Here is a 288,358-nt window from a genome sequence, read left to right as displayed (position 1 = left end):
CCACGGGGTGGAGAAGGATTTAGGAGACTTGGGTATCCCTATTCAAGCAGTTTGGCTTGAATTGTACTCACCCAATTGCCTAGTAAAATCGTCTGCACACAGTGAGCACTCTATAAATACCATTGATTGATTGAGTGATTTCTGCTCTTTCTCATTGTCTGATATTTCTTCACTGTACCCTCCTAGCTAGCCAATGACCCTTTTCAATTTACCATGCAGCAGCTGCTTGAGTTTTCTACAGCCATCCATTTGCTTCACCTATCTTGTTCTGGGAGCACATATCCAAACCTCTAACTACTCCATCTTATTAATCTATCCCTTCCCCCCGTATTAAAACAGTGTGCCTGCCCTTCTCTCCATGATCACTGGTATCAACAGCCCAACTCTAATTATTTCTTCCTCTCCACTTTCAAACCCACCCTTATATCTCCTATCCTAAAAAACTCTCCCTCGACCCACCTCACCCTCCAGCTTTTGTCCCTCCATCCCTGACTATTCCTGTCTAAACTCCTTGAATGAATTACTTATCTCCAATCAATCAATCAATCAATCGTATTTATTGAGCGCTTACTATGTGCAGAGCACTGTACTAAGTGCTTGGGAAGTACAAATTGGCAACACATAGAGACAGTCCCTACCCAACAGTGGGCTCACAGTCTAAAAGGGGGAGACAGAGAACAGAACCAAACATACCAACAAAATTAAATAAATAGGATAGAAATGTACAAGTAAAATAAATAAATAAATATCCACTGCCTCCACTTCCTGCCCTGTCACTCCCTCCTTAATTTTCTGTACTATGGCTTCACCTCCATCCACTGCTCTAAAACTGCTCTTTCCAAGGTCAAAAATGACCTAGGTACAGAAAAGCATACAGAGGCCCAGAGAGGTTAGGAGAATTTCCCAAGGCCACACAGCAAAGTATGACAATTTGGCATCTATCAGCCTAGGCATCCCTCTCAGTCACCTCCTCACTCACCACAGAAAAGACTGATGCTTTGGGCTCCCAGCACCAACTAGGGCCTGCGAGTCAGAGGACCTGGGTTCTAATCCTAGCTTTGCCACTTTTCTGCTGCGTGACCTTAGGCAAGTCACTTCTTTATGCCTCAGTTACCTCATCTGTAAAATGGGGATTCAATCCCTGTTCGCCCTCCTACTTAGACTGTAAGCCCCATGTAGGACATGGGCCTTGTCCAACACGATTAACTTTTGTCCACCCCAGTGCTTAGAACAGTGCTTGAAACAGAGCAAGCACTTAACAAATATTACCATCATCATTATTAATATTAGTATTGGAGAAGCAGCATGGCTCAGTGGAAAGATCCCGGGCTCGGAAGTTAGAGATCACGGGTTCTAATCCCAGCTCCACCACTTGTCTGCTGTGTGACTTTGGACAAGTCACTTAACTTCTCTGGGCCTCGGTTATCCATCTGTAAAATGGGGATTAAGACTGTAAGCCCCACCTGGGACAACCTGCTTTGAGAAACAGCGTAGCTCAGAGGAAAGAGCCTGGGTTTAGGAGTCAGAGGTCAGGGGTTTTAATCCCGGCTCTGCTGCTTGTTAGCTGTGTGACTTTGGGCAAGTCGCTTAACTTCTCTGTGCCTCAGTTACTTCATCTGTAAAATGGAGATTAAGATTGTGAGCCTCACATGACCAACCTGATCACCTTGTATCCTCCCCAGCGCTTAGAACAGTGCTTTGCACATAGTAAGTGCTTAACAAATATCAAAAATTTATTAGTATTATTAGTATCATTACTAGTCCCACCCAGCAAATCCTGGAGCTAGCATGGCAGCCAGGCAGTGGCTTGCAGTGGCCTTCAGCTCCGCCTCATCACCTCACCGGCGCACTGCATGGCTTCAGGAAAAGAGCAAAGTGTTGTTTTTTATGGTATTTGTTAAGTGCTTACTGTGTGCAGGTATTATACTAAGCACTGGGGCAGATACAAGATAATCAAGTTGGACACAGTCCCTGTCCCACATAGGGTGCACTGGCTTTATCCCCATTTCATAGATGGGGAACTGAAGCCCAAAGAACTAAAGTGACTCGCCTGAGTACATAGTAGACGGTAGCAGAACCGGGATTGGAACTCAGGTCCTCTGACTCTCAGGCCTGGGCTCTTTCCACTAGGCCACTCTGTTTCTGGAAAGGAAAGTGCTCAACTAGAGTGGCCATCCCCCATCCTCCCACACAGACAGCAGCTGTCAACCCGACTAACCACCAGCGCACACGCAATCTCACAGACACACACCCTACCAATCAGTCCATCAATCAGTGGAACTTAAAAACTCCTCACCATTGGTTTTAAAGCCCTCAATCCCCTTGCACCCTCCTACCTCGCCTTGCTACTCACCTACTACAAACAAGTCTGCACGCTTCGCTCCTCTAATGCTAGCTTTCTCACTGTACCTCCATCTCGTCTATCTCTCCACCGTCCTCTCATCATCATCATCATCATCATCAATCATATTTATTGAGCGCTTACTGTGTGCAGAGCACTGCGCTTGGGAAGTACAAGTTGGCAACACATAGAGACAGTCCCTACCCAACAGTGGGCTCACAGTCTAAAAGAGGGAGACAGAGAACAAAACCAAACGTATTAACAAAATAAAATAAATAGAATAGATATGTACAAGCAAAATAAATAAATAAATAAATAGAGTAATAAATATGTACAAACATATATACATATACACAGGTGCTGTGGGGAAGGGAAGGAGGTAAGATGGGGGGGATGGAGAGGGGGACGAGGGGGAGAGGAAGGAAGGGGCTCAGTCTGGGAAGGCCTCCTGGAGGAGGTGAGCTCTCAGTAGGGCACTGAAGAGAGGAAGAGAGCTAGCTTGGCGGATGGGCAGAGGGATATCATCCATATCATCCATATCATCCATTCATTCAGTCGTATTTATTGAGCACTTACTGTGTGCAGAGCACTCTACTAAACACTTGGAAAGTACAATTCAGCAATAGGGACAAACCCCACCCACATCCTGCCACTGCCCTGGAATACCCTCCCTCCTTGTATCTGTCAGACAATTACTCTTCCCCGCTTCAAAGTTTTATTGGTGGCACATCCCCTCCCAAAGGCTTTCCCTGATTAAGCTCTCCTTTCCTCTTCTTTCACTCCCTTCTGTGTCACCCTGACTTACTTCCTTTTCTAGACTGTGAGCCCATTGTTGGGTAGGGACTGTCTCTATCTGTTGCCAAATTGTACTTTCCAAGTGCTTAGTACAGTGCTCTGCACACAGTAAGCGCTCAATAAATACGATTGAATGAATGAATGAATATTCATCCCCCCTCCCAGTCCCTATGTACATATCTGTAATTTATTTATTTATTTATATTAATGTTTGTCTCCCCCTCCTGACTGTAAGCTCATTGTGGACAGGGAAAGTGCCTGCTTATTGTTATAGTGTATTTTCCCCAGTGCTTAGTACAGCATGCTACACACAGTATGCGCTCAATGAATATAATGGAAATGAATTGAATTGAATTGAGCATTCACTTGGAGCAGAGCATGGTATTACTCCAATTCAAGGGAACAATTTTGGGGCTGAGGGTAATAAAATAATAATACTGATGGCATTTATTAAGTGCTTACTATGTGCCAAGCATTGTTCTAAGGGTACCAGGCTGTGACCAGAAGCAGTGACCCCTACTCCACTGGTCCTAGCTGGGAATATTCACACTGATAAAACACACATGGTGCACATGGGGTGAGGAGATGGGATTGGTCAAATGACAACAACAATACTCGAGGTAACTCTTTAGCTACTTACTACGTGTCAAGCACTGTGGTAGGTACACTACAATCAGATCAGACACAGCCCCTGAGCCCCAGTGGACTCACCGTCTAAGGGGAAGGGAGAAAAGGTGTTGAATCTCCATTTACAGGAAACTGAGGCCCAGAGAAGTCAAGTGACTTGACCAATGTCACACAGTAGGCAAGTGGCAGGGACAGGATTAGAACCCAGGTCTCCCAACACTCAGTGCTCTTTCAGTGCTGCTTCTGCACTCAGACCAGAGTCAGTGATGGGGTAGGGCTGGGACCCAGGTCCCCTGTCTCTCAGACCAGTCACTGTCCCTGGTCAATCTACCAGAAGCAACATGGCATAGTGGATAGAGCACGGGCCTGGGAGATAGAAGGTCATGGGTTCTAATTCCGCCTCCGCCACTTGTCTGCTCTATGACTTTGGGCAAGTCACTTCGCTTCTCTGGGCCTCAGTTCCCTCATCTGTGAAATGGGGATCAAGAATGTGAGGCCCACATGGAACAGGGACTGTGTCCAACCCAATTAGGTTGTAGCCACTCCAGCACTTAGTACAGTTCCTGGCACATAGTAAATGCTTAATAAATGCCATAATTATTATTATTACCAATCTATCAATCAATCAACCATATTTACTGAATGCTTATGTATTCACTTCAAGTCACTTCACTTCTCTGTGCCTCAGTTACCTCATCTGTAAAATGGGGACGAAGACTGTGAGCCCCCCGTGGGACAACCTGATCACCTTGTAACCTCCCCAGCGCTTAGAACAGTGCTCCTTCCTCTCCCCCTCTCCATCCCCCCATCTTACCTCCTTCTCTTCCCCACAGCACCTGTATATATGTATATATGTTTGTACATATTTATAACTCTATTTATTTATTTTACTTGTACATATCTATTCTATATATTTTATTTTGTTAATATGTTTGGTTTTGTTCTCTGTCTCCCCCTTCTAGACTGTGAGCCCACTGTTGGGTAGGGACTGTCTCTATATGTTGCCAACTTGTACTTCCCAAGTGCTTAGTACAGTGCTTTGCACACAGTAAGCACTCAATAAATACAATTGATTAATTGATTGATTGTACATAGTAAGTGCTTAATAAATGCCATCATTATTATTATTATTATTATGTGTGCACATCCCTGTTCCAAGTGCTTGGGAGAGTCCAGGACAATGGGATTAGTAGACATGTCCCTGCCACACCCTGACTGACCCCTTTCTCCCTGCTGTTAACAAGGCAATGAAGAAAAGCAATAGTACCATTTGAAAGGAAGGAAAAAGGAATGAAATGCTGCATTTTGATGGGTTTTTAAAATATGTTAGTCTGAACTGTTTTTAAGGATTCATTTTGTGCTACAAAAGTAAAGAGAAACAGTAAATAAGTAAAAAAAAAAAAAGTAAAGGGAAGAAAAACATCCCTGGTCCCCCCCCAGCTCCCACTCCTTCCCCAGGCTTCCCCTTTGCAGGATCTGCTCCCCACCATCCCTAGGAGAAGGTTCCAAACCCCATGGATTCCAGGGCTCCTGCTCCTTTTTCCCCTGGGGAGCAATGGGGCCGGTGAGGGGGCAGGGGGATAGGTGTCCCAGTGGTTACTTCCTGCCTTTGTGCTGCTCAGGCCCTCCTGAGGTTTCCCAGCTCAGCTGTACAAAGGGCAGGGATGGGCAGAACGGGCAACGCCGGGAAGGGGCAGAAAGGCCTGGCGAGACTGGGCTGGGCTAGGCAGGGAGAACAGGGCTGGGAAGGGCGAGCAAGGATGGGCAGAGCCAGGAAGAGCAGGCAAAGCAGGGCAAGGAAAGCAAGGCCGGACAGAGCAGGCAAGGCCGGGCAGGGCCAGGAAGGAAAGACAAGGCCAGGCAGGGAAAGCAAGGACGGGCAGGAAAAGTAAGGCCGGGAAGGGTGGGCAAGGCTGAGCAGGGCCAGAAAGGGCTGGGCAGGCAAGGCTGGGCAGGGAAAGCAAGGCCAGGCAATGATGATGATGATGATGGTATTTGTCTAAGCGCTGCAGTAGATACCAGGTAATCAGGTTGTCCCATTCAGGGCTCACATTCTTAATCCCCATTTTACAGTTGAGGTAACTGAGGCCCAGAGAAGTGAAGTGACTTGCCCAAAGTCACCCAGCTGACAAGTGGCGGAGTCGGGATTAAAACCCACAACCTCTGACTCCCAAGCCGTTGCTCTTTCCACTAAACCGTACTGCTTAGGAAAGCAAGGCCGGGCGGGGCTGGGCAGAAAGGGCAAGGACAGGCAGGGCCCAGCAGGCCAGGAAGGGCAGGCAAGGATGGGCAGAGAAAGTGAAGACTGGTAGGGCTGGCCAGGGAAAGCAAGGCCAGGCAATCAATCAATCAATCAATCGTATTTATTGAGGGCTTACTGTGTGCAGAGCACTGGACCAAGCGCTTGGGAAGCACAAGTCGGCAACACATAGAGACAGTCCCTACCCAACAGCGGGCTCACAGTCTAGAAGGGGGAGACAGGGAACAAAACCAAACATACTAACAAAATAAAATAAATAGAATAGATATGTACAAGTAAGATAAATAAATAAATAAATAAATAAATAAATAAATAAATAAATAAAGTAATAAATATGTACAAACATATATACATATATACAGGCAGGGATGGGCAAGGCCTGACAGTACATTCGTGGGGTGGTTCTGCCCCCTACTGGCCGAGGGAGGAAAGTCATGGGCCCCCGGGAACACCTGGAATAATAATTATTATTATTATTATGAATAGTAAGCGCTTAACAAATGCCATAATAATAATAATAATATATTAAATAATATATATAAATATATCATATATTTTTTATTATTTGATATATTAAATATTTTAATATATACATACATATATACATAATTTGTATATATTATATATTTATTGTTATTATTTAATATATTATTATTATTATTATTATTATTATTATGGCATTTGTTAAGTGCTTACTATTCATTCATTCAATCGTATTTATTGAGCGCTTACTGTGTCCAGCGCACTGTACTAAGCACTTGGGATGTCCAAGTTGGCAACATATAGAGACGGCCCCTACCCAACAGTGGGCTCACAGTCTAGAAGGGGGAGACGGAGAACAAAACAAAACACATTAACAAAATAAACTAAGTAGAATAAATATGTACAAATAAAATAAATAAATAAATGGAGTAATAAATACGTACAAACATCTGTACATATATACAGGTGCTGTGGGGAGGGGAAGGAGGTAAGGCGGGGGGATGGGGAGGGGGAGGAGGGGGAGAGGAAGGGGGGGCTCAGTCTGGGAAGGCCTATGTGCAAAGCACTGTTCTAAGCGCTGGGGCGATACAAGGTGATCAAGTTGTCCCACGTTGGGCCCACAGTCTTAATCTCCATTTTACAGATGAGACAACTGAGGCCCAGAGAAGTGAAGTGACTTGCCCAAAGTCACACAGCTGACGAGTGGCCGCGCCGGGATAAGAACCCGTGACCTCTGACTCTCAAGCCCATGCCAAATTGTACTTTCCAAGCGCTTAGTACAGTGCTCTGCACACAGTAAGTGCTCAATAAATACAATTGAACGAATGAACTGAGCCACCCTGCTGCTGAGGAGAGGCCTGGGGAGGCGAGCAAGGCAGGGAAGAGTGGCGCCGTCAGCCATTCAATCAATCAGTGCTATTTATTGACCGCATACTATGTCAGAGCCCTGTTCTTAGAGCTTGAGAGAGTACAGTACATGAGAAATGAGCAGACGCTTTCCCTGCTGATAGTCTGTAACTGTTCAGTCAATCAATCAGTCAAGCAGAGGTGTATATATAGAACTCATACTGTGTGCAGAGCACTGTACTAAGCACCCGGGAGAGTACAATACAGCCGAGTTCATAGACACATTCCCAGCTCACAATCACCTTACAGTCCCCCAGCAGGGTGATGACCTGTGGGTAGGATCCATTCTAGGGTGGCAGGGTGGCCTAGTGGAGAGCACATGGGTCGGGGATGCGGGAGACCTGGGTTCTGGTCCCAACTCTGCCACTGGCCTGCTGGGTGGCCTTGGGCAAGGCACTGAACCTCTCTGGGCTTCAGTTTCGTCATCAATCAATCGATCAATCAAATGCATTTATAGAGCACTTGATATCAATGGTATTTATTGAGTGATCATTAGAAAATGGGAATCAGACAGCAGGTCCCCCTCCGTCCTTTGGTCAGTCTCGTTTCTAATCCGGCACTTGGTACATTCATTCATTCATTCATTCAATCGTATTTATTGAGCGCTGACTGTGTGCAGAGCACTGTACTAAGCGCTTAGGAAGTACAAGTTGGAAGAGATGGATAAATGCCATAATGACAATAGCAACAATGTGCTCTCAGACCCCTCCATTGCTGCTGAGAAGAGCATCTGCGGTAACCGTAGTGAGGCCTAGTGGAGAAAGCACAGGGATTCTAATCCTGGCTCTGCCACTTGCCTGCTGTGAGACCTTAGGCAAGTCACTTAACTTCTCTGAGGCTCAGTTACCTTATTTGTAAAATGGGAATTGAGACTGTGAGCCCCATGTGGGACAAAGACTGTTTCTAACCTGATTAGCTTGAATCTACTCCAATACTAAGTATAGTGCCCTGCACATATTAAGCACTTAATAAATACCATTAAAAAAAATAAGAAAAAAATACTTTCCCTCTCACTATCAAGGGTCCCTGCTCCAAACATGCTCCATGCTCACTGGGCTGGAAAAAAAAGCTGCTCCCATGCACCCTCAGTGGAAGGAGCAGGGGCTTTGGAGTCAGAGGTCATGGGTCCAAATCCCAGCTCCGCCAATTGTCAGCTGTGTGACTTTGGGCAAGTCACTTCACTTCTCTGGGCCTCAGTTCCCTCATCTGTAAAATGGGGATGAAGACTGTGAGCCCCCCATGGGACAACCTGATCACCTTGTAACCTCCCCAGCACTTAAAGCAGTGCTTTGCACATAGTAAGTGCTTAATAAATGCCACCATTATTATTATTATTAACCCCAGGAAGACTAATAGTTGCTGGTGTGCCTCACGTCCTGAATCTTGGGGGGCCTAAAATTCCCCTCCTCTAGCCACAGCACCCTGCTGATTTTTTTTTTTTTAATTTAGGGTACTTGTTTTTAGGGTAGGGTATTTATTTAAGGTTGTAGTGTACTCTCCCAAGCACTCAGTACAGTGCTCTGCCTCCACTAATCACTCAATATTCATTCATTCATTCAGTTAAGCGTTTAGTACAGTGCTCTGCACACAGTAAGCGCTCAATAAATAACATTGTATTATTTAATACAATAATTGAATACAATGTAATAATAATCAATGAATTGTAACCTCCCCAGCGCTTAGAACAGTGTTTTGTGCATAGTAAGCACTTAACAAATACCATTATTAATAAATACGATTGAATGAATTGCATTTATTGAGCGCTTACTGTGTGCAGAGCACTGTACTAAGCACTTGGGAAAGTACAATGCAACCATGATCAGTGACATTCCCTGCCCACGATTAATTGATTTGTCTTGTCTTATGCCATCGGGTTGTCTCTGACCCATAGCGACGCCGTGGACACATCTCTCCCAGAACGCCCCACCTCCATCTGCAATCGTTCTAGCCATGTATCTATAGGATTGATTGATTATTGTGTTTTAAAGTTTCATCATTCCTGATGTGTCTGCCCCAAGTCCCTCCTCCCCTGTTAGATTTTGAGCTCCCCACCGGATAAGAACCATGCCTAATTCCTACCTGGGGAGTCTGTCCAAGAGCTTAGCTCTGCACACAGTAAGCGCTTAATAAATACCATTACGACTACTAGAAAGTTAGGAGGTGTTCTGAGAAGTTATCTATTCCAGCCCCAGCCTCCACACACAGACACTCCACCCAGGGCAGACAGGGGCCTGCTTTCTCCGGTACAAAAATTCAATCAATCAATCACATTTATTGAGCACTTACTGGGTGCCGAGCACTATACTAAGCACATGGGAGAGTCGATAGACACAGTCCACACCCACAGTGAGCTTACAATCTAGAGGGGGAGACGGACATTAATATAAATGAGCAAATTAAGTATATGTACATAATGTGCTGGGAGTGGTGAGTGGTGAATAAAAACAGCAAGTCAAGATGACGCAGAAGGGAGTGGGAAAAGAGGAAATGATAAAGAGGTTTTAGCCAGGGCAGACCTCTTGGACATGTGCCTTCAATAAGGTTTTGAACGGGTGGGGAGAGTAACTGTCTGTCGGATTTAAGGAGGGAGGGCATCCCAGGTCAGAGGCAGGACATGGGTGAGAGGTTGGCAGCGAGATAGACGAGATTGAGGTGCACTGAGTAGGTTGGCATTAGAAGAGTAAAGTATGTGGGCTGGGTTGTAGTAAGAAAGCAACAAAGTGAGGTAGGAGGGGACAAGGTGATTGAATGACTCCACAGTGGGGAAGGAAGTAACCCAAATGTGTTGGAACCGGGAAGGCTCTGGCAAGAAAATCATAACAAGCCCATGTATTGTATTGTTATAATTATTATTTATTGTTGTATTATACTCTCCCAAGCCCCGAGTACAGCGCTCAGCACACAGTAAGTGCTCAGTAAATACGTTTGATAGATTGATTAACTGATGCGTTCCAGCTTGGTCCTTGTACCTGAGGGAGGGCAGAGGAGGCTCCATGATTCTGGAACTACCCCTACTCCAATAGCTCCCGCCACCAAGCTTCCCAGAGGCAGCTGGAGGAGGGGATGGAGGGAAGAGGGGAAAGTAGGAAAAGAATGAGCTGGATACCATCACCCCGGAAGCCAGGATCAAGAACCGGAGTGGAGCCGGGAGTGAGGAAATCGGTACCTGGATGGATGGGGAGGAAGCAACTAAGGACCCGGATGCTGGACTGGGCCACTCTGGCTGGACTGGGCCATGCTGGCTGGACTGGCTTGAACAGTAAGCTTGGTGAGGGCAGGGACTCCACTTTACCCTCCCAAGCGCTTTTAGTATAGGTATGTGACGAGGGTGTGATTTGCACAAGAGGCATTTGATTAGATTGTGGATGCGCCTGGGTGCCCGTTTTTGTTTATCCTCGACTCATCTCTCTCATTGAACCTCGACTCATCTCTCTCATTGAACCCCACGTTTAATCTGTCACCAAATCCTAACGGTTCTACTTTCTGAACGTCTCTAAAATCCGTCCTTTTCTCTCCATCTGAACTGCTCCTATGCCGGTCCAGGCACTGGTCCTATCCCACCTTGACTACTGCATCGGCCTTCTCGCTTGTCTCTCCCGTCTCCAGTCCATATTTCATTCTTCTGCCGGGATCATTTTTCTATAAAATGTTCAGTCCACATCTCTCCAGTCCTCTAGAACCTCCACTGGTTGCCCACCCACTTGTGCATCAAACAGAAACTCCTTACCATTGGGCTTTAAAGCACTTTATCAACTCTCTCCCTCTTAATTTACCTGGCTGATTTCCTACTCTAATCCAGCCCTCATGCTTGACTCCTGTAACACCAACCTACTAACTCTACCTGGCTCTTGTCTATTTCACTGCCATCCCCTCACCCACATACATGAGAAGCAGCTTGGTCTAGTGAATAGAGCATGGACCCGAGAGTTAGAAAGACCCGGGTTCTAATCCCTGCTCCTCCTCTTCTCGGCTGTGTGACCTTGATTTCTCTGTGCCTCGATTCTCTCATCTGTAAAATGGGAGGCTCTGAGCTCCATGTGGGACAGGGACTGTGTCCGACCTGATTAGCTTATACCTACCCCAGCGCTTAGAACAGTGCCTGGCACATAGTAAGCGCTTAGCAAGTACCATAAAAAACCCTCCTGTCCTGGAACTCCCTCTCCCTTCATATCTGACACAACATTTCTCTCCTTAGCTTCAAAACCTTATTAAAATCACATCTCCTCCATGAGGTCTTCCCTACCTTAGCCCAGATTTCTCCTACCAGCTCTCCCTTCTGTGTCACCCTCGCGGTTGGCTCTGTACCCTGTAACCACTTGATATTCACCCCACCTCAGCCGCACAGCACCTATGAACATACCCCACATCACTTAATAATAATAATAATGACATTTATTAAGCACTTACTATGTGCAAAGCACTGTTCTAAGCACTGGGGAGTTACTTCCCAAGCGCTTAGTACAGTGCTCTGCACACAGTAAGTGCTCAATAAATATGATTGAATGAACAAGGTGATCAGGTTGTCCCACGTATATATCTTTAAATTATATATCACAAATTACTTTTTTATTCATATTGATGTCTGTCTCCCCCTCTAGACTGTAAACTCATTATGAGCAGGGGACGTGTCTGCTAATTCTGTTGTAATGTACTCTCCCAAGCTCTTAGAACAGTGCTTTGCACATAGTAAGCACTTAGTAAATATGATTGATTGATCCGTTATTTATTTATTTATCTTAATGTCTGCCTCCCCCTCTAGATTCTAAGGTTCTTGTGGGCAATAATAGTAACAACAACAACAATAATAATAATGGCATTTATTAAGGGCTCACTTTGTGCCAATCACTATTCTAAGCACTGGGGTAGTTACGAGGTCATCAGGTTGTCCCACATAGGGCTCACAGTCTTAATCCCCATTTTACAGATGAGGTCACTGAGGCACAGAGAAGTCAAGTGACTTGCCCAAAGTCACACAGCTGACCAGTGGCGGAGCCGGGATTAGAACCCACGACCTCTGATTCCCAAGCCCGTGCTCTTTCCACTATGCCATGGTGCTTCTGTAAAGAAGCATGTCTACCAAGACAAGGAAGGTATATGCCAAATCTGTTATATTGTACTCCCCCAACCATTTATTATGATGCCCTGCACACTGTAGGTGTTCAGTGTTTTATCCCCTGCTAGACTGTAAGCTCCTTGAGGGCAGGGATCATGTCTACTACTAATAATGATGGCATTTGTTAAGCGCTTATTATGTGCAAAGCACTGTTCTAACTAATAATAATAATAATGATGATGATGGCATTTGTTAAGCACTTACTATGTGCAGAGCTCTGTTCTAAGTGCTGGGGGGAGATACAAGGTGATCAAGTTGTCCCACGTGGGGCTCACAGTCCTAATCCCCATGTCACAGATGAGGGAACTGAGGCTCAGAGAAGTTAAGTGACTTGCCCAAGGTCACACAGCAGACATGTGGTGGAGCCGGGTTTCGAACCCATGACCTCTGGCTCCAAAGCCTGGGCTCTTTCCACCGAGCCACGCTGCTTCTATTACTACTACTACTTCTATTACTACTGTTACTACTACTACTATTAATGATAATAGTATCCAGTAAGCACTCAAGAAATACTACTGATGTGTCAGTGTCCACTCCCTTTCGATCACCAAGGGGTATCTGTACCCAGTTCATTGTCCGGCCCTAGCCTCCTACCCCTGACCCCTGACCAGATCCCGGTCTCTGGAGCAAAGAAGTCAGGCAGTATCCCGCTCCTCCCTTCTCCTCCCTCTCCTGGCACTTTGGTCCCAGTTTCAGGCCCAGCTCAGGGAGAGGCCGCAGACAGCATTGACACTGAGCAGAGCCCTCTGCTTGGACCGTGGTGTCAGGGGCTGGGGGCAGGGGGAGGGGATGACAGGAGGGGCACGCAGGTCCCATCACCTCTCTCTTCCCTCCCTCCCAGTGACACCACCATCACCAATGCGGGGCTTAGGGTGGGAGATGGAGGAGGGGGTAGGCGCAGGAGAGGTAGGAGGAGCACGCAGGCCCTGTCACCACTGTCCTCCTCTTCCTCCCATTATTATCATCACTGTTGTGGGGCTCAGGACAGAAGCCAGGGGACAGAGGGCTCCATGGAAGAAGATTCGTTCAACCGATCAGTGACAATTAGTGAGCACTTACTATGTGAAGAGCACCGTCCTTTTGACTTCTAGGCCCAGGCTCTATCCACTAGGCCAAATGTGGGAAAGTACAATACAATAGAGTTGGTAGACATGCTCCCTGCCCTTAAGGGGTTTACAGTCTGGCCTGGGGGCCACTCAAGAAAATTACAGGTAAGGACAACAGAATGTAAGGGTTCATACATAAATATTTTGGGGTTAGGGTGGGTAGCAAAGTGCTTTAAGAGATATTCATTCATTCATTCAGTCGTATTTATTGAGCGCTTACTGTGTGCAGAGCACTGTATGAATCACTTGGGAAGTACAAGTCGACAACAGAGACAGTCCCTACCCAACAACGGACTCACGTTCTAGAAGGGGGAGACAGACAACAAAACAAAACATGCGGACAGGTGTCAAGTCACCCGAATAAATAAAAATAAAGCTAGATACACATCATTAACAAAATAAATAAAATAGTAAGTATGTACAAGTAAAATAGAGTAATAAATCTGTACAAACATATATACAGGTGCTGTGGGGAGGGGAAGGAGGTAGGGCAGGGGGGATGGGGAGGAGGAGAGGAAAAGGGGGGCTCAGTCTGGGAAGGCCTCCTGGAGGAGGTGAGCTCTCAGTAGGGCTTTGAAGGGAGGAAGAGAGATATGCCAAAGGGAAGGTGAATAGGTTGGAGAAATGAGAGGTTAGTTAGGAAAGGCTTTCTGAGGAAGTGTGATTTTATTACAGCTTTGAAGATGAGGAAAACGTTGGTCTGTCACAACTTCTCTGTGGCTCAGTTACCTCATCTGTAAAATGGGGATGAAGATTGGGAGCCCTACATGGGACAACCTGATTTCCTTCTACATACCCCAGTGCTGAGAACAGTGCTTGGCACATAGTAAGCGCTTAACAAATACAAACAGTATTATTATTAAATGAAGGGGGAGAAGTTTCAGGGCAAGGGAAGGCCATGGACAAGGGGTAAATGGCAAGAGAGGTGTAATGAATAGGCTGGTGTTAGGGGAGCAAAGTGAGCGTATGGGAAACTGCTGGACAGTGACCTCTGGGAAGGCCTTTTGGAGGAGATATGCCTTCCTGGAATGCCCCCCCTCTGCCCATCCTCCAAGCTAGCTCTCTTCCTCCCTTCAAGGCCCTACTGAGAGCTCACCTCCTCTAGGAGGCCTTCTCAGACTGAGCCCCTTCCTTCCTCTCCCCCTCGTCCCCCTCTCCATCCCCCACATCTTACCTCCTTCCCTTCCCCACAGCACCTGTATATATGTATATATGTTTGTACATATTTATTACTCTATTTATTTATTTTACTTGTACATATCTATTCTATTTATTTTATTTTGTTAGTATGTTTGGTTTTGTTCTCTGTCTCCCCCTTTTAGACTGTGAGCCCACTGTTGGGTAGGGACTGTCTCTATATGTTGCTAACTTGTCCTTCCAAAGTGCTTAGTACAGTGCTCTGCACACAGTAAGCGCTCAAATAAATACGATTGATTGATTGATTGATTGATTGATTGTGAGTCCCCAGCGATGGTGAGAGAGGTCACCCCAGGGTCGGGGGACCAGATGGGAGGGGAGGACCAGCCTGCCCTTCCCCAGCTCAGACAACACCCATCACCGGCCGGCAGGGAAATCTCACGGGGGTTTCAATGTTACTCTGCATTTGGGTCAGAAACCAGGAAAACGGGGTGTAAACCCCAGCTTTGCCATTGGTCTGTTGAATAAACTCAGGCAAGTCACCCTCTCTGGGCCTCAGTTTCCTCATCTCTAGAATGGATGCAAAGATCCCTGCTCTCCCTCCCTAATGGACAGTGAGCCTTGTGTGAGCTAGGGACTGGTTCTGAACTGATTTGCTCAAATATACCCCAGATTAGCACAGTGCCTGGCACATAGTGAGAATTTAATAAATAGCATTTTTTAAAAAAACTTACAAAGCAGTACACAGTCCTTCTAACTGGCTATCTTTCTAGCTGGGCCTGAGATGGGTGGTTTGGGTATCGCTGTCCCCATTTTACAGGTAAGGAAACTGGAAGGGTTTTGGTAAAGTAGTTGGAAAGACATAATAATAATGATAATGATGATAATAATGATGGCATTTATTAAGCGCTTACTATGTGCAAAGCACTGTTCTAAGCACTGGGATGGTTACAAAGTGATCAGGTTGTCCCACAGGGGGCTCATAATCTTAATCCCCATTTTACAGATGAGGTAATTGAGGCCCAGAGAAGTTAAGTGACTTGCCCAAAGTCACACAGCTGACAATTGGCGGAGCCGGGATTTGAACCCATGACCTCTGACTCCAAAGCCCGTGCTCTTTCCATTGAGCCATACTGCTTCTCTGATGATGATGATGATGATGTACATTGTGGTATATGTGGTATATGTAGTATATGTAAAGGGGTATATGTATATGTGGTATATGTAAAGTACTTACTGTGTGCCACTATGTGCTTACTATGTGGGGTACATACAAGATAATGAGGTTGGACACAGTCCCTGTCCCACATCAAGGCTCACGGTCTAATTAGAAGGGAGTAGGATTGAATCCCCATTTTACAGATGAGGAAACTGAGGCACAGAGAAGTTAAGTGACTTGTCTGACATCATACAGCAGACACTGTGTAGCACTGTGCTAAGCTCTGGGTAGATTCATGATAACCAGTTTGGACACGGTCCCTGTCCCACATGGGGCTCACAGTCTACAGGGCTGGAAGAACAGATATTAAACCTCATTTTACTGATAAGGCACAGAGAAGTTAAACGATTTACCCCAAGTCACCCAGCCAGCAAGTGGCAAAGCCGAGATAGGATAGAGAAGCAGCGTGGCTTAATGGAAACAGCACAGGTTTGGGAGTCAGAGGATGTGGGTTCGAATCCCACCTCCGCCACTTGTCTGCTGTGTGACCTTGAGCAAGTCACTTAACTTCTCTGTGTCTCAGTTTCCTCATCTGTAAAATGGGAATTAAGACTTTGAGCCCCACGTGGGATAACCTTGTATCTACCCTAGAGCTTAGAACAGTGCTCAGCACATAGTAAGCACTTAACAAACACAATCATTAAAGAAGCAGCGTGGGTCAGTGGAAAGAGCATGGGCTTTGGAGTCAGAGGTCATGGGTTTGAATCCTGGCTCCACCACGTCTGCTGTGTGACCTTGGACAAGTCACTTAACTTCTCTGAGCCTCAGTTACCTCATATATAAAATGGGGATTAAGACTGTGAGCCCCTCGTGGGACAACCTGATCACTTTGTATCCCCCCCAGCGCTTAGAACAGTGCTTTGCACATAGTAAGCGCTTAAAAAATGCCAACATTATTATTAATATTATTATTATTGTTATTATTATTATTATAGGATCCAGGCCTCCCAGGGCCATGCTCTTTCCACTAGGTTACGCTACTTATTAGAGGCATAGCGATTTTAGAAGGGCTTTGAAGGTGGGGGAAGACTGAGGACCAGAGGATTTGGGGTGGCTGTGGAAGACTGTGAGCCCACTGTTGGGTAGGGACCGTCTCTATATGTTGCCAACTTGTACTTCCCAAGCGCTTAGTCCAGTGTTCTGCACACAGTAAGCGCTCAATAAATACGATTGATTGATTGATTGATTGATTGAAGAGAGTTGTAGCCTGGGGGAGGCCAGAATGACCCCGGGGTCAGAGGCGGGTATCTACCCCTAATCAGCCGGGTGCTACTCTCTGCTAGTGCAAATTCTTCCAGAGCCTCAAACTCCTTCCCGATCCTCAGCCCTGAAATTCCCAGCTCCCCATTCCTCCCACCCCAGAAGCCACAGAGCCAAAAAAAGCCTGTCGGCCGTCATTAATGGAACCTTTGCTCACATAGCCCAGCACACTGCGGTTGCTTGTAAAAATGATTAAGCTGCTAATTAGGCTGTTTATAACTTGTTTCCCTGGTCGCTAATGATAATTAACATGCAAATTTGCTCAGGGAGGGGACGCTCAGAGGTCCTCAGTTCATTACCAAGTTAATTACTGTTTGCATACTTAAGCATTACAGTTACAAATGGTGGCATTTAATGTAATAGGCAAGATGATAATTATACCAACGACATTTTGAAAAGTCATTTCACTCAGTGTTATTTTTCTGGGTGATTTATGTTTCCATGCCTGGTTGATAAACTTAGTTAGCTCCGACCAATAGAAGTTGTGTACTCAAAGTAACAAACAGGCTAGCCACAAAATTAATCTCTTTTTGGATCCCCGTGTGGATTCCGAACTCCAGAGAAAGGAAAGAGAAAGAGCGAGGAGAAAAGTTCAGGGTCTTTGATATTGAAAAAAGGCAGAGGGAAGGACAGACCATCAAAGGGACATGTTTGGTCTAGCAGGTGGAGGGGCATGAAGTCTGCCAACACGGTGTGGATAAATGGATAGAGCACAGACCTGGGATTCAGAAGGACCTGGGTTCTAATCTGTTGTGTGACCTTGGAAAAGTCACTTAACTTCTCTGTGCCTCAATTATCTCATCTGTAAAACAGGGATTAGAACTATGATCCCCATGGGGGACATGGAGTGCCCCAGTGTCTGGCTCGGAGAAGCAGCGTGGCTCAATGGAAAGAGCACGGGTTTGGGAGTCAGCAGTCATGGGATCTAATCCCGACTCCACCACTTGCCAGCTGTGTGACTTTGGGCAAGTCACGTCACTTCTCTGTGCCTCAGTTCCCTCATCTGTAAAATGGGGATTAAGACTGTGAGCCTCACAGAGGACAACCTGATCACTTCGTATACCCCCCAGTGCATAGAACAGTGCTTTGCACATAGTAAGCACTTAACAAATACCATCATCATTATTATTATTATCTTTTATCTATCTATAATCAACCAATAATCAATCATTCAATCTTAATAATAATAATAATGGCATTTATTAAGCATTTACTATGTGCAAAGCACTGTTGTAAGCATTGGGGGGATACAAAGTGATCGGGTTGTCCCACGGGGGGCTCATAGACTTTAATCCCCATTTTACAGATGAGGTAACTGAGGCACAGAGAAGTTAAATGACTTGCCAAAGTCATACAGCTGACAGTTGGCAGAGCCGGGACTTTAACCCATGACCCCTAACTCCAAAGCCCGTGCTCCTTCCACTGAGCCATGCTGCTTCTCTATTTATATTTAGTATTTATATAAATATAAATATATTTAGTGATCGCTTACTGTGTCCAAAGCACCGTACTAAGCACTCAAGAGGGTACAATAAAACAATAAACAGACACATTCCCTGCTCGCAACGAGCTTACAGCCTGGAAGGGAGACAGACATAATGTAAATAAATAAATTATGAGTATGTACATAAGTGCTCTGGAGCTAGAGAGGGGTGAATAAAGGGAGCAAATCCAAGTGTAAGGGTGACACGGAAGGGAGTGGGAGAAGAGGAAATGAGGACTTAGTCAGCGAAGGCCTCTTGGAGGAGACGTACCTTCTAAAAGGCTTTGAAGATGGGGAGAGTAACTGTCTATCAGATATAAAGAGGGGAGGTATTCCAGGTGAGATGCAGGATGTGGGGAGAGGTTAGTGATGAGAGAGATGAAATCGAGGTACAGGAGTAGGTTGGCAATAGAGGAGCGAAGTTTTCTGGGTTGGGTTGTAGTAAGATTTATTTTTATCTATTCCGAACCTGTCCACATGTTTTATCTGGTTGTCTGTCTCCCCCTTCTAGACTGTGAGCCCATTGTTGGGTAGGGACCGTCTCTATTTGTTGCCAACTTGGACTTCCCAAGCGCTTAGTACAGTGCTCTGCACACAGTAAGTGCTCAATAAATCTGAATGAATGAAAGACTAGGATAGCAACGAGTTGAGGAGGGAGGGGGCAAGGCGATGGAGTGCTTTAAAGCCGATGTTTCCATTTGATGCGGGGGTAGACGAGCAACCACTGGAGGTTCTTGAGGAGTGGGGAAGCATGGGCTGAATGTTTTTGTGGAAAAATGATCCTTGCTGCAGACTGAAGTATGGACTGGACTGGAGAGAGACAGGCAGCAGGGAGGTCAGCAAGGAGGCTGATACAGTAATCGAGGCAGGATAGGATAAATGCTTGGATTAATGTGGTAGCAGTTTAGATGGAGAGGAAAGGATGGGTTTTAATGATGTTGTGAAGGTTGAACCAATAGGAATTAGTGACAGATTGAATATGTGGGTTGATTGAGAAAAATGAGTTGAGGATAACCCCAAGGTTAAGGGCTTGTGAAACAGGAAGGATAGGGTGCTGCCTACAGTGATGGGAAAAATCAGGGGGAAGACAGGGTTTGAGTGGGCAAATAAGGAATTCTGTTTTGGAGCTGTTAAGTTTGAGGTGTTGGTGGGACAACCAAGTAGAGATGTCCTGAAGGCTGGAGGAAAAGAGAGAGAGAGAGACAGAGAGAGACAGAGAGACAGAGAGAGAGAGAGAGAGGCTGGAGATGTAGATTCGGGAATCATCTGCATAGAAGTGATAGTTAAAGCCATGGCACATAGTAGGGACTTAACAAATACCATTAAAAAAACTGAATCAAATGAAGTACTTAAAACACAGAAAGTGTGGTGCTCCAATACCTGTTAAAGGTGTCTGTTGGGAGGGCATGGTTTTCAATGTCTCTGGCCTTGGTGTCTGTGGAAACAATGGGAGTGTGATTATCTGAATCTACCCCTGATGATGAGCACATTGACTCTGGGTAAACACTTAGTAGATATAATCAGTTTTTTAAAATAGTGGGGTCTTGAGAAATGATGGGGGCTGGGCTGTAAGGAGATCCTCAGGAGAACCCCTGAGTTCCTAAGTACAGCCCTGCCTCCAGCCTCCTGGATGACCCTGAGTAAATCCCACAGCAGCGTGGCCTAGTGGGTAGAGCTCAAGAGGATAGAGCACAGGCTTGGGAGCCAGAAGGATCTGGGTTCTAATCCTGACTCCTCCACTTGTGTGCTGTGTGACCTTGGACAACTCATTTCACTTCCCTGGGCCTCAGTTCGGTCATATGTAAAATTGGAATTAAGACTGTGAGCCTCATGTGGAACACGGATTGTTTCCAAGCCTATTAGCTTATATCTACCCTGGCGCTTAGTAGAATGTCTGGCACATAGTAAGCACTTGACAAAGGCCATAAAAAAAAAACAAAAAACCTTCTCTGGACCTTGGTTTCCCCCTCTGTATCCCTCTAAAGCACGGAGATATTGAAGGAATAAAATTAGGTCCATTCACATCATCATCATCATCAATGGTATTTATTGAGTGCTTTATTTCATTCATTCATATTTACTGTGTGCAAAGCACTGTACAAAATGCTTGGAAGAGTACAATATAACAACAGACACATTCTCTGTCCACAGTGAGATCACAGCCTAGAGGGGGAGACAGATATTAATGTAAATAAACAAATTACAGATATATACATATGTGTGGTGGGGCTGCAAAGGAGGATGAATGAAGGCAGCAAGTCGAGGGAGCAAGAAGAAGGGAGTGGGAGAAGTGGAGAGGAGGGCTTAGTCAGGAAAGGCATCTTGGAGATGTGCCTTAAATTGGGCTTTGAAGTGAGGGAGAGCAATTATCTGTCTGATATGAGGAGTGAGGGCATTCCAGGCCAGACATAAGTTGTGGGCCAGAGGTCGGCGGAGAGATAGATGAGATTTAGTTATAGTGAGAAGGTTAGCGTTAGAGGAACTAAGTGTGCGGGCTGGGCTGCAGTAAGAGAGTAGCAAGGTGAGGTAGGAGGGGGCAAGGTGATTAGTGCTTTAAAGCCAATGGTGAGGAGTTTTTTGTGCGATGCAGAGGTGGATGGGCAACTCCTGGAGTTTCCTGAGGAGTGGGGAAACATGGTCTGAACGTTTTTGAAGGAAAATGATTCAGGCAGCAGAGTGGAGTATGGACTGGATTGGGGAGAGACAGGAGGCAGGGAGGTCAGCAAGGAGGCTGATACAATAATCAAGGAGGGAGAGGATAAATGCTTACATTAATATGGTAGCAGTTTAGATGGAGAGGAAAGGGCGGATTTTAGCAAGGTTTAACTGTGTGCAGAGCACTGTACTGTTTGGGGGAGTTAAATATAACGGAGTGGGTAGATATGTTCCCTGCCCACAGTGAGTTTACAGTCTAGAAACGTGGTGGTCATTTCACCTAAACTGACTTGCTGATCATCAATTAACTAATCAATCAAGGGTATTTATTGAGTGTAGAACTCTGTACTGAGCACTTGGAAGACTACAATAGAGTAGAGCTGGTTAACACAAGTCCTCCCCACAAGGAGCTTACAGACCCAAGTGGAAGACAGACAGTAAAGTCAGTTGCAGATATGTACAGAAGTGCAGTGTGGCTGAGTGTGGGATGAATATCAAGGTCTTCAGAGGATACAAATCTAAGTGCATAGGAGATGCAGAAGGGAGGGCAATTAGGGGAAATGAGAGTTTACTCAGGAAAGGTATCTTAGAGGAGAAGTGATTTGAGGAGGGTTTTGAAGGTGGAGAGAGATATCCTCTGTTGGATACGCTCTGATATCCTTCATATCCTCTGTTGGATATGAAAGGGGAGGGAATTCCAAGCAAATAGAGAATGTGAGCCGGTTGTTAACAGTGAGATAGTTGAGATCAAGATTCAATGAGAAGCTTGGCATTAGAGGGGCAAAGTGTACACAGGCTGGACTGTAATAGGAAATCAGCGAGGTAAGGTAGGAGGGAGATAGCTGATTGAGTGCTTTAATGTCCATGGTACAAAGTTAACGTTTGATGCAGAAGTGGGTGGGCATCTATTGGAGTTTTTTGAGGTGTGGGGAACATATGGACTGAATGTATTTTTCAAACACTGATTTGGATAGCAGAGTGAAGTATGGACTGGAGAGGGCTGAGACAGGATGCAAGGAGGTCAGTAAGCAAGCTCAGGCAGTGATCAAGATGGGCTATGATAAATGCATGGATCAATTTGGTAGCATTTTAGAGGAAAAGGCAGATTCTAGAGATGCTGAGAGGGAAGAACCAAAAGGATTTTGTGACAGACAATGTGTGGATTTCCCATCTACACATAAATTAAAAATACCTCTGTTTATAAGTGCTGAGGAGAAGAATCAAATACAGAAATGCAAAGGGTGGCATGACTTGGGTGTTGTGAATTAATCAGGGAAGGCTTCCTGGAGGCATCAAACTCTGAAACTGGGGCGAGCTGCAGTCCGAGAGCCCGGGCTTTGGAGTCAGAGGTCATGGGTTCAAATCCTGGCTCCGCAAATTGTCAGCTGTGTGACTTTGGGCAGGGCACTTAACTTCTCTGGGCCTCAGTTTCCTCATCTGTAAAGTGGGGATGAAGACTGTGAGCCCCCCGTGGGACAACCTGATCACCTTGTAACCTCCCCAGAGCTTAGAACAGTGCTTTGCACATAGTAAGTGCTTAATAAATGTCATCATTATTATTATTATTATTTGAAAGTGGAGAGCAGGGTGAAGGAGCAGTGTGTGCCAAGGGACAGAGGCAGAAGAGTTGAGAGCCAGGCACAGTAACAGTGAGGAGCTTGGGAGTAGCAAAGAGTGTGAGTGGGTAAAGACAGCAGGTATATAAGATGAAGAGGTTTGGAAGTTGGTCTCACAGCCAATGGCCAGTGCTTAGAACAGTGCTCTACACATAGTAAGCACTTAATAAATGCCATTAAAAAAAATGGCCAGGAGTTCCTGTTTGATGTTGGGGGAGATAAGCAGCTTCTTTTTTTCTCTGAGGGGTGAGGGGGTCTGGTTCCAAGAAGCCCTTGGAAAAGCAGTGTGGCCTAATGGAGAGAACACTGGCATGGAAGTCAGAGGAGCTGGGTTCTAATCCTGCTTCTGCTACTTGCTCACTATGTGACTCTGACCACATCTCTTGAATTCTTTGTGCTTCCATTTCCTCCTCTGTAAAATGGGGATTAAACAAATATCTGCAGTCACTCTCCCCTAGACTTTGAGCCCCACGTGGGTCAGAATCTGTATCTGACCTGACTGAATCGTACCCATCCTAGCACTTAGTTCAGAATTTGCCATATAATAAGGACTTAACAAATATGACAATTATTATTAGTCCATTGGCCTTTCATGAGGAATATCTGGGGGAGATATGATGTCGTCATGGCAACGGGTGGGCCTATAATTCCACAGCAAGGGCAAGGTTGGCCCGGAGAGAGGGGAATGTTTGGGGGGTCATTGGCATCTGAAAATGATTTTTAGACCCTAAATCCAAGGAACAGGAGGTGAGCTTCTTTTAGGTCAGCGAGTCTCCCCTTACTCAGTTCACAACTACGTGTAAGTTTGTTACGAGCAGGGGACGTATCTGCCAACTCTGTTGTAGAGCTCTCTCCCAAGCGCTTAGTACAGTGCTCTGCACATAGTAATTACTCAATTTATACCGTTGATTGATTGCTCGATGGACGTGTGTTGCATTGTTAGACTGAAGTGGGTGAGAAGTTGTATGGGAGAGACAGCAGATCAAAACCCAGGGCCTCCTCTAGGGGCCCTCTGGGGGAAGCTTGACTTTTCCTCTGCCCAGAATTACACATTACATGATCAATCACATTACATGATCAATTAATCAGTCCATCAGTGGCATTTATTGAACTCATACTGGGAGCAGACATGGTACTAAGTCTTTTAGACTGTGAGCCCACTGTTGGGTAGGGACTGTCTCTATATGTTGCCAATTTGTACTTCCCAAGCGCTTAGTACAGTGCTCTGCACACAGTAAGCGCTCAATAAATACGATTGATTGATTGATTCTAAGCCCTTGGGAGAGTACAGTGCAGTAGGGTGAGTAGGTGTGATCCCTGCCTTCAACTAGCTCACAATCTAATGGGGGAGACAGATGTTAAAAATGCATTACAGAGAGAAGTGTTAGGCAAGGAAGGTTGGGGTAGGAGTGGGGGTGGAAGTCATTCATTCATTCAATCGTATTTACTGAGCACCTACTGTGTGCAGAGCACTGTACTAGGCACTTGGGAAGTACAAATCAGCAACATATAGAGATGGTCACTACCCAACAACGGGCTCACAGTCTAGAAGGGGGAGACACACAACAAAACAAAACAGGTAGACAGTGTACTCCAGGGCAGAAATTTATCTCTCAATAATCGGTATTCATGGAGTAGTTATTAATTTTCTTAATGATGTGCATCTAGCTTTCATTCTATTTGTTCTGACGACTTTGTCCACGTGTTTTGTTTTGTTGTCTGTCTCCCCCTTTTAGACTGTGAGCCCATTGTTGGGTAGGGACCGTCTCTATATGTTGCCAGCTTGTCCTAATGAATGAATCATGGTTAGGCACTGTGACAAGTGCTTGGAGAGTACCACCCACATTTCCTACTCAAGGAGCTTATAATCTAATGGAGGAGGCAGGCATAAATTACTGATAGATAGTGAAAGCAGGAGGTAGAGCAAGGATAAAACAATAAGTGGTCCAAACACATCAATCAATCAATGATATTTATTGAGTGCTTACACTGTACAGAGCTCTGTACTAAGCTCTTGGGAGAGTGCCATAAAACAGAGTTGGGAGACACATTCCCTGCCCACAATGAGCTTACAGTCGAGAAGATCACAGTGAAACTGCCTGGACAAGAAATTGAATGAACTGATATCAATGTATCAATAAAATCTATAACTGAAGGAATGGACACATCTGCAGTTGTGCTGAGGCTAGGACTATAAGATAGATATATAGCGTGGCTCAGTGGAAAGAGCACGGGTTTTGGAGTTAGGGGTCGTGGGTTCAAATCCTGGCTCCGCCAACTGTCAGCTGTGTGATTTTGGGCAAGTCACTTAGCTTCTCTGTGCCTCAGTTACCTCATCTGTAAAATGGGGATAAAGACTGTAAGCCCTCTGTGGGACAACCTGATCACCTTGTAACCTCCCCAGTGCTTAGAACAGTGCTTTGCACACAGTAAGCGCTTAACAAATGCCATCATTATTATTATTATTATATACAGCATTAAGAACAGCACTCTGCATAAAGTATTTCAGAAATACCATTGGTTGACTGATCAGTGCCGTAGACCCCAGGAGTTGTAGGTTTCCCCTAGGCTCAGGATTGTCTTCCTCAAACTCTACAGCAAAGAGCCATTTTGGGTATTGAACCCCTAGAAGTTTGGCTCCTCATCCCAGCCCTTCAGACCCCCCCCCCCCCCGCCCCCATTCTCAAACAGACACAAAGAGCTTGGACTCTCCTTTATCATCACCAAACAATAACAATAATAACAATTGTGGTATTTGTAAGCACTTAGTATGTGCCAGATAGTTTACTAAGCACTGGGGTGGATATAAGCAAATAGGGTTGGACGCAGTCCCTGTCTCATGTGGGGCTCACAGTCTCAATCCCCATTTTATAGATGAGGTAACTGAGGCACAGAGAAGTGAAGTCACTTGCCCAAGGTTACACAGAGGACAAGTGGCAGAATAATAATGCCAACTCTCCTTCAACGCCAACTCTCTCCTTGACCCCCTCCAATCTGGCTTCCGTCCCCTACATTCCACAGAAACTGCCTTCTCAAAGGTCACCAATGACCTCCTGCTTGTCAGATCCAATGGCTCCTACTCTATCCTACTCCTCCTCGACCTCAGCTGCCTTCGAAACTGTGGACCACCCCCTTCTCCTCAACACGCTTTCCAATCTTGGCTTCACAGACTCCACCCTCTCCTGGTTCTCCTCTTATCTCTCTGGCCATTCATTCCCAGTCTCTTTTGCAGGCTCCTCCTCCCCCTCCCATCCCCTTACTGTGGGGGTTCCTCAAGGGTCAGTTCTTGGTCCCCTTCTGTTCTCGATCTACACTCCCTCCCTTGGTGAATTAATTTGCTCCCATGGCTTCAACTATCATCTATATGCTGATGACACCCAAATCTACATCTCTGCCCCTGCTCTCTCTCCCTCCCTCCAGGCCAGCATCTCCTCCTGCCTTCAGGACATCTCCATCTGGATGTCTGCCTGTCACCTAAAACTCAACATGTCCAAGACTGAACTCCTTGTCTTCCCTCCCAAACCCTGCCCTCTCCGTGACTTTCCCATCACTGTTGACAGCACTACCATCCTTCCCGTCTCACAAGCCCGCAACCTTGGTGTCATCCTCGACTCCGCTCTCTCGTTCACCCCTCACATCCAAGCCATCACCAAAACCTCCCGGTCTCACCTCCACAACATTGCCAAGATCCGCCCTTTCCTTTCCATCCAAACCGCTACCCTGTTCATTCAATCTCTCATCCTATCCTGTCTGGATTACTGCATCAGCCTCCTCTCCGATCTCCCATCCTCCTGTCTCTCCCTACTTCAATCCATACTTCACACCACTGCCTAAATCGTCTTTGTGCAGAAAAGCTCTGGGCATGTTACTCCCCTCCTCAAAAATCTCCAGTGGCTACCAATCAACCTACATATCAGGCAAAAACTCCTCACCCTGGGCTTCAAGGCTGTCCATCACGTCGCCCCCTCCTACCTCACCTCCTTCTCTCCTTCTCCAGCCCAGCGCACACCCTCTGCTCCTCTGCTGCTAATCTCCTCACCGTGCCTTGTTCTCACCTGTCCCACTGTCGACCCCCGGCCCACGTCATCCCCCTGGCCTGGAATGCCCTTCCTCCGCACATCCGCCAAGCTAGCTCTCTCCCTCCCTTCAAAGCCCTACTGAGAGCTCACCTCCTCTAGGAGGCCTTCCCAGACTGAGCCCCCTCCTTCCTCTTCCCCTCCTCCCCCTTCCCATCCCCCCCACCTTACCTTCTTCCCCTCCCCACAGCACCTATATATATGTATATGTTTGTACATATATATTTATTCTATTTATTTTATTTTGTTAATATGTTTTGTTTTGTTGTCTGTCTCCCCCTTCTAGACTGTGAGCCCGCTGTTGGGTAGGGACTGTCTCCATATGTTGCCAACTTGTACTTCCCAAGCGCTTAGTACAGTGCTCTGCTCACAGTAAGCACTCAATAAATATGATTGATTGAATGAATAATAATAATGATGACATTTATTAAGCGCTTACTATGTGCAAAGCACTGTTCTAAGCGCTGGGGGAAGCAAGGTAATCAGGTTGTCCCACGTGGGGCTCACAGTCTTCATTTTACAGATGAGGCACAGAGAAGTTAAGTGACTTGCCCAAAGTCACACAGTTGACAAGTGGCGGAGCTGGGATTTGAACCGATGACCTCTGACTCCAAAGTCCATGCTCTTTCCACTGAGCCACGCTGTTTCTCTGGTATTAGGGATAGAATAGGGATTAGAACCCACGACCTCTGACTCCCAAGCCAAGCCCGTGTTCTAGATTTTATGGGGACCCTGGCCTGGATTCTCCCCATCCTGCTGTTCCTCAAAGACAAAGCAGAATCATCTGTTTTCCTCATAACAATGACCCATCATCCTGCAATTAGGAAGCCCAAAGCACTTAACTGTAATTGAGGTGAAACTCCCCTCCCGACGCCTCCCTTTCTCCTCTCCATCCATTCTTCCCCCCCTCCCAGGCCTGAGGGCTGGACAGGTACCCAGACAACACCTGTCACCTCCTGATACCTCTCCCCGCCTCCCCTCTTAGAAAAGAGTTTGCCTCCCACCCCCCTCAGTGGTGATTGTGCTGGTGAGAGGTGAAGAGGGAGGAGGAAAGTAAAAAGAATAGCCAGGAGCTTGATGCTCAAATCAACTCTTTGTGTAGCGGCTGAAGATGGAGAGGTGGGGGGGCCTGGAGAGGGCAACAGGTGGTGGAGCAGACCAGATCACGATTGGAAGCCCAGGTGCCCTCGGGAAGCACTGAAATGGAGAGCTGAGAAGTGGGGAGGGGGCTATCGTAGAAGGCTACCACTGTTGTAGAGGAGCAGAGGACTAATTCTCTTCACTGGACCAAGGAAAAGAGAAGAGGGAGGAAGCGAGAGGCGTGCAGGGAGAGAAACAGAGACACACGGTGAGAGGCACAGAGCGAGATACATCCAGAGAGTCAGAGAAACGGATACAGTGGTAAAGATAGATGAAGACCCAGAGGCAGGGAAACAGGAATAGAACTAGACAGAGATAGGCAGGGATGGAGAGATAATGACGGCGAGTGAGTCTTCTAGACTGTAAACCTGTTGTGGGCAGGGATTGTCTCTGTTGCTGAGTTGTACTTCCCAGGCGCTTAGTACAGTGCTCTGCACACAGTAAGTGCTCAATAAATTCGATTGAATGAATGAATGAGGTAAACAGAGATAGACAGACAGAATCAGAGATTGAGCGAGAAAGAGAAGTAGAGAGGGACACCCAAGAAGAGAGAAAAAGGCCAGAGGGATCAGAGACCCAGAGGACAGACCGGACTTCCTCATTCTGGAGTGGGTATCCCCAGCGCCCCACACCCCCACGGAGACCTCCTTTCTATCAGGACAAGCCTGGAAGGGAATGTGATCCCAAGTCTGAAATTTCACCCTGGGGCGTCACGCCACTGCGGAAGGCTCAGCGACCCGACCCGGCAGTGACAGTGCCAGCAGCGACCAGAGGTGAGGAGTCTTTGGGGCAGACACCAACACTGAGGGGCTTGAGATTTCCGCTGGGGGTCCATAGGCCACCGAGGCCACTCACGGTTTGGGGAGGGGGTCCCTAGGCCCACTGAGGCAGCTTAGAGTGGCTGACATCCCCTAGGCTGGGGGCCGATGCCCCTAGGATCGTTGGAGCCACTCATAGTGTCAGACTGTCCCTAGCTGGGGGGTGAGGGGACACAAATATGCCTGCCCTTCTCCCCAGGCCAGCCTAGAAACAGCATTTTGGGCAGCAAAGGGGAGGTAAGCCAGTGGGCAAGGGGCATGTCTACCAACTCTTTTGTATCATACCCTCCCAAGTGCTTAATACAGTGCTCTGCACACAGTAAGCGCTCAGTAAATACCATTGAATGATTGGCCAACTCCCCAACCCAGCCCACTGCATGCGGAGAGCTGGCCTGAGTCCTGCACTGTAAAGACGGCCCTCAGGGCTCACTGACCACAATGCTTCTCAGGCCTGCTATCTCAACATTTACCGGCCTCACATATTTATCTGTTCGTCTGGGCAATATGGATCTGTTTATATACTTGCACCTACTAGGTGCATAGCCCTTCACCGATGCCTGCTAGGTGCAGAGCACTGTAAAGTGTTTCATTCTTAGGGACACGCTGAAAGAAAAGAAAATGACTCCCTGCTCCTTGGGGTTCTGAAATGTAATGTAATGGTAATGTAAATGTAATGGTAGAGGAGCAGCGTGGCTCAGTGGAAAGACCACGGGCTTTGGCGTCAGAGGTCATGGGTTCAAATATCGGCTCTGCCGCTTGTCAGCTGTGTGACTTTGGGCAAGTCACTTAACTCTCTGGGCCTCAGTTACCTCAGCTGTAAAATGGGGATTAAGACTGTGAGCCCTCCATGGGACAACCTGATCACCTGATTCCCTTCAAGGCCCTACTGAGAGCTCACCTCCTCCAGGAGGCCTCCCCAGACTGAGCCCCTTCCTTCCTATTCCCCTCATCCCCCTCTCCATCCCCCCATCTTACCTCCTTCCCTTCCCCACAGCACCTGTATATATGTATATATGTTTGTACATATTTATTACTCTATTTATTTTACTTGTACATATCTATTGTATTTATTTTATTTCATTAGTATGTTTGGTTTTGTTCTCTGTCTCCCCCTTTTAGACTGTGAGTCCTCCGTTGGGTAGGGACTGTCTCTATATGTTGCCAACTTGTACTTCCCAAGCGCTTAGGACAGTGCTCTGCACACAGTAAGCACTCAATAAATACGATTGATGATGATGATGATCACCTAGTAACCTCCCCAGCGCTTAGAATAGTGCTTTGCACATAGTAAGCACTTAATAAATGCCGTTATTATTATTAATGGAGACATTAGTAGACAAACTGGTAACTACTCCATGGTTGAGTGAGAGAATAGATATGAAGAAGAGACGTAAGTGAATAAATAGATGAATACAGGTATGCCGAAATGGCTGGGAAGATGGGGAGGGACTGGTAATCTGGGAAAGCCTCCTGGAGTTGGTGGCATTTAAGAAGGGCTTTGAGGGACAAGGCACATGATTTTGGCTAATGGGTGGAGAGAGAGTTTCAGAGAAGGAGAATCGTGCAAACAATGCAACAGAAATGGGAGGGTTGAAAACGAGCAACGCTCCTAAATTGGCTTCAGAGTGAAACACGCAGGCCGGGATGGTGAGCGAGAAGAAAGCAAATGAGAAGGAAAAGCAGGAAGCCATCTGGGGAAGACTGCCGAAGCTGGTGGTCAGTCAGGTGCTTCTGTTTGAAACGAGAAGCAACGCGAAAACACTAGGGATATTTGAGGAGGGGAATGACCTGCTTTCAAAAGCTACGTAGCCCTGGGTTTACTATTTGGGAGATTACAGAGGGTTGGTTGGGAGGGATACTGTATTCATAAGGACAGGACACGGTACAGACCAGGATGAGAAGTAGGTGGGGACATACAATAGAGATAATAGACAATTTGTCTGGCCTCTAGGGGCTTCCAACATATGGGGGAGGCAGAAAGATTTAAATTATTTACAAAAGGAGGAGGAACAAGGACATAACAGGTGGTAGTAATAGCAGGAGTGTGTCAGCTGAATAAATGCCTTGAAATAACTAAAGAGAAGCAGCGTGGATAGAGCACTGGCCTCGGAGTCAGAAGGACCTAGATTCTAATCCCAGATCCACCGCTTGCATGCTATGACCCTGGGCAAGTCACTTCACTTCTCTGTTCCTCAGTTAACTCTTCTGTAAAATGGAGATTAAGACTGTGAGCCCCATGTGGGACAGGGACTGTATCTCACCCAATTTACTTGTAACCACCCCAGTGCTTAGTAATAATAATAGTAATGGCATTTATTAAGCACTTACTATGTGTAAAGCACTGTTCTAAGCACTGGGGAAGTTACAAAGTGATCAAGTTGTCCCATGGAGGGCTCACAGTCTTAATCCCCATTTTACAAATGAGGCAACTGAGGCACAGAGAAATTAAGTGATTTGCCCAAAGTCACACTGCTGACAATTGTTGGAGCCAGGATTTGAACCTCTTGCTCCAAAGCCCATGCTCTTTCCACTGAGCCACGCTAGTGTTTGGCACATAGTTTCCACTTAACAAATATTCTTATTATGAAAATAGATACAAAGAGTACAAAGAGATGGAGTCCAAAAAAAAAAATAAACCAATCAAGGACAGAAGGGGGATGGGGATGAAAACTTGAGGGGAGAGATTAACCATAAATGTCCTTTCTCCTTCCTCCATTAAAGCCCCCTACGCTCCTTTCTCTTGCTGGACCAAATACAAAAAGTGAAAATCATTCCACCAGTTAAGTTGGGTGAGGTCTGCAATAGTAAATCACCCAAGCAATTCAAGCCCCCCATTGTTGGGTGGGGACTGTATCTATATGTTGCCGAATTGTACTTCCCAATCACTTAGTACAGTAAGTGCTCAATAAATACGATTGAATGAATGAATTATGTCCACATTTATCTTTGCTTTTTCCTGTGAAGATGGGAGGAGGAGAGGCTTAGTTCTGAAAATGTGGATTTTTTTTTAAAGACCTAAATTTAAATGACCTAAATGTAAACCTTTTGTCAGTATGACCTCTAGGACACATTGCCATTTGGAGGAGGTGGGAAAGAATATTAGGTCTGGGAACCAAGAGATAGGGGTTCTAACCTCAGATTGTGTCACAATCTTGCTTTGTGACCTTGGGCCTCAGTTTCCTCATCTGCCCAATAAGAAGTAATAGTCTCTGCAATTGTGTCCCAGGATAAAACAGGATGGATACACCCAATTCCACCCTAACACTTGTTTTCACTGCATGTCCTGGCAAGACCTCTGCTAGGGAATCCTGGGACATTGGTCCAACACTGTGAGTCCATTTAAATACAGCCCACCATGGTGATGGAAGTAACAGTTGAATGTGCTCCCGTGGCGTTGGACATAGTGATTGTGACACCTACATATACATATGAACAAAACCCCTTGGGACAGGACAACTGACTGTAATAGCAGAGCATTTTGGAAAAGTAAAAATTTGAGTTGCCTTATTATTGCTATCATTTTTTATTATCATCACCTGCTTCTATTCCTCACCTTCCTGGGTACAGTTGGGTATTTCAAGCCCTCTTGCCTTCTCCCACGCCCATAACTGTGATATTTAAGTGCTTACTTTGTGCCAGGCACTCTACTAAACACTGGGGTGGTTACAAGCAAATCGGGTTAGACACAGTCCCTATCCCACATGGGGCTCACAGGCTCGATCCCCGTTTTACAGATGAGGTAACTGAGACACAGAGAAGTGAAGTGATTTGCCCAAGGTCACACAGCTGACACGTGGCGGAGCCAGAATTAGAACCCATGACCTTCTAACTCCCAGGCCCGTGCTCTATCCACTATACCGTGCTGCTTCAATAGCAATAAGCAGCATGGAGAAGTGGAAAGAACATGGGCTTGGGAATCAGAGGACCTGGGTTCTAATCCTGACTCTGCCACTTGCTGCTGGGTGACCTCGGAAACTCACTTAACTTCTTTTTCTTCAGTTATCTGATCTGTAAAATGGGGGTTATTTATTCACTGTTGCATTTATTGAGCGCTTACTGTGCAGAGCACTGTACTAAGCGCTTGGAAAGTACAATTCGGCAAAAGATAGAGACAATCCCTACCTAACAATGGGCTCACAGTCTAGAAGGGAGGAGTTGCTGTGAGCCCTATGTGAGACAGGTTCTGTGTCCAACCTGATTATCTTGTATCTACCTCAGTACTTAGAACAATGCCTAGCACAGTGGAAGTGCTTAACAAATAACAAATACAATGTGCCAAGAATTAAGCAGCGAGTCTTAATGGAAAGAGCCCGGGTTTAGGAGTCAGAGGTCATGGGTTCTAATCCTGGCTCCGCCACTTGTCAGCTGTGTGACTTTGGGCAAGTCACTTAACTTCTCTGTGCCTCAGTTACCTCATCTGTAAAATGGGGATCAAGATGGTGAACCCCAAGTGGGACAACCTCATAACCTCGTGTCTATCCCAGCACTTAGAACTTTGCTTGGCACATAGTAAGCACTTAACAAGTACCATCATTATTATTATCATTATTATTCTAAAGGCTAGGGCCGATAGAAGATAAACAGGTCATACACAGTCCCATGACACATAAGGCTCCCACTCTGAGTGGGAAGAGGAACAGATATTTAGTCCCCATTTTGCAGATGAGGAAACTGAGTCAGTCATTCAACCATATTTATTGAGTGTTTACTATGTGCAGAGCACTGTACTAAGCACTTCAGAGAGTTAGAGAAGCAGCGTGGCTCAGTAGAAAGAGCCCGGGCTTTGGAGTCAGAGGTCATGGGTTCAAATCCCGATTCCACCACTTGTCAGCTGTGTGACTTTGTGCATGTCACTTCTCTTGTTTTATTTTACTTGTACACATCTATTCTATTTATTTTGTTAATATGTTTTGTTTTGTTCTCTGTCCCTCTCTTCTAGTCTGTGAGCCCACTGTTGGGTAAAGACCATCTCTATGTGTTGCCAACTTGTACTTCCCAAGGGCTTAGTACATTGCTCTGCACACAGTAAGCGCTCAATAAATATGACTGATTGATTCTCTGTGCTTCAGCGACCTCATCTGTAAAATGGGGATGAAGACTGTGAGCCCCCCGTGGGACAACCTGATCACCTTGTAACCTCCCCAGCGCTTAGAACAGTGCTTTGCACATAGTAAGTGCTTAATAAATGCCATCATCATTATTATTGTTATTACAATATAACAACAAAGAGACACATTCCCTGCATGGAGAACAGAAGTGCCTTCCCCAAGGTCCCACAGCAGACATGTGGTAGAGGCAGGATTAGAACACAGGTCCCCTGACTTCCAGTCCCAGACTCTTTCCACTATGCCATGCAAGCAGAGAATTGAACTCCCAGCGATTATGGTGGAAGATGGACAGAGAAAGCATTTCTGGGCTGTGGCCCATGGAAACCACCCCCCTACTCCTCTGGTGCCCATGGGTGATCTGGGCGAAGGGGCCCATCGGAACCACTAACTATAGGTCCTCTGGCACCAAGCCAAGGTGCTCCCCGTCTCTCCATCTCCCCGAACCACCATCCCGCTCTGAGGTGACAGCCGCTCTCCATTATGTGGCACGGGCTAATTAGGCTAATTAAGAGGAAAGTAATCAAAGCAGGAGAACGGGAGATTTCTTAATAAACTGTCTGGAAGGACATTCATCACCCAGGACGTTCTCTATTTGTGAACGTCAAGGGGCCAGCGGGGATCTCGGATCTGCCTCCGGCGGCCTCTCAGAAACCACATTCAGTTGGCCCCGCGGGCAGCGGCCGATAATGATGATGATGACGGTGATGGTAACCATGGTGTCTATTAAGGGCTCACTCTGTGCCAAGTGCTCAGCCGGATTAAAGAGAACCAGGTTAGATGTAGTCCGCATCTCACTCAGGACCCAGAAACTCCTCACCGTTGGCTTTATTCATAATAATAATAATAATAATAATGGTATTTGTTAAATGCTTACTATGTGCCAGGCACTCTACTAAGAGCTGGGGTGGATACAAGATAAGTGGGTTGGACACAGTCCCTGTCCCGCATAGGACTCACAGTCTTAATCCCCATTTTACAGATGAGGTAACTAAGGCACAGAGAAGTGATGTGTTTTGCCCAAGGCCACACAGCAGACAACTTTAAAGCACTTAATCCCCTTGCCCCCACCTACCTCACCTCACTGCGCTCTTACTACAACCCAACCTGCAAATTTCACTCCTCTAATGCTAACCTTCTCGTTGTACCTTGATCTCATCCATCTTACTGCCAACCTCTTGCCCACAACCTGCCTCTGCCTCTAGCCTGGAGCATCCTCCCTCCTCATATCTGACACATAGCTACTCTCCCTCCCTTCAAAGCCTTACTGAGGGCATATCTCCTCCAAGAGGCCTTCCCTGACTGAGCCCTCCTTTCTGCTTCTCCCACTCTCTTCTGCATCACCCTGACTTGCTCCCTTTATTCAAGGGTGGGGGCAACACTACTGGAGGTGGGGTAAATTAGGGGCAGTGTCAGGGTGGGGCAGTGACCTTGAGTTAATTTGGGGCTTGGGGTGCTGGGGGTGAAATCCGATGGAGTGGGGGTGGCAGACTGGAGGACGAGTGAGATGGGGGTAGGGTATATCAGGGGTGGGGTGGCATTACTGGAGGAGGGGTCATATCGGGGTGTGGGATGCGGCGGGGGGTCAGATGGGAGCAGGGGATAATAATAATAATGATAATAATAGTTGTATTAAGCACTTACTATGAGCCAGCTGCTGTACTAAGGGCTGGGGTGGATACAAGCAAGTGGGGTTGGACACAATCCCTGTCCCACATGGGGCTCACTGTCTCAATCCCCATTTTACAGATGAGGGAACTGAAACCCAGAGAAGTGACCTGCCTAAGGTCACACAGCAGACACATGGAGGAGCTGGGATTAGAACCCATGTGAGATCCTGTTTATTTATTTTACTTGCACATATCTATTCTATTTATTTTATTTTGTTAGTATGTTTGGTTTTGTTCTCTGTCTCCCCCTTTTATCATCACCATCAATCGTATTTATTGAGCGCTTACTGTGTGCAGAGCACTGAACTAAGCGCTTGGGAAGTACAAATTGGCAACATATAGAGACAGTCCCTACCCAACAGTGGGTTCGCAGTCTAAAAGGGGGAGACAGAGAACAAAACCGAACATACTAACAAAATAAAATAAATAGAATAGATAGGTACAAGTAAGATAAATAAACAGAGTCATAAATATGTACAAACATATATACAGGTGCTGTGGGGAAGGGAAGGAGGTAAGATGGGGGGATGGAGAGGGGGACGAGGGGGAGAGGAAGGAAAGGGCTCAGTCTGGGAAGGCCTCCTGGAGGAGGTGAGCTCTCAGCAGGGCCTTGAAGGGAGGAAGAGAGCTAGCTAGCTCTTTTAGACTGTGAGCCCACTGTTGGGTAGGGACCGTCTCTAGATGTTGCCAACTTGTCCTTCCCAAGCGCTTAGTGCAGTGCTCTGCACACAGTAAGCGCTCAATAAATACGACTGATGATGATGATGATGATGATGATTTATTACTCTATTTATTTTACTTGTACATATCTATTCTATTTATTTTATTTTGTTAGTATGTTTGGGTTTGTTCTGTCTCCCCGTTTTAGACTGTGAGCCCACTGTTGGGCAGGGACTGTCTCTAGATGTTGCCGACTTGTCCTTCCCAAGCGCTTAGTACAGTGCTCTGCACACAGTAAGCGCTCAATAAATACGATTGATGATGACCTTCTGACTACCAGAGACCTGTGCTCTATCCACTATGGCATGCTGGGAGTGGGATCAGATGAGTGCAGAGGTATCTAGGGGTGGGGGCAGATGAGATGGGGGCTGCATGGGTGGGAGGGTGGGCAGACAAGATCTGGGTATTTGGGGTTGGGGGCAGAAGAGATGGGTGCAGCCCAGGATCAGATGCTCCCACATCCAACCTGCTTCTTAAACACTCATTCATTCATTCAATCGTATTTATTGAGTGCTTACTGTGTGCAGAGCACCGTACTAAGCACTTGGGAAGTCCAAGTTGGTAACATATAGAGACGGTCCCTACCTGACAGCGGGCTCACAGTCTAGAAACACTCTGAACCCGTCCTGGACCTCCGCAGCTTGTCCTGGGTCCCCTGGTCCCCTGGCCCAGCCCGGCTGGCTCCAAGGGACACAGACAGAATCAGGGTCCTGGTAAGTCAACGCGCGACCGGTCACTCCAAGGGTTGGGGCTACAGAAAAGCAGTGTGGCTTAGTGGAAAGAGCCTGGGCTCGGGAGTCAGAGGACATGGGTTCTAATCCTGGCTCTGCTTCTTGTCTGCTGTGTCACCCTGGGCAAACCACTTCACTTCTCTGTGCCTCAGTGACCTCATCTGTTAAAATGGGGGTTGACTGTGAGCCCCACATGGGACAACCTGATTAGCTTGCATCTACCCCAGTGCTTAGAACACTGCTTCGCACATAGCAAGCGCTTAACAAATACCATAATAATAATAATTATTATTATTATTACTATTATCTTGGGGCCGGGACCGGTCAGTCCAGAGGTTGGAGCTGAGATCTTGGGGCCGAAGAGGCTGGGGCCGGGACCGCTCAGTACAGGGGCTGAGGCTGGGGCCCGGCTGGGCAGGGGCGGGGTCGAGCACAGGCGAGGAAGCCCAGAGCTTGTTTGTAGTCACCAGGGAAACTGACCACATGCGGACTGAGCCAGGCCCCTGCCCCATTCCCTCCTCCTCCTCCATCCCCTTTCCCGGTCCTCCTCTTCTTCTCCTCCTCCCAGGTGTCCCCCAATCCTCCTGTTTGGAGCCCCCCAGCTCCCCGGGCACTGGCCTGGGCCCAGCGGACTCTGCTGAGGTAGGTTTTCTCCTGGGGCAGGAGGGAGAGGGGAGAGAAGGGAGCATTGGGGGATAGGAGAGGAGGGGAGGGGAAGGGTCTCATCGCAACCCTGGGACTATGAGTTCTCTGATCCTCGCCTCCACTGCTGACCCAACCCTACTCCCCTCTCCCAGACCCCTACCCATTCCTCGGGGCTCTGGCGACTTGTCTGCTGTGTGACCTTGGGCAAGTCACTTAACTTCTCTGTGCCTCAGTTACCTCATCTGTAAAATGGGGATTAATAAGAATAACAATAATAATGATAACTGTGGTATTTATTAAGGCTTACTGTGTGGTAGACACTGTACTAAGCGCTGGGGTGGATACAAAGAAATCGGGTTGAACAGAGTCCCTGCCCCATATGGGTCTCTCAATCTCAATCCCCATTTTATAGCTGAGAGAACTGAGGCCCAGAGAAGTGAAGTGACTTGCCCTAGGTCACACAGCAGACAAATGTGACCCAGCTCTGCCAATTGTCAGCTGTGTGACTGAGCAAGTCACTTAACTTCTCGGTGCCTCAGTTCCCTCATCTGTAAAATGGGGATTAAGACTGTGAGCCCCATGTGGGACAACCTGATCACCTTGTATCCCCCCAGCGCTTAGAACAGTGCTTTGCACATAGTAAGCGCTTAACAAATACCATAAAAAAAGTGGCAGAGCCAGAATTAGAACTCACAACCGTCTGACTCCCAGGACCGTGCTCTCTCCACTACGCCTTGCTGTGAGCCCCACGTGGGGCAACTTGATTACCTTGTATCTACCCCAGCACTTAGAACAATGTTTGGCACATAGTAAGGGCTTAATGAATACCATAATTATTATTATTGAGGCTCGGGACCAGCGACTTGTATCTGGGGTGAGCCCTCTCCCTTTCTTGCACTCCCAGTCTCCTCCATCCTTGCCCCCAGTGAAGGGGTCCCTCCCTCGGGCGCCGTAGAAGTTTGGACCATGGAGACCCCCGAGGATGGGCTGTGCCCCTGGATGCTGGCCCTCGCCCCCCCACCCCTAAAACCCCTTGAATCACCAGCAAGGAGATGGAGGTGCAGAATGCATAAGCACGCAAAATGTTTTGACCAGCCTTCTGATGCCATTGGTTGGGGCGGTGACCCCTCAGTGATGGTGAACTGTCTGGGACCCCCAGTCCCTCCCCTCAAAGACCTGAGGGGATCTCGGGAAAGAGCCAGAGCAGGCAGAGGCCCAGGCGGGAGCGAAGAGTCCAGTCTGGGATGAGAACCCCAGAGTACCGATGAAACTTATGCACCACCCCCAGAAGGAAGGGCTGTCAACACCTGCTCGCCACCAGGACCAGAGCTACCCGAGAGGGCTGAGGGGCTTCCGGAGAGGGGTGGGGTAAAGCAGGGAAGGCTTCCTAGAGGAGGTAAATTTTCTGGAGAGGAAAGGGGACAGGAACTTGAGGCGATGAGTGCATGAGTTGCTCCATTCCAACGGGCCAGTCTCTGTCCCACAGGTGCCCGCCCACTGACGATGCGACCGGGGCATGCCCCACCAGGAGCTCCCCGCCCGGCTCTGCCAGGAGGGAGCCTGGCATGCAGCCCGGAGCCAGCTCCCCCTGGCCACCGCCTTCTACCTGGCTGCATTCAGCTGCCGTCCGGCCCTGGCACTGAAGCGGGTGCGGGCTCTGGGCGAGGAGAGGGAACACCAGGTGGTGGCCACCCTGGAGGCCTGGGGCGGTGGGGAGACCCCCATCCCCTCCATTCACTGTGACCGCATGGCCGTCGTGTCCCTCACTCCAGAACTCGCTGCCACCTTCCTCGCCACCCTCCGTCCTCACACGCCAGCCCCCTCCCCACAGGCTTTCCCCATCCCAGGAGGAGGGGGCTTTGTCCTCTCACAGGGGGGTGAGCCCCTCCTGCTGCCCAGTGGCACCTTTGGGGCCCCCCTCCCTGCTCATAGACCTGGACAGAAGAACATGGAGGGCAGACCCCAAGATGACCAGGTGGCTGCCCGGGCACTGGGTGACCCCTGGGCCTGCAGCAAGTGGGCTTCCTTCCTGCTCAGTGAGGGCCGGTGGGAGGAGTGTGTAACCATCTGCACTCAAGCCCTGGGGGATGGTTCTAAGGTTTTGGAGAACCTGGGGAATGGTCCAACCTCTATGGGACCCCCCTGGGATGGTCTGGTCACTCTAGGGGACCTGGGAGATGGTCCAGCCTTTCTAAATCCCCTGAGGGATGGTGTGGCCACCTTGGGGCCCCCAGGGGATTACATGGCCACTCCGAGGCTCCCAGGGGAGGTTGTCTCCAGCCTGTTGGTCCACCGGGCGGCTGCCCACTTCCTCTCTGGCCTACACTCCAGAAAAGCACTCGAGGACCTGCAAGAAGCCTTCATGGCTAGTCCCCGCTGGGGCAGGAGGCACCTTGAGGAGGCGTTCTCACCCCGGGACGTGGCACGGATCGAGGCCCAGGCCCAGGAGGCGGTGGAATCGGGCTTCTCCGCCTTCCGGGAGGAGATCCGGAGCCGGGAAGAGCCACGGCGGGACAGTGGGCCAGGCCCCCTCCCTGGCGTGGCCCGCACCCTGCGCTTCCTCCTGCACGTGGCCCCAGGGCCGGAGCGAGCGCGGGAGCTGAACGTCCGGCTGGCCGACTGCCTGCTGCTGGCCGGCGACTGGCGAGACGCCCTGGCCCTCTGCGGCGACCTGCTTCTCGTCCAGCGGGCCACCTACCGCAGCACCCTCCTGGCCCTGAGGGGCTTCTGCACCCTCCGAGCCGGGGACCCCGGCCGGGCCCTGGAGGACTTCCAGGCGGTGGTCGGGCACGAGGCTCCGCACCCCGTCAGCTGCGTGCGAGCCCTGTGCGGGCGAGGGCTGCTGCGTGTGCTGGCTGGTAGCCCCTACCTGGGGGCCCGGGATTACATCACTGCCTGCTGGCTGAAGCGGGACGAAGCCGTGCTCACCGTCAAGGCCTACGTGCCCTGGAACCAGAGGGGCTTGCTGCTCACGGTCCTGCAGGAGGAGGGCCACAAAATGCTGCAGAAGAAGCCCACCTCCCTGCCGGCCAGAGCTGGGGCCCATGGGAAGAAGGCGGCAGAGCGGGATGATCACCCCAAGAGAGATGGGTAAGGCCCCTGCCCTGCTAATGCCCTCTTTCCCCAAACCCATCATCATCATCATTATACTTGTGGCTTTTAAGTATTTTTTTGGGTTTGGTTTGTTTTTTTATTCATTCATTCGTTCATTCAATCGTATTTATTGAGCACTTACTGTGTGCAGGGCACTGTACTAAGCTCTTGGGAAGTACAAGTCGGCAACATACAGAGACGGTCCCTGCCCAAGGGGCTCACGGTCTAGAAGGATTAGAACCCAGGCCACCAGCCTTTCGAAGCTGTTACCTTTCCTCTAGGCCACAGCAGGCCTCATGGCATACCTGGTATGATATTTGGTATTTGTTAAGAGTTTACTATGTGCTAAGCGCTTGGATAGATTCAGGCTAATTAGGTTGGACACAGTCTCTGTTCCACATAGGTCTTAATCCCCATTTTACAGATGAGGGAACTGAGGCACAGAGAAATGAAGAAACTTGTCCCAGGTCACGCAGCAGACAAGTGATGAAGCTGGGATTAGAGCCCAGGTCCTTTGGACTCCCAAGCCTGTGCTCTATTCACTCAGCCACAAACATTTACTAATAATAATAATGATAATGGTTTTTGTTAATCACTCACTATATGCCTAGCACTGTTCTAAGTCCTGGATTAGTAAACAAGGTTATCAGATCGTCTTACGTGGGGCTCACAGTCTTAATTCCAGTTTTACAGACAAGGGAACTGAGGCACAGAGAAGTGAAGTGACTTGCCCAAAGTCACACAGCTGACAAGTGGCAGAGCTGCGATTAGAACCCATGACCTCTGACTCCAAAGCCCGGGCTCTTGGCCACTAAGCCACGCTGCTTCTCAATTTACTACTATACTGAGCTGTGGGGTAGTGTCAGACACAGCTCGATATGGGGCTCTCAGTCTAAGTAAGAGGATAAGCAGGGATTGATTTCCTATTTTACAGATGAGGAAGCTGAGGTATGAAGAAGTTAAATGATTTGCCCAAGGCCACACAGCAGGCAAGTGGCCAAGCCTGGCTTAGAACTCAGGACCTCTGATTTCCAGGTTTATGCCCTTTCCAGTGGGCCAGGCTGCTCCTCGAATCCAGCTTTAGTCCCTGGGCAGAATTGGAGTGGAATCATGTTTGCAGTTCCTTACAAATTCATCATGGGAGGGAGTGAGGCCGAGTGGAAAGAGCAGGGGCCTGGGAATCAGGACACCTGGGTTCTGGTCCCAGTTCCATCACTGGCCTCTGGCTGTCAGTCAATCAATCAGTGGTATTTATTGGATGCTTAGTGTGTTTAGAGCACTGTATTTTGTGCTTGGGAGAAGCACATAGTAGAGAAACAGCGTGGCTCGGTGGAAAGAGCACCGGCTTTGGAGTCAGAAGTCATGAGTTCAAATCCCAACTCCACCAATTGTCAGCTGTGTGACTTTGGGCAAGTCACTTCACTTCTCTGGGCCTCAGTTCCCTCATCTGTAAAATGGGGATTAAGACTGTGAGCCCCACGTGGGACAAACTGATCACCTTGTAACCTCTCCAGTGCTTAGAACAGTGGTTGGCATATAGTAAGCACTTAATAAATGCTATTATTATTATTATTATTATTAGGACAGTCAGCATTTAGTACAGTGCCTCCAGAGCTTAGTGCAGTGCCTGACATACAGTAAGTGCTTAACAAATACCATAATTATAATTATTATTACAACAGAGTTGGTAGTTACATTCCCTACCCTCAACAAGCTTTCGGTCTAGAGAGGGGCAACTCACTAGACTGTGAGCCTGCCTTTTAGACTGTGAGCGCGTTGTTGGGTAGGGACCATCTCTATGTGTTGCGGACTTGTACTTCCCAAGTGCTTAGTACAGTGCTCTGCAAACAGTAAGCCCTCAATAAATACAATTGAATGAATGAATTTAACTTCCCTTGGCCTCTGTTTCCTTAGCTCTAAAATTGGGATGATACTACCAACCTCATTGAGTATAGTGAGGATCAAATGGGAGAGTCTTGTCTCCTAAAATGAAGTAGTTTGTGTTTTAGAGAACTTCCTTTTATGGAAAAGTGTAGTACAGTCCCTTGCAGTAGTGCAGAATGCTGACATGGAGTCCAGTCCCCTGCGGCAGGGCAGAAGGATACCAACATTTCTGAAATCACCCTAACAGAGAGATATCTAGCATGTAATCCACTCGAGCGAGAGTTGGAGTCCCCAGCCCCTCCCGCCCTCTTTTCTTCTGGCCTCTGCTGAGTTTACACATCGATATCCATAGCAGCAGCACAACAGGGCCCGCTTCTAGGGAGCTCTCTGTAATGCGGTCGGAAGGCATTCCACCGTTGGCGGTGCCATCCCGCCTGGCTGCCCGTTCCCCCACCTAGCCAATTCCCAAACTTTTCTAAAAAAAGCCCCAGCCTCGGGGTAAGCCTCAGGAAGGGTGTTGGTGTGTCTCTGGAGTTGTCTGTAGGACAGGCCTGAGACCTTGTCCATTTTGGGTTCTCAGTTGTCAACCACAAAATGACACACTTACCTTCACTGCAAGGCACTCACAGCATTTATGGATCCTCTAGATTGTAAACTCACTGTGGGAAGAGAATGTATCTGTTATATTGTCACATTATACTCTCTCAAGTGCTTAGAACTGTGCTCTGCACACAGTAAGTGCTCAATAAATACGATTGATTGGTTGGATGCTAGACGTGAGGAAGACAAGTCACCCAGAGTTGTTCCAAATGGTTTAGTCTAGCTTATCCTCATTCTTACCGCTGATGGGTTTTTTTGTGTTTCTCTTAAATGGTGTTTAGGCACTTACTGTGTGCCAGGCACTATAATAATGATGGCATTTGTTAAGCGCTTACTATGTTCAAAGCACTGTTCTACCCCAGTGCTTAGTACCAGAGCTTAGATACAAGCTAATCAGGTTGGACACGATCTATGTTCCATGTGGGGGCTCACATTCTTAATCTCCACTTTTCAGACCAGGTAACTGAGGCTCAGAGAAGTTACGTGACTTGCCTGAGGTTGCACAGGAGACCTGATTTAGAACCGGAGCTAGATTTAGAACCCAGGTCCTACAGGCCCCCAGGCCCGTGCTCTATCCACTAGGCCACACTGCTTCTCTCAAGTGTCCTGCAGACCCCATTTCCTTAAACAAAATGTTTCATCATGTATTTGGTGCACGTGGTGTTTCTTGGCTTGCATTTAGGTGTTTGGGTTTTTGCTGTTTCCTACATAAAACTTCCAGTCCCTGCAAGGAAGGGGACCATTAATTAGGGCATTTATTAAATGCTTCTTGTGTGTCAAGCCTTGGAGTATATAGAAAATTATCAGAAAGGACACTGGTTCTGTCACAGAACAGGCTCCCAATCTAAGAGGGAGGGAGAGCAGGGATCTTATCTCTGTAGACTGTGAGCCCACTGTTGGGTAGGGACTGTCTCTATATGTTGCCAACTTGTACTTCCCAAGCACTTAGTACAGTGCTCTGCACACAGTAAGTGCTCAATAAATACGATTGATTGATTTTACTTGCAAGGAAACACAGCAGGCCAGGACTCCTGATTACCAGCCCTAAGCTCTTTACACTAGGCCATACTGGGTCTTCTCTTTCTTAATAATTCTGGTACTTGTTAAGTGCTTGCTCTGTGCCAAGCACTTTTCTAAGCGCTGGGATAGATACAAGTTAAGCAGGGGGGACAAAGTCCCTGTCCCACATGGGGATCAAACTCTTAATCCCCATTTTACAGATGAGGTAACTGAGGACCAGAGAATAATAATAATAATAATGGTACTTGTTAAGCCCTTCTAAGTGCCAAGCACTGTTCTAAGCACTGGGGGAGATAGAAGTTAATCAGGTTGGACACAGTCCCTGTCCCACATGGGGCTCACAGCCTCAATCCCCAGTCTGCAAATGAGGTCACTGAGGCACAGAGAAGTGAAGTGACTTGCCAAAGGTCACACAGAAGACATGTGGTGGAGCTGGGATTAGAACCCAGGTCCTTCTGATTCCCAGGCCTGTCTTCTATCTACTAAGCCATGCTATCCCTCCTCCCAGCAGCCAGTTTTCTCTCTGTGTATGTGTGCGCACGTGCATTCGTGCTTGCTCTACCCCTAAGGGTAGAGACCATCCTCTCCTCCCATCCCCCAGAGGACCCTCCTTACTTCTCTGACCAGTAACTGCTCAAATCTCTCCTCCCTCCCCAAGAGACGTATCGGGGGTTCACCAGCTGGCGACCCTCCTGATGGAGCTGGACGAGAAAGACGAGGGGTCCCGCCTCCTGTGCGCTGACGCCCTGTATCTGCTGGGCCGCCTGGAAGAGTCTCACAAGGTGCTGTTGGGGTCCCTCTCCCGGAATGCCCGGGCCCCCCCAGTCCTGGCCCGCCTGGCCCTGCTGCAGATGAGGAGGGGCTTCCTCTATGACAGCCACCAGGTGAGGAGGAAGAGGAGGATGAGGAAGAAGAGGAGAAGGATTTATGAATCAATCGATCACTCCTATTATTCAATCAATCAATCGTATTTATTGAGCGCTTACTGTGTGCAGAGCACTGTACTAAACGCTTGGGAAGTACAAGTCGGCAACACACAGAGACGGTCCCTACCCAACAGTGGGCTCACAGTCTAGAAGGGGGAGACAGAGAACCAAACAAAACATATCAACAAAATAAAATAAATAGAATAGATATGTACAGGTAAAATAAATAGAGTAATAAATACGTACAAACATATATACATCTATACAGGTGCTGTGGGGAAGGGAAGGAGGTAAGGGGAGGGATGGAGAGGGGAAGGAGGGGGAGAGGAAGGAGGGGGCTCAGTCTGGGAAGGCCTCCTGGAGTATTAAGTGTTTACTATGTTCAGAGCACTGTACTAAGAGCTTGAGAGAGCACAATAAGATCATTAAGGGCAGGGAAAGTGTCATATATTATATTCTCCCAAGTGCTTAATACAGTGCTGTGCACATAGTTGTTGTTATTGTTGTCTTTTATACAGTCGAGTCCGACCCATAGCGACACTATGGACATATTTCTAGACTGCGAGCCCACTGTTGGGTAGGGACCATCTCTATATGTTCCCAACTTGTACTTCCCAAGTGCTTAGTACGGTGCTCTGCACACAGTAAGCGCTCAATAAATACGATTGAATGAACGAATGAATCTTCCCAGAGTAACCCACTTTCATCTGCAATCATTCTGGTGGTGTATCCACAGAGTTTTTTTGATAAAAATACGGAAGTGGTTTATCATTGCCTCCTTTGGCGCAGTAAACCTGAGTCTCCGCCCTCGACTCTCTCCCATGCTGCCGCTGCTCAGCACAGAGGAGTTTTGACTTGTAGCAGATTGCCTTCCACTTGCTAGCCACTGCTCAAGCTAGGAATGGAACCAGTAGCCCTCTGCTTGACTCTCCGTCCTGTAGTTGTGGCTGGTAAAGTACTGGAAACTCTCCAGGTGCAACCCTGATAGGGTCTGCCCATAGTAAGTACCCAATAAATAAATCGATTGACTGAATACAACATAGTTGGTAGTCACATTCCCTGACTAAAACAAGCTTAGAGACTGGAGAGGGAGACAGATGTTATAATAAATTACAGATACAGATTAAGAATTTGTATGCAGAGCACCGTACTAAGTGCTGGGAAAGAATGCACAGGTGGAAATTGGACGTGGCTCCTGGCCCTCAGGGGGAATCACAATCTGAAAAAAATGAAAAGGTGGGGGAGGGCCCTGGCGACCCGCATATGAGGAGAGACCATGGCCCTTGGGACTAACAGAAACCAGGCTGCAGAGGAAACCGCTAAAATATCACTCTCCCCAGATCTTAGATCTGGCACAGTTCCTAACCCACACCAAAGGGGCTCACCACTGAAGTGGGAGGGAGAGCAGTATCTTCTTCCCATTTTCCAGATAGGAGAAACAGCGTGGCTTAGTGGAAAGAGTGTGGGCTTGGGAGTCAGAGGCCGTGGGTTCTAATCCCGGCTCTGACACTTATCAATTGTGTGACTTTGGGCAAGACACTTAACTTCTCTGTGCCTCAATTACCTCATCTGTAAAATGAGGATTAAGACTGTGAGCCCCCCGTGGGACAACCTGATTACCTTGTATCCCCCCAGCGCTTAGAACAGCACTTTGCACAGCATGACTCAGTGGGAAGCAGCATGGCTCAGTGGAAAGAGCCCAGGCTTGGGAGTCAGAGATCATGGGTTTTAATCCTGGCTCTACCACAAGTCTGCTGTGTGACCTTCGGCAAGTCACTTCACTTCTCTGAGCCTCAGTTCCCTCATCTGTAAAATGGGGATTAAGGCTGTGAGCCCCATGTGGGATAGCATGATCATCTTGTATTCCCCCCGGCAGTTAGAACAGTGCTTTGCACATAGTAAGCACTTAGTAAATGCCATTATTATTATTATTATTATTATTATTATTATTGTATCTACTCCAGAGCTTAGAACAGTGCTTGGCACATAGTAAGTGCTTAACAAATATCATCATCATCATCAGTTGAGGAAACCAAGGCCCAGAGAGGTGATAAGTGTTACCCCAGGCCGCACAGCAAGCCAGTGACAGAGCTAGGACCAGGACCCAGGTCTTCTGACGCCCAGTCTGGGATTCTTGCCACTAGATCGTGGATCCTCTGTCTGTCATTCATCTTCGTTCAGTTTGAGGGGTTTTGAGGAGGAATTGCTCTGTGGAGGAATTGTTGATGGGCACTTGCTAACCCAGGTTGTGAAAGTGCAGCAATGCCAAAGTTCTCCAACCAGATAGAATTTCTGCTGCTTATTTAAGACTGTCAATGAACTCTTTAATTAACCAATCCACTGAGAACCCAGAGGACACCTAGCCCTCTATGTGATGCTCAGAGTGGGTGATGTATGTGTTTGGGGTGAGGTTTTAATCTGGATTTGTCCGCCCTGCTCTGGCAGGCTTGGAAATGCTGGGAAAGGGCTCTGGGGTCTGGGGAGCAGCTCTGAAATAGGCTGGTTGGGAAAGAGTCTGGGCTGTGGTTTGGGGAGGGAGGGAGGAGAAAGGGAAGAAGACAGGGAGAGGAGGGAGGCAGGGGGGAAGGGGAGAAAAGGAGGAAGAGAGGGAGGAGCGAGAGAGGGAAGCACTTAATATAATACTGTACTCAGCACTTAGTACCAGTGTCTGGCACATAGTAAGTGCTCAACAAATACCATAAACAAACAAACAGTGTGGCCTAGTATTTAGAGCGTTGGCCTAGGAGTCAAAAGGACCTAGGTTCTTAATACGGCTCTGTCACATGCCTGATGTGTGGCCTTGGGTAAGTTGTTTCACTTCTCTGTACCTCAGTTAATTAATCTTTAGAATGGGGATAAAGACCGTGAGCCCCATGTGGGACATGGACTGTGTTCAATCTGGTTAGCGTATACCTACCCCAGGGCTTAGTGCACTGCCTGGCACATAGTGAGCACTTAACAGATACCATAAAAAAAAGAAAGGGAAGGAGGGAAGAAGAGAGAGAGAGAGGGAGGACTCCCAGCTGCCCCACTCATGGAGTGTCCCGTTTTCAGGACTACTGTTTGCTCCCAAAGACCTGGGACCTGGGTCAGTGGGGGGAGCCGGGCTCTGGAGGGGACATGTCCGCCAATAACAGAGCCGGGGTTCACAGAAGCAATCCTCATCGTGGACTAATTGCCTGCCATTTGATTATTTTAGAACAAAAGTTGACCGGTTCCTTTCCCAGGGAGTCAAAATGTCACAAGCTCCTGTGGTCCCGGGCACGTGGGCTGAGCAAAAGGGGAATCCATCACTGGGATGTATAGGAAGAGGGTGCTGCTTGTTTGCTGTGTGGCTGCCTCCTGAGTCAGTCAATCAGTCAATTGTATTTGAGTGCTTACCGTTTGTAAAGCACTGTACTAAGCGCTTGGAAGAGTACAGTACAACAATATAACAGGCACATTCCCTGCCCACAACGAGCTTACAGTCTACAGGGGAAGGCATTAGTATAAAGCAATAAATTACGGAAATATACAGAAGTGCTCTGGGGCTGGGAAGGGGGAAGAAAAAAGGGAGCAAGTCGGTGTGACTCAGTAGGGAGTGAGAGAAGAGGAAAGTGGGGCTTAATAAGGGAAGATCTCTGGGAGGAGATGTGCCTTCAATACGGCTCTGAAATGGGGAGAGTAACTGTCAGATTTGAGGAGGGGGGGGTCGTTCCAGGCTGGAGACAGGATGTGGGCGGCATGTTAGCGGTGAGATAGATGAGATCAAGGTACAGTGAGAAGGTTAGCATTAAGAGTGAAGTGTGTGGGCTGGGTTGTAGTAGAAGAGTAGTGAGGTGAGGTAGGAGGGGGCAAGGGGATTGAGTGCTTTAAAGCCAAAGGTGAGGTGTTTCAGTTTGATGCGGAGGGGGATGGGCAACCACTGGAGGTACTTGAGGAGAGGGGAAATGTTCCCCTGAATGGCCTGAATGTTCCCTCCCTGGGGCTTTGGAGGATGGCTGCTTGTCCATTTTCACACCAGGATCACCGTCATGTTTCCAGCCCTCCCAGGCTCTGCATCATAGAGCTACGACACCAGGCACTTGTGTCTGGCATGTTTGTTTAAAAAAAAACATAATAGTGGTATTTGTTAAGTGCTTTCTCTGTGCCAAGTGTAGTACTAAGATAGGTAGAAGATAATCACGTCAGATGTAGACCCTCTCCCTCATCCGGTTCGCGGTTGAAGTAGGAAGGAGAACATCTCCATTTTACAGATGAGGAAACTGAGGCCCGGGGAAGTGAAGTAACTTGCTTAAGGTCACACAACAGGCAAGTGGTGGAGGTGGGATTAGAACCCAGGTCCTCTGACTCCCGGGCCTGTGTTCTTTCCCCTGGGCAGTGCTCCACCTCGGGTCCTATTACCAGGTCCCAACAGTTCTGGAGCAAGTGGGGAGATCGGGGACAACCCACCCCCACCCCCCGACTCCTGTCCCTGGAGAAATTCCCAGTAAACGTAAAGGTTCTGTGAACTTCCACAGAGACCCTTTCCTGTGCATCTTTATGATACTGTTCTACCTTATCTACATAATGCACATGACATAACGTACGGTTACTGTTTTTAGGTAGGCAGAGGCCCACCCAGTGATCGTGGCGCCTTCAGTCCATCCGTATGTGTAGAGTAAAGAAATGTAATGTAAAGGAAAGAGAGATAAAAGGAAGTTATATAACCAGACCCCTAGACATAATAATACTGGTATTTATTAAGCACTTATTATATGTTAAGCAATGTACAAAGCACTGGAGTAGATAGAAGATAATCCAATAAGGCACTGTCCCTATACCTCTCAGGGCCCACAGTACGAGGGGAAAGAGCTGCTTTGGGGGAAGAGGAAACCTTTAGGTGTGAGTGGCCCATTAGTTGGTTTGGGGTTACTGAGCTGGATAATTTATTATTATTATTATTATTATTATTATTATTATTATTATTATTAATTTTTCACCTATTTTGAGCTACTATGTTCTGGACTGAGAGCCCATTGTTGGGTAGGGATTGTCTCTGCTGCTGAATTGTACTTTTCAAGCGCTTAGTATGGTGCTCTGCCCAGAGTAAGCACTCAATAAATACAATTGAATGAGTGAATGAAGAATGGAGGTAGCTACAAGATTGAGTTCAGACAGACTCAGTCCCAACCAGAATTCACAATCCACCTTATCTCCATTTTCAGATGAGGAAACAGGCCCAAAGAGGTTAAGTGACTTGGCCACGGTCACACAGCAGGACAGTGGCAGAGCTGGGATCCCACCCAGATCTCCTGGCACCAAGTCACATGCTCTTTCCTCTAGGCTAGGCTGCCTCTTAACCTGTGCTTCCTGCCCCCTCCAGTCGGGAGAACTGAGACCAAGCAATGAGTGAGCGTTGAGTCTGAGCACTGGGATAACTGGCTATGAAAATGTTCCTGGTGGGTGTTGGACTTTTTGCCAGGTCTTCATTTTATCTGGTTTTCCAAATAAGCAGTGAGGTCAAGTGGAAAGAGCACAGACCTGGGTTCTAATCTCGGCTCTGCCACTTGTCTGCTGTGTGACCTTGGGCAAGTCACTTAACTTCTCTGTTCCTGTTACCCCAGCTGTAAAATGGGGATTAAGACTGCAAGCTCCATGTGGGACAGGAGGGACCGTGTCCAACCATTCATTCATTCAATCGTATTTATTGAGCGCTTACTGTGTGCAGAGCACTGTACTAAGCTTGGGAAGTACAAGTTGGCAACCCGATTTGCTTGTATCCATCCCGGCACTTAGTACAGTGTTTATGCACACAGTAAATGCTTAACAAATGCCACAATAATGACACGATGAAGGAAGGGAGGATATGTTATGTGCCTGCTTTGAGTAAGTAGAGTCCAGGCCTATAGGTATTCCATTTCATCACTTGGAATTCTACTACTTCTGGGGACTCTAGTCACTGGAGTTACTCTTGTTCTCTTAAATGAGAGGGTTATAAGGCAATCAAGCAAAACAGCTCAGAAGGGTCGGTCTCAGGGAGTGAAGGGGCAAATTCAAGGCCCAGAGCCCTGTGCTTCCTTTCAGATTTTATGTCTGAAATCTCACGGCTAACAGCAGCTTCTTTCAAACAAAGGCGGGCCTGTACTTTTTTTCTTTCTTTCTTTCTCCCTCTGTATGTGTGCATATATGTACCGTTTGAAGGTGATGTGCCTGGCAATGTCTCTATTTTCACATGAGGGAGTGACTGAAAAGATGGATTCCTAAGGGGCAGGAATCATGTCTTTTGCTCTTATACTCCTCCAGGTACCCTCTCCAGCGCTCTGCTCACCCCAGTACAGTGCTCAGGAAACAGTAGGTGCTCAGCACATTAAACATTACTGAATTAACTGATGCAAAATACACATTCCATTCCACACTGGGAATGGAAAAATCCCACTTTGCCCCGCTGTGGGTTTGCCACCTGAAAGGCCTCCTGCTGTTAACAATTCTGCCTCCAGTCACCCAATGTACCATAAGCCTCTCTGCTCCAGGAGAGCAAACCTCTTCCGACCGCTGCCCTCCAGGCTGGTCCACCTGCTGCTGCGGTCTTCCCCCTCCAAGCTGCTCCATCTGCTGCTCTGGTCTCCCCGTTGTCAGCTGATCTGCCCAAGGATGGAGCCTGGGCTGCCCTGATCTGGAAACAATCTGCGTGCCCCCTTTCAGCTCACCACCCAGCAGCCGCTTCCGTGCCCGTCTGTCCTTCTTTCCCTGCTGTGTCCCGCCCAACGGACACTTGTGTGAGGGGCGAGACCTCAGACCAACGCTGGCGGATGAAAGGCCTCAGCCCGTGGGGCCCCAAGTTGAGGAGGAAATAGAGCCTCCCCACTTCCTTCTCGGGGAGTATTTGATCCTAATTGGTTAATGAGACGCAGAGCATCTTTGATGTTTAAAATCAAACACGTGTTTCTGGAAAAACGGTTCTAGGCTTAAACCTTCACGGGGCTGAGCTCTGACTTGCACTGTCCTCCTGGTCTGTCACCTGAAGCACTTCCTCCTGCTCAACATTTTCCAGCAGCCACTGAACTTCATTAGCTCCTCCTCATAATAATAATAATAATAATAATGGCATTTGTTAAGTGCTTACGATGTGCCAGGCACCGTACTAAGCGCTGGGGTGGGTACAAGCAAATGGGGTTGGACACGGTCCCTGTCCTGTGTGGGGCTCACAGTCTCAATCCGCTTTTTACAGATGAGGTAATTGAGGTCCAGAGAAGTGAAGTGACTTGCCTAAGGTCACACAGCAGACAAGTGGTGGAGCTGGGATTAGAACCTCCTATTAGGCTTGTGCTCTTTCCACTATGCCATGCTGCTTCTCAAGAGGCATTTGATTGTCAGCACTCCCAACCTGGGTGAGCCCCCGATCTCTTCAGTGACCCAGGAAGGACCACCCATCACCCCTGACTCTCCCCTCTCCATCTTTGACTCTCCCTCCAGTGACCCATCAGAGACCACCCAACACCCCGACTCTGCCCATTCCAGCCCTGATTCAATCAATCAATAGTATTTATTGAGTGCTTACTGTGTGAAGAGCACTGTACTAAACACTTGCCCACCAAGACCTTACTGTCTAGAAGGGGAGGCATACATCACTATAAATTTTGGCTATGTTCCAAAGTGCTGTGGGGCTGAATATCAAGTGCTTAAAGGACACAGATCCATGCAAACTGGCAGGGACCATCCAATACTTTCTGACTCTCCCCTCTTCATTCCTGACTCAATCAATCAATGGTATTTTTTGAGTGCCTACTGTGCACAGAGCACTGAGGTAAGCACTGGGGAGAGTACAATACAACAGAGTTGGTAGGTATGTTCCCTGCCCCGCAAGAGCACACAGTCTAGAGGGGGAGGCATACATTAAAATTACTTTTAGATTTATACATAGATGCTGAGGAGCTGAGGATGGGGGAAATATCAAGTGCTTAATAAGGCATTTTGTTAAGTGCTTACTAAGTGCCAAGCACTGTTCTAAGTGCTGGGGTAGATACAAGGTGATCAGGTTGTCCCACATGGGACTCATAGTCTTAATCCCCATTTTACAGATGAGGGAACTAAGGCACAGAGAAGTTATGTGATTTGCCCAACGTCACCCAGCAGAGACGTGACGGAGCTAGGATTAGAACACATGTCCTCCAACTCCCAATCCTGTGTTCCCAATCCCAATCCTGCTTCTCCTTAAAGGATTCAGATCCATCTGCCAGCAAAGACCACCAAATGTCCCTGGCTCTCCCCTCTCCACCTTAAATCTACCCTCCAGTGACCCAGCATGGACTATTGAACACCCCTCACTCTCCTCTCTCCATCCCAAATTCTCCCAGCTTGGACCATCCAACACCATGACATTTTGCTTTCCTTAGGAACTAGAAATATTTGGATAGCCTCCTGTGTTTCCTGCTAACTGTGGTATGTTTGAACTAGTTTGGTGTGGTCTGGCTGTCCTTTGGGGCTGGTGGCTGACTCTGTGTCTCCTCCAGTAAACTAGAGGCATGGTTGAGTCCATTCCTCAATGGGAGAGCCAGGAACCAGACCAGAAGGCAAGCCAGATTTGATTGGAAGTTATTAGTATTAACCATTATTGTTATTTAATAATAGTAATACTTAATAATAATAATTGTGATATTTGTTAAGCACTTACCGTGTGCCAGCCAATGTACTAAGTGCTGGGATGGATACAAGAAAATCAGGTTGGACACAGCCCCGTCCCTCTTGGGGCTCACAGTCTTAATCCCCATTTTACAGATGAGGTAATTGAGGCACAGAGAAGTGAAGTGACTGGTCCACAGTCACTCAACAGACAAGTGGCAGAGCCTGGATTAGAACCCATGACCTTCTAAGTTGCAAGCTCATGTTAGGGAAGTGGGCTCATTTGTTCTTCGGGACAGATTCTCTGAATCTCTCAATCAATCAAACAATCATATTTATTGAGTTGCTTACTGTGTGCAGAGCACTGTACTAAGTGCTTGGGAGAGTACAATATAACAATATAATAGACACATTCCCTGCCCACAATGAGCTTACTCTCTCCTTCCTTCCACTCCTTGGTTGGAAACCTCAGTAGGGGAGAAAACAGAAAGAGTGGGAGGCAGAGAGGGAAAGAGAAAAACAGTGAGATTGAGAAAGTCCTAGAGACGGAGAGAGAGAAACTAAGCTAAATCACCTGGCTCTCGCTCTCCTTCCTAACAATTGAGCCCGGGCCTCCAGGGCCATTAAGCCACTTTTCCCTGACCCCATGGAGTCTGTGTCCCAGCTGCTGGGCCAAGGGGAAGGGCAAGGATGTCAGATCCCCGAGGAAGGACGTGAGCCACGGGCTGGAGGTGGTAGACTTGAGAATGAGGCCCAGTGAGAAGATGAAGTTGGGAGGAACGAAGAGCGTGAGCTGGGGTGTAGTGGGAGAAGGGAATGGGTGAGTAGTTAGGAGAGAGTTGATGTAGTTCCTTAAAGCTAGTAGTCAGGAACAGGTATGTGTCTGAGGGTTGTGGAGATGTGCTGAACCGATGTTTTAGAAAACTCATCCAAGGAGAGGTTTGAAATGTGGAATGGAGAGGGTAGAGACCAGAGGCAGGGAGATCAGCAAGGAGGCCAGTACTGGAATTAAACGGGGCTCAAGGGGCCGGCCTGCGGTGGAGGTGGTTTCTCTGGTTTGACAATCTCTCCTGTTCTCACTGGGGAAGCTGATCCGGAAGGTCATCCAGCTCGGGGACACTTCGTGCCTCCAGCCCATCCTGGAGGTGTTCCCGGAGGAAGATCGGATGCGGCTGCAAGCCCACTGCCACGCCAGGGCCCTGGTCATCCTTGACCACAAGGAGGGGGACACGTACATCAAGGAGGCCGTGGCGTACCTCTCGCTTGCCATCATCGCTTCTGGTAAGGGGACCGGGCAGGGCACTTTTGTCTGCCGCAGCAGGTAACCGGGAGAGGGGCAGGTGGTTGCTGTGGGCCATGGGAGTAGGGGGCTGGTGGGGTAAGGGAGGAGGCAGCAGGGGGTCACTGGAGAAACTTAAACATCAGCTGCGCAGATGTCCATCTTTCTGCATCCCATACCAGGCATTCTTCTTAGTTGTAGTCATGGTATTCATTAAATGTTTCCTAAATCCAGAGCAATGTGCTAAATGCAGGGGCAACTGCACAGGTGAATTTTGACTTGTAGCAGATTGCCTTCCACTCCCTAGCCACTGCCCAAGCTAGCAATAAAGAGCACAGGCTTGGAAGTTAGAGGTCATGGGTTCTAATTCCAGCTCAGCCACTTATCAGCTGTTTGACTTTGGGCAATCAATCAATCGTATTTATTGAGCTCTTACTGTGTGCAGAGCACTGTACTAAGCGCTTGGGAAGTACAAGTTGGCAACATGTAGAGACAGTCCCTACACAACAGTGGGCTCACAGTCTACAAGGGGGAGAAAGAGAACAAAACCAAACATATTAACAAAATAAAATAAATAGAATAGATATGTACAAGTAAAATAAGTAAATAAATAGAGTTATAAATATGTATAAACATATATACATATATATAGGTGCCGTGGGGAAGGGAAGGAGGTAAGAAAGGGGGATGGAGAAGGGGAGGAGAGGGAGAGGAAGGAGGGGGCTCAGTATGGGAAGGCCTCCTGGAGGAGGTGAGCTCTCAGTAGGGCCTTGAAGGGAGGAAGAGAGCTAGCTTGGCGGATGTTGGGAGGGAGGGCATTCCAGGCCAGGGGGATGACGTGGGCCGGGAGTCGACGGTGGGACAGGCGAGAACGAGGCACGGTGAGGAGATTAGCGGCAGAGGAGCGGAGGGTGCAGGCTGGGCTGGAGAAGGAGAGAAGGGAGGTGAGGTAGGAGGGGGCGAGGTGATGGACAGCCTTGAAGCCCAGGGTGAGGAGTTTCTGCCTGATGTGCAGATTGATTGGTAGCCACTGGAGATTTTTGAGGAGGGGAGTAACATGCCCAGAGTGTTTCTGGACAAAGACAATCCAGGCAGCGGCGTGAAGTATGGATTGAAGTGGGGAGAGACACGAGGATGGGAGACTGGAGAGGAGGCTGATACAGTAGTCCAGATGGGATAGGATGAGAGCTTGAACGAGCAGGGTAGCGGTTTGGATGGAGAGGAAAGGGCGGATCTTGGCAATGTTGCGGAGCTGAGACCGGCAGGTTTTGGTGATGGCTTGGATGTGAGGGGTGAACAATAGAGCGGAGTTGAGGATGACACCAAGGTTGCGGGCCTGTGAGACGGGAAGGATGGTAGTGCCATCAACAGAGATGGGAAAGTCAGGGAGAGGGCAGGGTTTGGGAGGGAATACAAGGAGTTCAGTCTTGGACATGTTGCGTTTTAGGTGGCTGGCAGACATCCAGATGGAGATGTCCTGAAGGCAGGAGGAGATGCGAGCCTGGAGGGAGGGAGAGAGAGCAGGGGCAGAGATGTAGATTTGGGTGTCATCAGCGTAGAGATGATAGTTGAAGCCATGGGAGCGAATAAGGTTACCAAGGGAGTGAGTATAGATCGAGAACAGAAGGGGACCGAGAACCGAACCTTGAGGAACCCCCACCTGCAAAAGAGACTGAGAAAGAATGACCGGAGAGATAAGAGGAGAACCAGGAGAGGACGGAGTCTGTGAAGTCAAGGTTGGATAGCATGTTCATTCATTCATTCATTCATTCATTCAATTGTGTTGAGGAGAAGGGGGTGGTCCACAGTGTTGAAGGCAGCTGAGAGGTCGAGGAAGATTAAGATAGAGTAGGAGCCGTTAGATTTGGCAAGCAGAAGGTCATTGGTGACCTTTGAGAGGGCAGTTTCCATGGAATGTAGGGGACGGAAGCCAGACTGGAGGGGGTCGAGGAGAGAGTTCGTGTTGAGGAATTCGAGGCAGTGCGTGTAGACGACTCGTTCAAGAAGTTTGGAAAGGAATGGTATGAGGGAAATGGGGTGATAACTAGAAGGTGAGGTGGGGTCAAGAGAGGGTTTTTTTAGGATGGGAGAGACATGGGCATGTTTGAAGGCAGAGGGGAAGGAACCAGTGGAGAGTGAGCGGTTGAAGATGGAAGTTGAGGGGAGAAGGGATGGAGTGAGAGATTTCATGAGATGAGAGGGATTGGGGTCAGAAGCACAGGTGGCCGGAGTAGCACTTGAGAGGAGGGAGGAGAGCTCCTCTGAGGATACTGCTGGGAAGAGAGTAGCAGAGAGTGTTGAGAGCCGGGGGGTTGGGGGGGGGGGGGGGAAATGACTTTGGGGAGGTCGGACCAGATGGATTTAATTTTATTAATGAAGTAGGAGGCCAGATTGTTGTGGGTGAGGGAAGGAGGAGGGGGAGGAACCGGGGGCCTGAGAAGGGAGTTGAATGTATGGAAGAGTTGATGGGGATGATGGGCATGGGTGTCAATAAGGGAGGAGAAATAGTTTTGTCTGGCAGAGGAGAGGGCTGAGTTAAGGCAGGAAAGAATAAACTGGAAGTGAACGAGGTTGGCATGGTGTTTAGACTTTCACCAGCAGCGTTCAGCAGCTCGAGCATAAGATCGAAGGAGGCGGACAGTGGCAGTGATCCAGGGTTAGTGGTACAAGAGCGGTGAAGGGAAAGGGGAGCGAGTGAGTCTAGCTGAGTAGAAAGGGTAGAGTTGAGAGCAGTAATCTGATCATCAAGATTGGGTAGAGAGGAGAGGGAGGCGAGGTGGGGTGTGAGGTGCTCAGAAAGATGGATGGGGTCAAGAGAGCGGAGATCTCTGTGAGGGAGTAATATGGACTTACAGGGGAAAGGAGTGTGAGTGAGGAGGCAGGTGAGAAGATTATGATCAGAGAGAGGGATTTCAGAGTTGGTGAGGGTAGACACAGTGCAGCGGTAGGAGATGATGAGGTCGAGGGTATGACCAAGTTGGTGAGTGGGCGAGGTGGGGTGGAGCAAGAGGTTGGCAGCGTCAAGGAGAGATAGAAGGCGGGCGGCAGAGGAGTCACCAGGGATATCCATGTGGATGTTGAAGTCTCCGAGAATCAGAGTGGGCATGGAAAAGGAGAGAAAGAACGTGAGGAAGGGGTCAAAATCGTTAAAGAAGTTGGAGGTGGGGCCCGGGGGGTTGGTAGATGACTGCTACAAGAATCTGGAGGGGGTGGTAGAGGCGAATAATTTGGGCTTCAAAGGCCTCCATCTTATGTGTTCTTCCTTTCTCCCATCCTTTCTCCACCCTTATCTCTCTCTTTCCTCCCTTCTCTCCCTCCTATTCTCCCCTTCTCTCCCTCCCTCCCTCTCTCTTTCCTTCCCTCCCTCTTTCCCTCCCTCTGTCCTACATTAGTCGTGTTTAAGAAAGAAGACACCAGAGGGCGCCACATTCCCGTCCTCTGCTTCTGGAATAACTTGAAATCTCTTTCGCAGAGGACTGGGAAGGAGCCTTCAGAGAATCATCATTACTGCTTTCTGGAGGGAAATCCCAGCAGGAGCGGTAGTCTCAGCTGAAGTCACTGGGCCACTTAATTTGAGCAGTCAGGAGGACCTGAGTTCTAATTCTGACTCTGCCACTTATCTGCTGGGTGACCTTGGGCAAGTAATAATAATAATGGTATTTGTGAAGCGCTTACTATGTGCAAAGCGCTGGGGGGATACAAAGCCACTTCACTTCTCTGGGCCTCAGTTCCCTCATCTGTAAAATGGGGATTAAGACTGTGAGCCCCATATGGGACAGGGACTGTGTCCAACCCAATTCGCTTGTATCCATCCCAGCGCTTAGAACAGTGCCTGATGCATAGCAAGCACTTAACAGATACCACAATTATTAGAAGCAGCATTGCTCAGTGGAAAAAGCATGGGCTTGGGAGTCAGAGCCCATGGATTCGAATCCCAGCTCCGCCATTTGTCAGCTGTGTGACCTCGAGCAAGCCACTTAACTTCTCTGTGCCTCATTTCCCCCATCTGTAAAATGGGGATTAAGACTGTGAGCCCCACGTGGGACAACCTGATCACCTTGCATCCCCCAGCACTTAGAACAGTGCTTTGTGCATAGTAAGCACTTAACAAATACCATCATCATCATCATTAATACTGGCTCTCCCAGGAGAGCCGTAAATTCATCCCTTAGGCCTCTGCTGTGTATGTCCTACATGGGGTTCACAATCTATTTTATCCCCATGTTACAGATGAAGAAACTGAGACCCAGAGAGGTTAAGGGACTCGCCCCTAGTCACACTAGCAGGGCAGTGGCAGAGCGGAGACTAGAACCCTGGGCACCTAATACAAGGCCAGGGGTCCCTCTGCTGAGCCTTTTCTGTCTCCCATTCACTGCTCTCTCCCCTGGACCCCACCGTGGAAGTGAGCACAAGCCTGCCTTCCAACACAACAGAGATTCTTCATCTCCAAGGAATCATTCATTTGACAAGTGGCAGAGGGGCAAATATCCAACTACTAAGCCACCTCCACCCCCCGACTAGCTTGGTACAATCCATTGCATGTGTTGGATATTCCACTCCCCTCCAGGCCTTTCAAAGAAGGCAGTGGTAAACCACTACCTTATTTTTACCAAGAAAACTCTCTGGTTACACTACCAAAGCAATAGCAGATGGAGGTGGGGTGTTCTGGGAGAGATGCATTGATGGAGTCGCTGTGGGTCTAAGACGACTCGACAGCATAAGACAAGGTCTTTCCCTGGAGGGGTTTGCGGTCTACTGGTCCCCAGGATTTCCCTGGCAATGCCGTGGATTCCCTTCTGACTCCGGACTAAGTGGAAGATGTTCCACCATGAGGCACATCTCCGACCCCAGAGAGGAGGGATGGCAGGTGGCTGCCCGGGCAGAGAATGAGCTGAGGGAAAAGGGTAACTTCAGATCGGAGACAACCCAGTCCACCTTCCCCTGACTAACTGCAGGCTCTCAGGGGAATCAGAGCAGAAATGGGGCATCCTTCAGGAAGGCTGGGCTCCAAGGGCATGGAATTAGGTTGCTTCAATCCCTGTTGGCAAGAAAATGAATAATAATAATAATTGTGATTTTTTTAAGCACTGACTATGTGCCAAGCACTTTAATAATAATAATAATGATGGCATTTGTTAAGCGCTTAGTATGTGCAAATCACTGTTCTAAGCACTGGGGGGATACAAGGTGATCAGGTTGTCCCGCATTGGGCTCACAGTCTTAATCCTTATTTTACATATGAGGTCACTGAGGCTCAGAGAAGTTAAGTGACTTGCCCAAGGTCACACAGCAGACGTGTGGCAGAGTTGGGATTCAAACCCATGACCTCTGACTCCAAAGCCAGTGCTCTTTCCACTGAGCCACGCTGCTTCTGTACTAAGCACTGGGGCAGATACAAGGTGATCAGATCGGACACAATCCTTGTCCACACAGGCCTCACGGTCTAAAAAAGAGGGCAAATAGGAATATCCATTTTACAGGTAAGGAAACTGGAGCAGTGGAAAGTGACTTGCCTAAATCCACACAGCAAACAAGTGGCAGTGATTCCTAGGCCCATGCTCTTTTAACTAGGCCACACTGTCAAATATACTCAGAGGGACACCTCCATCATCATCAACTCCTTCTTCCTCTTTCTTCTCCTCCCCGCATTAATCCGTAGCATTTGCTAAGCACCTACTGTGTGTGGAGGCCGAGAAAAGACTGCAGCCGAGCACTGGACTGGCTGCTACTTTGCGCAGGGAACACTATATTGGACACCTCAGGTGGACAGACCACTGCAGTCAGCACTGGGGAGAGTGCAATGGTGATATTAGTGACAGCATTTCTTGACCACCCACTGAGGCCAATGCCCTGTACTTGGGAAAATGCAACATAAAGCAGTGTCATGTTCCCTGCCCACAAGGAGCTCACACTCTAGAGGAGGAGAGAGACATAAAATAGGCATATTTCCAATCGGTGTAATCAAAAGGAATAATTGAGTGCATACTGAATACATCACCAGAGAGGAAAGAGGAGAACCAGGACTTTTCCAATAGTAACTGTCTTGTCTTATGCTGTCGAGTAATCTCTGACCCATATCAATGCTGGTAGTGGTATCTATAGAGTTTTCTTCATCAAAATACGGAAGTGGTTTACTATTGCCTCTTTCCACCCGCTGTCCTCGACTCTCTCCCATGCTGCTGCTGCCCAGCACAGGTGAATTTTGACTTGTAGCAGATTAACTTCCACTCCCTAGCCACTGCCCAAGCTAGGAATGCAATGGATATACCTCCGCTTGACTCTCTCTCCCATAATCGAGACTGGTGGAGTACTGGAAACTCTCCAGGTGCAACCCTGAGAGAGGAATAGTAGTAGTAGTAATAATAAGAATCTTAAAAAATGGTGTTTGTTAAGCATTTATTATGTGCCAAGCAACGTACTAACTACTGGGGTAGATACGGGTTTATCAGATTGGACAGTCGCTGTCCCACATGGGGCTTTACAGTCTAAGTAGGAGGGAGAACAGGTATTGAACCTCTATTTTACAGATGAGGGAACTGAGTCTCAGAGAAGTTAAAGAACTCACCCAAGGTCACACAGCAGGCAAGTAGCAGAGCCGGGATTATAACCCAGGCTCCAACTTCCAGGCTCATGCTCTTTCCAGTAAATCAAGCTGCTCCTCTTAGGCCTAAGAGTATGTCCAAGAGGAAGGGATGGTCCCCAGTGTCAAAGACATCTGAGAGGTCAAGGAGGATTTAGAGAGAGTAAAGCCATAGACTTGGCTACAGGGGGATCACTGATGACCTTAGGAAATGTATCACCTTGGTGGAATGAATGGGCTCAAAATCTGATTGTCATGGATTGAAAAGGGAGTTGGTGGGAAAAAAAGGAAGGCAGTGGGCGTAAATGGCCTGTTTCAGGAGTTTGGACGGGAATGGGATCAGGGTGGTGGGATGAGCGTTGAAGGAGACTGAGAGATGGGATGATAGCTGGAGGGGACTGGGGAATTGAGAGAAGGCTTTTTCTAGAATGGGGGAGACAAGCATCTTAAAAGGCAGAAGGGAACGATCCATCAGAGACTGAAAGGCTGAAAATAGCAGTGAGGGGGAGGAGTAGAAGAGCGTGGGAGCAAGGGTTTTGAAGAAGTGAGAGGGATTAGAATTGGAGGTGCAGGTGGAGGGGGTGTGGATTTAGAAAGCAGACAGGAGAGACCTCCTCATGAGAAACAGAAGGGAAGCCAAATGAGGAATCGGCAGCAGTATGGTGAGGGAGCGATCGGGTAAAGGGAGGTTGGCTCCAGTGGTTTCAATTTAGCCACAAAGTGGTTAGTAAGGTCATCTGCAGTCAGGGAGCCCGCAGACTGGGATTGGGTGCTTCAGGAGTTCATTCATTCATTCAGCCGTATTTACTGAGTGCTTACTGCGTGCAGAGCACTGTACTAAGCACTTGGAAAGTTCAATGCAGCAATAAAGAGAGACAATTCCTGCTCACAACAGGTTTACAGTCTACAGGGGGGACACAGACATCAAAACCAGTAAACAGGCATCAATATCAATAAGTAAAATTGTAGATATATATATACATATGTACATAAGTGCTGTGGGGTGGGGAGAGGGGGAGGAGAGCAAAGGGAGCAAGTTAAGGTGATGCGGAAGGGAGAGGGAGCTGAGGAAAAGGGGGCTTAGTCTGGGAAGGCCTCTTGAAGGAGTGCGCCTTCAGTAGGATTCTGAAGTGGGGGAGAGCGATTGTTTGGCAGATTTGAGGAGAGAGGGTGTTCCAGGCCGAAGATAGGACGTGCGCCAGGGGTTGGGGGCAAGAAAGGAGAGATCGAGGCACAGTGAGAAGGTTAGCACCAGAGGAGCGAAATGTGCGGGCTGAGTTGGAGAAGGAGAGAAGGGAGGGGAGGACTTAATACATGCCATTATTATTATTATTATTATTGTATTTTACTCTCCCAAATGCTTAGTAAAGTGCTCGGCACACAGTAAGCGCTCAATAAATACCATTGAATGAATGAATGTGTGGGAGAAAAGGAAATGAGTGTCAGTGGGGGAAGGCCTCTTGGAGGAGATGTGCCTTCAATAAGGCTTTGAAGGTGGAGAGGGTGCTGTCTGTTGGAAAAGATGAGAAAGGGGGTTCCAGGACCAGAGGCAGGAGGTGGGTGAGAGGTTAGTGGCAAGATAGACAAGATTGAGGTACAGTGAATAGGTTGGCATCAGAGGAGCCAAGTGTGTGGGCTGGATTGTCGTAGGAGAGTAGCGAGGGGAAAGCTGGGAGAGGACAAGGTGATTGAGTGTATTAAAGCCAACGGTAAGGAGTTTCTGTTTGATGCGGAGGTGGATGGGCAACCACTGGAGGTTCTTGAGGAGGGGGGTTACAGAGGTAATAGACACGACCCCTCATGTCGCTTACAGTCTTAAAGTTTTAATGAAGTTTAATAGGCCCATCCTACTTCCTCTTCCCTCTCTCCCCCTACCACTTCCTCTACCTCCCCGAGTGGCATCGGAGGTCAATATGTTTGTCTCTTCTCTCCTTCTCCAGGGGGTCAGGCCATAGAGTCCCTCCTGACACGTGCCCGATGCTATGGGCGGCTAGGCCAGAAGAGAACAGCTGTGTACGACTTCAACGCCGTCCTCAGCAGAGACTCCGGAAACGTGGCAGCGCTGTGTGGGAGGGCGTTTATGCTCCTGGTCCTTAACCAACAGAAGGTATCCTTGTGTGCCCCTCCGCAGCCGAAGGATGTGATCCTTATAGGAGCAGCATGGCCTAGGGGAAAGAGCCTGGGTCTGGAACTCAGGGGACCTAGGTTCTAATCCTGGTTCCACTAATTGCCGACTGTGTGACCTTGCTTCTGTCCCTGTCTGGAACTTCCTCCCCCTTCACATCAATCAATCAGTGGTATTAATTGAGCACTTACAGTCAGCTGGGTGCAGATTATTGTACTAAGCACTTGGGAGAGGGCAATAGAGTTGGAAGATATTATCCCTCCCCTCAAGGAGCTTACAGTCTACTGGGTGCAGAGTATTGTACTAAGCACTTGGGAAAGGGCAATAGAGTTGGAAGATATTATCCTTCCCCTCAAGGTGCTTACAGTCTACTGGGTGCAGAGCACTGTACTAAGCACTTGGGAGAGGACAACAGTGTTGGTAGACATGATCCTTGCCCACAGGGAGCAATCTAACTGGGGAGACAAACATTCCTGTAAATGACAGGTAGGGGAAACAGTATTCATTCATTCATTCAATCATATTTATTGAGCGCTTACTGTGTGCATAGCACTGCACTAAGCGCTTAGCACTGTATAGTGCTATACAGTATAAGGGTGTGCACATAAGTGCTGAGAAGATAGAGGCAGACATCAAAGCAGCATGGCGTAGAGGATACAGCATGTGCCTAGGCGTCAGAAGGGTGTGGATTCTAATCCCAGCTCTGCCACCTGTCTGCTGTGAGGCCTTGGACAAGTCATTTGACTTCTCTGTGCCTCAGTTACCTCATCTGTACAGTGGGGATTAAGACTGTAAGCCCCACGGGGGACAGGGACTGAGTCCAACCTGATTTGCTTGTATCCACCCCAGTGCTTAGAACAGTGCCTGGCACATAGTAAGCACTTAACAAATATCATCATCATTATTATTATTATTATTAATAAAGTGCTTAACAAATACCGGAATTTCCAGCACTTACTACAGTGCCTGGAACATAGTAAGCACTTAACAAATACCATCATCATTATTATTATTAATAAAGTGCTTTGGGGTATGGACACCAGTATATAGGTGATGCAGAAGGGAAGAAGAATAGGGAGGGGAGCCAGGAAAGGTTAGTTAGAGAAAGCTTCCTGGAGGAGGTATTATTTTAATAGGGCTTTGGAGCTGTGGGGAGTGGTGTTCTGGCAGATATGAAGGGGGAGGGAGTTCCAAGCAGGAGTGAGGTGGTGAACAAGGAGTAGATGGCGAGAGAGAGGAGTTCGAGGTACAGTGCTCAGTTATTTATTATTATTATTATTAATCATATTTATTGAGCGCTTACTATGTGCAGAGCACTGTACTAAGCATTTGGGAAGTACAAATTGGCAACATATAGAGACAGTCCCTACCCAACATTGGGCTCACAGTCTAAAAGGGGGAGACAGAGAACAAAACCAAACATACTAACAAAATAAAATAAATAGAATAGATATGTACAAGTAAAATAAATAGAGTAATAAATATGTACAAACGTATATACATATATACAGGTGCTGTGGGGAAGGGAAGGAGGTAAGATGGGGGGGATGGAGAGGGGGACAAGGGGGAGAGGAAGGAAGGGGCTCAGTCTGGGAAGGGCTGGCTCAGTCTGGGAAGTGAGGTTGGTGGTAGAGGAGCCAAGTGGGCAGGCTGGGTTAGAATGGGCAATGAGTGAGGTAAAATAGGGCATGAAACGATTGACTGCTTCAAATCTGCTGGTAAGGCATTTCTGTTTGATGCTGAGATGACTGGACTACCACTGTAGGGCTTTTTTATGGTAATTGTTAAGTGCTTACTATTTGCCAGGCATTGTACTAAACGCTGGGGTACGTCCAAGCTAATCAGATAGGTCAGTTCCTCTCCCACATGGGGCTCACAGTCTTAATCCCCAGAGTCGGAGGCTCTGGGTCCTAATCCCGGCTCTGACGCTTGCTGGCTGTGAGGCCTTAGGCAAGTCACTTAACTTTTCAATACCTCAGTATTGTCATCTGTAGGATGGGGATTCAATACCCAATCTCCTGTCTACCTAGAGTGTGAGCCCCATATGGAACAGGGACAGTGTCTGACCTGATTAACTTGTATCTACCCCAGCACTTAGAACAGTGCTTGACACTTAGTAAATGCTTAACAAATACAGAGATTAATATTATTGTTATTATTATTAATAAGAAGAAGAATCAAAAGAATAATAATTATTATGGTACTTGTTAAGCACTTACTATGTGCCAAGCACTGTTCTAAGCTCTGAGATAGATACAAGTTGATCAGGTTGGACACAGTCCAAGGGACTCACAATCTCAATCCCCATTTTACAGATGTGGTAACTGAGGCCCAGTGAAGTGACTTGCCCAAGGTCATATAGCACACATGTGGCAGATGGGATTAGAACCTTAGCGTGGCTCAGTGGAGTCCGAGGTCATGGGTTTGAATCCCGGCTCCGCCACATGTCTGCTGTGTGGCATCGGGCAAGTCACTTAACTTCTCTGAGCCTCAGTGACCTCATCTGTAAAATGGGGATTAAGACTGTGAGCCCCACATGGGACAACCTGATCGCCTTGTATCTCCTCAGCGCTTAGAACAGTGCTTTGCACATAGTAAGCGCTTAACAAATGCCATTATTATTATTATTATGACCCTGGGGCCCATGGTCTATCCACTAAATGCTGCTGCTTCTCATAATGAGCACTCTCCATCTGCTTGCCATGCAGGAAGCCTTGAGGGACCTAACATTGGCCCTCAAGCTGGACGCCTCCTCAGTGGTCCCTGAGATCCTCACCCTGAAGCCCGAGGCCCAGGCCCTGATCTGCCACGGTCTGCACGCCCACTGCCGGGCGGCCCTGAAGGACTTCGCCCCCCACCCAGGACCCACCCTGGGAGAGCCCCCCAAGGACCTCCTGGCCCTCGGACGAGCCCTGACTACGATAGGCATCAAGCGGAAAAGCGGACACTTCCTCTACGCGGACGTGCTGATTGCAGTGGGTAAGCGACCCGCCCCTGACGTCCGGGGCTGCCGTGGGCATTCCAGGCCTCTGTCGTAGCCTCCAGAATTTTGATTCTGCCAGGGTCGTTCCACAGTGGTGGTGGGCATTGCAGGGCTGCAGTAGTCTTTGGCATTCTGCAGCTGTTCCAAGTCTTTCGTGGGGATGTTATAGTTGTGGTAGCCTCTTGCATCTCGTGGCTGCCGTGGGCATCCCCGGGCTTGGGAGCCCTGCCACTCTGACCTCTGACTCCGCCTGTCCCCACAGGGAGACACGAAGAGGCCATCGCTCACCTCCGGGAGGCCCTGGGCCCCTCCGAGATGTGTGGGGCCGCCGCCCGGGCCCGGCTGGGGTGGCTCCAGCTGAAGAAGAGGGATGCCCGGGCCGCTGCCCACCACCTGGAAGCACTGGCTGGCCAAGACCCCCAGCAGCTGGCCTTCCTGCTGGACCTGATGGACGACGAGCAGCGGCAGTCGCTTGTCCAGGTAGCATCCCACTGGCGGGGCCGAACTCATGGCCCCTCAGGGCTGGTGCTTTCAGGGAAGTGTCAACGTGGGAGGGAGGACAAGCCAGTACGGCTGGCCAAGCAGCCCACCCTTTATTCATCCTCCCAGTGCCACCTCATTTATGTACATATTCATTCAATCAATCATATCCAGCACTTAGAACAGTGCTCGGCTTATAGTAAGTGCTTAACAAATACCATCATTATTATTATTTATTGAGCACTTACTGTGTGCAGAGCACTGTACTTAGCTCCTGGGAGAGTACAATATAACAATAAAGACGTATTCCCTGCTCACAGCGAGTTTACTGTCTAGAAGGGAGACAGACGTAAATAAATTACCAATATGAAGTTAAATGCTGTGGGGCTGGGAGAGGGCATGAATAATTACAGTTACATTTTTAATTTATTTATAATTAAATTGCAAATCTGTAGTTTATTTATTTATATTTATGTCTGTCTCCCCCTCTAGACTGTAAGCTCACTGTGGGGAGGGAATTTGTCCATTATAGTGTTATACTGTACTCTCCCATGTGCTTAGTGCAGTGCTCTGCACACAACAAATGCTCAATAAATGTAATTGACTGACTGAAGCCAGCAGAAATGCTGCTGTTACTTCCCTGAATACTTGTGTTCTAAATGCAACATACAGTCCTGGCTTCCAATTATCAATCAGAAGTGATTTTTAAGCACTTACTATGTGCAGAGTACTCTATTAAGCACTTGCGAGAGTACAACATAACAATAAACAGACATATTTCCTGCTCACAGCGAGTTTACTGTCTAGAAGGGAGACAGACATAAATAAATTACCAACATTAAGTCAAGTGCTGTGGGGCTGGGGGTGGTGGTGAATAATTACAGTTATATTTTTAATAATTCATTTATAATTAAATTGCAGATCTGTAATTTATTTATTCATATTAATGTCCATCTTCCCCTCTAGACTGTAAGCTCGTTGTGGGGAGGGAATTTATCCATTATAGTGTTATACTGTACTTTCCCATGTGCTTAGTGTAGTGCTCTGCACACAATAAATGCTCAAAAAATGTAATTTGACTGACTCCAGCAGACATGCTGCTGTTACTTCCCTGAATACTTGTGTTCTAAAGGCAACATACAGTCCTGGCTTCCAATTATCAATCGATGAGAGGTGATTTTTAAGTGCTTACTATGTGCAGAGCACTCTATTAAGCACTTGCGAGAGTACAATATAACGATAGACATATTCCCTGCTCACAGTGAGTTTACTCTCTAGAAGGGAGACAGACATAAACAAATTACCAACATTAACTGCTGTGGAACTGGGAGGGGGGATGAATAATTACAGTTACATTTTAAATCATTTATTTATAATTAAATTGCAGATCTGTAATTTATTTATTCATATTAATGTCTATCTCCCCCTCTAGACTGTAAGCTCATTGTGGGGAGGGAATTTATCCATTACAGTGTTATACTGTACTTTCCCATGAGCTTAGTGTAGTGCTCTGCACACAATAAATGCTCAAAAAATGTAATTTGACTGACTCCAGCAGAAATGCTGCTGTTACTTCCCTGAATACTTGTGTTCTAAAGGCAACATACAGTCCTGGCTTCCAATTATCAACTGATGAGAGGTGATTTTTAAGTGTTTACTATGTGCAGAGCACTCTATTAAACACTTGCGAGAGTACAATATAACAATAAACAGACATATTTCCTGCTCACAGCGAGTTTACTGTCTAGAAGGGAGACAGACATAAATAAATTACCAACATTAAGTGCTGTGGGGGTGAATAATTACAGTTACATTTTAAATAATTTATTTATAATTAAATTGCAGATCTGTAATTTATTTATTTATATTAATGTCTGTCTCCCCCTCTAGACTGTAAGCTCGTTGTGGGGAGGGAATTTATCCATTATAGTGTTATACTGTACTCTCCCATGTGCTTAGTGTAATGCTCTGCACACAATAAATGCTCAAAAAATGTAATTTGACTGACTCCAGAAGAAATGCTGCTGTTACTTCCCTGAATACTTGTGTTCTAAAGGCAACATACAGTCTTGGCTTCCAACTATCAATCAATGAGAGGTGATTTTTAAGTGCTTATTATGTGCAGAGCACTCTATTAAGCACTTGCGAGAGTACAATATAACAATAAACAGACATATTCCCTGCTCACAGTGAGTTTACTGTCTAGAAGGGAGACAAGCATAAATAAATTACCAACATTAAGTGCTGTGGAGCTGGGAGGGAGAATGAATAATTACAGTTACATTTTTAATAATTCATTTATAATTAAATTGCAGATCTGTAATTTATTTATATTAATGTCTGTTTCCCCCTCTAGACTATAATTTCGTTGTGGGGAGGGAATTTATCCATTATAGTGTTAGACTGTACTCTCCCATGTGCTTGTGTAGTGCTCTGCACACAATAAATGCTCAAAAAATGTAATTTGACTGACTCCAGCAGAAATGCTGCTGTTACTTCCCTGAATACTTGTGTTCTAAAGGCAACATACAGTCCTGGCTTCCAATTATCAATCGATGAGAGGTGATTCTTAAGTGCTTACTATGTGCAGAGCACTCTATTAAGCACTTGGGAGAGTACAATACAACAGAATTAGCAGAGATATTCCCTGCCCTTAACAAGCTTACTATCATCTTAGGTTCCAGTCCCAGCCCTGCCATTGAATGGCTAGGTGATCTTGAACAAGTCACTTCCCCTCTCTGGACTTCCAGGAGCTGGCGTGATTCTATTCCCCACTCTGCCTCTGGCCTTCTGTGACACCTTGGGCAAGGCAGTAAATCTCTCTGGGCCTCAGTTTCCTCACCCTTAAAATGGGAAAAAGAAACCTAGCCTCCCTCCCTGTTAGATTGTGAGCCCTGTGTGGGACAGGGATTGTATTCAGTATGATAATCTTAAATTTATTATAACTTTGTGCAGCACTTAGCAAATAGTAAGTGCTTAAATACTATATAATAACGCTATTAATAATACTATTAAATAATGTTATTAATAATGCTATTAAATAGCACTATTAATCATACTATTTAATACTATAAATACAATTACTACTTTTGTTACCTCTCTGTGCTTGTGACACAGTGTTTAATGCTGTAGTGAATAATTGCCCCATTTTTATGCTTAGATTTTGCAATCACAAAAAAGGGAAGAGGCTATTATGAGGGGAATTAAATCTAGCCATAAGAGGAGCAGGAGAAAAAGGTGAAGAAATAAAAGAGAGAGGAAAGGAATGGAGAAGGAAGAGGAAATTAAGAGTTACTTGAGATTACATCTTTTCCTTCGGGAGCACTCTCCCAGTTACCTCATACAGTATTCACTTGGTGAATTTAAGTAACCCCCTCGTGCCTCACTTCACATCCTATCCTGTTCAGTCTCCAAAAACCTGTGGCATTAGCATATTCCAACCCTTTTCATGCTCCAACTGTTCTCTTTCTACCCCAGAGTTTGCCTGCCTCTCTGAGCCTGTATAAACCGCTATCAAGCCATCAATTAATGGTATTTATTCATTCAGTCGTATTCATTGAGCACTTACCGTGGTTCAGAGCACTGTACTTAACACTTGGGAGAGTACAATATAAAAGACACTTTTCCTGCCCGCAACAAGCTTACAATCTAGAGGACTCCTGGGGAAGGGGGATCGTGTTTGCTTATCAGTCAATCGATCGATTGATCATTGGTACTTATTGAGCACTTACTGTGCGCAGGGAGCACTGTTGGGGAAAGTACAGTACAATAGAGTTGGTATACATCATTCCTGCCCAAAAGGAGCTTCCAGTCTTCAGGGAGAGACAGACATTAAATAAATTACAGATGAGGGAAATAGTAGAGTATAAGGATATTTCATTAACTTGTATCTACCCCAGTGCTCAGAATAGTGCTTGGCACATAACAAGTATTTAACAAGTACTATTATCACCATATTTAGACTGTGAGCCCGTTGGGTAGGGACCGTCTCTATATGTTGCCAACCTGTACTTCCCAAGTGCTTAGTACAGTGCTCTGCACACAGTGAGTGCTCAATAAATATGATTGATTGAATGAATGAATGAATGAATATTTACACAGATGCTAAGGGGCTGGGGTGAATGGCAAAGTGCACAGGGAGCAGAGAGTGGGGAGAGGATGGGGAAATGAAGGTTCAGTCAGGGAAGGCCTCTTGGAGGAGATGTGATTTTAGGAGGGCTTGGAGGTGGGGAGAGTGGTGGACTGTCAGATATGAAGTGGGAGGGAGTTCCAAGTCTGAGAGAAAATGTAAGTTAGCGGTCAGTGGGTTGGTAGATAGATGAAATCGAGGCACTGAGAGTAGGTTGGTGTTAGAAGAGTGAAGTGTGCGGGCTGGGTTGTAGTAGGAGGAGAGAAGTGAGGTAAGGTATAGGGGGGAACTGGATGAATGATTTAAGGTTGATGATAAGGACTTTCTGTTTGTCGTGGAGGCGAATGGGCAACCACTGGGCGACCAGCATTTTGGGAAAAGGGGTGCGAAGAGACTGGAGGCAGGGAGACAAGATTCCAACTCTCCAACAGGAAAGAGAAAGAAGAGGATGGGGACTGTTGCTTGGATGTCTGTCTGTAAGGGGGAGATCAGACAGAGACAGAAGAAAATGGTTCAACTCTTGTTGGTGAGGTCATGGGGTCACAGGCCCTAGAGAATAGCAGCAACCAACTAGCCTCGGCCCCTTTCCAAAGTAATCCAGTTTGCGGGGTCAAGGGAGTGTGGACTCTAATCCCGGCTCCACCACATCCACTGCGTGACCTTGGGCAGGTAACTTCAGTTTCCTGTGCCACAGTTCCCTCGTCCGTAAAATGGAGTTTAAGACCTTGAGCCCCACGTGGGACATGGACGATGTCCAACCTGATTAACTTGTATCTACCCCTGGGGAGGGCCCTCGTGGCCCGGACTCTTCTGCTGCAGAATTTTGCCTCTTTACCCCTAGGGCCATCAAGGCCAGAGTGGGTATTTGTTGCTCCGGGTCCGGAGCGGGCGCAGGGGGAGGGAGGGAGCTGTTTGACACTTTGCGACCTACATATTCCCTCTCGGCTGTGTCTGGGGAAAGGCAGCAGGGAAAGCCATAATGAGAAATCCATTAGAGCAGCGACTGCTAATGGAGCTCCCTTTATTGACCTTCTCCAACTCCTGTTCATGTTCCGGTGGCGGGGGACGAGCTGGGGGCTATTTTATCCCTGAGCCAATGTGCATCCAGGGCCTCCAGCATCCCCCTCCTGGTCCATCATTCCCTGGAATGGTAAGTGTCTCCCTATTGGGCCCCACCAGCTTCAGATCCAGCCCAGGAGGACCATGTCCTTGGACCCCCTTCCCTGCCCTCTTGGGGTTGTTGTTTGCAAAGTGGCACTGTGGGAGGGAAGGATGGGAGCCGGTTTTAGGCTGCTGTAGCTATAAAGCAAATGAGCTGGTGGGAATGGGACATTATGCACATTTAATTGAGAGTTAAGAATCAATTCAGGCAACAGAAATGCATCTGTCACTCTGTGTGACTGCCAAGCGCTGGTAAACACGGGCGAGGAGGGGCTGGCCAGGTTTGTCCGCATGCAGTGAGGGCTGAGGGAGGTAGCGGGGGATGGAGGGTGGGAGAGGGGCATTCTCCACCACCAAGGAAATCGCTCAAGAAAATGACTCTGGCCTGGACTAAAGGGTTCTAGACTGTGAGCCCACTGTTGGGTAGGGACTGTCTCTATATGTTGCCAACTTGTACTTCCCAAGTGCTTAGTACAGTGCTCTGCACACAGTAAGCGCTCAAGAAATTTGATTGATTGATTGATTAGAGGGGTCTGGACTCTGGGTGAATTCCGAACCCCAGAGAGCAACATGGGTAACAGGCTGAGACTGTCTGGCCAGCCCGGCACTCCCAGGGCATGGGCCGTGCTCTGCTGTTCCTGGGGAAAGCAGAGCGAGGCTGTGGTTTAGGGGTGGGCTGGCTCTTAGGGTCTCTGAATCCCTCTCTGAATCCCCATTGAGCCCCCAGGGTCATGTTTGAGGTCATTCATTCTATCATATTTATTGAGAGCTTACTGAGTACAGAACACTGTCTAAGGGCTTGGGAAAGTATATTACAACAACAAACAGACACATTCCTTGCTTGTAACTAGCTTACAGTCTCTCATTAATGCCAAGCTCTGGGTCAGAGCAGACACATCCTTGTCCCACATGAAGCTCACAGTCAGTACAGTGCTCTGCACACAGTAAGCGCTCAATAAATATGATTGAATGAATGAATGAACATGGGAGGAGAGCAAGGACCCTATCATAAAATGAATGAGGAAACTGAGGCCCAGAAAGATTAGGTGCCTTACCCAAGATCCCCCAGCAGGACAGTAGTGGCACAGTGCTAGAATTTGGGTCTCATGATTCTCCATTCCATGTTCTTTCCCCAGGCTCTGCCATCCCAATTAATAATAATGATAATAACAATAATAATAATAGTGCTTGTTAAGTGTTTACTATGTGCCAAGCACTGTAAGAGTTGGGGTAAATGCAAGATTGGACACAACCCCTGTCCCACATGGGGCTCACACTCTTAATCCCCATTTAACAGACGAGATAACCGAGGTCCAGAGAAGTGAAGTGACTTGCCCAAGGTCACCCAGCAGACATGTGGCAGAGCCGGGATTGGAACCCAGGTTCTTCTGACTCATTCATTCATTCACTCATCATATTTATTGAGTGCTTACTATGTGCAGAGCACTGTAGTAAGCACTTGGGAAGTACAGGTCGGCAACATCTAGAGGCGGGTCCCTACCCAATGACAGGCTCACAGTCTAGAAGGGGGAGACAGATGACAAAACAAAACGTGTAGACAGGTGTCAAGTCATCAGAACAAATAGAAATAAAGCTAGATACACATCATTAAGTGCTTTGCACATAGTAAGTGCTTAATAAATACCATTATTATTATTGTTATTATTAAAATGAAGAGCCAGGTGGAGGATGTCAGTCAGACAATCGTGTTGATTAAGCACTTACTGTGTGCAAAGCACTATACTTAACGCTTGGGAGAGGACAATATAACAATAAACAGACCCATTCCCTGTCCACAGTGAGCTTACAATCTAGAAGCGAAGCAGCGTGGCTCAGTGGAAAGAGCCCGGGCTTTGGAGTCAGAGGTCAGAGGACTCCCAGGCCTGTGCTCTATCCACTAGGCCAAGACTGGGGTGCCTGGCCCAAACTCATCTCGGCTGTTTCTACGGGTGCCTGGGACTCCTAGAATTGGACTGGGCTCTGCTGGAATTCTTGGATCCTGTCTCCCTGCAGGCAGCCCCCACCCCATATCGCTCGGCAGGTGGGAGAAACAGAGGGCTTACCAAGCAGAAACCAGGAAAGGGTAGGGGGCTCCCCAGAGGCTGAGCAGACGGAGAATCAGTCAGTTAATCAATAAATCAATCCTCCCATCCATTCATTCATTGTCGTATTTATTGAGCGCTTACTGTGTGCAGAGCACTGTACTAAGCACTTGGGAAGTACAAGTCAGCAACATCCTTCAGTGGGATATGGCATAGTGAATAGAGCATGGGCCTGGGCCTCATTCTCGCCTGTCCCACCATCAACCCCTGGCCTGGAATGCCCTCCCTCCACACATCCGCCAAGCTAGCTCTCTTCCTCCCTTCAAAGCCCTACTGAGAACTCACCTCCTCCAGGAGGCCTTCCCAGACTGAGCCCCCCTTTTCCTCTCTCCCCTGCTCTACCTCCTTCCCTCCCCACAGCACCTGTATATATGTCTGTACAGATTTATTATTCTATTTTACTTGTACATATTTACTATTCTATTTATTTTGTTAATGATGTGCATTTAACTTTGTTCTGAGGACTTGACACCTGTCTACATGTTTTGTTTCGTTGTCTGCCTCCCCCTTCTAGACTCTGAGCCCGTTGTTGGGTAGGGACCGTCTCTATACGTTGCCAGCTTGTACTTCCCAAGCACTTAGTACAGTGCTTTACACACAGTAAGTGCTCAATGAATACAATTGCATGAATGAATAGGAGCCTAAAGGTCTTGGACAAGTGTGGCTCAGTGGAAAGAGCACGAGCTGGGGAGCCAAAGGTTGTGGGTCCTAATCCCAGCTCTGCCACTTAGCTATGTGACCTTGGGTAAGTCACTTAACTTCTCTGTGCCTCAGTTCCCTCATCTGCAAATGGGGATTGAGACTGTGAGCCCCACGTGGGACAACCTAATCACTTGTAACCTCCCCAGCGCTTAGAACAGTGCTTTGCACATAGTATGCGCTTAATAAATGCCATTAAAAAAAGTCACTTCACTTTTCGGTGCCTCAGTTACTTCACCTGTAAAATGGGGATTAAGACTGTGAGCCCCATGTGGGACAAGGACTGCATCCAACCTGATTTGCTTGAATCCACCCCAGCAACTGGCACATAGTAAGTGCTTAACAAATACCACAATTATTATTATATGTTGAATGCTTCTGTTTGTGGGGCACAGTTCTAAGCATTTGGAGCCTACAAGGAGCTTACACTCTCACAGGGGAAACAGAGGGATGTAATGAAGCAGCACAGTTTAGTGGGAAAAGCATGGTCCTGGGAGTCAGAGGACTCTAATCCCGTCTCAGCCACATGTCTGCTGTGTGACCTTGGGCATGTCACTTAACTTCCCTATGCCTCAGTTACCTCATCTGTAAAATGGGGATTAAGACTGTGAGCCCAATATGTGATATGGACTGTATCCGACCTGATTAACTTGTATCCACCTTAGCATTTAATACGGTGCTTGGCACATAGGAAGTGCTTAACAAAAACCATTAAAAAATTATTTACAGTGGGTGGGAGGAGGAGGAAGGAGAAAGACGCAATAAGCATGTTAAGGAAAGAAAAGCAGCGTGGCTCAGTGGAAAGAGTATGGGCTTTGGAGTCAGAAGCCATGGGTTCAAATCCCCGCTCCGCCAATTGTCATCTGTGTGACTTTCGGCAAGTCATTTCACTTCTCTGGGCCTCAGTTACTTCATCTGTAAAATGGGGGTTAAGATTGTGAGCCCCACGTGGGACAACATGATTGCCTTGTATCTCCCCAGTGCTTAGAACAGTGCTTTGCACATAGTAAGTGCTTAACAAATACCATTATTATTATTATATGGAAATGAAGAGGTAGCAATGGTATCTTTTATCTCCAGTGCACTGTCGTCCCAAATGCTCAGTACAGTGCTCTACTCATAGCAGGCACTCAGTAAATACCACTGTTTGATGAATAGGAAAGTATGTAGATCTCTGTATGAATGTGCTAAATTAAAACACAGGGGTTGTGTTCTGGTCAAACCCCTCTTCCAGGAAAACACTCATTGTAGTACATTGCAGAAACGATGTTGCCTAGCAGATAGATCATGGTCCTGGGAGTTGGAGGACCTAGGTTCCAATCCCAGCTTCATCATGTGTCTGCTGTGTGACCTTGGGCAAGGCACCATTTCTCTGTGCCCCAGTTTCCTCATCTGTAAAATGGAGATTTGATAACTGTTCTCCCTCCAATTAGCACCTGCACAGCACAGCACCTGTATACAGCACCTGTATATATGTATATATTTGTACATATTTATTATTCTATTTATTTATTTATTTTACTTGTACCTATCTATTCTATTTTATTTTGTTAGTATGTTTGGTTTTGTTCTCTGTCTCTCCCTTTTAGACTGTGAGCCCGTTGTTGGGCAGGGACCGTCTCTATATGTTGTCAACTGTATTTCCCAAGCGCTTAGTACAGTGCTCTGCACACAGTAAGTGCTCAATAAATACGATTGATTGATTGATTGATTGATTGAATTAGACTGTGAGCCCCATGTGGGAGAGGGGCTGGGCCTGACCTAATTATCTTATACCTACCCCAGGGCTTAATACAGTGCTTGGCAAATGACAAGTGCTCAACGAATACCAGAATTTTTTTTAATGGTATTTGTTAAGCGCTTCCTATGTGCCAATCAATCAATCATATTTATTGAGCGCTTACTGTGTGCAGAGCACTGTACTAAACGCTTGGGAAGTACAAGTTGGCAACATATAGAGACAGTGCCTACCCAACAGTGGGCTCACAGTCTAATGCCAGGCACTAGACTAAGCACTGGGGTAAATACAAGCTAATCAGGTTGGATGCAGTCCTTGTCCCGCACGAGGCTCACAGTTTTGATCCCCATTTTACAAACGAGTTAACTGTACACAGAGAAGTTAAGTGACTTCCCCAAGGTCACACAGCAGACAAGTGGGAGAGCTAGGATTAGATCCCAGGTCCTTCTAACTCCCAGGCCACGCTGCCTCTCCATTATTATTACTCAGTATCTAACGCCCCATTTTGGAATATCCAAAATGGCTCATGTAGTTGTAGTCCCTAACTCCTTAACAATGTTCCTCCAAGAATGAGGAGTGGAAATTCAACTTAATGGAGAACTGAGTTGATTTTAAGAGAAATAACTTGAGTATGTCTCCCTTCGCCCACTCCCTATTCGCTTCTTCCCTCCCTTCCGTTTCCCTCCCCTCTTCTTCCCTCTTTTTCCCTCCAACCTCTCTCCTTTCCCCCTCCTCCTCCTCCCATCTCCTCCCATCTTTTAGACTGTGAGCCCACTATTGGGTAGGGACTGTCTCTATATGTTGCCAACTTGTACTTCCCAAGTGCTTAGTACAGTGCTCTGCACACAGTAAGCGCTCAATAAATACGATTGATGATGATGATGATGATCTGCTCTCCTCTCTCCTCCTCCCCACGCCTTAGGCCGCTGCTGCTGAAGGGAACATCCTGGACAGCGAGAACCGCCCGGAGGAGGCTCTGGGCTACTGGTCCTTGGCGGTGTCTGGGAGCCGAGGCCAAGCGAAGTTCCTCCGCCAACGAGCTGCCTGCCTGGCGCACATGAAGGAGTTCGGCCAAGCCCTGGCGGACCTGGACGAGGCGATAAAGAAACACGGCCCTGGTGAGCTCCATGGGCTAGCGGAGGACTACTGCACCCGGGGTCTCCTGCAACTGACCCTCTCGGACGAGGAAGCGGCCACGGAGGCATACATCAAGGCCCTACAGTTGCAGCGCTCGGTGGCCCTGGGCCTCGTGGCTCACCAACCCGGCCCGAAACGGGTGGCACAGGTTTTCTACCAGGTGGCTCTGCGCCATGTGGACGGGCACCGCTATGAGGATGCCTGGAAGGTGGTCGAGTTTGGCCTCCTCGTGGACCAGAACCACGGCAGCCTCAAGAAGCTGAGAGCGAGAATCAAGAGGGAAGTGGCAGGTTGTAGTGTCCATTGACGACAATGCCTGGGAGAATAAGTGGTCGATAAATACTGAGAATAATAGCAATGAATGTGTGGGGTTTATTCACTATCCAGAACCATTTCACCACAGTGACCTTATTCCAACTCCACAATGCCGAGGAAGGGTAGAGGGGGTGGGTTTCAGTGGGATTTTGAGGGGTGGGCTTTGAGAGGTGAGACTTTGAGGGGTGGGGGGTTAAAAAGCAGAATTTTGGGGGGTGGGGCTTTTTTAAAAAAATGGCTTACTATGTGCCGGGCACTGTACTAAGCACTGGGATACGTACAGATAGGTTTGGACAAAGTCCATGTCCCACCTGGGGCTCACAGTTTTCATCCCCATTTTACCGATGAGGTAACTGAGACACGGAGAAGTGAAGTGACTTGCTCAAGGTCACATAGCAGACAAGTGAGAAGCAGCGTGGCTCAGTGGGAAAGAGCCCGGGCTTTGGAGTCAGAGGTCATGGGTTCAAGTCCCGGCTCCGCCACTTGTCAGCTGTGTGACTTTGGGCAAGTCACTTCACTTCTCTGGGCCTCAGTTCCCTCATCTGTAAAATGGGGATGAAGACTGTGAGCCCCACGTGGGACAACCTGATCTCCTTGTATTCCCCCCAGCACTTAGAACAGTGCTTTGCACATAATAAGCGCTTAATAAATGCCATCATTATGATTATTATTATTATTATTAAGTGGCAGAGCTGGGATTAGAACCCATGTCCTTCTAACTCCCAGGCCTGTGCTCTAGCCACTAGGCCATCCTGCTTCAAGGGGAGGGGCTTTGAGAGGCATGGCTCTAAAAGATGGGACTTTGAGGAGTTGTGGCTAAGCCCTGGCCCCCACCACCACCCTTCCCCTGAGGGACAAAAAGAGTCCTTTACCCAATCAACCAATGGTCTTTATTAAGCACATACTGTGGTAGAACGCTATACTAAGTGCTTGGGACAGCACGATGTAATAAAGTTGATAGATGTGAGTCCCTAAACACAAGAAGTTTACAGTCTATAGTGGGAAACAGACAGTAAATTACAGATAGGGGAAATCTACTCCCCCTGGAGCTCCGTGGATGGCCAACAATCATCCACCAGTCCGCACACTTCGCTCCTCTAATGCTAATCTTCTCATTGTATCTTGATCTCGTCTATCTCACCACTGACCCCTCACCTAGGTCCTGCCTCTGGCCTGGAACCCCGTCCCTCCTCATATCCGATGGACAATTACTCTCTCCCCCTTTCAAAGCCTTACTGAAGGCACATCTCCTCCAAGAAGCCTTCCCTGACTAAGCCCTCCTTTCCTTTTATCCCACTCCCTTCTGCATCATGCTGACCTGCTCCCTTTATTCATTCGCACTCCCAGTCCAACAGCACTATTTACATATCTCTAATTTATGTATTTATATAAATGTCTTTCTCGCTCTCTAGACTTGTAAGCTCGTTGTGGGCAGGGAATGTGTCTATTTATTGTTATATTGTACTCTCCCAAGCACTTGGTACAGTGCCCTGCACACAATAAGTGCTCAATAAATATGATTGAATCAATGGAGCTGGGTTAGAGCCAGGGACCACCCAGGCACTGCAGTCGCTGTCTTATCCGCTCCTTTCTGAGTGGCCCCCATTCAGGCTCTCCGGGACAGACAGGACCCCCACCTCACCCAAGAAGCTGTGGGAAAGATACTCTTGGCATCACCTGCCCAGAACGAGAGAAGGGATTGGAATCAGAGCAGGTGAGTGTAGTGTGAGCAGGGGACAGGAGGCGGGACCCAAGGAAGAAGGTCAAAGATGGGGTGGAAGGGTGGATACCAGAGGATAGATTCAGAAAGGTCAAAGGTCATCCATTTATGAGGAAAAGGAAGGTCAGGGACAGGAGAGTTGGGATGAGGCTGAGAAAAAAACAGGGAGCCATGAAGTCCTCCTGGAAAAAGACCCTGCTGGAGTCAATTATCAATCAGCCGATCAATCTATGGTATGTATTGATTAATGTCTGTCTCCCCCTCTCCAAGCGCTCCTGGTTTGGGCAGGGAACATTTCTGCCAATTCTGTTGTATTGTGCTCTTCCTAACAATCAATCAATCAATCAATCATACTTATTGAGCACTTACAGTGTGCAGAGCACTGTATTAAGCGCTTGGGAAGTACAAGTTGGCAACATATAGAGACGGTCCCTACCCAACAGTGGGCTCACAGTATAGAAGGGGGAGACAGAGAACAAAACAAAACATATTAACAAAATAAAATAAATAGAATAAATATGTACAAATAAAATAGAGTAATAAATACGTACAAACATATATACATATATGCAGGTGCTGTGAGGAAGGGAAGGAGGTAAGGCAGGGGGGATGGAGAAGGGGAGGAGGAGGAGAGGAAGGAGGGGGCTCAGTCTGGGAAGGCCTCCTGGAGGAGGTGAGCTCTCAGTAGGGCCTTGAAGGGAGGAAGAGAGCTAGCTTGGCAGATGTGGGGAGGGAGGGCATTCCAGGCCAGGGGGAAGGGCATTCCAGGCCAGGGGGAACACTTAGTATAAAGCTCTGTGCATAGCATGCTTTCAATAAAGATGACTGATTGATTGGTTGATTTATTAAACACTATGTACAAAACACTGTACTAGGTGCTTGAAAGAGTTATGACACTTATTCAGCACTAAGGCAGGGTTGATAAAAAATAATTAGATTAGACCCAATCCCTGTCCCACATGGGGCTTGCCATCTAAGAGATAGGGAGAGGAGGGATCTTTTCCCTATTTTATAGATGGGGAACCTCAGGCCCAGTGAAGTAAACTGACCTGCCCAAGGTCACAAAGCAAGCCAGTGACACAGCTAGGACTAAAACCACGCTCTCCTGACTCCATGTCCAGTGTTCTTTCCGCTCTCAATCAATCAATCAAGAGAAGCAGTGTGGCCTAGTGAGAAAGGAGTGTTGCCTAGTGGATAGAGCACGGACCTGGGATTCAGGACCTGGGTTCTAATCCCAACTCCACTACTTGTCTGCAGCGTGATCTTGGGCAAGCCACTTGCCCATGAGAGTCAGTGTCCAGTTCCTCCAAGCCTCTGTGGAAGACCATGTCCTGGGCAAGAAGGGCTAGAAAGAATGACCCAGGGCCATGTCACTCATGGTCTTGTGTTCTTAGGACCCGCTGTCCAGGCACTTGTGCAAATGGTGCTCTTGGAAAGTGGTGAAATATAAATGTCCAAACTACCCCCTCTCAAAACTGCTCTGTGTCAATCAATCTGGCCATGAAATTGCCCTCACTTCTTCCTCTCACTGGCCATCAAATCTTGGGCTCATCACATTCACAACCAGATCCTTATATGTGAACTCGTTTTCCACTTACGAGGTTCCCCCGCTCCTTTCCTCTGGTCCTCCCTCTGATCCTGTGCCTTCTCTATCCAGAATTGTCGGGGGAATTATATATTTGAATTGGAGATTCTACAGATGGAGTTGAGTGCTGTGCTGGAATCTGGGTACGGCTGTGGAAATGCTACACTTGGCTTCCACAGGAAAGAGTCGAAAGGAAGGGATATTAACAACCCTGTAGCGGAGAGGCCTGTTTCAAGCTGGGAAGCGGTGTGGCTTAGTGGAATCATTCATTCAGCTCTTCTCTCCTACCCATCCTCACTCCTCTCCACTACACCCCAGTTCACTCACTTTGCTCCTCTAACATAGACCTACTCACTATGCCCTGATCTTACCTCTCTCTGACTGGTATGACATAGTGGATAGAGCATGGGACTGGGAGCCAGAAGGTCCCAGTGCCACCACTTGTCTGCTCTGTGGCCTTGGGAAATTCACTTCACTTCTCTGTGCCTCAGTTACCTCATCTATAAAATGGGGATTGAGACTGTGAGCCCTACGTGGGACAGGGACTGTGTCCAACCTGATTTGCTTGAACCCATCCCAGGGCTTAGTACAGTGCCTGGCACGTAATAAGTGCTTAACAAATACCACAGTTATTATTATAATTATTATTACCATCCAACTCGCCTCACTCTTCCTGCTCTGTCCCTGTCTCTCCCTTTAAGGACCCAGGATGGACCATCCAACACCTCTCAACCTCCCTCTCCATCCCTGACTCTCCCTCCAGTGACCGAGAATGGACCATCCAACACCCTTCTCTCTTTCTCCACTTCATCCCTGACTCTCCCTCCAATGACCCAGGTTGGACCACTCAACACCCCTGACTCTCCTCTCTTTTTCCTTGACTATCCCTCCAGTGGCCCAGAATTGATCTCCTGGCCTCAGATCTGCCCAAATCCCTCCGCTATTGCTTTCTGCTGCCCAGCTTCCTGCAGAAACAAATTCCATCTCGTATCACCCACTGGATTGTGAGAGGATTCCACTCTCCAGGCCCCAAGGGTGTGGGATTTGGGGTGCAGCAACTCCTTGTTCACCCTCCCTATGCCCTCCAGGATTGTGCAGTTGTCTCAAAAAACAACTAATCATCCCCTCCCCACCCCACCACGCTATGTGGAGCCCTCATATGTTCCTGGAACTTGGTGGGATTAATTCACAAACGTTTCAAGAAACCTTGTCATTCTAAAAGCCAAACTTTCCTCACTGCAGCACCTAGCATCATTCTCCTGGTGAACGGATTTTTTTCAAAAAAATGTTTTCATTTTGCAGTCAGGGTTTTATTTTCTCTCCCCTTGCATTTCTGCAGCACCTCCAGCGATGGAAATCTACTAAGACTTCATGAAAAGCAAATCTAAGTGTGCAGTTGAATTGCTTTTATTTCTTTGGTCCTGTAACATGTGTCCCTGTCTCTTCTGTCCTCTCTGGCTTGGTATTTAAGTGTTTTTTCTCATTCTCCTCCAAAGCTTTCAGCAGTTACTCTTTCTTCACCTCATAATGCAGAAGCACCAGACCACTTAATAATAATAATAATGGTATTTGTTAAGTGCTTACTATGTGCAAAGCACTGTTCTAAGCACTGGGGAGGTTACAAGGTGATCAAGTGGTCCCATGGGGGGCTCACAGTTTTTAATCCCCATTTTTCTGATGAGGTAACTGAGGCGCAGAGAAGTGAAGTGACTTACCCAAAATCACACAGCTGACAGTTGGCGAAGCCAGAATTTGAACCTATGACCTCTGACTACAAAGCCCGGGCTCTTTCCACTGAGCCATGCTGCTTCTCCTTCTTCTTCACTTGTTTGAAGACTTCTCCCCCAGCTCTCTCCCTTCTCCTCTCCCATTATCCTCCAGCTTGTAGTCTTAATCCCTCCCAAAATGACCCTCTCATTAATCCTTGTTTCTGCTTTCTCACCTCCCATCCTTTTCTCATGCCTTTCCCTCATCCTAGGACCCCCCACCCCACCCCACCATCCCTTTTCAAATCCACTAGGCCAAAGATTTCCCCATCTGCAAGCCCTTATAATAATAATAATGGCATTTATTAAGGGCTTGCTATGTGCAAAGCACTGTTCTAAATGCTGGGAAGGTTACAAGATAATCAGGTTGCCCCACGGTGGGCTCACAGTCTTAATCCCCATTTTACAGATGAGGTCACTGAAGCCCAGAGAAGTGAAGTGACTTGCCCAAGGTCACATAGCTGACACTTGGCAGAGTCAGAATTTGAACCCAAGACCTCTGACTCCAAAGCCCGGGCTCTTGTCACTGAGCCACGCTACTTATGAAATCCTACCTCCTCCATTAATTCCCCTTAATAATTTTATTCTTCCCCAGATCATCTCCTCTAAACTCCCACCTCAGCATTAATGTGCTCAAAGTCACCCAAGGCATTTTTCTGCACATCGATTTATGTAACATACAATTTAAGCACTTATTTATTCATTTTTCCATCCATCTATTCCCTTTTCCTCCTAACTGAATATTGTTTGTTGTCCATCTCCCCCATTAGATTTTGAGCCATTAGGGATCATGTCTCTCCCGAGCATTCAGTCCAGTGTTTGGTATGCTGTAGGTGCTGAGGAGATAAGATGGCTGGATATTTAAGAAAACAGGCAAAATCCCCATCCTACAGGGGGAGAGAAAAGAGCAGTACTGGGGAAAACATGAATTCAGGCTCCTGGAAGTTGAGCCAGGAGGAAGCAGGGAGGCTTACAGATGAAATGGAGAGAAAGTCCAACCTTGCTGAAAATCACCTCTGTGCTGTGGGAAGAACTGAAGCCTGCAGTCAATCACTCAATCAATTGTACTTTTTAATTGCATTTGTTAAGTGCTTACTATGCCAGGCACTGTAGTAAGCTCTGAGGTAGATACAAGCTAATCACAGTCCATGTCCCACATGGGATTCAGTCTTGATCCTCATTTTGCAGATGAGGTAACTGAAGCACAGAGAAGTGAGGTGATTTGCCCAAGGTCTAATGGCAGAGAAGTGGCAGAGCCGGGATTAGAACCCAAGTCCTTCTGAATCCCAGATCCATGTTTTATCCACTAAACCACACTGCCTCTTATTTATTGAGCACTTACCTTGTGCAGAGCACTAAACTAAACACTTGGGAAAGTACAGCATAACAAAATTGGTAGACACATTCCCTGTCCACAATGGGCTTAAGTCTAGAGGGGGAGAGATGTTCATATAAATGAACAAATTACAGATATGTATATAAGTGCTCTGAGACTGAGGGAGGGGTGAATAAAGCGTGCAAACCCTCCACTGGCCAATGGGACAACTGGTGCTCATTCATTCATTCATTCATTCATTCATTCAATCATATTTATTGAGTGCTTACTGTGTGCAGAGAACTGTATTAAGTGCTTGGGAGAGTACAATAAATACCACAATAAACAGACATATCCCCTGCCCACAATGAGCTTACAGTCTAGAGAGCTAACCTAGGACACGTGTATCCCAGGATTTTCCAGACAGCCATTTCCCTGTTTCTTTCCCACTAGGATTCTGGAAAATCCCCCCTACCTCCCTGAAAGCTCCCACTCCATCCAGGCCAATGGTAATGAGAGCCAAGGATCAGGGTCCATTGGGCTCTTTTCTGTGAAGAAGAGACCCTTCCTTCACCTGGTGGATTTCTCAGTTGAAGTTTGATGAACGAGTTGGCCAACCAAGTGCCTGGGTTCAACAATCCTTCCCCAGCCGGTGCTGGACAGCAGATATGGCAGCTGAGGGGAGGGGGAATTAAGAGGAGCCAGACCCCCAGATGTGGCAACTGGGTGGGCCAAGAGGGGCTGGACCCCCAACTTCACTTGGACTCCAGATGAGTCAAGAGCTCACTCCACTATACAACGACCACCTGGTATTTACCTCCCCCTCTAGACTGTAAGCTTGTTGTGGGCAAGGGATGTATCCAACAATTCTTTTATATCGTACTCTCCCAAGCATTTAGTACAGTGCTCTGCACAGAGTAAGTGTTCAGTAATAATAATAGTAATGTTATTTGTTAAGCACTTACTATATGCCAAGCACTGTTCTAAGCACTGGGGGAGATACAAGGTAATCAGGTTGTCAATCAATCAATCAATCACTCGTATTTATTGAGTGCTTACTGTGTGCAGAGCACTGTACTAAGCGCTTGGGAAGTACAAGATGGCAACATATAGGGACAGTCCCTACCCAACAGTGGGCTCACAGCCTAAAAAGTGGGCTCACAGTCCCACGTGAGGCTCACAGTCTTAATCCCCATTTTACAGATGAGGGAAGTGAGGCATAGAGAAGTGAAGTGACATGCCCAAAGTCACACAGCTGACAAGTGGCAGAGCTGGGATTAGAACCCATGACCTTTGACTCCCAAGCCTGTGCTCTTTCCACTGAGCCATGCTGCTTCTCAATAAATACAACTGATTGATTGAACACCTACTGAGAACTCAGGACTGGACTAAGCACTTGGGAGAATTCAACAGCAGTAAGACTGTGTCCAACCCGATTATCTTGTATCTACTTTAGTGTTTAGTAGTAATAATAATAATAAAACGATGAGGGTATTTGTTAAGCACTTACTATGTGTTGAGCACTGTTCTAAGTGCTGGGGTAGACACAAGCTAATCAGGTTGGACACGGTCCTGGTCCCAAATGGGGCTCATAGTCTTAATCCCCATTTTACAGATGAGGTAACTGAGGCTCAGAGAAATGACTTGTGTGACTTGCCAAGGTCAAACAGCAGACAAATGGCGGAGCCAGGATTAGAACCCAGCTCCTTCTGACTCCCAGCCCCGTGCTCTATCTACTAGGCCGTGCTGCTTCCCTAGTAAAGTTCCCTGCCTATAGAAAGCGCTTAATACTATAAAAAAAAGACACATTCCTGCCCTCAAGGAGCTATTCCCAGTGAAAGCAGGAAAGGGAACTGGTGTAGAGCAAGGAACTCTTTCGACAGCAAGATCCCCCACTGTAGAGAGATGGGCTCCCTCATCCTTGGAGATAGATGGGCGGGTGGGGGGGAATGCTGGAAAGTGCTCTGAATGGCATCACAATGGCCCCACCCACGTCCCAGACTTAGAATTGCCATGGCTCCCAGAACCCAGATCTGGCTTGGGTCCTTCAGTCGCCCACCCATCTGCCCTGCCCCTCTGGGGAGGCAGGCCCAATGTGCTTATGTGCACGTGACTGTCTTGTCCTCTGCCCCCTCCCTTGCCCCAGGAGGAGCAACTGGGCAGGAAGATAGGGCAGAGTCCATTGCCCTGGGGACACCTGGCAATCTGAAGTCTCCCCACACAGGAAATACAGCCAGCCAGCCTGTTCCTGCTACAGTCCGCGGATGGGCTGTGTGTGACGATGAAGATTGCCCAGAGGCCCAGGGAGACAGGTAGGCATCACCTGGCCAGAAGGGTGGGTGGGTGGGCACGATGTCTTGCCTTCCTTCCTCTAGGCCTTCTATTTCTCAGTGGTGGGCTCCTTGACCGGAGTCAGGAGGCTGGCCTCTGGTTCATAATTCCATGTTAGCTAAAGAAGGCGCTCTCCAGTCACTGGAGTAACACTCTGAAGATACCCTCCCCTCAAGGGCCTTGTCTCCTGTCACAGGCTTCAGCTACGGGCTTCCCCAACCCCACTGCCCAGTGAGTCTCATTCCTTCTCGTCAAAACCCAGCACCTTTTCGGGCCTTCATATCAGCCAGCCATGGAGGCAGGGTGCAGCACTGGGCTTCATCTGCCCAAGGTGGGGCGGGGGTTGTGGTGGTCAAGGGGGCAGCTTGCTCTACCCACCCCTGGCATTTTGCGCCCCGGAAGGTAAATTGAAATCTTGAGTCCACGAATCTAGTGAGGGAGAGAATCTAGAGAAGCAGCATGGCCTAGTGGAGAGAGCACAGGTCAAGGAATCAAAGGACCAGAGTTTTAATCCTGGCTCCATCTCTTTGTCTGCTATGTGATTTGGGCAAGTCACTTCACTTCTCTGTACCTCAGATACCTCATCTGTAAAATGTGGGGCACAGATTGGGTCCAACTTGGTTATCTTTTCACTACCCCATTGCTTAGTCCAGTTGCCTGGCACATAATAACCATTTAACAAATGCCACTTAGACAGAGAGACAGAGAGAGAGAGAGAGAGAGAGAGAGAGAGAGAGAGAGAGAGAGAGAGAGGTCGACCAGCCAACAAATCTGTTTAGTTAATAAGAATAATAAGAATAATTTTGGTATTTGTGAAACACTTACTATGTGCAAAGCACTGTTCTAAGTGCTGGGGAGGATACAAGGTGATCGGGTTGTCCCATGTGGGACTCACAATCTCGATCCCCATTTTACAGATGAGGGAACTGAGGCCCAGAGAAGTTAAGTGACTTGCCCAAAGTCACACAGCTGACAAGCGGCGGAGCCTGGATTTGAACGCATGACCTCTGATTCCCAAGCCCAAAAGCTTCCTTTTGGGGAATGGGGCCAAGACTTTTGGACAGAAATCCAGACCCTTCTGCACCCATAGTCCCCACTCCCCAACCAGGATTAAGCACTTTGTGCCAAGCTACAAGACAGTCAAATCAGAAACAGTCCTTGTTCAACCCGGAGATCATAAACGAATAGATAAGGAGAGATGGCATCTTAGTCCCATTTTCAGGAGAGGAAACTGAGGCTCAGAGAGGTTAAGAACTCATACAATAAGACAGAAGCAAGCTACAACTAGGTTAGAGCCTAGATCTATTCATTCAATCGTATTTATTGAGCACTTACTGAGTGCACAGCACAGTACTAAGCGCTTGTGAGAGTACAATACAAAAATAAATGACCATTCCCTGCCCATAACAAGATGACAGTCTAGAGGACTCCCTGCTCTGAGCTGTTTCCCATCGACCATGCTGTCTCCCTTCATCTTAAAACAATTTTAAAAACCCACATTTGGAGAGGAAGACTTATGTTGAGGGTGTACGTGCCACCTCCGCTAGGACAGTGGGGGCCAGTGCCCCTGAAATGCCATCTGTGGTGATGAAGCCACTGTTTTCCCGAAGTTGTCTGGCCTGAGGAGGGGTGGGGAGAAGGACTTTCGGAACTCTGGACAGCTCTCCCAGCATTAGAAATTCTAGTTCAGTGGGATTTCCTAAGATTTCCAAAGTCGAAGATATGTTCCCTGCCCTCAAGGAGCTCACAGAGAGGGTTAGTGGTATTTCACGTCCCCGGGAAACATCCATATCAACAGGCTTCGAGCGCTATCCGAAGTCTTGGAAACAGCCACTGTATACAGTCACTGTTTACAATGAACTGTGTACCCAGGTCGATATGCAGTCGACTGTATACCTCCTCACTGAATCAGCCAGAAGCTATGGGCTAACAATAAATCCCAAGAAAACTAAGGTGAGGTGTTAGCCTGCCCTGGGGAAGCAATTTACATAGCCAAAAATAATAATAATGGTATTTGTTAAGCACTTACTACATGCAAAGCACTGTTCTAAGTGCTGGGGAGGTTACAAGATGTTCAGGCTGTCCTGGGGGGGTCACAGTCTTCCTCCTCATTTTACAGATGAGGGAACTGAGGCACAGAGAAGTTAAGTGACTTGACCAAAGTCACACAGCTGACTGTGAGTCCGCTGTTGGGTAGGGACCGTCTCTATATGTTGCCAACTTGTACTTCCCAAGCGCTTAGTACAGTGCTCTTCACACAGTAAGCTCTCAATAAATACGATTGAATGAATGAATGAATGACAATTGGCAGAGCTGTGATTTGAACCCATGACCTCTGGTTCCAAAGCCTGTGCTCTTTCCACTGAGCCATGCTGCTTCTCTTAATACTGTCAGTACAAAGCAGGCAGAGCTCTGCTACCTAGGCAGCACACTGACCAAGGATGCAAGGACAGATAAGGACACAGAAAACAGAATCAAGAAGGCCAACACATCTTCTGAGAGATTATCAAAAAGAGTGAGGTGGCAGGTGATAGCCAACTTCAAGCCAAACTAAAGATCAGTCAATCAATCAATCGTATTTATTGAGCGCTTACTGTGTGCAGAGCACTGTACTAAGCGCTTGGGAAGTACAAGTTGGCAACACATAGAGACAGTCCCTACCCAACAGCGGGCTCACAGTCTAGAAGATCTAAAGATCTACAGAGCTGGAGTGTTGGTCATCCTCTATCAACCGTACTTTCTCCCTTTATGCTGCAAGCTCACTGTAGTCAGGGAATCTGTCTGTTTATTGTTCCCTTCAAGGCCCTACTGAGAGCTCACCTCCTCCAGGAGGCCTTCCCAGACTGATCCCCTTCCTTCCTCTCCCCCTCATCCCCCTCTCCATCCCCCCATCTTACCTCCTTCCCTTCCCCACAGCACCTGTATATATGTATATATGTTTGTACATATTTATTACTCTATTTATTTATTTATTTTACTTATACATATCTATTCTATTTATTTTATTTTGTTAGTATGTTTAGTTTTGTTCTCTGTCTCCCTCTTTTAGGCTGTGAGCCCACTGTTGGGTAGGGACTGTCTCTATATGCTGCCAACTTCTACTCCCAAGCGCTTAGTACAGTGCTTTGCACACAGTAAGCGCTCAATAAATACGATTGATTGATTCATTGATTATATAGCACTCTCCCAAGCTCTTACTTCCCCTCTCAGGGTCGCACCTGGAGGGTTTCCAGTACTCTACCCTTCTCAACTATTGGAGGGAGAGTCCAGCGGCGGCGTATTCATTCCCGTGACCCCTGACTCTGAAGCCCGGGCTCTTTCCACTGAGCCACGCTGCTTCTCTAAGTGGTCTTATTATTATTAACTAAATCAATCAATCAATCGTATTTATTGAGCGCTTACTGTGTGCAGAGCACTGCACTAAGCGCTTGGGAAGTACAAATTGGCGACATATAGAGACAGTCCCTACCCAACAGTGGGCTCACAGTCTAAAAAGGGTACAAGGTAATCAGGTTGTCAATCAATCAATCAACCATATTTATTGAGCGCTTACTGTGTGCAGAGCACTGTACTAAGCGCTTGGGAAGTACAAATTGGCGACATATAGAGACAGTCCCTACCCAACAGTGGGCTACAGATTTGTTGGCTGCTCTAAGTGGTCTTGGGTGTGTAACAGCCCCCTTCCCCCTGCAAGCTTTGAGGCTGCTGGGAGTGGGTGTGTTTTTGGTTCCCGCTCCCCCTCCTTCCCAGGCCCCCACCCTCGTTACCATGCGATTGTCTGCCTGACAGGGCGACACCCCAAGTAACAAGGTTAAAAAAGCCAGGAAACCGTGGCACAGGGCAATCCAACAGCCTCTCGGCTGGCAGACTAAACTTAGCTGCATTGCATCCTCTCCACTGCCCCCCTTGCCCTCTGGGCAAGACTGTGAGCCCACTGTTGGGTAGGGACTGTCTCTATATGTTGCCAACTTGGACTTCCCAAGCGCTTAGTACAGTGCTCTGCACACAGTAAGCGCTCAATAAATACAATTGATTGATTGATTGATTGATTGATTGATTGATCAGTCTGGCCTTCCCAGACTGAGCCCCTTCCTTCCTCTCCCCCTCGTCCCCCTCTCCATCTCCCCATCTTACCTCCTTCCCTTCCCCACAGCACCTGTATATATGTATATATGTTTGTACATATTTATTACTCTATTTATTTACTTATTTATTTTACTTGTACATATCTATTCTATTTATTTTATTTTGTTAGTATGTTTGGGTTTTTCTGGTTGTTGTTTTTTTTTTCTCTGTCTCCCCCTTTTAGACTGTGAGCCCAATGTTGGGTAGGGACTGTCTTTATAGGTTGCCAATTTGTACTTTCCAAGCGCTTAGTACAGTGCTCTGCACACAGTAAGCACTCAATAAATACGATTGATAGATTGATTGATTGATTGATTGATTGATTGGGCGCCTTGGGCTCCTCCTGGCTGGCCCTGACCCTGGGCTTGTCGGGTCGCCCCCTCCCCGCTGGACAAGGCCGGGCTGGGCTCTGCTCCGAGGGCAAGTTGGGAAACTGAGGCCGAGCTGCTGCCCGTCGGATGAGGGACCCCGAAGCTGAGCAGGTTACCAGGACGACGCCCCCCATCCGCGGCCGGGCCAGGAGCTCTTTTCAAGGGTTGGGGGCTGCAGGGGGCTCCCGGAGAGGATAAAGTTCCCAAGGAAGGGGCTCTGAGGCCGGACGGGGGTGAGGGCAAGCGGCCTTCAGCATGGCTCTGAGCCGGGGGGCTCCCCACCTGGACCAGGACCCCCCGTCCCCCCCTGCTCCGTACCCAGGTAAGTCCGGAGGCGGCTGGTCTCTTCCTGGGGGCTCTGGGGAGGGGCTGGGAAAATCCCCCAGCCCACGTCCTCCCCCTGGCCTGGAATGCCCTCCCTCTGCCCATCCACCAAGCTAGCTCTCTTCCTCCCTTCAAGGCCCTACTGAGAGCTCACCTCCTCCAGGAGGCCTTCCCAGACTGAGCCCCCTCCTTCCTCTCCCCCTCGTCCACCCTCCATCCCCCCGTCTTACCTCCTTCCCTTCCCCACAGGACCTGTATATATGTTTGTACATATTTATTACTCTACTTCTTTATTTATTTTACTTGTACATATCTATTCTATTTATTTTATTTTGTTAATATGTTTGGTTTTGTTCTCTGTCTCCCCCTCCTAGACTGTGAGCCCACTGTTGGGTAGGGACTGTCTCTATATGTTGCCAACTTGTACTTCCCTAGCACTTAGTACAGTGCTCTGCACACAGTAAGCACTCAATAAATACAATTGATTGATTGATTGATTGATCCTAGGGCGACCATATCGTACTCCCCCAGGTGCTTAGCACATTGCTTTGCACACAGTAAGCGCTCAATAAACACAATTGAAAATGAATGAAGGGATATGTCACCCAAAAGCCCCTTTTCCCTTCTCTCCCTCCTACGGTGATTCTGGGGGGGCCCTCTCCAGATCCCTTCCCCTGCTGAGCAAGCCCTCCATGCCCCCCCCCCATTAATAATAATAATGATGGCATTTGTTAAGAGCTTACTATGTACAAAGCACTGTTCTAAGTGCTGAGGGGATACAAGGTGATCAGGTTGTCCCACATGGGGCTCACAGTCTTAATCCCCATTTTACAGATGGGGTAATGGAGGCTCCGAGAACAATAATAATAATAATAATGTTGGTATTTGTTAAGCGCTTACTATGTGCAGAGCACTGTTCTAAGCGCTGGGGGGAATACAAGGAGATGAGGTTGTCCCATGTGGGGCTCACAGTCTTAACCCCCATTTTACAGATGAGGGAACTGAGGTCCAGAGAAGTGAAGTGACTTGCCCAAGGTCACACAGCAGACATGTGGGGGAGGCGGAATTCGAACCCATGACCTGTGACTCCCAAGCCCGTGCTCCTTCCACTGAGCCACACTGCTAAGTGATTTGCCCAAGGCACACAGCAGACATGTGGTGGAGTCAGGATTCGAACCCATGACCTCTGACTCCAAAGCCCATGCTCTCTCCACTGATCCATGCTGCTTCTGTGTTTTTGTTAAGCATTTGTAAGCAATTGTTAAGCACTTACTATGTGCAAAGCAAAGTTCTAAGCGCTGGGGTTTTAGAGCCCTTGACGACTTTGCCCCCTTTGTTCCCACCCACCCCCCCCCCCAGTCCCACAGCACTTATGTCCATATCCATCATGTATTTATTTCTATTATAAATAGAAATATTTCTATTATGTCTGTCTCCCCCTCTAAACTGTAAGCTCGATGTGGGCGGGGAATGTGTCCGTTTATTGCTGTATTGTACTCTCCCAAGCACTTAGTACAGTGTTCTGCCCACAGTGAGCGCTCAAAAAATACAGCTGAATGAATGAATTGGTTTTCTTGTTCCTTTCCTGGCCTAGAGTTCCCATAATGGGGAAATCAGAAAGTCAGATGGACATTGTGGAGAAAGCGGCCAGGCCCGGGCGGAGATCGTGGAGTTGGCCGGAGCTGGGGCTGACCGTCCTGGCGCTGTTCATGGCGGGTGGGCTGGTGATGCTAGGAATCCTGTACGTGGACAGCAAAGGTGAGCAGCCGGACCCCGGACCCCCAGGCCCGGGACCCCCGGTCCCCCGACCCACCAGACCCAAGAGCCCTGATCCCGCGCATTGCGTCCCAGGCTGGATCAGTCCCCTGGGGAAATGTGGCGCTGCAGGCCCTGGGGTCTTCCAGGGTCCCACAGCCAGTGACGCCTCCAACCCTGCCAAGGTGAGCTGGCCAAAGGGCCGGGGAAGGGAAAGATGAGCCTCGGGGAGGGAGGGATAGAGGGAAGGAAAAGGAAAGATAGAGAGGGAGTGGGGAAGAGGCTGAGTGCAGCTTCTATATTCTTTATAAAAAACCCAACGCCACCCTGGCCCCAACCGGGAGGTGCCTCGTGAAGTCCACGTGCTGCTCAAGGATTCCCACGCTCCGGACGGGGCTAGGCCAGCCGGGCCCATCCAGGCTGGGCCACACAGGACTCTGGCTAGCACCCCTCCTGCAAAGAAGCCAGCTTGGCGGGAGGGGAGAAGGATCACCGAGGAGGGGACGCAGGGTCTACATGGGAGAGAGGTCACCCTGCCACCCTAAGGGCCTGGGCAGCCCAGTCTCCAATCGTCGTCCCCCACGGCTCTGCCCCAACCAGACCAGTGGGCAGCATGGCCCCTCACTTCCCTTCGGCCCCCAGAACCTCTCCGGCTCCTGTGGTGCATAGTAGAGGACAACGACTCCCTCCTTTCAGCTCTTGGAGTTTGTGGAGGGAAATCTGGCTTCTTGAGCACTTGAGCATTCTCCCCTCCTGGCTCCTGGAGACCCTTCCTTCTGGCTCCAAGAGTATCTGATGGGAGACTTCCCCTCAGGTAGCACATGAAGAGAGACACCCCTCTTCCCCCCTCCCCCAACTCCAACTGATTTCCAAGTCCCAGAGCATGTGGAAGGAGACCTCTTCTGGCTCCAGGACTATCTGGAGAGAGATCCCATTTCTGGCTCCTGGAGCATTAGGCGAAAGACCCTTTATAATGGGCCAGGGCCTCCACTGAATCTAGCTTTCTGCATCTTCTCCAGAGACACCCCACAGCTTGAGCTTCTCAACGGATCCCTAGGGGAGTCAAAATCAATCTAAAATAGCCTTGAGCCAAGGAATTATTGCTTTACAAAGCCACCTCTAAGTCAGTCTGGTGACCCTTGGCCAGAGGTGTTTATTGAGGGCTTACTCTGTGCAGAGCACTGTACTAAGCACTTGGGACAGTACAATATAACAGTAAACAAATTTCCTGCCTGCGGTGAGCTCACAGTCTAGATGTAGAAACAGACATTAATATAAATAGATAAATAACAGATATGTATACCAGGGCTGTGGGGCTGGAAGAAGAGCAAGGATGAATGAAGAGAAGAAGTCAGACTGACATAGAAGGGAGAGGGAAGAGAAGGGGAAAGGAGGGCTTAGTCAGGGAGGGTCTCTTGATTGCTTTAGAGACAGTCTGCTGGACAATGGTGGGGCCACCAAGGAGGTGGGCTAGAAATGGGTCAGGAGAGGGAAACTCATCATATTCAACCCCTTTCCACCTTCCCAGAGCTTTCTTCCCAGGCTGCCCAAGAGCATCCATTCTTTGAATCCATTTCTCTTGGAGCCAGACATGAGTACGGTGTGTGTTTTCTGTGTCTCAGTGGTCTAAGTGCTTTTAGGATCTCAAATGTGTTGAGCAGGACTGTTGGGGTGACATGACTTGGAGTGGTGCAAATGATTGGGGAAGGCCTCCTGAAGGAGGTGGGTTTTCAGGAGGTTTTGAAGTTGGGGAGAGTTCCTGTGGAGTGGTGGATTTGGGGAGACGGAGGCAGTTCCATCTTGGGAGAAGGGCACGAGCCAGGGGTTGGAGGCAGGAGAATCAAAAACAAAGGATGGTGAGAAAGTGAGCTTGGAAACAAGTATGGGGAGAGAAATGATAAATGAGAAAATAAGCTGGTGGAGGGTTTTGAAGATAATGGTCAGGAGTTTCTGCTTGAGCCACTTGTCTGCTGTGTGACCTTGGGCAAGCCACTTAAATTCTCTGTGCCTCAGTTACCTCATCTGTAAAATGGAGATTAAAACTGTGATTCCCCGCATGGGACAAACTGATTGCCTTGTATCTACCCCAGTGCTTAGAACAGTGCTCGGCACATAGTAAGTGCTTAACAAATACCGTAATTATTGTTGTTATTATTATTATTATTATTATGCAAAGAGAAATGGGTAATCTTTTGAAATTTTTGAGGGAAAAACGTGAGCTGAAACATATTGAGGTCGATTCAGTGGTCTGGTCAGGAGAGAAGAAACACTTCTTCCCCAAGAGGAGCATCGACCCATGTAATCCAAGCCCCATAGGAATCTGTGCAGCCTCAAGTATCGGCGAGTTCACAGGGGTTTGGTTAGAATCCGGAGTGAGCAATCCATGCTGGCTCACTAGCCTGCCTCAATAGATAGGAATGTGGAAGGGAAAGTTAGCAGTAACAGTCAAAATAGTACTTCTTAAGCACTTACTGTGTGCAGAGTACTGTACTAAGTGCTTGAAAAGTATGTGGAAGTGGGAATTAGACAAGATTCTGCCCTCATTGAGCTCACAATCTGGTACTATAATGAAGGAAAGGGAACAGGCAACAGACATGTAAGGAGCGATGAAAGAATGAAACAGATATCAAGCGCTTAGTACAGTGCTCTGCACACAGTAAGCACTCAATAAATATGATTGAATGAATGAATGAATATCATAAAAGACAAGGACAGATACACACACACACACACACACAAAAAAAACCACCAACAAAAGTAGGGTGCTGTATATAATAATAATGACATTTATTAAGCGCTTACTATGTGCAAAGCACTGTTATAAGCGCTGGGGAGGTTACAAGGTGATCAAGTTGTCCCACTGGGGGCTTGCAGTCTTAATCCCCATTTTACAGATGAGGTAACTGAGGCACAGGGAAGTGAAGTGACTTGCCCAAAGTCACACAGCTGACAATTGGCGGAACCGGGATTTGAACCCAGACCTCTGACTCCAAAGCCCGGGCTCTTTCCACTGAGCCACGCTGCTTCTCATCATCTCATCACCCTGTTTCTGTATCTAGAGGAACAGAATTTCAGGCTCCTTGTGGCTCAGAGTCCAAAGCACCCCCATGGCCACAACGACCGTTGTGTAGGTCTCATGTTTTTCTCTTTCCCGCCAGGGAGGTAGAAGGCAGGACAGGATGGAGTCTCCTCAGTGGTGTGGAGGGGGAGAGCCAGTGTTGGTTCCAGGAGAGTGGCAGGGAGACCAAGAACATGCAGCAGCAGCTTTTATCTCTGTGTTCCGGCACACAATAGAGCATGCCAGGAGCAGAGCCTTTAGTGGTGGGGAGGAAAAGCAGCAGTGTTCCAGGTTACTTTGCTTAATAATAATAATAATAACAATAATAATAATAATGGTATTTATTAAGTGCTTACTAAGTGCAAAGCACTATTCTAAGCGCTGAGGAGGTTACAAGGTGATCAGGTTGTCCCACAGGGGGCTCACAGTCTTCATCCCCATTCTACAGATGAGGTAACTGAGGCACAGAGAAGTGAAGTGACTTGCCCAAAGTCACACAGCTGACAATTGGTGGAGTCGGGGTTTGAATCCATGACCTCTGACTCCAAAGCCGGTGCTCTTTCCACTGAGCTACGCATGGACAGATGGTCTGAGAAGAAGGCATTTTAATCCTACACAAAATAATAATAATAATAATAATAATAATAATAATAATAATGGCATTTATTAAGCGCTTACTATGCGCAAAGCACTGTTCTAAGCACTGGGGAGGTTACAAGGTGATCAGGTTGTCCCACAGGGGGCTCACAGTCTTCATCCCCATTTTACAGATGAGGTAACTGAGGCACAGAGAAGTGAAGTGACTTGCCCAAAGTCACACAGCTGACAATTGGCGGAGCCGGGGTTTGGACCCATGACCTCTGTCTCCAAAGCCGGTGCTCTTTCCACTGAGCTACGCATGGACAGATGGTCTGAGAAGAAGGCATTTTGCTTCTATACATGTCCCCTCTGGGGTCGGAGAAGACCTGAGCAACCTGTACTCCGAAATGTTTCACAGTATTCACTATTCTGAGGGAGCACTGTATCGACCACCCTCTGTGTGTGTGTGTGTGCAGAGAACTCAGTGGTCAGAGCACCCCCTCAGCCTCCCAATCCACCAGTCCTCTCCTTTGGTCTTCCCAGCCCACCATCCAGGGTCACTCTGCCCTGCATCCACAAGAGACCTCCACGAACATTAGCATGCTGGAAGACTTTGAGGTGACAAAGCTCTGGCTGACAACATCAGGAGATCCCTGCCCAATCCCTTTCCCACCTGACCTGACTGTTAGACTCTCGGTCTTGTCGATAATCTTCCTTTAATCTTCCCTTATGCGCAGCCTTTCTCATTCTTAGGGTGGGATTAGGGAGTATGTAGGCAAGAGAGTTGATAAAGAAGGTGGGAATCAATCAATCAATCAATCAATCAATCGTATTTATTGAGTGCTTACTATGTGCAGAGCACTGTACTAAGCGCTTGGGAAGTACAAGCTGGCAACACATAGAGACAGTCCCTACCCAACAGTGGGCTCACAGTCTAAAAGGGGGAGACAGAGAACAGAACCAAACATACCAACAAAATAAAATAAATAGGATAGAAATGTACTAGTAAAATAAATAAATAAATAAATAGAGTAATAAATATGTACAACCATATATACATATATACAGGTGCTGTGGGGAAGGGAAGGAGGTAAGATGGGGGGGGATGGAGAGGGGGACGAGGGGGAGAGGAAGGAAGGGGCTCAGTCTGGGAAGGCCTCCTGGAGGAGGTGAGCTCTCAGCAGGGCCTTGAAGGGAGGAAGAGAGCTAGCTTGGCGGATGGGCAGAGGGAGGGCATTCCAGGCCCGGGGGATGACGTGGGCCGGGGGTCGACGGCGGGACAGGCGAGAACGAGGTACAGTGAGGAGATTAGCGGTGGAGGAGCGGAGGTTGCGGGCTGGGCAGTAGAAGGAGTGAAGGGAGTTGAGGTAGGAGGGGGCGAGGTGATGGGAAGATCTGGTGGAGAGCCTTAACGCCAATGACTCGATGGGAAAACATCAGGGGCCTTGGAAAAGAGGGGAGAGGTGTGCTGAGAAACATTCCAAGATGATCCCGGCAGTATGGAGTGTGGCCTGGAGTGGGGAGAGGCTGGAGGCAGAGAGGCCAGGGAGGAGGTTGAGAAGAAGGGAGGATTTAATAATAATTATTATAGCATTTGTTAAGCAGTTTCTGAGCACCTGCTGAGGGCAGAGCACTGTACTAGGAGCCTAAAGTGTGCAGAGTATTCTACTGAGTGTCTGCTGTGTTCAGAGCACTGTACTGAGCATCTGATCTGTGCAAAGCGCTATGGTGGCTGTCTGGGGAATCCACAGAAGATATAAACAATACTATCCCTTGTCTCAAGGAGTTTCAGTCTAATATGGGAGATTACAATCAAGAGCACTAGTATCCCCAGGAGTGTACTGTGTGCAGAGCACTGTGTTGAACACCTATCTTTGGCAAAGCAATGTACTGAGCACTTGGGGAACACAAAGAAGTAAATGATCACATAATCTGACAGCAACTGGGAACTGGTTCTCTGTCCTGCTGTAGCCTCCTGAAATGAAATAATAGCAACAATAACAATGTAATATTTGTTATGTGGCAATCACTACTTAGCACTGGGATAGATACAAGATAATCAGGTTGGACACAGTCCCTGCCCGACACGGGGCTCACAGTCTAAGGGAAGGGAGAACAGGTATCTAATTCCCATTTTACAGATGAGGAAACTAAGTGAAGTGACTTGCCCAAGATCACACAGCAGGAAAGTGGCAGAGTAAAGATTAGAACCCAGGTCTTCTGACTGCCAAGCCTGTGCTTCTTCCCCTAGGCCACACTCAGATTAGGTCGAATCCAACCCTTGGTGCAGATGTGGAGGTGGCGGGAAAAGGACGCCTCTGTTTCTGTGTTTTTAATTACACGTCGGCCTGCAGTGTTATCATCAGAGGTTGGGCCTGGCAGAGCAGAGGGAGCAGGAGGAGGAGAAGAGGAGGAGAAGAAAGAGGAGGAACAGGAGGATGAAGAGAAGGAAGAGGAGGGTGTGCAGAGGAGGAGGGGAAAGAAGGAGGTAGAAATTGAGGAGGAGAAGGAGAAGGCGGAAGAGGATAACTAATCAATCAATCGTATTTATTGAGCACTTACTGCGTGCAGAGAATTCTACTAAGCACTTGGGAATGTACAGTGCAACAAAGTTGGTAGACATGTTTCCTGCCCATAAAGAGCTTACAATCTAGAGGGGGAGACAAACATTAATATAAATAAAAGGGGGAGAAGGAGGAAGAGGAGGAGGAGAAGGTGGAGGGGAGGGTGGAGGAGGAGGAGCAGGAAGAGGAGGGGGTGGAAGAAGAGGAAAAGAAGAAGAGGAAGAGAAGGTGGAGGAGGAGCAGAGAGAGGTGAAGGAGGAAGAAGAGAAGAAGAAGAAGGAAGAGGAGGAGGAAGAAGAAGAGGAGGGGGAGGAGGGTGGATAGTGGTTTGCCGGTGTAGTTTTTTATCAGCGTGGTCAGAGGTTGAGTCTTCTGTTTTTCCCTAGGGGGTCCAGTGAGGCAGTTTTCTATTCCACGTTGGGTCTCAAGCCAAGAGGAGACCACTTTGAGGCGAGAAGCCCGAGGTAGCCAGCATTCCTCCAGACCCCTCCTCACCCTGCTCCCTGCAGAAAATCATTCAGAACAACTGCCGCTTTGAAAGTCCAACAGTGACAAGATGCTCCAGCCAAGCTCGGCACAATCGGGGTTGGGGGAGGTGGGCAGGGGGTGAGGGGGAGCTCCTGTTGTGTCCCTGCTGTCCCCAGTATGTATTAAGCACTTACTCTGTGTTAAGTTCTTTGGTTGTTACAAGGTCATCAGCCTGGGGTTTTCATTCTAGGAGCTCTTGAAGGCAGCTCTCTTCTTATTTTAAAGATGAGGAAATGGAGAGGACATGTTACTTGTCCACAGTCAGCCTGCAGGGCAGTGGCAGAGCCGGGACTAGAATTTGGGTCTCCCAGCTTCCATAATAATAATGATAATGATAATAACAATAATAATAATAGCATTTGTTAAGTGCTTACTATGTGCAAAGCACTGTTCTAAGCGCTGGTATTGATTATTATTATTACCTCAAATTATTACCACAAACAATTGTGGTATTTGTTAAATGTTTACTCTGTGCCAGGCATTGTACTGAGTGCTGTAGCAAAGCGGGTTGGACACAGTCCCTGTCAATCAATCAATCAATTGTATTTATTGAGCACTTACTGTGTGCAGAGCACTGTACTAAGCGCTTGGGAAGTATAAGTTGGCAACACATAGAGACGGTCCCTACCCAACAGTGGGCTCACAGTCCCATGTGGGACTCACGGTCTCAATCCCCATTTTACAGATGAGGTAGCGGAGGCCCAGGGAACTGAAGTGATTTGTCCAAGGTCACACAGCAGACAAGTGGCAGAGCCGGGATTAGAACCCATGATCTTCTGAGTCTCAGGCCCATGCTCTACCCACTACGCCGTGCTGCAGTGCTGTCTCCTCCAGGCCACCCCCTTGGGAGAGAATTGTCTTGCTTTGGAAATGCAGGGGCTGGAGGCAGGGCAGGAGCTGGCCTCTCGTCTGAGCCCATCCCCAGGTTTTCCAGACAGGAGCCAAGCTCTCATCCAACTCCTCAGCAGTGCCGCAGCCCTGGGCAGGCAGGATCTAGGCTCTCATTTGACCCCTCATTAGACCCTCTGTCCCGGGTAGGAACCCAGTTCTTGTCTGACCCCCTCAGCAGTCCCACAGCCCCGGGCAGAAGCTGGAAGCAGAGGGGTGTAGTGGATAGAGAGATCTTCTGGGAATCAGAAGGTTGTGGGTTCTAATCTGGGCTCTGCCGCATACTTGCTCTGTGACCTTGGACTAGTCACTTCACTTTTCTGTGCCTCAGTTCCCTCCTCTGTAAAATGGGGATGGAGACAGGGAGCCCCATGTGGGACCCTCAGTTCCCTCTTCTGTAAAATGGGGATGGAGACAGGGAGCCCCATGTGGGACAGACTGTGAGCCCACTGTTGGGTAGGGACCGTCTCTATATGTTGCCAACTTGTACTTCCCAAGCACTTAGTACAGTGCTCTGCACACAGTAAGCGCTCAATAAATGCGATTGAATGAATGAATGAATGACAGGGACTGTGTCCAACCTGATTAGTTTGTACCCACCCCAGTGCTTAGTACTGTGCCTGGCACACAGTAAGCGCTTAACAAAGACCACAATTATTGTTATTATCTGACACCTCAGCAGCCCTGTAGTCCGAGGCAGGAGCCGGACTCTTGTCCAACCAGTCCCACAAGCCTTGGGCAGGAGTCAGGCTCTTGTCTGACCCCCTCAGCAGCACTGAAGTTTGGGGCAGGCGACAGGGAGGGGACGGCCCAGGCAAGGCCCTGGTGCTGCTGCTACTGCTCGCTCAGCCTGGGCAGCCATGCCCTGGGAATCACTCACCTCCAAGGAAGCTGGGGCGAGGGTCCCCACACAGTCCCCACACTACAACCCCAGGCCAGCTGATCTCCCCTCACAGGCGTGGGCCAGGGAAGCCCACAAAGAGGGAGGGGGTTTGTTTCATCTACTACATTTCCCCTTTCAGGGTCGCAGGCAACCCCCAGTCTGGAAGCCGTGTGCCTCAGCCCTGGCTGTGTGGTAGCAGGTAAGTGAGCTGGGAGGAGGGGGTGCAGGAGGGTGGGAGCCCATGGGGAGATCTCCCTTCACCAGGCCCTCGGGTCAGAGAACCAAGGATGGCCCAGCCACTGAGGGGCCCTACTCCAACCTCAAATGACCCAGGGAGGTGGTATCTTAGGTGGGCAACATACTGAGCCCCTCACCAGTCCATCCAGCTAGCCGATTTGCTCCAGCCAAAGACTCCTGGGGCTTGTGGCCTCAGGGCTCACCAGTCACAGCCTTCTGGGGTCACTGGCTTGGGTCCCAAGTCAGGGGGACTGGGGGAAAGTTTGGCTATTTCCCTGAGGAGAAGCTATGACCAGACCCTCACTTCCCATTCCCAAGATCTATTCTGTCAACTTGTCCCACCACCTTCTCCTAAGCCCTGTCCCACACTGGGCAGTGCCATTTTCTCTATGGTCACGCTGTGTACCGGTTTACACCCCGGCCTAATTCTGTTAACTAGGACACAATAGCTTTCTTCAGTGATTCCTGCTTTTATCAGTGGTTTCCCTTTTGTTCCCAGAGGTGAATTATCAATCAATCAATCAATCAATCGTATTTATTGAGCGCTTACTATGTGCAGAGCACTGTACTAAGCGCTTGGGAAGTACAAATTGGCATCAGATAGAGACAGTCCCTACCCAACAGTGGGCTCACAGTCTAAAAGGAGGAGACAGAGAACAGAACCAAACATACCAACAAAATAAAATAAGTAGGATAGAAATGTACAAGTAAAATAAATAAATAAATAAATAAATAAATAGAGTAATAAATATGTACAACCATATATACATATATACAGGTGCTGTGGGGAAGGGAAGGAGGTAAGACGGGGGGATGGAGAGGGGGATGAGGGGGAGAGGAAAGAAGGGGCTCAGTCTGGGAAGGCCTCCTGGAGGAGGTGAGCTCTCAGCAGGGCCTTGAAGGGAGGAAGAGAGCTAGCTTGGCGGATGGGCAGAGGGAGGGCATTCCAGGCCCGGGGGATGACGTGGGCCGGGGGTCGATGGCGGGACAGGCGAGAGCGAGGTACAGTGAGGAGATTAGTGGTGGAGGAGCGGAGGTTGCGGGCTGGGCAGTAGAAGGAGAGAAGGGAGGTGAGGTAGGAGGGGGCGAGGTGATGGACAGCCTTGAAGCCCAGGGTGAGGAGTTTCTGCCTGATGCGCAGATTGATCGGTAGCCATTGGAGGTTTTTGAGGAGGGGAGTAATATGTCCTCTGTTTGCCTGTTCTTCCTTCCAATGTTAGCTCCACCAGGGCATGGAGGTTGTCTCCTGTTAGTAATGATGATAATGATATTTTTTCTGCACGTCCTATCTGCTAAATCCTGGGCTAGATACCACATCATCAGATCAGACACAGCCCCCTTTCATTCATTCATTCATTCATTCAGTCATATTTATTGAGCACTTACTGCATGCAGAGCACTGTACTAAGCACTTTCCACCTCAGCCCGCAGATGAAGAGGGAGGGAAAATGAGTATTTTATCTCCATTTTACAGATGAGGTGACTTGAGGCACAGGGAAGTGAAGTTACTGATTCAAGATCACCCAGAAAACAAGTGGCTGAGCTAGGACTATCACCCAAGCTGCCTGATTCCCTGTCCCACTTCCTTTCCACTGCCCCTAACCACTTAGTACAGTGCTCTGCACACCGTAAGTCTTCAGTGCAGAGCTGCCCACTTTAGATGATCAGTAAACTACTGCCCACTCTAAATGCTCAGTACAGTGCTGTGCAGTCAGAAAATGCCCAGTCCATACAGTGCTTGGAACACAGTAAGTGCTCAGTATCAGTGTACTCGCAGTGTACACTCTGTGCATACAGTTGGCTTCCACTACCACACTCTGCACACCATAAGTGTTCACATGTGTGCTGTTCATAGTAGGAGCCCAATAAATACTACTGAATGAATAAATGAATGAACAAATCCTAGTAGAAAGAGTCCAGATCTGAGAGTCAGAGGACCTGGGATCTAAATCTGGCTCCGCCACTTGCCTGATGGGTGACTTTGGGCAAGTCACTTAACTTTACTGTGCCTCAGTTTCCTCAACTGTAAAATGTGGATTCAATACCTGTTCTCCCCCCTACTTAGATTGTAAGCACCTTGTGGGGCAGGGACTGTGTCCAACCTGATTACCTTGTATCTACTCCAGCACTTAGAACAGTGTTTGACACATCCCAAGTGCTTAGTACAGTGCTCTGCACACAGTAAGCACTCAATAAATATGATTGATTGATTGATAGATTAACAGATACCAATTGAATGAATGGTAGCAAAGCAGTGTGGCTTAGTGGATAGATCATGGTCCTGGGAGTCAGAAGGACCTGAGTTCTAATCCCAGCTCTTTCACTTGTCTACTGTGTGACCTTGGGCAAGTCATTTAGCTTCTTTGTGCCTCAGTTCCCTCATCTGTAAAATTGAGATTAAGGACTGTGAGTCCCATATGGGACATGGACTGTATCCAACCTGATTAGGTTGTACAGTTCCCAGCACATAGTAAGTGCTTAATAAATACCATTAATAAAAAAAAATGAATGAAGGAATGATTAGAAGGGATTAGGCTTTAGGTGTAGAGGACATAAAGATCAAAATCAGGTGGAAACTAATCTACAAGCCAATGAGATTTTTTTATTGCTAATAACAGAAATAATAATAATAATAATTTTGGTATCTGTTAAGTGTTAGAGAAGCAGGGTGGCTCAGTGAAAGGAGCATGGGCTTTGGAGTCAGAGGTCATGGGTTCAAATCCCGGCTCCACCAGTTGTCAGCTGTGTAACTCTGGGCAAGTCACTTAACTTCTCTGTGCCTCAGTTACCTCATCTGTAAAATGGGGATTAAGACTGTGAGCCCCCCGTGGGACAACCTGATCACCTTGTAACCACCTCAGCACTTAGAACAGTGCTTTGCACATAGTAAGCACTTAATAAATCCTGACTGGATTACTGCATCAGCCTCCTCTCTGTTCTCCCATCCTCCTGTCTCTCCCCACTTCAGTCTATACTTCACGCTGCTGCCCGGATCATCTTTGTGCAGAAACACTCTGGGCATGTCACTCCCCTCCTCAAAAATCTCCAGTGGCTACCAGTCAACCTACGCATCAGGCAAAAATTCCTCACTTTCGGCTTCAAGGCTGTCCATAAACTCGCCCCCTCCTACCTCACCTCCCTTCTGTCCTTCTCCAGCCCAGCCCGCACCCTCCGCTCCTCTGCCACCGCTAACCTCCTCCCTGGGCCTCATTTTCGCCTGTCCCGCCGTCGATCCCCGGCCCACGTCCTCCCCCTGACCTGGAATGCCCTCCCTCCGCACATCCGCCAAGCTAGCTCTCTTCCTCCCTTCAAAGCCCGACTGAGAGCTCACTTTCCCGGACTGAGCCCCCTCCTTCCTCTCCCCCTCCCCATCCCCCCCACCCTACCTCCTTCCCCTCCCCACAGCACCTGTATATATGTTTGTACAGCTAGAGACACAGCGTGGCTCAGTGGAAAGAGCCCGGGCTTTGGAGTCAGAGGTCGTGGGTTCAAATCCCGTCTCCACCAATTGTCAGCTGTGTGACTTTGGGCAAGTCACTTCACTTCTCTGGGCCTCAGTTACCTCATCTGTAAAATGGGGATTAAGACCGTGAGCCCCGTGTGGGACAACCTGATCACCTTGTAACCTCCCCAGTGCTTAGAACAGTGCTTTGCACATAGTAAGCGCTTAATAAATGCCATTATTATTTATTACTCTATTTTATTTTACTTGTACATATTTACTATTCTATTTATTTTATTTTGTTAATGATGTGCATTTAGCTTTACTTCTATTTATTCTGATGACTTGACACCTGTCCACATGTTTTGTTTTGTTGTCTGTTGTCCCCCTTCTAGACTGTGAGCTCATTGTTGGGTAGGGACCGTCTCTCTATGTTGCCAACTTGTACTTCCCAAGCACTTAGTACAGTGCTCTGCACACAGTAAGTGCTCGATAAATACAATGAATGAATGAATGAATGAATGAATAAATGCCATCATTATTATCATCATCATCAATTGTATTTATTGAGCGCTTACTGTGTGCAGAGCACTGTACTAAGCGCTTGGGAAGTACAAGTTGGCAACATATAGAGACAGTCCCTACCCAGCAGTAGGCTCACAGTCTAAATATTGTCATTATTACTATGTTCCAGGCACTGTACTATAGCATTTATTAAGTGCCTAAAATGTGCACAGCATGGAACTAAGTGCTAAAGTAATTACAGGAAGTCCCGGTCCCTGGTTTCCAAGGGATGCACAATCTATGAGAGGAAGGACACACGTGTAGAGCAAAATATTGCCAAGGAGATACACTGAAATCAAGTTCAAATTTAAGGTCAAAAGAACAGGAGCCAAAGGGACACTAAGGGGGAGCTATCCGGAATGGGCAAGGCGAGGGGTTCTCTGTTACCAAACATCAGCATCCTCATTTTTTCTTGAGCCCCAACTTCCGGAGGGCAGTGGGGACAAGTTGTACCCGACTTGTACTTCCCAAGCACTTAGTACAGTGCTCTGCACACAGAAAGCGCTCAATAAATATGATTGATGATGATGATGATGACAGGGTGCTCGGGAGGGAGGGGTATTTCACCGCCGTCGCCCGGCTCCTGGGGTCCCCAGCCTCCAGGATCATCCAGAACATGGATGCCACTGCCGAGCCGTGCCGGGACTTCTACCAATATGCCTGCGGCGGGTGGTTGGACCGGAACGTGATCCCCGAAGCCAGCTCCAGGTACAGCGTCTTCGACACCCTGCGGGACCAGCTAGAGATCATCCTCAAAGGTAGGCGGGAACCAGGGTCGGTGGGAGACTGCAGGGGTGGCAGGGGTGGTGGGGCAATGGGGACAATGGGGGCAGGTAATAATAATAATAACAGTATTTTTAAGCTCTTTCTTCAAGTCAAGCACCGTTCTAAGCACTGGGGTAGATACAAGGTGATCAGGTTGTCCCACGTGGGGCTCACAGTCTTAACCCCCAGTTTACAGATGAGGTAACTGAGGCCCAGAGAAATTCAGTGACTTGCCCAAAGACACACAGCTGACAATTGGAGGAGTCGGGATTTGAAGCCACGTCCTCTGCCTCCCAAGACCGGGGTCTTGCCACCAGGCTGCGGCCTGCTGCCTTGTCCCTGGTTTGGGATTTGAACCCCAGTTGGAGCCCCGGAGAAGCAGCGTGGCTCAATGGAAAGAGCCCGGGCTTTGGAGTCAGAGGTCATGGGTTCAAATCCCGGCTCCGCCAATTGTCAGCTGTGTGACTTTGGGCAAGTCACTTAACTTCTCTGGGCCTCAGTTACCTCATTTGTAAAATGGGAATTAAGACTGTGAGCCCCCCATGGGACAACCTGATCACCTGGTAACCTCCCCAGTGCTTAGAACAGTGCTTTGCACATAGTAAGTGCTTAATAAATACCATTGTTATTATTATTATTATTATTATTATTATTATTATTATTTTGGGGCAGGCAGGGAGGACAGCTGTCCCTGCACTGACAATAAGGAATGATGAAACACAGACCATAGAAAGTGAGCTCCCCAAGTGCTAACTACAGTGCTCTACACTGAGTCGGCACTCAGTATAGTGTTCTTCGGAACAGTGTACTTCAGAATGGTGTTCTGCACAAAATGGGCCTTTAGCACATATTGGAGCTGACAATATTGAAAAGGCAGAAAATAGCCCTAAGGATGCTCTTTTTTGGTTGGTAATTCCCTCTGACAATGTCTATTAGAAGCACAGATAGGTGGGTCTGGATTTTATCAATCAATGCTATTTATTGAGCTCTTGCTGTGTGCAGAGCACTGTACTAAGTGCTTGGGAGAGTACACCAGAGTTGATAAATCCATTTCCTGCCCACAGTGATCTTACAGTCTAGAGGGGGAGATAGACATTAATATAAATAAAGAAATTGTGGATCGGTGCATAAGTGCTGTTGGATAACAGATCAAAGAGTGTCTTTTCTCTGTAATCAATGGGAGGCAACATAGCCTAGTGGAAAGAGCTTGGGCCTGGGAATCAGGATGCCTGGTTTCTAATCCTCCTAGCTCTGCCCCTGGTCTGCTGTTTGACCTCAAACACATCCTTTAACCTCTTTGGGCCTCAGTTTTCTCATCTGTAAAATGGATATAATGACACCTGCCTCATCCCACCTCACTGGGATGTTGTGCAGATCAAATGAAGTCCCTGAAGTGAAAACTCTGGGAAAATAAAAGCCCTTCAAGTTCAAGGTGCTGTTACTAATAACGATAATTAAGGTCAGTCAAGAAATTGTTATTGCGGAGGTCAGTCAGTTAATCATATTTATTGAGTGCTTACTGGGTGCAGAGCCCTGTACTAAGTGCCTGGGAGAGTACAATAGAGAAGCAGCGTGGCTCAGTGGAAAGAGCCTGGGCTTGGGAGTCAGAGGTCACGGGTTCTAATCCTGACTCCGCAACTTGGCAGCTGTGTGACTTTGGGCAAGTCACTTAACTTCTTTGTGCCTCAGTTACCTCATCTGTAAAATGGGGATTAAGACTGTGAGCCCCATGTGGGACAACCTGATCACCTTGTATCCCCCCAGTGCTTAGAACAGTGCTTCCCACATAGTAAGTGCTTAACAAATACCATCGTGATTAATATTATTATTACATTATAACAGTAAACAGACACATTCCCTGCCCACAGTGAGTTTACAGTCTAGGGTTTGTTGGGGATGTTGCTTTCGTTCTGTGTGAGGAGCCAACGGGGCTCCCCAAGGCATCTTCCTGGGGCTCGTTGTCTCTCTCTGCCCTGCTAGGTGTACTAGAAGAGCCACACCAAGGAGACAGAGAAGCGATCCAGAAAGCAAAGACGCTTTATAAGTCCTGCATGAACGAGAGTAAGCTGCTTCCCGTTTTTCCTCCTGTCCCCTGCCAGGTTTCTCCAGATGAAGGGGCAAGCCAGGGCCGGGCCTCTCTATCTATGACTGGGGTTCATAATTTGGACTGGACCAAGGTCAGTCCCCTTGGCGGGCTAAGTTACGGATGTACCCAGAATCCTGGTCTAAACCTCCATCCCTTCCTGCCGAGCTGGCTCAGCCGGCCACATCCCCTGTGTCCCCGACGCTGGCCGCTGCCCAGCAGAACGAAGTTGGGCTCCTTCCCTCCCCTTTCTCTTCCCCTTCCTTCTCCCTGCCCGCTGAAAAACCATGAGGTTGCTTGAAGGATCTGGCATGGGACGTATGTGAGGGGGGAAGGCGGAGATGGGAGGGAACAGGGTGTGTGAGAGGAAATAGGCATGAGAAAGGGAAAATTCCCCAACACCCCCCTTCCTCTGCCCTCCTGTTCCTGATGGCGCTTTCTCAGTGGAGTATGCACACATGCACAAATACAGGGATGTACATGCACACACACACACACACACACACACACACACACACACACACACACACACATATAAAGACACACAGGAAAGTACTGTTCAAACTCTGTCCTGGAGTAGAAGATGGTTTCCAGCAGGAACAGTCAGACAGAAGCAGCATGACCTTGTGGAAAGAACCCAGGTCTGGAAGTTCTAATTCAGGTTCTTATCCTGACTTGGCCACCTGTGTGACCATGGGCAAGTTACCTCAGTGGAAAGAGGATGGGCTTTGGAGTCAGAGGTCAGGGGTTCAAATCCCAGCTCCTCCAATTGTCAGCTGTGTGACTTTGGGCAAGTCACTTAACTTCTCTGGGCCTCAGTTACCTCATCTGTAAAATGGGGATTAAGACTGTGAGCCCCCTGTGGGACAACCTGATCACCTTGTAACCTCCCCAGCACTTAGAACACTGCTTTGCACATAGCAAGCACTGAATAAATGCCATCATTATTATTATTATTATTCTCTGTGTCTCAGTTCCCTCCTCTGTAAAATGGGGATTAAAACGGTGAGCCCTGTGTGGAACAGGGACTGTGTCCCACTGGATGATCCTGTATCTACCCCAGCATTTAGAACAGTGCCTGGCAAATAGTAAGCACATAAATACTATTATTATTATTATTATTATTATTATTATTATTATTATTATTATTATTATTATTATTATTACAGGCACCCAGATACCCAGATACAATACTCTGCCCTGATTCTAGTGTCCTCCTCCTTGGGAAGAAAAGAATCAGGGAATGTCAGTCAGAATTTAGATAGATGAATGAAGGATAGCTGCCTGATCAGTCAGTCAATCAATCTTATTTGGTGAGTGCTTACTGTGTGCAAAACGCTGAACTAAACGCTTGGGAGAGTACAATACAACAGAGTTGGTAGACACATTCCTGGCCCACAACAGCCTGATCCATTATTTGAGGGGAAAGTTAGTTAGGGGTGTTGGACTGTCCAAGTTGAGCCACCAGGGAGAGAGTCAGGGATGGAGAGGGAAGAGTCAGGGTTTTGAGATGGTCTGTGCTGGGTCACTGGGAGACATTCGGGGATGGAGAGTGGAGAGTCGGGAGTGTTGGATGGTCCATGCTGGATCCCTGGATCCTATGGTCCATCCATAGCCATGACGTGGGGTGTCCAGGACAGCAACCAGCAAACAGTCTTTCCAAGTGTCCTGGTGCCCAGTAGAAGACAGAATCCAGACTGGCTGGACAACGGGGCTGGCCCAGTGTGGTGTGATCCATGGCTGAGGTGAAGCCATGTAACAGTCTGCGGCTGGTGTGTGTTAATGTGTGTTTTCAGAGTACGGTTGGTCAGTCAGTCAATCAAATTTATTGAGTGTTTTCTATGTGCGGAGAACTGTACTAAGCGCTTAAATGTGTGTTTCCAGGTTTTGGTGCATGTGTGTGATATGCATGACTGTGGGAGCATGCAGCTGGTGTGTGTAAATGTGTGTTTTCGGGGTGTGACGTTTTTCCTACTAGGTGTCATAGAGGAGCGGGACTCCCGGCCGCTCCTGGAAGTCCTGGCTGCGGCCGGGGACTGGCCTGTGGCCACGGATGATTGGAATCGCACCAAAGGTAGCGTCAGGGTGGCCCTTCCTACCACTGGGGGAGGTTGGGACCACTATCAACACTGGGGTTGGGGGTCAGTCTCAAGGGGATGGAGGGGAGGAGGCACCTTAGTTCCTCTCTGTCACACCCTTAGGCCTTCTTCAATCATTCAATCTGTAGTGTTTATTGAGCTCTTACTGTGTGCAGAGCACTGTACTAAGCACTTGGGAGAGTACAGTAGAGTTAATCAATCAATAGAATTTATCAAGCACTTACTATGTGCAGAGCACTGTACTGAGTGGTTGGGAGAGTACAACAGAATTAGCAGACAAATTCACTGCCTGTAAGGGGCTTACAGTCTAGACGGGAAGTTAGTAGACATAGTCCCTGCCCTCAAGGAGCTGGAGGTCTAGAGGCTTCATGGGGGAACGGGAGGAAAGGGAGAAGCCCCTAGGTTGTAAATTGATCTGAGGAGGGGACACAGGAATCCCAGGCTGCCTGGGCATCTAAAGAAGCTTCCCTTCCCCCATGCCTCCATGCAACTCTACATCAGTTCAGAGTGTCTAGCAAACTGCTAATCTACTGTGGGCAGAGTGCTGTTCTTGGTGTCCAGAGCAGTGGCTGTAGTGGAAGCCCACTGTGTGCAGAGCACTGCCTGGACTGGGTACCTGCTGAGGGCAGGGAGAGGGTTGGTTCAGTCCAGGGTTCCCCCTGGGCAGGGGAGATGATGACAGTGGGGAGATTGGGAATCCACAGAGGTGGGGTTGGTGGATAGGGGGCCTCTTGGGACCAGGACAGAGAGGGGCTGCGGGGAGGAGGACAGGGAGGCATGGGAGGACAGGGGCTCCCCCTCCCCTGCCACTCCTAGATTTGCAGGGTGGCACGGGGAGCCGGATCCCCTCACTGCCCGCTGACTTTCCACTGCCCCAAGCTCCCAGATGGACAGTGGAGGAGAAGCTGGCACTGATGAATTCCCGCTTTAACAAGCGTCTCCTCATCGACCTGTTTGTGCGGAACGACGACCGGGACTCCAGCAGATGCATCATCTATGTGAGAGTCACGAGCTAACATGGGGTGACCTCCCCCCCACCCCAGGGTCCCTGGGGCTCGAGGTCGACCCTTTTCACTGCCCGCTACTCACCACGGATTGGCACGGGTCATAGACCTCTTCCAGCTTGCTGGGTTGGCATTCGTGTTCCTCATCGGTATTTTCTGGGCCACTATTCTGTGTGGAACACTGTACTGTGTGTCTCCTGTCTGCAGAGTACTACACAAGGAACCGCTGGGTGCAGAGCACTGTACTGGATGCCTACTGTGTGCCTAACATTGCTCTAGGTTCTGGAGAGCACACGATAAGAGTCAAAGACAGCATCCTTCTCTCTAGGTGCTTACAGTCTAATATGGGAGATAGGCAGACAGAGATCGAAATGAAAGGGAATCAATAAGTCAATCAGCATGGCCAAGTGGAAAGAGCGTGGACCTGGTGGGAGTCAGAGGACCTGGGTTCTAATCCCAGTTCTGCCACATTGCTGTGTGTGTGAGACCTTGGGCAAGTCACATAACTTCTCTGTGCCTCAGTTTCCCTATCTGTAAAATGGGGATTAAATCCTATTCCCTCCTACTTAGACTGGGAGCCCCAGGTGGGACAGGGATTGCATCCAATCTAACTAACTTGGATCTACCCCCAGGGCTTAGAACAGAGTTTGGCACATAGTAAGTACTTAACAAGTACTGTAATTATTATTCTTGTTTATTGACCACTTACTATGTGTAGAGCACTGTACTAAGAGCTTGGGAGAGTAAAATACAACAGAATTGGTATATATATATATGTATTTCCTACCCATAAAGCGTTTACAGTCTAGAGGGGGAGTCAGATCTTAAGATGAATAAATAAATGAGTCTGCGAGTTAAGTGATTTACATGAGAGTAAGTGTCAAAGTGGGTAATCAGGGAAGGCTTCCTGTAGGAGCTGCTCCGATAGGTCTAGTGGAAATAGTAGTCCCTGGGAGTCAGAGGACCTGGGTTCTAATCCCAGCTCTGCCTGTAGCCCGCTGTGTATGTGACCCCTGGGCAAGTCACATAACTTCTTAGTGTCTCAGATTCCTCATCTGTAAAATGGGGTTTAAATCCTACTCCCGACTACTTACACTGTGAACCCCATGTGGGACAAAGACTGTGTCCAACCTCATTATCTTGCAACTGCCCTAGTGCTTATGACAGTGCTTAGTACTTAGTGCTTAACAAGTACCGCTTAAAAGAAAGGAGTCTTCGACAGTAGGGAAGAGTTTGGTACTTTTGAAGGCAGAGGGAGACTCATGTAGTGGAAAGGGAGTGTGCTGAGGGCCAGAGGAGGGAGATTTTATTCATTCATTCATTCATTCAATCGTATTTATTGAGCACTTACTGTGTGCAGAGCACTGTACTAAGTGCTTGGGAAGTACAAATCAGCAACATATAGAGACGGTCCCTACCCAACAATGAGCTCACAGTCTAGAAACGGGAGACAGACAACAAAACGAAACAAGTAGACGGATGTCAATACCATCAGAATAAATAGAATTATAGCTATATACACGTCATTAATAAGATAGAGTAAAAAGTATGTACAAATATACACAAGTGTTGTGGGGAGGGGAAGGGAGTAGGGCAGAAGGAGGGATTGGGGGTGATGGGGGGGGATGGGGATTGGGGGTGTTGCCAACTTGTACTTCCCAAGCGCTTAGTACAGTGCTCTGCACACAGTAAGCGCTCAATAAATACGATTGATTGATTGATGGGGAAGGGAAGAGTAAGGGACAGCTGGGAGATTAGCTTGGGAGAAGCAGAGTCCGAGCTGGGGGCAGGTTGGGGAAGAGAGAAGATAGGGAAAAGGGAGCCAGTGGAGGGAGGGTCTTGAGCTGTCCCAATCTGCCACGGATTGTAAATGCTTGTTTAAGAAGGGATCCCCCACTTCATCCTGACTGTAAGCTCCTTGTGGACAGGGAAAGTGTCTGTTTATTGCTATAGTGTACTCTCCCAAGAACTTAGTACAATGTTTTGCACACAGTAAGCTCTCACTAAATACAATTGAATGAATGAATGAATGAATGAAAGGGAAGAGGAAAAGGTTCTAACAGGCTGCAGAGGAAGAATCCAGAGTGCCGTGGCTGAAATTCCGGGGCCCGGCCTGGCCGATTCCCGGTTAAAAAGTCTGGTGAGCAAGCATCTGGCTCAGACCTGCTCCTAAAGCAGCATGTCCTAGTGGAAAGAGCATGGGTGCGGGAATCAGAGGACTTGGTTTCTAATCCTGGTTCTTCCACATTCCTATTGTGACCGAGCAAGTCACTTAATTTCTCTGTGTGTCAGTTTCCCCCTCTGTAAAATGGGGATAAAATGCCTATTCTCCCTCCTCCTTAGACTGTGATCACCTTGTGGGACAGGGATCGTGTCTGACCTGATTATCTTGTACCTAACCCCAATGCTTAGTACAGTGTTCGGCACGTAGTAAGTGCTTAACAAAAAACACAATTATTATTTTTATTTTGGTTGCCGACCTGACTTGTGACATGGGGATGGTGCTTTGGGGAGGCCTGACAGGCTGAAGGGGGCTGCAGACCTCACTACCCCAACCCTATGACCGTCCCCTATCCAGTCCCGTGCCCGTTGCCCAGGCCAACCTGAGCCGGGACCCAGGGCTTTATCAGGTCCCTCACCTCCCATCCCTCTTCCCTTTGCCAAGTGCCGGGGAAATGGAAGATCAGGACAAATCAGGCTTGGAGGGGCTCCCACTTCCAGACTTGGCTGCGGGCAGGTCATCAAGGAGCAGGATGACTTATTTAGCAGGGTACTAATTCTACTCCTTAATCTATTCCCCCTTGGACCAAGATCGAGAGTTGTTGGCGCCAGGGGTTAATTTAGACCTGAGTTGACCCATCTGCTGCAGGCTCTGTCATTGGAGCTGGAGGGGTGAAGGCCTTTAAAAGGGGGGTCCCAGAGCGACCACCCCAAATTGCCCTCATCTAGGGACACCGGAGGAAAAAGACCAATGGGTGGCTCAGCTCCAGAAAGGGGAGGGGGAGTAAATTTCCCCTCTGACAATTCCTTCGATCCCGTGGGAGGACCTGCTCCCCCAGGCTCCCTGACCTGTGCTGAACCGACTTCCCTTTCCAGATCGACCAGCCCACCTTGGGGATGCCATCCCGGGATTACTACTTCAACGGCGGCAATTACCAAAGGGTAAGGGTCTCGTTTGCCCCCTCCTCCATCCGGGTGGGCACTGCGGAACCTGCATCCCTTCAGTGGGGTCTATTGTGTGCCTACTACAGGCCGAGCACTGAACTGAGCAACTTCTATGTGCAGAACACTGAATCGGACACCTACTATGTGGAGAACACTGTAATGAGTGCCTACTGTGTGAGCAGTGCTGGATTGAGGGCCCAGTATAGGCTGAGCTCTAAATAAGAATAATAATAATGATGGCATTTATTAAGCACTTACTATGTGCAAAGCACTGTTCTAAGCGCTAGGGAGGTTACAAGGTGATCAGGCTGTCTCACTGGGGGGTTCACAGTCTTAATCCCCATTTTACAGATGAGATAACTGAGGCCCAGAGAAGTGAAGTGACTTGCCCAAAGTCACACAGCTGACAATTGGCGGAGCCGGGATTAGAACCCATGACCTCTGACTCCAAAGCCCGGGCTCTTTCCACTGAGCAACACTGCTTCTCTGCTCTAAAATGAGCAGCTCTGTCTTCAGACCACTGGACTTGATCCTTACTGGTGGAGAGTGCTGTCCTGGTCACCTAATGAATGCAGAGCACTCTACTGAGCACCTACTATGTGCAGAGCACAGCACTCAGTCTTTACTAGATTCAGAGGATTGTTCGGGGCATCTCCTGTCTGTGGGGCACTGTACTAAGCTCTTAGTATGTGCTTAGCCCTGCCCTAGTGACTTTGGAACATACAGAAGTGGGAGATTTGATCCCTGCCCTCCAGGCACTTATAATTAATCAGTGATAGTTATTGAGCAATAACTGTGTGCAGAGCATTCATTCATTCAATCGTATTTATTGAGTACTTACTATGTGCAGAGCTCTGTACTAAGCACTTGGGAAGTACAAGTTGGCAACATATAGAGACGGTCCCAACCCAACAACGGGCTCACAGTCTAGAAGGGGGAGACGGACAACAAAACAAAACATGTGGACAAGTGTCAAGTCATCAGAACAAATAGAATTAAAGCTAGATGCACATCATTAACAAAATAAATAGAATGGTAAATATGTTCAAGTAAAATAAATAGAGTAACAAATCTGTACAAACATATATACAGGTGCTGTGGGGAGGGGAAAGGTAGGGCCAGGGGGTTGGGAAGGAGGAGAGGAAAAAGGGGTTCAGTCTGGGAAGACTTCTTGGAGGAGGTGAAGAGCACTGAACTAAGCACTTGGGAGAGTACAGTACAACAGAGTTGGTGAGAGGTGAAGCTTCTAGATGGAATAAAAAGTAGAAACATTTAGTACTGAGCTTTAATAAACTCACCATCCATTCATCCATCCATCCTGATTTTGCTGGAATATTTCTGGGTTTCTCCTGGCTGAGCCAATCGGTTTTAGAAAAATGGGCTCGTGTCTCAACCGTCCTGCTCATTTTAGGGCTTGTAGGTTCATCCAGGCTGAAGCGCGCTCAGTGCATGTTCCCTTTATTCACTTGTATTTATTGAGCACTTACTTTGTGCAGAACACTGTACTAAGTGCTTGGAAAGTACAATTCAGCAATAAAGAGAGACAATCCCTGCCCACAACGAGCTTACAGTTTAGAAGAGGGGAGACCGACATCAAAACAAGTAAACAGGCACCAATAGCATCACTATAAGCAAATAGAATTCTAGAACAGTCAGTCGATCGTATTTACTGAGTGCTTACCATGGGCAGAGCACTGTACTAAGCGCTTGGGAGAGTACCATACAACAATATAACAAACACCTTCCATGCCCATAATGAGTTTACAGTCCCTGGTTAGGCCCCCACAGCATTTTGGGATTTGTACTGTGGCTCTCCCAGAATGCTAGGGGTCTTTAGCTTCACCATCTTCTCCCCCGTCCCTCTCTCAGTTTCGAGAGGGAAAGAGAATTCACTCATCATCAATCAGTCGTATTTATTGAGTGCTTACTGTGTGCAGAACACTGTACTAAGCGCTTGGGAAGTACAAGTTGGCAACATATAGAGACAGTCCCTACCCAACAGTGGGCTTACAGTCTAAAAGGGGGAGACAGAGAACAAAACCAAACATACTAACAAAATAAAATAAATAGAATAGATATGTACAAGCAAAATAAATAAATAAATAAGTAAATAGAGTAACAAATATGTACAAACATATATACATATATACAGGTGCTGTGGGGAAGGGAAGGAGGTAAGATGGGGGGATGGAGAGGGGCACGAGGGGGAGAGGAAGGAAGGGGCTCAGTCTGGGAAGGCCTCCTGGAGGAGGTGAGCTCTCAGTAGGGCCTTGAAGGGAGGAAGAGAGCTAGCTTGGAGGATGGGCAGAGGGAGGGCATTCCAGGCCCGGGGGATGACATGGGCCGGGGGACGACGGCGGGACAGGCGAGAACGAGGTATGGTGAGGAGATCAGCGTCAGAGGAGCGGAGGGTGTGGGCTGAGCTGTAGAAGGAGAGAAGGGAGGTGAGGTAGGAGGGGGTGAGGTGATGGACAGCCTTGAAGCCCAGGGTGAGGAGTTTCTGCCTGATGCGCAGATTGATTGGTAGCCACTGAGAATTCACTCAAGCTAGACCCTTTGTTCTCATGTCCCACTTTGAACAAAAACGACATAGCCACCTTTCTGAAGAGGCTTCCAGCTCCATGAAGAGTTTGGACGACCCTGGTTCTTGCCCACTGTACCCAGCCTGGTCAGCGGTGACATTCCCAAACACGGGGCCACCAGATGCAGGTGAAACAATGACATCAACCATACACCCTAGTGGTAGAAGTCCACTCAAATCGGCCTGGGCCTCGAGCACATTCATTCAATCGTATTTAATGAGTGCTTACTGTGTGCAGAGCACTGTACTAAGCGCTTAGCACTGTACCTCCGGGGCTACCTGACCCTCCCTTGCGGTTCCAGAGCTTCGCCATGCTGGACCTGATGAATTCATGTCAGAGTCATGGGCCTCAGGAGCAGTAGCTGCAGTTTCCCAAGGCTGGGCTTTGACACTCTCAAATGGGCAAAAAGCAGCTGGTCCTAAATCCTGACCAGATGAGCCAGGCCAGCTGGAAACCGGACCAGTGGCCACCTTAGCCATTCTGAGGCACTCTGGCCCAGATCCCACTGGCTTCCTATCTCTCCTCATTCCTTACCCTTCGACTCCATTGGATTAGAAACAACTGATGGATTTTGTGGGCAGACGTTTGGGCTCATTGCCACATTGCTAGGATAGTTCCAGGTGAGCACAGTGGGGGCTTTTGGCCTAGCATGACATTGGATTGGCAAAAGGGAAAGAAAAGTCTAATGCTGGTAAGCCAGGATCAGGCATTTCAATCTAAACCTCATTTTCCAGCACAAGCATGTGCCAGCTGCTGGCAAGGGATGGGGAATACTTCAGAGACTAAGAACATCAGACTCCAGACAGTACTCTTGCCGGGCCAGACCCACGGCCCTTGCAGCTGAAACTCTGTCTCTGACACTTGGAGCTTACCCTCCTGGCCATCCACTCTCATGGAGAGGAATGGAGCAACCAACACTCCCGACTCTCCCCTCTCCATGCTTGACTCTCCCTTCAGTGATGCAGCATGGACCATCCAACATTCTTAACTCCTCTCTCAATCCCCAACTCTCCCTCGAGTGACCTAGCATGGACCATCCAACAAATCCTCTCTTCATTCCTGACTCTCCCTTCAGTGACATACTACAAGCCCCTTGTCCCTGCATTGACTCTAACCCCACCTCTACAAACTACCTAAATGGTAATAATAATAACAATGATTTTGGTATTTGTTAAGCATTTACTATGTGCAAAGCACTGTTCTAAGCACTGGGGAGGATACAAGGTGATCAGGTTGTCCCATGTGGGGCTCACAGTCTTAATCCCCATTTTACAGATGAGGTAACTGAGGCCCAGAGAAGTGAAATGACTTGCCCAAAGTCACACAGCTGACAAGCCGTGGAGACGGGATTTGAACCCATGACCTCTGACTCCCAAGCCCGTGCTCTTTCCACTGAGCCACACTGCTTCTCTGGTATTAAATTGTATCCAAATTACTCCTCTTCCGCCCTTTGTTCTCCCTCTAATTTATGCCATGGTGAAGAGTGAAAAAGGCCAAGCGGAACCTGGCTCCTTCCTTTCCCAGACCATCACCAGGGTAGAATCAGCAAGGATCCCGGGCAGCGGGGAGTATGGTGGAACTGGATGGTGGATCTTCCAGAAGCTCCCACTTCTGCCCTGCCAACCCTCTCTCTCCCCTCCCATCCTCCTGAGACAGGTGAGAGAGGCGTACCTGAGCTTCATGATCGCCATGGCCACAATGATCCGCAGCGATCTGAACCTGACTCGCGATGACCGCTTTGTCCAGGAGGAGATGGCCCGGGTGATGGAACTGGAGACTGACATCGCCAATGTGAGTTAGGTTGACTAGTTGTGGAATACTGCACTGAGCATCTGGAGGGTCAGATCCCTGTGCTGAGCACCTAGCAGGAGCAAAGCACTGTCCTGAGTGCCCAGCAATGAATCAATCAATCAATCATATTTATTGAGTACTTACTGTGTGCAGAGCACTGTATTAAGCACTTGGGAGAGTACAATATAATGGAGTTGGTAGACAGGTGTCCTGCCCACAAGGAACTTACAGTCTATAGGGGGAGACCGACACTAAAATATATTAGATACATACGTACGTGCTGTAGGGTTGAGAGTGGGGTGAATAAAGTGTACAAATCTAAGTGCAAAGGTGACACAGAAGGGAGAAAGGGCTTAATAGGGGAAGGGCTCTTGGAGGAAATATGATTTTAATTGTTGGACTCGAAGGGGGAGAGAGTTCCAGACTGGAGGGAGGATGTGGGTAAGGGGTCGGTGGTGAGATAGATGAGATCAGGATTCAGTGAGTAGGTTGGTGTTAGAGGAAGGAAGTGAGTGTTCTGGGCTGTTATAGGAAATCAGCCAAGTACAATAGGAGGGAGCAAGGTGATTAAATGTATAACAGCCAGTGATACGGAATGCAGGGCACTGGGGGTTTTTTTCTGGCATTTGTTAAGCACTGATTATCTGTCAAGCACCACTACAAATTAATCGGGTTGGACACAGTCCCTGTCCCACATGGGGCTTACAGTCTTCTAAGTAGGGGGGATAACAGGTATTCAAATCCCAATTTTACAGTTGAGGAAACTGAGGCAAAAGGAAGTGAAGTGACTTGCCCAAAGTCACACAGCAGACAAACGGCAGAGCCATTCATTCATTCATTCATTCAATCGTATTTATTGAGCACTTACTGTGTGCAGAGCACTGTATTAAGTGCTTGGGAAGTACAAGTTGGCAACATCTAGAGACGGTCCCTACCCAACAGCAGACTCACAGTCTGGAAGGGGGAGACAGACAACAAAACAAAACATATTAACAAAATAAAATAAATAGAATAAGTATGTACAAATAAAATAAATAGAGTAATAAATACGTACAAACATATATACATATATACAGGTGCTGTGGGGAGGGGAAGGAGGTAAGGCAGGGGGAGGAGGGGGAGAGGAAGGACGGGGCTCAGTCTGGGAAGGCGTCCTGGAGGAGGTGAGCTCTCAGTAGGGCTTTGAAGGGAGGAAGAGAGCTAGCTTGGCGGATGTGTGGAGGGAGGGCATTCCAGGCCAGGGGGATGACGTGGGCCGGGGGTCGACAGCGGGACAGGCAAGAACGAGGCACGGTGAGGAGATTAGTGGCAGAGCTGGAGGAGAGAAGGGAGGTGAGGTAGGAGGGGGCGAGGTGATGGACAGCCTTGAAGCCGAGGGTGAGGAGTTTTTGCCTGATGCGTGGGTTGATTGGTAGCCACTGGAGATTTTTGAGGAGGGGAGTAACATGCCCAGAAGCCTTTCTGCACAAAGATGATCCAGGCAGTGGCGTGAAGTATAGACTGAAGTGGGGAGGGACAGGAGGATGGGAGATCAGAGAGGAGGCTGATGCAGTAATCCAGTCGGGATAGGATGAGAGATTGAACCAGCAGGGTAGCAGTTTGGATGTAGAGGAAAGGGCAGATCTTGGCGATGTTGCGGAGGTGAGACTGGCAGTTTTTGGTGACGGATTGGATGTGAGGGGTGAACGACAGAGCAGAGTCGAGGATGACACCAAGGTTGCGGGCTTGTGAGATGGGAAGGATGGTAGTGCCATCAACAGTGCTGGGATAGTCAGGGAGAGGGCAGGGTTTGGGAGGGAAGATAAGAAGTTCAGTCTTGGACATGTTGAGTTTTAGATGGCCAGCATACATCCAGATGGAGATGTCCTGAAGGCAGTAGGAGACCCGAGCCTGAGTCCAGGCCTGGATATTGGAGAACCTAGAGGTCCTAACCCCACCTCCACCACTTCTTTGCTGTGTGACCTTGGACAAATCACTCAACTACTCTGTGGCTCAGTTACATCATCTGTAAAATGAGAATTAAGACTGTGAGCCTGTGTGGGATAGGGATTGTATCCAACCTAATTATCTTGCATCTACCCCAGTGCTTAGTACAGTGCCTGACACAGGGTAAGCGATTAGCAAATACCATTAAAAAAAAGCTGGCTGGCTGCTGATCCATTCATTAGCATTTATTGGGGGCTTACTGTTAATCAATCAATTGTATTTATTGAGCACTTACTGTATGCAGAGCACTGTATTAAACACTTAAGATAGTATGCTACAACAAGAGTTGGTAGACATGCTCTGCTCACACTGAGCTTACAGTCTAGAGCATTGTCAAGTTAAGCACTCAGTAAATATCACTGATTGATGACTAAATATTTGAGAGACAACAATAGAGGGGTTATTTTGTTTGCTTTAAGCACTTACTATGTGCCAGGCACTGTACTGAGCACTGGGGTAGATACAAATTAATAATAATGAATGTATTTGTTAAATGCTTACTATGTGCGATGCACTGTTCTAAGCACTGGGGAGGATACAAGGTGATCAGGTTGTCCCACATGGGGCTCACAGACTTAATCCCCATTTTCCATATGAGGTAACTGAGGCACAGAGAAGTTAAGTGGCTTGCGCAAGGTCACACAGCTGACAAGTGGCGGAGCCGAAATTCAAACCCATGACCTCAGACTCCCAGGTTCTTTCCCCGGAGCCACACTGCTTCAAATTAATGAGATTGGATAGTCTATGCCCTAAATGGGACTCACAGTCTTAATCCCCATTTTACATATGAGGAAACTGAGGCCTAGAAAAAATTAAGTAATTCACCCAAGGTCACTCAGCAGACAAGTGTCAGAGCGGGGATTAGAACCTCAAATCCTTTGACTGCCCAGGCTCTCTGCATTAAAGTTAGATCCCTGCTCTCAAAAGACTTTCATTCTAACCAGGTGAGGCAAATACCAAGAAATTTACGAATAGGGGAAAAGAAAGGAAAAATAGGTATGTAGGTGAGTAAGTGCTTAAAGAATAGAACAGGTAAGTAGATATGGACAGAAGAGCTATAGTTTGGCATGACTGCGTAAATGAAATGGAAGTACTTAGGATGTAGTTGGGGAGAATAAAACCTGGTGAGAAGAAAAATTAGTCAGGGAAGGCCACCTGAAGGAGATGTGATTGCAGGAGGGATTTGAAGATGGGGAGAATTGTGGTCTGGCAGATTGGAAGAGGGAGGGAGTTCCAAGCATCGGATAGGGTGTGATTGAGGGGTTGGATGTGGGACAGGTGTGAATGAGGCACAGTGAGTGGGTTAGTTTGAAGGGAACAAAGTGCATGCTAGGGTATTATGGGAGAAAGAGAGTGGATAAAAAGGAGAGAGGGAGGAGACTGTGTGACATAGCTGATGAGGAGGAGTTTCTGTTTGGCAAGGAGAGGAAAGGGTAATTAGAGGTTTTGGAATAGTGAGGAGCCATGTCAGCATAGCTTAGTGGAAAGAGCAGAGGTTTGGGAGTCAGACATTGTGGGTTCTAATCCTGGCTCTGCCTCTTATTAGCTGTGTGACTTTGGGTAAGTCACTTAATTTCTCTGTGCTTGTTATCTGTAAAATGGGGATTAAGACTGTGAACCCACGTGGGACAACCTCATTGCCTTGTATCAACCCCAGTGCTTAGAACAATGCTTGGCACATAGTAAGTACTTAAAAAATACCATCATTATATTTTAGGAAAAGGACCTGGGCAACAGGGTAAAAAGTGGATCAGTGAGGAGAGAGGTGGGTGGTAGGGGAGATCAATGAGGAGGTGGATGTAGAAATTCTGGGGGGTGGGAAGCCATGGGAAGACTCTCTTTTCTCCTTGGTCTGCTCCTGTAGTTGCTGGGAATGCCCCATTTGAGCCAGCATGAACCCAGCTGTCTCTTGGAAAAGGAGTGTTCATTGTGCTTGAGAACTTTATCATTCAACTGTATTGAGTGCTTACTGTGTGCAGAACACAGTACTAAGCACTCAGGAAGGTACTATAAAACAGAGTTGGTAAACATGTTCTCTGCTCACAGTGAGCTTATAGGCTAGGGAGGCAGATATCTACATATCTGTAACTTTTTTATTTATGCTTATTAATCTCTGCCTCCTGCTCTGGATGGTGAGCTCATTGTGGGCAGGGAATGTGTCTGTTGCTGTGTTGTACTCTCCCAAGCACTTATTACAGTGCTTTGTACACAGTAAGTGCCCAATAAATATGATTAAATGAATGTGGCAGAGAGGTTGACAGAGATAGAAGAGATTGAGATAATAGTAAATAGATTGGCATTAGAGGATCAAAGCTTGCAGGCTGGATTGTAATAGAAGAACATTAAGGTGACTGAAGGGTTTTAAAGACAATGGAAATGAGTTTCAGTTTGATGTAGGGGTGCATGGGCAACTACAGGAGGTTCTTGAGGAGTGGGAAAACATGGACTGAATGTTTTTTGTAGAAAAATGATCCAGGTAGCAGAGTGAAGTACAGACTGGAGTGGGAGAGACAGCAGGGAGGTCAGCAAGGAGGCTGATGCAATAATCAAGGTGGGATATGACAAATGCTTGGATTAATGTGGTAGCAGTTTGGAGAGGAAAGGACAGGTTTTAGCAATGTTGTTGAAGTTGAACCAACAGGATTTAGTGGCAGATTGAATGTGAGTTGGATGAAAGGAAATGAGTCAAAGATAACGCTTAGTACAGTGCTCTGCACACAGTAAGTGCTCAATAAATATGATTGAATGAATAATTCCAAGGTTATGGGCTTATGAGACAGAGAAGCAGCATGGCTCAATGGAAAGAGCACGGGCTTTGGAGTCACAGGTCATGGGTTCAAATCCCGGCTCTGCCGATTGTCAGCTGTGTGATTTTGGGCAAGTCACTTAAGTTCTCTGAGCCTCAGTTCCCTCATCTGTAAAATGGGGATTAAGACTGTGAGCGCCCTTGGGACAACCTGGTCACCTTGTAACCTCCCCAGTGATTAGAACAGTGCTTTCATCATCAACTGTATTTATTGAGGGCTTACTATGTGCAGAGCACTGTACTAAGCGCTTGGGAAGTACAAATTGGCAACATATAGAGACAGTCCCTACCCAAAAGTGGGCTCACAGTCTAAAAGGGGGAGACAGAGAACAAAACCAAACATACTAACAAAATAAAATAAATAGAATAGATATGTACAAGTAAAATAAATAGAGTAATAAATATGTACAAATATATACATATATACAGGTGCTGTGGGGAAGGGAAGGAGGTAAGATGGGGGATGGAGAGGGGGAGAGGAAGGAAGGGGCTCAGTCTAGGAAGGCCTCCTCGAGGAGGTGAGCTCTCAGCAGGGCCTTGAAGGGAGGAAGAGAGCTAGCTTGGTGGATGAGCAGAGGGAGGGCATTCCAGGCCCGGGGGATGACGTGGGCCGGGGGTCGATGGCGGGACAGGCGAGAACGAGGTACGGTGAGGAGATTAGCAGCGGAGGAGCGGAGGGTGCGGGCTGGGCTGTAGAAGGAGAGAAGGGAGGTGAGGTAGGAGGGGCCGAGGTGATGGACAGCCTTGAAGCCTAGGGTGAGGAGTTTCTGCCTGATGCGCAGATTGATTGGTAGCCACTGGAGATTTTTGAGGAGGGGAGTAATATGCCCAGAGCGTTTCTGGACAAAGATAATCCGGGCAGCAGCATGAAGTATGGATTGAAGTGGAGAGAGACATGAGGATGGGAGATCAGAGAGAAGGCTGATGCAGTAGTCCAGATGGGATAGGATGAGAGCTTGAATGAGCAGGGTAGCGGTATGGATGGAGAGGAAAGGGCGGATCTTGGCAATGTTGCAGAGCTGAGACCGGCAGGTTTTGGTGACGGCTTGGATGTGAGGGGTGAATGAGAGAGCGGAGTCGAGGATGACACCAAGGTTGTGGGCTTGGTGGCTTGCGGGCTTGGTGCTTTGTACATAGTAAGTGCTTAATAAATGCTATTATTATTAAAGGATGGTGTTGCTGTCTACAGTAATGGGAAAGCCAGGGGAAGGGTGGGGTTTGGGTGGGAAGCTGAGAAGTTCTGTTTAGGACATGTCGAGTTTGAGGTGTCAGTGGGACATCCAAGTAGAGATGTCCTGAAGCTTTGACCCCATGAACTCACCACTGTAATTAAACAATTCCAGGGCTCGGGCAGATGGGTCTGCTGTCAGGATGCAGGGGGGCAGAGGCAGGCAGAGCTGTGAAGACCCCCATAGAAATCAATCAGTTAATCAATGACATTTATTGATTGACCCCACTGCTCCCTCCAGTTATCGCCCTATCTCCCTCTTATCCCTCCTCTCCAAACTCCTTGAGTGAGTTGTCTTCACCTGCTTCCTCTACTTCCGCTCCTCTAATTCTCTCCTTTATCCCCTCCAATCTCACAGGTCACAAATGATTTCCTTAGTGCCAATCCAAAGGCCTCTTACTCTGTCCTAATCCTTTTTGACTTTTCAGCTGCCTTGGACACTTTTTGGTCCACCCCTTTCTCCTGGAAACATTATCCCACGTTGGCTTCACTGACACTGTCCTCTTCTGGTTCTCCCCCTATCTCTTTGGCCTCTGATTCTCAGTCTTTCACAGGCTCCTCCTCTGCCTCCCACCCCCTAACTGTGGGAGGCTCAGTTCTGGGTCCCCTCTTTTCTCCATATGCACCCAATGCCTTAGAGAACTACTTTGCTCCTGTGGCTTCAAATACCATCTCTATCCAGATGACTCACAAATCTACATCTCCAGCCCTGACCTCTCTCCTTCTCTGCTGTCTCATATTTCCTCCTGCCTTCAAGTCATCTCTACTTGGATATCCTGCTGACAATTCAAATTTAACATGTCCAAAACAGAAGACTCATCTTCCCACCGAAACTCTGTCCTCCCCCTGACTCTTCCATCACCGTAGACAGTACCACCATCCTCCCTGTCTCACAAGCCCCCAATCTTGGAATTATCCTCAACTCATCTCTCTTTCAACAAACATATTCAATCTGTCACCAAATCCTGTCAATTCAACTTTCACAACATCCCATAAAATCCATCCTTTTTATCTAAACTGCTACTATGCTGGTCCAAGCACTTAGCCTATCCCACCTTGAGCCTCCTTGCTGACCTCCCAGCCTCCTATCTCTCCCCACTCCAGTCCAAACTTCACTCTGCTGCTGGGATCATTTTCCTAAAAATAAAAAGTTGTCTGTTTCCCCTCTCCACAAGGGACTCCAGTAGTTGTCCATCCCCTGCCACACTAATCAGAACCTCCTTACTGTTGGCTTTAAAGCGAGATGAAGCAGTGTTGTCTAGTGCTTAGAACAGTGCTTTGCACATAGTAAGTACTTAATAAATGCTATTATTATTATTATTAGTGGAGATAGCATGGGCCTGGAAGTTAGAAGGACGTGGGTTCTAATCCCAGCTCTACCTTTTATCTGCTGTGTGATGTTGGACAAGTCATTTCACTTCTCTGTGCCTGTTACCTCATCTGTAAAACAGGGATTAAGACTGTAAACACCATGTGGACATTTGTTGTGTCCAACCTGATTATCTTGTACCTACCCCAGCTCTTAGAACAGTGTCTGGCACTTAGTAAGTGCTTAACACATACAGTTTAAAAAAAAAATCACCTTGCCCACTCCTAATCCCTTCCTGATTTCCTATTATAACCCTAACCCAATTACTTCACTCCTCTAACACCAACCTGCTCACTGTACTTCAATCTTAACTATCTCTCTGCCAACGCTTGCCCTTATGGCCTGGAACTCTATCGTCCTTCATATCCAATGGAGCACGACTTTCCCCTCCTTCAAAGCAACAGACCAGCGCTTTTCCCACCATTAAAACCTTGTTAAAATCACATCTCCTTCAAGAGGCCTTCCCTGACTAAGCTCTCATTTTCCCCTCCTCCCTCTCCCCTCTGAGACACGTGACTTCATTCATTCATTCAATCGTATTTATTGAGCACTTACTGTGTGCAGAGCACTGTACTAAGTGCTTGGGAAGTACAAGTTGGCAACATGTAGAAATGGTCCCTACCCAACAACGGGCTCACAGTCTAGAAATAATGGCATTTATTAAGCACTTACTATGTGCAAAGCACTGTTCAAAGCTCTGGAGAGGTTACAAGGTGATCAGGTTGTCCCAGAGGGGGCTCACAGTCTTAATCCCCATTTTACAGATGAGGTAACTGAGGCCCAGAGAAGTTAAGTGACTTGCCCAAAGTCACACAGCTAACAATTGGCAGAGCTGGGATTTGAACCCACGACCTCTGACTCCAAAGCCCCGGCTCTTTCCACTGAGCCACACCACAGCACTTATGTATATAGTTCTAACTTACCAGACAGTGGGGAGATGGTGGTCCCTTGTATTTGAGTGCTTACTGTGTGCAGAGCATTGTACTAAGCACTTGGGAAGTACAAGTTGGCAACATATAGAGACGGTCCCTACCCAACAACAGGCTCACAGTCTAGAAATATATGAGGGTGAGGGAGTTACAGGCCAGAGAGAGGACGTGGGCAAGGGGTCAATGGTAAGTGAGACAACGTTGAGGCCTAGTGAGTTAGTACAGTCCTCTGCACACAGTAAGTGCTCAATAAATACAATTGAGTGAGTACATTGGTATTAGAGGAGTGAAGTGTGAGGGCTGGGTTGCAATAATGATGGCATTTGTTTAGCACTTACTATGTGTGAAGCATTGGGAGGGATACAAGGTGATCAGGTTGTCCCACGTGGGGCTCACAGTCTTCATCACCATTTTACAGATGAGATAACTGAGGCTCAGAGAAGTTAAGTGACTTGCCCAAGGTCACGCAGCAGATGTGTGGTGGAGCTGGGATTAGAACCCATGACCTCTGACTCCCAAGCCCATGCTCTTTCCACTGAGCCACGCTGCTTCTCTGCTTGTAGTGGAAGAGGAGTGGGGTTAGGTGGATAGAGGAGAACTGATGGGGGACTTATAATTGAAACAAGCACGTGCGGGGGGTCGGGGAAGGGCTGGGAATGGCGACAGGCCTAAGGTCAGTCCATTTTCGGCTTGTGGACTGTACTTGTTTCTTCTCCTGCATCTGTCACCAGGCGACTGTCCCCCAAGAGGAGCGGCATGATGTCACCCTGTTGTACAATAAAATGACCCTTCCGGAGCTCCAGGAGAAATTTTCCCTGAAGGTAAGAGCTCTGGGCTTCCCTGCTGCACAACCCCTGTCAGTCAATCAGTCAACTGTATTTATTGAGTGTTTACTATGTGCAGAACACTGTACTAAGTGCTTGGAAGGGCACCATATGATAATAAACAGTCATATTCCCTGCCCACAATGAGTTTACAGTTTAGAGGGGGAGACAGACAATGCCACCACCCATCCCTGTCCTTGCCTAGGAACACTGGACAGCGGGGCTAGGGTGTGTGCCCAATGATACAGCAGGAAACTGTGAACCAGAGGGTCCAGGCCACTGTACCAGCCAGGAGCAGATGCTCCCTAGTGGGGGATCTCCCCTCCCCCGGCCCCCCCACCCCAGCAGGATAATAATAACAATAATAATGGCATTTATTAAGCACTTACTATGTGCAAAGCACTGTTCTAAGCACTGGGGAGGTTACAAGGTGATCAGGTTGTCCCAGAGGGGGCTCACAGTCTTAATCCCCATTTTACAGATGAGGTAACTGAGGCACAGAGAAGTTGTGACTTGCCCAAAGTCACACAGCTGACAATTGGAAGAGCTGGGATTCGAACCCATGACCTCTGACTCCAAAGCCTGAGCCCTTACTGTGCACACAGCACTGTACTAAGCGCTTGGGAGAGTACAATATAACAGAGTTGGTAGACATGTTCCCCGGAGGGAGAACCAGCTAGGTTAGTGCCAGTAGAGCCAAGAGAGGAATAAAAGAGTCAAGATGGAGAGTGAGGAAGGCTGGTAGAGAGCCATGGATGATAGTGGATAATAACAATTAATAATGATGATATTTGTTAAGTGCCATGTGCCAGTCACTCTACTAAGTGCTGGAGTGGATACAAGCAAATTGGGTTGGACAGTCTCTGTCCCACATGTCTCAATCCCCATTTTACAGATGAGGGAGCTGAGGCCCAGAGAAGTGAAGTGACTTGCCCAAGGTCACCCGGAAGACAAGTGGCAGAGCCAGGATTAGAACCCATGACCTTCTGATTCCCAGGCCCCTGCTCTATCCACTTCGCCATGCCAGAGGACCTGGGCTCTACTGTGTGATGTTGGGCAAGTCACTTAACTTATCTGGGCCTCAGTTTCCTTAACTTCAAAATAGGGATTCCATACCTGTTCTACCTCCTACTTAGACTGTAAGCCCCATAATAATAATACTAATAATAATGATGGTATTTGTTAAGCGCTTACTATGTGTAGAGCACTGTTCTAAGCGTTGGGGAGGTTACAAGGTGATCAGGTTGTCCCACGGGGGGCTCACAGTTTTAATCCCCATTTTACAGATGAGGTAACTGAGGCACAGAGAAGTTAAGTGACTTGCCCAAAGTCACACAGCTGACAGTTGGCAGAGCCGGGATTTGAACCCATAACCTCTGACTCCAAAGCCTGTGCTCTTTCCATTGAGCCACGCCCCATATGGGACAAGGGACTGCGTCTGATCTGATTAACTTGTATCTACCTCAGTGCTTTGATCAGTGCTTGACACATAGTAAGCACTTAACAAATACTATAAAAAAAAAAGATAGGGCATTTCCATTTGATGCCAACGGAGAAGCCTAGTCCTTGGAGGTGCATGCTGACTGACACTGGAAGAAGATCAATCAATCAATCGTATTTATTGAGCGCTTACTGTGTACAGAGCACTGTACTAAGTGCTTGGGAAGTACAAGTTGGCAAATGCAGCAACATGAAGTAGGAGCTGAAGCCGGGAGAGACTGGAGGCCGGGAGGCCAGCAAGGAGGCTGATGCAGTAGTCCAAACGTGATATGACAAAGGCTGGAACGAGGGTGGTTATTTGAGGGGAGAGGAAGAAGAGGGTACAGGAAATGCTTGGAGGAAGACTCAGCAGATTTTAGCAGAACAGTCGATCGGGAGAATTGAACAACAAGGAGTAGAAGATGACAGAGATGTGGCCAAAGACTTCTGGGTCCGATCAGGAGGATGCTGGGGTGGTTGCCTGAGATGGTAAAGTGGCACCCCACAAAGCATGTGCAGCACTGTGATTCTCCCCTCTTTCTCCTCCTCTTTCTCCTTCTTTCCCTTTTTTTATTTTTGCATTTGTTAAGCGCTATGTGCCAAGCACTGTTCTAAGCCCTGGAGGTGGATACAAGGTGATCAGGTTGTCCCACATGGGGCTCACAGTCTTAATCCCCATTTTACAAACGAGGTAACTAGGTCCAGAGAAGTGAAGTGACTTGCCCAAGGTCACACAGCTGACAATTGGTGGAGCTGGTATTTGAACCCACGACCTCTGACTCCCAAGCTCATGTTCTTTCCAATGAGCCACGCTGCTTCTCTTCTCTTCCTTCTTTTCCTCCTCTTCTTCTAGGACTTTAACTGGACCCTCTTCATCCAGAGGGTCATGGCATCTGTGGGTGTCCTGATCCGCCCGCAGGAGGAGGTGGTAGTGTATGGGGCGCCCTACCTGCGGAAGCTCCAGGCAATCATCACCAGCTACTCTGCCAGGTGAGGATCGTGGGGTTGGGGGAAGAGGGACAGGGGATTTCATTCATTCAATCGTATTTATTGAGCGCTTACTGTGTGCAGAGCACTGTACTAAGCGCTTGGGAAGTACAAGTTGGCAACATAGAGAGACAGTCCCTACCCTGAGAGATGGGGGATGGCCCTCTCCGGAGCATCTGTCTGGGAAAGCTCTGGGATGCTGGGGGTGAGGGTCCTGACCTCCCACATAAGAATAATAATAATAATGATGGCATTTATTAAGTGTGGGGTTCAGTGGAAAGAGCCCGGGCTTTGGAGTCAGAGGTCATAGGTTCGAATCCCGACTCTGCCACGTCTGCTGTGTGACCTGGGGCAAGTGACTTAACTTCTCTGAGCCTCAGTTACCTCATCTGTAAAATGAGGATTAAGACTGTGAGCCCGACGTGGGGCAGCTTGATCACCTTGTATTCCCCCCCCCCAGCACTTAAAACAGTGCTCTGCACATAGTAAGTGCTTAACAAATGCCATTATTATTATCATTATTATTACTATGTGCAAAGCACTGTTCTAAGCGCTGGGGAGGTTACAAGGTGATCAGGTTGTCCCATGGGGGGCTCACAGTCTCAATCCCCATTTTCCAGATGAGGTCACTGAGGCACAGAGAAGTTAAGTGACTTGCCCAAAGTCACACAGCTGACAAGTGGCAGAGTCGGGATTTGAACCCATGACCTCTGACTGCAAAGCCCGGGCTCTTTCCACTGAGCTATGGTGCTTCTCTGCCCTGGGCGGACCAACCGAGATGGGCTGCTCTGTGGCTGGACTGCAGTGTGGCCCCAGCCTTGTGTCTCCAGCCTCCAGCCCCACATCCTCTGCCCTGCGCCCCCCATCTGGTGCCCTGATTCCGGAGGAGCCTCTCCATTCCAGGCTTCCATCCGGCATTATGTTGGCATTTAGTAAGCACTTACTATGTGCAAAGCACTGTTTTAAGCACTGGGGAGGTTACAAGGTGATCAGGTTGTCCCACGGGGGGGGCCCACAGTCTTAATCCCCATTTTCCAGATGAGGTAACTGAGGCACAGAGAAGTTAAGCGACTTGCCCAAAGTCACACAGCTGACAAGTGGCAGAGCCGGGATTTGAACCCCTGACCTCTGACTCCAAAGCCCGGGCTCTTTCCACTGAGCCACGCTGCTTCCCAGCGTGCTTCCGGCATTGGGTTTCCTGGCTGGGCGGGCACTGACCCGGCTTTCTGCGTCTGTCCCCAGTACCATCCAGAACTATCTGATCTGGCGCCTGATCATCGACCGGGTCAGTAGTTTGAGCCGGAGGTTCAAGGACGTTCGGGCCAACTACCGCAAGGTAACCCCCAGGGTGGCATGGATAACCGGGAGTACCAGGGCCGGGGCCTGGACCCATTCCACCCCCCAGGAAGGCAGCAATGCCCACTGGCTAGACTCCAGACTGGAACCAAGACCAGATCCTGGGCTATGATGATGATGATGATGGCATTTATTAAGCACTTACTATGTGCAAAGCACTGTTCTAAGCGCTGGGGAGGTTACAAGGTTACAAGCCCACAGGGGGCTCACAGTCTTCATCCCCATTTTACAGGTGAGGGAACTGAGGCACAGAAAAGTTGTGACTTGCCCAAAGTCACACAGCTGGCAAGTGGCAGAGCCGGGATTTGAACCCATGACCTCTGACTCCAAAGCCCGGGCTCTTTTCCACTGAGCTTCGCTGCTTCTTAAGGGATAAGGCTATCCCTTACTAGGCTCAATGTAGTTTTCATAATTCCATTTGAAGGCAGGGGGATGGACCTTTTGACCTCGGGCATATGTCCCTTTTAGAGTCAGTGTGACAAGAATGGAGAACTGGGTCAGGGGACTGAAATTTGCTATTTTACCACAGTTACCCCAAATCAGAGAAGCAGCATGGCTTAGTGGAAAGACCCCGAGCTTGGGAGTCAGAGGTCATGGGTTCTAATCCCGGCTCCACCACTTGTCAGCTGTGGGACTTTGGGCAAGTCACTTAACTTCTCTGGGCCTCACTTAACCTCATCTGGAAAATGGGGATTAAGACTGTGAGCCCCATGTGGGACAACCTGCTTACCTTGTATCTACCCCGGTGCTTAGAACAGTGCTTGGCACATAGTAAGCATTTAACAAATTCCATCATTATTATCTGGACTTCAGGTGTGTGTCTTGTTACATCCGGATGAATCTGGCTAGTGGCCTGAATGCAGGATGTGGGAAGGGTATGGAGAACTCGCTGACATCCCCCAGCCAAACAACGGCCACGAAGAAGCTCCTTGAGGTTGCAAGTTGCCAGGAGTAGGAAGAACTTTGGGTTACAGCAGAGGGCCTGAGATGGGCAGATGTCAGAGGGGTCTAAAGAGCGGAAAGAAGTATATTGAGTGATGTTTCAGGAGATAATACAGGCAACAACAGTGTGGAGTTTGGACTGAAGAGAAGGCAGGGAGGACAGAAAGGAGGTGATACAGTCGCCTAGCCATGAGATGACCAGTCTCCTGAGCTTGAGGGCAGCCCCGTCCTGGGCTGGACTGAGAAGTTGCATAGTGGGACAATCCATCAATCAGTGGTATTTGTTAACTGAGTACAGAGCAATGTACTAAGCATTTGGGAGAGTAGGTTGGAGTTGGTAGAAACAATCCTTGACCTTAATAATAATAATGGCATTTATTAAGTGCTTACTATGTGCAAAGCACTGTTCTAAGCGCTGGGGAGGTTACAAGGTAATCAAGTTGTTCCACGTGGGGCCCACAGACTTTATCCCCATTTTCCAGATGAGGTAACTGAGGCCCAGAGAAGTTGTGACTTGCCCAAGGTCACACAGCTGACAAGTGGCGGAGCTGGGATTTGAATTCATGACCTCTGACTCCAAAGCCTGTGCTCTTTCCACTGAGCCACGCTGCTTCCCTAAGCAGCTTACAGTCTAGAGGGGAATACAGATGCTGCGGTGAATTACAGTTAGGAGAAAAGGCTATGTATGGAAGTGCTGTGGGGCTCATGGTCAAGTGCTGAAAGATCCAAGTATGTAGGTGACTCAAAGTAATAATAATAATAATAATAATAATGGTATTTGTTAAGTGCTTACTATGTGACAAGCACTGTTCTAAGCACTGGGGTAGATACAAGCTGATCAAGTTGAGCCCACTTGGGGCTCACAATCTTGATCCCCATTTTACAGATGAGGTAACTGAGGCACAGAGAAGTTAAGTGACTTGCCCAAGATCACACAACTAACAAGTGGCAGAGTCAGGATAGTAAGAATAATGATTATAGAAATAGTCTAAGTGTTTATTATATGCCAAACAGTACATTAAGCACTGGGTTATAGATAGAAGTTAATCAGGTTGGACACAGTTCCTACCCGACATGGGGCTCACAGTCTGAGTGAGTAGGAGTTAATCCCCATTTTACAGTTGAGGTAAATGAGGCACAGAGAATTTAAGTGACTTGACCAAAGTGACACTACAGATGTGTGTCAGAGTCAGCATTAGAACCCAGGTCCTCTGACTCCGACCTGTGCTCTTTCTACTAAGCCATGCTGCTTCTCTCTTGAAGACAGGGAGAGTGGCGGTTTATTGGATATAAAGGAGGAGAAAATTCCAGTCCAGATGGAGGACATTGGCAAAGGGTGGCTGGAGATTGAGACACAGTGTGTGGATTGGTGTTAGAGGAATGACGTATACAGGCTGGGTTGTAGTAGGAGATCCATGAAGGTAAGATAGGACGGGGCAAGGAGATTGAGTGCTTTAAAGTCGACGGTAAGAAGTTTCTGTTTGATGTGGAGGTGGATGGGCAGCCACTGGAGGTTCTTGAGGAGGGGGGAGATGTGGACTGATTGGGTTTTTTTGATAAATAATCCATGCAGCAGAGTGAAGCAGCAGACTACAGTGGGGAGAGACCAGAGGCAGGAAGGTCAGCGAGGAGGCAGATATAGTCATCTAGAATGAATCTGATAAGTGTTTGGCTCAGCAGTTTAGATGGATAAAAATGGTGCCATAAAAGTAGAAACACCAGGCTTTGGTGACAGACCGAATATTTGGGTTGAATGAGAGATGAACAGTCAGCGGACAGGGGTCTGGAGAGGGAGACAGAACCCCCAGTCCGGAGAAGCTGCCTGGAGCTTGGGCTGGGGAGGTCCGGGCCTCCCAGGGAGGCCTGAAGGCAAGTCCCCGCCTGGTGCCCACGTACAGGCTCTGTACGGAACCACCGTGGAGGAAGCGCGGTGGAGGGAGTGCGTGAGCTTCGTCAACAACAACATGGAAAACGCGGTCGGTGCCCTCTACGTCAAGGAGGCCTTTGCTGGGGAGAGCAAGAGGATGGTAGGTGATTCTCTGACTCAATCAATCAATCAATCATATTTACTGAGCGCTTACTATGTGCAGAGCACTGTACTAAGCGCTTGGGAAGTACAAATTGGCAACATATAGAGACAGTCCCTACCCAACATTGGGCTCACAGTCTAAAAGGGGGAGACAGAGAGAAAAAAAAAAACAAAACAAAACATACTAACAAAATAAAATAAATAGAATAGATATGTACAAGTAAAATAAATAAATAGAGTAATAAATATGTACAAACATATATACATATATACAGGCGCTGTGGGGAAGGGAAGGAGGTAAGATGGGGGGGATGGAGAGGGGGACGAGGGGGAGAGGAAGGAAGGGGCTCAGTCTGGGAAGGCCTCCTGGAGGAGGTGAGCTCTCAGCAGGGCCTTGAAGGGAGGAAGAGAGCTAGCTTGGCGGATGGGCAGAGGGAGGGCATTCCAGGCCCGGGGGATGACGTGAGCCGGGGGTTGATGGCGGGACAGGCGAGACCAAGGTATGGTGAGGAGATTAGCGGCGAAGCAGCGGAGGGTGCGGGGTGGGCTGTGGAAGGAGAGAAGGGAGGTGAGGTAGGAGGGGGCGAGGGGATGGACAGCCTTGAAGCCCAGGGTGAGGAGTTTCTGCCAGCCCTCTCATCCCAACCCTGTCCCCCCGCCCCACCTCCAACATCCAGGGAGCCTCCAGGGCCCCCCCAGCACCCACCTGACCAAGGGGAGGAGTGGGTGGAGAAGAAAATCACCCCTTCCCTCTTTGACTGGACACCTGCCCAACCTGGCTTCTTGTTCCCCATCACCCTAGGGACACACAGCTCTTCCCAGCCACGCTGCTGAGAGGGTTTGGGGGCTTGGGTGGAGCGGAGGGGCAGTAGGGAAAGAGGCTAGCGTGTGCCCCAGGTCTGAGTGAATTAAAAATCAATTCCAGATGCCTCATGTGGTTTATTGACCTGTCTCTTGAGGCGGTGGTCTCCAGACACTGGAGACCACCATCGTGACCACTGTCGGCAGCAGCATCTACTGAGGTCCTACTAGGCGCAGAGCACTCTATTGGGTTCCTCCTGGCTGCAGAGCCCCATAACAGTGCCTACGCCCTGCAAAGCACTGAATGGAATAATACCATAATAATGATGATGGTATTTGTTAAGCATTTACTATGTGCCAAGCCCTGTTCTAAGCACTGGGGTAGATACAAGGTAATTGGGTTGTCCTACGTGGGGCTCACAGTCTTAATCCCCATTTGCTATTCATTCATTCGTTCATTCAATCTTATTGAGTGCTTACTGTGTGCAGAGCACTGTACTAAGCACTTGGAAAGTTTCTAGATGAGGGAACTGAGGCACAGAGAAGTTTAGTGTCTTGCCCAAAGTCACACAGCTGATAAGCGGTGGAGTCAGGATTTGAACCCATGACTTCTGACTCCCAAGCCCTTGCCACTGAGCCACGTTGCCTTAATAAATGTCATTATTATTATTATTATTATTATTATTAATATTAATATTATGGGCCTGGGAGTCAGAGGACATGCTTGCTGTGTGACTTTGGGCAAGTGACTTAATCAATCAATCAATCATATTTATTGAGCACTTACTGTGTGCAGAGCACTGTACTAAGCGCTTGGGAAGTACAAGTTGGCAACATATAGAGACGGTCCCTACCCAACAGTGGGCTCACAGTCTAGACTTTTCTGTGCCTCAGTTTCCTCAACTGTAAATGGAAAGTAAATCCTACTCCCTCCTACTTAAGGCAGTGAGCCTCATGTGAGATAGGGACTGTGTAACCTGATTAACTCATCTACCCTAGTGCTTACACCAGTGTCTGACACATAGCAAGCACTTAACAGATGTAATAATACTAATAATGATAATATTGGGCAGGAACTGTATGTAGAGCCCTGAACTAGACCCCTGGTCAAGGAATAGAAGTGAAAATCACACTCCTTGCCCTCTAAGCATTTAACAGACACTTAGTAGAAGCATGTGAAACAGCATGGCTCAGTGGAAAGAGCCCGGGCATTGGAGTCAGAGGTCATGGTTTCAAATTCCGGCTCCGCCAACTGTCAGCTGTGTGACTTTGGGCAAGTCACTTAACTTCCCTGTGCCTCAGTTACCTCATCTGTAAAATGGGGATTAAAACTGTGAGCCCCTCGTGGGACAACCTGATCACCTTGTAACCTCCCCAGTGCTTAGAACAGTGCTTTGCACATAGTAAGTGCTTAACAAATACCATTATTATTATTAGTAGTAGTAGTAGTAGTAGTACAGTGCTCTGCATACTGTAAGCCTTCAATAAATGCCATAGATTGAACAACCTAACAAGGAGGCAAGCAAACTTACAATTGTTAAAAATGCAAGTAATCTATCAAGTGCCTGGCAAATAGTAAGCACTTAACAACTATTATAATCATCATCAATACTATTTACTGAGCAGTTATTCTGGGCAGATAACTGTACTAAGCACTTAGAAGAGTACAGTAGAGGAAGTAGACATGATCCCTCCCCTTAAGAAGTTTATCAATCAGTCAGTAAATCAGTGGTATTTATTGAGCCTTTATTGTGTACAGAGTTCTATATTTAGTGTTTGGGAGAATACAACAGAGTCACATTCCCTGTTCAAGTGCTTGGGTTGGTGGGGGGAATAGAGTGGAGAAATGAGTGATTAATCAGGGAAGAGGAACATAGATAAAAGGAAGCAAGCAATTAGATAAATTAATAAACTGATTCACACTTAAGAGGTAAGGTAACTGATCCAGAAAGGGGGGGATCAGTCCGGGAAGGCCTCCTGAGGTAGGTGGCCTTTTAGGCCGCTCTGGAGAACGGGAGAGATAGGATTGGGTGGTGCTGAGTGGGGAGGGAGTTCCTGAGAGGGAAAGATGGGAGTAACTGATTGGAACAAGTGGGGAGAGCAAGGGACCGTGCGTTTTTTGCATGGAAGGAGCTAAAATCAGGCAGGAACCGGGGTTGGATGGGAGGAGGGGGCAGACAGGGCTGAGGGAGCCAGTTGTGGGAAAGCCAGGAAGCCGACAGGCAGCTTTCCATTCCCCAACGCCCCATCGCTGGACCCAGCAAGCAGCCCCCACCTTCCCAGAGACTCCTGCTTCCATCTTCCCTGACTCTGCCCCCACTGCACTGCCTCCCACCCCCTTCCAGGTCAGAGAACTGATCGACAAAATCCGTGAGGTGTTCATCGAAACCCTGGAGGAGCTTCAGTGGATGGATGAAAAGTCCAAGAAGAAGGCCCAGGAAAAGGTCATTCATTCATTCAATTAATGGGGATGAAGACTGTGAGCCTCATGTGGGAAAACCTGATTACCTTGTATCCCCCCAGTGCTTAGAACAGTGCTTTGCACATAGTAAGCGCTAAACAAATGCCATCATTATTATTATTTATTGAGCAATTCATTCATTCAGTTGTATTTATTGAGCGCTTACTGTGTGCAGAGCACTGTACTAAGCACTTGGAAATTCGGCAGCAGAGACCATCCTTGCCCACAACGGGCTCACAGTCTAGAAGAGGGGAGACAGACATCAAAACAAACTGGCATCAGGCAGCAATGGCATCAATTTAAATAAATAGAATTATAGATATATACACTTCATTAATAAAAATAGATAGAATAATAAATGTGTACATATACACACAAGTGCTGCGGGACAGGGATGGGGGTGATGGGGAGGGGGAGCAGAGGAAAAAGGGGGCTTAGTCTGGGAAGGCCTCCTGGAGGAGGTGAGCTCTCAGTAGGGATTTGAAAGGAGGAAGAGAGCTAGCTTGGCGGATGTGCGGAGGGAGGGCATTCCAGGCCAGGGGGAGGACGTGGGCCGGGGGTCGACAGTGGGACAGGCGAGAATGAGGTACAGTGAGGAGGTTAGTGGTGGCAGAGGAGCGGAGGGTGCGGGCTGGGCTGGGGAAGGAGAGAAGGGAGGTGAGGTAGGAAGGGGCAAGGTGATGGAGAGCTTTGAAGCCAATAGTGAGGTGAGGAGTTTTTGCTTGATATGGGGTTTGATAGGCAACCACTGTTTGCGGAGCACTGTACTAAGCGCTTGGAAGAGTACAATATGACAATGAACAACATTCCCTGCCTACAATGGGCTTACAGTCTAGAGGGGACCCACGGGCCAGCAGCCCGGCGGCAGTGGGCAGCCGAGGTGGCACCATTTTGGGTGGGGGCTTTGCTTGGGTTTTTAGTCCTGAGCTCTGGAGCCTAATGCCCTCTGGGGGGGCAAAGTTCATTCCCTCTGGGTCACCTTCTCCCCATCAGGACCCCTGGCTTTCAGATCCTGAAGGGAACAGGCCCTTTTAGGTTTGGTTTGAAGCTGTGGGACAGCTGCTGGCTTCAACTCGGAATGGGTGAGGGCAGCGAGACCTCCCTACCTCTCCCCATCAATCACCACCGTCTCTGGTGTCCACTAAGCACTGACCATGTGCATGGTACTGTCCTAAGCACGTGGGAGAGGCAACAGTCCCTGCCCACTGATAGTTTACAGTCTAGAGAAGCAGCCTGTCTTAGTGGATAGAGTACAGGCCAGTGAGTCATAAGGATCTGGGTTCAATTACTGGCTCTGTCATATGTCTGCTGTGTGACCTTCAGCAAGTCGTTTACCTTCTGGGCCTCAATCACCTCATCTGTAAAATAGGGATTAAGAATGTGAGCCCCATGTGGGACAGGGATTGTGTCCCACTTGATTAACTTGTATCTACCCCAGTGCTTAGATCAGTGCTTGGCACGTAGTAAGCTCTTAACAATTACCATAATAATAATAATAATAATAATAATGGAGAAGACAAGCAGACATAAAGACCTATGAGAAACATCATGGCCTATGGGAGAGAGCTCTGGCCTGGGAATTAAAGGGACTGGTTTCTAATCCTGAGGCTGCCATGGGCCTGCTTTGTGACCTTGGGCAAGTCACATAACTTCTCCGTACCTCGTTTACCACATCTATAAAATGGGGATTCGTTGCATGTTTTCCCTCTCCTTAGACTTTGAGCCTCGTGTGGAGCAGGGATTGTATCCAACTTGATGTGGATAGAACCCTGGGAGTCAGAGGGACCTGGGTTCTAATCCCATCTCTGCCACTTATCCACTGTGTGACCTTGGGTAAATCACTCTGTGCCTCAGTTCCCTCGTCTGCAAAATGGGGATTAAGACTGTGAGCCCTGTGTGGGACAGGGAGTATGTCCAACCTTTGTATTTAACCCAGTGCTTAGTATAGTGCCTGGCACATCGTAAGCACCTAATACCATGAGATGCAGCATGGTGAGGTGGATAAATAATAATAATAATAATAATGGTATTTATTAAGCACTTACTATGTGCAAAGCACTGTTCTAAGTGCTGGGAAGGTTACAAGGTGATCAGGTTGTCCCGCTGGGTGCTCACAGTAAAGCATGGGCCTAGGGGTCAGAGGTTCATGGGTTCTAATCCCAGCTCTGCTGCTTATCTGCTGAGAGACCTTGGACAAGTCACTTTACTTCCCTGGGCCTCGATTACCTCATCTGTAAAATGGGGAGGGAGACTGTGAGCCCCATGTGGGACAGGGACTGTTTCCAACCCAATTTGCTTGTGTCCACCCAAGTGTTTAATATAGTTCCTGGCACATAATAAGTGCTTAACAAATACCATTATTATCATTATCACAATTATTGACTATAGTAGGCAGTAAACAAATATCATTATCATCATGATCACCATCAACCCATAAAGGATAGGAGCCACAGGATGAAGATGATGAAATGGGTAGTTGGATAAGTATATTTGGGTGAAATAGCTGACTAATGGGTGGGGTGCAAAATTTAATATCCACATGGAGATGTGTGGAGTATGGGAATAAGACATACAATAAGGGTGGTGGCTGACTTGATACAACCTGGATATTGGGAATGATCAGGAAAAGCTTTCCTGGAGGAGTTGAGGTTTCAGTAAAGTCTTGAGCATAGTGAGAACTTGATCTGGTGGATTTTGAAGGGCCATGTTGGAGTCCCAGGCAGAGGAACAGTAGGTGTGAGGAGTCAGAGTGGTCACTCTGGCCAGTCCCATTCCTTGCGGGCCTTTGCTCCAGGCTGGTAGGGGAAAATCAAGGACTGATCTGACTCCGCTGTCCGGGCGAGGCCACCCGCTTGTGACCCAGGACTATTCCTGCTAGACTGGGATGTAGGGTCAGCCTCGGTTCATTGTGGCTCTCTCTGGCCATAATGAACCTGTCAGTTACCCGTCCCTGCCCAAATCCTCCCAGAGTGGTAGCCTTGCTTCTCTCCTGCAGCCAGCCCAGGCAGAGGGAGAATTCCCTTGTCATTCCAGAAGGGTTGCTTGTCCCCGTGAGTGCCGGGGGCAAGGACGGGGATGAGGGCGGGAGCGGGGTTCCCAGGGAGGGCTTGAAGCCGCCGCAGCTGACCTGCTCCTTGGGGCCTGAAAGGACGCTGGTTTTTTATATTCCACAGGCCCTGGCCATTAGGGAGCAGATTGGCTACCCTGACTACATTTTGGAAGACCACAATGACAAGCTGGACCGGGAGTATTCCAATGTAAGGATGTCATGGCTCTGGGTTCCATGGCCCCTGCTCCACCAGGTCATTTGTATCCGGCTGGAGAGGGGCTGATCCCCCCACTCCACCCCCGGTCAGAAGCAGGGGACAAAGGCTGCAGACATTCCGGCTTCAGCTGCCTCTCCCAGTTCCTGTGGGCTCCAGAGATTAGTCAGGGAAGATAAAAACATAGAGAAAAGGAAGAAAGCTATTAGATAACAAATTAATAAACTGATTCACACGTAAGAGGTAAGGTTGCTGACCCAGGAAGGAGGGATCAATCAGGGAAAGCCTCCTGGGGGAGATGACCTTTTAGGCCACTCTGGAGAACGGGAGAGATAGGATTGGGTGGTGCTGAGTTGGGGGGAAGTTCCTGATGGAGAAAGATCAATCAATCATATTTATTGAGCACTTACTGTTTGCAGAGCACTGTACTAAACGCTTGGGAAGTACAAGTTGGCAACATATAGAGACAGTCCCTACCCAACAGTGGGCACACAGTCTAAAAGGGGGAGACAGAGAACAAAACCAAACATACTAACAAAATAAAATTAATAGAATAGATATGTACAAGTAAAATAAATAAATAAATAAATAGAGTAATAAATATGTACAAACATATACATATATACAGGTGCTGTGGGGAAGGGAAGGAGGTAAGATGGGGGGATGGAGAGGGGGACGAGGGAGAGAGGAAGGAAGGGGCTCAGTCTGGGAAAAAATATGGGACGCTTCACGAATTTGTGTGTCATAGAAAGATAGAAGTAATTGGTTGGGAAAAGCAAGGGACAGTGAGGAGTTATGCATGGAAGGAGCTAAGATCAAGTAGGGACTGAGGTGGGGTGGAAGAAGCGGGGAGATAGGTCTGAGAGAGCCAACGGTGGGATAGCCTGGAAGACTTCAGGAAGCCTGCCATTCCCCTGCCCCTGCTTCGGCCACCTGGACTACCTTTCTACTCTGGCTACACACTGATCCTCTCTGAAGATGGGAGGCTGATTAGATTTATTTCAAGCCTCCTTCCTGCATTTATTGATAGTCATAATGAAATAACAGTTTGAATGTGTGGAGCGTCTTCGCAGTCATCTCCATTCCCCACGTCTCTGTGCAGGTGGGAGAGCCAGAGGTTATAGCCCCATTTCATTGATGAATGACTGAGGCCAGGGTGGTTAGACGACTGGCCTGAGGTCACACAGCAAGGCAGGGACAGAACTGGGACTGGAATGAGATCTCCTGGCTGACAGGCCCAGGCTCCTGGGCCTCCTCCAACCTCCCCAGAGACCCCACCTCTTCCCAGGTAACCGGACAGTGAGCCACCTTTCCTTCTGGCCCAGTTAAACTTCACGGAGCACAAGTTCTTTGAGAATGTGCTGGAAAGCCTGACAGCCAGCGCCCAGAAGAACCTGAGAAAACTGCGGGAACGAGTTGACCGAGATGTGTGAGTGTGGGGACAGTGGGGGAGGACAGAGGAGTTGGGGGGAGAGGGGGAGAAAGGGGGCACGGGGTTGGGGAAGACCTCCACTAGAGCTGTTTCCACTAGCAACTGGATGCTGTCCCTCCTCCCTCCCCAAATTTCTCTCCAGAGACCCCTCCATGTGCTCGCCTCTCTCCACTCTGCATGCCCCAGAGTCGAGCCCTCCTTGACCCCATTCTCCATCCTGGGACATGTGATCCCCACCCCCAATCCGGGCCCAGCTCTGGCCATTTCCCTGCTGCGGGAAGGGGTGGGGGCAGGGGTGAGCCTCCGGGTTCGAATTATGCTTCCACCGCCTCCTCCCCATCCCCGGCCGGTGGACTGCATGTGTTGAGCTCCAGACTCTGGGCCTCCAGCCCCAAGAGAGGCTGCACTGATGATGGGGTGTGTCGGTGTAGGTGGATCATCGGGGCAGCGGTGGTCAACGCTTTCTACTCTCCGAACCGGAATCAGATTGGTGGGTGTCCTGGCTTCTGGTAACGTTTGTGGGCCGTGACCCCCCGAGCCTACTCGTGCACCTCTTTGTCCCCCACCCACCCAGAGAGCAGGAAAATCCACCTCTTCCTGGTGGGAAAGAATGAAGACCAGAGAGCCACTGCCCTGCTGGCTTTAGCTCAGGAGCTTCCAGGGGTCCTCAGCTCTCCCCTTCCCAATAAGGTCCCAGATAGAGCTCAGGAAACAGCCAGGAGAAATGGAATAGTCTGGTCTTTGCAGAGGTCGATAAATTCCTAGGAAAATATGGGTAGGGCGGGGAGGGATTCAGGCCAATCAATCAATCAATCAATCAATCGTATTTATTGAGCGCTTACTATGTGCAGAGCACTGTACTAAGCGCTTGGGAAGTACAAATTGGCATCACATAGAGACAGTCCCTACCCAACAGTGGGCTCACAGTCTAAAAGGGGGAGACAGAGAACAGAACCAAACATACCAACAAAATAGAATAAGTAGGATAGAAAGGTACAAGTAAAATAAATAAATGAATAAATAAATAGAGTAATAAATATGTACAACCATATATACATATATACAGGTGCTGTGGGGAAGGGAAGGAGGTAAGACGGGGGGATGGAGAGGGGGACGAGGGGGAGAGGAAAGAAGGGGCTCAGTCTGGGAAGGCCTCCTGGAGGAGGTGAGCTCTCAGCAGGGCCTTGAAGGCCAGAAGGGTGTTCCAGGGAGTCTCACTCCAGATTAGGGGCCCGGAGGCAGCCACCCTAGGGGTAGCCTGGGAAGGCCTCCCGGCTGAGGCAGGCAGGTAAGACAGTGCAGGTGGACAGAAGGGGAAGTAGAGTCTGAGCAGTGAGCACTAGCGGCTTCCTCACCATGGGGAGGGCTGCTGGCCCCGGGCAAGGGCGGTGGAATTCCGGCGACGGTATTCCCGGGGCAGTATTCCCACAGCACTCTCCTGCTCTCTGCAGTCTTTCCGGCCGGGATCCTCCAGCCTCCTTTCTTCAGCAAGCAGCAGCCACAGTCCCTGAATTTCGGGGGGATCGGGATGGTGATTGGGCATGAGATCACTCACGGCTTCGATGACAACGGTGAGGCATGGGTGGGCAGTTGGTCTGGAAAGGGGGAGGGTGGACGGCTGGCCTGGGGCAGGGGAGAGTGAGCAGTTGAGAACTCATTTGCTCCCACAGGTTCAACTACCACTTCTAGTAGATGATACCCAAATCAACATCTTCAGCCCTAATCTCTCTCACTCTCTGCAGTCTCTCATCTCCTCCTGCCTTCAAGACATCTCTACTTGGATGTCCTCCAGTCACTTCAAGCTTAACATGTCCAAACCAGAACTCCTTATTCATTCATTCATTCATTCAATCATGTTTATTGAGCACTTACCATGTGCAGAGCACTGTACTAAGCGCTTGGAAAGTACAAGTTGGCAACATATAGAGCCGGTCCCTACCCAACAATGGGCTCACAGTCTAGAAGGGGGAGACAGACAACAAAACAGAACATGTGGACAGGTGTCAAGTCATCAGAATAAATAGAGATAAAGCTAGATGCACATCATTAACAAAACAGAATAGTAAACATGTACAAGTAAAATAGAGTAATAAATCTGTACAAACATATATACAGGTGCTGTGAGGAGGGGAAGGAGGTAGGGCGGGGGGATGGGGAGGAGGAGAGGAAAAAGAGGGCTCAGTCTGGGAAGGCCTCCTGGAGGAGGTAAGCTCTCAGTATAATAATAATAATGATGGCATTTATTAAGCGCTTACTATGTGCAAAGCACTGTTCTAAGCACTGGGGAGGTTACAAGGTGATCAGGTTGTCCCACGCGGGGCTCACAGTCTTAATCCCCATTTTACAGATGAGGTAACTGAGGCGCAGAGAAGTGAAGTGACTTGCCCAAAGCCACACAGCTGGCAATTGGCAGAGCTGGGATTTGAACCCATGACCTCCAACTCCAAAGCCCGGTCTCTTTTCACTGAGCCACGCTGCTTCCCACCTGTCCTCCTCTTAACTATCCCATCACTGTAGATGACACCACCATTTTTCCTGTCTCCCAGGCCCATAACCTTGACACTATCCTTGACTCCTTTCTCTCATGCATCCCCCATATTCAATCCATCACTAAATCCTGTAGGTTCCACCCTCACAACATCAATACAATCCACCCTTTCCTCTCCATCCAAACTACTACCATGTTAATGCAATCACTTATCTTACCCCACCTTGATTACTGTAACAGCCTTCTTGCTGACCTTCCAGCCTCCCGTCTCTTCCCACTCCAGTTCATACTTCACTCTGCTGCCCGGATCATTTTTCTATGAAAACACTGAGGCCATGTTTCCCCACTCCTCAAGAAACTCCAATGGTTGCTCATCCACATCAAGAAAAACTTCTCACCAGTGGCTTCAAAGCCCTCAATCACCTTGCCTCCTCATCTCACTACTCTCCTACTACAATCCAGCCTGCACACTTTTCTCCTCTAATGCTAATCTTCTCACCGTACTTCTATCTTGTTTATCTTTCCACTGATCCCTCGCCCACCCCTGCTTCTGGCCTGGAATGCCCTCCCTTCTCAAATCCGACAATTACTCTCCCCACTTCAAAGCCTTATCGAAGGCACATCTCCTTCAAGAGACCTACCCTAAGCCCTCCTTTCCTCTTCCCCCACTCCCTCTGTGTCGCCCTGACTTGCTCCCTTTATTCAACCCCCTCCCAGCCCCACAGCACTTATATGCATATCTGTAATTAATTTGTATTAATGTCTGTCTCCCCCTCTAGACTGTAAGCTCGTAGTGGGAAGGGAATGTGTTTATTGCTATTTTGTACTTTCCCAAGCACTTAGTACAGTGCTCTGCACACAGTAAGCGCTCAATAAATGATTGAATGAATGAACTTAATAAATGTTGCAGTTATTACTGGGTGGCTGTCTTTCAATCATATTTATTGAGCGCTTACTGTGTGCAGAGCACTGAACTAAGCACTTGGGAGAGTACAATACAATAAACAGACAAGCATGTAGAGCACTATACTGAACATCTGGGAAGCAACCAGAAGAAGAAAAGGTTTTATCCCTGCCCTCAAGAACTTGCAATATAATGGGGGAGACATAAAGTAGGCATAAAACTTCATGGTTAAGAGGGAGAGGGGCCAAGTACCACCAGTAGTATGACTGAGAGCTTACAGTTGTTATAGTCATTATAGTGGTATTTAAGTGCTTACTACGTGCCAGGCACTTTACTAAGTGCTGGGGTGGATATAAGCAAATCAGGTTAGACACAGTCCCTGTCCCTCATGGGGCTCACAAGTCTTCGTCCCACTTTTAAAGTTGAGGTAACTGAGTCCCTGAGAAGTGAAGTGACTTGTTCAAGGTCACCCAGCAGACAAGCGAGAAGCAGCATGGCTCAATGGAAAGAGCACGGGATTGGGAGTCAGGGGTCATGGGTTCAAATTTTGGCTCCGCCAATTGTCAGCTGTGTGACTTTGGGCAAGTCACTTAACTTCGCTGTGCCTCAGTTACCTCATCTGTAAAATGGGGATGAAGACTGTGAGCCCCACATGGTAAAACCTGATCACCTCGTATCCTCCACAGCGCTTAGAACAGTGTTTTGCACATAGTAAGTGCTTAACAAATGCCATCATTATTATTATTATTAAGTGTCAGAGCCGGGATTAGACCCCCAGGTCCTTCTGATTTGCAGGCCTGTGCTTTACCCCATAGGCAATGCTGCTTCTACCAGGCTATCCTGCTTCTGTGTGCCGACCATTGTACTAAGCACGTGGGAGAGCACAGTAAAGTAGGCATGCTCCGTGGCATGGAGGAGCTCTCACTGTAGGCCAACAGCAAATCCAGGAGTACCCAGATACCTGGAGTGTGGCAAGCTCTAAAAAGCAGAGGGCTTCATCAAGGAAGCCCCCCTGGAGGAGGTGGCTCTGTTGGAATGTTTCAGGGGAGGGGCAGGGGAGAGCTGGGCCTGGTGGATTGTAGGGAGGGAGGGAATGACGGGAGCAGCAGATTGGGGTTGTTGGGGGCAGAGTGGAGAGTGAGGAGGCATGAATTGGGGAGGGGACAGGGGAGGGATGAGGCCATGGAAGCCCCAGCCTCTGAACCTGCCCGTGGTGGTGGCTCAGGCAGAAATTTCGACCGGGACGGGAACATGCTGGACTGGTGGAGCGGCTTCTCGGCGGAGCACTTCAAGGAGCAGTCGGGCTGCATGGTCCACCAGTACGGGAGCTACACTTGGGACCTGGCTGGCGGGCAGAAAGTCAGTGCCATTTTGGGGGCTTGGGGGCCGGGAGCTGAGGGGCTGGGGGTTGGGGATGGGGTGGGGTGGGGGCTTGAGGGCTGGAACTGGGGAGCAGCTCAGGGCCGAGGGGCCGGGAGTGGGGGGCTTGGGGCTCGAGGCCAGAAGCAGCTTAAAACCAAGAGGACAGGGGGTTGGGGGGCTTTTCATTCATTCAATCGTATTTATTGAGTGCTTACTGTGTGCAGAGCACTGTACTAAGCGCTTGGGAAGTACAAATGGGCAACCTATAGAGATGGTCCCTACCCAACAATGGGCTCCCAGTCTGGAAGGGGGAGACAAACAACAAAACAAGTAGACAGGTGGGACCAGACTTACTAATTTTGATGTCTGTCTCCCCTGTTGTAGACTGTAAGCCCAGTGTGGGAAGGGATTGTCTCTGTTGTTGAACTGTACTTTCCAAGTGCTTAGTACAGTGCTCTGCACACAGTAAGTGCTCAATAAACACAATTGAATGAATGAATGAGCAGCTCAGGGCCAAAGGGTCAGGGGGTAGGGTGGACTTGGGGTCAGAAGTATCTCAGAGCCCAAGAGCCAGGGGATGGGGAGGTTCAGGGCCAGGAGCAGTTCAGGACTGGGAACTCGGGGCTGTAGAGCATGGGATGTGGAGCAGCTTGGACACCAGGGGCTTGGGGGCCAGTGGTCAAGAGCCAACCTGCTTTTATCCACAGGTCAGCGGGATCAACACGCTAGGAGAAAACATCGCCGACAACGGAGGCATCCGACAGGCTTACAAGGTATAGGGAAACCTGCTCCCTGTGGTTCAGTAGGGAGACCCTGGGACCTTCAATCCATCCATCTGGGGAATTTGTTGAGTACCTACTGTGTGCAGAGGACTGTATTGAGTACCTATGGAGTTCAGCGTATTATACTGTTTATTTTGAACTGAGTGCTGTACAACTGCTTGGGAGAGTACACCAGGAGCAAAAAGACCCAGTGGGTGCCCTGGTGATCACTAAACCTTGTCCTTAAGGGTGGACCATTCTTAGGGAAGCAGTATGGTCTAGGGGAAGGAGCATGGGCCTGAAAATCAGAAGGATCTGGGTTCTAATCCCAGTTCCTCTATGTGTCTGCTATGTGACCTTGGGCAAGTCACTTCACTTCTCTGGGCCTCAGTTCATCATCATCATCATCATAATAGCATTTATTAAGTGCTTACTGTGTGCAAAGCACTGTTCTAAGCACTGGGGAGGTTACAAGGTGATCAGGTTGTCCCACGGGGGGGCTCACAGTCTTCATCCCCATTTTACAGATGAGGGAACTGAGGCCCAGAGAAGTGAAGTGACTTGCCCGAAGTCACACAGCTGACAAGAGGCAGAGCTGGGATTTGAGCCCATGACCTCTGACTCCAAAGCCCGGGCTCTTTCCACTGAGCCACGTGGCTTCCATGTGCAAGACTTCATGGAAACCCTCCCCACCCCCCACTTCATCTATAAAATGGGGATTAAGATTGTGAACCCCATGTGGGACAGGGACTGTGGCCAACCCAATTTGCTTGTACCCAACCCAGCACTCAAAACAGTGCTTGGCAAATAGTAAGCACTTAACAAATACCACAATTATTATTATTATTATTACTTATTAGCATCCAACATCCCTGATTCTCCCCACTTCCTCCCTGTCTCTCCCTCCAGTGACCGAGCATGGACCATCCAACACCTCTGACTCTCCCCTCTCCCTCCCTGACCCTCCCTCCAATGACCCAGCACAGATCATCCATCACTTCCTGACTCTCTCTCCAATGACCCAGAATCAACCCTTGTTCATGGATCTGTCCAAACCCCTCTGGACCTGCTACGCAGTTTCTTGTAGGAACAGATTTCCTTGTGCCCACTCCTTGCTCATTCATTCAATCATATTGATTGAGAGCTTACTGTGTGCAGAGCACTGTCCTAAGCGCTTGGGAGAATACAGTATGAAAATAGATGTATTTCCTATGTACAGTGACCTTGCAGTCTAAAGGGGGAAACAGACACTAATATAAATAAATAAATTACAGATATATACAGTGTGGGGGGCGAAGGGGTGCCTCACCCTGCTGTTGAAGGACTTGGGGAGCAGTGATTCTGCTTGGGCACTGTCCAGCTCCTTCCCAGTTCTCTAAACTCTAATTCTGTCTGTTCCCACCCAGCCATAGTCTATCTAATCTGAAGTTTATTTTCTCAATCAATCAATTAGCCAATCAGTGGCATTTATTGAGCACTGACTGTGCAGAGCACTGAACTAAAGCGCTTGGGAAACTACAATGTGATAGAGATGATAGACATTCGTTCATTCATTCAATCGTATTTATTGAGCGCTTACTGTGTGCAGAGCACTGTACTAAGCGCTTGGGAAGTACAAGTTGGCAACATATAGAGATGGTCCCTACCCTACAGCAGGCTCACAGTCTAGATCAGGTTGTCCCACGTGGGACTCACAGCCCTAATCCCCATTTTACAGATGAGGTCACTGAGGCCCAGAGAAGTGAAGTGACTTGCCCAAGGTCACACAGCAGACATGTGGCAGAGTCGGGATTTGAACCCATGACCTCTGACTCCAAAGCCCAGGCTCTTTCCACTGAGCCACGCTGCTTCTGATCACCTTGTAACTTCCCCAGACCTTAGAACAGTGCTTGGCACCTAGTAAGCGCTTAATAAATGCCATCATTATTATTATGATGATTGTTATTAGAGAGAGGCACATTTGCTGCCCACAAGGTGCTTACAGTCAACAGAGGGAGACAGTTATTAAAATAAATTACGGATAGGGGAAGTAGCAGAGTAGAAGGATACAGACATAAATACTGTGAGGTTCTGGTGAGGCCAGAGTTAAAGCAGTTGGAGATGGATGAGGTTGGCCTGGTGTCTGGATTTCCGCCAGGATTGATCTGCCGCTCATGCACAGGGGTGAAGAAAAAGAACTGTGGGGGTGATCCAAGACTGTGGGTTGGTAATATGAGATTGGCGGGGGGACAGGGGAGAGAGGGAATTGCTTTCAGTGCTCTGTTCATAATAGGCACTCAGGACAGAGCACAACTCACTGGTAGCACCCAATAAGTTGCTCTACATCAAGTAGGCGACCAGTACAGTGCTCTGCATTCAGGGGATTTTGGTGAGGGGTGGATAAGACCTCGGGAATTGAAACTGCAGCCCTGATTCATTGGAGTCCCCAGTGCCAATGGGGCCATTGAGCCAATGGTGACTCTTTCCTGGATGGCCTGAGGCCACTGCAGCCCAAAGAAGGGCAGAGGGCAATCTCAGAACACTTCACACCAAAATGCTGCTGGATATGGAGTGTGGGGATTTTCTTTTTTTGTTCAGCAGTTATGCCAGGCACTGTACTAAGCTCTGGAGTAGTTGCAGGATAGCCAGGTTAGACACAGTTCCTGTCCCACATAGGGCTCACAGTCTTAATAGATTGAGGGAACTGAGGCACAGAGAAGTGAAGTGGCTTGCCTAGGATCACACTGCAGGCAAGGGTTAGAGTCAGGATTAGAGAAGCAGCGTGGTTTACTGGATTACTGACTCCCGTAGTTTACTGACTCCCACAGGCCTGGGAGTCGGAAGAACCTGGGTTCTAATCCCGGCTCTTCCACTTCTCTGCTGTGTGACCTCGAGCAAGTCACTTCACTTCTCTGTGCCTCATTTCCCTCATCTGTAAAATGGGGATTAAGAGTGGAAGCCCCATGAAGGACTGGGACTGTGTCCAACCTGATTAATTTGCATCTACCCCAGTGCTTAGAACGGTGTTTGATATCTCATAAGCACTTAAGTACCATAATCATTATTATTATTAGAACCTAGGTCCTTCTTACTCCCAGGCCCGAGCTCTATCCACTAGGCTAGGCTGCTTTTCAAGCAGAGGGTGGGAAGGAAGGAGGGTTGGAGGAAGGGATCCTGTAATAATAGTGGCATTTATTAAGTGCTTACTATGTGCAAAGCACTGTTCTAAGCGCTGGGGAGATTACAAGGTGATCAGCTTGCCCCACGTGGGGCTCACAGTCTTAATCCCCATTTTACAGATGAGGTAAGTGAGGCACAGAGAAGTTAAGTGACTTGCCCAAAGTCACACAGCTGACAGTTGGCGGAGCCGGGGTTTGAATCCATGACCTCTGACTCCAAAGCCCGTGCTCTTTTCCACCGAGCCACGCTGTGTAGTTGTGCAGCTGATTGGTTTTCATTTGCAGAGCAGTGTGGACAAAGTGTGCTTCCATCCCGGATCTGCTCCTGACCCCACCCCTCCGCCCCAGGGCTTGGAGAAGAATACCAGATGGGATGGAAGTGACAGGAACATTAACTTGTCTTCCTAATCTCAGTGACGCTAAAAGAGGAAAATTGGCCCATTAATGTAGAACAATGCCAGATAATGGATGTAACATCCGTGCCTGGCTATTATCTGTTTTTTGGGAACCTTCACCTGGAATTTTGGCAGCTGTCAGCACAAGAAGAGATTAACCCATCGTGGGGGGGTGTAGGGGGAGGTGTCATTGCTATATTTGTTAAGCGGGCTCTTCTGTGGGGTAGATAGCAATAATTGTGGTATTTGTTAAGCACTTAGTATATGCCAGGCACTGTACTAAGTTCTGGGGGTGGACACAAGCAAATCCAGTAGGACACAGTCCATGTCCCCCATGGGGCTCACAGTTTCCATCACCAGTAACGAATGTTTGGTTAGAGTCCATTGGAAAGCAGAATGTCAAACTCAGTGCATTTTTGCCCACTGATTGCTGTAAGTCTCTGATATTGTTTATTAAGTTAGGTGATACTCCCTCTCGGAACCATAGACTGTGAGCCCGTTGTTAGGTAGGGATTGTCTCTATCTGTTGCTGAATTGTACTTTCCAAGCACTTAGTACAGTGCTGTGCACATAGTGAGCTCTCAATACGATCGATTGAATGAATGAATTGGACTTTCCAAGTGCTTAGTACAGTGTTCTGCACACAGTACATGCTCAATAAATACGATTGAATGAATTTACAGAAGAGGTAACTGAGGTCCAGTGAAGTGACTTGACCCAAGGTCCCACAGCAGACAGGTGGCAGAGCTGGGATTAGAACCCATGACCCTCTGACTTCAGGGCCCATGCTCTAACCACTATGCCCTGCTGCAAGATAATCAGGTTAGACATGGTCCCTGTCCCACACGGGGCTCATGATCTCAATCCCCATTTGACAGATGAGGTAACTGAGGCACAGAGAAGTTAACAGACTTGCTCAAGGTCACACAGCAGGCAAGTCGGGGAAGATGTGTTTCTTTGTGTGAATTTTGAAACTATGATCTTCAAACTTCAATCAATAGATAGTATTGATTGAGCATACTAAGTGACTGGGGGAGCCTGAAATGTACAATCCATTCACAGAGAGTTGGAGAAGAAACAAAGCTACAGCTGTGGATAAAGTACTACAGGAAAAACAGCTAAATAAATTGGTTAACAGAGGACAATGTATCTGTAAGATCAGTAGGTATCCCCTTGTCCTTGGGGGCTAGGACTAGAGTCCACTCAAAGTTCATTGGTGTTAAATCCTTCCAAGGCCTAGCCTCATCTCTGCAGGGGACAACCTTCCTATTATCATCTCAGAAGCAGTGTGACCTAGTCAGTCAGTCAGTCACGTTATTGAATGCTCACTGTGTGCAGAGCACTGTACTAAGTGCTTGGGAGAGTAGAAGGTAACAATAAATAGATACATTTCCTACTTACAATGAGCTTACAGTTTAAAGAGGGAGACAGACATTAATGTAAACAAATTATAGATATGGACATAAGTGCTGTGGGGCTGGGGGCGGGGAGGAGAACAAAGCAGGTAAGTCAGGGTGACAGGTAGGGAGAGGGAGAAGAGGAAAGGAGGGCTTAATCAGGGAAGGTCTCTTGGAGGAGATGTTCCTTCAGCAAGGCTTTGAAGGTGGAGAGAGTCATTGTCTGTTGGATATGAGGTAGGAGAGGGTTCCAGGTCAGAGGAAAGTGGTGGGTGAGAGGTTGGCAGCAAGATAGACCAGATCGAGATACAGCGAGCAGGTTCGCATTAGAGTGATGTGTGCGGGCTGGGTTGTATTAGGAGAGCAGTGAGATGAGGTAGGAGGGGACGGGGGATTGAGTGCTTTAAAGCCAATGGTGAGGAGTTTCTTTTGAATGCAGAGGTGAGTGGACAAGTAGAACAACTACTACTAGTACGACCACTAGAGAAGCAGCGTGGCTCAGTGGAAAGAGCCCGGGCTTTGGAGTCAGGGGTCATGGGTTCTAATCCTGCCTCTGCCACTTAGCTGTGTGACTTTGGGCAAGTCACTTCACTTCTCTGGGCCTCAGTTCCCTCATCTCTAAAATGGGGAATAAGACTGTGAGCCCCCCGTGGGACAACCTGATCACCTTGTAACCTCCGCAGCGCTTAGAACAGTGCTTTGCACATAGTGAGTGCTTAAAAAATTCCATCATTATTATTGTTATTATCACCACCTCTAATGTAGTCTTCCAAGCATTTAGGCGCTGACTACAGAGGACTTATTGAGTGGTCTGTTGACTTGTGAGAAAGCCCAGCAGCCCCTGCCCTGTGCCCTGCAGGCCTACCTGAAATGGCTGGAGCAAGAAGGGGAGGAGCCCAAGCTACCCGGCCTCAACCTGACGCATAAACAGCTTTTCTTCCTCAACTTTGCCCAGGTAGGGACCTTCCGCCCCCGGTTTCAGGGGCAAGACTCCTGTCCTCCCTGCCACCTATCAGTGCCCCTCTGAGCCTTCCTTCCCCTGCTCCCTCCTCTGAAGAAAGAGTGTGTGCTGAACTGCTGGCTCTGGGTGGGACCCATTCTGGGGAGGAAGAAGAGACACTACCCCTGCCCTTGAGGGACTGCCCTGCTGATGGAACAGACACACAAACACACACTGCGTTGTGGAAGCTGGAGGACTTGTGGAGGGATCAAGGGAGGACAGGACAGAGTCTTTCTCCTCCAGGCTTGATGGGGTCACCGAGTCCAGAGATATATGCAGACACGCTCTCTCGTTCTCTTGCTGTCTCACTCTCATTTGACCTCAATCAATCAATCAAGCAATCGTATTTATTGAGCGCTTACTGTGTGCAGAGCACTGTACTAAGCGCTTGGGGAGTACAAGTTGGCAACATAGAGACAGTCCCTACCCAACGGTGGGCTCACAGTCTAAAAGGGGGAGACAGAGAACAAAACCAAACATACTAACAAAATAAAATAAATAGAATAGATATGTACAAGTAAAATAAATAAATAAATAGAGTAATAAATATGTACAAACATATATACATATATACAGGTGCTGTGGGGAAGAGAAGGAGGTAAGATGAGGGGGATGGAGAGGGAGACGAGGGGGAGAGGAAGGAAGGGGCTCAGTCTGGGAAGGCCTCCTGGAGGAGGTGAGCTCTCAGTAGGGCCTTGAAGGGAGGAAGAGAGCTAGCTTGGTGGATGGGCAGAGGGAGGGCATTCCAGGCCTGGGGGATGACGTGGGCCGGGGGTCGATGGCGGGACAGGTGCTATCCCTCCCACCCCTGTGACCTCTCTCACTCTCCCAGGATTTCCAGCCTGGCTGAAAGCAGGTTAAAGGGGCCCTGAAGGGGAACGTTCCTTAGCCCTGTGGTAGAGCCCTCTCCACTATTCATTCATTCATTCAGTCGTATTTATTGAGTGCTTACTGTGTGCAGAGCACTATACTAAGCACTTGGGAAGTACAAGTTGGCAACATATAGAGACGGTCCCTACCCAACAGTGGGCTCACTGTCTAGAATGGGGAGACAGAGAACAAAACAAAACATTTTAAAAAAATAAAATAAATAGAATAAATATGTACAAATAAAATAAATAAATAAATAGAATAATAAATACATACGAACACATATACATATATGCAGGTGCTGTGGGGAGGGGAAGGAGGTAAGGCGGGGGATGGAGATGGGGAGGAGGGGGAGGGATCCAGGGTAGGAGCCAGGTGAGGGCCTCAGCTTTGCCCTTAGGGCATCTGTGATGGTGTGAGGGAGGCAGGTGGGCATGGGTGGGCTGAGAAGGTTTCTCAGGATCCCCAGCTCTGGCTACTACTCTACTGGCCAAACCAACCCCAATCCTAGCCAAGTGAGGGTGACCCCTCCCCGCTCCCCCCACCAAAACCCCACGTGAATCTTCAGGCCTCGCCCCCAGGTCTGGTGTGGCTCCTATAGGCCCGAATATGCGATCCAGTCCATAAAGACGGATGTCCACAGCCCCCTCAAATACAGGTAAGTGTCTAGACAATGTCACTTTTTGCCTCTGACCAGCGGCAGTGGGGGATGATCAGTGGGACTTGGTGAAAAGAGGCTACCCACATACACTTTTTAGTGGAGACTGATTTTTTAGTAGATTAACATTGGACCCTAATCCCCACCAAACCCCCAAATATCCCAGAAAAGGAGTTTGGATATTAGGGTGCTGAAGCTGGCAGGAACTGCGGGAAGTCATGTCTTCCAGCCCCCTGCCTCTGTGCAAGTTCACACCAAGATCCACCCCAGACAGTAGTGTGACTTAGAGAAAAGAGCACGGATTTGGGAGTCAGAGGTCATGGGTTCAAATCCCAACTCCGCCGCGTGTCTGCTGTGTGACTTTGGGCAAGTCACTTAACTTCTCTGTGCCTCAGTTACCTCATCTGTAAAATGGGGATTACGACTGAACCCCACGTGGGACAACCAGATCACTTTGTATCCTCCCCAGTGCTTAGAACAGTGCTTTGCACATAGTAAGTGCTTAACAGATGCCATCATTGTTATTATTACAGTAGGCTGCACCATCTCATTGCTGCCCTGGGGCCTGGTAGAGCAGCCATTGTCCTCTATGTCTAACCTAAATCTCTCTTGCTGCAACTTGGTCCCATCCTGTTTTGGGGAGAATGTTAGTGGCATCGAGGCAGAGCCTAGGCTCGGGGATGGCAGGATTCGGGTCTCCAGAGCAGGGATAGGGGTGAGCCAATCTTGGCAGCAAGCTTTCCAAGGCTGACTCCCACCCAGGGTGGAGTCCGGCTGAGTCCCCCATCACTTTCCCCCTTCCCCCACCTCTGAGCCCCTGAACAGCGGTTCGCAGAACCCTCTGTAACCACCTCCCGGGTGTTTCCTGCCTCACTCCCCGGCCCTGTGACCCGCCCCCCATTTTGTGCTGCGCAGAGTGGTTGGATCCTTGCAGAACTTTGAGGCTTTCTCAGATGCCTTCCACTGTCCAAAGGGCACAGTCATGCACCCTTCAGAGAAATGCCGAATCTGGTAACCAGAGAGCACCGTGGCCCAGACGTACAAGCCCGGCTCCAACCCCCGCTGCTCCGGGGTCCAAGCCCTCAAGAGAACTTGAGACACTCAACTTTGCTCCTTCCTCTTGGGGAGGGGATACCTCAGAGCCTTGACTCTAGAAACATCCAGACCGGATCCCTGCGAGCAGGGCAGAGAGATGCTCAGAGATACTGTGAACATCCTGGGATTGGGCAGTGGCCCGGGACTCCCAGATTTTACTCCAGCACTGCCACTGCTGGGCCATGAGGACAAATGGAGTGGTTCTTCAACACGGCCCCTTTCCGGGGGTTCGGCTGTCCCGAGCGGCCTCTACGAGGGACTTCCTACCTCCTTGCCTCCACCTCGGCCCACTCCACATTGTTTCCACTGTGGCTGAATGTTACAAGACTGCGTTTCCTGTGGAGCTCACCCAACGTTGCTCTACTGGCCTGCCCTCTGCCCCCCACTGTGCCCTCAGCCCACTGGTGGCCCTGCTTTGGCCAGAGAAATCTGGCCCTTCCACTGCCCCCACCCCTTTCCCGGCGTATCTTGTGCACATGGAGAGACTACTACTGAAGGAAGCTAAGTAAAATGGGGAAAAAGGCACGTCTTCTCCAGCCTGGAGTCACTTCTCTGCCCTGGCACGCTGTTAAGGGTGGGGGACAGGGGTGATGTATGAGTCTCCGGGGAACATGGGGGTGAAGGGGGGAGTGGGGAGAAAAGGGGTCTTACAGAGTCTTAGAAAATAGGGTGGGAAAGGGGGACTGCAAGGCCCCAAGGAACAGGGTGGGTCTGCAAAGCCCTGGAGAGCAGGCACCCTCTAGACTGTGAGCTCTTAATAAGTAGGGAATGTGTCTATTGTTATATTGGACTCTCCCAAGCACTTAGTACAGTGCTCTGCACCCTGTAAGCACTCAATAAATACAATTGAATGGATAAATGAAAGGAAAAGGAGTGGGGTTCCCTAGGGAAAAGGGGGGAGAAAGTGTGTCTTTGAGAACCTGGGGAACAGCAGGAAGAGGGTTTTGTGAGAATCCAGGAAACCAGGGAGTCGGGGGTGGAGGGTGCGGAGGTCCATGAGGCTCTTCCACTAACTGATCCAATTAACTAAAGCAATCAGAGTCCCCAGAATTGGGGAAATCTTCTAAGGGGTTTCCTCCTTCCAGAGAAGAATCATCGATTTGGGAAGAGAAGAGTTTTCTGCCTTGGTCAAAGTCCAGTTGGCAGCTTCCTGGATTAGTCCATTGACTCCTCAAGGGCAGAAATCTGTTTTAGTCTTTGCTTGCTTGTTCCCAAATGACTAGGACAGGGCTCTGCGCACAACAGATAGCCATCACAGCATTCTGCACATAATGGACACCTGGTAGGTACCTAGTAAGTACTGTGGACGATGCTGTGTGACCACTGTGAGCCTGTTGTTGGGTTGGAACCATCTCTATATGTTGCCAACTTGTACTTCCCAAGCGCTTAATACAGTGCTCTGCACACAGTAAGTGCTCAATAAATACAATTGAATTAATGCATGTAGGCAAACAGACCGGTACAAGAATTTTCCTCCTGAAGAGTTGTCTGATAATTACATGGTAGCAATTCTCAGGTTTGCGGTGGAGGAGAACAGGTTGTAGGGAGGTTTCTAGTCAGTCACTGATACTTACTGAGCACTTACTGTGTGCACAGCATTTTACTAAGCACTTGGGAGAGGACAATATAACAGTAAACTGACACATTCTGGAGATCAGCTGCTGGACCCAAGCTGATTAGGGGATCTAGTTGGAGCCCAGCCCAGGGATCTGAGTCCTGGAAAGGGCTGGCAGAAATATTCATTTGTTCATTCGGTCACATTTATTGAGAGCTTACTGTGTGCAGAGCACTATACTAAGCGCTTGGGACAATACAACAATAAAAAGACACATTCCCTGCCCAAACTGTCTCAGGTGTAAGTGGTCATTACCACCAACCCCAAACCCTGCAGAGTCTGGGAATGGTCAGAGTCCATTTTTTTTTTTGTGTGTGGTATTTATTAAATACCTACTATGTGCCAGGCACCATTCTAAGCCCTGGGGTGGATGCAAGTTAATTAAGTTGGACACAGTCCATGTCCCACATGGAGCTCACAGTTTTGACCCCCATTTTATAGATGAGGCACAGAGAAGTTAAGTGACTTGTCCAAGGTCACCCAGCAGACAAGTGGTACTTGCAAATAATAATAATAATAATGCAAATTCTGGTAAGCTCTCTTAAATAGAGCTTATTTATGTGCCAGACACTGTACTAAGCGCAGGGGTGGATATAAGCAAATCAGGTTGGACCCAGTCCCTGTCGCATGTGGGGCTCACAGTCTCAATCCCCAGTTTAAAGGTGAGGGAACTGAGGCACAGAGAAGTGAAGTGACTTGCCTAAGGTCACACAGCAAACTAGTTAAGCACTTACTATGTGCCAAGCGTTGTTCTAAGCAGTGGGGTAGATACAAGTTAATCAGATTGGACACAGTCCCTGTGCCACGTGGGGCTCTCACACATCCCCATTTTACAGATGTGGGAACTGAGGCAAAGAGAAGTTAAGTGACTTGCCCAAGGTCACACAGCAGACATGGGTGGAGGTGGAATTAGAACCCAGGTCCTCTGATTCCCGGGCCTGTGCTATATCCACTAAACCATGCTGCTTCTTCATGTTCATGTTCGCCTGTGGTGGTGGCATTAATAATAAAGATGGTATTTATTAAGCGCTGGGATAGGTACAAGGTCATCAGCGTGTCTTAGTGGCAACAGCACAGGCTTGGGAGTCAGAGGACGTGGGTTCTAATTCTGACTCCGCAACCTGTCGGCTGTGTGACCTTGAGCAAGCCGCTTAACTTCTCTGTTCCTCAGTTACCTCATCTCAAAAATGGGGATTAAGACTGTGAGCTCCAAATGGGGCAACCTGATTACCTTGTAATCAGTCAATAAATCAATCGTATTTATTGAGCGCTTACTGTGTGCAGAGCACTGTACTAAGCGCTTGGGAAGTACAAGTTGGCAACATACAGAGACAGTCCCTACCCAACAGTGGGCTCACAGTCTAAAAGACTGTGTATCTCTCCTAGCGCTTAGAACAGTGTTTGGCACATAGTAAGCGCTTAACAAATACCATAATTATTATTGTTATCAGAGCAGACACAGTTCCCGTCCAATATGTGGGGTGAGTGTAGGGGTGGTCTCACAGTCTAAGAAGGTGGAAGACCAGGTATTTCATTACCACTTACAGATGAGGAAACCGAGGCCCAGAAAAGTTAAATGATCTACCCAAGGTCACCCAGCAGGCCATTGGCAAAGCAGAGAGAAGCACCCAGGTGTCCCGACTCCCAAGCCACCATTCCTCTAGGCCACACTGCTTTTAACTAGGGACTGGACTGGGGAGAAACTGTAGAAACTGACACAAAAATTCAATTGTGATCAGGATCTGGTAAGGGCTTATTACGTGCTAAGCGCTGTGAGAAGCACTGGGATAGAATACAATCAGATGAGACACATTCCCTGTCCCAGTTGGGGGGCTCAGTCTGAGGGAGGAGTAGACAGGAAGCAGCAAGGAAAGAGCACTTGCCTGGGAAGCAGAGGGTCTGGATTCTAATCCTGCCTCCACCACTTGTCTGCTGTGTGACTTGGGGCAAGTCACTAAACTTCTCTGTGCCTCGGTTACCTCATCCGTAGAACGGGGATGAAGACTGGGAGCCCCAGGTGGACTGTGTCCAATCTGATTATTTTAGATCTTCCTCAACGCTCTCCTCTCCTAAGGATCGACGTCTTATCACGGCAGGAGAGTTTGTGTACGCTAATGAAACTTAATGTTACGCCTTATGGGGCTACCCATAATGGAAAGGTCTAAGCTGAAGCGTCAAAGTCGATTCACCTGTGCTGGGCAGCAGTGGCCTGGGAAAGGGTCTAAGGCAGATGATCGAGTGATCAAACCATTGATCAAAGACAACGGCAGAGACTCAAGGTTTGTACTGCACAGAAGAAGGGAATGGTAAACCCCTTCCCTTTCTTTATCAAGAAATTTCTATGGATGGAGAAGATGGGATGTTTGAAGAGGGCGTGTCCATGGAGTCGCCATCAACTTGTTTTTGACCCATAGCATTTGAAGAAGAATTTCGGCGCTTGGTACATAGTAAGAGCTTAACAAATACCATTAAAAAAATAACAAAGGAACATGATCCCCATTTACAGATGAGAAGCACGGTGGCCTAGTGGAAAGAGCATGAGCCTAGAAATCAGAGGAGCTGGGTTCTGATCCTGCCTCTGCCACTTACCAGCCTTGTGACCGTGGGTGAGTCACTTAACTTCTCTGTGATTCATTTTCTTCATCTGTAAAAGGGGGATAACGCACTTGTTCTCCCTGCTACTTAGTCTCTGAGCTTCAAGAGGGGCAGTGACTATGTCCAAGTTGTGTCCCCTCCCCTCCCTAGGGTCCCCATGTGTCCTTCCTGCTGGAACAGTCAGGTCATCAGCATCAATCCCTGATGACTCCAGGGATTCTCCCAGGGGCCCGAGGGCCCTCACAGCACCCCTGATCGGCCCCTAATGAGCAACACGGGATACAATGAAAATGATTTATCAAAAAGATGGCTGATGAGAGCTGTTTGTCTTTTTTTAAAGTGTATTTGTTTAGTGTTGAATAATAATTATGATAATGGCACTTGCAAAGTACTGTTCTAAGTGCTGGGGAGGTTCCAAGGTGCTCAAGTTGTCTCACAGGGGGCTCATAGTCTTAATCCCCATTTTACAGATGAGGTAACTGAGGCACAGAAAAGTTAAGTGCCTTCCTGTCCCGCCATCGACCCCCGGCCCATGTCCTCCCCCGGGCCTGGAATGCCCTCCCTCTGCCCATCCGCCAAGCTAGCTCTCTTCCTCCCTTCAAGGCCCTACTGAGAGCTCATCTCCTCCAGGAGGCCTTCCCAGACTGAGCCCCCCCCTTCCTCTCCCCCCTCGTCCCCCTTTCCATCCCCCCCTTCCTCTCCCCCCTCCTCCCCCCTCCATCCCCCTGGCCTTACCTCCTTCCCTTCCCCACAGCACCTGTATATATGTATATATGTTTGTACATATTTATTACTCTATTTATTTTACTTGTACCTATCTATTCTATTTATTTTATTTTGTTAGTATGTTTGGTTTTGTTCTCTGTCTCCCCCTTCTAGACTGTGAGCCCACTGTTGGGTAGGGACTGTCTCTATATGTTGCCAGCTTGTACTTCCCAAGTGCTTAGTACAGTGCTCTGCACACAGTAAGCGCTCAATAAATACGATTGATTGATTGATTGATTGATTAAGTGACTTGCCCAAAGTCACACAGCTGACAATTGGCGGAGCTGGGGTTTGAACCCATGACCTCTGACTCCAAAGCCCAGGCTTTTTCCATTGAGCCACACTGCTTCTCTACATGCCAGGCATGGTACTAAGCACTGGGGTAGATACAAGTTAGGTGGGACAAAGTCCCTGTCCTACATAGGGCTCACACTCTTGGTGTGTGACATACTAAACAAAGTGTTTGAGAGGGTACAGCAAAGGCAAGACACATGTTCTCAGCCCCGTGAGCCCCCGGAGAGATAAGGACAGTGTCTAATTCTTATCTGCATATTCTCTCCCAGCGCATAGTATGGTGCTCTGCTCCCAGTAAGCACTTCATAAATACTCTTATTTCTACTATTACTAGGTCAGGGGGATCCAGACAAAAATGATTCACAAAGTGTGGCAGCGATAGGAAGAACAAGAGCCTAACAGGTGGTAGTACAAACAGGTCAGGAGGAAATTGGCAAATGCAATATTTCATGTACAGTTGAATATACTTGTGCACCTAACTGCTGAGGAGAGGAATGCCTGTTTAGTAGACAGGAGGAAATGTTGGAAATTAATCAGGGAAGGCTTCCTAGAAAAGACAGTTCTAGCTTTGAATTATTCTCATGGTTATTGTTATTCAATGTTTAATAATAGTAATTGTGGTATTTAAGCTCTTACTATGTGCCAGGCACTATTCTAAACGTTGGGGTAGATACAAAATAAGTGGGAAGAAGTCCCTGTCCCACTAGGATTCACATTGTATCCCCAGTTTACAGATGAGGGAACTGAAGCCCAGAGGAGTGAATGTACTTGTCCAAGGTCACCCAGCAGAGAAGTGGCAGGGCTGGGAGTAGAACCCAGGTCCTTCTGACTCCTATGCCAGTGCTCTATCCACTAGGCCATTCATTTATTAAGCACTTACTATGTGCAAAGCACTGTTCTAAACGCTGAAGCACTGCTCTAAGCACTGATGATGGCATTTGTTAAGTGCTTACTATGTGCAAAGCACAGTACTAAGCTCTGGGGAGGATACAAGGTGATCAGCTTATCCCATGTGGGGCTCACGGTCTTAATCCCCATTTTACAGGTGAGGTAACCGAGGCACAGAGAAGGTAAGTGACTTGCCCAGAGTCACACAGCTGAGAAGCGGCGGAGTCGGGATTAGAACCCATGTCCTCTGACTCCCAAGCCCGGGCTCTTTCCACTGAGCCACGAATTAGCTTAATACAGTGCTCTGCACATAGTAAGCGCTCCATAAATACGATTGAATGAATTAATTAGCAGACACGTTTCCTGCCCATAATAATAATAATAATGATGGCATTTGTTAAGCGCTTACTACCTGCAAAGCACCATTCTAAGCGCTGGGGAGGTGACAAGGTGATCAGGTTGTCCCACGGGGGCTCACAGTCTTCATCCCCATTTTACAGATGAGGTAACTGAGGCACAGAGAAGTGAAGTGACTTGCCCAAAGTCACACAGCTGACAGTTGGTGGAGACAGAATTTGCACCCATGAACTCTGACTCTAAAGTCCGGGCTCTTTCCACTGAGCCACGCAAGGGGGAGACAGTTTTATATGAATAAATACTTTATAATAAAGATATGTACATAAATGTATGTATATCTAATTTGTTTATCTATTTGTATTAATAATAAGAATAATAATGATGGTATTTGTTAAACACCTACTACATGCCATGCACTGCTCTAAGCGCTGGGGTAGATACAAGATAATCAGGCTGTCCCATGTGGGGCTCACAGTCTTCATGCCCATTTTACAGATGAGGGAACTATAAGTTAAGTGACTTGCAGAGATTTAACACAGAGAAGTTAAGTGACTTGCCCAAAGTCACACAGCTGACAAGTGGCGGATCCGGGATTTAATGTCTGTCTCCCCCTCTAGCCTGTAAACTCACTGTGGGCAGGAATGTGCCTATTTGTTGTTACAGTGTGCTCTCCCAAGCCCTTAGTACAGTGCTAAGCACTTAGTACAGAGCTCTGCACGCAGTAAGCGCTCAATACGACTGAATGAATGAATGGCACACAGTAAGCGCTCAACGAATAATAATAATGGTATTTGTTAAGCGATTACTATGTGCCAAGCACTGTTTTGTGGCTCAGTGGAAAGAACCCGGGCTTTGGAGTCAGAGGTCATGAGTTCAAATTCCAGCTCCGCCAATTGTCAGCTGTGTGACTTTGGGTAAGTCACTTCAATTATCTGGGCCTCAGTAGCCACATCTGTAAAATGGGGATGAAGACCGTGAACCCTCCATGGGACAACCTGATCACCTTGTAACCTCCCTAGTGCTTAGAACAGTGCTTTGCACATAGTAAGCACTTAATAAATGCTATTATTATTATTATTTATACTCCCTTCAAAGCCCTACTGAGAGCTCACCTCCTCCAGGAGGCCTTCCCAGAGCCAGCCCCGTTTTTCCTCTCCTCCTCCCGGTCCCTCCCCGCCCTACCCCCTTCCCCTCCCCACAGTACTTGTGTATATTTATACAGATTTATTACTCTTTATTTTACTTGTACATATTTACTACACTATTTATTTTGTTAATGATGTGCATCTAGCTGTAATTCTACTTATTCTGGCGGTTTTGACACCCGTCTACAGGTTTGGTTTTGTTGTCTGTCTCCCGTTTCTAGACTGTGAGCCTGTTGTTGGGTAGGGACCGTCTCTATATGTTGCCAACTTGTACTTCCCAAGCGCTTAGTACAGTGCTCTGAACACGGTAATTGCTCAATAAATACGATTGAATGAATGAATGAATAGTAAGTGTTTAATAAATGCCATCATTAATGCAATCGAATGAATGCGGGTGAAGCGAAAATCAAATGTATGGCACAGAGCAAGCGCCTAACACACTTTATGATAAGCAGCGTAGCTCAGTGGAAAGAGCCCGGGCTTTGGAGTCAGAGGTCATGGATTCAAATCCCGATTCCGACAGTTGTCAGCTGTTTGACTTTGGGCAAGTCACTTCACTTTTCTGTGCCTCAGTTCCCTCATCTGTAAAATGGGGATGAAGGCTGTGAGTCCCCTGTGGGACAACCTGATCACCTTGGAACCTCCCCAGCGCTTAGAACAGTGCATGGCACATAGTAAGGGCTTAATAAATGCCATCATCATTATTATTAAATTATCTGTGCCTCAGTTCTGTAAAATGGGGATGAAGACTGTGATTCCCCCGTGGGACAACCTGATCACCTTGGAACTTCCCCAGCGCTTAGAACAGTGCTTTGCACATAGTAAGCACTTAATAAATGCCATCATAATTATTATTACTAACTTCTCTGTGCCTCAGTTCCCTCATCTGTAAAATGGGGATGAAGACTGTGAGCCCCCCGTGGGACAACCTAATCACCTTGTAACCTCCCTTGGGCAAGTCATTCAACTTCTCTGTGCCTCAGTTCCCTCATCTGTAAAATGGGGGTTAAGACTGTGAGCCTCCTGTGGGACAACCTGATCACCTTGTAAACTCCCCAGCACTTAGAACAGTGCTTTGCACATAGTAAGCACTTAATAAATGCCGTCATTATTATTATTGAGAAGCAGCTTGGCTCAGTGGAAAGAGCACGGGCTTTGGAGTCAGAGGTCATGGGTTCAAATCCCGACTCCGCCAACTGTCAGCATGTGACCTTGGGCAAATCACGTAACTTCTCTGTGCTTCAGTGACCTCATCTGTAAAATGGGGATTAAAACTGTGAGCCCCTCGTGAGACAACCTGATCACCTTGTAACCACCCCAGTGCTTAGAACAGTGCTTTGCACATAGTAAGGGCTTAGATTTGCACATAGTAAGCGCTTAACAAATACCATTATCATTATTATTATTGTTATTATTAACAAAGAACAGATCATGATGGTGCCCCTTAGGGCTTCTTCCTCTCCTTCTCCTCCTCCTCCCCCTCCCCATCCCCCCCCCCCCCCGCCTTATCTCCTTCCCCTCCCCAAAGCACCATATGTATATATGTTTGTGCGTATTTATTACTCTATTTATTTTTTTTTGTACATATTTATTCTATTTATTTTATTTTGTTAATATGTTTTGTTCTCTGTCTCCCCCTTCTAGACTATGAGCCCACTGTTGGGTAGGGACCGTCTCTGTTGCCAACTTGTGCTTCCCAAGCGCTTAGTACAGTGCTCTGCACACCGTAAGCGCTCAATAAATACGATTGAATGAATGTTTATTACTCTATTTATTTTATTTGTACATATTAATTCTATTTATTTTATTTTGTTAATATGTTTTGTTTTGTTGTCTGTCTCCCCCTTCCAGACTGTGAGCCCACTGTTGGGTAGGGACCATCTCTATATGTTGCCAACTTGTACTCCCCAAGCGCTTAGTACAGTGCTCTGCACACAGTAAGGCTCAATAAATTCGATTGAATGAATGAATATTTATTACTCTATTTTATTTGTACATATTTATTCTATTTATTTTATTTTGTTAATATGTTTTGTTCTCCGTCTCCCCCTTCTAGACTGTGAGCCCACTGTTGGGTAGGGACCGTCTCTATACGTTGCCAACTTGTACTTCCCAGGCGCTTAGTACAGTGCTTTGCAAACAGTAAGCGCTCAATAAATACGATTGAATGAATGTTTATTACTCTATTTATTTATATATATTTATTCTATTTTATTTTGTTAATATGTTTTGTTGTCTGTCTGCCCCTTCTAGACTGTGAGCCCGCTGTTGGGTAGGGACCGTCTCTATATGTTGCCAACTTGTGCTTCCCAAGCGCTTAGTTCAGTGCTCTGCACACAGTAAGCGCTCAATAAATACGATTGAATGAATGTTTATTACTCTATTTATACATATTTATTCTATTTATTTTATTTTGTTAATATGTTTTGTTGTCTGTCTCCCCCTTCTAGACTGTGAGCCGCTGTTGGGTAGGGACCGTCTCTATATGTTGCCAACTTGTGCTTCCCAAGCGCTTAGTACAGTGCTCTGCACACCGTAAACGCTCAATAATCCCTGCTCCACTGGTTGTCAGCTGTGTGCCTTTGGGCAAGTCACTTCACTTCTCTGGGCCTCAGTTCCCTCATCTGTAAAATGGGGATTAAGACAGTGAGCCCCCCCCCGTGGGATGACCTGATCACCTTGTAACCTCCCGAGCGCTTTGCACATAGTAAGCGCTTAATAAATGCCATTATTATTATAGTAAATACGACTTAATGAATGAACCCGACTCTGTCCCGAAATGCCCCGCGGCCTAACGCGGCGTCCGTGGCAACCGTTGCCCCGGGAACGGCCTAAGGAGGCGCCAACAAGGAACTGCCAACTTGTACTTCCCCAGCGCTTAGCCCAGTGCTCTGCACCCAATAAACACGATTGAATGAATGAACTGGGGGGTGAGGTGGGAGGAGGTGTTAAGCCGTGACACTCAGGGGTGTGAACCGCCCGCCATGGAGCTTAAATTCGGGCCAGGGCGAGGGGGTTGAGGCCGTCTGTTTCCTCAGGAAAGGCCTCAGGAAAGGCCTCGGGCCTACTTCCGGCGAAGGCGGCTCGCGCCACGTGACGCGGCAGTTGCGGGCGAAGCCTGCCCGGTTGCTAGGGCCCGCGGAGCGCTCCGATTGGCCGGCGGCCGAGCGGGGGCGGCTAGTAGCCAATGAGCGCGCGGGGCGGGCCGGGCGGAAGTGGCGGCGAGGGCGGCGGCCCCTCCCCCCGCCCGGCCGGCCGGCCTGCGCCCGGCGCGCGCCCCCCGCCCACGCCCTCCATGGCGCTCGACGGCAAGTCGCGGGCCAAGCGCTACGAGAAGCTCGACTTCCTCGGGGAAGGACAGGTGAGGGACACCCCGCGGACATAGAAATAAGAAGAAGAATGATGGCATTTATTAATTGCTTACTATGTGCACAGCACTGTTCTAAGCGCTGGGGAAATTCCAGGGTGATCAGGTTGTCCCACGGGGGGCTCCCAGTCTTCATCCCCATTTTCCAGATGAGGCCACTGAGGCCCAGAGGAGTGAGGTGACTTGCCCCAGATCACACAGCTGACAGTTGGAGGACTCCAAAGCCACCCCCTTGGGAGCCAGAGGTCATGGGTTCGAATCCCGGCCCCGCCACATGTCTGCTGTGTGACCTTGGGCAAGTCACTTCACTTCTCTGAGCCTCAGTTCACTCATCTGTCCAATGGGGATGAAGACTGGGAGCCCCACGTGGGACAACTTGATCACCTTGTATCCCCCCCAGCGCTTAGAACAGTGCTCTGCGCATAGTAAGCGCTTAACAAATGCCATTATTATTATTATTATTATTATCATTATTATTATCCCTGCCCCTCCAACTGTCAGCTGGGTGACTTTGGGCGAGTCACTTCGCTTCTCTGGGCCTCAGTTGCCTCATCTGTCCAATGGGGATGAAGACTGGGAGCCCCCCGTGGGACAACCTTGGAACCTCCCCAGCGCTTAGAACAGTGCACAAAGTAAGCTCTTAATAAATGTCGTCATTATTATTAATAATAGTAATAATAGCACTGTTCTAAGCGCTGGGGAGGTTACAAGGTGATCAGGTTGTCCCACAGGGGCTCACAGTCTTAATCCCCATTTTCCAGATGAGGTCATTGAGGCACAGAGAAGTGAGGTGACTTGCCCCAAATCACACAGCTGAAAATTGGCAGAGCTGGGATTTGAACCCATGACCTCTGACTCCAAAGCCCGGGCTCTTTCCGGTGAGCCACGCTGACCCCCTTGGGAGTCAGAGGTCATGGGTTCAAATCCCGGCCCCTCCAACTGTCAGCTGGGTGACTGTGGGCGAGTCACTTTGCTTCTCTGGGCCTCAGTTGCCTCATCTGTCCAATGGGGATGAAGACTGGGAGCCCCCCGTGAGACAACCTTGGAACCTCCCCAGCGCTTAGAACAGTGCATAAAGTAAGCTCTTAATAAATGCCATCATTATTATTAATAATAGTAATGATAGCACTGTTCTAAGCGCTGGGGAGGTTACAAGGTAATAAGGTTGTCCCACGGGGGGCTCACAGTGTTAAACCCCACTTTCCAGATGAGGTCACTGAGGCACAGTGAAGTGAGGTGACTTGCCCCAAATCACACAGCTGACAATTGGCGGAGCTGGGATTGGAACCCATGACCTCTGACTCCAAAGCCCGGGCTCTTTCCACTGAGCCACGCTGACCCCCTTGGGAGTCAGAGGTCATGGGTTCAAATCCCGGCCCCTCCAACTGTCAGCTGGGTGACTGTGGGCGAGTCACTTCACTTCTCTGGGCCTCAGTTGCCTCATCTGTCCAATGGGGATGAAGACTGGGAGCCCCCCCGTGGGACAACCTTGGAAACTCCCCAGCGCTTAGTGCACAAAGTAAGCGCTTAATGAATGACATCATTATTATCAATAATAGGAATGATAGCACTGTTCTAAGCGCTGGGGAGGTTACAGGGTAATAAGGTTGTCCCACAGAGGCTCACAGTCTTAAACCCCATTTTCCAGATGAGGTCACTGAGGCACAGCGAAGTGAGGTGACTTGCCCCAAATCACCCAGCTGACAAGTGGCGGAGCCAGGATTGGAACCCATGACCTCTGACTCCAAAGCCCGGGCTCTTTCCACTGAGCCACGCTGACCCCCTTGGGAGTCAGGGGTCATGGGTTCAAATCCCGGCCCCTCCAACTGTCAGCTGTGTGACTCTGGGCAAGTCACTTCGCTTCTCTGGGCCTCAGTTCCCTCATCTGTCAAATGGGGATGAAGACTGGGAACCCCCTGTGGGACAACCTTGGAACCTCCCCAGCGCTTAGTGCACAAAGTAAGCGCTTAATAAATGCCATCATTATTATTAATAATAGTAATAATAGCACTGTTCTAAGCGCTGGGGAGGTTACAAGGTGATCAGGTTGTCCCACAGGGGCTCACAGTCTTAATCCCCATTTTCCAGATAAGGTCATTGAGGCACAGAGAAGTGAGGTGACTTGCCCCAAATGACACAGCTGACAATTGGCGGAGCTGGGATTTGAACCCCTGACCTCTGACTCCAAAGCCCGGGCTCTTTCCACTGAGCCACGCTGACCCCCTTGGGAGTCAGAGGTCATGGGTTCAAATCCCGGCCCCTCCAAATGTCAGCTGGGTGACTTTGGGCAAGTCACTGCGCTTCTCTGGGCCTCAGTTGCCTCCTCCATCAAATGGGGATGAAGACTGTGAGCCCCTCGTGGGACAACCTTGTAACCTCCCCAGCGCTTAGAACAGTGCACATAATAAGCGCTTAATAAATGCCATTATTATTATTAACTTCTCTGTGCCTCAGTTCCCTCCTCTGTAAAATGGGGATGAAGACTGTGAGCCCCCCGTGGGACAACCTTGTAACCTCCCCCGCTCTTAGAACAGTGCACATAGTAAGCGCTTAATAAATGCCATCATTATTATTATGGGGAGGAAGACTGAGCCCCCCGTGGGACAACCTTGTAACCTCCCCAGCGCTTAGAACAGTGCACATAGTAAGGGCTTAATAAATGCAATCAAGTTCATTATTAACTTCTCTGTGCCTCAGTTCCTTCATCTGTAAAATGGGGCCTAGAACAGCGCTTTGCACATAGTAAGCGCTTAATAAATGCCATCATTATTGCTATTATTAACTTCTCTGTGCCTCAGTTCCCTCTTCTGTAAGATGGGGATGAAGACTGTGAGCCCCCCGTGGGACAACCTTGTAACCTCCCCAGCGCTTAGAACAGTGCACATAGTAAGCGCTTCATAAATGCCATCATCATTATTATCATCTCTTCCAGGAGGCCTTCCCTGACTGCTGATTGTTATTATTAATAATAATAACGAGGGAAATACAAGGTCACCAGGTTGTCCCACGTAATAATAATAATAATAATAATAATAATAACAGTGCTCTGCGATGTAATAATAATAGTGATGATAATAATAACGGTAATCTGCGCATAGAACAGTGCTTTGCACATAGTAAGTGCTTAATGAATGCTATCACTAATAATAATAATAATAATAATGGGGAGGGGAGGAGGAGCTCCCCTCCTGGAGGCAGTGAGCCTTCAGTAGGGCTTTGAAGGGGGAGGGTTGATTGTCTCTTCCCTTCTAAGCTCATTGTGGAATGTACCTGTTTATTGTTGTATTGTTCTCTCCCAAGCGCTTAGTACAGTGCTCTGCACACTGTAAGCGCTCAATAAATACGATTGAATGAATGAATAGTAAGGGTAGGGTAGGGTCAGGCGACCCTGACGTTGCAAGAGACCCAGGCAACCCAGGGTTTCAGTGAATCGCAATCCATTGTATTTATTGAGCCCTTACTGTGTGCAGAGCACTGTACTAAGTGTACAGCATCTACCCCCAACGAGCTCGCAGTCTACGGTAGGGATGGACATTAATACAAATAAATTACCGATCTGTAATTTTATAATATGAAATTGTAAGTGCCTGACAAGTACCATTAAGAGCTATCAGAATGACGTGGGTTCTAATTCCAGCTCCGCCACTTGTCGTTTTGGGACCTTGGACAAGTTACCTGGCCTCAGTTCCCTCATCTGGAAAATGGAGTTAAGAGTGTGAGCCCTATATGGGACAGGGACTTTGTCCAAATTGATTAAGCTTGTATCTACCCGAGTGCTTTGAGGAGTGCTAGGCACCTAGTAAGCGCTTAACAAGTACCTTAATTATTTCTGATAAGGGCTTTGGGGTGGGGGAGAGGTGAAAAAAGGGGGCCAAGTGATAGATCGATTGCTAGTCCTCTCTAGACAGGGCAGGGAATGTGTCTGCTGCTTTTGGTCAGTAAAGATTGAGTGCTAACTGGGTGCAGAGCACTGTACTAAGCGCTTGGGAGAGTACAGTAGAACCGAGATGGTAGACAACATGTTTGCTTACATCTTACTTGCTCTATTTGCTTGTTTTGATGTCCATCTCCCCTCCCTCTAGACTGTAAACCCGTTGTGGGCAGGGATTGAGTCTCTTTATCACTGTAGCGTACTTTCCAAGCACTTAGTCCAGTGCTCTGCCATATAGTAAGTGCTCAGTAAATACGATTGAAAGAATGAGCTCAGCCCGAGCTCACTGTCTTTCCGTCGGGGTGGAGTTGGGTGACAGTGCAGCCTGTGAATGCCCAGGGCTCGCCCGCCCGATTTCTAGCCCGCGTGCCCCTCACCCTGTTTTCTTCCTCCTCTCCTCCCCCAGTTTGCCACAGTTTACAAAGCAAGAGACAAGAACACCAACCAGATCGTGGCCATTAAAAAGGTGAGTTGCTGCTTTCAGGTCTTCGTCCTTCCCTTGGTGAGGGGGACACATCTTTATCTTCGTCTAATCTAGAGGAAACCCGTGGAAGCTTCCCCTGGCTTACTGTGTGGGTGAAAAGTGGCGGCGAGTTCGAGAGTTTATGGATGAGGGGTCCCAAAGAGACCGTTGGAGGGGAGAGGTGGTGCTCTTTTGTGGAGAGAGTCTGGGATGGAGCGGGGAAGGTGAAAAGTGGTGGCGAGTTCGAGAGTTTATGGATGAGGGGTCCCAGAGAGATCACTGGAGGGGAGAGGTTGTGGTCTTTTGTGGAGAGAGTCTGGGATGGAGCGGGGAAGGTGGCTTAGTGGCTAGAGCACAGGCCTTGAAAGTCAGAAGGACCCGGGTTCTAATCCCTGATCCGCCACTTGTCTGCCGTGTGACTTTGGACAAGTCACTCAACTCCTGTGCCTCGGTTACCTCATCTGTAAAATGGGATTAAAATTGTGAGCCCCATGGATTGCATCCAGCCTGATTAGCTTGTATCTACCCCAGTGCTTAATACAGTGCCTGGCACATAGTAAGCACCTGACAAATGTCATTAAAAATATCACGGTAGCTGTCCCAACCGTGAGCGTTGATGACTGTGAATACAACCAGCTCTCGGTTTCTCCAAGAATCCCGGTGCCCCTGTCCGAGACAGTCTTGACCTAGTGTTCTCCCTGTTTGTTTTCTCAAGCAGCAGGGCGGGAGGAGGCGGGGGCCGGAGGATAGGGATGCTGAAGAAGACAGAGTGATTCATGCAGCCTGCCATTTCCCCTGCCTGGAAAATTGTTGAGAAAGGGCCACTTGCGTGTGTAGGTGATGGGTTAGCTTGCAAATTCAGGCCTAGGTTTGTGGCCCAGTTCAGAGTGTTTTGAATGACATTTTGTGTGTCCAGGCCAAGTCACCATAGTAACACCGACCCGCAGTGGGTAGGCAGGACTGTCCCTTCCTCCCCTCTCCTCTTGTTGGCTGTGATAATGCACCCATTTATCACCCTGTTGAGCTGGAGACCAGCCCAATATGGTGGGGGGGTGGGGGGGAGTCCAGTTTCAGTTTAACCTAAAGATGCATTTTGCAAAACCAATTCACATGAATAAATTTGGGGGTTTTAAGATGCCTTAATTTAGCTAAACAATTTAGGATTTAGCCGAGTGTTTTATTTTTAGGGGTGCTAATTTTGGAATTAAATCTAGCTCTGGGGCCCAAAACATCGAGCTACTTGGTCCCACCTATAGCTGGATTCACACCTTCAGCTCTTAGACAAGGTGAAAAAAAACCCTTTGTAGACCATGTTTATGGAAACCGTGTTTACTGTTCCCATGTTCAGTGTCTGGCAACGGTGTCTGCCACCACTTAATGTGGTATTTGTTAAGCATTGGTGGTGTGTGCCAATTGTACTTCCCAAGCACTTAGTACAGTGCTCTGCATTCATTCATTTAGTCGTATTTATTGAGCGCTTACCGTGTGCGGAGCACTTTACTCTGCACACGGTAAGCGCTCAGTAAATACGAATGAATGAATGTGCCAGGCACTGTACTAAGTTCTGAGGTAGATACCGTCTCCATTTCTTCTGGGCTGTTTTTCCCTTTGTCAGATGGCATCCTGTCCAATTTCTCCAGGACTCAAAACTCCTTTCTAACTTTCCACTGCCAACGACAATCTGAGATTGGAGCTTCTTTTTTTGGTATTTGGTATTTGTTAAGGACGTACGAAATGTCAGGCACTCTACTAAGCGCTGGCATAGATAGAAGCTAATCAGGTTGGACCCCACATGGGGCTCACAGTCTTAATCCCCACTAAGAAATAAGGTTAATTGAGGCCCAGATAAATTAAGTGACTCGCCCCAGGTCACACAGCAGACAAGAGGCAGGGCTGGGATTAGAACCCAGGTCATGACTCCCAAGACCGTGCTCTACCCACCAGCTTCCTTGCTCCTCTTCTACTATCCCCCAGCTCACATACTTCTCTCCTCTAATATCATCCTACTCACTGGGCCTCACTCTCATTTCCCTTACTGGAAAACCCCTTCATATGGAGCAGGGCCCTGCTCTACCCTTCTTCAAACCCCTTATGAAACCATGTCTCTTCCAGGAAGCCCTCCATGACTAACCTCTCCCCACCCCATCCTATATCAGAGTTGAGAAGACCCTCAACCGAGCAGTTAAGGGTAAGATCTTGCCACTGTAAACCCAGAGAAGATTGTAAAAATATCGGCGCAATCTACCGTGTGCTGGGACCCTCATGGCCAGAGCTCGTGGTCTAAGGTCTTTGCTTGGGGAAGAGAGTGATTAAGACTTTTAGACTGTGAGCCCACTGTTGGGTAGGGACCGTCTCCATATGTTGCCAACTTGTACTTCCCAAGCGCTTAGTACAGTGCTCTGCACACAGTAAGCGCTCAATAAATACGATTGATGATGATGATGATGATGATGATGATTAAGGCCTTGGGCTGAAATAGGACCAAATTAGCTCACTCCAGCCATCTAATTTCCTGATAGTGGATTTTGTTAAATGCATGTGTGCATAGCAGATGACTTAGTGGATAGAGCACGGGCCTGATTAGCTTGTAAATACCCCAGTGCTTAGAACAGTGCTTGGCACATAGTAAGCACTTAACAAGTACTGTAATTATTATTATTATTATTATTAAAAGCCACATGGGACCCATTGTCCCAACCACACCATACACACAAAAGTGTTCTTTAGCTCCGTTGTCATGTTTGTGTGCAGCTCCTGATGCTGTTTCTACTTTTCCTTTCCTTGCGAAACAGAGTGGGGATAATAAGAGTGTTTAATTTGTGTGTGTGTGTGACTTTTTTTACAGATTAAATTGGGGCACAGATCAGAAGCCAAAGATGGTAAGTATGGATTTGTGGATTACTGAGTGGGTCAACTGGACCGAGTAGGTTTGATTAATGTAGAAGGGTCTTGTGAGATAGAGAAGCAGCATGTCTTAGTGACAAAAGCCTGGGCTTGGGAGTCAGAGGACATGGGTTCTAATCCCAGCTCTGCCACTTGTCTGCTTCGGGACCTTGGGCAAGCCACTTCACTTCTCTGTGCCTCAGTCACCTCGTCTGTAAAATGAGGATAAAGTCTGTGAGCCCCATGTGGGACAACCTGATTACCTCATATCTACTCCAGCGCTTAGAACAGTGCTTGGCACAGAGTAAGCACTTAACAAATACCGTGATCATTATTATTATTATTATCCTTGGGGAACTGTAGCTCAAATGAGTTCCTTCTGCCTCCCCACTCCCTTCCTTCCCCCTTTCCCATCCCCCTGCTGGAGCAACTACGAGAAAATCATCAAGGCCTCATGCTAAGTTGAAAGTTCCTTGAGGGCAGGGCTAAGTCTGCTGTACTGTCCTTAGGGTTTAGGGTTGTGCTCAATAAATACTGATGATCGGTTGTCCTCCAGAGTCTGTATGTGTAGTCAAGTTGACAATCTTGGGACCATTCATTCATTCAGTTGCATTTATTGAGAGCTTACTTTACGCAGAACACTGTATTAAGTGCTAAAAACAGACGCATTCCCTGCCCACGATCTGGCCCGTGCCCTAAAACTTTAGTGCTCATGAGAGAGGGCCTTCCTTTTCCAGAGGAACGAGGGCTTCCGCTCTGGGCGGGGGTCTCATCTGTGCCAAATGACAGCATTCTTCCAGCCCAACCATGGAAAATTTGTCAACGACACAAAAAACAAAACGGCTGATGTGTCCGTGAGGGTGGTGAGTCCGGGGGAGGGTGGCTGGGTCACCCAAGCCAAGTTTTCCCTTTTCATCAATCACTCTTCAATTGCAGGGATCAACAGAACAGCCTTGCGAGAGATCAAACTGCTGCAGGAGCTGAGCCATGCGAATATCATCGGGGTGAGTGGGACTTTCATAAGCTCGTGGCAGGCGGGGAGCATGTCCTGCTGTCCTCTCCCAAGATCTTGGCACGGTGGTCTGCACGTAGTAAGCGCTCAGTAAATACCATTGAGTGATTCTCGGTTCCCGGCCTGTCTTCAGCCTAACACCGGGCCCCCTCCTTAATGTGACAGTTACTCTTGCCCGCCTGGAGGGAGGATGGAATGGGACGTTGCGCATTATCATGACATGCCCATAGCATCAATCAGTCATTCTCTCCGGTGTTTATTGAGCGCTTACTGGGTGCCAGGCACTGTACTAAGCTCCTGAGAAAGTAAAATAAAATAAAGTTGGTGGGCCTGTCCCTTCCCGCGGGGAGCTAGCTTCTGGTCTCCTGTCACTTACAAATTGCCAAGCACTGCTCGAAGCACTGGAGCGTACAAAGGAGAGTCGCACAAGGGACTCCTAGACTCAGTTCGGTCCTGGGCAATATATTTTTTATCAGTGAAGAAAAGCATCGTGGTTTAGGGGATTGAGCACTGGCCAGATCAGAAGGACCTGGGTCCTAATCCTGCCTCTGTCACTTGTCCGCTGTGTGACCTTCACTTCCCTGTGCCTCAGTTACCTCATCCATATAATGGAGGTTGCGACTGTGAGCCCCACGTGGGTCAGGAACCATGTTCAACCCGATTTGCTTGTATTCTCCCCAGCGCTTAGTAATAATGATAATAATAATAATAATAATGGCATTTATTAAGTGCTTACTATGTGCAAAGCACTGTTCCAAGTGCTGGGGAGGTTACAAGGTGATCAGGTTGTCCCACGTGGGGTCAGTGCCTGGCTCGTAGTAAGCGCCTAACAAGTGCCATAATTATTATATGGCATTATATTATTAATTACGGCAGAGCACTGTACCAAGTGCTGGGGAGGTTACAAGGTGATCAGGTTGTCCCACGTGGGGTCAGTGCCTGGCTCGTAGTAAGCGCCTAACAAATGCCATAATTATTATATGGCATTATATTATTAATTACGGCAGATCACTGTACTAAGTGCTGGGAGAGAATACCCAGGTGAGAGTCTAACGTGATCTTAAATGTCACCAAAGTGGAGAAGGGTTGCTTTTGGGAAGAAGAAGTGAAACCCGAAATGATGTCATTGAATTGGAAAAGTAATCGTTCACGAGGCAGTAGGGACAGAGGGACAGTGGCGTGAACAGAGGAGGAGAACGTCAAGTGGAACTGGTCAGAAAAGCAAGGCCCCCGTTGCATTTTGGTGCCCACTCTGTGCTACCGCTTCTGCCCCGGGCCAGACCGAGGGGGGAATTAGATGTCCAGGCCAAAGCAACTTGCAGGTCTGCAGGAGGAGCTCATTATGGGCAGAGAACATCCTGCCCACTCTCTCCTGTCTCTGGCCGTGATGACCGTTCAAGAATTTGGTTGGGCAGTGGGCTGACGCACCCCCAGGCTAAGGGGGAAAAGGGGCTACCTTTTCTCATTTTGGCTGTCTTTCTCTTGCAGCTGCTCGATGCTTTTGGGCACAAATCCAATATTAGTCTCGTCTTTGACTTTATGGAAACTGACTTAGAGGTAAGATCTGTTCAGGACTCCCAAAGGGTCCGACGTGTGGGCTGGGAGACGGGAGAATCGCGTCTCTGCCCCTGGGCTGCTGCAGACCCTAGGGTAGGCTACATATCTGCTGTGGGCCTCGGATTTCTTCCCTGTCAAAGGGAGAGCATGCTCCCTGCCTCCCAGGAATGTGGGGAGGGGCGCTACTCATTCGGGGTGCTATAGTTGCGACTTTTGGGGCGGGGGCCCGTCCTGCTTACAAACATAAAGGGAAGCAACAAGACTTTGTGAGTTTGGACTGGGAGGCCAGGGAATCCGAGGGTCATGAGTTTTAATCTCAGCTCCTCCACTTGTCTGCTGGGTTATTTTATTTTTCTGGCCCTCAGTTACCTCATCTGTCCAACCCAATTCGCTTGTATCCACTCCAGTACCTGCTGCTTAACAAATACCATAATTAGTGCCTGACACCTAGTGAGGGCTTAACATAAACCACAATTATCACTATCGTCATTATTATTCCCTCAACTGCAAAATGGAGATTCAGTACTCCCTCCTATTTGGACCGTGAGCCCCAGGTAGAACCTGATGATCTTGTATCTATCCCAGAGCAATATAATGGAATACGTTGACATGTAATAAGCGCTTCACAGATACCACAATTATTATAAGGGCAACTGAAAAAGTGCCAAATGGGGACATCAGGTGCCAGTCTGGGCATCCACAGAGAAACCTGGCCTTACTGGGTTTCCTTTTGCCAATTGAGTTCACTGGTGCTCCTTTTGATCAGTCAGTAGTATCTACCATGCACTAACTGTGCAGAGTACTGCACTAAGTCTTGGGGGAATAAAACTACAGTAGAGTTGGTAGACACGATCCCTGCCTGCAAAGAGCTTACGATCTTGGACGGGTGATAGCGATCCCTTCGGTCGAAGCGGATCTCTCTCCCATTAGCCCATCTGCTCCTTGAGAGTGGGGATCCTGTACTCTAAATCTGGGGTACTCTTCTGAGTGAGCACCGCACACAGAAGTTAGTTGATGGATCTATCGACTGGGGGTTTGCTCAGGCGCCGGGGCACTGCCTGTGTCCACAGAGTGTCTGTTCTTCCCTTCAGGTCATCATCAAGGACAACAGTCTGGTGCTAACGCCGGCTCATATCAAAGCCTACATGCTGATGACGTTGCAAGGCTTGGAATACCTTCATCAACACTGGATCCTACACAGGGTAAGTTAGCCCGGGCTACGGTTCGGGCCCGCGCTGACGGCTCAACAGGGAGGAGAGGGTGTGTGTCGCAAGGGAGAGGGGAGGGAGTTGGGGGTGGCAGCCTGGCCCACGGACCCCCCGGGAGACTTGACACTTGGGTGGTCTCTGTCTTTGGTTGTGCACCTGGGAAACCAGAGTGTCATGGCCGTGGATACAAATTGGGCCATTGCCATATGGGCTTGCATTTCCTGTCCCTGCCCGTGACCCCCTTTTTTTAAAAAAAAAAAAAAAAAAGAAGCCAAGTACAACAGAATGGAGTTAAAAATAATTCTGGGACAGATTCAGGGAACTAGTTCTCAAGGAGAAAACCAAGAAGCAGATGGAGATTAGAGCCCTCTTTGGGTCCCTGAGAGGTTAGGCCATCAAAGAATGGACACTGGCGAGAAATGATGGGGATTTTAATGTTTTTCCAACTTAATGTGCTCTTGTCTTGTTTAATTGGGAAACCGTCTCTGACTGAAGATAAGCAGCCTGGATTGAGTATAGTATTTTAATAGATTTTCTTCTTTGCAGTATTCTCGTCATTATTATTTTTTAAAAACTGCCACCTTAATTCAGCGAATTCCATAGTCTCAACTTTAAACGTGTGAATTTAACTTACAGTCTATTGTATCTTAAGTGGTACTTCTCAAGAGCTTTAATATGTGCAGAGCACTGTGCTAAACGCTCAGGAGAGTAATAATAATGATGGCATTTGTTAGGCGCTGTACGACAGAGTTAGTAGGCAAGTTCCCTGCCCACAACGAGCTTACAGTCTATTTTAACTGTGTGCAGATGTATATTCTCAGCACTCAACATCTATATGCGTGTTCAGTTTGATTTATTCTGATTGCACATTTTGTCAGTGTTTTTATGTCCATTTCCCCATTAACATGAAAGCGCCTTGCTGTACTTCCCAAGAGCTTAGTATGTGTACTGCACTTAATACATGCCATTACTCCCACTAGTGCTGCTGCTACACCAATATAACCTGGATTCTCCATGTCTTACCAGTCCTCCTCTTCCCTCCTTCCCTGCTGTCTCTTAACGACGGTATCTATTAAGCATTGGAATAGATAGGAGTTTGGAACAAGATAAGTAGATCATCCACAGTCCTTTTCCCATATAGCGCTCACAATCACTCACCCTACTATCCTCCACTGGCGAGAAGCCTCCCTCCGGGGGATCTTTAGCGTAATTGTAATTAATGAGCCACCTTGGGCCTCAAGGTGGGGGAAGAATAAGAAGGGATCCCAGAGAATATGGGAACCCCCTGGACACTCAGTGAACCGAAGAGTCTAGCGGGATCCCGGTTGGTCTCTCCAAGGCCCAGCAATCAGAGTAAGTTGCTGAGGTGTTTCCCTTCTTTCCCGCCAGGATCTCAAACCGAACAATTTGCTGCTGGACGAAAACGGCGTCTTAAAGCTGGCCGACTTTGGCTTGGCGAAGTCTTTTGGAAGCCCGAATAGAGCTTACACGCATCAGGTCGTGACGAGGTGAGAACGTCCACATCAGTGATAGGGTCAGGGTTCCAGGGCAGACCTCCCTACGGACACACTGGCCAGCGAACACAGACATTGCGATGAATGTGAACTGTCCAGCGTGCATGTGTGTGTGTGTGTGTGTATGCGATGAATTGAATGTGAACTCTCCCACGTGTGTGTGTGTCTGCTTTGGAGTGTTGGACACAGTCCAAGATTGATAGATCTTCTTTCAAAGCCATGGGAGAAGAGTTGGTCTTGTAGTCCTCCCGGATGCATTTTCGTCCCAACCGTGCCTTTAGAAAGCTTTGTCCATCGGTTTTTCACCCTAGGCCTTGTAGGTCAAATTCCTCCATCCAACAATGTGCCCGTTTACCCTGCAGATGGTATCGAGCACCTGAGCTGCTGTTTGGAGCAAGGATGTACGGTGTAGGCGTGGACATGTGGGCCGTTGGCTGTATCTTGGCAGAGTTGCTTCTCCGGGTAAGTTTTGGACCTAAGTAAACCACCGGAACATTGGTTTCTAACTGCTCAGAACCCTCTCAGTGATAGTATCTATCAACTACTTACTGTGCGCCGAGATTATCGGGTCTGACACAGCCCCCCTCCTACGTGGGGCACACATCCCATTTTTAGAAGGTGGGGGAACACATATTCCCCATTTTACTAAAGGAACTGTGGCATGGAGTAGTTGAGTGGTTTGTCCAAAGTCACACAGCAGGCAAATAATAATAATAATAATAATAATAATAATAATAATAATAATGGCATTTATTAAGGGCTTACTATGTGCAAAACTCAGGGTATGCTTCAGACCTGATTGTTTCCAACCTTGTCCAAACCACGATGTCACTAAATTTGGCACATTTTGTGTTTTGTTAGTATATATACATACATATATATACATATGTATATATATATATATATATATATATATATACATATATATATATATAGTGTGTGTGTGTGTGTGTGTGTGTGTGTGTGTGTGTGAGAGAGATATGCACTTTGCAAGATGACCTCAGGGCTGTATGGACTGATCTGACTGAATCAAAGAGCCTGGAGTCAGTGTGCCAATCAATGTTCCCGTAGCTAGGAAAGTCTCTCTAACTTGACGTGGGTAGAAATTTGCCATGAATTCCGCTACCCAGAACACTCGTTGTCAAAAATAGCCAAGCTGGGCATAGAACCCACGTCTTCTGACTCCTGGGTCCGTGCTCCACTAGGCCACGATGCTTCTGGAAATCTAGAAATTAATCCTGGAACATCTGATTTCCATGAAAGCTTGCAGTAGAAGCTTTGTGTGCTCTAACCTGTTGGGTCAGAGGTTGTCTGGCCATTCAACGCTGAGTTCTGTCAGTTACCTGCATAATTGTATTTCACTCAGAACTCTTCTTTCTCACTGGACTCCTTGAGGGTGGGGACTTGGGTCTCCTACTTCTGCAGGTCCCCAAACAGTACTGTAGATAGGTCAGTAAATACTTACGTTCTCGATGATGACACTATCCTCTCTCCTCTAATATCTGGTTTTATATTTGCTTCATTTTCAGGTTCCCTTTTTGCCAGGAGATTCAGACCTTGATCAGCTAACGCGGATATTTGAAACGTTAGGCACGCCGACGGAAGAGCAGTGGCCTGTAAGTTGCCCTCTGAGGGCTGCAGTCTGTTTGGGTGAACTTGAGCTCACAAGTTTTTGGAATGCCTTGGCGTGGGGCGTCGCGAATTTCCCTTCCTGAGATTCCTGGGGCCAATCCAACACTTCTGTACATATGTTTAAAATATATATTTTCAGTTGTTTATATTAATGTCTGGATGTCTCCCTCCCTCCCTAGAAGCAGCGTGGCTCAGTGGAAAGAGCACGGGCTTGGGAGTCAGAGGTCATGGGTTCAAATCCCGGCCCCGCCAATTGTCAGCTGTGTGACTTTGGGCAAGTCACTTAACTTCTCTGTGCCTCAGCTCATCTGTAAAATGGGGATTAAGACTGTGAGCCCCCCAGTGGGACAACCTGATCGCCTTGTAACCTCCCCAGCGCTTAGAACAGTGCTCTGCACATAGTAAGCGCTTAATAAATGCCATTATTATTATAGTCCGTAAGCGCATTAAGGGAAGGATTGTGTCTGCTGATTCTGTCATATTGTGTTCTCATAAGTTGCTTAGCACAGTGAATCTGTAAGCCCAAACAAGAGGCAGTATTGTGGAAAGGATTTGACCCTCTCTTTGTGGGGATAATGTAATAATAGCAATAATAATAATAATAATAAGCGCTGGGGTGGCTCAGTGGAAAGAGCACGGGCTTTGGAGTCAGAGGTCATGGTTTCAAATCCCAGCTCCACCAACTGTCAGCTGTGTGACTTTGGGCAAGTCACTCCACTTCCCTGTGCCTCAGTTACCTCATCTGCAAAATGGGGATTAAAACTGTGAGCCCCCCGTGGGACAACCTGATCACCTTGTAACCTCCCCAGCGCTTAGAACAGTGCTTTGCACCTAGTGTAAGCGCTTAACAAATACCATCGTTATTATTATCAGGGTGGACACAGTTCCTGTCCCACATGGAACTCACAGTCTCAATAGGAGGGGGGAGGATCAAAACAGTGACACACCAGAAGAGCTTAATAAATACCATTTTAAAAAAAAGCTGAGCCAGGAGTTGAACCCAGATCCTCTCACTCCCAGGCCCGGACTCCCTTCATGCTGCTTGTCAAGGAGGTGGGAATTTAGGGAGGCTTTGAAGGTTGGCGGGGAGAGCTGCGATGTGTCAGATGTGGGGAGGGAAGGGATTTCAAGTGGCGGGCGGGGGGATGTTGCCTGGTGTGTCCCGGCCTGCACTGGGCGGCTTGACCGCTGACCGACCATTACTCGCCTTCTGCCCCTCCCCGTGGCAGGGCATGACAAGTCTTCCGGATTACGTGACGTTCAAGAGCTTTCCCGGCACCCCGCTCCCCCATATCTTCAGCGCGGCAGGAGACGACCTGCTAGACCTCCTGCAGGACCTGTTCCTGTTCAATCCGTGCGCCCGCGTCACTGCCACACAGGTACCGCCGTGGGGAATGGGGAGGGGGAGGTGAAGGGTGGGGCGCCTGCCCTGGGCGGGACACTGTGGTGAGCAGGGGGACAGTAGCGACAACGTGTTCCCCCACAAAGGAACCGTGGTTTTTCTGGCTCTCTGGGCCGATCCACCAACCGCAAAGGGAGAAGCTGTCCTATTACTATTAGTTTCCCCCCACCTCGTGGTGGTGGTCTGGGAATGAGCCCGTTTATGGTTGTACTCTCCCAAGCACCCAGCACAGTGCTCTGCACGCAGTAAGTGCTCAGTAAGTACGACTGAATGAATGGCTAGAAGCCGAAGCCCTGATTTGGAGTTTAAAGCAGCACGGCCTGACTGCGGACTCTGATGGCTCACAGGGCGGTTTCTCCCTGTAGCCCGGGTGTTTTGCCCTCTTTGGTGAAGGGAGCAGGGCCTGGGACCGGAGGACGCAGCAGTGGGGAGTCAGATGTGACCAGGCCCACTGCGTCTGTCCCTAACACTCTGCCACAGAGGCCCCCGGCACCCCCAGAGAGGGTTTGCCCTCAAAGCCCGGTGGCATTTGAGGGCTATCGATCACCATCTAAAAGGCCAACAGGGCTTTGGGTGCCAGCGGGCAGAGGCACCGCCGTGACTCATCTTTCCCCCCGCCTCACCGGCCGGGTCTTGTTCTCTCCCCCCAGGCTTTAAAAACCAAGTACTTCAGCAACAGGCCCGGGCCCACCCCAGGGTGCCACCTCCCGAGGCCCAACTGCCCCCCCGAAGCCCTGAAAGAGTCCCAGCACCCGGCCGCCGCGGCCAAGCGGAAGCGAGCCGAGGCCATGGAGCAAGGTGAGACCCGCGGCGACGCCAAACCGACCCCCGGGGAGCCTCGGTGGGCCCGGCCTCAGCGCCGCTGGGCTGGGGGGCCAAGGTCGGAACCGGGGCAGAAAGGACAGTCCGTACACGCGCAAGTGTAATGATTGGGACACTGCCGCTCCAAACAGCAGGAGACGCCGGCCTATCCCAGCGGGAGACGCCGGCATATCCCAGCAGGAGATGCCGGCATATCCCAGCAGGAGATGCCGGCATATCCCAGCAGGAGCTGTGTTTCCCCCAGCCTCCCTTGTGGATTAATTTAAAGAGCGATAGTGCAGTTCGGGGGAAGAACAGCTTCTTTCTGCTCGGAGCGTGCGGCCAGGTCAGATAACCAAGTCTCCTCGCCCATCCTTGCACGTGGTCACCCCACGTACCAGGAGTTGAAGGGGATTTTAGATCCGGGGGATCTAAAAATCTCTTCGTGAGGTCTCTCCGGGTGTTCTCCGTGCTAAGCGCTTGTTCCAAGAGGCGCCGGCTGAGCACGGAGAAGCTCGCCGAAAGAGGCCCGTCGTGCTTGGACGGAAATGGGGAGGGGATAATAATAATAATAATAATAATGGCATTTATTAAGCGCTTACTATGTGCAAAGCACTGTTCTAAGCGCTGGGGGAAATACAAATTGACCAGGTTGTCCCACGCGGGGCTCACAGTCTTAATCCCCATTTTACAGATGAGGGAACTGAGGCTCAGAGAAGTTAAGTGACTTGCCCAAGGTCACACAGCAGACATGTGGCGGAGCCGGGATACGAACCCATGACCTCTGACTCCAAAGCCCGTGCTCTTTCCATTGAGCCACGCTGCTTCTCTATCCCTCTTTTAGACTGTGAGCCCACTGTTGGGTAGGGACCGTCTCTATGTGTTGCCAACTTGTACTTCCCAAGCGCTTAGTACAGTGCTCTGCACGCAGTAAGCGCTCAATACGATTGATGATGATGATCCCACAGGGAAGCCAGGCAGACCGACAGGGATTTCCCACCCTAAAAAACAGTTCACATCACGGCCCTGAAAGGAGAATTCTCTCCGTTTCTCCCCTCAGGAGGACTACCCAAGAAGCTGATATTTTAATTACTGTGGACACTGGACAGTACCGAACCTGCTAATGCAATGGACAAAAGAGAATGATGGGAAAATGCTGAATCTGGGATGAATTTTGGAGAGAAGAGAATTTGTAAATATTCTACACATGTAAGATATGTAAAACTTTTCTGTAGTTTATTTTATTGAGCCTATTTTTAAATAAAATTATTTTTAAGCAGCAAGATTTGAGGAATCAGGCGCCTACAATTCATGCGTTCTAGTAATCGTGATGGTATTTGTTAAGCGCTTACTATCTGCGAAGCGCTGGGGTAAGATACAGGGTAATCAGGTTGTCCCACGTGGGGATCACAGTCTTAATCCCCATTTTGCAGATGAGGGAACTGAGGCACAGAGAAGTGAAGTAACTTGAGACAGTGAAGTGACTTGCCCAAAGTCACATAGCTGACAAGTGGTGGAGGTGGGTAAGGGGTGGTACGGATGCCCCAGCAGTTATTAATAATAATAATAATATAATAATAGTGTAATCTGTTAAGAACTTTCTACGTGTCAAGCGCTGGAATAGACACAAGGTTATCTGGTCCCACATGACGGGTCACAGCCTAAGTAGGAGGGAGAATTGGTTTTCAGTCCATTTTGAAAATGTTTGATTTTTGAATCCCCATTTTGCAGATGAAGGAACTGAGACACTGAAGTGAAGTGACTTTCCCAAGGTCACACAGCAGATAGGAGATGGAGCCAGGGTTGGAAACCCAGGTGCTCTGACTGTCAGGCCTCTGCTCTAGGGCACCAGGGCTAAGGCCAACTTGTACTTCCCAAGCGCTTAGTACAGTGCTCTGCACACAGTAAGCGCTCAATAAATACGACTGAATGAAAGGCCAGGGAGGGGGCTAGGGCTCAAGTTCCCGTTCCCTTCCCCGACTGCCTGCCCCAGTTTGATTATAGAGGAAGGGGTTGGATTCTGGAATTGTGGTGGAGGAAGAAGTGGGAGAATATGAGGATTTGAGGATAATGGGCAGGTGGCCCATTTGAGAGCCACATTACAGGTGGTGATAGTGGCAACTGTTGTGAGAAAGTAAGGTGGCGGAGAGGATTTGTGGGCAAAGATGAGCTCAGTTTGGGACATATAATAATAATGGCATTTATTAAGCGCTTACTAGGTGCAAAGCACTGTTCTAAGCGCTGGGGAGGTTACAAGGTGATCAGGTTGTCCCACAGTCTTAATCCCAATTTGACAGGTGAGGGAACTGAGGCCTGGAGAAGTGAGGTGACTTGCTCAAAGTCACCCAGCTGACAAGTGGCGGAGCCGGGATTTGAACCCATGACCTCTGACTCCAAAGCCCGGGCTCTTTCCATTGAGCCACGACATCTCCAATCCGAGGAGCAGTATGGCCTGTTGAATCAGGAGGCCTGGGTTCTGATCCTGGCTCTCACTTGCCTCATTCAGCTGTATTTATCGAGTGCTTACTGTGTGCAGAGCGCTGTACTGAGCACTTGGGGGAGAGTAGTACAACAATCAACACATTTCCCTGCCCACAACAAGCTCACATAGGACCTTGGGCAAGTCACTTTACTTCTCTGGGCCTCTGTTCCCTCATCTGTAAAAGGGGGATTGAGACTGAGCCCCACAGGGGGCACATATATATATATATATATACATACATATATATATATATATATACATACATATATATATATACATACATATATATATATACATACATATATACATTATATGTATATATGTTTGTACATATTTATTACTCTATTTTACTTGTACATATCTATTCTATTTTGTTAGTATGTTTGGTTTTGTTCTCTGTCTCCCCCTTTTAGACTGTGAGCCCACTGTTGGGTAGGGACCGTCTCTATATGTTGCCAACTTGTACTTCCCAAGCACTTAGGCCAGTGCTCTGCACACAGTAAGCGCTCAATAAATACGATTGATTGATTGATTGATTGATTGAGCTTCCCGTAGGGAAGCTACGGGTACGTTATGAGAAGAAGCATGGTGTAGTGACTAGAGCAAGGGCCTGTAAGTTAGAAGGTTAGTACAGTGCTAAGCGCTTTGTCCAGTGCTCTGCACACAGTAAGCGCTCAATAAATACGATTTAATGAAAGGTTCTAATCCTGGCTCCACCACTTGCCTGCTGTGTGACCTCGGGCAAGTCACTTCACTTCTCCGGGCCTCAGTTCCCCCATCTGTAAGATGGGGATTGGGACCGTGTCTGACACGATCCGCTTGTATCCACCCAGCGCACACAGTGCTTAACAAATGCCATAACATTTTAAAAAATGAAAAATGATGAGTTTTGTGAGCCTGTTTCCTATTTAAGATTGCGTACCTGTTAAGTAGTCTTCCCCTTAACCCTGTGAGAGCTAGGAATTGTGTCCGATCTGCCGACTGGATCCATGGAGTGTCAGAGGTGGGATGTGCATGGCGGGCCTCAGTGGATCTCTTCCGCCCTGTTTGCTTGCTGATTCCACGAGGCTGTGAGCTCATCAAGGGGGAAAACCCTACGTATATATATATATATATATATATATATATATATATATATATATATATATATATATATATATTTATATCAACATCCCTGTGTATGTATATATTTATATCACCGTCTCCCCCTCTAGACTGTAAGATCTCTAACAGTCGCCCATTCCTCTCCACATCAAGAAGAAACTCCCGCCCACCGACCACCGGTCTGTTATTTCCCTCCTTCCCCCTCACCTCTTCCCCTAGTCATTCATTCAATCGTATTTATTTACTCAGTCGTATTTATTGAGCGCTTACTGTGTGCACAGCACTGTACTAAGCACTTGGGAAGTCCCTAGCTCACACACTTGGCCCCCCCACAACTCCTCACTGGCCTTCGTTCTCATCTCTCTCACCGCCGGCCTCTCGCTCACATCCTTCCCTCCTCGCTTCATTCACGCATTCATTTATTCAATAGACTAATGAGCGTTTACTGTGTGCAAAACGCTGTACTAAGCGCTTGGGAGAGGACAACAGACACATTCCTGCCCACAGAGAACTTCATATCACTGCTCTCTCCATTTTCTGCCCCCTTCTGAAACTGCACTTCTCCTGGAGGCCTTCCCTGATTCATTCATGCATTCAATCGTAGTTATTGAGCACTTACTGTGTGCAGAGCACTGCACTAAGCGCTTGGAAAGTACAATTTGGGAACAGATAGAGACGGTCCCTACCCAACAACGGGCTCAATTAATCAATCAATCGTATTGATTGAGCGCTTACTGTGTGCAGAGCACTGGACTAAGCGCTTGGAAAGTACAATTCGGCAACAGATAGAGACGGTCCCTACCCAACAACGGGCTCGCAGTCTAGAAGGGGGAGACGGACAACAAAACTCCATTTCCCTCACTACTGCTACTTCATTATCACCTGAGCCCCTCTTCCCGACTCCTCAGAGCACATCTTTACTCATATTTTCTACTCTTTTGCTTCCCCCTTCCTATAGCGGATCTCAGTTATCTCCCATTGCAAGCACTTTAAGGGCAAGGAACATGCCTACATGTCTGTCTCCTGCTCTAGACTGTAAGCTCACTGAGGGCAGGGAGTGGGTCTGTTTATTCTTGTATTGTATGCTCCCAAGTGCTTAGTACAGTTCTCTGCACACAGTAAACACTCAATAAATACAGTTGACTGGCAGAGTGATGTGCGCGTCTCACTCATTCATTCATTCATTCATTCATTCATTCGTATCTCCCATTGCAAGCACTTTAAGGGCAAGCAACATGTCCACAAACACCATTTTGTTCTCCCAAGTGCTGAGTACAGTACAGTATGTGCAGAAATGCCTAATAAATTACTACCGCTTGATTGCTTGTTGATAATGATGAGGAGGTTTGGCAGGAACTCATCTCCGATAGCCATCCGCCTTTGCATCACACAAAAACTCCTCCCAATCTATTTTAAAGCAGTCAATCACCTATCCTATTTATTTATTTATTTTACTTGTACCTATCTATTCTATATATTATATTTTGTTAGTTTGGTTTTGTTCTCTGTCTCCCCCTTCTAGACTGTGAGCCTGCTGTTGGGTAGGGACTGTCTCTATATGTTGCCAGCTTGTACTTCCCAAGCGCTCTGCACACAGTAAGCGCTCAATAAATACGATTGATTGATTGATTGATTGCCCCCCTCCTACCTCACTACTCTCCTACCACAACCCAGCCCGCACACTTCACCACCTCCAATGCCAACCGGCTCACTGTATTTCCATCTTGCTGCCCACCTTCCAACCACATCCTTCCCAAGCGCTTAGTCCAGTGCTCTGCACACAGTAAGCGCTCAATAAATACAATTGATTGATTGATTGATTGCTCCCCCTCGCCTGAAACATCCTTCCTCCTCATATCCGACAGAAAATGACGCTCCCCACCTTCAAAGCCTTATCTCCCAGCGGCCTTCCCTGATTAAACCCTCCCTTCCTCTTCTCCCACCCCTCTCTGCAGCGCCTTTATTCATCCCCCTTCCCAGTCCCACAGCACTTTCGTATTTATCTGTAATTTGCCTATATTAATGTCTGTCTCCCGCTCTAGACTGTAAGCTCACTGAGGGTCTGTTTATTGTTGTATTGTATGCTCCCAAGTGCTTAGTACAGTTCTCTGCACACAGTAAGCACTCAATAAATACAGTTGACTGGCAGAGTGATGTGGGTGTCTCACATTCATTCATTCATTCGTATTTATTGAGCGCTTACTGTGTGCAGAGCACTGGACTAAGCGCTTGGGAAGTACAAGTCGGCAACATCTAGAGACGGTCCCTACCCAACAGCGGGCTCACAGTCTAGAAGGGGGAGACGGACAACAAAACAAAACATATTAACAAAATAAAATAAATAGAATAGTAAATATGTACAAGTAAAATAAACACCATTCATTCATTCAATCGTATTTATTGAGCGCTTACTGTGTGCAGAGCACTGGACTAAGCGCTTGGGAAGTACAAGTCAGCAACATCTAGAGATGGTCCCTACCCAACAGCGGGCTCACAATCTAGACGGGGGAGACAGACAACAAAACAAAACATATTAACAAAATAAAATAAATAGAATAGTAAATATGTACAAGTAAAATAAATATCATTCATTCAATCGTATTTATTGAGCGCTTACTGTGTGCAGAGCACTGGACTAAGCGCTTGGGAAGGACAAGTCAGCAACATATAGAGACGGTCCCTACCCAACAGCGGGCTCACAGTCTAGAAGGAGGAGACAGAACAAAACATATTAACAAAATAAAATAAATAGAATAGTAAATATGTACAAGTAAACTAAATACCATTCATTCATTCATTCATTCAATCGTATTTATTGAGCGCTTACTGTGTGCAGAGCACTGGACTAAGCGCTTGGGAAGTACAAGTCGGCAACATATAGAGACGGTCCCTACCCAACAGCGGGCTCACAGTCTAGAAGGAGGAGACAGAACAAAACATATTAACAAAATAAAATAAATAGAATAGTAAATATGTACAAGTAAACTAAATACCATTCATTCATTCAATCGTATTTATTGAGCGCTTACTGTGTGCAGAGCACTGGACTAAGCGCTTGGGAAGTACAAGTCGGCAACATATAGAGACAGTCACCCGTTAATTGCTGAGGCAGGGCACATGAAGAAATACCATTCCAAGCCTGCTTTCTTATCCCTGCCCCCCTGCCTCACAATATATACCCTTGGTCACAACCAATCAATCAATCGTATTTATTGAGCGCTTACTGTGTGCAGAGCACTGTACTAAGCGCTTGGGAAGTCCAAGTTGGCAACATACAGAGACAGTCCCTACCCAACAGTGGGCTCCCAGTCTAAAAGGGGGAGACAGAGAACAAAACCAAACATCCTAACAAAATAAAATAAATAGAATAGATATGTACAAGTAAAATAAATAGAGTAATAAATATGTACAAACATATATACATATAACCAGACCAGGAGAGAGTGTGGATGGCTCACTGCAAGTCATCTTGACTGTAGCTCCCCCTCTAAACTGTAACCTCTTTGTCTAGATTAATAATAATAGTAATATGGTATTTGTTAAGCGCTTACTATGTGCGAAGCACTGTTCTAGGTGCTGGGGTAGAAACAAGGTAATCAGGTTGTCCCAAATGGGGTTCACGGTCTTCATCCCCATTTTACAGATGAGTGAACTGAAGCACAGAGAAGTGAAGTAACTTGCCCAAAGTCACACAGCTGACAAGTGGTGGAGGCAAGATTAGAACCCATGACCTCTCCAAAGCCCGGGCTCTTTCCAGAAGCAGCATGGCTCAGTGGAAAGAGCCCGGGCTTTGGAGTCAGAGGTCATGGGTTCAAGTGCCAGCTCCATTGATTGTCAGCTGTGTGACTTTGGGCAAGTCACTTCACTTCTCTGGGCCTCACTTACCTCATCTGTAAAATGGGGATTAAGATTGTGAGCCCCCCGTGGGACAACCTGATCACCTTGTATCCCCCCAGTGCTTAGAAGAGTGCTTTGCACATAGTAAGTGCTTAATAAATGCCATCATCATCATTATTATTATTATTGCCCCAGCACTTAGAACAGTGCTTGGCACATAGTAAGCACTTAACAAATGCCATTATTATTTATTATTACTATTACTTTTCTGTGACTCGGTTACCTCATCTGTAAAATTCATTCAATCGTATTGAGCGCTTACTGTGTGCAGAGCACTGTACTAAGCGCTTGGGAAGTACAAGTTGGCAACATATAGAGACGGTCCCTACCCAACATTGGGTTCAAAATGGGGATTAATATTGTGAGCCCCAAATGAGACTGTGTCCAGCCCCATTTGCTTGTACCCAGCGCTTAGAACAGTGCTTTGCACATAGTAAGCGCTTAATAATGCCATTATTATTATTATTATCCACCCCAGCGCTTAGTACAGTGCCTGACACATAGTAAGCGTTTAACAAATACCACTATTTATTGTCATTATTATCAGAAGAAGCAGCGTGGCTCAGTGGAAGGAGCCCGGGCTTTGGAGTCAGAGGTCATGGGTTCGAATCCTGGCTCCACCACAAGTCTGCTGTGTGACCTTGGGCAAGTCACTTAACTTCTCTGAGCCTCAGTTACCTCATCTGTAAAAACGGGGATCAAGACTGTGAGCCCCACGTGGGACAGCTTGATCACATTGTATCCCGCCCCAGCGCTTAGAACAGTGCTTTGCACATAGTAAGCTTTTAACAAATCCCATTATTATTATTATTACTGTTAATAATAATTATCATTATTATTATTATTATTACCTCCACATACTCGGAGAACTGCAGGGAGGCTCCGGGGTCGAGGCCGCAGGGTTGAGCAGGGCCTGTCGCGCCCCCTGCTGGTCGACTCGAGGGTAACTGCAAGCTGGAAGGCGCATGCGCGTGTTCAGGTCCTGGCCGCCACATTGGAGAAGGGCGGGATGGCCGCTGGCGCCATCTTTGAATAGGGCAGGGCGGTTCCCCCCGCGCCATCTTGGTGAAGGATAAGGACGCCATCTTGGGGAAGGGCAGAGCGGCTGCCGCTGTCTCAACCCACCAGGGGGCGATCGAGAGCCTCGGCCCGTCTCGAAATGGAAACCTGCAACCGCTCCCTCCCAAGCGCTTAGTACAGTGCTCTGCACACAGTAAGCGCTCAATAAATAGGAAGGAAGGAAGCCAATTCTTGCAGCAGCTGCAGCCTAGGATCTCCCTTTCCCTGACGTCCCCGGGCATGGGCTCAGCAAAATAGTCTTAGTAAGCGCTTAGTACAGTGCTCTGCACACAGAAAGTGCTCAATAAATAGGAAGGAAGGAATGGAAGGAAGCCAATTCTTTCAGCAGCTGCAGCCTGGAATCTCCCTTTCCCTGACGTCCCCGGGCATGGGCTCAGCAAAATAGTCTTAGTAAGTGCTTAGTACAGTGCTCTGCACACAGAAAGTGCTCAATAAATAGTAAGGAAGGAATGGAAGGAAGGAAGCCAATTCTTGCAGCAGCTGCTGCCTGGGATCTCCCTTTCCCTGACGTCCCCGGGCATGGGCCCAGCAAAATAGTCGTAGTAAGCGCTTAGTACAGTGCTCTGCACACAGTAAGTGCTCAATACATAGGAAGGCAGGAAAGGAAGGAAGCCAATTCTTGCAGCAGCTGCAGCCTGGGATCTCCCTTTTCCTGACGTCCCCTGGCATGGGCTCTGCAAAATAGTCTTAGTAAGCACTTAGTACAGTGCTCTGCACACAGTAAGCGCTCAATAAATAGGAAGGAAGGAATGGAAGGAAGGAAGCCAATTCTTTCAGCAGCTGCAGCCTGGGATCTCCCTTTCCCTGACGTCCCCGGGCATGGGCTCAGCAAAATAGTCTCTTAGTAAGCGCTTAGTACAGTGATCTGCACACAGTAAGCGCTCAATAGATAGGAAGGAAGGAAAGGAAGGAAGCCAAGTCTTGCAGCAGCTGCCGCCTGGGATCTCCCTTTCCCTGACGTCCCCGGGCATGGGCTCAGCAAAATAGTCTTAGGAAGCGTTTAGTACAGTGCTCTGCACACAGTAAGTGCTAAATAAATAGGAAGGAAGGGAAGGAAGCCAATTCTTGCAGCAGCTGCCGCCTGGGATCTCCCTTTCCCTGACGTCCCCGGGCATGGGCTCTGCAAAATAGTCTTAGGAAGCGCTTAGTACAGTGCTCTGCACACAGTAATAATAATAATAATAATGATGGCATTTATAAAGCGCTTACTATGTGCAAAGCACTGTTCTAAGCGCTCAATAAATAGGAAGGAAGGAATGGAAGGAAGCAAGCCAATTCTTGCAGCAGCTGCAGCCTGGGATCTCCCTTTCCCTGACGTCCCCGGGCATGGGCTCTGCAAAATAGTCTCTTAGTAAGCGCTTAGTACAGTGCTCTGCACACAGTAAGCGTTCAATAAATACAATTGCATGAATGAAAATAGTCGACACCTTTTAAAGCCAGGGGAGGGGATCGCCCCCTTTCAAGACTGAGAGCCCGTTGTTGGGTAGGGACCGTCTCTAACTTCCCAAGCACTTAGTACAGTGCTCTGCACATAGTAAGCGCTCAATACGATTGAATGAGTGAATGAATGAGTTTGGGGGTTTTTTTTAATGGTATTTGTAAAGCACTTACTATGTGCTAGTCACTGTACTAAGCGCTGGGGTAATAATAATAATAATAATAATAATGGTATTTGTTAAGCGCTTACTATGTGCCGAGCACTGTTCTAAGCGCTGGGGGGGATACAAGGTGATCAGGTTGTCCCACGAGGGACTCACAGTTTTAATCAGCAGAAGCAGCGTGGCTCAGTGGAAAGAGCCCGGGCTTTGGAGTCAGAGGTCATGGGTTCAAATCCCGCCTCTGCCACTTGTCAGCTGTGTGACTTTGGGCAAGTCACTTCGCTTCTCTGGGCCTCGGTTCCCTCATCTTTAAAATGGGGGTGAAGACCGTGAACCCCCTGTGGGACAACCTGATCACCTTGTAACCTCCCCAGCGCTTAGAACAGTGCTTTGCACATAGGAAGCGCTTTACAAATATCATTAAAAAAACACCCCCAAACTCATTAATTCATTCATTCAATCGTATTGAGCACTTACTATGTGCAGAGCACTGGACTGAGTGCTTGGGAAGTTAGAGAAGGCTTAATAAATGCCATTATTATTATTATTATTATTATTATTAATCCCCATTTTACAGATGAGGTAATAGGCTCAGAGAAGTTGTGATCTGCTCAAAGTCTTAATAAATGCTATTATTATTATTATTATTATTATTATTAATCCCCATTTTACAGATGAGGTAATAGGCTCAGAGAAGTTGTGATCTGCTCAAAGTCTTAATAAATGCCATTATTATTATTATTATTATTATTATTATTATTATTAATCCCCATTTTACAGATGAGGTAATAGGCTCAGAGAAGTTAAGTGATCTGCTCAAAGTCTTAATTAATGCCATTATTATTATTATTATTATTATTAATCCCCATTTTACAGATGAGGTAATAGGCTCAGAGAAGTTAAGTGATCTGCTCAAAGTCTTAATTAATGCCATTATTATTATTATTATTATTATTAATCCCCATTTTACAGATGAGGTAATAGGCTCAGAGAAGTTAAGTGATCTGCTCAAAGTCTTAATTAATGCCATTATTATTATTATTATTATTATTAATCCCCATTTTACAGATGAGGTAATAGGCTCAGAGAAGTTAAGTGATCTGCTCCAAGTCTTAATTAATGCCATTATTATTATTATTATTATTATTAACCCCCATTTTACAGATGAGGTAATAGGCTCAGAGAAGTTAAGTGATCTGCTCAAAGTCTTAATAAATGCCATTATTATTATTATTAATCCCCATTTTACAGATGAGGTAATAAACTCAGAGAAGTTAAGTGATCTGCTCAAAGTCTTAATAAATGCCATTATTATTATTAATCCCCATTTTACAGATGAGGTAATAGGCTCAGAGAAGTTAAGTGATCTGCTCAAAGTCTTAATATATGCTATTATTATTATTATTAATAATAATCCCCATTTTACAGATGAGGTAATAGGCTCAGAGAAGTTAAGTGATCTGCTCAAAGTCTTAATAAATGCCATTATTATTATTAATCCCCATTTTACAGATGAGGTAATAGGCTCAGAGAAGTTAAGTGATCTGCTCAAAGTCTTAATATATGCTATTATTATTATTATTAATAATAATCCCCATTTTACAGATGAGGTAATAGGCTCAGAGAAGTTAAGTGATATGCTCAAAGTCTTAATAAATGCCATTATTTGCACTTAACAAGTACCATTATTATTAGTAGTAGTAGTAGTAGTAGTAGTATTCAGGCATCATCCCTGAAAGCCAGAGAGTGGGGAGCAGAAAGGCAGTATTTTGCTTGAGCTTGAATATATATGAGCAGAGTCAGGAGGCAGAAAAAAAAAATAATTATGGTATTTGTTAAGCGCTTACTATGTGCCAGACACCGTACTAGGGATGCAGTGTGGCTCAGTGAGAAGAGCCCGGGCTTGGGAGTCAGGGGTCATAGGTTCTAATCCCGGCTCTGCCGCTTGTCAGCTGTGTGACTTCGGGCAAGTCACTTCACTCCTCTGTGCCTTAGTTACCTCATCTGTAAAATGGGGATTAAAAGTGTGAGCCCCACGTGGGACAACCCGACTACCTTGTAGCCCCCAGTGCTTAGAACAGTGCTTGGCACATAGTAAGTGCTTAACAAATGCCATTATTATTAAGCGGCGTGGCTCAGTGGAAAGAGCACGGGCTTTGGAGTCAGAGGTCATGGGTTCAAATCCATGTCTGCTGCGTGACCTTGGGCAAGTCACTTAACTTCTCTGAGCCTCAGTTACCTCATCTGTAAAATGGGGATGAAGACTGTGAGCCCCACGTAGGACAACCTGATCACCTTGTAGCCTCCCCAGCGCGTAGAGCAGTGCTTTAGACTTTGAGCCCACTGTTGGGTAGGGACTGTCTATATATGTTGCCAAATTGTACTTTCCAAGCGCTTAGTACAGTGCTCTGCACACAGTAAGTGCTCAATAAATATGATTGATGATGTTGATGCTTTGCACATAGTAAGCACTTAATAAATGCCAACATTATTTTTATTATTCTCTCCTTCCCTTCCCCACAGCACCTGTATATATGTATATACATATTTATTACTCTATTCATTTTACTTGTACATATCTATTTATTTTATTTTGTTAGTATGTTTGGTTTTGTTCTCTATCTCCCCCTTTTAGACTGTGAGCCCACTGTTGGGTAGGGACTGTATATGTTGCCAACTTGTACTTCCCAAGCGCTTAGTACAGTGTTCTGCACACAGTAAGTGCTCAATAAATACGATTGATTGATTGATTAATAATAATAATAATAATAATGATGGCATTTATTAAGTGCTTACTATGTGCAAAGCACTGTTCTAAGCGCTGGGGAGGTTACAAGGTGATCAGGTTGTCCCACGGGGGGCTCACAGTCTTAATCCCCATTTTACAGATGAGGCCCAGAGAAGTGAAGTGACTTGCCCACAGTCACACAGCTGACAATTGGCGGAGCCGGGATTTGAACCTATGACCTCTGACTCCAAAGCCCGGGCTCTTTTCCACCGAACCACGCTGCTGAACAAATGCCATCGTTATTATTATTATTATTACTACTAAGCCCTGGGGTGGATATTAGTCAATAGAATTGGACCCAGTCCCTGTCCCACTTGGGGCTCACAGTCTCAACCCCCACTTGACAGATGCGGTAACTGAGGGCCAGAGAAGTGAAGTGACTTGCCCAAGAGCACACAGCTGGCAAGCGGCAGGGCTGGGATTCGAACCCACGACCTTCTGCCTCCCGGGGCCCAGGCTCTACCCGCTCCACCATGCTGCTTCCGATCAGAGGGCTCTCTGACCCATGCTGGCCAAGCCTCAAAGATTTCATCGCTTTTTGATCTCTCACGGGGAAATTGGAAGTACAAGCCAAGTTGGCTTTACGTCAGTGATGTGTGGTTGCCACAGCAACCCTTCTCCTGTGAAAGAAACCACAGGTTCAATAATAATAAGAATAATAATAATAATGGCATTTATTAAGCACTTACTATGTAACATTGCTCAGTGGAAAGAGCCTGGGCTTTGGAGTCAGAGGTCAGGGGTTCAAATCATCATCATCATCATCAATCGTATTTATTAAGCGCTTGGGAAGTACAAATTGTCAACATATAGAGACAGTCCCTACCCAACAGTGGGCTCACAGTCTAAAAGGGGGAGACAGAGAACAAAACCAAACATACTAACAAAATAAAATAAATAGAATAAATAGAATAGATATGTACAAATAAAATGAATAAATAGAGTAAAAAAATATGTACAAATCCCAGCTCCGCCGTCAGCTGTGTGACTTTCAAGGCCCTACCGAGAGCTCACCTCCTCCAGGAGGCCTTCCCAGACTGAGCCCCTTCCTTCCTCTCCCCCTCGTCCCCCTCTCCATCCCCCCCCATCTTACCTCCTTCCCTTCCCCACAGCACCTGTATATATGGATATATGTTTGTACATATTTGTTACTCTATTATTTTACTTGTACATATCTATTCTATTTATTTTATTTTGTTAGTATGTTTGGTTTTGTTCTCTGTCTCCCCCTTTTAGACTGTGAGCCCACTGTTGGGTAGGGACTGTCTCTATATGTTGCCAACTTGTACTTCCCAAGCGCTTAGTACAGTGCTCTGCACACAGTAAGCGCTCAATAAATACAATTGATGATGATGATGACTTTGGGCAAGTCACTTCTCTGGGCCTCAGTTCCCTCATCTTTAAAATGGGGGTGAAGACCATGAACCCCCTGTGGGACAACCTGATCACCTTGTAACCTCCCCAGCGCTTAGAACAGTGCTTTGTACATAGTAAGCCCTTAACAAATACCATCATTATTATTATGTGCAATGCACTGTTCTAAGCGCTGAATAATAGTAATGATGGTATTTAAGCGCTTACTATGTGCAAAGCACTGTTCTAAGCACTGAATAATAATGATGGGATTTGTTAAGCGCTTACTATGTGCAAAGCACTGTTCTAAGCTCTGGGGAGGATACAAGGCGATCAGGTTGCCCCACGTTGGGCTCACAGTCCTAATACCCATTTTACAGATGAGGTAACTGAGGCACAGAGAAGTGAAGTGGTAGAGCCGGGAATCGAACCCACAACCTCTGACTCCGAAGCCCGTGCTCTTTCCACTGAGCCACGTTATCCGGGGGCTTGGCAGCATCTCCATTCATTCATTCAATCGTATTTATTGAGCGCTTACTGTGTGCAGAGCACTACTTGGGAAGTACAAGTTGGCAACATATACATCTCTATATACATATATCACCTGTATATATGTATATATGTTTGTACATATTTATTACTTTATTTATTTTACTTGTACATATCTATTCTATTTATTTTATTTTGTTAGTACGTTTGGTTTTGTTCTCTGTCTCCCCCCTTTTAGACTGTGAGCCCACTGTTGGGTAGGGACTGTCTATATGTTGCCAACTTGTACTTCCCAAGCGCTTAGTACAGTGCTCTGCACACAGTAAGCGCTCAATAAATACGATTGATGATTGATGATCTCTAGAATCTGCCCTTTCCTCTCTATCCAAACTACCACCACGCGGATCCAAGCACTTATTCTATCCCGCCTCGACGACTGCATCAGCATTAATTTATTTTATTCATCTTTATTGATGTCTGTCTCCCTGGCATCTGGTATATGCCTACAGAGAAGCAGCGTGGTTCAGTGGAAAGAGCCCGGGCTTTGGAGTCAGAGGTCATGGGTTCGAATCCCAGCTCCTCCAATCGTCAGCTGTGTGACTTTGGGCAAGTCACTTCACTTCTCTGCGCCTCAGTTACCTCATCTGGAAAATGGGGATTAAAACTGTGAGCCCCCCGTGGGACAACATGATCACCTTGTAACCTCCCCAGTGCTTAGAACAGTGCTTTGCACATAGTTAGCATGTAATAAATGCTATTATTATTATTATTATTATTTTAAGGAAAGATGACAAAGGAGGGGAAAAAAAGGAGGGGAGATGGGAGGTAAGTTGGGGAATTTTCCAAGCACTTAGGACAGTGCTCTACAAACTGTAGATGCTTAATATTGTGTACATGTGTTTGTGTTCATTGAGAGATAAAGAGAGAGAGAGGAAGGGAAGGAAGGAGAGTGCTTAGTACAGTGCTCTGCACACAGTAAGCACTCAATAAATACGATTGATTGATTGATTGAGAGAAAACAAGATTCAGGCAGAGCTGTCCCACGACCATTACAATTTTCTTTATTATTACTACTAAATATTTGTTTTGTGCGTAGCACTAACTAAAGGCTGGAGTAGACAATACAATCAAGCCAAACCCCCTCTGTCCCACATGGGGCTCACAGTCTAAGTAGGATGGAGAACAGGGATTGAATCCCCAATTGACAGATGAGGAGACTGAGGCACAGGGAAGCCAAGTGACTTGCAGACAGGGGGCAAGTGCTGTGTTCTTGCTACACCACCTCAATAACGACTGCATTAAACACTTCCTACGCGCCTGGAGCTGTACTAAGCGCTGGGATAGACGCAAAATCATCCGCTCGGACAAGGTCCCTGTCCCCCACGGCGCTCACAGCCCTCGATCCAATCTTAGCAGCGGATGCTAAGCAGCGCCCTGCGCCCAAACAGCAGCAGCCACGGTGTTTCAAGATAGTTGGGTGGAGGGGTGGTGCGGGGAGAAGGGAGGGGAAATCGAGGAAAGAAGCAGCGAAACAGGAAGAAACAGGAAGACCAAGAAGCCGCCGGGCCAGGATTTGGCATGTGTTCTTTTTATTCCAATTAAAAGTACATCAGAAACAGCACACAGGGCCGGCAGCGACCCAATCCAATGCACCGTTCACGTAGGTGACCGAAACTAAACTTCCACTCTACACTCAAGCATTCACTCGTCTGCCATTTTAAATAGGTTTCCAATAAGAAGAAGAATAAAAATATACACCCCCGGAATACAAAAAAGTTTCAATTTAAACAGTTTTCATTAAAGGCTTTATACAAATTGATAAAAGGGTGTACAATCTCCTAAAATTTTAGGTACATTTTAAGTGAGCCTTTTTTTTTTTTACTCGGTAAAAGGATCCACGTTCCTGTCTGTGAACAGAATGATGGCCAAAATCGCAAAACAAAAGAGAGATTCCTTTTAAATTTACAATTTGTACATTTGTTCTGAATTGATTCTTGTGCTGAGAGAGGGAGAAAGAGAGAGAGAGAGAGAGAGAGACAGGACACTCACCCTGCCACCCCACTACGAGATTACACACCAAAAAGTTTAGGAGCTTACTTTCTCTCTCCAAGAAACGGGGAGAAAACAAAAATCCACACGCTTGTACCCCCAAAATGGTCCCAATGGACAAGAAGCCCAATGCCGAAGTCAATCTTTAGGGAAAAGAACTTCCCAGATCAAGGGGTAACTTCAGAGTTCAGGTCTTTAGGGACCACTTTGCCGGACCACCACACAGAGCGGATTTCTTCCCAACAGTGTTTAGTGAGTTACGCGTCAAGAAAGACAGAATCATCCATATTTTAACAGGTCAATCCGACGCTTGAATTTTTTGGGCCGCTTCATGATTTCTTCCCCACTTTCCTGCGCCCAACTTCAATACGGATCAAAACCCCTTTTTCTCACCAAATGTGTGGAAAGTGTCATTCACTAAAGTCATCCACCTACCCAAACAAGGAGCAACTGCAAATCCAATTCCCATTGTGCCTCTAAGAGACTAAAGATTGTTATTGATGGATTTCTACATAGGGTAATTAACAGCCTTGCCCCTTCTCCCCCATCTTATTGCTCAACTTACTCCATCGAGAATCTGGTTTACAAGTTTGGTACTTAGAGGCTAGCAAGAAGACGTCCGAGTCAGTGCACGGATAAGAGTTCAGAATGGGTTAGGGGATGGAGAGTTGGGACGTGGAGGGAAAAAGAAGTTAGTCAGGTCAGGACAGGGGGTCAAAGAGGGCAGCCACCACACAAAATCCTCCCAAGTAGTCTCTCTGTTACCGCTGGAGTCGGCAAACTGGGCTGGATAGACCGGCAGTCAGCCCAAGGATGACGTTTCTTATGTTTTTCTATCAGATTTAATAGGCAGGCATTCAGGGGAACAGAACTGAGGACCGAGATACTCCTCTTGGAAAATCATTCTGATCATCTGGGAAGTTTCCAACTTTAAAATTCCAAGCATCGACCAGATCCCTAGAGACAGTTATCCCACATTTGTTTAATATGGATGACTGGGTTCTACACACGCACACACACCCCCCTCCCTTACCCCCCTGCCCCAACCGCCGCACAATTGTGAGCTGTTTAACAGAGTGAGCAAAGCACTACGGATTAAAAAAAACTGAGGTGAAATTGCACCAGGGAAACCCTCCGTATATCTGAAGATGATCTTCACTGGAAATAGAGCCCGATCGGAGAATTTAGCTCCCCAGGCAGCCCATTATCTATAGAGAAGTGAACGTGACCACAGAATTCTGCTCCCTAGGCGGCACGTTATCCAATGATCCACTCTGATAAATAAAACAAAATGGAGAAGCGAACATGATGATCGAATTTGGCTCCCTAGACAGCCCATTATCCACTGATGCACTGATAAATAGAACAAAAACCAAATCGGGAAGGCCAGCACCACCTTTGCCACTGCATTCCATCTGCCAAAGAGGCAACAAGCCAGGAGGCCTACAGAGCCGTCCAACCAACCGCCTAAACACGCTTCAGACATATCTGACTTCCCGTTCAATCGCATGCTCCTTAAAGACAGGGAACACGCCTTATTTTCCCTATGTTCCCCAAGCGCCTTTTAAGACACTCTGAACCCAGTACGTATTTGATAAATACTGATGACAGTGGACAGTTAATTGCTTCACCTGCAAGCTACACTTACCACGATGGTAGGAAGGGATTCCATCCCAAGGGATGCGGGAACGCTGCCAATCGATCGGCACTGAAGCCACACTTCCCCGCTGGTAGAATGGGAATACAGAAGGAATGGGGCAGGATACCCAGACGGCTACTGAATGGTAAGCTGGAATACGGAGCTAGAAAGCGAGAGAGAGGAAGATGCGAGGGGGAGATGAGAAGCAATGATGAGATGCGGCGGAGCCTCAGAGGCGCGAGTGGCTGCTTTTGAGGGGAGACTTAAGATTGCTGAAAACGACGAAGCCGAACAAACTGGGCCCGGCGCTGGACGTGTAAATTCATCAGAAGTACGTCGGACAAGGAGACAGTCTGTAAGCAGAGTACGGGGTGGGGGGGAAAATAAGCGTTCGCGCAGTAGCCTTTTCCACCTCCTCGTATAATTTTCTTTTTTATACCATCGACGGCAATGATTTCAAAGGCAATTACATAATTAGCAATCCAGCCACTGTGCACAGATTCAAAACTGTTCTTTCGATCGGCACTTAGAAGCACATGATTCCGTTCAGTTAAAAATGACCACGGCTCTAGGGGCCGAGAGGAGGAAAGGCTTAGGGAATGGGCATTAAGAAATGAACTCGAGAAGCTGCAAATCATTTTAGCTACAGGAAAAGAAGAACCCATTCATCTTGAGTTTTTGCTCTAAGCTTAATAATAATAACAATAATAATAATAATAATCCATCGGCTGTATATTTGACCCTCTTTGCTGACCAAGAATGCTTAGAAAGCTATGTCCCAGTGAAGTGAGAAGTCATTTATTACTTTTTAGATGTTAATTCAGAGTCCGCTTTTTGGCAAGTCTTTAATTGTTTTCCCCATCTTAAGGCTAAACTAAGAAATCTGAAAAGCTTGTGTAAACATGTTCTCTTGCTACCTCCCTGCATTAGTTGCACAATTTAAAAACCCAACCGTGATTTCAAATGAGGTAATTTCTGTGGATTCACAACAGAGTCCTTTTTGTGACCAGCTGAGAGTTGTGCCAATCTGAACGTCAGACCAATTGTAGAGGGAGATGCACCCCCACCCTGGGAGGGCGAAAACCAAATCCGGCAGCTGCTTTTCAGTTGGCTATTTTCTCAATCTCATCCAAATCATCTGTATCCAGTCTGTCTATCTTCTTATCTGGGGAGAAATCAGATCAGTGAATGAAAATTAAGGCTGGCTGTTTCTAGCAGAACCTGAGAGACTTTATACAAGTCACCTGGGAAGAAGAGCCTACTTTTTAAGCTACTGATATGGGAATGTGACAGCTCTGCACATGGGCACACACAAACACACACCTCACTGCCCCCCCTCCGGACTTTCCCTCTCTCTCCCCACCTATCTTGAGAGAGCACAAAGCAATTCAACAGCCATGAGCAATGTGTGTGAATGATGCTATTGTTTCCCAGGAATTTTCTTTAAAGGGCTAAACATTCTTTCCAAGTCAGCTCTAGGCCAACTTTAAACCACCTCAACTTCACATTAGCCTGGAGATGGATTAAGTCACCTGGGGCTGTTGCAAAAACAGGCTATGAAGCCACCGACTTTCAGGACTTGCACTTAGTATAGTCTCTGCACACAGTATCTGCTCCAGAAATACCACTGGTTTGAAATACCACTGGTAGAGTCAAAAGTCAAATGTAGGGGAATGGCAAATCAGTTACACTAAAATCTGGTTAGAACACCATCATTTAGAACAATCACAATCAGGCTAATCTTGGAGATGTTACCCACAGAATGCAAGGTATGCTAAAACCAAATATTTACATCCATACCTTTCATTCATTCATTCAATCGCATTTATTGAGCACTTACTGTGTGCCGAGCACTGTATGAAGCGCTTGGGAGAGTACAATATAACAATAAACAGAAACATTCCCTGACCACAACGAGTTTATAGTCTAGAGAATGTTACCTCCCTGACTGGGAATCGAACCCGAGTCACAGGGGTGAAAGTGCCAAATCCTAACCACTATAATAATAATAATACCAGTAAATGATGGCATTTATTAAGTGCTTACTATGTGCAAAGCACTGTTCTAATAATAATAACGATGGTATTTATTAAGTGCTTACTATGTGCAAAACACTGTTCTAAGCGCTGGGGGGGTTACAAGGTGATGGGGTTGTCCCACGGGGGGCTCACGGTCTTCATCCCCATTTTACAGATGAGGGAACTGAGGCCCAGAGAAGTGAAGTGCCTTGCCCAAAGTCACACAGCTGACAAGTGGCGGAGCCGGGATTTGAACCCATGACCTCTGACTCCAAAGCCCAGGCTCTTTCCCACTGAGCCACGCTGCTTCTCCACTAGACGACCAGGGATTAATAATAATACTTGTGGTATTTGTTAAGCGCTTACTATGTGACAGGCACCGTACTAAGCGCAGGGGCGGATACAAGCAAACTGTGTTGAACGCAATCCCTGTCCTGCATGGGGCTCGGTTTCAATTCCGTATTTTACAGATGAGGTAACTGAGGCACAGAAAGCTGAAGTGACTTGGCCAAGGTCACAGAGCAGACAAGTGGCACAGGCGGGATCAGAACTCGTGACCTTCCGAGAACCCAGGATCTTGAATGTTGGCGCGTTTGGGTTTTACTATATCGTTCCACAGATCAATACTTCCCCACCTGTCTTGATGGACAACAGAAAAGGGTGGTTTGGGGGGGACGACTCACTGAAATGTTCTTGGATCCGGTTAAGGATGTTCATGCTGTGCTTGCTGTCGATCATGTTCACCGCCAGCCCTCGCTTGCCGAAGCGGCCAGTGCGTCCGATCCGGTGAAGGTACGTCTCGTTATCTGGATTCCCGTCCTTGTCCACCGGCAGGTCGAAGTTGATCACCACAGACACCTGCTCGACATCAATACCTGCGGGGCGCGGGGGAGGAGGGGGCAGAAACAACCGATGTCAGTCTTACGTGCTCTGCCCGGTGGGCAGCCAACTTGTTCTGAGGGCAATGCGCAAACTACAGAACAAGGAGCTGCCCGGCAAGACATCACCTCAGAACGCACGGGGGAGAGAGAAGTGGGACTTTGCTGGCTTTTCAACTCAAAAGAGTGGGGTCGTCTCCCTGGGTGTGATTTTTCTAGAGGGGGAAAACAATTAAATTTGCTTTTCATTCCTTTAGCTGATACTGTCTTTCCTTTAGCAGTCAAAAGGAGGCTCATTTTACTTCAAGATGTGTTTAATGTACCATATGAAAATAATAAATAATAATGTTGGTATTTGTTAAGTGCTTACTAGGTGCAAAGCACTGTCCTAAGCGCTGGGGAGGTTACAAGGTGATCAGGTTGTCCCACGGGGGGCTCAGTTTTAATCCCCATTCAACAGATGAGGTAACTGAGGCACAGAGAAGTGAAGTGACTTGCCCAGTTGGCGGAGCTGGGATATGAACCCATGACCTCTGACTCCAAAGCCCGGGCTCTTTCCACTGAGCCACGGTGCTTCTCAATATGTCACCTTGGGCTACAAGGTGTATGTGTGGGCTACAAGTTTGTTGACAGTACACTGTACTGTCCTGTTAACTTTTTTGGATACCATCACAGATTAAACCAATGATTTGTATGAAAACTTGATTAACATCTTTGCTGAGTTATAGCTGGTAGCTCAAAGCCCACTACTGTATAGTAGTAGTTTGGGATTAGTTTTTCCTAGGTGCATTACTTTTATTCTTGTTCAGGTTCAAGGGCATCTGATATTTTTCTAGTGCTTATCCTAGTCTTTGAGATATCTTCCTTTTATTTATTCCCATCAGGCATCTCATTGCTCTCAACTCATTCATTCATTGTCATATTTGTCTAGTGCTTACTGTGTGCAGAGCACTGTACTTAAGCGCTTGGGAAAGTGCAATACAACAATAAACAGACACATTACTTGCCCACAGCGAGCTTAATTACTGGCAAGATCCCGACAAAGGACCCCTGAATCAGTTGTTGGTCGTGCTTGAGCCCTCACTGTGTGTATGGTGTGGGGGGGAGACGGAGACCTCTGAGGTTTTTTGTAGCCATCAAGTCTGGGGAATTGGCTCTAGCCGTGGTAGAACATTTTAGAGCAAAAGGAAAATACAAACCTCCACCCCACCTGGCTCTATATCTAAGCAAATCACCATGACCTTATCTGACCACTTGAACTCAAAGACCTCAGCCGGGAAATTGAGGCACTCTAGCCAAGAGTACATAGCCAACTGTGATAAATGGCCACTGTGCTGGGCAGACAACCAATATCAGAAAAGTACCAGAGGTGACCCTGAGAACAACCGACCACTAAATCTCAGTTCTGGTCAGGGTGGGTTTCTAGAATAATTAACTTCAGGATCACTGAGCCCTTGGAGGAAAAGGGAGGAAAAAAAAAATTCTGGAGAAAGACAGCATCGTTGATACGGGAGTAAAAAATAAAAATTATACCTTACTGTCTGCTGGAGCTCTCCAAAGGGGTCAACAAGAAAGGGACTGGATGGTAAAAAGTGGGCCTAATGCATTTAGATGTTTTATAAAAGGGCTTTGTTAAAGTTACACACCCAGAGATCCCTCCCGGAAATAAAAGCCACAAAACAGTGAGTTATCATGGGAGAAAAATTAATCTGTCCTTATTAGAAGAAAACCACTGTTGGTGAAATTTGTTTATGAGTGTGTGTGTGTGTGTGTGAGTCTGTGGCTGGGAAAGTCAATGCAGAATCCATGGTCCTAAACACACTGTGCGCATAGTCTCCTGTGTTGTACTGTCACGTTTGATGCTTGCAGCGTTTAGACTATTTTCTATTTCGCTTCCTTGTCACTGGTTCCTTATGAAATTTCTGCTCTTTTCTTAATTCCAGTAGGTCTCCATCATTGTCTATCCTCTGCAACAGACTCCCGGTTTTCAGCTAGGATGGATGCAGGAGTTTAAAATGTCTTCTCTGTCCTCCTTGCTGTTGATTTCCCAATTTCTGCTCTCCATACAGCAGCCGTTTGGGTATCCCACTCAGTGTAGCTGGGCTGAAGAAGGCACAGCCCGGAGACTGTCCACATTCTAGAACATTATTGTTTTTTTCCTCTTCCATCACCATCCAATGCCTGGGTGGGGGCCCAGGTCTCTCAGAGTTAGAAATGAACTGGGAAATGCTACAGCTCTGCAGACCTTTAATTTGGTCTGGAGCCTCAATTCTCGCTCTGGTTCGACCATTCCGAATGACGCGTTGGCCTTCTTGATTCAGTTTTCTACTTGCTTACTGTTGGTCAGTGTGCTGCCATGGTAGCAGAATGCTGTGACAGTGTTTAGCTCCAGTGCCAATGTGAATCTGTGCCTAGGACTTTCCTGGTACTGGCTGACACACCACCTGTTTTCTTTAGGCTCATCGACAGCCCGTAATGCACACCTCTGGAGCATGGTGACTTGTATACAGTAAGTCTTGAATGACCATCTCTAGGTACTCTGGGTAGTATTACTCTATTTTATTTGTACATATTTATTCTATTTTATTTTGTTAATATGTTTTGTTTTGTTCTCTCTCTCTCCCTTCTAGACTGTGAGCCCACAGGGGCTGTCTCTATTTGTTGCCAACTTGTACTTCCCAAGCGCTTAGTACAGTGCTCTGCACACAGTAAGCGCTCAGTAAATACGATTGAATGAATGAATGAATATGCTCAAAATTTATCGTGTTAGAAGAGTTTCCCAGAGCCCTAGAAGCTTATTCCCTGCACCCAAATCTTTTGGAGGATCTGCCAGCATGACTGTCCGTTGTGTCTTTCTTTGATGCTGAATTGTACTTTCCAAGCGCTTAGTACAGTTCTCCGCATACAGTTAAGTGCTCCATAAATACGACTGAATGAATGAACGAATGACTGGGTAGAACAAACTGAACAGGGCTGGGCCAAGTCTGCAACCCTGCTTTATTCTACTGGCAATAATGTGACCGGGCCCCTTCCATCCTTATTTGGCCAGCCATGCGATCAGGAAATAGTCTTAGAACTTTGAACTTAGCAATTTTAGCTGACCTGAAGTTTCCAGAGCTCGGATCTAGGGATGGCATCAAATGGTTTAGTAAGATCTAGGAGAAACGGTGTAGCGGTCTTAGTGCTGATCCCTGCATTTTTTCCTTTATCTGACACCTAACCAAAGTCCTTCTACTGGGTCACGGTCGGCAGCCCTTTGAGACTCTGGAAGCGTTTGTTGATCATCTTTGTAGCTTGTTGAAGGCATGGAACATATACCAATTCTGTTATACTCTCCCAGGTGATTAGTACAGTGCTCTGCACACAGTGAGGGCTCAAGCACGACCAACAACTGATTCAGGGGTCCTTTGTCGGGATCTTGCCAGTAATTAAGCTCGCTGTGGGCAAGTAATGTGTCTGTTTATTGTTGTATTGCACTTTCCCAAGCGCTTAAGTACAGTGCTCTGCACACAGTAAGCACTAGACAAATATGACAATGAATGAATGAGTTGAGAGCAATGAGATGCCTGATGGGAGTAAATAAAAGGAAGATATCCCAAAGACTAGGATAAGCACTAGAAAAATATCAGATGCCCTTGAACCTGAACAAGAATAAAAGTAATGCACCTAGGAAAAAATAATCCCAAACTACTACTATACAGTGGTGGGCTTTGAGCTACCAGCTATAACTCAGCGAAGATGTTAATCAAGTTTTCATACAAATCATTGGTTTAATCTGTGATGGTCTCCAAAAAGGTTAATAGGACAGTACAGTAGCATTATAAACCCAAGATAAACTGCACCTGGAATACTGAGTACAGTTCTAGTTTTGCATTTTGGTTTTTTTTTAAATGGAATTTGTTTAAGCGTTTACTATGTGTCAAGCCCTGTTCTGAGCTGAGGTAGATACAAGTTAATCTGTTGGGACGCAGTCCTTGTCCCACATAGGGCTCACAGTCAAACAGGAGGAAGAACAGGCACTGAATCCGTATCTTACAGTTGAGGACACTGAGGCACAGAGAAGTGAAGTGACTTGGCCAAGGTCACAGAGCAGACAAGTGAAAGATGCAGCATTAGAACCCAGGACCTCTGGCTCCCGGGAGCGTGTTCTGTCCACTAGGCCATGCTGCTCAGGAAGGACATAATAGGGCTGGCGAAAATAGAGCTGGAGAAGGGCAACCAAGATGATCAGGGGGATGGAGCAGTTCTCAAATAGGGGCAGGCTGAAAAAGAAAAACAGAGCTCTTCTGGGTGGAAAGATCAAAGCTGAGGAGGGAGAGGATTGAAGACTAGAGAGTTGTGAAGGAGGTGGACACGGAACTGTCCATCAAATCCTACATCGGGACTGTTTTAAGGGAGTTTTTCCTTTTGTTCTCAATGTCCCTCTCAGAGGACATGGAGCACACTGAAAAATTCATAAGGGTGAGGTCCATTAAAGCAAACATTAACAGTGCGAGATGGTTCTAGATGAGCTTTGCTCTGACACGTTAAAAAAAAAAAGAGGTAGAAAATACATTATTTGTCTCACGGACAGCTCGAGTAGAATTGCTTTCTATCCAGTTGGACTGGGTTGAAAACCCAGTTCTAAAAATGGGGCAAGTTATTAACAGGAAGTCAGGCATTCACCATATAAATCAGCTTCTCGAAAACGATGCAAGGAAGGGAGGCCACATCTCAGCTCCTTCGGGATGAAGGAATCTCAGCAAAAAGGACCCAGATTACGATGGGGTTGGAGTGAAGAGAACGTTGGGGTAGGGACCGTCTCTATATGTTGCCAACTTGTACTTCCCAAGCGCTTAGTACAGTGCTTTGCACACAGTAAGCGCTCAATAAATACCATTGAATGAATGAAAAGCCAAGTCACCTCGGGCCACACAAAACCCTCATCCCTCTCAGCTAAAAGCTTCTAAAGGCTACTCTCCAGAATAGTTGGAAGTTTTGAAGGTTGAGCAGGATATCCCGCCACGGATTGCTAGGCACAGTTTTATTCAGCCCTTATGAGTTTACCCAGATTCAAAGCAGGCCTGGGACACTTTTTCCTAGACTAACAGATGAACGCCAAGCGCTTAGTACGGTGCTTTGCACACAGTAAGCGCTCAATAAATACGATTGAATTCAATAAATGAATACAGAAGGGGCAGTCGGTTGTGTCTGCTCCCTGTACATCTTTTTCCCGTGGGCCAGGTAGACACCTAGATTGTGGGAGAACTAGATACCTACCATGAAGAGAAAAATGGGAGTAATGAGCCTCCCGACCCTAGAATTCCTCCTCCAAGAGTTCTACGGTCTCACTGATTGATTTCAACGATTCCTCATTCTGGCAAACACTTGGGGCTACAGAGAGGGCTACCAGGAAGGAAACCAATTTATCATGGGCCAAATAGCAAGCACCCACGTGGGGAAATAGAGCTCATCAGGCCCGTACAGGTCCAGGGCTACCTAACGGTTTCCATCGATGACCATTTTGAATGCCAGCTCTGTTGGCTCGTGAGGGTCGGCGGGCTTTGGACACAAAAATGCCGCCGTCTTTCTGTTCCAATTAAAGCGTATGGGTCCGAAGCAATCAACCACAACTGTCAACCTAACTGTCAGGGGGTCCCGTCCCCCCACCACTGCAATTCCAGCTCCATTACGCCCAGCAGAGGGTTAATGGAGGGGGTTTTAGAGCAGTTCTGGAAAAGTCCCATCGACAGCCATTGGGATTTCAAAAGCCCTCGGGCTGCTCACTTTGAAATCAGAGAGAATTTTTCCAGGACTATCGACGTGCTGACCGCCGACCACTAGTCAACCACCGGATTAACCACCTTTACTTTTTTTTTTTTTTTTAAGCACTCTGGTGAGAGCGCTCCTGAGTTTCGACGCTGGTGTTTCTTCCAGCACCCTTTCGCTTTGAGATAAGGCTGCAAAGTTTACTGTGGTTGAAGCACCTACCTTCCTCTGCCCCTCAACCTCGGAAGGTTTTGGATGGACTCGAATAGAGTGATTAAAGCCCATTTCAATTTAGCATTAGGTAATAGCAGATCTCTGGTATGCTAGCACAAGGTGCCTTTTTGCTGAATAGGAGAAAGATAACAATTTGAAAATTAAGTATTTACATATGTGCACAGAAAAACATCTAATTAAGTCTACGACTGGTATTTACTTGCAACGCTATTTAGGTATGTAACTATCTTAATATACTTATAGCGTCTGGGTTAATATTTTGACTCTTGGGAACGCATTCAGGCACTTTCCATTACCTCCTATACGAAAATATAATTATTGAGCCTATTCGTTTAACACTATTTTCCCAGAACTGAGCTCAAAATGGAGTAGGGCAACACACAGGAATACAAGGAAGGAAATCCCAGGAGAAGTTCATTCTCATTCTGTCTCTTTCATTCACTCATTTACTCTCTCTCAAATAAATAATGCACAGGACCCCCTCACGAATTCCCTTTAGCAGTCACTTCTAGACAACTATACTCTCCACAGTGCCCTAGGAAGGTGCACTGGGTAATAATAACAATAATAACATTAGTAATAATAATAATAATAATAATAATAATAATAATAATAATAATAATAATAATAGCACTTATTATGCACCATGTGCCAAACTCTTCAGGAAATAGAGCACGGTTCCCTCAGACTGTAAGCTCATTGTGGGCTGGGTATGTGTCTGCAAACTCCATTGTATTTTAGTCTCCCAAGTGCTTAGTAAAGTGCTATGCACACAGTAAGCGCTCAATAAATTCCATTGGTGATAAATACAAAATGATCAGCTCCATATAAAAAAAAAAGCTCCTTACCGTTGGCTTTAAAGCACTCAATCAGCTTGCCCTACCCTATCTCACTTTGCTGATCTCCTCTACAGCTCAGCCTGCACGCTCACCTTTCTAATGCCAGTATACTCACTGAGCCTCAATCTTGTCTATCCCGTCACTGACCCCTTTCCTACATCCTCCCCCTAGCCTGGAACTCCCTCCCCATCCATATACGCCAGCCCACCAGTCTCTCCACCTTCAGAGCATTATTAAGGTCACATGATAATAATAATAATAATAATGGTGGTATTTGTCAAGCGCTTACTATGTGCAAGGCACTGTTCTATGCACTGGGGGGATACGAGGTGATCACAGTCAATCCCCATTTTACAGATGAGGGAACTGAGGCCCAGAGAAGTGAGGTGACTTGCCCAAAGTCACACAGCTGACAATTGGCAGAGCCGGGATTTGAACCCATGACCTCCGACTCCAAAGCCCGGGCTCTTTCCACTGAGCCACATCTCCCTCCAAGAGGTCTTCCCCAATTAAGCCCTTTTTTCCCTGGCTCCCTCTCCCTTCAGCGTCTATGTATTTGGATCTGTGACCTTTGGACATTTGTTACTACTACTACTATTACTACTACTACTACTACTTCTACTACTACTACTATTAATAATAATAATGGCATTTATTAAGCGCTTACTATGTGCAAAGCACCATTCTAATATCTTTCAATTTTATACTACAAATTATTTATTCATATTAGCACCTGTCTCTCTCTAGACTGTAAGCTCGTTAAGGGCAGAGAACGTGTCTGCTAATTCAGCTGTACTGTGCTCTCCCAAGCGCTTAGGACAGCACTCTGCGCATAGTAAGCACTCAATAAATGCCATTTATTTATCGATCAGGTTGGATCTGAGTCCCAGAGGCTAAGAGGGAAGGAGAACTGATAGTCGATCACCACCATTCAGATGCTGAAACTGAGGCCACAGCCTCACGTGTCCCATGTCCCACAGCAGGCAAGCACTGGAGCTGAGATTAGAACCAAGTCTCCCGCTTTCCAGTCCAGTGCTCTTTCCCCGGGCATTCGCAGTTCATCCTTCAGGCTACCCCATTCAAGGTCTCTCGATGCCCCAGTGCAGCTTACCTCTGGCACACACATTGGTGGTCACCAACACTTTCTCTTTGCCCGCTCTGAAACGATCGATCACTGCAGCTCTCTGCTCCACCATCATCTCGCCACTTAAAAGAGCCACTTGATGGCCTTCTCGTGACAGCTCTCCTGCCAGCCAGCCAGCCGTTTTCCGAGTCTGGTTTTTGGTTAAAAAAACAAAAACAAAATAAAATCTTTTTTTTTTTGTAAATAAGGTGGCCAACTGCCGCTACTAATTAAGATTTCTGAAACTCTCCTTTATGGGCTTTAGACCTCATTGTGACACAAAGCCAGCCAAGGAGCAAACCAACAGGCATTCGAAAAAACAAAAAGCAGAATCCACATGTTAGAGCTAACAAAAGCAGCTTCGCTTGTAACCCAAATGCAGGTGGGAATGAGACAAATCCTGGATCTTGAGGGGGTAGCCTTGTTTCATTATTCATTCATTCAATCGTATTTATTGAGCGCTTACTGTGTGCAGAGCACTGAACTAAGCGCTTTGGGAAGTACAAGTCGGCAACATATAGAGACGGTCCCTACCCAACAACAGGCTCACAGTCTAGAAGGGGGAGTCAAACAACAAAACAAAACATGGAGACAGGTGTCAAAATTGTCAGAACAAATAGAATTAAAGCTATACACATCATTAACAAAATAAATAGAATAGTAAATATGTACAAATAAAATAGAGTACTAAATCTGTACAAATATATATACAAGTGCTGTGGGGAGGGGAAGGAGGTAGGGCGGGGGGGATGGGAAGGAGAGGGGACTCCATTGTGTATCATTACACAATACACCTGCAACTTTTCAGGGAAAAAGAGAAGAGGCAATTTTTATAGCTCCAGAAACACACTTGGGCCTCCTGCCTTTACCCAGCTTGGGGACCGAGAGTGAGGCTCTGCCCACAGTTCCACCAGTTTACTGGGGGCTCCAGGCCATGCCCTGAGGTGATCCAGACTGGCAATAATACTCTGCTCAAGTGGGCAGGCAGGTGTCAGGGGCTCCTGGGCAGGACAAGACTCATAAGTCATATTTACTTCCATAATTCCTCCCCCACAATTTTTGAGGAAATAAAATTTTTGGTAAGCAGGAACAATGATGCACCAAGGGGTAAGTAGGGGACGCGGGTCAGAACATGCTGATACAGCTGGTATACAGGCTCACTGCAGATAGAGGAGTTTCCTTGTGTGGGTGGAGGACCAGTCTACTCTGTGCCCATTGAAGCAGCACTTTGGAAAGTGCAATAGAAGGAAGAACAATTGCAGCTTCAAGTGGCCTCTTCTCTCTTTCTCCTCCCCGCCTTATCTACCTTTAATGCTATAATAATAATAATGGCATTTATCAAGCACTTACTATGTGCAAAGCACTGTTCTAAGTGCTGGGGGGATACAAGGTGATCAGGTTGTCCCATGGGGGGCTCACAGTCTTCATCCCCATTTTACAGGTGAGGTAACTTAGGCACAGAGAAGTTAAGTGACTTGCCCAAAGTCACACAGCTGACAATTGGCGGAACCGGGATGACTTAACTCCCTTTCTAACAACCCCTTCCCTGGTTTGGAGTGGCAAAAAGATGTGGAAACGTTGTAGAATTAACTGAATAAATATGATAGTCTTGAGAACATTTAGGTTGCTTCTCTGAGGCAGACTGTAAACTCATTAGGGGCAGTTACTCTCAGTACAAGGCTCTCAGTACAGGGCTCTGCACACGGTAAGTGCTTAATAAATATGATGAACTTAGTCTGTCAGAGCAGATTAAGTTAACCTGTTGTTTAGGGTCACCTTTGAGAAAATATAAGAACTGGGATGACATTTCCCCAGCCCCGCTCTCCTATCACCTTCACTTTTTGTCCCAGGTCATGGGGAGTGACAGCTTTTCCTTCACCAAGAATTCTACCAGGTCAAGGCCCTCAGCCACCAGCCACCATTTCAAAAGAGAGCAAATGCCAGCCTCTAATGCCCCCAATAATAATAGTTACTATGGTATTTGTTAAGCACTTACTATGAGCCAGGCACTGTACTATGTGCTTGGGAGAGCACAATAGAAAAATAAAGACAAAATCCCTGCCCACAATGAGTTTACAGTATACCTGTGCCGGGGGACAGCTGGGGAGAAAGGGAGAGTTGGGGGGAAAGGGAGAGTTGGGGGGAACAGGGAGAGTTGGGGGGAACAGGGAGAGCTGGGGGGACAGGGAGAGCTGGGAGGAAAGGGAGAGCTGGGGGGAAAGGGAGAGCTGGGGGGAAAGGGAGAGCTGGGGGGAAAGGGAGAGCTGGGGGGAAAGGGAGAGCTGGGAGGAAAGGGAGAGCTGGGAGGAAAGGGAGAGCTGGGGGGAAAGGGAGAGCTGGGGGGAAAGGGAGAGCTGGGGGGACAGGGAGAGCTGGGGGGACAGGGAGAGCTGGGGGGACAGGGAGAGCTGGGGGGACAGGGAGAGCTGGGGGGACAGGGAGAGTTGGGGGGAAAGGGAGAGCTGGGGGGAAAGGGAGAGCTGGGGGGAAAGGGAGAGCTGGGGGAAAAGGGAGAGCTGGGGGGGAAAGGGAGAGCTGGGGGAAAAGGGAGAGCTGGGAAAGAAAGGGAGAGCTGGGAGGGAAAGGGAGAGCTGGGGGGAAAGGGAGAGCTGGGGGGAAAGGGAGAGCTGGGAGGGAAAGGGAGAGCTGGGAGGGAAAGGGAGAGCTGGGAGGGAAAGGGAGAGCTGGGGGGAAAGGGAGAGCTGGGGGGAAAGGGAGAGCTGGGGGGAAAGGGAGAGCTGGGGGGAAAGGGAGAGCTGGGGGGAAAGGGGAGAGCTGGGGGGAAAGGGAGAGCTGGGGGGAAAGGGAGAGCTGGGGGGAAAGGAAGAGCTGGGGGGAAAGGGAGAGCTGGGGGGAAAGGGAGAGCTGGGGGGAAGGGAGAGCTGGGAGGGAAGGGAGAGCTGGGGGGAAAAGAGTGGAAGGAGGGAGGGGGAAAGAGTGGGAGGAATGAAGGGGGGAAAGAGGGGAAGAGAGCAAGAGGGGAAAAGAGAGAAGAGAATTCGTTGGAGAAGTCAGGATTCCATTCTAAACAAACTCCCAGATGACAGGGAGCAGGGGAAAAAATGTGGGGCACCCTTCCAAGCTCCCCTGCCTCTCAGTTGACGTTACGCGCCGGGCTCCTGGGGGATTACTTACGTGACAGAAAATCATAGCTTGCGCAATGGTAATGGCCCCGTACAGGTTACAGAGCGCCTGGAACTTCTCGTCTCGATTACTGCAGAGCACGTAATACTGCTTGATGGTGTCTAACGTCTCCTCTTCTCGCTTCAGCTTAATGATGTTGGGGTCGGGGACGACTTTCTGGGCAAACTTCCACACTGAATCTTCAAAGGTCGCTGAGAAGAGCAGCATCTGGCAGTCTCGGGGGAGCATTCTTCAAGGCAAGACAGAATTAGTGGCTGTTATTTAGCCCTTCCTGCTAGGAGCCTGGTGTCAAGGGGAGGGCAGCAGAAAGCAATAGTTTTAGACTGTGACGCACTCCCTTCCAAAGCCATTTTTCCTCTTGAAAATCCTCTTGAAAACAGCAAAGGGGGAAGGGGAAGAGAATTCCTCTCCAAGAGCAGTGACCAATCCAAGACAAGCTTAAAATCTGCTACTCGCTGGGCTGATGCCGAGAGGGGAAACTCCCTCACCCCGAATTCACACCGAATGATGTCAGCCCCTAAATCTAATCCCAAACATTAGGCGAGGCTTGGCAGGAGCAAACCGAACACATTTAATGATCCACTTTAAAGCGGCCGGGTGACGTGACAGAGATAATTAAATGGGGCTGCAGCTTTCCGGATCGCCTAAGTTTTAAAGTACTTTAGGATCACTGTTACACGGGCGGAGATCATCATCGGAGTCTCTTCCGATGGACAAAACAGGGACCAGATAGCTCAAGTCATCACAGGGTCACTGGAAATATTTGCCTCCTTCCAAATTTCGTCCACTCCACCACTCGCGGAGGAGCCTTCAAGTGTCCAATCAGTCCGCGCTGCTCTAGCGGTAATCCCCCCAGACTGTAAGCTCACTGGGGCAGGGAATGTCTGTTAGATGGTACTCTCCCAAGCACTTAGTACAGTGCTCTGCCCACAGTGAACTCTCAATAAACAGGCCTGAATTGAATGAGTGAATGAAGGATCTGAAAATTCAAGTGATGAATGAGTGCCAGGGTCTCTTGAGTGTATAATAATAATAATGATGGTATTTGTTAAGCGCTATGCGCCGAGCGCTGGGGTAGATATATGGCAAGCATGCGGGGCGCATGGTCTTAATCCCCATTTTACAGACGAGGTAACTGAGGCACAGAGAAGTCAAGGGACTTGCCCAAAGTCACACAGCTGATCAGTGGCGGAGCCCTGCCCTTCAAAGAGTTTGTGCAACTGGCTATGCGGATCCAAGGGGGAATCAAGGACCTCGGAGGATTCTCTGGATTCCGTCATCAACAGCTGAAACGGACACGGACGCCCCTCTAGAGTGGAAACTCGCTGTGGGGAAGGAACGTATCTGACAACTCTGTTCCAGTGTACGCTCCCAAGCGCTTAGTACAGTGCTCCGCATACAAGAAGCACTCAATACTATTGATGATGATGCCCCCAAATCAAACTGAAATCGAGGTGGATGGAATCATGGCCTACAAAAGCATACTCGGGGAGGGGAGAGGCTGGCAATGAAACAGAGCCCTTGGAGTCATTTCTTCCATCTTCCGCATTTGAGACAAAACAGCTGATCAATCAATAGGATTTATTGGGTGCTTACTTGAGTGCAGAGCACAGGACTAAGCATTCGGAAGAGTACAGTATAGTTAATGGACATGATCCCTGACCTAAAGGAGTTTATAATCTAGATGGAAAAAGCAGACACCAAAACAGTGAGGAAGGAAAAGGAGATACGTATATAAAAATCGGTGTGCCTGACTTGATTAACTTGTATCCAACCCAGTGCTCAGAACAGTGCTTGACAATCATGGTATTTGTTGAGCACTTACTGAGTGCAGAGCACTGTAGTAAGTGCTTGGGAGAGTTCAATACAACAGAATTGGTAAATATATGAGTGTAAGTTCTAGAGGGGCACATAGTAAGAGCTTAATTATAGTAACTGTAATATAAGAGTGAGCAGTTGTGCAAAAGAGCTGCTGTGTTGGGGGAATACCATCTAGGAAGAACTAACGGAAAAGATACAGGCTTGGGAGTCCGAGGGACTAATTAGGATAATTGTGGTATTTGATAAGCACCTACTAAGCGCCAAGCAGCGTGCTATAAACACTGGGCTCTGGGTTCTTATCCCAGCTCAATCACATCCCTGCTGTGTGACCGTGGACAAGTTACTTAACTTCTTTGGGCCTCAGTTTCCTCATCAGCGTAGCTTAGTGGAAAGAGCCCTGACTTTGGAGGCAGAGGTCATGGGTTCAAATCCCAGCTCCGCCAACTGTCAGCTGTGTGACATTGGGGCAACTTCTCTGTGCCTCAGTTACCTCATCTGTTAAATGGGGATTAAAACTGTGAGCCCCCCATGGGACAACCTGATCACCTTGTATGCCCCCCAGAGCTTAGAACAGCGCTTTGCACATAGTAAGCGCTTAACAAATACCATCATTATTATTATTATTATGGGGATGAAATACCTTCCTCCAACTTAGACTGTGACCCCCTCACTGCATGTGGGATAGAGACTGTCCGGACTGATTATCTCGAATCTATCCCAGAGCTCAGCACAGTGCTTAGCAAAATAATAAACACTGAATACCCTAATTATTATTATTATTATTATAAGGGCTCTGAAGGTGGGGTGAGCAGTGATTTGACAGATTTGGAAGGGGAGGGAATTGCAGGCAAGAGTAATGGTGTTAAGAGGAGCTTGGACGAAAAAGTGGCCCAGGGAATTGCTTCGTGCGAGGGGAGAAAAGGAGTAAGCTGGGCTGTAGTGGGACAAGGGAGCGGATAAGAGGGAGCAAGCAGACTGAGTTCCCTAAAGCCGATCACGAGGAGATTCTGTTTGACTTGGTGGGGAATGGGAAACCACCTAAGGTTTAAAGGAGTGGGGAGACGGGCAGAATACCATTTTAGAAAAACAACCTGGGTGGCAGAATGAAGAGCAGACCAGAGAGGGGAGACCAGAAGGAGCCATCCCGATACTACTTCTTAAAGACCTACCGAGAAGGAGATCCTGCAACTTCACCCAGAACTCCTTCCCGTCCAGCAACCCTGTTTCCAAACTCGTAAGGGTACTTAAGTTGTTAGGACAGAGAAGTGGGTTTTGGGGAGAAGAAGAGCGAAGGGGGAATGCCCCGAACCCCCCAGCCCGCAAATGGGGTCAGCTCGGCCTCGAGGGCGGCGGGCCTCACCTCTGGATGCGGATGCTCTGGTCTTGGTGGCCTTGGGTGGCGATCATCACATCGGCCTCGTCCAGGACGAACACTTTGATCTTCTTGGGGTCGATAAACTTCAGCTTGGAACACCAGTCCAGGACCGTCCCGGGGGTCCCGATCACAATATGCTCCGACACTTTCTGACCTCGCTCCACTGTTGAGACAGCAAGAAACTGTCCGTGAGGATCTCCGCCACCGGTTAGCCGGTCTCGGAGTCTTCGGTTGCTCAAAACCGACTGGTCGGGAGTTTCTATTGCGGCCTTCATAAAAAGGCTCTGACCGTTAGGAAGAGCAGACTTTGCTCTGACGATCTTCTGGGCAGGTGGCCACTTGAGTGGCATGGGAGCCCACAAAAGACCCTTTATCCTGTTCGGGTCATTTCCTCCTTTCTCCCTTCTCTTCCCTCCACCGATCAACTCCGCACCCCTCAGTTCCTTAGGACCACCTTGGCCCCAGGCTGAGCCCCTTCCTTCCTCTCCCCCTTGTCCCCTTCTCCATCCCCCACATCTTACCTCCTTCCCTTCCCCACAGCACCTGTATATATGTATATATGTTTGTATATATTTATTACTCTATTTATCTTACTTGTACATACCTATTCTATTTATTTTATTTTGTTAGTACGTTTGGTTTTGTTCTCTGTCTCCCCCTTCTAGACTGTGAGCCTGTTGTTGGGTAGGGACTGTCTCTATATGTTGCCGACTTGTACTTCCCAAGCGCTCAGTACAGTGCTCTGCACACAGTAAGCACTCAATAAATACGATTGATTGATTGGATCTTCCTACCTACATCCAGTTCTGCTACAGGACTGGGTTCAGGACCGGGGTGGCATGGTGGAAAGGGCACAGGCTTGGCAGCAAGGAAACCCGGGTTCTAATCCTTGCCTTGCCATTTGCCTCCTGGTAGACCTTGGGTAAGTCACAACTTCTGAGCCTCAGTTTCCTCTTCTGTAAAATGGGAATTCAATGCTTCTTCCCCCTCTTATTTAGACCATGAGTTCCATGTGAGTCTGGGGCTGCTGGCATTTAGTAAGCGCTAAACAAATACCATCATTATTACGTCCGACCAGATGATCTTGTGCATAGTACAGTGCTTGGCACGTACTAAGCATTCACCCACAGGACAGAGTTGATAACTATAACAACTGTGGTGTTTTTTAAGCACTTACTCTGTGCCAGGCACTGTACTAAGCAGTGGGGCAGATACAAGGTTGTCAGGAGGGACACAGTCCCTGTCCCATGTGGGGCTTATGGTCTCAATCCTCATTTTACAGGTGAGGTAACTGAGGCCAGAGAAGTGAAGTGTCTCCCCCAAGGTCACACAGCAGACCAGTGGCAGAGGCTGGGATTAGAACCCATGGCCCTCTGACTCCCAAACCCATGCTCTATCCATTACGTCACGCTTCTTCAGATAGACATGTTCCCTGCCCACAGTGAAGATGTTTCCAGTCTTTCCTGACTGCACCAGTCAGCTTTCACCTGATCTATGTTCTGGGGTTTGTTCTCCTTTCATGTGATTTGAAAGAAATTCTTGTTAATGATTATCATGGTTTAGGACTCTTCAATCCTCATCTGGGGCAAAAGCTTTGAAGACAGAGGGGCTTTGAAGCTTAGAAGTCTGGTGAAATTATGGGATTTTCACGAGGATCCCCCAGCTTGCAAAATAAACCCCAAACTAGATCACGGCCACAGAAACCTATCCCTTACTGGGGCAATCTCTCAGCGTGGCTTAGTGGAAAAAGCGCAGGCTTGGGAGTCGGAGGACATGGGTTCTAATCCCGGCTCCGCCACTTGTCTGCTGTGTGACCTTGGGCAAGTCACTTAACTTCTCTGGGCCTCAGTTCCCTCTTCTCTAAAATGGGGATTAAGACCGAGCCCCACATGGAACAACCTGATTACCTTGTATCTACCCCAGCGCTTCAAACGGTGCATGGCACATAGTAATCGCTTCACAAATACCATTATTGTTATTATTTACAAGCCGGGGGCAGCTTTCCCCACGGTTGGAGGCATTTCCCGCCTGGTACGCTAGGGAGAGGACCATCGTCAGGTCCTGTTGCCCAAAAGCACAGTAGGTTGGCGGGGCTGATTATCGCTCCACCCTAGGTCTTGGAGCCCAACAGCTGCCCTGTGACTGGGGGTAGGGAAGGGAAGTCAGAACCCTGCAGTCACCCTCAGTGGACCAATTCCCCCTGTGTCCCCTACCACTCGGCCACTAAACCACTATCAGCTGCAGGAGCTCTAGGATATGAGTGAATCGCCCTGGCAGGGTGCTGCCTCAAGCCTACTGCTCCGGTGGTCCGCTGGGCTGTCCTGGTGGGCCACGATTCACTTCCGCTAATCCTCCCCGTAGCCGCTAACTGAACTGAGAAGCAGTCTGGTGTAATATGGATAGAGCCCAGGCTTGGGAGTCGGAGGATCGTGGGTCCTAATCCCGGCTCTGCCACTTGTCTGCTGGACGACCCTGGGCAAGGCACTTCACTTCTCTGGGCCTCAGTTATCTGTAAAATGGGGATTGAGACTGTGAGCCCCACATGGGATGGTGACTCTGTCCAACTCAATTCGCTAGTATCCACCCCAGGGCTTAGTACAGTGCTTGGCACACAGTAGGCTCTTCGTTCTCGCCTGTCCCGCCGTCGACCCCCGGCCCACGTCATCCCTCTGGCCTGGAATGCCCTCCCTCCCCACATCCGCCAAGCTAGCTCTCTTCCTCCCTTCAAGGCCCTACTGAGAGCTCACCTCCTCCAGGAGGCCCTCCCAGACTGAGCCCCCTCCTTCCTCTCCCCCTCTCCCCTCTCCATCCCCCCCGCCTTACCTCCTTCCCTTCCCCACAGCACCTGTATATATGTATATATGCTTGTACATATTTATTACTCTATTTATTTATTTATTTTATTTGTACGTATCTATTCTATTTATTTTATTTTGTTAATATGTTTTGTTTTGTTCTCTGTCTCCCCCTTCTAGACTGTGAGCCCACTGTTGGGTAGGGACTGTCTCTATATGTTGCCAACTTGTACTTCCCAAGTGCTTAGTACAGTGCTCTGCACACAGTAAGCGCTCAATAAATACGATTGAATGAATGAATGAATGAATATACCATCATTAACACATAACATCACATACAGCAGTGAGGGGCATCCCATAATTAACAGAGGCACCAGGCCAATCTGAGGCTCCTGCTGAGGGGGAAGCGCACAGTTGAAATCCCCGGCTTTGGCTCCCTACTCCTAGCAGATGATGCGGCTCCTAGAACATCTAACTGTGTGATATCATTCCACCTACTCGTGCTAGACTTGGGAGTACCGAATGACTTGTCTGAGGGGGAAGTGGGGAAGGTGTCAGAACCTAGAAAGAATTGAACCCAAACAAGTTGGCCCTGATGAGCCCTTAGGAGGCCGTTGAGATCCAACTCACTGTCTCTTACGGTGCCGGTGCTGCCGGTGACGGCCTTTGGGGGCTTAACGCTGGCCTTGATTTTGTCACAAAAGGTAATGCCTATCAACCTACAAATCAAGCAAAAACTCCTCACTCTCAGCTTCATCACCTCGCCCCCTCCTACCTCACCTTCCTGCTCTCCTTCTGTGGCCCAGCCCGCACCCTCTGCTCCTCTGCCGCTAACCTCCTCACCGTGCCGCATTCTCGCCTGTCCCGCCGTCGACCCCCAGCCCACGTCCATTCCCTGGCCCGGAACGCCCTCCCTCCGCACATCCACCAAGCCAGCTCTCTTCCTCCCTTCAAAGCCCGACTGAGAGCTAACCTCCTCCAGGAGGTCTTCCCAGACTGTGCCCCCTTTTTTCTCTCCTCTTCCCCACCCCCCTCAGTCCTACCTCCTTCCCCTCCACAAAACACCTGTATATATTTGTACAGATTTATTACTCTATTTTACTTGTACATATTAACTATTCTATTTATTTTGTTAATGATGTGCATATAGCTTTAATTCTATTTGTTCTGACGATTTTGACACCTATTTACATGTTTTGTTTTGTTGTCTGTCTCCCTCTTCTAGACTGTGAGCCCGTTGTTGGGCAGGGACCGTCTCTATATGCTGCCAACTTGTACTTCCCAAGCGCTTAGAACAGTACTCTGCACACAGTAAGCGCTCAATAAATACGATGAATGAATGAATAACGCTGTGGCACTTCAGGTTCAGAGTCCTGAATGGGGCATTTCTGCAGCACAGCAAATTCTTCCTCTTTCTTCAGCTTCCTTTCACACTCAGCTGTCTACCAAGGACGCACACGAATCTTTCCCTCACACGCTAGACGAGGAGACATCACCCCTGCAAACAGGGACCACTTATATGTCAAAAGTGGCCAAGCTGCAAAGCATTTTGGCTGCTTGAACAGAACGCGACACAGCTGGCTCTGTACAGTGCCCTGCACAGAGTAAGCAGGAAATATGTTGGCTGAGAAGAAGCGTGGCTCAGTGGAAAGAGCCCGGGCTTTGGAGTCAGAGGTCATGGGTTCAAACCCCAGCTCTGCCAATTGTCAGCTGTGTGACTTTGGGCAAGTCACTTAACTTCTCTGTGCCTCAGTGACCTCATCTGTAAAATGGGGATAAAGACTGTGAGCCCCCCAAGGGACAACCTGATCACCTTGTAACCTCCCCAACGCTTAGAACAGTGCTTTGCACATAGTAAGCTCTTAATAAAAGCCATCATTATTATTACTACTGGACCATTTAACCTCTGGTTTAATTTGTTGGACATCCACTCAATCAATGGTATTTACTGATTGAAAGTACGACAATAACACGACACTACATATCCACTTTTGTTCACGGTGGGCCGGACAAAAGACCTCGGTGGTTGGAGAAGCAGCAAGGCTTAGTGGATAGAGCATGGGCCTCTGAGTCAGAAGGACCTGTGTTCTAATCTCAGATCTGCCACTTGTCTGCTGGGTGACCCTGGGCAAGTCACTGTGCTTCTCTGAACCTCCATTACCTCATCTGTAAAATGGGGATTAAGACTGTGAGTCCCATGTGGGGCAGGGACTGTTTCCACCCTGATTAACTCGTACCTACCCCGGCGTTTAGAAGAGTGCCTGGCACATACGCGTAAAACATATCACAGAGGAGGAAGAAGAAGAAGAAAAAAGGTTCCAAATGCTTTTCAGGCCCAATGTACATCTCTTTTAGGCCACTAGCCTGGTGGTTTTGCTGCCACGAAGCTGCCCAGGCTCCTGCTCAAACAGCGGCATTCCCAGGAGGGAGTCCTAGGCTTCTGTTTTCCCAGCTCTCTCTCCGGAGGCAGCTGTGCCGACAAGTACCACTTCTGGTGGCAAAGAGTTCATTCCTCCAGGGACGATCTGGGAGCATCGATCTTCAGCTGGCTCTGCTCTGTGGACAGTGGGGACCTCAATAAAGCCCTACGTGTCAAGCACAGTTCTAAGCGCTGGGGTAGATACAAGATAATAATGATAATGATGGTATTTGTGAAGCGCTTACTATGTGCCAAGCACTGTTCTACGAACTGAGCACTGCTAGTCAAGTTGGACGGCGTCCCTGTCCCACATGAGGCTCACAGTCTTAACCCCCATTTTAATAATAATTATTATGGCGTTCGTTAAGCGCTTACCACGTGCCAGGCACTGGGGCGGATACAAGCAAATGGGTTGGACACAGTCCCTGTCCCACATGGAGCTCACAGCCTCAATCTCTATTTTACAGAAGAGGTAACTGAAGCAGAGAAGTGAAGTGACGTCCCCAAGGTCACACAACAGACAAGTGGCAGAGCTGGGATTAGAACACTTGACCTTCTGACGCCCAGGCCCGAGCTCTATCCTCTAGGCCAGTACAGATGAGGTAACTGAGGCGCAGAGCAGTGAAGTGACTTGCCCAAAGTCACATAGATTAGAACGCAGGTCCTCCTGATTCCAGGCCCGGCTTTAGCCACTAAGCCATGCCAGTCCCTTGTTTGGCACTGGGGTGACTTGGTAGCCCAGTGCGGGCTGGCTATCCCGGCCGTGCCCCTACGTAAATGGAAGTCGTTGCGTTAATCGAAGTCTAAGCCGAAGGCCCTTTCAAGCCTTCTTAACTTGAGAGGGAGAGTTGGCCCACCCCCAGTGCTTGACACCTTCCTGGCAGACTGAACTTCAAGGCCACCATGAGGTTCTCAATTCAAATCAAGATCAAAACAATGACAGTCCAGACTGCTTCTACAAAGAAATCACATTTTGTCTGTCACAGCAATTCCCCAGCCGAGAGCTGACCTACATTCTTGCCCACGGCTCAGATGGGTAATTGGTTACTGTGGGGCGCTTCTTCTCTGACCACAGTTCTCTCTCTCTCTGTCTCTCTGTCTCTGTCTCTCTCTCTCTCTCTCTGGCTTTTAGTCTGTTAATTGGCTTCCAGTGGTTCTGTTAACCCAACGCAGATTCCCTCCCCATAATCCAGTCTGTCCAGTGGTTCCCCGGAGCCCCCCGACCCTTGGACAACAGACAGCGTGGGAGTCCTACAACTACTTGGAAGGGAGGTTCTTTACAGGAGATGGACTTTGAGGGAGGGGCTGCTTTACTTGAATTCCCCATTCTCCAAAGAATGCCTTCTCGTTACAGGTTTGAGGTAGATACTCTCTGAACAAAAAAAAAAGCACGCATAGAAGGGAACGGAGGAGTTAGAGAGAAATGAGGGCCTGAGAACCCTGCTACAAGAAATGTCATAGCCCCCACCAGGGTGAGTAGCCATTATTACTGTAACTGTCAGTTGCTGAATGTGTTCAATGCAATCTTTGGGCAAAGCACTGTACTAAGAGCCAGGGGAATGGTAGACAGAGCTTCTGCTCCTCTAGGAAACTACACGAGAGGCAAATCTGTCCTCTGATCAGTCTGATGCTCCTCATTAGCTCTAGTTTCAACTCGTCAAGTCCGCACTGAATATCTGGAAATCCCAGTGAAATACTGAATTAATTTATGTGTGGAGTATTCAAAAATTAGGCTATAGAGTACTTAGTAGTTCTTAGTAACTACTACCGAGTTCCCTCATGCCGGCAACAGACTTACATATCGGTGAACCCCCTGAATGGGATCTTCAGTTTTCAGAGCAAATACAAATAACTCCGCTACAAAGGTCCCCGAGTTTCAATCTCAGAATTAGAGACGCAAATGCCCCCACAAATCCCCCATCTCAAATTGTTTTCAGAGCAATATGCCCCGAGGTGTTAGCTTCACCCCTCCCGTACTCACATTTGTTGCCTCGTACGGCATACGCAAGTTTGAGTTCCGGATAAAACTTGCCCATCTGTTCGATCACTTTTCCCGTCTGGAGAGCCAGCTCGTACGTGGGGGAAAGGCACAGACACTGAAAGAGACAGTTTGCTGTTTGAGACCCTTGTGGAACGGCAAAGGAGCACATTTCAAGGAGGGTCTCTGTGTTCACCCCAAGCCTATATTCAAGGTGTCGCTAGATGGTTTTTGAAAGTACATTTGATTTTGAGCATTTTCTCCCAGTCAGCAATTAAACTGAAGCACAGCGTGTCGGTCTGTATATTGATTCACTCCAGCGAACAATCGCTTTGCTGCATGTACAATCGGAAGCCAACAGAACAGAGTGACACTTCACAGCTGTGGGTATAGTGCTCTGCAGGACAGCGGGGTCTAGTGGAGAGAGCATGGGACTGGGTGTAAAAGGACCCGGGTTCTAATCCCGACTGTATGACCTCGGGCAAGTCACTTCACTTCTGCGTGCTTTAATGATCCCATCTGTAAAATGGGGATTAAGACTGTGAGCCCTATGTGGGACAAGGACCTGCGTCCAACCCGATTACCTTGAAAATACCCCAGCGCTTAGTACAGTGTCTAGCACATAATAAGCACTTAATACCATTAAAAAAAATAAAAGGACAACTATCAGTTCACTCTTTGGCCCTGTGTAAGCTGGGGAGTGAGGGTCTGTGATGCCCCGGAGATGCTTGTTTTCATTCAATCACACTTACTCAATCGCATTTATTGAGCGCTTATTGTGTGCAGAGCACTGTACTTGGAAAAGTAAAATTTGGCAACAGATCGAGACAATCCCAACGCAACAACGGGCTCACAGTCTAGAAGGGGGAGACGGACAACAAAACAAGTCGACGGGCATCATCTCGACACCTGCTGACCTCCCGCCAACCCTTAGTAACGGAGATGCTGGCTCTTCCCCGGCTAGTTGGCAGTGCCCTTCCAAGCGGAAGCTGGCTGGGGGGTGCCAGCCCTTACCTGCGGGTACTTGTTCAAGGGTTCCACCTGGCTGAGCATAGCCAAGACAAAGGCGGCTGTTTTTCCAGTACCGGACTGAGACTGTGCAATCAGGTTTTGAGGTCTGGATCAAGACAGAACGGGAATTTGTCAGGACCTGAAATCTCAAAGGCATCATTTTGGCCTAACCGATCGACGGCCAGGATTAAGCCGGTGACAAACCTGGTTGGCAGGGGCTTAGTGGCCACCTGATCCAGTCAACTCTGCAGCACCTCCCAAGGCCACCCACCCCCCCAAAAAAATGTACAACAAGCACAGACTTAAAAAAAAAAAACCCCACTAAACCCCAAATCAAAAGAAGACAGAGACCGAGATTTTGCAAACAGGATCTGCACATCAATATTAACTTGTAGATATTTGACAGAATGTGGCACTACTTTCCCAGAGCACATCCCCTTCTGCTATTCCTTAGTAACCACCTTGTCCTCCTGAGAGAAGCAAAAACAGAACAAAAAGCGGCAATGTTCACCTAACGTGGATTACAAAAAAAGACCCCAAAAATCACTGTTTTTCCAATGGAGAGCATGGAATGATCAATCAATCAATCGTATTTATTGAGCGCTTACTGTGTGCAGAGCACTGTACTAAGCGCTTGGGAGGTACAAGTTGAATGATCTGAACCAATAAAAGGCACAGAACTCCTATCACTACAGGAGATGGCCAAACAAGATTCATGGGGTCTGGTGAGCGTTTGCTGTCAATACCGCACGTAAGAATGCTTCTAAATACTTTTCAGAAGTTGTAAATGACCCTGGGGGAGGAAGCAGGTTTCCTAGACTGGCTGGTTTAGTTCAATCAATGGTATTTAACAGAGTGCTTACTATGTGCAGAGCACTATACTAAGCACTTGGGAGAATACAACACGACAGAATTAGCCCTGCCCATAAAGAGATTACACTCTAGAGGGGGACCAGAGTCTAGTTCTCAAGCGCACCACCATTTACAGGCAAAAACAGAGTTTTCAATCCCTTCCAACCCCGGGCCTGTGTACATACGGTTCTGCGAGCATCATGGGGAGGGCATTCTCTTGGATCTTGGATGGTCGATTGAAGCCCATGGCATAGACTCCCTGCAGAAGCTGGGGTTTCCTGAAAGAAAAGCAGTACGGTGGGGGGGACAATGATCCACGGCCACGGTTTGGATTCCCACCAGGGTAATTAGAAACCCCCCAAACCGTGGTTTTTGTCCTCTACCTTCAGCTTCTCCCATTCAATCCTGCAAGCGGCAGTGAAGTTAACCACAGTGGAGTATTTTTTCCTTACTTATTTTCAACATAACATTCCTCCTCATTCTCCCACTTTAGCCTTTCGTTGTCCGTCCGATCCGAGGAAGTGCCGAAGAGGTCCCCGTCTCAGACCTTCCCACCCCCTGGATCAACCCCGCATTTTGCTTCTCTGGAAGCAGCGACCACAAAAATGTCTTGCTACAACACGTAGAGAATTAGAAATCATTTTAGGCAAAAAACTGAAGAACTGTTTGGTTCACAGAACTTTCCAGCATCCGTGCACATTTAACCAAATTTTAAAAAGGAACAAAATCTGATTTCCTTCAGTGTCCCTAAACTGTTCCTAAAGCAGTGCGGCAGACCGTAGGCAAGAAAAGATGGCAGAAAGCTATGAAGTCTGCTTGTTTTTTAAGTTTGATATCGGCGTATTAAAGGCAGACAACAGATTTCTGTGGGCTTAAGTTGTTTTTTCTTCCATGGTGCAAGTTTAAAACCGACATATTTCATAAAATGTCAGTGTCTGGAAGGCACCAGAACCCCTAGCAAAGCATCATTTCTCTTCAGAAAACCCTCAAGGGCTGAGATGTTATAAAGTGGTGAATTTGTTGAAATCTAGGAAATTCAAAGTCATGACCTGATCACCATTACTTCAGTTTCTGATCATTTAGATTCTGATTTACTGATATCAGGCAGAAACCATCAGATGGCTGCAATTCCTCTTATGAAGCTGTTCATATGGCAGCAAACTCCACCCAAGATTCCTTGGCTCTGAGTTAGGGCTCTGGTGTTCCCTAAGAGTAACTTAATTGATTTAACAGGTGTACCCTGCTTCCACAGATGTGAGTCTCTCTCACAGACACACCCATACACAAAATGTATCATCAAGTTGCCAAGAACCTCCGGGAATCATGGAGTTAAGGACTCAGAGTTGGACTTGTTCTAGGCAATTTGCCTTTACATCTACCAAAACACACACACACCCGATAATGCCTCAACTGCAGCAAGTCACAGTCATCGCCCTGAATCCTTAATAATAAACGGTATTTGTTAAATGCTTACTTGGGCCAAGCAATGTGGTACGAACTGGGATAGGAACCAGAGGGGTAGAGCATTGGTTGTCCCTATCCCACTCGGGATGTATAATCTTCTAAGAGGTAACGGAGACTTAGAAAACCTGTTTCTTTAACTGAAATCATTGCAATTCTTGATACCCAACTCCAGATGTATGCTAAGATTTATCTGGGAGAGGTAAAACTCAGATGAAGTTACAAGAGTACAAACATATTATCTCTCAAGGGCTGCCAGTTGCTATCAATTTATAATTGATAAATTCTATCAGCCCTCATCACTCTGAACAGCCAAGCTTTCTAAGATGGTAGTTTCTAGGACCTGCAAGGAAAATGGAATTCAGATTTACTACACCTTCACATGCCAAAACCCTAGCAGCCCCTAGTCACTCAGGTCCTAAGAGGAGAAAAGCACATTTAAAGCCTAAATAACCATGAGCATCCTTAAATTAGGGTTAAGAGATTGATAAATGGTACCTCTTAACTAGCAAGCTGTTTAGCAAAGCTCATAAGCACTAGTTTAGAAAATGTAATATTTCTATTCAAAATTGAGAATGCTGCCACCCACACCTTTCAAACGGCTCTCTTTCAAAAAAAAAAAAGATATTGCCTGCAGACAGCGGTTCAAACATAGAGAGCTTTGAAAGTGTAACCTTTGTGTGTCCTCTGTTTGAAAGGAAGAGCTACCAACCTTAGCCATCTGAAACAGTTGCCAAGGATACATGGAGTAGCTAGAAAATCGAGACTTAGTTAATCCAAGTTCCCCCACTGGTTCAAACATTTTTTTTTTTTTTTATTTTCACAGACTAATGCTTCTCTTTAAGCACCAAACAAAGTGCATTAGGCAACTTGGGTTTTCTTTCTTGTCACCATTCTCAGCAAAACGCTAGAGCTCAACACCCACTGTTGGGTAGGGATCGTCTCTGTTGCCAAATTGTACTCTCCAAGAGCTTAGTACGGTGTTCTGCACACAGTAAGTGCTCAATATGAATGAATGAATGAACACAAGCTGTCCTGCCATACCCAACAAATCTAGTGCAAGTATGCATCAGAGCTTACCTGATACAAAACCATTAATGGGATTAATAAGAATTGTGTATCCACCAGTCCAATCATCTCTAATAATAATGATGATGGCATTTGTTAAGCGCTTACTATGTGCAAAGCACTGTTTTAAGCGATGGGGAGGTTACAAGGTGATCAGTTTGATCCCACAGGAGGCTCACAGTCTTCATCCCCATTTGACAGATGAGGTAACTGAGGCACAGATGTTAAGTGACTTGCCCAAAGTCACAAAGCTGACAATTGGCAGAGCTGGGATTTGAACCCGCGACCTCTGACTCCAAAGCCTGTGCTCTTTCCACTGAGCCATGCTGCTTCTCTGCTTCTCTAATGGTTATCACTAAGACTATGGAGCTTGGCTATTAGAAAAAAATGGCACAGCCACAGACAGTTGTACAGTAGGATGAATGGGGAAATTGTGGAAAGTAAGACTATCAAGATCTTTCAGGATTTTTCTGGAAAGAGGGACACGGCACTTTTCAGCTGGAAGTCAAGAAGCCTGGTTACTTTTACACTAAAGGATGCGGTTTTGATGTCTCGCCAATTCATGTCCATATCACACTTATCTATTATTTGAGCAGCAAATTTTTTCATGGTATTTGTTATGCCCGTACTATGTGCCAGGCACTGTACTTAGTGCTGGGGTAGATCCAAGCTAATCGTCATCAATGGTATTTACTGAGCGTTTGCTCTATGCAGGGCACTGTCCCAAGTGTTTGGGAGAGCACAGTTGGTAGACACGTTCTCTACCCAGAACAAGCTAATCGGGTTGGACACAGTCCCTTTTCCACCCAGGGCTCAGTCTTAATATTACTCTATTTATTTATTATTACTCTATTTATTATTGCTCTATTTATTTATTATTACTCTATTTATTTATTTTACTTGTACCTATCTATTCTATTTATTTTATTTTGTTAGCATGTTTGGTTTTGTTCTCTGTCACCCCCTTCTAGACTGTGAGCCCACTGTTGGGTAGGGACTGTCTCTATATGTTGCCAGCTTGTACTTCCCAAGCGCTTAGTACAGTGCTCTGCACACAGTAAGCTCTCAATAAATACGATTGATTGACTGATTGATTGATTAATCCCTACTTTACAGATGAGGTGACTGAGGCCCAGAGAAGCGAAGTGACTTGCCCAAGGTCACGAGGCAGACACTTGGCTGAGTCAGAATCAGAACCCAGATCCTGGCTTCCATGCCTGGGCTCTTTCCACTAGGCCATGCTGCCTCTCCTTCTAATTAGAAATACTAAAAGCTGATTTTATAAGCTACAGGAAAACAGCACTGGCCAGAAAACCATCATTATTATTCATCTTTGAATCATCTTCAAACATCAGAGAAGTTAATTGTATCTTTTCCTCCAGATATTTATTTCTAGTACCTCCCTCTTACAGGTACTCCTTCTTTGTGGCTAGAGCATGGGCCTGGGAATCTAATACTGGCTCTGCCACATCTGCTGGGTGACGTTGGGCATATCACTCAACTTCCCTGGGCCTCAGTTCCTTCATCTGTAAAATGGGGATTAAGAGTGTGAGCCCCACGTGGGACAGGGACTGTGTCGAACCTAATTCATTTGAACCTACTCCAGCACTTAGGACAAGGCTTGGCACATAGAAAGCACTTAAGTACCATAAGGATCATTAGATCTTCTAATAATGATGGCATTTGCTAAGCACTTACTATGTGCGAAGCACTGTTCTGAGCACCGGGGAGGTTACAAGGTGATCAGGTTGTCCCATGGGGGGGCTCGGTCTTCATCCCCATTTAACAGATGAGGTCACTGAGGCCCAGAGAAGCGAAGTGACTTGACCAAGGTCACAAGGCAGACACTTGGCTGAGTCAGAATCAGAACCCAGATCCTGGCTCCCATGCCTGGGCTCTTTCCATTAGGCCATGCTGCCTCTCCTTCTAATTAGAAATACTAAAAGCTGATTTTATATGCTACAGGAAAACAGCACTGGCCAGAAAACCATCATTATTATTCATCTTTGAATCATCTTCAAACATGAGAGAAGTTAATTGTATCTTTTCCTCCAGATATTTATTTCTAGTACCTCCCTCTTAGAGGTACTCCCTCTTTGTGGCTAGAGCATGGGCCTGGGAATCTAATCCTGGCTCTGCCACGTCTGCTGGGTGACATTGGGCATATCACTCAACTTCCCTGGGCCTCAGTTCCTTCATCTGTAAAATGGGGATTAAGAGTGTGAGCCCCATGTGGGACAGCGACTGTGTCGAACCTAATTCATTTGAACCTACTCCAGCACTTAGGACAAGGCTTGGCACATAGAAAGCACTTAAGTACCATAAGGATCATTAGATCTTCTAATAATGATGGCATTTGCTAAGCGCTTACTATGTGCGAAGCACTGTTCTAAGCGCCGGGGAGGTTACAAGGTGATCAGGTTGTCCCATGTGGGGGGGGCTCAGTCTTCATCCCCATTTAACAGATGAGGTCACTGAGGCCCAGAGAAGTGAAGTGACTTGCCCAAAGTCACACACCTGACAAGTGGCAGAGCTGGGATTTGAACCCATGACCCCTGACTCCAAAGCCCGGGCTTTTTCCACTGAGCCACGCTGCTTCTCTGCTGCTTCTAGACTGTGAGCTCGTTGCTGGGTAGGGACCGTCTCTCTACGTTGCCGACTTGTACTTCCCAAGCATTTAGTACAGTGCTCTGCACACAGTAAGCGCTCAATAAACACGACATTGAATTAGATGCTAAAATCTGCTTGAATTTACAGTAGAATATTATGGAGAGAATATGTCAGTGGTCCTAAAGGCAGAAGGGGGAAAAATTCTAAACTCTATACCCATTTGCCCCGGGCAATCAATCCCTTGGAGTTATTGAGCGCTTACTGTGTGCATGGTACTGTGCTAAGCGCTTGAATGTGATGCTGCCCCAGTTCAGGCTGCCCTGCCAGGGCCCTCCTGAGGCCCCTGGGGAAGAAGAGTTATATTTCCTTCCTGCATCATCAGAACCTAGCAACTCCGTCTCTCAGCTTCTAGTCAATTATCTTCCCTCTATATTTAGTCCCAGGTGAAGGTACTCCTCCCAGGCGGTGCTAAGCGGAGCTGAATTTTACCAACTGGCTCAAGGCTAATGGATCAGGATACGGCCACTGACCGTTGATGCTTGCCCACTGAACATCAGGGGTAACCTGCCATGCGAAAGGATTCATCAGGCTGCAACCAAGTCCGTGGATTCCCCCCCGACCTCGCTCTTTAAATGAAACTAGACACCCGGTAAGGGGTCAGTCGGTGCATGAAACGAAATGAGACCCCTGGCATCTGGAGATGATCCTTTTCCTGAAGGAGGAAATCTCTAAATCAATCAACGGAAAGAAAAATCTCCATGGCCAGGTCTGAAACATTTCCTCTTTGCTGCAGTGCAGCCTCTCTCTGGTGCAGCCTACGTAAATAGGGGCTAAGCAACGATGACAGAGTTTGATTTGCTGGCCTAAAACCTGTTACGCTGCAATTTTTTAAAAAAGAGGAAAATGTCATCGCCTGTAAACCTGGAAACAAAACCCAGCTGATACGTGGTTTTTGTATTTTTTTTTTTTAATTGATCTCCAGCTGCCATCTACTTCATTAGCAACTTAATTAGTTCCAAATTAGCTTTCTAATCAAGTGCTTTACAATCTGTCTGTGATCAGGTGGTTTGCGGGTGGTGACTGGAGAGGCCAGTTTTGAGTGAGCTGCTGAGGTCAAAGAGCAGACTTCCTGGTAAAAGGCCAAACATCCACCAGAAGGATCTCTGATGTCAACGTGCTCCCCGAGAGAATGTCCCAGAGGGAAGCAGTGGCTGGCTGCTCCACTTTTCCTCTCCTATTTTTGGCTCTTTGGCTTTCCTTGGCTTGGTAAAAGCCTTCAATTACCAGGGATTAGAACCCGGGTCCTTCCGACTCCCAGGCCTGCAGAGATTCACTAGGCCACGCTGCTTCGCTCACTGTGGAGAGACCTTCCTCTCCTGTTGGAGCCCTGCACATTAATGTGCCCATTCTCACACAAGCAGATGCCACGAATAAAGCAGTGACTATGTGCCATCAATTCTGCAGGGCAAGCTGACTGTCTAGCTGCTGACCAAAAATCCCCCTAGGCAAAGTCTACTTTCCTAACCTGGTCACAAAGTGCTCAAGAGAGAACATGAAGAAATTCAACAGGCTCCAGCTGAATCTGGTACTTGACTGTGAAGAGGAATCTGCGACAAGAAAGTCAGAATTTGGAGATAAAGAGATAAAAAAGGGCCGGCTCAACGGCAACAAGAAACTACAGAAGCAGCATGGCTCAGAGGAAAGAGCCCGGGCTTTGGAGTCAGAGGTCATGGGTTCAGACCCCGGCTCCACCAATTGTCAGCTGTGTGACCTTGGGCAAGTCACTTAACTTCTCTGCGCCTCAGTTACCTCATCTGTAAAATGGGGATTAAGACTGTGAGCCCCATGGGGGACAACCTGATCCCCTTGTAACCTCTCCAGCGTTTAGAACAGTGCTTTGCATATGGTAAGTGCTTAATAAATGCCATCATTATTATTACTACTTGTTCCTCAACAATTTTGGTCCTATGTTAAACTGCTTCATGTTTCATACTTAGAGAAGCAGCGTGGCTCAGTGGAAAGAGCATGGGCTTTGGAATCAAAGGTCATGGGTTCAAATCCCGGCTCTGCCAATTGTCAGCTGTGTGACCTTGGGCAAGTCACTTGGCTTTTCTCGGCCTCAGTCACCTCATCTGGAAAATGGGGACTAAGACCATGAGCCCTACGTGGGACAACCTGATCACCTTGTAACCTCCCCAGTGCTTAGAACAGTGCTTTGCAAATAGTAAGCGCTTAATAAATGCCATCATCATCATTATTATTATTATTAGAACACTGCTTTGCACATGGTAAGTGCTTAATAAATGCCATCATTATTATTATTACAGGTTACATCACTTGAGGGCCACTGTTTCCATGAGAAATGTGGGCCCAAGACCTAACAGGGCCTGTCAAGCCTAGGCTGGGCTCAAAGAATCTACGATCCCTCGAGAAAAATATTCACGGAAGACAACATCCAATCCCTTCGAGTAATATTTCAAAGCCTGGCACAGGGAGTGCTGTCGCTTCCTCGGCTAGGGTTAGGAATGACGCCGGGATGAGATAAAGGGCTGGAAAACAGACTGTTGAAATGGCGGGTGCTTTTTTGACTGCTGTTTTCAACTGTTCACATTGGGAGCTACATCCGGGTGGGCCAAACGGAATGCGTTAGGCAACATTAACTAGAGCTCCCCTACATCCATTAAATTCACCTAACCGTGGGCCACCGACAACTGGCAAGGTCACCTTTAGAGAGTGCCAATATTTCACGTCAATGTCCAACTATCAAAGAGAACCAAAGAAGCCAAGCCCAGACAGGCGGGTGCTCCTTTTCTCAGACCCTTAGGTAAAATTAGCTTCTTCCTGCCCTTGGGAAAGCCACAGAAGCAGCGTGGTTTAGAGGTTAGAGCTCGGCCTGGGGAGTCAGAAGGTAATGGGTTCTACTCCCGGCTCCACCACTTGTCCGCTGTGTAAACTGGGCAAGTCACTTCACTGTGCCTCAGTTACCTCCTCTGTAAAACGGGGATTGAAACTGTGAGCCCCATATGGGACAGGGACTGTGTCCAACTTGATTGGCTTGTATTCACCCCAGGGCTTAATACAGAGTACATAGTAAGCACTTAACAAATAACACCATTATTAGTATTATAGAATAGCACCAGATAAGAAGCTCTAATCATTATCTACGCTACCGGAGACTAAGGCAAAAAGTCACATGGTGGCGAATGAGTGCAGAGCATTCATTCATTCAATCATATGATGAGGATCTTGACAGTTATCTAAAAGTACCATGCCAAACCCAGTAGAACACTAGTTAACCCTGGTCCAGATACCTGCATATTTCATTCATTCATTCAATCGGATTTATTGAGCGCTTACTGGTGCAAAGCACTGTTCTAAGCACTGGGGGAAAGAGTACAGCATTACAATAAACAGACACATCCCCTGTCCATCACGAGCTCACTGAGTGCTTGGGACAGTACACTATAACAAAGTTGGAAGACACATTCCCTCCCCAAAAGGATGGAACTAATTACAATGCTAAAAGACCTGGGAAATTTCGCCATCCCATACCCATAATTCTATTTATTTATTTTGATGCTACTGATGCCTGTCTACTTGTTTTGTTTTGTTGTCTGTCTCCCCCTTCTAGACTGTGAGCCCGTTGTTGGGTAGGGATTGTCTCTGTTGTCGAATTGTACTTTCCAAGTGCTTAGTTCAGTGCTCTGCACACAGCAAGTGCTCAATAAATCCGACAATAAATGAATGACATATGCAGGTATCTGGAGCAGGGTTAACTAGTGTTCTACTGTGTTTGGCATGGTACTTCATTCATTCATTCAATCGTATTTATTGAGCGCTTACTGTGTGCAGAGCACTGTACTAAGCGCTTGGGAAGTACAAGTTGGAGTACAAGTACAAGCTCTTTCCACTGAGCCACGCTGCTTCTATACTACTTTTAGATAACTGTCTAGATTCTCATCCACCCGAGATGTAATGAGCGAGGGAGATAATTTATGGAGCTGCCTGTGGAATGAGGTTGGTTTCTGAAGTGTCCATGTATCTCCCTAAAATCCTGGAAATCCGCATACAGAACAAGAGATTCCTGGACAACAAAGGGAACGAAAAGTTCATAGGAAAGTTAACACTTACAGTCGTAGCTCTTCGAAGGATTTCACCGAATAGAGGGGGGAATTTGGATCCCGCTGCAGGACTTCCACTTGGTTTGTGTTGTCGACGAGATTACTGCGGATCAGCTTGTTTAGCAATGACTGTGCAGCCCTGTCCTCTGCAGGAGAGAAAGCACAGTTTACGTGAGATGGCTGATCCGACTGAATGAATGAATTGGATACGATTCGATACGACTGAATGAATGATCCAAAGAACCCAAGAAGTGGCTGTGAATCCCTCTGCTGCTAAAAGGTATATCACTTCTCTGACCATCATAATAATAATAATTATTATTATTATACTTAAGTGATTACTAGATGCCAATAATAATAATAATAATAGTAATAATGGCATTTATTAAGGGCTTACTATATGCAAAGCACTGTTCTAAGCGCTGGGGAGGTTACAAGGTGATTGGGTTGTCCCACGGGGGGCTCAGAGTCTTAATCCCCATTTTACAGATGAGGCAACTGAGGCCCAGAGAAGTTAAGTGACTTGCCCAAAGTCACACAGCTGACAAGTGGCAGAGCCGGGATTTGAACCCATGACCTCTGACTCCAAAGCCCGGGCTCTTTCCACTGAGCCACGCTGCCAAGCAATGCTGGGGTAGATACCAGCAAATCGGGTTGGACACAGTCCCTGTCCTACATAGGTCTGTCTTTTTTTAGAAATGAGGTAACTGAGGCATAGAGAAGTTAAGTGACTTGCCCACGGTCCCTCAGCAGACAGGTGGCAGAGCGGGGATTAGAACCCAAGTCCTCTGACTCCTTGGGCCATGCTGCTTTTGAAACGGTGGAATGAAGTCTCTCCACATTGTGCGTGTGAGAGACAGAAAAAGGCCTAATAAAACATACATCTCCTTTGGGGTTTGAGAGTCAGGCCCAAATGGCTAGCCAACAAATAGTAACTGAACACATGGCACTGTGCTAGCTGAGAACAGGAGACAGGAGAGGTCCAAATGTGGAAACAGCAACCCTGCCTCGGGAGTTCTGCTGAAAGGAAATTCCAGCTCCCCTTCCATTTTTCCTTCATATTCCACACACTACCTTTAAACCAGACCCCTTCCATTACGAGTGCTAGGCACAAATGGGGGAGAGACACGGATCCAGGAGAAAGACGAAAGGGGAAGTCAAAGAAACCCTGGCTGGGTGAGCCTATGGCATTTACTGCTGCCTTAAAAGCACCATCTGGGATAAAGTGGCAAACAGCAGCTCCTTGAGAGAGGCCAGAGTCTCCCTCTTCCCCCACCACCTCTCTTTTATCACCCCAGGGCCATCCAGACTGACTCGATTCTGTTCCTTCCAATTCTTCCTTTGACCCAGGCCACAAATCCAAGCCACTACCGGCAGTAACCACAATGAAGAGTCGCAAAACGCAGAAACCTTTTTAAGCCCCACATGAGCATATCGCCTGTCTTTTTTTAGCCAGGAAATCCATGAATTAGGCGGTGACCATGTTTTTACCTGAAATACGCAGCCCAAACCACAACTCCTGATAGGTGCTGAAATTTGTGGCATCGCTGATGTCATCGATTGAACTCGATTTACTCTAAGATGTCAACCACGAATTTCTTTAGAGAAATTACTAAAACACTAAAACACTAAAGTGTTTTAAGTTAAAGAACGAGGCTGTAGTTACCTTTCTCCTCATCTTCAGTCTTTTCCGCATTGTTATCGGTTTTGACAACGGCACCTGAAGCAGATGGACTGGACATTACTCGAGGGTTCATATCGACACCCGCCCCCACATACTGGCTGAAACCATTCCGGTGCTAGACTTATTTTAGTAGCCCAAACGCATCAGATCTCGGCTTCCTCATGGCAAACTCGTTTGGGACTACTCCTATTGCACATTATACAATTAGCACTCCCAGGACAATCAGTGGTATTTACTGAGGGCAGAGCATTCATTCATTCATATTTATTGAGCGCTTACTGTTTGCAAAGCACTGTTCTAAGCACTGAGGGAAGAGTACAACATAACAGTAAACAGACACATCCCCTGTCCATCGCGAGCTCACTGGGTGCTTGGGAGAGTACAATATAACAAAGTTGCAGGACACATTCCCTCCCCACAAGGATGGAACGAATTACAATGCCAGAAGGCCTGGGAAATTTCGCCAAGAGCCACCCCCATCCCCGCCAGTCAGTCGTATTTACTGAGCACGTACTGTGTGAGGGCACTGTATGTGTTAAGTGCTTGGGAGAGTGCAATATACAATGGACACATTCCTGCCCACAACGAGCTCACAGTCTAAGGGGGGAGACAGACATTAATAGAAATAAGTAACATATATTTACACATTTGCTGTGGGGCTGGGAGGGAGGATGAATGAAGAAGTAAGGAAGAGCAGCGTGGAAGGGAGTGGGAAAGGAGGAGGAAGGCTTAATTCGGGAAGGGAATGGGAGAAGAGCTTAGTCTGGGAAGGCTTCTTGGAGGAGATATGCCTTCAATAAGGCCCTGAAGTGGGGGAGAGCAATTACCCGTCTGATAACTTGGACCACTCCTATTGCACATTACCCAATTAAAACTCCCAAGACAATCGATGGTATTCACGGAGCGCTTACTGGGTGCAGAGCGTTCACTCGATCAGAGTTGTCATTCTAGAGGGTTTGCATTTGTAGGCATGAGAATCCTTAAGACTACACCTGCAAGGTGTTTACAATTTCGAAGGGGACGAGGGTCTGAAACAATTGGCGGGTCAGATTAAGCCCCCTGAGGGATTCCCCTCCAGCTGGGGGAGTGGTGGCAGTTATGGTGACAGGCTGCCATGCAGGCATTTGGGCGATTCCCACTGGCCACAGCCCTGGACTGTCCAGTGCTGCCCAGCTATGGGGTTTGTGGAGAGGTGCAAAGTGGGGTGGGGAGGACATGCAGCACGCCAAAGTAGTCCTGAGAGGGTTGGGAGTCGTGGTATTTGCAAAAAAAAAAATTCACCATATTTACTGAGCGTCTGCTGTGGGCAGAGCATTGTACTATGCACACGGAAGAGGTCACTACAAGTTAGTAGACCCATTCCCTGCCCACGGTGAGCTTCAATCGAGGCAGTACAAACTCCTGCTAAGCTTCACCTTTCACCCTAACAATAATAATAATAATGATGGCATTTATGAAGCGCTTACTATGTGCAAAGCACTGTTCTAAGCGCTGGGGAGGTTACAAGGTAATAAGGTTGTCCCACGGGGGGCTCACAGTCTTAATCCCCATTTTACAGATGAGGGAACTGAGGCATAGAGAAGTGAAGTGACTTGCCCAAGGTCAGCTGACAACTGGCGGAGCCGGGATTGGAACCCATGACCTCTGACTCCAAAGCCTGTGCTCTTTCCACTGAGCCATGCTGCCTAGCAAGCTAACGGAACTGGGTAAAGGGCCTGTTGGGTAAAATCGAGAGGGCATCATCTCATACAGTAGTTGAGGGCCAGGCGACTTCCAAACTAGATCAAGGCTGGACCAAATGGCTGAGGTTACCGTTCTCCAAACCTGCTTCTGATATTTACCGAGCATCGTATCAAGTCGGAGCTGCATAAAGCCAGAGGACGTGTGAAAAATAAACAAACCAAAAAAGTCAGTATATCTCCACACTTGCTTATAGTCACTAGAAACTCACCATTGGCCTCTGGCTTAGGTTTTTCTTCCTTGAGATGCAAGTTGCTCAACTGTAAGGGAGGAAACAAAGAATAAAAATGTTAGACACAGTTCCTAGTCGAACAGAATCTACCTTTAACCAAGAGTCTCCTCAGTGAATCTGTACCCAGGAACACATCAACCTCAAAGATCACCTGGATGTAGAGGTTCTGGGTCTTTTGTTTAAATGCTTGTAGAAATGAGTTTCAAATCTTTGGTGAAGGCTGAAGGAGCCTGCGGCCCAACTCGGTTGGAGAGGGAGATGGAGAAAGGAAAGGTGTAGAGAGGATGGAAGAAAATACAAAGCTTTAAGGACAAATTTTCTCCTATTTACACATTCATATTCCCTCCCTGCTTCAATAAGAGGAATATGCTTTGTTCCTAAGGTCGGGCACTTCCCTTTCCCAAAAGGCGGCAGTTTCTCCAGTGGTTGCGGCCCAAAAAGGCAGCTTCTGCGGCACGCTGCGGGGAAGAATGGCCCACTAGAGCAGTCCTTTTGTGTGGTAACACCAATCACCTCTACTTCATCCCAATTTTCCCAGACCTCTGGGGTATCTCTGACATCACGGACCACTCGCCCGGCCCTGAGAAACACCTTTGGTTTTATGGCTCCAGTTCCCTTTTGGGCCCATCCTCCGTCTCCTTTGCCGGCTCTTCCCCTGCCTCCCATCCACTAACTGTGGCTCTACTCTGAAGGCTGTTCTGGGCCCCTTTTCTTACTCATCGGTTCCCATAGTTTCAAAGACCACCTCTTCGCAGTTGACTCCCAAACCTTGGCATTATCTTTGGCCCGGTGCCAAATCCCATCAGCCTTTCCTTCACAACAGTTCCAGGATCTGCCCCTTCCTCTCCTCGGGGCCGGGTGCTTGCCAAATCTTGCCTTGACTAGTGCATCAGCCTCCTTCCTGGTCTCCCTGCTTCTAGCCTCTCCTCTCTCCAACATATAATTCGGCGCCCTGGCTTAGTGGATAAAGCGCACGCCTGGGGGTCAGAGAAGGACCTGACTCCGCCACCCATCTGCTGTGTGACCTTGGGCAAGTTGCTTCACTTAATAATAATAATAATAATAATAATGATGACATTTATTAAGCACTTATTCATTCATTCAATCGTATTTATTGAGCGCTTACTGTGTGCAGAGCACTGGACTAAGCGCTTGGGAAGTACAAGTTGGCAACATATAGAGACGGTCCCTACCCAACAATGGGCTCACAGTCTAGAAGGGGGAGACAGAAAACAAAACAAAACATATTAACAAAATAAAATAAATAGAATAAATATGTACAGGTAAAAGAAATAGAGTAATAAATACGTACAAACATATATACATATATACAGGTGCTGCGGGGAAGGGAAGGAGGTAAGGTGGGGGGGATAGAGAGGGGGAGAGGAAGGAGGGGGCTCAGTCTGGGAGGGCCTCCTGGAGGAGGTGAGCTCTCAGTAGGGCCTTGAAGGGAGGAGCTTACTAAGTGCAAAGCACTGCTCTAAGCACTGGATCTCTGGGCCTCAGTTGCTTCATCTGTAAAATGGGCATTAAGAGTGTGAGCCCCATGTGGGACGGGGACTGTGTCCAACTTGACTGACTTGTATCTACAAAGCACTTAGAAGAGTAATTGGCACGCACGCACATAACACACACGTAATTGTTAAGTGATTATATTCACACGCTTCCCTGCCCAGACCATTTTTCTCAAATGTTCTCACTCCCCTAAGAACCTCCAAGATTGTCCACTCCAGGCCCAGCAGAAACTCTTGAGCATTGTCTTTTAGGATCCCATCTGCTCTCTCCCTCCTACTTATCTACCCTCCTTCCACTTGGCGCTCTTCATTTTTAAAAAAAATGGTATTCGTTTACTTAGTACATGTCAGGCACTGTACTAAACACTAGGATAGGTACAAGCTCACCTGGTCGGAGCCAGTCCTTGTCCAATCTGGGGATCCAGACTCTGAACCCGATTTTACAGGTAACAGGCGCAGAGAAGTGGAGTGATTTGCCCAAGGTCACAGAGCAGACAGCAGCCGAGACGGGATTAGAACCCGGGTCCTCGGACTCCCAGATGTGTGCCCTTTCCACTGGGCACACTGCTCCTCAAGCTAATCTTTGAAGCAGCGGTGGCTCGGTGGCAAGAGCCCGGGCTTCGGGGTCAGAGGTCACGGGTTCAAATCCCAGCTCTCCCAATTGTCAGCTGTGTGACTTTGGGCAAGTCACTTCACTTCTCTGGGCCTCAGTTACCTCATCTGTAAAATGGGGATGAAGACTGTGAGCCCCCCGTGGGACAACCTGATCACCTTGTAACCTCCCCAGTGCTTAGAACAGTGTTTCGCACATAGTAAGCACTTAATAAATGCCATTATTATTATTAATCTACTCGCTGTGCCGCTGTTCCCCTGCTAACCATTTATTCACACCCAACCTGCACCTCAAATCCCTCCCACTTGAAATGTGACAGACCTCTGCTCTCCCCTCTTTCAAAGCACCACAGAACTTAGGTCCCCCCAAGGAGGCCTTTTCCAATTACTTTCTCCTCTCCCCTTTTTATGCTCCCAGCAACTACAGAGCCTACTGGATACAGCCCAGGCTGGGAGTCAGAAGGCTCTGGGTTCTAATCCCGGCCCTGCCACTTGTCAGCTGTGTGATCTTGGGCAAGTCACAACACTTCTCTGTACCTCCGTCACCTCATCTGTAAAATGGGGATTAAGACCGTGAGCCCCACGTTGGACAGTGACTGAATCCAATCCGATTAGTCTGTATCCACCCCAGTGCTTAGAACAGTGCCTGGCACACAGTAAGTGCTTAACACACACCATTAAGCCCCCTGCCATACACACACACACACACACACACACACACACACACAACCAAAAAAATCCAAAACAAAACCGCACCACCCAAAGACTCACAATCTCCTTCGCACTTTAGTACCTAGCCTACATATTCTACTACTTAGGCACTAATTGGTGGTCAGATCCCCTTTTCTTTCTGCCACCTATTGTATTTATTTCAATGTCTGTCTCCCCTGGCGGTAGGCTCCTCGAGGGCTGGGGTCATGCCGACTAATAATAATGCTGGTATTTGTTAAGCGCTTCCTATGTGCAAAGCACTGTTCTAAGCGCTGGGGTATATACAAGGTAATCAGGTTGTCCCACGAGGGGCTCGGTCTTCATCCCCATTTTCCAGATGAGGGAACTGAGGCCCAGAGAAGTGAAGTGACTTGCCCCAAGTCACACAGCTGACAAGTGGCGGAGCCGGGATTTGAACCCATGGCCTCTGCCTCCAAAGCCCGGGCTCTTTCCACTGAGCCACGCTGCTTCCCTGACTAATCCTACTGTACTCTCCCAGGTGCTTAAACAGGTGCCTGGCACACAGTCAGTGCTCAATAAATATGACTGTGTTCAGAGCATTCATTCATCCAGTCAATCAATCATATTTATTGAGCACTTACTGTGTGCAGAGCACTGTACTAAGCGCTTGGGAAGTACAAGTTGGCACGAAGCAGACAGAGCTGGAGAATGCCAAAGGCCCATTTGGCGTGGGAAGAGCCTCAGTAGAAAACGACTTGATGGCCCGTTTCCACTCGTTTGGTGGGCCAATATTCGAGCTCCGATTCCCATACCTTTTAACTACGACGCTGCCCCGCTGATCTTCCAGGCAGGGAAGAGCCTCAGCAGAGACACCCGGGGATCTACAGCAATCCACACCCTGCAAGGTAAACGCCACAACCCATCTGGCAAGCCGGCACCGTACGCCAAAGGCACAGCTCCTCCTCAGTTGGTAGAATTTACTGAGTGCCTACTACAGGGGTGGCCAGCAGGCACCCACCTGACTGTGGAGGGTGGCCTGCCTGCCATTTTTTTCCCCCCACCAAAAAAATATTTTTACCTAATTAGTCCGCACACACGTGAACTCACTACTGGGTCAGTAGGGCCTAAACCATAATTGACTGGACTGGACACACCCACAGTTCTCACGGACTAGACCGAATCTGGTCGACGACTAGCAACAGGCTTGTAACCGTCTGGCTTCTACCCAGCGCTTAGAACATAGTAAGCTCTTAATAAATGCCATTATTATTATTATTATTATTAATCAATCAGTGGTATTTATTGAGTGCTTACTATGTGCAGAGCCCCGGACTTGCCAATCAAATTGATTAAACTCTTCTGAATAGCTAAAACGCTAGGCTTCCCGGTTACCAATTTTAAAAAAAACTGTGTGCAGCCCATACTCATTTTTCTAGATATGTGGCTTGCTACATCCCTGGCTTACCGCGTGCTGAACACGTACTGGGCACAGAGTGCCGGGCTTACAGTTTCCACTGTTGAGATCAGTCAGGTTCTTAAAACATCAACACAAGAAACAGTCAAGAACTTACCCGGGTTGGTTGTGGAGAGCCCAAGTATCCCCGGTGCTCATTCTTACCGCTGTAGAGAGAGGACTTCATCTCCCAAGAGGGTGAATTCCCTGCCGTTCAACTTTCTGTCCCTGACGCCTTCAATTTCTCGGTCCTACACAACGTAGTCTTTCGGGCCCAGTGCAGGAGTTAGAAATCCCCTGGGCCAATTCTCTCCCCTCAGGATTTGGGGCTACATTGGCTACTTCCCCAAAGACATACACTGCAGCGTTTGGGTGTTTTACTGTACTTGTTAAGCACTCATTATGGTCAAACACTGTTCTAAGCGTGAGGTAGGTACAAGTCAATTAGGTGGGACACCGTCTCTGTCCCACAAGGGGCTCACGGTCTAAAGGAGGAAGAAATATCCCCACTTTACGGCTGAGGAAACTGAGGCACAGTGCTCCTCAGAGGTGGCTGGTTGAAAGAGAAATCCCAAGGCATAGTCGCCTCATAATTCTCTCCCCGCGAATCAATGGTATTTGAGCACTTACTGTGTTCAGAGCATTCATTCATCCAGTCATACTTATTGAGCACTTACTACTCATTCAATTGTATTTGAACGCTTACTGTGTGCAGAGCACTGAACTAAGCGCTTGGGAAAATACAATACAGCAATAAACAGTCACATTCCCTGCCCACAACGGGCTTACATTCTAGCGTGAGGGAGACAGACACCAATACATGTCTGCCAATGTCAATACATGTCAATGTCATGTCAATACAATACATGGGAGATGAAGTCCTCTATCTACAGACATCAGAGGAGCAGCGTGGCTCAGTGGAAAGAGCCCGGGCTTTGGAGTTAGAGGTCATGGGTTTGAATCCCGACTCCCCCACATGTCTGCTGTGTGACCTTGGGCAAGTCACTTAACTTCTCTGAGCCTCAGTTACCTCATCTGTAAAATGGGGATTAAGACTGTGAGCCCCATGTGGGACAACTTGATCACCTTGTAAACGCCCCCCCAGTGCTTAGACCAGTGCTCTGCACATAGTAAGCACTTAACAAATGCCATTAAAAAAATACGAATATATAAAATTAGATATGTGCAGTGTACTAAGCACTGTACTAAGTGCTTGGAAAAGTATGACACAGGGTTAGTAGACACGATCCCTGCCCTCAAAGAACTTACATTCTTGTGGAGGAGACCATAGTTTCAGACATGAAAAATAACATCCACAAAGGTTCCTCTCCGGGAAAACAAGGCAACTCTAAGTTACTAGAATTTGAGTCAGTTTTCACCCCAGCACCCAGGTTTAGGGTGTCACTTGAGAGAACTTAGATGCACGGCAAGGAGCAATGCTGTCGGGTCAGGTCAACCCGGCTCTCGTGAAGTGAGGGGGAATTTCCCATACCACTGCATTCCATGCAAAGCCCACTAGGAAAAATCCAATTAGGGTCTGGAGCTAGAAAGGAGGAGCTGGAAGCACTACAGAAGTGAAGAAGCCAACAGGACTATCCTTACCCTAAAAGGAAGGACGACTCCATTTAAAAGTGACTAAAATGGGAGTTTAGTTAGCGCAGAATTCACCAAGTTTGATTTATACAACCAACTAAAATAAGTACACATCAAAAAGAAAATTCCTATTCAACTGTAGCCAGGTTTAATAGAAATAATCATTGAGGTATTCATTAAGTGCTTGCTATGCGCCTAGCCCTGTTCTAAAGATACAAATTAATCAGATCAGACAGACCCTGTCCCACATGGAGCTCACGGTCATTCATTCAATTGTATTTATTGAGCGCTTACTGTGTGCAGAGCACTGTACTAAGTGCTTGGGAAGTACAAGTCCACAACAGATAGAGATGGTCCCTACCTAACAACGGGCTGACAGTCCATAGAAAGGGGAGACAGACAATGAAACAAAACAAGTAGACAGGTGTCAAAAGTCAGAATAAACAGAATTATAGCTATATGCACATCATTAATAAAACAGAGTAGTAAATACGTGAAAGTAAAATTAAGTAATAAATACTTTAATAAGTAATACTGAGGCTATTTCTGAATCCTGCCTTCAGCAGTAGCTTTATTGTGGAACAATCAGTTCAGTCAATGCTAGCCAGTTGCTTACACTGGGCAGAACACTGTGCTAAGAGCTTGAAAGGATACATTACATGATGAGAAGCAGCGTGGCTCAGTGGAAAGAGCACAGGCTTTGGAGTCAGAGGTCATGGGTTCAAATCCCAACTCTGTCAATTGTCAGCTGTGTGACTTTGGGCAAGCCACTTGACTTCTCTGGGCCTCAGTTGCCTCATCTGTAAAATGGGGATTAAGACTGTGAGCCCCCCCCCCCGTGGGACAACCTGATCACCTTGTAACCTCCCCAGTGCTTAGAACAGTGCTTTGCACATAGTAAGTGCTAAATAAATGCCATTATCATTTGGGAGACATCATCCCTGCCGTCAAGGAGCTAACATGGGGGAGGCAGACAGTAATAAATATTTCAAGGAGGAGACAACGGAGTGTAAGTGAATATACATAAATCCTGTGGGATGGGGTGGGGGAGAAGACTGTAAACTCACTGTGGGCAGGGAACGTGTCTATTGTTGCACAGTACTTTCCCAAGCGCTTAGTTGAGTGTTCTGCGCACAGTAAGCACTCAATAAATACGCTTGAATGAAAAAATGAGTTCCTAAGTGCTTAGGTGGGGGTGAGACTAAATGCATGGGTGACGAGTCGGGGGGAATGAAACCTTTTTCTGGGAAAGCTTGCTAAAGTAATGATTTCAGTAGAGCTTTGAAGATAGGGGAGAGTGCTGGTCTGTCTGGTATATATGGGGAGGAATTTCCAAGCAGGAGGGAGGGTATGATGGCAAGTGAGGTGAGAGTGAGAAGCTGCGTGGTCTACTGGATAGAGCACCGCCTGGGGCAAGTCGCTTCACTTCTCTGGGCCTCCGCTTCCTCACCTGTAAAATGGGACTAATACTGTGAGCCTCACGTGGGATAGGGACTGTGTCCAACCTGACATGTTGTATCTACCCTAACCCGTAACACAATGCCTGGCACGTGGTTAGCACTTAATTACCATTAAAAAAAAGTGAGAATGTCAGTAGTAGAGGAGCAAAGCGAGTGGGCCCGGCGTAGCGGAAATGGGGCGAAGGTGTGCAAAGGGGGAGAGAGACCCGACTGGGTGCCTTGAATCTGACGGTGAGGAGCTTCTGCTTGATGTGGAGACGGATAGGCAGCCATCGGGGTACTCTAGTGGGGAGAGGCGTATAAAACGACTTTTTAGAAAGATGATCCGGGCAGCAGAGTGAAGTACGGAGCCCCTCTAGCCTGTTGGCCTGGGGCTCAAGTCTCCGAAGAAAGGTAGAGGGCACAAATATCAACACTGAGGCCATTCTCATCTTAACCATTTATCCAGGGAGCAAAATCGTTAAGCCTGCCCCTTCTAGTCTCCCTTCACCTCCCCCTTTCCCAATCAGCACATCCTCCCTCCATCACCCGCGTTACTCCCTGACCTCACTCTTCCCTACGCTCTTAGTCGAACTGAGGCCTTCTTGAAACAAACAAAAATCCCCAAAAGGAACAAAACCCCCCTCGCCAGTGTAATGGGGAGCCCTGAGAAATGAAGGGAGACAAAGAACACTGAAAGAAAAGACTAACAAATAGCCTCTCAAAATGCAGGCGCTAAGTCAGTTTAACCATTCTGAAGCACTGATATACAGGCTTAAGATAAATGCACCAAGGAGCAAGCAGTGCTCTCAAGCCATCGTTGGTGTGTCTAATGATGAGACACTGGTCTTCCTTTTAATAATAATAATAATGGTATTTGTTAAGTGCTTACTATGTTTCCACCACTGTTCTAAGAACTGGGGGAGATACAAGGTAATTAGGTTGTCCCACATGGGGCTCACAGTCTTACAGACGAGGTAACTGAGGCACGGAGAAGTTAAATGACTTGCCCAAAGCCAGACAGCTGATAAATAGTGGAGGAGGGATTAGAACCCACGACCTCTGACTCCCAAGCCCGGCACTTTTCACAAAGCCACACTGCTTCGGGTGACGGGATAGGAATCACCTACATTCCATCCTTCAGGGGTCTGTCTTCAAGCTATCGCACCAACTCACTGCTGGGCTCGACTCCTTCCCCAAGCCTGTGCTCCCTTTAACTTTTCCATGACGGTTGACACCGCATCCTTCTTGCCTCCAGCCCGGAACCATGGCATTGTCTTTGCCCTAGGTCTCTTTCAGCATCCACGCTCAGATTGTCAGCAAATCCCGTCAGTTCTTCCACCACATTTCCAAAATCCACTCCTTCTTCCACAACCAAATGGCCAACGGGCTGGTCTATCCTGGCTCCCCCAGCCTCTAGACTGGAAGCTGCTCTTTCCATCTCGGCATTCCAGGCCACGTAAGCACTCATTCCCGCCCCCCACCCCAGACAGCCCTTAAAGTACCTCTCTTTATATGCAATTACTTCTTCCCATCTAATTTCAGTGTCTTTCTCCCACCATAGACCGAAAACTCCTTGAGGGCAGGGATCTCGTTGACTGATTCCATTCATTAAACTCTCACACCTAAAAATGCACTCGGCACAAGAAGGCATTCAGTTAACATTCATTCATTCATTCAATCGTATTTATTGAGCACTTACTGTGAGCAGAGCACTGTACTAAGCACTTGGGAAGTACAAGTTGGCAACATATAGAAACGGACCCTACCCAACAGTGGGCTCCAGCCTCAACCTCTTTTCTGTTCAGTCTCATATTTTCTCTGGCCTCAAGGCCATCTCCACATGGAAGTCCCGCCTGATACCCGAACATCGAAAACTGGGCTTTTCATTGTCCCTCTTAAACCCAGTCCTCCCATTTTCCCCATCTCAGCAGACACCACCACTATCTTTCCTGTGCTTAAAGATCAAAACTTTGCTGCCATCTTTGACGTCACCCAATCTTTTAGCCGGTACATTTCTAGACTGTGAGCCCGCTGTTGGGTAGGGACCATCTCTATATGTTGCCGATTTGTACTTCCCAAGCGCTTAGTATACTCTACGCACGGTAAGTGGCTCAATAAATACGACTGAATGAATGAATTCAGTTACTAAGTCCCACAGGGTCTTCCACCACAAAACTCTTATGCTCTGCCCCATCCTCTCATACTACTAAGGTTTTTGTTAAGCGCTTACTATGTACCAAGCACTATTCTAAGCAATAATGTAGATACAAGATAATCAGGTCCCACATAGGGCTCAGAGTCAAAGCAGGAGGGAGAACAGGTATTGAATCCCCATTTTACGGAGGAGGGAACTGGGGCACAAAAGTGAAGTGACTTGCCCTAGGTTACACCGCAGGTACGTGGTGGAGCTGGGATTAGAACCCAGGCCCTCCGAATCCCAGGCCCACGGTCTTTCCACTAGGCTACACTGCTTCTCTTCTCAGACACTACCACTTTGTCTCTCTGGTCCAACCTCTTCCCTCTTTGGGGTAAACGATGTGCAGTACGGCTCATCTTCCTAAAATGGTATTCTATTTGCCAATCTTTCCTTCAAAACAAAACAAAAAACCCCCCACACTTTCCACGGCTACCATTTTCCCCCACATCAAGCGAAAATTCTGGCCATTCACTTCAAGGCTCCAAACCAGTTCTCTTCATTCTTACTCATAACAACTGTGGTATTTGTTAATTGCTGACTATAACCAGGCACTGTACTGAGCGCTGGGATGGATACAATAATACAAGTAATTATCAAGCTCTGTTTGGGCAGGGAGTGGTGGGGTGGGGAGGAAGGATAAGCTGAGAGGGGCATCACTGACCTCTTGGGAGACATGCTGGCTCCTTGAGAACCCCTCCCTGCCCCCAAAGCACAAGGTTACCCCTGGGATGGAGGGGAGATGGTTAAGTGCCGGGCATCTTCTTCAGTTCATCACCAATGCCCGATTTCTTGTGGTGTGAGAACCTTGAGAGTTTCCTGCAGCTCGAATGGGGCACACTGAAGCATCGAGAAGCAGTGTGGCCTAGTGGAAAGAGCACGGGCTTGGGAGTCAGAGGTCATGGGTTCTAATCCCAGCTCCATCACTTAGTTGTGCGACTTTGGGCAAGTCGCTTAATAATAATAATGGCATTTATTAAGCGCTTACTACGGGCAAAGCACCATTCTAAGCGCTGGGGAGGTTACAAGGAGATCAGGTTGTCCCACGGGAGGGCTCAGTCTTAATCCCCATTTTACAGATGAGGGAATTGAGGCACAGAGAAGTTAAGTGACTTGCCCAAAGTCACACAGCTGACAATTGGCAGAGCCAGGATTCAAACCCATGACCCCTGACTCCAAAGCCCGTGCTCTTTCCACTGAGCCACGCTGCTTCTCTGTGCTTCGGTTACCTCATCTATAAAATGCCACTAGGCTACACTGCTTCTCTTCTCAGACACTACCACTTTGTCTCTCTGGTCCAACCTCTTCCCTCTTTGGTCTAAACGATGTGCAGTACGGCTCATCTTCCTAAAATGGTATTCTATTTGCCAATCTTTCCTTCAAAACAAAACAAAAAACCCCCCACACTTTCCACGGCTACCATTTTCCCCCACATCAAGCGAAAATTCTGGCCATTCACTTCAAGGCTCCAAACCAGTTCTCTTCATTCTTACTCATAACAACTGTGGTATTTGTTAATTGCTGACTATAACCAGGCACTGTACTGAGCGCTGGGATGGATACAATAATACAAGTAATTATCAAGCTCTGTTTGGGCAGGGAGTGGTGGGGTGGGGAGGAAGGATAAGCTGAGAGGGGCATCACTGACCTCTTGGGAGACATGCTGGCTCCTTGAGAACCCCTCCCTGCCCCCAAAGCACAAGGTTACCCCTGGGATGGAGGGGAGATGGTTAAGTGTCGGGCATCTTCTTCAGTTCATCACCAATGCCCGATTTCTTGTGGTGTGAGAACCTTGAGAGTTTCCTGCAGCTCGAATGGGGCACACTGAAGCATCGAGAAGCAGTGTGGCCTAGTGGAAAGAGCACGGGCTTGGGAGTCAGAGGTCATGGGTTCTAATCCCAGCTCCATCACTTAGTTGTGCGACTTTGGGCAAGTCGCTTAATAATAATAATGGCATTTATTAAGCGCTTACTACGGGCAAAGCACCATTCTAAGCGCTGGGGAGGTTACAAGGAGATCAGGTTGTCCCACGGGAGGGCTCAGTCTTAATCCCCATTTTACAGATGAGGGAATTGAGGCACAGAGAAGTTAAGTGACTTGCCCAAAGTCACACAGCTGACAATTGGCAGAGCCAGGATTCAAACCCATGACCCCTGACTCCAAAGCCCGTGCTCTTTCCACTGAGCCACGCTGCTTCTCTGTGCTTCGGTTACCTCATCTATAAAATGGGGATTAAGACTGTGAGCCCCAGATGGGACAACCTGATTACCTTCTATCTCCCCCAGGACTTAGAATAGTGCTTGGCACATAGTAAGCTCTTAACAAATACTATCATTATTATTATTATTATTATTATTATTATTACAAGCAAATCAGGTTGGACACTTGTCCCGGTCCCACATGGGGCTCAGTCTCAATCCCCATTTTACAGAAGATGTAACTGGGGTACAGAGAAGTAAAATCAATCAATCAATCATATTTATTGAGTGCTTACTGTGTGCAGAGCACTGTACCAAGCGCTTGGGAAGTACAAGTTGGCAACATATAGAGGCAGTCCCTACCCAACAGTGGGCTCACAGTCTAAAATGACTTGCCCAAGGTCACAAGGTAGACTAGTGGCAGAGTCGGGATTAGAATCCATGACTTTCAGACACCCGGGCCCGTGCTCTATCCACTACGCCATGATCCTCATCATCCCACTTCATCCAGAAATTCCTAGTCCACTCCATGCAAACCTCACAGTTTTTCAATCTCCCTCATCCACTGTCATCAGCTCTTTGCTCTCCCCATCTGTAATGACCTCCCGAAATTCCACCTTCCCGACGTATTTTCTTCCCCCAACTCCAACCTCATAACTTAAGTATTCATAGCTACCTGTAGCATTCATTACAGATCAATTTATGTTCCCCCCAAATTTAAGAACTGAGCTACTCATCTGTCTGTTCGCTTTCCTCCTATCCATAAATACTTAGGTCTGTTTCCCCATTAGACTGGAAGGTCTTTGCAGGCAGGGCCTGGGTCTTTTACCTAATAATAACTGCGGTATTTGTTACTATGTGCCAAGCACTGTATTAAGTGCTGGGGTAGACACAAGTTGATCGGGTCGGACACAGTCCCGGTTCCACGTGGGGGACACAGTCCAAGGGGGAGGGAAAAATACGTATATCGTCCTCATTTTACAGATGAGGAAACTGAGGCATGGGGAAATAAGGTCACAGAGTAGGCAAGTGGCAGAGGCTGGATTAGAACCCAGGTGCTCTGAAAAATCAATGATACGGAGTGCTTACTGTATGCAAAATACTGTACTAAGCACTTAGAAGAGTACAGTACAACAGAGTTGGTAGACACACTCCCTATCCACAAGGAGATTGCAGCCTGGTGGGTGGGGAAGAAACAGACATTAAAATAAATTACAGATATATACAGAAGTGCTGAGAAGCTGAAAGTGGGGTGAATATCCCGTGCTTAAAGGGTTTAAATAATAATAATGATGACATTTGTTAAGCACTCACTATGTGCAAAACACTGTTCTAAGCGCTGGGGTAGATACAAGGTGATCAGGTTGTCCCACGTGGGGCTCTCAGACTTCATCCTCATTTTACAGATAAGGTAACTGAGGCACAGAGAAGTTAAGTGACTTGCCCAAGATCACACAGCTGACACTTAGTGGAGCCGGGATTTGAACCCATGACCTCTGACTCCCAAGCCCGGGCTCTTTCCATCGAGCCACGCTGCTTCTCACATAGGTGACGCAAAAGGGAAAGGTGGGGGGGAAATAGAAGTTGCAAGGCCTAATGGATAGAGCCTGGGCCTGCATGTCAGAAGGACCTGGGTTCTAATTCCAGCTCTGCCTCTTGTCTGCTGTGTGACCTTGGACAAGTCACTTCACTTCTCTGTGCCTTGACTTCTTCATTTATAAAATGGGGATTAAGACTGTGGGCCCCAGAGGGGACGTGGGCTGTGTCCACCATGATAAGCTTGTATCTACCCCAGCTTTAATTCTATTTCTTCTGACGACTTGACACCTGTCCACGTTTTGTTTTGTTGTCCGTCTCTCCCTTCTAGACTGTGAGCCCGCTGCTGGGTAAGGACTGTCTCTATACGTTGCCAACTTGTACTTCCCAAGCGCTTAGTACAGTGCTCTGCACACAGTAAGTGCTCAATAAATACGACTGAATGAATGAAAGAGGAGAGACAGAGAGGGGACAGAGAGGCAGAGGAGAGACAGGGAGGGGACAGAGAGGCAGAGGAGGGACAGAGAGAAGTCAGAGATGGGGCAGAGGAGGGACAGAGAGAGGACAGAGAGAGGGCAGAGAGGGGGCAGAGGAGGGACAGAGAGGGGACAGAGAGGCAGAGGAGGGACAGAGAGAGGTCAGAGGGGGACAGAGGAGGGACAGAGAGAGGACAGAGAGGGGACAGAGGCAGAGGAGGGACAGAGAGAGGTCACAGAGGGGACAGAGGAGGGACAGAGAGTGGACAGAGAGAGGGCAGGGAGGGAACAGAGAGGCAGAGGAAGGACAGAGAGGGGACAGAGAGGCAGAGGAGGGACAGAGAGGGGACAAAGAGGCAGAGGAGGGACGGAGAGAGGACAGGGAGGGGACAGAGAGGCAGAGGAGGGACGGAGAGAGGACAGGGAGGGGACAGAGAGGCAGAGGAGGGACGGAGAGAGGACAGGGAGGGGACAGAGAGGCAGAGGCGGAACGGAGAGTGGTCAGAGAGGCAGAGGAGGGACAGAGAGGGGACAGAGAGGCAGAGGCGGGACAGAAGGTGGACAGAGAGGCAGAGGAGGGACAGAGAGAGGTCAGAGAGGGGACAGAGGAGGGACAGAGAGAGGTCAGAGAGGCAGAGGAGGGACAAAGAGTGGCCAGAGAGGCAGAGGAGGGACAAAGAGTGGCCAGAGAGGCGGACAGAGATGACAAGGAGGGGGCAGAGGAGGAACAGAGAGTGGACAGAGAGGAAGAGGAGGAACAGAGAGGGGGCAGAGAGGCAGAAGAGGGGCAGAGAGAGGTCAGAGAGGCAGAGGAGGGACAGAAGGAGGACAGGAAGGGGAAAGAGAGGCAGAAGAGGGACAGAAGGTGGACAGAGAGGCAGAGGAGGGACAGAGAGAGGACAGGGAGGGGACAGGGGACAGAGGAGGGACAAAGAGTGGACGGCAGAGGAGGGACAGGGAGAGGACAGGGAGGGGACAGAGAGGCAGAAGAGGGACAGAGAGAGGGCAGAGAGGGACAGAGGAGGGACAAAGAGTGGACAGAGAGGGACAGAGGAGGGACAAAGAGTGGACAGAGAGGCAGAGGAGGGACAGAGAGAGGAGGACAAGGAGGGGACAGAGGAGCAGAGGAGGGACGGAGAAGGGACAGAGAGAGGACAGGGAGAGGGCAGAGGAGGGTCAGAGAGAGATCAGAGAGGCAGAGGGGGGACAGAGAGGGGACAGAGAGGACAGGGAGGGGGCAGAGGAGGATCAGAGAGAGATCAGAGAGGCAGAGGAGGGACAGAGAGAGGGCAGAAAGGCAGAGGAGGGGCAGGGAGGGGGCAGGGAGGGGACAGAGAGAGGTCAGAGAGGCAGAGGAGGGACAGGGAGGACAAAGAGGCAAAGGAGGGGCAGAGAGGGGGCAGAGGGGGGGCCGGTCCGGTCCCGGCCGGCCCTGGTCCCCCGGGCCCATCCCATCCCATCGCCCCCCGGCCTACCGACTGTGCGGCGGCTTCTTGCTCGTCCACGGCTAAGGCCCAGGAGTCGGTGGCCATGCTGGCGGGGGTGGGCCCGGGGGGGGGGTCCGGGGCTGGGTCCGGGGGTGGGCGGCAGGCCTTCGGGGAGCGGGCCCGGGAGGCTCATCCGCAATGGCGCCACGCGGGGACCCACGGCGCAGGCGCGGACCGGCGGGCCGGCGGGCGGACCGGAGGGCGGGCAGGAGGGCTGGGCGGGAGGGCGGACGGACGACGGGCGGGCCCCGCTTCCTCCCCTCACCACCGGAAACGCGGCCTCCTCCCCGGACCCTCACGGCCAGGGCACACTCAGTCATTCATTCAATCGCGTTTATTGAGCGCTTACTGTGGGCACAGCACTGGACTAAGCGCTTGATGATGATGATGGCATTTCATTCATTCATTCAATCGTCTTTATTGAGCGCTTACTGTGTACAGAGCACTGGACTAAGCGCTTGGGAAGGACAAGTTGGCAACATCTAGAGACGGTCCCTACCCAACAGCGGGCTCACAGTCTGGAAGGGGGAGACGGACAACAAAACAAAACATATTAACAAAATCAAATAGAATAAATGTGTACAAATAAAATAAATAAATAGAGTAATGAATATTCATTCATTCAGTCGTATTTATTGAGCGCTTACTGTGTGCAGAGCACTGGACTAAGCGCTTGGGAAGGACAAGTTGGCAACATATAAAGAAGGTCCCTACCCAACAGCGGGCTCGCAGTCTAGAAGGGGGAGACGGACAACAAAACAAAACATATTAACAGAATCAAATAGAATAAATATGTACAAATAAAATAAATAAATGAGTAATAAATATTCATTCATTCAATCGTATTTATTGAGCGCTTACTGTGTGCACAGCACTGGACTAAGCACCTGATGATGATGATGGCATTTTGTTAAGTACTTACTCTGTGCAAAGCACTGTTCTAAGAGCTGGGGAGGTTACAAGGTGATCAGTTGTCCCACAGGGGGCTCACAGTCATTCATTCATTCAATCGTATTTATTGAGCACTTACTGTGTGCAGAGCACTGGACTAAGCGCTTGGGAAGGACAAGTTGGCAACATCTAGAGCCGGTCCCTACCCAACAGCGGGCTCGCAGTCTAGAAGGGGGAGACGGACAACAAAACAAAACATATTAACAGAATCAAATAGAATAAATATGTACAAATAAATAAATAGAGTAATAAATATTCATTCATTCAATCATATTTATTGAGCGCTTACTGTGTGCAGAGCACTGGACTAAGCACTTGGGAAGTCCAAGTTGGCAACATATAGAGAAGGTCCCTACCCAACAGCGGGCTCACAGTCTGGAAAGGGGAGACGGACAACAGAATAAAACATATTAACAAAATAAAATGAATAGAATAAACGTGCACGAATAAAATAAATAAATAGAGTAATAAATACATACAAACATATAGACATATATACAGGTGCTGAGGGGAAGGTGCTGTGGGGAGGAGAGTTCAATCATTCAATCGTATTTATTGAGCGCTTACTGTGTGCACAGCACTGGACTAAGCGCTTCATGATGATGATGGCATTTCATTCATTCATTCAATCGTATTTATTGAGCACTTACTGTGTGCAGAGCACTGGACTAAGCGCTTGGCAAGGACAAGTTGGCAACATATAGAGACGGTCCCTACCCAACAGCGGGCTCACAGTCTGAAAGGGGGAGACGGACAACAGAACAAAACTTATTAACAAAATAAAATGAATAAAATAAATGTGCACGAATAAAATAAATAAATAGAGTAATAAATACGTACAAACATATAGACATATATACAGGTGCTGTGGGGAGGGGAAGGTGCTGTGGGGAGGAGAGTTCAATCATTCAATCGTATTTATTGAGCGCTTACTGTGTGCACAGCACTGGACTAAGCGCTTCATGATGATGATGGCATTTCATTCATTCATTCAATCGTATTTATTGAGCACTTACTGTGTGCAGAGCACTGGACTAAGCGCTTGGCAAGGACAAGTTGGCAACATATAGAGACGGTCCCTACCCAACAGCGGGCTCACAGTCTGAAAGGGGGAGACGGACAACAGAACAAAACTTATTAACAAAATAAAATGAATAAAATAAATGTGCACGAATAAAATAAATAAATAGAGTAATAAATACGTACAAACATATAGACATATATACAGGTGCTGTGGGGAGGGGAAGGTGCTGTGGGGAGGAGAGTTCAATCATTCAATCGTATTTATTGAGCGCTTACTGTGTGCACAGCACTGGACTAAACGCTTGATGTTGAGGATGGAATTTGATTCATTCATTCAATCGTATTTATTGAGCACTTACTATGTGCAGAGCACTGGACTAAGCACTTGGGAAGGACAAGTTGCCAACATCCAGAGACGGTCCCTACCCAACAGCAGGCTCACAGTCGAGAAGGGGGAGACAGACAACAAAACAAAACATGTTAACAAAATAAAATAAATAGAATAAATATGTACAAATAAAATAGAGTAATAAATATTCATTTATTCAATCGTACTTATTGAGCGCTTGCTGTGTGCAGAGCACTGGACTAAGTGCTTGGGAAGGACAAGTTGGCAACATCTAGAGACGGTCCCTACCCAACAGTGGGCTCACAGTCTAGTTGAAGCGCTTACTCTGTGCCAAGCACTGTTCTAAGCGCTGGGGAGGTTACAAGGTGATCAGTTGTCCCACAGGGGGCTCACAGTCACTCATTCAATCGTATTTATTGAGCACTTATTGTGTGTACAGCACTGGACTAAGCGCCTGATGATGATGATGGCATTTTGTTAGGCACTTACTTTGTGCCAAGCACTGGGGAGGTTCCAAGGTGATCGGTTGTCCCACAGGGGGCTCACAGTCATTCATTCATTCAATCGTATTTATTGAGCGCTTACTGTGTGCAGAGCACTGGACTAAGCGCTTGGGAAGGACAAGTTGGCAACATCTAGAGCCGGTCCCTCGCCAACAGCGGGCTCTCAGCCTAGAAGTGGGAGACGGACAACAAAACAAAACATATTAACAAAATTAAATAGAATAAATGTGTACAAATAAAATAGAGTAATAAATATTCATTCATTCAATCGTATTTATTGAATGCTTGCTGTGTGCAGAGCACTGTACCAAGCACTTGGGAAGTACAAGTTGGCAACATCTAGAGACGATCCCTACCCAACAGCGGGCTCACAGTCTAGAAGGGGGAGACAGACAACAAAACAAAACATAGTAACAAAATCAAATGAATAGAATAAATGTGCACGAATAAAATAAATAGAGTAATAAATACGTACAAACATATAGACATATATATAGGTGCTGTGGGGAGGGGAAGGTGCTGTGGGGAGGAGAGTTCAATCATTCAATCGTATTTATTGAGCACTTACTGTGTGCACAGCACTGGACTAAGCGCTTGATGATGATGATGGCATTTCATTCATTCAATCGTATTTATTGAGCGCTTACTGTGTGCAGAGCACTGGACTAAGCGCTTGGGAAGGACAAGTTGGCAACATCTAGAGACGGTCCCTACCCAACAGCGGGCTCGCAGTCTAGAAGGGGGAGACAGAGAACAAAACATATTAACAAAATAAAATAAATAGAATAAATATGTACAAATAAAATAGAGTAATAAATATCCATTCATTCAATTGTATTATTTATTGAGTGCTTACTGTGCAGAGCACTGTACTAAGCGCTTGGGAAGTACAAGTTGGCAACATCTAGAGATGGTCCCTACCCAACAGTGGGCTCACAGTCTAGAAGGGGGAGACAGAGAACAAAACAAAACATATTAACAAAATAAAATGAATAGAATAAATATGTACAGATAAAATAAATACACAGAGTAATAAATACGTACGAACATATAAACATATATACAGGTGCATGTGGGGAGGGGAAGGTGCTGTGGAGAGGGGAGTTCAATCATTCAATCGTATTTATTGAGCGCTTACTGTGTGCAGAGCACTGGACTAAGCGCTTGATGATGATGATGGCATTTTATTAAGCGCTTACTCTGTGCAAAGCACTGTTCTAAGCGCTGGGGAGGTTCCAAGGTGATCAGTTGTCCCACAGGAGGCTCACAGTCATTCATTCATTCAATCATATTTATTGAGCGCTTACTATGTGCAGAGCACTGGACTAAGCGCTTGATGATGATGATGGCATTTCATTCATTCATTCAATCAATCGTATTTATTGAGCGCTTACTGTGTGCAGAGCACTTTACTAAGCGCTTGGGAAGGACAAGTTGGCAACATATAGAGACGGTCCCTACCCAACAGTGGGGTCACAGTCTAGTTTAAGCGCTTACTCTGTGCAAATCACTATTCTAAGCGCTGGGGAGGTTACAAGGTGATCAGTTGTCCCACAGGGGGCTCACAGTCATTCATTCAATCGTATTTATTGAGCGCTTACTGTGTGCAGAGCACTGGACTAAGTGCTTGATGATGACGATGGCATTTTATTAAGCACTTACTCTATGCAAAGCACTGTTCTAAGCGCTGGGGAGGATCCAAGGTGATCAGTTGTCCCACAGGGGGCTCACAGTCATTCATTCATTCAATCATATTTATTGAGCGCTTACTGTGTGCAGAGCACTGTACTCCGCGCTTGGGAAGTACAAGTTGGCAACATATAGAGACGGTCCCTACCCAACAGCGGGCTCACGGTCTAGAAAGGGGAGACAGACAACAAAACAAAACATTAACAAAATAAAATAAATAGAATAAATGTGTACGAATAAAATAAATGAATAAATAGAGTAATAAATACGTACAAACATATAGACATGTATACAGGTGCTGTGGGGAGGGGAAGGTGCTGTGGGGAGGGGAGTTCAATCATTCAATCGTCTTTATTGAGCGCTTACTGTGTGCAGAGCACTGGACTAAGCGTTTGATGATGATGATGTCATTTTATTAAGTGCTTACTCTGTGCAAAGCACTGTTCTAAGCGCTGGGGAGGTTACAAGGTGATCAGTTGTCCCACGGGGGGCTCACAGTCATTCATTCAGTCGTATTTATTGAGCGCTTACTGTGTGCAGAGCACTGGACTAAGCGTTTGATGATGATGATGGCATTTTATTAAGTGCTTACTCTGTGCAAAGCACTGTTCTAAGCGCTGGGGAGGTTACAAGGTGATCAGTTGTCCCACAGGGGACTCACAGTCATTCATTCAGTCATATTTATTGAGCGCTTACTGTGTGAAGAGCACTGGACTAAGCGCTTGATGATGATGATGGCATTTTATAAGCGCTTACTCTGTGCAAAGCACTGTTCTAAGCGCTGGGGAGGTTACAGGGTGATCAGTTGTCCCACAGGGGGCTCAGAGTCATTCATTCAGTCATATTTATTGAGCGCTTACTGTGTGCAGAGCACTGGACTAAGCGCTTGCTGATGATGATGGCATTTTATAAGTGCTTACTCTGTGCAAAGCACTGTTCTAAGCGCTGGGGAGGTTACAAGGTGATCAGTTGTCCCACAGGGGCTCACAGTCATTCATGCGTGGCTCAGTGGAAAGAGCACGGGCTTGGGAGTCACAGGTCATGGGTTCAAATCCCACCTCCCCCACATGTCTGCTGTGTGACCCTGGGCAAGTCACTTCACTTCTCTGTGCCTCAGTTCCCTCATCTGTAAAATGGGGATTAAGACTGTGAGCCCCACGTGGGACAACCTCATCTCCTTGCATTCTCCCCTGCGCTTAGAACAGTGCTTTGCACATAGTAAGCGCTTAGCAAATACCAACATTTTTATTATTATTATTCATTCAATCATATTTATTGAGTGCTTACTGTGTGCAGAGCACTGGAGTAAGCTCTTGATGATGATGATGGCATTTTATTAAGCGCTTACTCTGTTCTAAGCGCTGGGGAGGTTCCAAGGTGATCAGTTGTCCCACAGGGGGCTCACAGTCATTCATTCATTCAATCGTATTTATTGAGCGCTTACTGTGTGCTGAGCACTGGACTAAGCGCTTGGGAAGTCCAAGTTGGCAACATATAGAGACGGTCCCTACCCAACAGCGGGCCCACAGTCTAGAAGGGGGAGACAGACAACAAAACAAAACATATTTACAAAATAAAATAAATAGAATAAATATGTACAAATAAAATAAATAAATAAATAGAGTAATACAATCTTAATCCCCATTTTACAGATGAGGAAACTGAGGCCCAGAGAAGTGAAGTGACTTGCCCAAAGTCACACAGGTGACAAGTGGTAGAGAAGGGATTAGAACCCATGACCTCTGCCTTTATTTTGCTAATATGTTTTTCCTTGTTGTCTGTCTCCCCCTTCTAGACTGTGAGCCCGCTGTTGGGTAGGGACCGTCTCTATATGTTGCCAACCTGTACTTCCCAAGCATCTAGTACAGTGCTCTGCGCACAGAATGTGCTCAATAAATATCATTGAATGAATTAATGACTCCAAAGCCCATGCTCTTTCCACTGAGCCATGCTGCTTCTCTTGGGAAGCGCTTGGGAAGCACAAGTAGGCAACATAGAGAGATGGTCCCTACCCAACAACGGGCTCACAGTCTAGAAGGGGGAGACAGACAACAAAACAAAACAAGTAGACAGGCTTCAGTAGCATCAATGAAAATAAATAGAATTATAGATGTAGGCACATCAATAATAAAATAAGTAGAATAATAAATATGTGCATATATACATGAGTGCTGTACTTCCCAAGCGCTTAGTAGAGTGCTCTGCACACAGTAAGCGCTCAATAAATACGATTGAATGAATGAATGAATGTGGGGCGGACGGAGGGAGTAGAGGTGATGGGGAGAGGAGGAGCAGAGGAAAAGGGGGGCTCAGTCTGGGAAGGCCTCCTGGAGGAGGTGGGCTCTCAGTAGGCTCTGAAGGGAGGAAGAGAGCTAGCTTGGCAGTTGTGTGGAGGGAGGTTATTCCAGGCCAGGGGGAGGACGTGGGCCAGGGGTCGATGGCAGGACAGGCAAGAACGAGGCCCGATGAAGAGATTAGCAGCAGAGGAGCGGAGGGTGCGGGCTGGGCTGGAGAAGGAGAGAAGGGAGGTGAGGGAGAAGGGGGCGAGGGGATGGACAGCCTTGAAGCCGAGAGTGAGGAGTTTTTGCCTGATGCGTAGGTTGATTGGTAGCCACTGGAGATTTTTGAGGAGGGGAGTAACATGCCCAGAACGTTTCTGGACAAAGACGATCTGGGCAGCAGCATGAAGTATGGATTGAAGTGGGGAGAGACAGGAGGATGGGAGATCAGAGAGGAGGCTGATGCAGTAATCCAGTCGGGATAGGATGAGAGACTGAACCGGAGAGGTAGTGGTTTGGATGGAGAAGAAAGGGCGGATCTTGGCGATGTTGTGGAGGTGAGACAGGCAGGTTTTGGGGACGGCTTAGATGTGTGGGGTGAATGAGAGAGTGAAATCGAGGATGACACCAAGGTTGCGGGCTTGTGAGACGGGAAGGATGGTAGTGCTGTCTACAGTGATGGGAAAGTCAGGGAGAGGGCAGGGTTTGGGAGGGAAGATAAGGAGCTCAGTCTTGGACACGTTGAGCTTTACGTGGCAGACAGACATCCATGTGGAGATGTCCTGAAGGCAGGAGGAGAGACGAGCCTGGAGGGAGGGAGAGAGAACAGGGGAGGAGATGTAGCTTTCGGTGTCGTCTGTGTGGAGATGATAGCTGAAGCCGTGGGAGCGAATGAGTTCACCAAGGGGGTGAGTATAGATGGAGAGCAGAAGAGGACCAAGAACTGACCCTTGAGGAACCCCTATAGTTAGGGGATGGGAGGGGGAGGAGGAGCCCGCAAAGGAGACTGAGAATGAACGGCCAGAGAGATGAGAGCAGAACCAGGAGAGGACAGAGTCCGTGAAGCCAAGGTTGGATAGCGTGTTGAGGAGAAGGGGTTGGTCCACAGTGTCGAAGGCAGCTGAGAGGTTGAGGAGGATTAGGATAGAGTAGGAGCCGTTGGATTTGGCAAGAAGGAGGTCACTGGTGACTTTTGAGAGGGCAGTTTCAGTGGAGCGTGTACTGTGTGCAGAGGACTGTACTAAGTGCTTGGAAAGTACAATTCAGCGATAGAGACAATCCCTGCCCACAACGGGCTTACAGTTGTCCAGAGGAGGGAGGAGACAGACATCAAAACAAATAAACGGGCATCAATATAAATCTTCCCATCCAAAGTAGAAAAGTCACGTGTTAAGTCCAAACATTTAGGAACTATTTAGCCAAATGAACTGTTTAAAGGGCTGTTTAAAGTTGCTGTTCTATAGGGAACCCTATTGGCACAGTAGAGTAATTTATACTAATTCCTTTGTAGTCTTCCAAATGAAGTGACCCAAATCAAACAGATTGGTCCAGGCCAGAGTTTAGAGTTATGTATGAAGAGGACATTCTTTATTGACACTAATGAAGATAAACCACCCTCCTGGCGGGAAACAGAGACCGTGTCTGTTCTCGGGTGAGGTAATTTATTGCCGTGATTCTCAAACTTCTGAAACCCTTGAGGGCTCGTGCAGTCGTCCATGCTTCATATGGTTTTTAGACACACACAAAAAAGTTTCATCAGTATGGTATTTGCTTCATCTCCTTCAGAAACGGTCTTGTTCTCAACTGAGTACTTGTAAGTGATGGTATCAGAGAAGCATCATGGCCTCCTGGATAGAGCACAGGCCTAGGAGTCAGAAGGTCAAGGGTTCTAATCCTGGCTCCACCACTTGTCTGCTGCGTGACCTCGGGCAAGTCACTTTACTTCTCTGTGCCTCAGTTACCTCATCTGGAAAATGGGGATTAAGACTGCGAGCCCTCTGTGGAACAGGGACTGTGTTCAACCCGATTTGCTTGTGTCTACCCCAGTGCTTAGAACAGTGCCTGACACATAGTAAAGCACTTAACAGATCCCATAAAAAACACAACTCAAAAAACAAAAAAACTACCATGTCACGCTGTGGTTCACTTACTACCTTGGAGACAGGCTCTATCCTCAGATGGGGAACCCCAGTTAATTCACCACCCTCACTGAGGTCAAGAAATGTGTTTCTTCTGTGACTTTCCCCAAGGGGTTAGCACAGTGCTTTGCACTCAGCAGACCCTCAGTAAATATCACTGATTGAAGACCAAAGAGTAATAATAATAATGACATTTGTTAAGCGCTTACTATGTGCCAAGCACTGTTCTAAGTGCTGGGGAGGATACGAGGTAATCAGATTGTCCCACTTGGGGCTCACGATCTTCATCCCCATTTTACAGATGAGGTAACTGAGGCACAGAGAAGTTAAGTGACTTGCCTAAAGTCACACAGCTGACAATTGGCGGAGCCAGGATTTGAACCCATGACCTCTGACTCCCAAGCCCGTGCTCTTTCCATTGAGCCACGCTGCTTCTCTAGTAGCTGTTTTGAGATCTAATACTGCCAGTAAATCATTCCCAGACCAGATGAAACTCAACAGGTATGGCTGATAGAGAGAACCTCGTTTTGCAACAGGAGGAGAAAGACACTATTGTAATCAACAGCCAAGCAATTATCTTTGTCTATAATGAGCGCTTCTTGTAAGAAGCATTATTGAGGATTTCATAAACTCTTGTTATTCGAAGGTTTCTATTTTTATTAGTATTCTTCCTGCTGCCGACATGGCAGTTATCACCGGTTCTCTACTCAAAAAAAAAAAAAAAGTGAAGCTTATGGTAAATCATGGTAAAACTCAAAACTGTCTTGTCTTATGCCGTCGAGTCATTTCCGACCCAAAGCAATGCCACGGACACATCTCTCCCAGAACGCCCCGCTCTCCATCTGCAATCGTTCTGGTGATGGATCCACAGAGTTTTCATGGTCAAAATAAGGTAGTGGTTTACCATTGCCGCCTTCCTTGCAGGATGCCTCAGTTACCTCATCTGTAAAATGGGGATTGTGAGCCCCACGTGGGACAACCTGATCACCTTGTAACCTTTCCAGCGCTTAGAACAGTGCTTTGCACATAGTAAGTGCTTAATAATTGCCATTATTATTATTATTATTATTATTAAACTCGAGTCCCCGCCCTTGACTCTCTCCCAAGCCGCTGCCGCCCAGTTTTGACTTGTTTGACTTGATTGCCTTCCACCCCCTAGGCACTGGCCAAGCTAGGAATGGAATGGGTAGGCCTCTGCCTGACTCTCCCTCCCATCACCGAGACTGGTAGAGGACTGGAAACCCTGCAGGTGTGACCCTGAGAGGGGCAAAACTTAAATTAAAGATCACATTTTCTCTGGTTTTGACTTTTGACTCATCTCCATTCTCAAGCTTACTTTCTCCCTAGGCAGATCCTTCACATTTACACCTCCCCCAGGGAGGGTGGCCAGAAGATTGTAGGCCCGGTGTGGGCAGGGAATGTGTTTGTTATATTGTTATAACGTACTCTCCCAAGTGCTTAGTACAGTGCTCTGCACACAGTAAGTGCTCAGTAAATACTATTGATTTATTTATTCCTCTCTGCATCAAGTAGAAACTCTTACTGTTGGCTTTAAGGCACGGCTTTCGGCTCCCTCAATAAACCTAATTGATTCACTGATCTTCCTCTTACTTATTCGTTCATTCAATCGTATTTATTGAGTGCTTACTGCGTGCAGAGCACTGTACTAAGCGCTTGGAAAGTACAATTCAGCAATAGAGACAATCCCTACCAAAACTAGGCTTACAGTCTAGAAGCGGGGAGACAGACATCAAAAGAAGTAAACAGGCATCAATTTAAAAAAGTAGAATTATAGATATACACACATCAAAACAAGTAAACAGGCATAAATATAAATAAGTAGAATTAGAGATGTATACATAGATAACTTACTTATCCACTTTCTTCTTCCACTACACCCCAGCTCACAGTCTTCATTCCTCTCAGGCAGCCCTATAAACTGCGCTTTATTCTCATGTCTCTTACCTCTCAACTTGTAGCTCCCTCCCACTTCAAATCCACCAGTCCACAATTCTCCCCATCTTCAGAGTCCTTCTGAAATACCATCTTCCCCAGGGGGCTTTCCTTGATTACTTTCTTTTTCCCCTCAGGTCTATCTTCCCAATTACCACCTCAGCATTTTATGCTTCCGTTTATTTACCAAGGACGAAGAGCATCCTAAATATTGACTTGCATTCTCCACTGTCCAAGTACTTACTCAACCACATATTCATCTTTCCGTTTTTCTTCCCTCTACCTGCATTTTTTTTATGGTCTATCTCTCCACTATCACTAGATTGTAAACTCCTCCACCAGTAGATCAGTGGTAGTTATTGAGTGCTTACTGTGTGCAGAGCACTGTTCTAGGTATTTGGGGCAGTACAATACAACTGATTGGAACCCCCAGACTAAGCTCCCCTTTTCCTCAGCTCCCCCTCCCTTCCGCGTCACCTCGACTCGCTCCCTTTTCTCTCCCCGCTCCAGCCACCCCATAGCACTCATGTTTATATGTATATATGTATATATCTATTTATTTATACTGATGCCTGTTTGTTTTAATGTCTATCTTCCTCCTTCTAACCTCTCAGGGTCACACCTGGAGAGTTTCCAGTACTCTACCAGTCTCGACTACGGGAGGGAGAGTCTAGCAGAGGCATATCCACTCCATTCCTACCTTGGGCAGTGGCTAGCAAGTGGAAGGCAATCTGCTACAAGTCAAAACTCACCTGCGCTGGGCAGCAGCAGCAGGGGAGAGAGTCGAGGGTAGAGACTCAAGTTTACTGTGAGGAAGGAGGCAATGGCAAACCATTTCTGGATTTTTACCAAGAAAACTCTATGGATCCACTACCAGAACGATTGCAGATGGAAGTGGGTCATTCTAGGAGAAATGTGTCCGTGGCGTCACTATGGGTCGGACACGACTCGACCGCAGAAGATAACAATAACAACTTCCCCCTTCTAGACTGTAAGCCCAGGGTGGTCGGGGATTGTCTCCCTTTATTGCCGAATTGTACTTTCCAAGCACTTAGTGCAGTGCTCTGCACACATAAGCGTTCCCTAAAAACGATAGAATGAATGAATAAATTGATAGACCAAATCCCTGCCCTCAATGAACTTACAGTCTACAGGGGAAACAGTAAAATGAATTACATATAGGGGAAATAATAGGTTGCACCCAGTTCATGTTCCACATGGGGCTCACAGGTGTTCATCCCCAGTTACAGATGAGGGAAGCGAGGTACAGAGAAGTGAAGTGACTTGCCCAGGGTCACACAGCAAAGTGGCAGAGCTGGGATTAGAACCCAGGTCCTTCTGACACCCGGGCCTGTGCTCTAGCCACTAGATCACGCTGCTTTGTTCTATTTAGGGCTTTTATTGCCACAGCACTCTTGCATCGCTTACCTCAATTTAATCCTCACTACACCCTGAGAATCAGAGGATCGGGATTCTAATCCTGATTCTGCCACTTGCCTCCTGAGTGAACCTGGGCAAGTCACTTCACTTCTTTGTGCCTCAGCTTCCTCATCTTCAAAATGGGAATTCAATACTTCTTTTCCCCTCCTACTTTGACTGTGAGCCCCATGTGGGACGGGGACTGTGTCCAACCTGATGATTTGAATGTCCCCAAGGGCTTGGCACAGAGTAAGGGCTTAAAATATTATTACTATTATCACTATTATTATGGCTGAGATAGCAATGACCCTGAAGGGTCTGTGCTCAAGTGCCGGTGAAATCATTTGATTAGGCGCAGTTCCTGTCCTTCACAGAGCTCACAGTCCGCGAAAGAGAGAGAGCCGGTATCTTAGCCCATTCTACAGATGAGGAAACTGAGGAGTCAAGAGGATAAGTGACTTCCCCAAACGTACACAGCAGGCTAGTGACAGAGCTGGAAGGGAAGGAGCCACTCCGAGAGATGAGAGACGGCTCATCTTAGATGCTTTTGGAAAGATAATGACTCTCCCCCGCTTTAAAGCCTTACTGAAGGTGCATCTCCTCCAAGAGGCCTTCCCTGAGTAAGTCCTCCTTTCCTCTTCTCCCACTCCCTTCTGAGTCACCCTGACACCCTCCCTTTATTCACTCCCCTCCTCCCAGCCCCACAGCACCTACGTACATATCTGTAATTTATTTATTTATATTAATGTCTGTCTCCCCCTCTAGACTGCACGCTCCTTGTGTCTGTTATTATAGTGTACTTGCCCAAAGTGCTTAGTACAGAGCTCTGCACTCAGTGAACGCTCAATAAATACAATTGACTGGCCGACTGACTAAGAACTGAGTTTCCCCATGAGTTTTCTGTTAATCCATTTGTCTTGGGCAAATCACACGACCACTCTCGTGCCTCAGTCGCCCCATCTTCTAAGTTGGGGCTGGGGAAAAAGTTGTCCCAGCTGGAAAGCTTTTTTTTATGGCATCTATTAGGCGCTTATTATATGCCAGGCACGTACTAAGCACTGGGGTAGATTCAAACTACTAAGATCAGACTCAGGCCCCCTTCCACACAGGGCTCACAGTAGGCTGTTCTAACCAGCGCTTAGAACAGTGCTTTGCACATAGTAAGCGCTGAACAAATGCCATCATTATTATTACTAATCACCATTTTACAGATGAGGTAACTGAGGCCCAGAGAATAATAATAATAATGATGGTATTTGTTAAGTGCTTACTGTGTGCAAAGCACTGTTCTAAGCGCTGGGGAGGTTACAAGGTGATCAGGTTGTCCCACGGGGGGTTCACAGTCTTCATCCCCATTTTACAGATGAGGTAACTGAGGCTCAGAGAAGTTAAGTGACTTGCCCAAGGTCACACAGATGACAATTGGCAGAGGTGGGATTTGAACCCACAACCTCTGACTCCAAAGCCCGGGCTCTTTCCACTGAGCCACGCTGCTTCTCCAAGTATATGAACACTTACCATGCGGGACGTAACTGTAAGGACCTGACTGTCTTGTAATTAATCAAATGCTAAGTACGGTGCAAAGCACAAAGTAACCGCTTAACGAATGCCACAGTTACTATTACTGCTCTGCAGCCAATGCAACTTCAGGCTCAAGGAAATCATCATCTCAATCTTTACTCAGGGTGATGTTAGAGAGACTTCATAATCCAAATAGGTTTTTTAGCTCAGAGGAACTGTATCATCATCATCAATCGTATTTATTGAGCGCTTACTATGTACATAATTGTATCGAATTGTGGTGGCCACCCAGGGTAGTTCAGATCAATCAATCAATCAATCAGTCGTATTTATTGAGCGCTTACTGTGTGCAGAGCACTGTACTAAGCACTTGGGAAGTACAAGTTGGCAACATATAGAGACAGTCCCTACCCAACAGTGGGCTCACAGTCTAAAAGGATCAAGTAAGTGAAGTGACTAGCCCAAGGTCACACAGCAGTCAAAAGACAGAGCTGGGATTAGAAACCAGGCCCTTCCGACTCTCACGCCTGAACTCTGTCCTCTAGGCCGTGCCGCTTTGACGTCCTTGAATAGTAGATCCTCTACGTAGGTGTATATGTGCTAACTGGGAGAGATCTCATCAAACAGCAAGTCAGTTCTTCCAGGGCTCTACTAAATTGTTATGTTTGGGATTAATTTAGAGTTTTATTGAGACAGAGATTAAACTCAATTTCCCTTACCCACAGAACTCTTCGTCCTCCACATCCCGTCTATTTTAAATCCCTGCCCATTGCCTTGGGGGGAGGGGTGTCTCATGGTTTAATTTGATTTGCTACAGACATCACAGCCTTTACCATGGCAACCTTCAGCAATGCATGATAGCCAGCCCAGGTCCCTCCTTGCTTAAAGGGCAAACGGACAAACGCACTACCAAAGAAGCCATTTGCAAGGCAGAAAATCAGCTGTTAGATCCTGCCTGGGTGATCCAAAGCCAAAAAACTGCAGCTGGAATGACAGAGCCACAACCTCTCTGATTCGTTTTAGCCATAGCCTATTTATATATCTGTAATTTATTAATTTATATTAATGTCTGTCTCTCCCCCTAGACTGTAAACACAATGTGGGCAGGGACCTTGTCTACCAACTCTGATAGATTGAACTCTTTCGACTGGGTTACTGCATCAGCCTCCACTCTGATCTCCCATCCTCCTGTCTCTCCCCGCTTCAATCTATACTTCACTCTGCTGCCCAGATTATCTTTGTACAGAAATGCTCTGGGCATGTCACTCCCCTCCTCAAAAATCTCCAATGGTTGCCTGTCAATCTATGAATCAAGCAAAAACTCCTCACTCTCGGCTTCAAGGCTCTTCAAGCCCTCCAGGCTCGCATCTCCTCCTGCCTTCAGGACATCTCCATCTGGATGTCCGCCCGCCACCTAAAGCTCAACATGTCGAAGACTGAGCTCCTTGTCTTCCCTCCCAAACCTTGTCCTCTCCCTGACTTTCCCATCTCTGTTGACGGCACTACCATCCTTCCCGTCTCACAAGCCCGCAACCTTGGTGTCATCCTCGACTCCGCTCTCTCATTCACCCCTCACATCCAAGCCGTCACCAAAACCTGCCGGTCTCAGCTCCGCAACATTGCCAAGATCCGCCCTTTCCTCTCCATCCAAACCGCTACCCTGCTCATTCAAGCTCTCATCCTATCCCGTCTGGACTACTGCACCAGCCTTCTCTCTGATCTCCCATCCTCGTGTCTCTCTCCACTTCAATCCATACTTCATGCTGCTGCCCGGATTATCTTTGTCCAGAAACGCTCTGGGCATATCACTCCCCTCCTCAAAAATCTCCAGTGGCTACCAATCAATCTGTGCATCAGGCAGAAACTCCTCACCCTGGGCTTCAAGGCTGTCCATCACCTCGCCCCCTCCTACCTCACCTCCCTTCTCTCCTTCTACTGCCCAGCCCGCAACCTCTGCTCCTCCACCGCTAATCTCCTCACTGTACCTCGTTCTCGCCTGTCCCGCCGTCGACCCCCGGCCCACGTCATCCCCCGGGCCTGGAATGCCCTCCCTCTGCCCCTCCGCCAAGCTAGCTCTCTTCCTCCCTTCAAGGCCCTGCTGAGAGCTCACCTCCTCCAGGAGGCCTTCCCAGACTGAGCCCCTTCCTTCCTCTCCCCCTCGTCCCCCTCTCCATCCCCCCATCTTACCTCCTTCCCTTCCCCACAGCACCTGTATATATGTATATATGATTGTACATATTTATTACTCTATTTATTTATTTATGTATTTATTTTACTTGTACATTTCTATCCTATTTATTTTATTTTGTTGGTATGTTTGGTTCTGTTCTCTGTCTCCCCCTTTTAGACTGTGAGCCTACTGTTGGGTAGGGACTGTCTCTATGTGTTGCCAATTTGTACTTCCCAAGCGCTTAGTACAGTGCTCTGCACATAGTAAGCGCTCAATAAATACGATTGATTGATTGATTGATTGATTCATCCCCTCGCCCCCTCCTACCTCATCTCCCTTCTCTCCTTCTACAGCCCAGACCTCACCCTCCGCTCCTCTGCCAATGCTAATCTCTTCACCGGACCTCGTTCTCACCTGTCCCGCCATCGACCCCCGGCCCACATCCTCGCCCTGGCCTGGAATGCCCTCCATCCCCACATCCGCCAAGCTAGCTCTCTTCCTCCCTTCAAAGCCCTACTGAGAGCTCACCTCCTCCAGGAGGCCTTCCCAGACTGAGCCCCCCCTTATCCTCTCCTCCTCCCCACCCCCCCCGGCCCTACATCCTTCCCCTCCCCACAACACTTGTATATATTTGTACATATTTATTACTCTATTTTACTTGTACATATTTACTATTCTATTTCTTTTTTTAATGATGTGCATCTGGCTATAATTCTATTTGTTCTGCTGATTTTGACACCTGTCTACGTGTTTTGTTTCGTTGTCTGTCTCCCCCTTCTAGACTGTGAGCCTGTTGTTGGGTAGGGACCATCTCTATATGTTGCCAACTTGTACTTCCCAAGTGCTTAGTACAGTGCTCTGCATGCAGTAAGAGCCCCATAGATATGATTGAATGAATGAATGAGTGTTTAGTACCGAGCTCAGTGTAAGCACTCAATAAATACCACTGATTGATTGATTCCTTTACAGGTAGCTCGCTCTAGCAGATCCTCAATTAGGGGAGGACCTTGGCTTCAGATTTCCTCTAAACATTCCTGAGGTCTCTGTAAACAGCTAAGTGCTCACAAGCTCACAGTTCCTTCCTGTCTTTCCAAGGGATTCTCCCTTTCATTCCAGACCCTTAGACCAACTCTTTCTCCTTAAAGTCCTGAGGTGTGAAAATGTCTGGGTCAGTCGTATTTATTGAGCGCTTACTGTGTGCAGAGCACTGTACTAGAGCTTGGGAGAGTACAATATAACAGATTTGGTAGACTCGTTCCATGCCCCCAGTGAGTTTACAGTCTAGAGTGGGAATAATAATAATAATGATGGCATTTTTTTTATGGTATTTGTTACCTCTTCCCTTCCCCACAGCACCTGTATATATGTATATATGTTTGTACATATTTATTACTCTATTCATTTATTTATTTATTTATTTTACTTGTACATATCTATTCTATTTATTTTATTTTGTTAATATGTTTGGTTTTGTTCTCTGTCTCCCCCTTCTAGACTGTGAGCCCACTGTTGAGTAGGGACTGTCTCTATATGTTGCCAACTTGTACTTCCCAAGCGCTTAGTACAGTGCTCTACACACAGTAAGCACTCAATAAGTACAATTGATTGATTGATTGATTGATTGATTAAGCGCTTGCTATGTTCCAGGCACTGTTCTAAGTGCTGGGGTAGATACAAGTTAATCAGGTTGAACATAGTCCCTGTCCCACATGGAGCTCACACTCTTAAAGCCCATTTTACAGATGAGGTAACTGAGGCCCAGATAATTTAAATGACTTGCCCAAGGTCACACAGCACACGAGTGATGCAGCCAGGATTAGAACCCAGGTCCTTCTGATTTCCAGACCCATGCTCTATCCACTAACCCACACTGCTTCTGTAGTGGTCATTTTGAGGGGGCACTCCTGGCTAAAATCCAGGCCAATCCAGTGATTCTTAGAAAAGGAAGGGTTGTAATGAAAGTCAGTCATTCACATTTATTGAGCGCTTTCTGAGTGCAGAGCATTGTACTAAGTGCGTGGGAGAGTCGATATAACAATGTAACAGACACAGTCCCTGTCCACAATGAGCTTAGAGTCTAGAGGGTGAGACAGACATTAATATTAATAAATAAATGACAGATATGTACATAAATGCTGTAGGGCTGGGAGGGGGGATGAATAAAGTGAAGAAAATCAGATTAAAAGAAAATACAAAATGCAGGCAAAGGTCACATGCGTACCTTATTATGCTTCCGTTAAGTTAACTTCTCTGTGCCTCAGTTACCTCATCTGTAAAATGGGGATTAGGACTGTGAGCCCCCCGTGGGACAACCTGATCACCTTGTAACCTCCTCAGCGCTTAGAACCGTGCTTTGCACATAGTAAGCGCTTAATAAATGCCATCATTATTATTTTGTTTATTTTTCCAATGCGCTTTCATATCATTATTTCATTTTATCCTCAGTGCATTCCTGTGCCGTAGGGAGAAGCAAATATAATTTTGCCCAGCTGAGGAAACTGAGGCCTAGAGAGGTTAAGTGACTTACTCTAGGTCACACAGCAGGGCAGAGGCAGAGCAGGGACTAGAGCCCAGGTCGCCACACTCCCCGCCCCATTTGCTTCTCACTAGACCCCACTGGGTTCTCTAATATCATTTATTATTCATTTTATAATTATGGAAGCTGAAAACAACAGAGATGCACATTGAAATTCAAATCTCCAGCATCTGCCAAATCTCTAGTCCAAACGCCGGTTTCCTCCCGCAGCAGTTGCCTGCTTAGTGAAAACCTCGCGCTAATCATGGATCTTAATCCTGTCTGCTAAAGTCAAAGAAACCTAGGGAAGCACCAAGGTCTAGTGGATAGAGCACACGCCTGGGTGTCAGTAGGTCATGGGTTCTAATCCTAGTTCCCCCACTTGTCTGCAGTGAGGCCTTGGGCAAGTCACTTCACTTCTCTGGACCTCAGTTCCCTCATCCGTAAGATGGGGATTGAGACCGTGAGCCCCACGTGGGACAGGGACTGCGTCCAACCCGATTTGCTTGCACCCTCCCCAGTGCCTGTCATATAAAAAGGGCTTAACAAATACCCAAATTACTATTGCTATGGCTTTCAGTGCACATCTGCAGTGGTTGGTATTTTGCCACATTAGTTTGTCTCAGGATCTCAAAAGGTTTATAAATGATCCCCTACAGCTCCATTTTCAGCTAGGGAAACCAAGGTCAGTTTAGGATAGATGGGTCAGATGGGCAGTATTAGAGATTTCCTAAAATGGACACTCAACTCCTAGGTTACCCAAAAATGTAAACCATCCACTCTGTCTTTCAGATATCGGCCTCCATCGTAGGAAAAGACAAGAACAGTGCTAGACACATAGTAAGTGCTTAACAAACGCCACAACAATGAAAGGCTAAAAATAGACATCTTTACATTTCACTTCCTGAATGACATGTGCACCTAGGTTCAGAATTTAGGAGAGATTAAGCATCTGGATTAAGGAAGCTTTGAATTTACCTATTCTTGGATTCTTGGATGTTTCAGCCTTCTTGATCACCAAACCCCAAAAGGCCAATTGTGACCTTGAGGTTTAGAGACAATTCATTTCCTGTGCTTTGGAAAAGAGAAGTTTCTGGTTAAGAGAGAAATACACTGACACATCATCATCATCATCATCAATGCTACTTACTGAGCACTTAACATGTGCAGAACACTGTACTAAGCACTTGGTTGAGGACATACAAGAGTGTGGGCAGGGAACCTGTCTACAATGAGCTCACAGTCTAGAGGGGGAGGCAGATATTACTATAAATAGATAATTTATAATATATAATTCAAGAAGAACATTCATTTTGGTTTAAAAATGGATGAGAATGGAGAATTAGATCATATTTTTTTTCTCACCCCAGAAGAATACTGAAATCCGGTTGAATGGCTTTGCTTTGCCAGTCGATTAATCATCAGTGGTATTTACTGAGTGCTTACAGTGCTAAAGTAATAATAATTATGGTATTCGTTAAGAGCTCACTATGTTGCAGGCTCCGTTTTAAGCGCTGGGGTGGATACAAGATAATCAGGTTGGACACAGTCACTGTCCTACATGGGGCTCAAACTCTTAATCCCCATTTCACAGATGCGGTAACTGAGGCCCAGAGAAGTGAAGTGACTTTCCCAAGGTCACACAGCGGGAAGCAGCGTGGCTCAGTGGAAAGATTGGAACATGTCATGTGTTCAAATCCCATCTCCTCCAATTGTCAGCTGTGTGACTTTGGGCAAGTCACTTCACTTCTCTGGGCCTCAGTTCCCTCATCTGTAAAATGGGGATTAAGACTGTGAGCCCCCCGTGGGACAACCTGATGACCTTGTAACCTCTCCAGCACTTAGAACAGTGCTTTGAACATAGTGGTTAATAAATGCCATTATTATTATTATTATTATTATTAAGTGGTGGAGCTGGGATTAGAGCCCATGACCTTCTGACTCCCAAGCCTGTGCTCTAGCCAATCTGTCATGCTGCCCATCTTCTAGGGGTGGTAGATGAGATCCCTGCCCACTGGGAGCTTATGGTCTACAGGAGGAGATAGACATTAAATATATTAAAATAAATTACAGATAGCAGAAGTAGTAGAGTGTAAGAATATATACATAAGTGCTGTGGGGCTGGGATGAGGACTGAAGTGCTTAAGAGCATAGTTGATGGTGAGGGGAGGGCAGGTTGGCAAAATAAGGGACTTAGTGAGAAGTTGTGATATTTGTACACTGTACAAATATTTGTACCCTCTGCACCTCCTGGGAAGAGCTTACAGTTCACCATGATTCTATTCTAAGATATCATTATAATTTTTGTTATTGTAATAACAATATTATTTTATTATTTCTTTATATAAATAATAAACAATCTTTATTATTCTTTCTTTCTAAGACAAATATCACTTCTTCTTACTAAGACCCTTAAACTCTGTACCCCCTGGGCAGTAAGGTCTTTTGTGTGTGTGTGGGGGGGTGTATTTAAGTGCTTACTATGTGCCAGGCACTGTATTAAGCACTGGGGTAGATACAAGCTAATCAGGTTTGACTCAGATCATGTGCTACATTGGGCTCACAGTCTTAATCCCCATTTTACAGATTCATTCATTCATTAAGTGGTATTTATTGAGCACTTTCTGTGTGCAGAGCACTGTACTAAGCGCTTGGAAAGTACAATACAGTAAAAAAAAAAGATGAGGTAACTGAAGACCAGAGAAGTGAAGTGACTTGCCCAAGGTCACACGGCAGACAAGTGCCTTCCCTGACTGAGCCCCCTTTTTCCTCTCCTCCTCTCCATCCCCCTGCCCTACCTCCTTCCCCTCCCCAAAGCACCTGTATGTATTTGTACAGATTTATTACTCTATTCATTTTGCTTGTACATATTTACTATTCTATTAATTTTGTTAATGATGTGCATATAGCTGTAATTCAATTTGTTCTGCCGATTTTGACACCCGTCTACATGTTCTGTTTTGTTGTCTGTCTCCCCCTTCTAGCCTGTGAGCCCATTGTTGGGTAAGGACCGTCTCTATCTGTTGCCAGCTTGTACTTCCCAAGCGCTTAGTACAGTGCTCTGCATACAGTAAGCGCTCAATAAATACGATTGAATGAATTGAATGAATGAAAGTGGTAGAACCAGGATTAGAAACTAGTTCCTTCTAACTCCCGGATCCATACTCTTCCCAGACTGAGCCCCCTCCTTCCTCTCCCCCTCCTCCCCCTCTCCATCCCCCCTGCCTTACCTCCTTCCCTTCCCCACAGCACCTGTATATATGTATATATGTTTGTACGTATTTATTACTCTATTTATGTATTTATTTTACTTGTACATATTTATTCTACTTATTTTATTTTGTTAATATGTTTTGTTTTGTTGTCTGTCTCCCCCTTCTAGACCGTGAGCCCACTGTTGGGTAGGGAGCATCTCTATATGTTGCCAACTTGTACTTCCCAAGCGCTTAGTACAGTGCTCTGCACACAGTAAGCGCTCAATAAATATGATTGAATGAATGAATGAATGAATGCTCTTATCCACTAGGCCACACCACTTTTCACTGAGGGCAGGGATATATGCTCTGTTTTATTGAACTCTTCCAAGCGCTTAGTACAGTGCTCTGCACACAGTAAGCATTTAATAAATACCATTGATTGATTGATTGATGAACTACGACAGTCTTCAAACCAAAGGCAGAAGAGAATGCCCATTCCAGTGCAACAATGCAATATCCAGAGGCAAGTCAGGGTTTAACTGGACTGTCTCTAAACCATTCAGGCCTTGGAGAAGTCGGTCTGGGAATTTTTTTTAAAGTGGTATTTGTTAAGCGCTTACTTATGTGCCAGACATGGTAGTAAATGCTGGGATAGACACAAGCTAATCACAGTTCATGTTCCACACGGGGCTCCCTGATTTAATCCCCATCTCACAGATGAGGAAACGGAGGCACAAAGAAGCGAAGTGAAGGTCAGTCAGCAGATATGTGGTAGAGCGAGGATTGGAACCCAGCTCCTTTGATTCTCAGGCCCTTGCTCTTTCCACTAGGCCACACTGCTTCTCCACCTTTTGGGAACATGTCTCCCTTAGAGAATACAGACCAATTTAGATTTCCAGAGATGCCAGAACTTGTTTTTAGAGGCTCTGAGGGGACTCCGTGCAGAGACCCCAGCAAAGGGACTTGAAAATGATGGACCACACTCAACTCTTTTTCAAACCATGGCTAAAGCAGTGTGATCTAGTGGCCGAGCATGGGTCTGGGTGTTAAAGGAATCTGGGTTCTCATCCTTGCCTGCTATGCTACTTGTCTGCTGTGTGACCTTGGGCAAATCATTTAATGGCTCTGTGCCTCAGTTCCCTCATCTGTAAAATGGGGATTAAGACTAGACTATGAGCCCCATGTGAGATGGGGACTGTGTCCAACCTGATTAGCCTGTATCTACCCCAGTGCCTGGCATACAATAGCCACCTAACAAATACCATAAAGCTTTTTTTTAAAAAAGGCCTTTCATTTCTTTGAATTGCTGTACCTGTCTCTAAGTGCTCAGTACAACTATCCTTCTTTGAATCAATGAAATAACCCGTCAATATATTTTTTTACCATCCATTATTCCAGCACTCTGGACCTTTTACAAGGGACATATATAGAAAAGGGAAGGAACAGAGCTGGAACAGTCCTCTGTTTTATTCCCTGAGCTGTTTATGCTCAAGACAAAGGGTCCAGGGTGAAGCTCTGTACTCAAGGTTGGCTCCGGAAATACTGCTCATGTCATGTCTTAGCCAGAAGGGTTGATGGGCAGAGCCCAAGTTATGAAATCTCTATTCCTGAATCAATCAGTGGTATTTTCATTCATTCATTCAATCATATTTATTGAGCACTTACGGTGTGCAGAGCACTGCACTAAGCGCTTGGGAAGTACAAGTTGGCAGCATATAGAGATGGTCCCTACCCAACAGCGGGCTCACAGTCTAGAAGGGGGAGACAGGCAACAAAACAAAACATATTAACAAAATAAAATAAATAGAATAAATATGTACAAGTAAAATAAATAAATAAATAGAGTAATAAATATGTACAAACATATATACATGTGCTGTGGGGAGGGGAAGGAGATAAGGTGGGGGGATGGGGGGGAGGAGGGGGAGAGGATAAAACTAATTATAGTACTTGTTAAGCACTGTTCTAAGTGCTGGGGTAGATACAAGATAGTCGGGTTGGACACAGGCTCTATCCCATAGGAGGCTTATAGTCTTAATCCCCATTTTATAGATGAGCTATCTGAGGCACTGAGAAACGAAGTGATTTGCATGTAACAGAGTCAGGATTAGAACCCAGGACCTCTCACTCTCAGGACTGTGCTCTTTCCAGTAAGCCACGCTGCTTCCACTAGGGCACTTACTTTTTTTTTTTAAATGGTATTTGTTAAGCATTTACTATGTGCTAGGCACTGTTCTAAGTGCTGCTGTAGATACAAGATAATCTTTTTTTATGGTATTTGTTAAGTGCTTAATAATAATGATGATGGTATTTGTTAAGCGCTTACTATGTGCAAAGCACTGTTCTAAACTCTGGGGAGGATACAAGGTGATCAGGTTGTCCCATGTGGGGCTCACAGTTGTCCCACGTGGGGCTTAGTATGTGCTAGGCACTGTACTAAGCACTGGGGTAGATACAGGTTAATCAGGTTGGACATAGTCCCTGTCCCACTTGGGGTGGACCATATTAATCCCCGTTTTAAAGATGAGGTAACTACGGCACAGAGAAGTTACGTGGCGGCCGCACAGTCACACAGCAGACAAGTGGCAGTGCAGGGATTAGAACCCAGGTCCTTCTGATTCCCAGGCCTATTCTCTCTCTACTACTATTCATAATAATAATAATGGCATTTGGTGAGCGCTTGCTAAGTGTGAAGCACTGTTCTAAGCGCTGGGGAGAATACAAGGTGATCAGGGTGTCCCACGTGAGGCTCACAGTCTTAATCCCCATTTTACAGATGAGATTACTATCATCTAGGCCATGATGCTTCTCACTGTGTGCAGAGCACTGTCCTAAGTTCCCTGCCTATGACCATATTGAAAAAAGAAAAGACAACCCTTCTGCCTGGATAATAATAATAATAATGATAATAATGGTATTTGTTAAGTGCTTACTATTTGCTAAGCGCTGGATAATTAAGCATGCCCCTACCCGGAGATGGGATGTTGGATCAGGTGACCCCTCGAAGCCATTTTCAGCTCTAGTAGCCCATGAAGGCCAATGCCCAGAACTGGATCATTTAATTCCTTTCAGCCATTCCCATGTCCAGGCTCAACTAAAGTTTTAGGGACGTAGAGTTCTTTTGGTTTGTTCTTTGGCTTTAAAGAACCTTCTTTCTTGCTCTGACCAGGTCAACGAGGACAATGATGGGTGAAAGTTTTGCAAATGTGAGTGAATATGGCCAGGAGGAGAAAGAATCCTGGAATTGCACCCGTTCTCATAATTAATAAGCGACTTCGTCCTCTAGACTGTAAGTTCATTATAGGCGGGGAATGTGGCTTCCAATTCTGTGGTATTGTACTCTCCCAGGTATTTGGTACGGCGCTCTGTACATGGTAAGTGCTCAATCATAAGTGTAGAATTTGTTAAGCACTTACTAAGTGCCAAGCACTGTGCTAAGCACTGGAGTAGATGCAAGATAATCAGCTCCCTCACGGAGTTTACAGTCTAAGTAGGAAGAGCAGGACAAATGAATACTCTCTTTGCAGATGAGATAACTGAGGCCCAGAGAAGCCAAGGGACTTACCCAAGGTCACACAGCAGAGGAGCGGCGGGAGCCGGGATTTAGACCCCAGGTCCTCTGTCTCCCCAGGTGCTTGAGTGAGTACAATTTGATAATAAGCAGACACACCCCCTGCCTTAGAGAAGCAGCGTGGCTCAGTGGAAAGAGCATGGGCTTTGGAGTCAGAGGTTGCGGGTTCAAATCCCGGCTCCGCCAATTGTCAGCTGTGTGACTTTGGGCAAGTCACTTAACTTCTCTGTGCCTCAGTTCCCTCATCTGTAAAAATGGGGATTAAGATTGTGAGCCCCCATGGGAAAACCTGATCACCTTGTATCCCCCCAGCGCTTAGAACAGTGCTTTGCACATAGTAAGCACTTAACAAATACCATTATTATTATTATTATTACCAGCTTACAGTCTAGAGGGACAAATGGGAGAGGTGGGTATGTGGCTATTGGAAATCATCGTGGCTCAGTGGCAAGAGCCTGGGCTTGGGAGTCAGAGGTCATGGGTTCTAATCCCACCTCTGCCGCTTGTCAGCTGGGTGACTTTGGGCAAGTCACTTCACTTCTATGGGCCTCAGTTTCCTCATCTGTAAAATGGGGATGAAGACTGTGAGCCCCACGTGGGACAACCTGATTACCACATGGCAAAAACTCCTCACCCTGGGCTTCAAGGCTGTCCATCCCCTCGCCCCCTCTTACCTCACCTCTCTTCTCTCCTTCTCCAGCCCAGCCTGCACCCTCCGCTCCTCTGCCTCTAATCTCCTCACTGGGCCTCGTTCTCGCCTGTCTCGCCGTCAAACCCCGGCCCACGTCCTCCCCCTGGCCTGGAATGCCCTCCCTCCGCGCATCCGCCAAGCTAGCTCTCTTCCTCCCTTCAAGGCCCTACTGAGAGCTCACCTCCTCCAGGAGGCCTTCCCAGACTGAGCCCCCTCCTTCCTCTCCCCCTCCTCCCTGTCTCCATCCCCCCAGCCTTACCTCCTTCCCCTCCCCACAGCACCTGTATATATGTATATATGTTTGTACATATTTATTACTCTATTAATTTATTCATTTTATTTGTACATGTTTATTCTATTTATTTTATTTTGTTAATATGTTTGGTTTTGTTCTCTGTCTCCCCCTTCTAGACTGTGAGCCCACTGTAGGGTAGGGACCGTCTCTATATGTTGCCAACTTGGACTTCCCAAGCGCTTAGTACAGTGCTCTGCACACAGTAAGTGCTCAATAAATACGACTGAATGAATGAATATGGGCGAACAAACCCATAACCGACAATAAAAGATGAACTGATTTCAAAACTACAGATTCTGCTCATTTTTGGGGGAAGATTTCAAAACGAGAAGCGGCGCGGTCTAGTGGATAGAGCGTGGGCTTGGAAGTCAGAAGGTCATGGGTACTAATTCCACCTCTTGTCTGCTGTGTGGACATTGGGCAAATCACTTCACTTCTCTGGGCCTCAGTTACCTCATCTGCAAAATGGGGATTGAGACAGTGAGCCCCACATGGGACAGGGACTGTGTCCAACCCAATTTGCTTGTATCCGCCTCCATACTTAGTGCAGTGCCTGGCACTTAGTAAGTGCTTAACAAATATCACTATTATTATTATTATTATTATTATTAATAGTAACTTTATTAAGGAATCAAAATGAGAGGAAACCATCACCCTGACCCTTGACAAGTACTTTATTTTCTCCAAGAGGCCAAGAGGCCTTACCTGAATAGACCTTAATTACCTTGTCTCCCACTCCCTTCTGTGTCACCCTGATTTGCTCCCTTTATTTACCACCCCCCAACCGCCCCACAGCACTTACGTCCACATCAGTAATTTCTTTATTTATATTAATTAATTCATTCATTCACATTGGGCACTTACTGTGTGCAGAGCACTGTACTAGCAGCGTGGCTCAGTGGAAAGAGCACGGGCTTTGGAGTCAGTGGTCATGGGTTCAAATTCTGGCTCCCTAATTGTCAGCTGTGTGACTGTGGGCAAGTCACTTTACTTCTCTGTGCCTCAGTTGCCTCATCTGTAAAATGGGGATTGACTGTGAGCTCCCCGTGGGACAACCTGATCACCTTGTAGCTTCCCCAGCGCTTAGAACAGTGCTTTGCATGTAGTAAGTGCTTGATAAATGCCGTCATTATTACTAACCGCTTGGGAGGGCACAATATAACAATAAGCAGACACATTCCCTGCCCACAGTGAGCTTACAGTTTATATTAATGTCTAGATTGTGAGCTCGTTGTGGGCAGGGAACGTGTCTGTTATATTGCACTCGGCCAAGTGCTTAGTACAGTGCTCTGTACACAATAAACAATAAATATGATTGATTGATTGATTGATTACTAGAGATGGACTAATTGGCTGGAGGGACCCCAGATTTCATGATGATGATGAAGAAGAGAAAGTCATTTCTCCTTCCCAGTGGGAAAGGAACACATTTTTACTTTGAAAGAGCGTGGCTTAGTGGCTAGAGCCTGGGCCTGGGAGACAGAAGGACCTGGGTTCTAATTCCGGCTTCGCCACTTGTCTGCTGAGTGACCTTGGGCAAGTCGTTTCACTCCTCTGTGCCTCAGTTACCTCATCTGTAAAGTGGGGATTAAGTGTGTGAGCTTCATGTGGGACAGGGACTGTTTCCAACCTGATTAACTAGTATCTACTCTAGTGCTTAGAGCAGTGCTTAGCATATAGTAAGCGCTTAACAAGTACTTTGAAGTTCAAACTAAAGAGATAGAAGGAAAGAAAGTCCAGAAGTCTAAATTGTGGGAAACACAAATGTCTGGTAGACACCCAGGAGCATAGTGGGGCAGTAAATTGTCAGGGAGAAAGGAGGGATGAAAATTATATTTCAGGAGGCTTTGAAGCATTTTAATGACAGTGCCATTCCTTTCTGAGATCTCAGTCTCCCCTTCTGTGGAAAAATGAATGAATTGAATCAACCAATTGATAGTATTTAGTGAGTGCTTACTGTGCACAGAGCACTGTATTAAGTCCTTAGGAGAGTACAATATAACAGAGTTGGTAGACATGTGAAGATGGTAGTCACGTTCCCCGCCCTCAACAAGCTTACAGTCTAGAGGGGGAGACAGACATTATTATAAATAAATCAAATTACAGATATGTACCTAAGTGTTGTGGGGCAGAGGGAGGGGTGAAAAAAGGGAGCAAATCCAAGGGCGTGGGTGACACAGAAGGGAGTGGGAGAAGGACAGATGAGAGTTTAATCAGGGAAGGCTTCTCAGAGATGTATCCTGAGTAAGACCTTGAATACTGGGGAGAGTGATCATCCGTCGGATATGAAGAGGGAGGGAATTCAAGAGAGAGAGAGGACGTGGGCAAGGGATCGGTGGTGAGATGGATGAGACTGGGGATTGCCCCAATTCCAGTTACAGTTTTAATAATGAACACTGGATCCTTCCCCCACTACAGGCCAATGAAGTGGCCATTTTCTCAAGAGTGACAACTAACAGGTGAGGAAGAGAAGAAGAGGGAGGCAGATCATACATGGAGGTAGTAATCAGAGGTACTTAGTGAGTGCCATCTTTGTACCATGCACTGTCCTAAGCACCTGGGAGAATGCAATACATTTGGTAGACACGATCCCTGACCCAAGGAGCGTACAGTCTATCTTGGTGTCCATTTGTCCCTATTCTTCTCTCTTTCAATCGATCGATCAATCAGTCATATTGAGTCACAGTAAGCGCTCAAAAAATACGATTGATTGATTTATTGAATACTTACAGTGTGCAGAACACTGTACTAAGCATTTGGGAGAGTACAATATGAAAATGAAAGAGAGTTGGAAGACACATTCTCTGCCCACAATGAGCTTACACTCTAGAGGGGCCATTTCTTCCATTTCACCACATAAGGAAACAGGCGATTTTATTCCGTGTAAGCCCAGGCACAAAATAATCTCGGTCCAATAAATCAGTCCTCTTGGGGGAGGGGGGCACCGTGCTTTGGTCCCCGGAGGACTCTCTGGGCAAGATGGTTTATAAACTCCTTTGAAGATGAAAAATTACCACAGAGGCGTAATGCAATTTATTAATAGCGAATTCCCACTCAGATCGTGTGTTTATCAGATGCTCCGGGACTTTGTTTTCCTCCGCGTGGGCGGGAGCAGACATACAACTGCTTCTCATTCTGGAAACGGGGCCACAGAGCCAAGAGTCCGGGCTCCTGGAATATTCCTTTTTGTCAGGGCTGGCGCTGGGATTACTCTAGGGCCTGAGGGGGCTTTTGTTGTGGCCTCTTTTTTAATGGCATTTATTAAGTGCTTACTCTGTGCCAGACACTGTTCTAAGCCCTGGGGTAGATACAAAGTGGCCAGGTTGGACTCAGTCCCTGACCCGCATGGGGCTCACGGTCTTAACCCCCATTTGACAGATGAGGTAACTGAGGCACAGACAAATGAAATGATTTGCCCAAGGTCACGCAGCAGACAGTCCAAGCACTTAGTACAGTGCCCTGCGCACAGTAAGCGCTCAATAAATACGATTGAATGAATGGATGAAGTGGTGGAGTTGGGATTAGATGAGAAGCAGCGTGGCTTAGTGGAAAGAGCACATGCATGGGAGTCAGAGGTCATGGGTTCTAATCCCGGCTCTGCCACTTGTCAGCTGTGT

General features: G+C 47.6%; 4 protein-coding genes and 2 non-coding genes across 6 annotated transcripts; 4 read left to right on the top strand and 2 right to left on the bottom strand.

The window, feature by feature from the left end:
* Positions 1-39,422: 39,422 nt before the first annotated feature.
* Positions 39,423-78,769, top strand: TTC34 (tetratricopeptide repeat domain 34). The gene is made up of 7 exons (XM_038747191.1): positions 39,423-40,996; positions 45,162-45,387; positions 55,098-55,290; positions 63,809-63,975; positions 66,702-66,972; positions 67,239-67,456; positions 78,208-78,769. Exons 1-7 carry the CDS (start codon positions 39,423-39,425, stop codon positions 78,727-78,729), a joined length of 3,171 nt encoding a protein of 1,056 aa, XP_038603119.1. The 3' UTR covers positions 78,730-78,769.
* On the bottom strand, positions 61,494-61,631 carry LOC119929229. The gene has a single exon (XR_005451363.1). It is a non-coding gene; the product is annotated as a small nucleolar RNA SNORA7 (small nucleolar RNA).
* An 8,562-nt stretch (positions 78,770-87,331) lies between the features above and the next one.
* Positions 87,332-158,258, top strand: MMEL1 (membrane metalloendopeptidase like 1). Its single transcript, XM_038746908.1, has 24 exons — positions 87,332-87,435; positions 93,869-94,032; positions 100,617-100,694; positions 102,669-102,728; positions 107,369-107,530; positions 109,518-109,598; positions 111,599-111,694; positions 112,599-112,717; positions 115,820-115,885; positions 120,127-120,261; positions 129,311-129,400; positions 131,736-131,872; positions 133,112-133,205; positions 136,066-136,194; positions 139,343-139,441; positions 142,632-142,715; positions 144,047-144,150; positions 144,585-144,643; positions 145,605-145,724; positions 148,771-148,904; positions 149,615-149,680; positions 155,478-155,573; positions 157,070-157,146; positions 158,062-158,258. The coding sequence occupies exons 2-24, from the start codon at positions 93,879-93,881 to the stop codon at positions 158,159-158,161; spliced, it is 2,340 nt and encodes a 779-aa protein (XP_038602836.1). The 5' UTR covers positions 87,332-87,435; positions 93,869-93,878; the 3' UTR covers positions 158,162-158,258.
* Positions 158,259-169,182: 10,924 nt separating this feature from the next.
* Positions 169,183-187,034, top strand: CDK7 (cyclin dependent kinase 7). The gene is made up of 12 exons (XM_038746517.1): positions 169,183-169,261; positions 173,605-173,664; positions 176,507-176,540; positions 177,481-177,548; positions 179,045-179,113; positions 180,205-180,315; positions 181,711-181,829; positions 182,198-182,297; positions 183,365-183,451; positions 184,697-184,846; positions 185,520-185,667; positions 186,731-187,034. Exons 1-12 carry the CDS (start codon positions 169,196-169,198, stop codon positions 186,757-186,759), a joined length of 1,041 nt encoding a protein of 346 aa, XP_038602445.1. The 5' UTR covers positions 169,183-169,195; the 3' UTR covers positions 186,760-187,034.
* Positions 187,035-202,028: 14,994 nt separating this feature from the next.
* On the bottom strand, positions 202,029-258,538 carry LOC119928145 (ATP-dependent RNA helicase DDX19B). Its single transcript, XM_038746127.1, has 12 exons — positions 258,466-258,538; positions 243,280-243,328; positions 241,311-241,364; positions 239,655-239,790; positions 230,570-230,662; positions 229,536-229,638; positions 228,525-228,639; positions 221,315-221,492; positions 218,125-218,362; positions 214,978-215,140; positions 206,851-207,042; positions 202,029-205,314 (listed from the first exon to the last, which is right to left on the bottom strand). Exons 1-12 carry the CDS (start codon positions 258,520-258,522, stop codon positions 205,253-205,255), a joined length of 1,440 nt encoding a protein of 479 aa, XP_038602055.1. The 5' UTR covers positions 258,523-258,538; the 3' UTR covers positions 202,029-205,252.
* An 11,428-nt stretch (positions 258,539-269,966) lies between these two features.
* LOC119929117 lies at positions 269,967-270,104 on the top strand. The gene has a single exon (XR_005451257.1). It is a non-coding gene; the product is annotated as a small nucleolar RNA SNORA7 (small nucleolar RNA).
* Positions 270,105-288,358: the final 18,254 nt, after the last annotated feature.

Source organism: Tachyglossus aculeatus, chromosome 5 (genome assembly GCF_015852505.1).
Source record: "Tachyglossus aculeatus isolate mTacAcu1 chromosome 5, mTacAcu1.pri, whole genome shotgun sequence".
Lineage (NCBI taxonomy): Eukaryota > Metazoa > Chordata > Mammalia > Monotremata > Tachyglossidae > Tachyglossus > Tachyglossus aculeatus.
This window is presented reverse-complemented; position numbering and strand designations above follow the sequence as displayed.

What these genes read in the sequence shown, in the direction of transcription:
- LOC119928145 (XM_038746127.1), bottom strand. Translation starts at nt 258,522, where the DNA reads ATGGCCACCGACTCCTGGGCCTTAGCCGTGGACGAGCAAGAAGCCGCC. An exon ending in ACCTAAGCCAGAGGCCAATG is followed by an intron (nt 241,365 to 243,279) that starts GTGAGTTTCTAG and finishes CATCTGCTTCAG; the next exon opens with GTGCCGTTGTCAAAACCGAT. An exon ending in CCTTGAACAAGTACCCGCAG is followed by an intron (nt 228,640 to 229,535) that starts GTAAGGGCTGGC and finishes TGTCTCTTTCAG; the next exon opens with TGTCTGTGCCTTTCCCCCAC.
- MMEL1 (XM_038746908.1), top strand. Translation starts at nt 93,879, where the DNA reads ATGGGGAAATCAGAAAGTCAGATGGACATTGTGGAGAAAGCGGCCAGG. An exon ending in CTGGGGAGAGCAAGAGGATG is followed by an intron (nt 136,195 to 139,342) that starts GTAGGTGATTCT and finishes ACCCCCTTCCAG; the next exon opens with GTCAGAGAACTGATCGACAA. An exon ending in GCATCCGACAGGCTTACAAG is followed by an intron (nt 149,681 to 155,477) that starts GTATAGGGAAAC and finishes TGTGCCCTGCAG; the next exon opens with GCCTACCTGAAATGGCTGGA.
- CDK7 (XM_038746517.1), top strand. Translation starts at nt 169,196, where the DNA reads ATGGCGCTCGACGGCAAGTCGCGGGCCAAGCGCTACGAGAAGCTCGAC. An exon ending in ACTTCCTCGGGGAAGGACAG is followed by an intron (nt 169,262 to 173,604) that starts GTGAGGGACACC and finishes CTCCTCCCCCAG; the next exon opens with TTTGCCACAGTTTACAAAGC. An exon ending in ACGCATCAGGTCGTGACGAG is followed by an intron (nt 181,830 to 182,197) that starts GTGAGAACGTCC and finishes TTTACCCTGCAG; the next exon opens with ATGGTATCGAGCACCTGAGC.
- TTC34 (XM_038747191.1), top strand. Translation starts at nt 39,423, where the DNA reads ATGCCCCACCAGGAGCTCCCCGCCCGGCTCTGCCAGGAGGGAGCCTGG. An exon ending in GATCACCCCAAGAGAGATGG is followed by an intron (nt 40,997 to 45,161) that starts GTAAGGCCCCTG and finishes TCCCTCCCCAAG; the next exon opens with AGACGTATCGGGGGTTCACC. An exon ending in GCTTGCCATCATCGCTTCTG is followed by an intron (nt 55,291 to 63,808) that starts GTAAGGGGACCG and finishes CTCCTTCTCCAG; the next exon opens with GGGGTCAGGCCATAGAGTCC.